Source organism: Pan paniscus, chromosome 12, assembly GCF_029289425.2.
Source record: "Pan paniscus chromosome 12, NHGRI_mPanPan1-v2.0_pri, whole genome shotgun sequence".
NCBI classification, from domain to species: Eukaryota; Metazoa; Chordata; class Mammalia; order Primates; family Hominidae; genus Pan; species Pan paniscus.
This window is the reverse complement of record NC_073261.2, coordinates 71,662,748-71,951,105: the sequence shown is the minus strand read 5'-3', so window position 1 is coordinate 71,951,105 and position 288,358 is coordinate 71,662,748. Positions and strand designations below refer to the sequence as shown.

The 288,358-nt window shown below is 42.2% G+C and overlaps 2 protein-coding genes, 1 long non-coding RNA gene and 1 pseudogene across 5 annotated transcripts; 2 read left to right on the top strand and 2 right to left on the bottom strand.

Annotated features, from left to right (window-relative positions):
• Window positions 1–77,035: 77,035 nt before the first annotated feature.
• LOC117979150 (proline-rich protein HaeIII subfamily 1-like) lies at window positions 77,036–78,933 on the bottom strand. The gene is made up of 2 exons (XM_034953148.3): window positions 78,686–78,933; window positions 77,036–77,661 (listed from the first exon to the last, which is right to left on the bottom strand). Exons 1-2 carry the CDS (start codon window positions 78,931–78,933, stop codon window positions 77,367–77,369), a joined length of 543 nt encoding a protein of 180 aa, XP_034809039.1. The 3' UTR covers window positions 77,036–77,366.
• A 60,617-nt stretch (window positions 78,934–139,550) lies between these two features.
• Window positions 139,551–178,834, bottom strand: LOC134728652 (uncharacterized). Its single transcript, XR_010109276.1, has 4 exons — window positions 177,784–178,834; window positions 164,058–164,124; window positions 155,190–155,288; window positions 139,551–140,704 (listed from the first exon to the last, which is right to left on the bottom strand). It is a non-coding gene; the product is annotated as an uncharacterized LOC134728652 (long non-coding RNA).
• Window positions 146,579–286,134, top strand: SPTBN1 (spectrin beta, non-erythrocytic 1). 3 transcript variants are annotated; one of them, XM_034953145.3, is made up of 35 exons: window positions 146,579–146,726; window positions 215,165–215,316; window positions 228,579–228,752; window positions 232,620–232,711; window positions 234,021–234,101; window positions 234,492–234,607; window positions 237,818–237,930; window positions 238,737–238,924; window positions 239,927–240,044; window positions 241,259–241,417; window positions 242,390–242,692; window positions 244,543–244,696; window positions 245,379–246,249; window positions 246,338–246,475; window positions 247,301–248,057; window positions 249,012–249,214; window positions 254,168–254,258; window positions 259,433–259,579; window positions 260,751–261,014; window positions 261,657–261,881; window positions 262,356–262,445; window positions 262,622–262,903; window positions 263,562–263,692; window positions 265,416–265,620; window positions 266,045–266,419; window positions 270,055–270,299; window positions 271,516–271,654; window positions 272,360–272,444; window positions 274,296–274,492; window positions 275,600–275,712; window positions 276,382–276,445; window positions 280,902–281,140; window positions 282,365–282,538; window positions 284,054–284,096; window positions 284,805–286,134. In XM_034953145.3, exons 1-35 carry the CDS (start codon window positions 146,579–146,581, stop codon window positions 285,021–285,023), a joined length of 7,095 nt encoding a protein of 2,364 aa, XP_034809036.1. In that variant the 3' UTR covers window positions 285,024–286,134. The 3 variants fall into 3 exon arrangements, with proteins under 3 accessions (XP_034809036.1, XP_008954501.1, XP_057157290.1); XM_008956253.5 differs by lacking the exon at window positions 146,579–146,726 and adding an exon at window positions 178,464–179,016; XM_057301307.1 differs by lacking the exons at window positions 146,579–146,726; window positions 280,902–281,140; window positions 282,365–282,538; window positions 284,054–284,096; window positions 284,805–286,134 and adding an exon at window positions 178,464–179,016 and having other exon boundaries at window positions 276,382–278,756.
• LOC117979151 (large ribosomal subunit protein uL23-like) lies at window positions 146,725–152,062 on the top strand (annotated as a pseudogene).
• Window positions 286,135–288,358: the final 2,224 nt, after the last annotated feature.

Sequence of the window (288,358 nt, the reverse complement as noted above, 5' to 3'; positions counted from 1 at the left end):
CCCAGAACAGGAGCTTAGTACATGTTAGTGCTTCTCTTTAACATGTGCCCATAGATTCCCCCGTTAATTGGTGGGAACTATTTAGAGAGCCCTGCAGAGCCGGGAGCATCAGGACACAGCAGGCTGAACCCAGTTCTCCTTTCCTTTTTACCAGATTTGGGAATCCAGCTGGGAAAAACATTGACTTTATCATCCTGTTACCTGGGAACAGTCAGTAGTTTAACCTTCTTAATTAGAGTTGCCATTGTGGGGCAGAAGGTGAACAAAACTGACCTGGGTTTGTGGTGATAATATTCCCCTGGGTTACCAAGGCAGGATAACCAGTGCTAGTCTTTCTTGCGAAAAATCCCAGCCTCACACGGCTTTGCAGCCTCCGGAACTTATCCAGGTGCAGGCCTGCACCTAAGCTCAACCAACAGGAGTTTAAAATAACATTTTTAAACAGGAAATCTATTGCAGCAACTTAAATTCTTCCCTAATTAATTGGCCAAATCATATGTTTTATATATGTTAATGCATTTTTTTTAGAACATCAAAGTTTTGTTTTGAAAGATATTTGGGAAAATATGCATGTGAAATTACCAAAATATTGTCTAGAAAGGAAGAAACAGAAATGCCCAGCTTTCTCAGGAAACAGCATATTATAATTAACAAAATGCAGAGGTACCGGTTCTAACAAAAATAACTAAAGCATATATAACAATTCACAAAACAATACAGAAAAAGAAGTATTCAACCAAAGGAGAAAATGGGAATGTTGTCCCCTCTACTCTGTTTAAATCAAACTCCCTTTTCAAGTCCCAGCTCGGTTCCCAAAAGCTCAAATAAGCCTCTTTGGACCCACATGTCCTGAATTCTTACAGCTGTAGACCTTGTTATCTCTACTTCTAAGTTTGTGCTTTCGTGATGAAAGTACTGTACTACTGTCCTTTGCAGAGATTTAAAATGTCTTATTTTCACATCTTTGGTTTTTGAGGGCCAAGAACATGTACTGTAAACCTCATGTGACAGGCACGCAAGCCTCTACTTAAGCTTCACACGCAGCAGGCACCCAAACCTGTGAATGAATAATAAACCAACGAAGAAACAAATGAACGAAGCAATAAATGAATGATATTAGATATCAGCAAAAAGTAGCTTCTAGGGCTCCCAGTTTCTTGGCCTGGCTTCATACAAGGAAATTACACTGATTCAACTTCAAAACAAGGCTTTTGCTATAAATGTGGTTTATTGGCCCGATCCGCTGTGACTGACATCTCTGGAAAGTGACCTGGCTGCCCCTAACAATGCCTCCTCATCCACGTGGATCATAAAACAGGCAAAAAAGGACATCTGGGAAGCATTTCACATTTTATCCTTTGGCTTCTATTTTTTCTCCAGTTCTCACTCTTCTAGTGTTTCATAATGTATGGTTATTAGATCACCTCATCAGATCACCTGTGGCCCTAGTTTATATGCAGATTCCTGGGCCATACTTGCAGGCTTTCGAATCAGATTCTTGGGGATGAGGTGAGATCTGCATCTCCTAGGTGATTCTTATATAGTCTAAGGTTCGAGAATCCCTTATTTAGGAGGGCAAAGAAAGTCCAGGCATGGTGGTTCATGCCTGTAATCCCAGCACTTTGGGAGGCCAAGGTGGGATTCCTTGAGCCCAGGAGTTTGAGACCAGCCTGGGCAACATAGGGAGACCCTGTCTCTACAAAAATTCAAAAAATTAAGTTGGCCAGGCATGGTGACTCATGCCTATAATCCCAGCACTTTGGAGGCCAAGGTGGGTGGGTCACCTGAGGTCAGGAGTTTGAGACCAGCCTGACCAACATGGTGAAACCCCATCTCTACTTAAAAAAAAAAAAAAAAATGGAAGCCGAGCATGGTGGCATGTGCCTGTAATCCCAGCTACTCAGGAGGCTGAGGCAAGAGACTCACTTGAACCCAGGAGGCAGAGGTTACAGTGAGCCGAGATAGCACCATTGCACCCCAGCCTGGGTGACAAGAGTGAAACTCCTTCTAAAAAAAAAAAAAAAATTAGCTTGTGGTATGCACCTCTAGTCCCAGCTACTCAGGAGGCTGAGGTGGGAGGATCGCTTGAGCCTGGAAGGTTGAGGCTGCAGTGGAGCCAAGATCACTCCACTGCCCTCCAGCTTAGGCAGTAGAGCAAGACCCCATCTCAAAAAAATAAAATAAAAAAGAAGGAAGGAAAATAAATGTGTTCTGTGCCTCCTATATGCTCAGTGCTTGTATTTATGATACCTCCTTTGACGTTTACAATACCACTAAATGTATACTTTATTATTCTCTTTCACTGATGACTCTTAGACACTAATGTATTGATGAGACAAATTGCCAAAGGCTCTTCAGTGAGTTAGTACAAGCCTGGATTCCAAAGCAAATACATCTGACCACCTCCCCATGCCGCATCCCCCAACCCCCCTGCACTGCCTCAGTTCTTCCCATGACATCTCACTGCCTTCTCCCACCTGGAATGTCTTCTCATTTGCATGTATTCAAGGTTCCAGGTTCCAGCTGATTGATAACTTTCTATATTGACCCAAAGTGACCTCTGAGATGCTACTCCACAGTTCATTTGGCACAAGAGTTAAAACACTCAAAAAGCTCCTGGGAATTCCTTATCTACCTGTGGACATTACAGGGAGACCTTGTGCTGATACGCTCTCCCCTAACTGCAGGGCCACATGAGCCAGGGCTATGTGTCCTCCACACCTAGTTCCCACACCTGCCTCTGACACACACAATGTTTGCACGCACACACATGCCCACACAGACATACACATACGCATGATGACACCCATGCCTTACCAAGCATTCTGTACAGACACGTGCTACCATGGGAACATGGGCACAAAAGACGTAGTTGGTTTTCCTCTTTCCTCTATAGATATTTTCAAAACAGTGTTTCTGTGGCGATATCTTTTTTAGTCTTCTTGTTTCCTTGACTACGGGTTAAGAATGCCGAAACGCCTCGGGTGCCTTTCAGGAGGTCTTTCTCCACTGGGTTTTGTGGCTGAATGACTGTATTCCTATTTCTGAGTCAAAGTCTATTGTATTAATTATATCATTCATCTCTTTGCAGTGAAGTCTCAGAATATGCTTGCAAAAAACATCTCTCTGCCCAGGAATTTGAGATCACATTTCCCTCTTTCCTGCATCAAGCTCAAGCTGCTCTCCTGCTTTCAAGGCCTGGTCCTGCCCCCCCGTTCTCTGCCCAAACCTTCCCTTGCCTTGTCTGTTCCAGACCAATGTGATACGATATTACCAACCTCTATGCCTTTGTTCATGCTGGTTCTAATCTGAGGTTCTACTCCAATTCCTAACTGACCCCCAAATGATGTTGAGCGAGTTGTTACAACTCTCTAGGCCTGTTTCTTTACTCACCATAAAAAGGCTCCACGAATCAAAGGCTACCATTTACTAAGGCTTAATTTGTACATTGCCCTAAGTAGTTTACCTATGTTTTCTCACGTTTTCTTAATACCCCTTACAGGGAACGTTCCTGTTCCCATTTTCCAGATAAGGAAACTGAGACTGAGAGATGAAATAAACTGTCCAAAGGTATACAGCTAGCGAGGAACAAAGAAACGATTAGAACCTGGCTTTGCCTAATTTCAAACCCCATCCTTTCAACTACTTGCTATGCTGTTCTTCAAAGACCTTTCCAATCCTGAAGTCTATGATTTTATGAGCCTATTCAGCCTTCCTCATCCTTTCACTCCTGTGCCATCTGCCCTTTCGAGGCTTGAATGACTTTTCCATAATGGGCGCATTTCAGAACGCCATCTGATTTAACACTTGATTGTAAACCATCAGACTTTTTCCCATAATTTTTCAGTGGGTGTTCTTGTCTTCCTTCCAGGTGAAACCTTGAGAAAAGGAGCCAAGACTGTAACAGTGGTCCTGTGCCACAGTGCAGGAAGAAAAGGAACAGAGAGATCACGGGCATTTTTTTTTTAGGTGGTTTCATGCCATCTTATTTTCTCCTTGAAATACGTTCACAGTAAGTATTAGCAGTTTCATTTTTATAATGAGGAAGCTAAGGCCCAGAGAAGTTAGGTAGCTTACTCCCTAAGTGGCTGAAGAGAACTTAATAAAGTCAGTCTGATTACAAAACACAAATTTCCTACTATAGAAATGTGAACAATGAAAGACAACAAACATTCTAATTTCCTTTCTCTTTTAGCCATTTCTCTAAATATCAGTACCATTTGGGTACTCAATACTACACAATATTCTAAATCACTATATCGTTATCAATGTCCAAAGAGCTCTAAGAGTAAATATTCAAGAGAAATTGAGAACAATAAAACTGAGCCAGTGCAGTAACATGTTTACTTATGAAAATCATTGATAATGTGGCCATTATAGATATGCCCTGAAAAGCAATATAAACAATGAAGAAGTAATTATAAAACATTGCAACTAATCAAAAGACTCCATTTTTACAGTTTCTGGTGGTCCCAGCATGCCTTTCCAACCTGATCTTTAGCTACTTCATTTCACCCATGCTACAGCCATCTCATTTCCTGCCTCCATGCCCTTTTATTTTTCCACTTGAAATATCCTCTCCAGTATCTCTACCTCTTCAAATCCTACCTATATTCAAATATCACTTCTTCCCTTCAGTCTTAACCTCCTCCTTTGCATCTACTAACTAGATCCTCCATCTATGTTAATAAACACAGATGTTTTCTACCCCATATTCCATTCTCCTCTCCTTCCTGTGCTCACAAATAAACCACATTTCACATTCACTTAATTGGACCATGTGGCGGATTTATGCCAACAGAATGCAGACAGAAGTGATATTCATCATTTCTAGACTGTAGTGGTTTGAAAATATGTTCACAAATTCTTTGATACTACTTCTTTCAAGAAGTGGAACTTGATTCCCCTTCTTCTGAGTGGGGGTTGGACATAGTGATTCTCTTCTAATGAACAAATACGGCGGAGGTGGCAGTATATGACTTCGGAGACTAGATCATAAAAGCCATTAAGCTTCAGCTTTATGTGTTCTCTCTCTCCCCTCCCTCTGCCCTCCCTCTCCTCTCCCTCCCTCTCAGATGAGGTGACTGGCTCTGTGGGAAGCCTATGGCCATGTTGTAACGACACTCAATCAGCCCAGTGGAGAGGGCCACATGGCAAGGAACTAAGGCCTCCCACCAACAACCAGCAAAGAACTGAGACCTTCTGCCTACAGTCATGAGTCCTCTTGGAAGAGAATCTTCCCATCTCATTCAAGCCTTCAGATGACCATGGCATGGGCAAACTTTGATTGCAGTCTCATGACAGAGCCAGAACCATCCAGTTAAGCTGCTGTTGAATTCCTGATCCCATCTAAATCATGTTAATACCTGTCATAAACAGATAACTAACAGATTAATAAGCAGCTTATATACAGGCTTAGCTACAAATCATTCCATATAATATTTTACACAAACTGTTTTTTCCTAGTTTTGTGTTGAAGTGAATGAAGCTCTAGGAAGCCAAAGGACAGAAGGAGCCAGGACCTCTGAGTCATTTGGAGGAGTGCTACCCTAGAAAGCCACCCCTATCATGTTAAACCACAAATTTGGGACTTGTTTGCTATAGTAGATAGTGCTGCGAATTCTATGTAATATACTCTCGTTTTTACTTCTCATAGCATTTATTGTTCTCTACCATACATAATTATTTGCGTAAATATATTTTTTCATTTTAGTCTATTAGTTGCTTTAAAAAAAAAAAACTACATTGCCATGGTTTGACTGTGTCCTCCAAAAGCATGTGTTGGAAACTTAATTGCCATTGTAACAGTATTAAGAGGTGGGACCTTTCAGAGGTGAGTAGGACATGAGGGCTCTGCCTGCATGAATGGATTAATGCTGTTATTTCAGGAGCGAGTTTCTTATAAAAGGACAAGGTAGGCACCCTTCACACTCTCTCTGTTGCACACTCTCTTGGCTGTCTGCCTTCTGACATGGGATGACACAGCAAGAAGGCCCTCCCCAGGTGCAACCCCTCCATCTTGGACTTCTCAGCTTCTAGAACTATGAGCCAAATACATTTCATTTCTTTATAAATTACCCAGTCTTTGGTATTCTGTTATAGCAGCACAAACCGGACTAAGACAAACATGAAATGAGAAATTACAAGACGCCTGGTGGTATGTGCTTTGCCAATGTATCTCAATTAATTCTCACAATAAACCTCTCAAGTAAATACTATTATTACTCTGATTTTTCAGATGTGAAATATGGGCCTGGGAGAGGTAAAGTGACTTGCTCATAGCCCAGAAGAGGCCAAGCTGACAAATCTGATGATTCCCAAAGTCACGTCCTTAGCCACTCTGACATGCTCCCTCCCAGTTAGCCTTGCATCTCACATGGTGCCTAACAAAGTGTCTTACATACAGTTGTTGGTTAATTTATGTCAGTGACTGCATGAATAAGTGAATGAAGAAACAGCAATATGTTAAAAGGGGAAATGTCATAAAAGGTCACAAAGAATCAAAAAATCCTGTTGCTCTCAAATATTTTTTCCCTCATACAAATGGCCCTTTTTACTTGTATGTCTCTGAACTTTAGGGTGCCAGTGGCTAGAACACATAAAGAGACTCATTCACTGGATGGAAAGCATGCTTAGAGAATACTAAGAAATTCTTCATAATGTCTACTTTTAGATCAAGAGCCTCAAGTGCTTCAGGACATCAAACAAATTTAGAACTTTTCTGAAAAGCCGATTCATTAAGGAAAGCTGCTGAAATCTACAGGCACCTTTTAAGGAGAGGACAGGGACATAGCGATGGGTGCCGTTTCACTAGAAACCTGTGCCCATTCACGGCCAGGCTGGGGAGACTCAGAGCATGACAAAGGCTTAATTGTTCTCACCAGAACAACATGGTAATGGAGTGAAAGAGTGGGTGCCCTGTGTACCGAGGAAAAAAGGCAGTAAATGAGTCCCTGGCAGCACCACAGCAGGTCAGCCTTAACAAAGATGGGGACGGCACTCTCTGCCAGAAAACCAGTCTCAGCAAACTTGCTGAGTTAAAACTATCAGATTTAAGCTAAAAACAACTATATTTCCAAAATATGCAGCCTGTGCACCATGGGAAAAGGAAGACTATCCGTACCTAGGGAGTAGATAAGTAATAAATAGTCTCATACTCTTTTAAGGAGAGCAATGCCCCAGGCTTCCTTTCTGATTTGCTCAGAATTGGCATTAGCCTTAAGTCATCACCCTGTCTCCACTTCAGGTTCACATTTATGTCTGTTCCAATTCTCCACAAAGAAAGCTTAAACTTTCCTTACTGCAAACTTTTTTTTTTTCCTGAAATGAAAAATATTGTACTTCAACATTTAACTTTGGGGACTGAAGCAGAAGGAAGGAGACATTTGTTTCCCATGCTCACTTTTGTTTGTTTGTTTGTTTTTGACAGGGTCTTGCTCTGTTGCCTAGGCTGGAATGCAGTGATGCAATCATAGCTCACTGCAGCCTTGACCTCCTGGGCTTAAGCAATCCTCCTGCCTCAGCCTCCTGTGTAGCTGGAACCACAGGCGTGGGCCACCATGACTGGCTAATATTTTGTTTTTTTTGGTAGACATAGGGTTTCACCATATTGCTCAGACTGGTCTTTAACTCCTGAGCTCAACTGCCTTGGCCTCCCTGAGTGCTGGGATTACAGGTGTTAGCCACCATGCCTGGCTAATTTTACTTTTTTAATGTTAGAGGAGTTCATCAAGGTGACGATTATGACCACTTGGATCTTTGGGGGTTTTTTTCTATTATTGTTTCAAATAAGTTAAATATTTTTAAAAACTTTCGTAACTATAAATCTCCACCCCCAAACAACAGTTATTTTTCCCATAAACAAAACCCTTACTTCTCAGGGGAAAGTCCATTCCGTATGTGTTCCTTGGAGTAGAATATTATAGAACACCTTCACAAAACAAGAAAAGACCCCAGATTATTAGAGTTTTTTAAATTTTAGTATTGCTTAAAGTGGCATAACCATGTAATATTATTTTAAATAGATCACTGATTTCCAACTGAGGGTGATTGCCCCCCAGAGGACATTTGGCAATGTCTAGAAACATTTTTGGTTCTCATCACTGGTCGGGGATGGGGGAGGGTTGTGCCTAGTGGATAGAGGCTGGGGAGCCTGCTGCTAAGTATCCTACAGTGCACAGGACAGTCCCCACAACAAAGAATTAACTGGCCCAAAATGTCAGTGGTGCCCAGTTTGAGAAACCCTGACATAGATATAATGACTCTGTTATAGAATATACAGAAGAAGTTCACATTGAAGTTATGCTCAATAAGATGTTGGCAGGGGAAATCATTTCTTCACTGGTTGGATGACATACCAAGTGTGAGGTTGAAAATGGCCAGATTTGGGGGCACAAGTTTGTGCCCTTTCTTCCTGGACGTGCAAGGTACTTGATAAACACTGAAACAGAACTGAATCGATCCTTGATCCTTTTTTCCTTTATCTAATATTTGTTGAATCTCTGCTATGCTATCAGATACATAAGGTTTTTGGGTTTTGTTGTTTTGTTTTCATAGCTCACTGCACCCTTGGACTCCTGGGCTCAAGCAATCCTCCCGCCTTTACCTCCTGAGTAAGTGGGACTACAGGCCCACTTTTAGAGACGGGGTCTTGCTATGTTACCCAGGCTGGTCTTGAACTCCTGAACCCAAGCAATCCTCCTGCCTCAGCCTCCCAAAGTGCTGGGATTACAAGTGTGAGCCATCACAATGACTAAACACAGCTTTTAAGACAGATGGTGCCTCAACCATAAGCACACCTGTTCTTTATCAGAAAGAAAAGGGCCCAGGCCATGTCTAAATACTGCAATCAGTATTTTGGTCAGGCTATGTCTCTGGAGAGCTAAAATGAAATGAGAACGAAACTGAAATGTTAAGGTACTTTTATACTAAATGTACATAAAATTAATTTCCAGTATGGCCGATTTTGTTGTGCTGTAATTATAAATAAATGTCTACCCCTTTAGGAAAGCCAAAGCCTAAAAGGGCACCAATTCAGGGGACTTACTGAAGCTAAACAAGCCAAGCAAGTTAGATTTTAGGCCTGGGACATGGGTGGGAGGGCTTCTGGTACTTTCACTTTATAATATAATGTCTAACTTGTCCCCACCCTAACCAGTTGTCTCAGGACAGGAGGTGCTCTGGGACTTCCCTTCACATCTAAAATAGCCGGAAGGATGTGAGTGTGTGGTCCCAGGGGCTGGACTTGGCTCATCGCTCGGAAAGGAGTCACTGGGAAAGTTCCCAAACTATCCCTCCCTGAGCAGTCATGAATCCACACTTAATTCGCCCCATTAAAGTAGGCCTCATGAAAATATTTTCCCTGAAACGTAAAAAACCTCAGCAGGATGAATTATCTCAGAAGTTATAATAGTTGTAGCATTATTGATCCATGAACAATTGAATTCTTTGAATTCGTGCCTAAGAATACAAAAGAAGCCCCTGCACTTTTTTCACAAGTCTCTGTGGAATTTCCCATTCCAACGAAATCAAGTTAGACTTTTTTATTTAGCAACAGTACTATTTCCAACCACCAATGCAACCACTTAATAGAGTTTTGTTTACGGTTAGCAAGATGTTTTTTTCTAATAACAAAAAAAAATGCAGCTACAAAGCACTAAGCTCAGAAAAATACATTTGCAAAAACATATTGCAAATTTAATTCTCTCCTATTTTTTAGCTGCCTTTAAGGAAAGTCTTAATTGGAAGAGCAGCATTGTCACCAACTACTGTGCCAAAACCAAAGCTGGTTCAGGGCTGGCTGAACTCACCGAGCTGAGGTCAGGGCAGATGCAGCCTGTCCTCCATGCTGGGCAGGAGTCTGTGTAGGATTCTGTGTCGGTCCATCCTGGTTTTGAGTGCTCCTAGTTCACCCTGCCACCCACTCCTAACAGTCTTAGCTTAGAGCCCACCTCCAGTCCTAGAGGTGCCCAAAGCCCTAGTCAGGGTCCAGACCCTACAGTCTTTCTCAAGGTTTGAGGTGCGCGGGTCTGACCCAGAAATACCCCAGACCCTTTGGAGCCGTGGGAGTAGTTGCAGGGTCCAGGACCCATCAAACAGTCCCCGATCGATCCACTAGCTACTCACATCCAAGGGCTTTGACTAGAACCAGAAAAATTACAGGAATGCAGCAAACCATCTGCCTGGATGCATTCAGCCCTGGGTCAGTCACAATAGGTGTTCAGAACCCCTGGTTCTATGTAATCAATCAAAGACAGACATCTTCCACTAAGAACTGAAATCTCGGCAGGCTCACTGGCTTTAAATCACGCCTGTGTCACTCTGGAGCTATGGAATGAGTTAAACCTCAGCATGCTCCTTGACTTTAACTCATTCCAGTTTCTCAAATGAGAACAAAGAAAACATCAGAAGGTATCCATCAACAGTGGAATACTCTCCACACTTGGCTAAGCATTGTATCTTCACACTTAACTCAGAATTTCCCTTCGCTTTCAGGTTTAATGCAAATCCTTTGTTTGGTTAAATGATGGCACACATATTTGGTTTTTTATTTATAATGTAATGGGTCTACTGTGGGGGAGGCAGTGTCTGAAGTTCTTTATAAATACTAATGTATTTATTTGTGTATTTATGTGTATATTTATAAAATATACATATAGTATGTACATTTATGACAAAATGTACACATCAAGGGGTTGCATACATTCAAACACTTTAGATTCTTTGTGACTGAATTTATTTTGTAATATTTTTCATTGCTGAATATGTGCCCATTTTAAGAAAGTAAAGAAAACAAAGTTTTATAAAGAAAAAGTGAATAATCTTGTTGTTCCCTTCCAACATCCTCCTGAGGTAACAGCAACGTTTTCTAGTGTTTACCAATGTGTGGGATAAGCCTTCTGAAAGGAGTTATTTTTTAAAAGTTTTAAAAAAGAGGCGGGGCACGGTGGCTCACGTCTGTAATCCTAGCACTTTGGGAGGCCAAGGCGGGCGGATCACAAGGTCAGGAGATCAAGATCATCCTGGCTAACAAGGTGAAACCCCCTCTGTACTAAAAATACAAAAAAATTAGCCAGGCATGGTGGCGGGTGCCTGTAGTCCCAGCTACTCGGGAGGCTGAGGCACGAGAATGGCGTGAACTTGGGAGGCAGAGCTTGCAGTGAGCAGAGATCGCGCCACTGCACTCCAGCCTGGGAGACAGATCGAGACTCTGTCTCAAAAAAAAAAAAAAAAAAAAAAAAAAAAAAAAAGTTTTAAAAAGAAAAGTGTCAAAGCAAACTGAATACAACACGATAAAAAAAAAACATTATTTCAAGCAAAAAGAGAAAGAAATAAAGTGGGAGACAAAAGATTCATTTCCTCAACATAGAAAAGGGGTAAATAGCATGGCTGCGGTTGAATTTTTACATTAATGCAGTTGAGGAAGGAATGAAGAACAAACTGCAAGTCAGTGTAGACCTGGGAGGATGGCAGAGAGAACGATTTGAAATTTTAGGACTTTCAGAATTGATTGGTGACTTTTCATTGTTATCTAGAGATAGCAAGCACCTAGGAGGTCCTTTCAACAGACATTTCCTCTCAAGAGTTTTTCGTCCATGCCCTTTTGAAATTAGATCAATGACCTTCTGTTCATATACCATAAGGACCCCCGAGATTGCATTTGAACATTCTGCCAAAGCGAAAAGGACATCTCGTCCCTCTTTCCTGGAGAAAGGAACTGAGTGTCCTAAAGGGAATTCTGGAAACTGTTTGTCCACTAAAACCCAGCATCTTCCGAGAGCCTATGTTCTCCCCTGTGATGCACGCAGGCAACATTTGGCTCAACTTTCAAGAAGGCTTCAAAGCTGAGGGAGGCTCACAGGTGCACTGGAGAATGGCTCTAGAGTGGCCAAAGAGTCCCTTGTGGGACTTAATGTAGCACAACATAGAGAAGATTCTGCATGGAGGGCTGCAACCCAAAATAAAGAAGGGAGCAATGAGGACTAAAAAATACTCTAAACCCTGTAGGGTCACACTGTAGCCCTCAGAATAAAGTGAAGGCTTCGGACTCCAGGGACTATCCTTCCAGCTGCAAAAATGTTGCAGACTGAGCATCTTTGTCTTCCACAGAGACCAAAACAAAGATCAAATAATCAAGAGGTGGAAAGGGGGAATAGTGAACTCCCTAGCTTGCTGACCTTAACTTAGCACGTGATTTTGAAGTTTTGTTGTATCACATGGTAATCAGTCTCTTGGCCTTTTAAAAATATATGTGTTAATAGTTATCTCATGTCTGCACAGAGCTCTCTTAACCTCTCCCCATAGCTAATTAATGATTCTTAAAAAGGGCAGATGCTTGACTTAAACTTGTGTCGGAAATAATATTGGGACGTTATTAAGATGGTGTTTGCCTAAGGCGGTGGTTTGACACTCTGGTTGCATATTCGAATCACTAGGAGAGTTTTAAAACACTGATACCTAGAATCCATCCTCAGACATTCTGATTTGATTGTTCTGAGTTAGGGGCAGGCTATCCATATTATTTTTAGAAGTCCCCCAGGTGATTTGAATACACAGGCACACGTGAGAAACACAGGTCTAAGTGATTCAGGCTCATTGGGATCCTAATCCCTTCCTAAATAACCACCCTTTCAACAACACAAGCAACGCTTTATTACAAGCCTGGGTTCCAAATCTCACTGCAGCACTGTGGTGAGTCAGCCTGGTCCTAACGAATGCCTTTGCATGCATCTAAAGAGCCAAAACCAACTGAAGGGCTACCTCTTCCTCTCCATCTCCACGTCCAAACCCAAGCCTCTGTTCTTCACCACCCCAACAAGATGAACAGCCACATCTGTCAGCAAGAAGCAGAACAAACACCAGAGAAACCAGAGAATCACTCTTGAGGCCTGGAGGAATGCTGGCCTGGGCCTCTGTCAGGTCGACAGAGAGAAGGATGTGGAAAGGGGAGAGGGATGCTGGTCCTCAAGGAGGCTCCATCTCGACCTGTTTTACTTTATCCTGGAAGAAGAAAAATGTGAAGACACAGCTGGGGCTTCCCTGAGGAACCTGAACTCTCTAGGTGCCTAAAGGAATAAAGAATGAGGTTGAGGGCAGTGGTAAATAAAGGGCGGCCTAAGCCTTCTCCAAAGAGGGCAATGCCTCCGACCTCTCAGTCCTCTGGCTGAATGAACAGTCAGCAGACGCCCCTGAGCAAGCAGGGTATGGAGACAGATGGAGATCTCCAGCTCTGCGGCACAATGAACTGAAGTCGACCTCAACATGGCTCCAGACACATAGGAACACTGGGCAGCATACAACCTGAAGGAGATTCTGATACACAGCCACACTCAAAAGAAAAAATATTGGAACTAGAAAACAAGAATGTCTGAAGCCAGAGGAGCAGGCCCATGAACTGGCACCAGGGTGACCCTGGGGAACGACTCTGGCAAACCAAGAGATGGCACTGGCAATACGTGATGAAGGGTCAGGAGATGTGGCCCCAGACCTCAGAGGGGTGGGGAGCTGTAATCAGAAACACACAAAACTAGAGCCCTCAAAGAGCTGCCCTTCCTTCTAAAAGGCTTAGGAAAACAGCCTTCTCTGTCAGGAAAGCAACAAGGAAGCGTACCATCTGCCTGGAACATTAATTGAAAAAAAAAAAATCAAGACTACAAACAAAAAGTCCCTACTAGGAAATCAAAACCACAAGTTTATGGGGGGGGTCTGAGGTCCAGATTATGTCATTTGTATAAGAATCCCAAGCCAAAGAATAAAGGTAGAAAACCAGATTTGGAGCACCTAGTCCACAGAAACAAATGCAAAACCGTCCCAAAGTGACATTTCCACAACTCAGGAGGCACAAACATTTCAAATATGATAATGAACACCTGCTAAAAATGGCTCACAGTAAAAATTTATAAACCACACAGGGTAATGAACTGTAACAAGGGAAAGTCAGGAGAGACAATAAATGGGAGAAATCATACTGTCAGAACAGTAGGTCATAAAATAACCTTAAAGAGATTACATGGCTGGGTGCAGTGGCTCACATTTGTAATCCCAGTACTTTGGGAGGCCAAGGCAGGAGGATCACTAGAGTCCAGCAGTTTGAGACCATCCTGGGCAACATATCAAGACCCTGTCTACAAAAATTTAAAAATTAGATGGGTATGGTGGTGCGTGCCTATAGTCCTAGCTACTTGGGAGGCTGAGGTGGTAGAATCACTTCAGCCTAGGAGTTTGGGATTACAGTGAGCTATGACTGCACCACTGAACTCCAGCCATGATGACAGAGGGACACCCTTCTCTAAAAGAGAAAGAAATATTATATATATTTTAAATGATTAAAAAGTTTATTTTAAACAAATAGATCCTAGGAGAGAGCAGGACAAAATGAGTAAAGAAAAAGGCATTTCTGAAAATGAACCAAAGAGAAATAAATATTGACAATGAAATGAAGAATTTAATGAACTGGTAACAGAAAATGCAACCTAACAGAAGAGACAAATTCTTGATTCAGAATATAGAGGCAAATAAATTTTCTAAAATGCAACCCAGGGAAGCTGGGAGATGTAAGAATAGAATGAAAAAGTGTGGCATACATAACGGCAATTCTAGGAAGAAAGAATGGAGAAAATGGAGAGCATCAGACAGAAGGGATGGTAACTGTGATTCTCACAGGATTACAGAAAGACATGAGTACTCAGATTCAAGAAGCATAATGAGCAGTATAAATAAAAATAAATCCACCCCTAGAAATATTGTAATGAAATAGCAAAGTGCCAAGGACAAAAAGAAAATCTTAAACCAGCCAGAAAGAAAATATGGATTACTCAAATTGAATTACATTTAGACTTGTAAGCAAATGTTCAAAGCAGCACTACTCATAATAGCCAAAAACCTGAGACAATACAAATGTCCATCAACTGCTGAATGGATAAATAAAATCTGGTATGTCCATAAATAGAATACCATTCAGCATAAAAAGGATTTAGTGATAACATGTTATAACATATGAACTTCAAAATTACTAAGTGAAAGAAGACTACATATTGTATGACTCTACTTATATGACATTTCTAGGAAAGACAAATTTATATCTGCAGATTGCCTGAGGCTAGGAGAGGAAGCTAAGATTGACAGCAAATGGTCATGAACTTTTTGGGATGATGAAAATGCTCTAAAACTACCCTGTGGTGATGGTTGCACCATGAATAGCTTTACCAAAAAAAAAAAAAAAAATACTGTACACTTTAATAGGTGAATTGTGTGGCATATTAATGATAGTTCAATAAACCTGTTGAACAAATCAACAATGACAACAACAAAATGTACAGGGCACAGATGACTGTATAAGTTGGATTTTGCCAAACCTTTAAGGTCAGATAACCCTGATCTGATACAAACTTTTCCAGGAATTAGAAAAGAGTAAGGGTTCCCATCATTTAAGAAGCTAATGTGAGATTCAAATCTAAGCATTCCAAGTGTAGACTCTCCACAATACAACTGCCTCCATCTCTGTGTCTGAAGGGTTTTTTTTTTTTTTTTTTTTTGAGACGAGTCTCACTCTGTCACCTAGGCCGGAGCGCAGTGGCGTGATCTCGACCAACCTCCGCCTCCCAGGTTCAAGCAATTCTCCTGCTTCAGCCTCTTGAGTAACTGGGACTACAGGCATGCACCACCAGGCCCGGCTAGCTTTTTGTGTTTTTAGTACAGACAAGGTTTCACCATGTTGGCCAGGTTGATCTTGAACTCCTGACCTCAGGTTATCTGCCCGACTCGGCCTCTCAAAGTGCTGGGATTACAAGCGTGAGCCACCACACCCAGCCTGAAGGGTTTTTTTGAGATGGAGTCTCACTCTGTCGCCCAGGATGGAGTGCAGTGGCGCCATCTCGGCTCACTGCAACCGCCACCCTCCTAGTTCAAGCGATTCTCCTGCCTCAGCCTCCTGAGTAACCGGGATTACAGGTGCCTGCCACCGCACCTGGCTAATTTTTTTTTTCTTTTTTTTTCTTTTTTTTGTACTTTTAGTAGAAACGGGGTTTCACCATCTTGGCCAGGCTGATCTTGAACTCCTGATCTCGTGATCCACCCGCCTTGGCCTCCCAAAGTGCTGGGATTACAAGCGTAAGCCACCACACCCAGCCCAAAGTGTTTCTTAACACAGAAAATGTACCAACCATAAAGGAAAAAATGGATTCTGACTACATTAGAATGTAAAATTATTGTATGACAAAAGACACCATACATAAAGTGAAAGGCCAAAGCATAAAATATTTGCAACTCAAATTTTCAACCAAGAAAAGATTAGTATCCTAAAATAGAAGAAAATACTACCAAAGAAAAAGGCCACAACCCAACGAAAAAAAATGAGCAGAAGGTATATACTGTCAGTTAATAGAAGAGCAGCCTCTAAAGACCAATAAACAGATGAAAAAATTCTCTAGTTGTTGTATTAATCCATTTTCACACTACTATAAACAAATACCCAAGACTGGGTAATTTATTACAAAAAAAAAAGAGGTCTAATTGACTCACAGTTCCACAAGGCTGGGGAGGCCTCAGGAGACTTACAATTATGACGGAAAGTGAAAGGGAAACAAACATCGTCTTCACAAGGCTGCAGGAAAAAAGAAAACGAAAAGGAAGAGGCCCCTTATAAAACCATCAAATCTCGTGAAAACTCACTCACTATCGTGAGAACAGCATGGGGGAAGCCTCCCCCACAATCCAATCACCTCCCTCCCTCCCTCCACACATGGGGATTACAATTTGAGATGAGATTCAGGTGGGGACACAGAGACAAACCATATCACTAGTAATCACGAAATGCCAGTTAAAATCACAAATGAGATACCATTTCACACTCACCTAAATAACTAAAATCTGAAAGTCTGGTAATACCACATTAGCGAGGATATTGAACAACAGGAATTCTGATACATGACAGGGTGTGTGCATTTGCACAACCACTTAGAGCAATTTTGCGGTATCTGTTCACATAGAAGATGCTCGTGGCCTTCAAGGAAACAACTTCACCTTCAGTTATATGCTGCTCAGACAGGTACAGAATGAGATACACATAATTCTTTGTAATGTGAATAGGTTAGAAGGTTGATGTTCATCACTAGTAGAACACATAATTGTGGTTTCATAATCACACAATGAAATATTATATCTCAGTTAAAATGAATAAATGCCTACATATTTCAACACAGATTAATCGAAAATGTAAAGTTGAATAGAAAAGAGCAAGTGACAAAAAGTCATTTCCGGTATATCTTTTATGTAAAAGAGAAAAACACAAACAATATCTTATTTATTCATGAATAAATATGTAGAAAAAGTATAAAAACATGGACAGGAAAAATGTATATCAACGATAAGAAGCTATTACCTCTGGAGAGAGGTAACATCTCAGTTGAGGCTAGGAAGGCATTTCAACTCCAACTAAAATTTTTTTATTCCTTTTTTTGTTTGTTTTTTAATCGAGGCTAATGTAGCCAAATGTTAACAGTTTCAAAAATTGTGTACAAATAAATATATGCTGTTATACTTTTATCTGTGCTTTACTGTATATTTGAAGTATTTAATAATTAACTTTCTGGGCCTGGTGGGGTGGCTCATGCCTGTAATCCCGGCACTTTGGGAAGCCGAGGTGGGTGGATCACTTGAGATCAGGAGTTTGAGACCAGCCTGACCAACATGGTGAAACCCTGTCTCTACTAAAAATACAAAAATTAGCTGGGTGTGGTGGCCTGCGCCTGTAGTCCCAGCTACTCAGGAGGCTGAGGCACGAGAATTGCTTGAACCAAGGAGTCAGAGGTTGCAGTGAGCCGAGATCTCGCCACTGCACTCCAGCATGGCAACAGAGCGAGACTCTGTCATAAATAAATAAATAAATAAAATAACTTTCTGGAAACTTTCTAAGGGGGGAAAAAAGCAGCCTTGAGCATCTCCTCTCTCTTCCTTTAATTCTGAGATGGCAAAGCAGCTGAGACGCTGGTGGCCAGGATCCACTTACTGATGGGAGCAGAGCCGTCAGGGCTCCCAGGTGCTCTGTCCCACAGCCACCACGTTAGGCTCTAATACACATCAACGTCCATTCAGTAACTTCCCTTTGGAACGTGGGCGAGATTAAGTCTAATTTCCACAGTTAACGCGCAAAAGCTGGAGTCAAGGAATCCTTTGCTTATATAATTGGTGTTTTACATGGGATAGCTGTTTGAGTTGTATCTAACCTACATTTGATGTATCGCAAATGCCCTGGCTCCTTTAAAAGGACAGGTTATGACTCATTCACGAGCAAGTTGAGAGGAAATTGGAAGCAGCTGGGGAAACTGTACTGCAGGGTCTTTTTGCTGGATGAGGAAACCGAGGTTAGAGAGAGTTGGGGCTTGTGCCAAATCTCCAGCTTTCCCATACTGGAGCCAGGGCCCTGGTTTCTTGACGCCCTGTGCAGGGTTGCCTATGTATTTCTTTTTACGGATAGATTGAAACATACTCAGGGAAGAGAACTAGAAAAAGGTTTTATCCAATTCTTTTTCTCTCTGTGCTGTTGTCGTATCTCTACATTAAAAGTTTGCAGAAACTGTGGCGAGGTGCGGTGGCTCAAGCCTGTAATCCCAGCGCTTTGGGAGGCCAAGGTGGATGGATCACCTGAGGTCAGGAGTTCAAGACCAGTCTGGCCATCATGGTGAAACTCTACCTCTAGTAAAAATACAAAAATTAGCCAGGCATAATGGCGCACGCCTGTGGTCCCAGCCTCCCAGGAGGCTGAGGCAGGAGAATCGGTTGAACCGGGGAAAGCGAAGGTTGCATTGAGCTGAGATCTCGCCACTGCACTCCAGCCTGGGTGACAGAACGAGACTCTGTCTCAAAACATAAAATAAAAAAATAAAATTTACAGAAACTATGTAATGATACATCTCTGGTAACCAGTTTATTTAAAGAAACTCAATTCGTAGAAGGAAATAACAGAAAAGGGCTCGATACATAGGTTTTTAATCACGACTTTCATCCGTGTTTTGTCAAATCATCATTTCCATCCCTTAGTGTCATTTTAGGCAGATTTGATAACTCCCAGGTCACTTTTAGTTATTAAAATTGATCTAAACTAATCTCGTAAGGTATTCAAAGCTCTTCTCTTCTTCCCCAGCATAAGTTTGGATTGTATATGAGCATGTATGTATGTGTGTACATACATGAGCTCTGAAATACCATCTCAGGGCCTAGATCTGTTTTGGGGGGCCGCAAAAGGGAGAGGAAGCTTAAGAGATCTGCTTCCATGGCTGGTGGTCTTCTGCTGGTGATGGGGGTCACCAGTATCACACTGGTGTCTTGTGATTCTCTCTGAAACTAGGGCCCTCTATTAGTTCTAGGCCACCAAGGGGCCATACAGTGTCTGGGCCTATTAAAAACCAGTACCCCCAAGGGCAACTTCTGGGTTGCCAGAAATGTTTTATACCTTGTCCTGCTCTCCCCAAGACATCCATAGTCAAGCTCCTCAAGGCCAGGGAACCACAGAGAGCAGACTGTTGGAGAACCTGTGCTAAACACATGTGGATTTACAGGGCTCAGTTGCTATCCAAGCATACACAGGCACCAGGATGCTTTCCCTGATTCAGTGTAGCCTCTGTTGAGGCCTTGCTTTTGCCCCGAGATGAATCTGTTCTGCTCTATTAAACTAAGGACTGGCCAATGAATCCCAATGAATAATTGATCAGTAACTACATCAATGCTGTTTCAGTGGTGAGCTAGGGAAAGAGGGAAAAGGAGAAATGAGCCTCTCCCATCTGGGTTGTAATATCTAATGGTGAAAGAAGCAGCATGCAAAGCCTTTATTCACATAGCTATTTTGTTCTGTTTGGTTGGTTGTACGGAGGAAGGAAGAGTGGAGGGAAAGGAAGACATGCCTGTTCTAATCAAAGACTTTTTTATTTTGTAAAAACAGAGGGTCACCCAGAAGCTACTTCTGGAGCTGGGGTAGTCTCCTCATCTGACCATGTCCACTCCTCGCAGCTTTACCTGTCCATCCGTACTCACTTTTATTAAGCCTTTGGGTAGTGGTTCTGTCTCACGCTGACCTGTATTGTAAAATGGTTCCTACTCACCAAGGTAGCTGTGAGCATTCTACCTCCAAGAGGAAGCTGTCCTTAAAGAGAGCATCATTCGTGCCAAATGGCAGGTTTGCTTGGCTCTTTGGACCTTGTCAGGGACCTTCCATTTCATAGGAAATTTGCCACATCCTAATTTCATTCAATTCAGAAACTCTAGGCAGTTAAGGCTCCATTCATTAGGGACTCTTATCTGAAATTCTGTTTTCAGAGTCAAATATCTGTGGGTGGTAATTGATTTAAATTGTATGTATTTTGGAATAATTCATGGAATACTTAGATTAAGCACTACAGCCCATACATTAATGCAATTTCAATATTTTTTATGTTGCTGAGATGTTCAGTAATTGATCTGTGTTCTGTGCTGCTAAGACATTTTCAATTTGTATCATACAGAAGTTACAGAACTGAAATATAATTCATATGAATCACACTTACACCTTGTAAATGTAGAGGCCCAGCTTCTGTCAAACGTTGAAAATGACATTTTGAGGGTCATGTAGGATATCCAGGGGGAGATTTTATTTATTTATAGGGTCAAAAAGATGCCCTTCTTTTTATCAATTGCAACATGTACTTATTTTATGTTTTTCCCTCTTAGTTTAAATTTTCATGACACTAATTTCCCTTTCAAATATGCAGTCATCATTTGCATCTTATGTCATTCACATTAGCTAAAATTCGTCTCCCTTTAAAATATTATCATACAAACCAGAATAAAATGATCCTTGGCTTTCTATTTGTTTAGATTGTAAGGATCAACCTGGTTTGCAATCCACAGAGGAAAGAACAAATCAGTCATCTTCTCAGACAAGAGGCACATGGATCTGAAATATTTATAACATGCAGGTCAAACATAAATGCACTTGAGGGTGATTGCAGACATGCAATTAGTACGACGCACAGCTTCATGGTATATAGTAAAAGCAGCAGCTTCAAATCACATAAAACTCTCTAACTAAATAGACACCTTCCAAAAGTTCCTGAAATGCTTCAGAATGTCTCTCACGAACAGTGATCACAGTGATGGCTTTAAAGAACTGCCATGTCCCTTCACAGAAGTGAGGGGCTGGCTCATTTTTCCCAACTGGTTGTAAGGCTCTAGTTTCCCTTTAGAAAAAATTATAGAAATCAAAAAATGTGAAAGAGAGATTACTAAGAATCCCAGGAACCTAACTGAGCACAGTGGCTCATGTCTGTAATCCCAACACTTTTGGAGGCTGAGGCGTGAGAAGAATTGCTTCAGCCCAGGAGTTTGAGACCAGCCTGGTCAACACAGTGAAACTACGTTGTCTCCAAAAAAAAAAAAAAAAGAAAGAAAAAAGGAAAAAGAAAAAGAATTCCAGAAATCCAATCAGAAATCTACCATTAGGATCCTTGAGCCACTAGTGATGCGAAGATATTGACAAATTGACAGATCATGTGCATTACCTCACCTTACCCCTTTGGATGACTTAACAGAGGCACTTTCTCTAGAGATACTGAGAACTGACCAGGATTGCTGAATCTCTTTCCTTCACAGGGAGTTTTAAAGAACAGAACCTTCCCAGTTTTCTAACCTTCACATCCCTGCTTCCTACTCAAACGGATGTTGATGAAGACCTAAATGTCTCTCAGCCAGAGCTATTACTACTGTTGCTACAGAGACCCCTCAAGAAACTTTCTGTGTGATGGGTCATATACCTTTAGCACTCTTATTCTGTTCAAGGTGTCTATTAATTTTCCTAGTATCTTTCTTATATATTGAATAGTTTATCCTGGGCTTTAGCTTTTATGTGCTCTATCTCAGATTCTTTTTGTCATGCAAAGATAAAATGCTTATATTTTCCTACCCTCAATTAATAGATCTGGCTACTTGGCTGTAAAGCACATTCAGTTTTCCGTCTGGAAACATCAAGAGGTAAGATATTAATATCTCTGCAGTCTACTCAACCACCTTCTTTTCTGTGGTGGATGCCTATTATGTCGATTTAGCTCAGCTGGGACTACAGTTCCGGAATTCTCTTCCTTGCACGGGACTACAGTTCCGGAATTCTCTTCCTTGCACGGGACTACAGTTCCAGAATTCTCTTCCTTGCACGGGACTACAGTTCCAGAATTCTCTTCCTTGCACAGCAGACTTGGATCAGAAGAGAAATGTGGTTTGAGATTTAAAAGGCAGGAATGAAACAATCGTATTTTTTTATGCTCAGAAGGTTGCTGCAGGCTGGGCATGGTGGCTCACACCTGTAATCCCAGCACTTTGGGAGGCCAAGGCAGGCAGATAACTTAAGGTTGGGAGTTTGAGACCAGCCTGGCCAAAATGGCAAAACTGCATCTCTACTAAAAATAGAAAAATTAGCCAGGTGTGGTGGCGTGCACCTGTAATCCCGGCTACTCAGAAGGCTTAGGCAGGAAAATCACTTGAACCTGGGAGGCAGAGGTTGCAGCGAGCCAAGATTGTGCCACTACACTCCAGCCTGGGTGACAGAGTGAGACTGTCTCAAAAAAAACAAAAAAAAACCAAAATGGCAACAACAAGATTGCTGCAGGCACAGTGTGCTCTTGCTGCTCACACATGTTATCACTGCTCTAGCTGCTCCACTGGCTGGCAAGCGGTAGTAGCTGGGCCCGCAGCTCCTCCAGCTCCCACCAGGTCTCCTCTGTCAGCTTCTATGATTCCAGGGTGAAGGGCATCACTCTCCAAAGGAGAGGCCGCCAGCTTCTCCTGCAAGTCACCTGCATCAGAGAAGTTGTAGGATTGCAGGGAGGTAAGAGTCCAATACGAGGCCAGCCCATCCTCATGGTTCCACCTCACCCTCACATGCTCCAGTTTGTCTGTGCTTCCCCTGCTTCATACCTATCTTTCCTTCCTGACGACCTGTCCTTCTGACTTCAAGCTCCAGTATCAGAGGAAGAAGTAATAGCTTCACAGAGATGGTTTAGCCAGCTCCTACGTATTGCATACGGTTAAATCCCTCATTACTGAACCATCCCTAGTGATTCTGCTTCTCTGATAAAACCATGAAGGATACACTAACTTTACTTGGTTGGGTACATTTTGGCAAATGAAGGAAAAATGTTTTAGGCTACCACTGTTAAGGTCAAGATTAATTGTTCCTTAGCCTCACCGAGATGGGAAATCTCCAATCACATTCAAACATTTCTGGTTGGGTCAAACACCTGGAATTTGAACCAATAGTGTCATCAGCTTCCATCCTGGTGCTCAGAGCAGTTTAAAGTTTTCTGAGCAACCTAGCTTTAGGTTCTCTGACATGAACAGCCCCAGGATGGGCTAATGGAGCACTGAGTGGCCAGGGTATAACCTTGATCTTTGGGAGTGCCCTGCTGCCAGTCTTCCACCAAAGTGGGGAAGCTCAGGACACAGAGTCACTCTGACCTGCCCAATCAGCCTCCCCACCACGTTATAAGACATGTGAAGAGGCCTCCTCAGGGAAATAGTAATGTCACTGGCGGACAAGCAGTGAGAATTTACTTGACTCTTCTACATGGGTGGGTCTGTTGATTTTAAAGGATATGTTTTAAATTATGAGAGTTGCCCAGAAGCCACAAAAAAAAGTTTTCCTTACATGCATGCATATGTAGGGAGCTGATGAGGTCTTGAAGACACTTCAGGAAGTTTTCAATATTGTTCTGATGGCTGAACTTTCCTAAAGATAATGGCTTAAAAAATTAGAGTTTCTTTTGGATTAAACTTAGATATACCAGTCATAACTTGTACAGGATCTTAAATAACCCCAAATCTAGACAAATAAGAGAAGTTTCCAAACACAGCTGCTTGACAATGAAGATTGCCAATGTTCTTGCTATGGGGAGAAGGAAATGATATTTTCAGAAATCTGTTTTCTTTCCTCCAGAGTTTGTTTTTCACTTAATCCAAGAATGAAGACTTAATGTTTTGTTAACTCTAAATATCCATCCCTGAAGTAATTTTGGGGCAATCTTATTGCCTTAATCATCCTTACGCCTTGGCTAAATTATGCTGGACTCTGCATAAGTTCAACCAAATAGAGTAATATGAATCTAGCTGGGCCTACAGGTGATCAATGACATGATCCTGCCAGGAAAATGTCATAGAAATGGAAACCAAAGGTAACCCAAATAAAGAAGATCACATATTTTGATATAATCTCCCACATTCAAGTTTGTCAGTATGGATCGTTAGAGCCTTGGGTTTCCCCAGGTCGTTCTAGCCTGAGGATACACATGGGCTCAGGCATGTGGGGCTGTTAGGGTGTTCACATATGTCACCTCTTCTTTATCCATCTGAGCTCAATAACAATTAAGAGCTAGACAGAGGTGTCAGATAAGTGAAAATCAAAATTATCATCTTTATTACTAAGAATGGCTTAGTAATAAAGACAGATTACTTGTACAACAACAGGAGACTTATCCGTATTATCCCGTCACAAGCACAGCTGGACAACCTCAGTTTTCACCCGTAAGGTCAAGGTCTGCCCCGCTGAGCTTCCTGTATGATCAGAAACAGATGAGTCAGAAGATCCCAAAGGAGAGGAGGAAGAAGGGGAACAAGGTTAGCATACCCAGCTCCTCCCTCCCAAATCCCCCATCAGAGAAATCACTCCTCCTCCCATGGAGAGAAGGGAGAAAGGGGTGGGGAGAGAGGCCACAGTGCTGCTCTAGGGCGGCTCCTCCATGTGACACTGCTCTCCTTCCTGGGCTCTGTGGCTGCCTCCTGCCAGACTCGAACACAGCTCTGGAGCTCTGAAGCCTTTAAGGAACTAAAAGTGGCTGAATGATCTTTAGCAAAGCAGGATAGAACGTTTCTACTCTTTGGATCCTATGTTTTCATGGCAGCATTTTGCTAACAGAACCCCAATTCTGCTCAGGCTAAATATTAAACATAAAATATTTAGCAAAGTACCAAGCCAAATATTTTCTTTCCCAGATTCTCTTGCACCAAGGGATGGCCATATGACACAATTTGAACAATGAGACATAAACAGAAGTCTCCTGAGTTTTCCTGTGAAATATTTTGATTTCTAGATTTTAAGAAAAAGACAGTAGTGTCCTCCCTTCAAACTCCCTTCTTCCTGCCTTGGATTGGAAATGATGCAGTTATGGCAATCTTACAATCAGGAGAAGTCAAAGATGAAGGCAAAAACTGGCTAATTAAGAATGGTGCAGCAGATATGTAGAAAGAGACTAGATGCCTGGTGACACTTCGCTCAGCTGAGGTGAATGAACATCAGCCTACTTTTGGGATTCCTTGTCATGTAGGACAACAGAAACAAAATAGAAAGATATTTGTATAAGACACTCTGAGATGGGTTTTCTGTTACTTACAGATACTCGCCACCTGAAATGCTAACAACCTTGTTTCCCCAAGCAGCTTCAGGGGAGCCCTTCCTAAAGCAGTAACGAATGAAGGAGGCTGCTTACCCTCTCTCTCCCCACAAACCCCAGCCAGCCAACTCTGGTAGTCACAGGAACGAAACGTGCTGCAGACATTTCACTCCATCTTGTCATCATCTATTCACAGTGTGGAGCAGAACCTCTTCCTTCACTCTTACCACTCACTTGCTATTTAAGTTCTACTCTCACTGTGTATATTAGACTCACCGTTTCATCAATAGTAACCACAGAGCCCATTCTCCTGGCTTTCTTTTTTAACCTAAGAGTCAGCTGATTTGCTACATCATCCACCATTTGGAAAAAACAGGATAAGTGAGAATTGTGTCTCTAATAAAGAGTCCATTTATAACAAGCTATTTTGTCACCAACTTCTCCAGCTTTTAGGCAATCAATTCCCCTCTCAGCAAATTCAATAACTCGTTATCATCCTCAAAACCAGATTTGTAGTGAGTAGAGACAGAGGCTGAATTGAAGAGACTCCCAATACTAAGTCGATAAAGAAATCACATTCTCACCACCAAGGTAGTGCATCCTCAAATCCCAGAGAGCTCTATCTTACATAATTTAGTAGTATTCTATGTTAATGAAAGAAAGTCAGAGGATGTGGGGAAAGAGAAAAACAACTACCATATCATACCCTAATTGGCTGCTTCCTGAGATACACAAACAAATGTTTATCAGCCAAAGAAGATTACGAGCCAAAGAAGGTGTCTGGATTTTTGCTTTATTTTAATGAGAAATATTAAATACTTTTTTTTTTTTTTACTAAGAAACATTAACAGATCTAGGGAACTTTGCAACAAGTAACCACTAACTGGGTTATCTGTTTTTCACTTCCTTCTATAAAAGTATAACATTCTTTTAAATTAATCTGTATATTTATTATGATGTTTCCCGTTGCTTTGTGGTTTCTGTACGCTTGCCTAACTCCGTGTGTCAATGATTCTTATTTTATCAATTAAAATGCATTAAGCTGCAAGTAACAGAAAAACCTATCAAAGGGTTCTAACCACAAGAGCTTTTTTTGTGTGTTTAGCTATCAAGAAGTCTTGTGGCAGTCTGTCCTTGAGGTTGTTTAATGACTCGGTGATGTCATAAAGTACTAGATTTCTTTCTATCATTCCACCCTGCCTTCCCCAAAGAGTTGGTGATGTTGCAAGATGATTGTTACAGCTCTCAGAAGCAATCCTCATAAGCAAAAAGGCAGAGCAAGGTTGGGCATGGTGGCTCAGGCCTGTAATCCCAGCACTTTGGGAGGCTGAGATGGGAGAATTGCTTGAGGCCAGGAGTTCAAGACCAGCCCGAGCAACATAGTGAGACCACCTTCTCTATCTATAGAAGAAAAAAAGGTAGAGCAAAAAGACAAAGACAACATGGATTCTCTTCATGGGTCTCACTTATTTAGTGAAGAAACATTTTTGCAGCAGCATTCCAACAGACTTCCCTTTGAATTTCACTGGCCAGGAAAATATCATATGGCAACCACTGGCTGCAAACAGGGCTGGGAAATTTACTATGGCATTTTCAACCTTTCTGTAGAAAAAGGAAGGGGGCTGGGAACACTTGCTAAGTAGGCCACAAACATTGTCTGCAAGACGATAAGCTTTCAGAGATCAGCAATTGCATATTTTTATTTGTTGTCTGTTTCCTTTTGTAATAAAACAATATATAAAAACAATAATAGCAGTAAATATACTCAAATAGTACTTTGAAACAAAATCACCCATAATTTCATCCCATTGCATTGATTTTTTGTGTTTGTATTATCTTCCATTCACTGTCCATAGTCCATATTCATAAATATTTTATCTATTAGTAATCTAATTTTGTATTCTTTTCCATTTAATACTACATCATAATCATTTTTTCTGTTGTCCATAATTATAATTTTAAAGAAAAATAATTTTTCATGGAGATTTTAATGTCACAGTTTACTTAGCCGTTTCACTGTTATTGAACCCATAGGCGATTCTCCATTTTTCGGCTAAAATAGATTATACTATAATATTACCTTTGTGTGTGCAAAGCTTTTCAGCTAGTAGATTATTTTAAGGGCAAAAAAGGTTATAAATATTTTTATAACATAAAATGTTATACTCTCATACAACCATAATGACTGTTGTAGTTTAAAATTTTACTAGCAACATATATATAATATATATTTTATACATATATAATAACTTACATATATTATATATATACACACTTTTGCAAATTTAATCAGAACCTCACCAACATAATGATATTTTAGATGCTTTTTTTTCTGATTCATCAACTATAAAATGTTACTTTATATTTTATTTCTGACCTTTTCCTTTTTCCTGGTGGGAAGACCAGGTAACTAGTCCAGCCAGGGTGAATCTTATAGGACCATAGCTGGGGCAAGATAGTTTCTTACCTAAAGCTAAGTTAAACCAAAATGCTATAGTTATTATCTTTGAAGGGTATATGTAAAAGAGATTTGGGCTGATTTTTATTTTCCTCCTTGTTTTTTTCTAATCGGAAAATGAATTGGATTACTTAAGTAATGAGTATAATGCAAATGCTGCTTAGGTAATGAGTATAATGCAAATGCTGCTTAGGTAATGAGTATAATGCAAATGCTGCATTATACTCATTACCTAATAGCATTTGCTATTTTTCTGTTAATGAGCTGAACTGTGGTATAGGTGTGTAAGCTGAAGAGGAGGGTCCAGGCAGGTCACCCAAACATGGAGAGCCAGGGAGCCGAGCAGGAATCCAGGGAGGTAAGGCCAAGGCTCAGGGTGTCCACGGAGACCAGAGCAAGGAACAGCACATCCGAGTGGGCGAGGGTTCCTGTGTGCTCCTGAAGCAAGGCAGGAGACAGACCAGATCATTAAAAGGCCCAGGGAAGAACAGATTGTTTCTTTGATTGCTGCAAAGGCATTTCCTTGCTGTTCTTATTAATCTGGAGTAAATTATCTACACACATTCTACAACATGGCTTTGTCATTATAATATTGATTGATTCATTCCTTTCACAAATATTTATCAAGCACATCTCATGTGCCAAGTACTGCTGTAAGCACTGGGAAGCAGCATTAAAGAAAAAAGACAAAAGTCCCTAACCAGAGAGGAAGGTTACTTGTTATAAAGAAATAAAAAGGGGCCGGGCACGGTGGCTCACGCCTGTAATCCCAGCACTTTGGGAGGTCGAGGTGGGTGGATCACTTGAGGTTAGGAGTTCGAGACCAGCCTGGCCAACATGGTAAAACCCTGTCTCTACTAAAAATACAAAAATTAGGGAAGGAAGGAAGGAAGGAAGGAAGGGAGCCAGTTCCCACAGGATCTCACAGGCCATGCTAAGAACTAGGGATTGTTACGTTCTCCGTATGAGCAAATGTAGTTGGGTTAGCAATGACTTACACTCTATTTATGTATTTATTTATTTATTTTTGAGACACGGTCTCGCTCTGTCAGTCTGTTGCCCAGGCTGTAGTGCAGTGGTGCGATCTCAGCTCACTGCAACCTCCATCTCCTGGGTTCAAGCGATTCTCCCGCCTCAGCGTCCTGAGTAGCTGGGATTACAGGCACCCACCACCATGCCCGGCTAATTTTTGTATTTTTAGTACAGACAGGATTTCACCATGTTGATCAGGCTGGTCTCAAACTCCTGATCTCAAGTGATCCTCTCACCTCAACCTCCCAAAGTGCTAGGATTGCAGGTATGAGCCATTGTGCCAGGTCAATTTACCCTTTAAAGGAATCACAAGTTGCTGTTTGGAGAATAGATTTGTTGGGAGGAGGGATGTTGTGTAGGAAGCAAGAGTGAAAGCTAAGAGACCAAGTGGAAGTTGCTGTAATAGCCTAAGTGAGGAATGCTAGAGGTTTGGACTAAGATGGAGGCAATGGAACTGGTGAACAATAGTCAGATTCTGAATCATTTTTAAACATAGAGATGACAGAATTTGCTGATAGATTAAGTGTGGCATGAAAGAGAACAGGAGGCAGCATGAAAGAGAACAGGAGGCAGCCACGATGAATCCTAGGTTTTTGGCCTGAACGGCTAGGTTGTGAATCAGTAATGCCTTTTACCACGTTTTAGAATGCTGGAGGAGGAGGAGGAGGAGGAGGAGGAGGTTTGGAGGAGAAAATCAAAAGTTCGCATATCTTAAGTTTGAGATTAGATACCCAAGTGAAGATGTTGAGTTGGCAGTTGAATATATTTGTTTGGAGTTGAAGAAAACCAAAACATTTCACCCCAAAATACATGGTCCAAGCCCCTATTCTTTCTGTAAACCTCAAGATGGTATATAAGCTTCTGAATCCCATAGGAGGTTCAGGACTAATTACTCTGTGGTTCTCTCCCATGCACATTAATAAATTTGTAGCCATTTATCCTATTAATCTGCCTTTTATCAGTTGATTTTTCAGCAAATCTTCAGGGAGTGAAGGGGAATTTTTTTTTTTTTTTTTTGGCCCCTACAGAGTTCAGAGCAGAGACCTGGAGGGGAGGTTTAATTTTAGAATCATCAACATATAAAGCCACAAACCTGGATGAGATCACCAAGGCAGTCAGTGTAGGTGGAGAAGAGAAAAGGCTCTTCAACAAGCAGAGGTTGGGGAGGTGAGGAGAGTTCAGCAAAGGTCACTAATAAGTAGCAGTGGCTGGAGAGATGGGAAGAGAATCAGACGAGTTTGGGGTCCCGGAAGCCCCGCAAGGAAATTGTTTCAAGAATTGCTTCAATTAACTATGTCAAATGCTGCTGAAAAGTCTAGTAAGATAAAGACTAAGAATTGATCTGCAATTATGCTCTGGAGCTTGCTAAACTCTCAAATGCCTCAAGTAGATAAAAAGCCATGAAAAAGCAAACCCAGCAATTGTCTCTCTCTGTACTATTCCAAAATGACATCAACAGGATAGATCTGTCTTTATGTAAATAAGGATCCGTTGGCTGGTACCTGGAAATCCCGAAATTTGTTGTCATTCCTTGTTTGAGATGTAGGTTATTGTACTTGGGCAAGCCTGAGGTTGCTTTTCAGATTAAATGGATAATAAATGCAAAGTGTAAGGAACAGGGTCCAGTGTAGTGTAGATGTTGGCGGCGTTAGCTATAATTGTAACTCGACAGTATTGAGTCTTGCTTCATTTTTAGCTCTCATTTCAGGCTGTTGCTTAGCAGTGTTCCAAAGATAAGCACTAAGTTTTCTGGAAATGATTGAAAGTAATCACAGCATCTTACAGCTGAAAGGACTGTAGAAGTTAATTACTCCATTCTCTTCAGTTGGCAGATAACAGAGATCCAGCAATATTAGATGACTTTCTGAAGGTTAGCTACCACATTAGTGGAGGGACTCAGACTACAGCATGGGTGTCCCAGTGCTGAGTCCTTTAAAATTAGTTATAGTAGAGCTCACAATTGGAGAATTGAGCATTCCATGACAAGGGACTTTTTTCAGATGACTGAAGCTTATTCCTTTTAACCACCAAAACTTAATAACAACCATTATCACTTTTTTTTTTTTTCCAGACAGGATCTCACTCTGTCTCCCAGGCTGGGATGCAGTGGCATGAACATCGCTCACTGCAGCCTTGACCTCCTGGGCTCAAGCAATCCTCCTGCATCAGCCTCCTGTGTAGTTGGGATCACAGGTGTGCACCAGCATGCCCAGCTAATTTTTTTATTTTTTGTTGAGACAGGGTCTCACTTTGTTGCCCAGGCTTGTCTTGAACTCCTGGGCTCAAGCAATCCTCCCACCTCTGCCTCACAAAGTGCTGGGATTACAGGCATGGCCCATTATCACTTTTGATTAAAATCCTCTACTGCTTTTGATTAAAACATGTCTATACAATGAAGTCATTCTAATCTAGAGGGTTTGAAGTCCTCAAAGTCAGTTTTTCTTGTTACTTTCTTTACCAGTTGCTTTAAGGTTTGAGCAATCCCTTTGACTTGTAAAGCAAATGACAACTTAATTCGATTGTGTTACAATATTATCAGATTGATCCTTTGATATTTTTTGAAAAGACAGAAATCCAAGAACAGCAACAAGCATGTGATTCTGCCTCTAAGAGCATCCACGATTTTAAGTATACATTTATTTATATTATACATGCATGTAGAACTATAAATGTATTATTATGGAGATCTCAGTGCACAACGCAGACCTGTAACTCATGAAGAAATTAATCTTAAATGAGTCAGTATTACCTTTCCTTCAGTGTGTCAGAGTGCATATGGAGCTTTATATATATATATATTTACTGAAATAATTTTTGTCTCTATAGCATTTTTTCATAGAGAAATTCTGAATCACTTCATTAATCTCCTAAATACTGCATGAGAAATGAGAGATCAGATATTATTATTCCTATTCTAGAAATACAAAACTAACGTCCCCAAATATTAGATATGCACAGGGGACCTATACAAACAGGAACAAAGCCCCTTTCTCTCTTCTGCTTCTCATCAGTCAATCTTTGAGTCTCATCCAAGAGTCTGAATTTAGCCTTCAGTATTTTCAGCTGTTCCAGGAATAGACCCTGCCAGAAAACAAAGCCCACTGATTCCTGGTGCTCACAAATCCACCCTCGACTCTTCCCATCACTAGTGACCACAGGCTCCGCCTCTGCCTTCTCTAAGGTCATGTGATCTCCGTTGCTACAACAACCGAGAATCCATCACATTTTGCTCTGGGGTAGCTCTTAAGTGTAAATTGCTAGTCACACTCTATCCAGTCTTACTAGATCAACTGAGCTGTGCACGTCCAGAGAATGGGGGAGCAAGAAACAGGCCAGAAAAAGTTTCCTTCCTTCCCTATCTCGATTTTGGTGCCTTTGATTAATGATAGATGTTGTTGGATGCTGGGTATGTGGTATGTCCTAAAGGAACAGCTGACATCTGGATAATTACAGGATGGTTGGGAGGATTAAAATTAAAGGAAGTAATTATTGTGATGTGCTTAGCAAAGGGCAAAGCATCTTGCTCAAAGGAAATGTTCATTAAATGTTCGTGGTGTGATTATTAGTATTTGTAGGTTCGTTGGTAAAATGTGGGAAGAGCTAATAATCATAGTTGTGGTTTATTTAATTTATAAATAAATTAAATTTATTTATTAAATTATACTTACATCTCACGATAAGCTTACAAGGTGATTATCATTTTCCTCATTCCACACATGAGAATGTAGCAGACTTGGGATGTGACAAAGGTTTCTCTGACTTTACCAAGCTTGTTCATTCATTTATTCATTCACTCGACAAATACGCACCAAGTTCCTGTGTACTAGGCACTGAGCTAGGCAAAGGTGAAAAAGACAGACCTGGTCCCTGCTTTCATGAGATTTAGAGTCTAAGGAGGGGTACAGGCAGGTGAAACCCAAATGTCATCACGTTCCAAGGTCAGCCCCCATTCTTTTTTTTTTTTTTTTTCTGAGACGGAATTTCTCTCTTGTTGCCCAGGCTAGAGTGCAATGGTGCGATCTCAGCTCACCGCAACCTCCGCCTCCCGGATTCAAGCTATTCTCCTGCCTCAGCCTCCCGAGTAGCTGGGATTACAGGCATGCGCCACCACACCCAGCTAATTTTTTTTCGTATTTTTAGTAGAGATGGGGTTTACCCATGTTAGTCAGGCTGGTCTCAAACTCCTGACCTCAGGTGATCCACCCGCCTTGGCCTCCCAAAGTGCTAGGATTACAGAAGTGAACTACTGTGCCCGGCCTGGCCCCCATTCTTGCCCTGACACTTTGAATGCAAACCTCTTAAAATAAATCCACTCATATTAGGCAAATAAGAAAAGCTATTTCACTGAAGAATGCATAGGGAAAACCTCAGGAGGTACAGAGTTTACACTCCACAACACATAGCTCTCCTCTCCCCGTAAGCATCTTTGTCCTCTGCATCACCTCAATCCTTAAACTCCTCACCCCACCCTACTCTACCCTCAGTCTATCAGCCCAGGTAGAGGCTGCTGGCCCAGGATCGTCCCTTTCACACTATGACTCTCCCCTCTGTATGCCAGACCACTTCAGCCTTACATCTGAACTCTTAAAAGGGTCCTCCCATTAGCCAGATACCCCCTCCTTAGAAGATGACCACCGAATTATAAAGAAACTATTTTTTCTTCTTGTTCCATAAGTAAACAGGCAGTCCTACTGTGCTGAAAAGACACAAGGAAATACTTCAAATCTGGACATAGGGCAGCAGGGCAGGTGTCCTGGAAAAAGTGATATCTAAACTATGCTAGGGAGTATAGTTGCCTCCTCAACATCCATTGTTCAACTCTTGGTAACTATTCCAATTTGGTGGTGGAGGCAGGAGTAGGGGATATGCATACCTTCTACATGACGCCTACCTGCTTTGGGGAGAGGCAATGCCGTGGCTCTTAGCACAAGCCTAAGCTAAATGGTATCATTTCATACCCCTAGCCATACTTATTGGGTCAGGGGTGAGTAAGGACCTAATTTGGGCAATGAGACTGAAAGAGACGTTTGTGGGAAAGGCGGAGGCAGCATGGGGGAAGGGGCAGTCTAGGAAAGAAACAATTTCTTTCAAAGAACACAAATAAACAAGAGTGCCGGCGTCACTACCGCTCACCATCTGATCACCACGTGGACCACCAGCCTCAGCAGGAAGGCTATGCTGCCCAGCAGAGTAAGAAGCTGAAGAGAAACTGAACTCTTCCTGACCTGGTAGAGCTGCTAAACCAACCCTGGTAATGTGAGCCTTTCTTATCTAAGGCAGTAGAGCTTCAGTTGATGTTACTTGCAATCAAATCCAACCTAACTGATACAGAAGGTGAGATCTGATCAACAAGTGGCCAATAACCTTGAGAAGGGCGTAGGCAAGTCTCAGATCTACAACTTAAAGAAGTTGTCCATTTAAATGAGGCAGTTTGATTTTCAAGAAAATCATAAAATACAGGACAAGTCCTACATACCCTTAATTACCAGCTAGATAATACAACAAGAAAAAATATCTAATTTATAGTCACACACACCATATCACAAATTTCCAAACTTAATTTTTAATTATTATTATTATTTGAGATGGAGTCTCACTCTGTCACTCCAGGCTGGAGTGCAGTTGTGTGATCTCGGCTCACTGCAACCTCTGCCTCCCAGGTTTGAGTGATTCTCCTGCCTCAGCCTCCCGAGTAGCTGGGATTACAGGCACATGCCACGTGCCCAGTTAATTTTTGTATTTTTAGTAGAAACAGGTTTCACCATGTTGGCCAGACTAGTCTCGAACTCCTCACCTCAGGCGATCCGCCCACCTCGACCTCTCAAAGTGCTGGGATTCCGGGTGTGAGCCACCATGCCTGGCCAGATTTCCAAACTTAAAATGGCTAGGAACTATGTGATGTGACTTTTAAAAAGAAAACCTTCAAAACTTTGTTAGAACATTTAAAAGATGATTCAAGTAAGTGGAGAAATAGAGCCAATTCCAAGATAAAAAGACTTAATAACACTTAAATGTCTATATGACCAATAGAATTAAATTTGAATTAAATTGAATTTATAGATTTAATACTATGCTGATCTAAAGCCTAGTAAGTATTTTTTTTAATGGAGTTTTGCTCTTATCTCCCAAGCTGGAGTGCAATGGCATGATCTAGGCTCACTGCAACCTCCACCTCCTGGGTTCAAGCAATTCTCCTGCCTCAGCCAGTAGCTGGGATTACAGGCATGTGCCACCAGGCCCAGCTAATTTTTGTATTTTTAGTAGAGATGGAGTTTCGCCATGTTGGCCAAGCTGGTCTTGAACTCCTGACCTCAAGTGATCTGCCAGCCTTGGCCTCCCAAAGTGCTGGGATTACAGGCGTGAGCCACTGTGCCCAGCCTAAAACCTAATAAGTATTTTTAATTTCACAAAATTATCCTAAAATGTATGTATGAAAATAATAAGAATACCATCAACAGGGAGTATAAAAAAGACACAGAAAAGTTTCTAGCAATATCAGCCATTAAAACTTGCTATATAATAAAATAAGAATTAAAATAATGCACTAACTAGATCATAGATTAATGGAACCAAATGAAGAGACTAAAAAGGCCTAATAATTTACAGTAGCATTTTTGTGAAATAAAGTTTAACTATAAATAATTAAATATATATATACACTTAAAATATATCTATCAAAAATAGCTTTTGAAAACAGCAGGAGGGAAGGAAAGTGTGTACAGACACGCCTAGTTGTCTGACTAAATGGCCTTTCCCAAACGCCTTCTCTCCTGCTGTTTTTGCTATAGAAAGAGAAATATGAAATACTTTCCCAGCCACCATTGCGCTAGGTGTGACCTTATGACACAGTTCTGACTAATAAGACATAAGAGGCCTGGGAACGGTGGCTCATGCCTGTAATCCCAGCACTTTGGGAGGCCAAGACAGGTGGATCACCTGAGGTCAGGAGTTCGAGACCAGCCTGGCCAACATGGTGAAACCCCGTCTCCACTAAAAATACAAAAAAAAAATTATCTGGGTGCGGTGGTACGTGCCTGTAATCCCAACTACTCGGGAGACTGAGGCAGGAGAATTAGTTCAACCTGGGAGTCGGAGGTTACGGTGAGCTGAGATCTCGCCACTGCACTCTAGCCTGGGCGACAGAGTAAGACTCTGTCTCAAAAAATAAATAAATAAATAAAAATAAAGACATAAGAGAAAGTCTGCTGGTAGGTTTGGAAGAAAATGTTTGTTTTCCTGATTAAAAGAACTGACGTGGCTCTTACTGCCCTTCCTTCCTGCTTTGAATATAGAGGCTCAGCAGCTATCTTGGAATCATGAGGAGGTAGCATGAGAGAAGGGCCCAGAGAATTCCAGTCTCCAGCACCCACATCACAGAGACACCAAAATGCTGCCAACCCTACCAACTGCGAATTCCTATAAAGTAAGAAGAAAAAGCCCCTTTTTGTTTACGCCACTGTTAGTTGGATTTTGTTACTTGCTATCAAATAATATAACTGATACAAGTTTTATTTGATAAGAGGTTTTGGAATTTGTGATAGCAATTTTAAAAGTAACTAAGTACTTAATATACTCTAGGTGGATTGAGTTAACTTTTTATGTTGAAAAAAAGAAGAGAACATTGAATAAAATATTTAGCACATCTGTGAGGAAGAACTTTTTCTTGAAATTTTATAAGGAATTGTAAAGAAAGAGATAGGTACACACATGTATACATTTTAAACTTCTGTACAATGTAAAAAAGCAAAAACAGAAGAAAACAAAATATAAAATATGAAAAATATATATCAAATACGATAGACTATAGGATCATAAATAAAATATACAAGGAGCTTATTCAAATGTATTAGCTGTATTTCATCATTCTGATAAATGGGCAAAGACTATGAACAAGCAATTCCCCCAAGGAGAAACAGAAACAGTAAATAAACACCTGAGAAAATGTTCAGCCCTAGTAGTAATCAAAGAAATGCAAATTAAAGCAACCTTGAAATATCATTTGACACCTACTAAATTAGCATTTTGAAAAATGATGGGTTGGCAAGGTGACAGCGCTATTGGCGCACTCATCCATTTCAGGTGGCACTACAAATTAGTACCACTTTTGAGAAAGCAATATGGCAAGCATGGAGAAACATCCATGCCCTTTGGCCCAGCAATTCCAGTTCTTGCAATTGGCACTAAGGATAATAATTCAACCGAAGCAAAGGGACAGACTCCACACTGTTCTTCAGAGCCTCAGCAATTCAATTAAATCCAATTAACACATATTTTACACCTTCCTTCTGCCAAGCAAAGGCAACAGGGAATCAGAAATTAATAAGACACTGTGTCTGACCTCAGGGGGCTCACAGTCTGGCAAAGGAGCCAGGTGGGTAAATACATTACAAAACAGTGCTGTAAGTCCAGCAGTGGAAACATAGATGAGGTCAGAAGAGCTTGATTTTCATGATGAGGTGGGTGAGGTAGGTAAGCAGAGAGCTGGCAGAGTTGAGAAAAGATTATGAAGGAGACCATGTAAAACTATGGGGAAAAAGGCACCAAGAATTAAAATAGCAAACAATTTAACTATATATTCACAGTAGTGTGGGAATATAAATTCCAGAGAAGGTTTGTGAAAAACCAAGATTTGCGGCAGAGTGAAAACAGAGCTCTATTGCCCTTGTTTGACACATATAACAGCAAAAAAAGAAACATTCCTAAATGACCAACTTGGAGATATCTCTTTGTGAATTGTGGTACACAGTGGACCATAATTCCACTACAAGAATGAAAATTATGAAAATACATGACACTTAAAAATGTTTATGAAATGCAGGCAGGATACCTGGGGGAGAGCAGCTGGTCCTGACAGCACTTAGCATTGCTCCAAAATTCACCATTCCTTCTTTGTTATCATCACATTTCTTTTATTTAAATGTAATTAACACACTATAAAATTCACACATTGAAAGCACACAAGTCAGTGGTTTTAATATATTCACGAAGTTGTGAAACTATCACTTCCATCTAATTCCAGAATATTTTCATCAACCCAAAAAGAAATCCATTACCAGTCATTCCCCATTCCTTCCAGCCTTTGACAACTACCAACCTACCTCTTGTCTCTAGAGAACTGCCTCTTCTTCCCCTTCTCTGCCCTAATCCCTGCTGTCCTCCTGAGCCTGAGTAAGCAGGGGCCATGCCCTCTCTAATGCCCTGGCCCCGCATAGGGACACTAGCCCTCCCCAGAGTGCAACAGACGGAAGGCCAGTAAACACCACTCTATTAAAAGTTCAGACATACAAATGGGAATTCAACACTGTCATGCAAAACTAAGGAATCTGCCTTACAGAACACGTAGCTCACTCTGTGAGACCCAACCCTTCTAATTTAGTCCCTCCCTTCCTGAGGTGAGTACCACCTTAGCACCCACTTCCAGCTTCCCTCCCTGACATTTAGAGCCAAGACCACAGGACCGGTGGAACCGGTGTGAGGAGAGAGTGGGGCAGGGCCAGGAAGCACCTCTTCCTCTGCTAATGCACGCAAAGGAAGTCTGGTGCTGCCTTTAATTTTTCCACTAAGGAACTTGGAGGAGGCATTGTGTGGTGGCTGGGTCTCTGGCTGCTTTCACCAAGCTTATTATCTGTTTTCCTCACCAGCCTTATCTCCTGCAGGACGCTGTTTTGTTCTTTTTCCAGGGACATTAAGCGTAAGTGTAAAAGCTGTGGTTCTCTGTGGAAATGACCACAGATTATTTTCCTTGCAATTTGTATAGGCCTCCTTTTCCTGACCAGCTAGGGAGGACACTGCACATTTGATGGTGACATTTGACCTTTTTGTTTTATGTGCCATGGTGCATTCTCTCTGGTAGCCTCAGAAGTTACAAGACCTTACCTCACTCTTCAGGAACAAACTACAGCAATGATTCATCTCTCTATATTTCCCAGCCTCCTGATAAACTGCTAAGTGAAGATGGGGAGGAGCCATCACGTCGCGTTGATAGAATAGACACAGAGGGGACTTGGTGATGTGTTAGGAGGAGCACTGACCAGAAGTCAGGGTATCTGGGTTTGAGTTTAACCTCCTTGGTTCTCAGTCCTCTCATGGATGAAGTGAGAGTTGGAATAGAAAGAGGTCACAGCAGGTCCTTCCAGATTTCATTCCATAGTTTCTCTACATTAGTAAGGTGAAAATAAGGTCTCACTATTTAGGAGATTCTGGTCTCAGGATCCTTGAGGGAAGAGAAAGAAAAGGGAGGGAAAGGGAAAGGGACAAGAGGAGATGAGAAAGCACAGAAGGGAAGGAAGGGGAGAAGAGTTGGGGGCACAGGAAGAGAAGTGGGGATCCAAGGAGGGAGGGGAGGGAAATGGAGGGGATAAGAGGAGAAAAAAAGATGGGAAGGAGATGGGAGAGGAGGGGAATAGAGGAAAGGAAACAGAAGTAGGAGGGGCCAGGAGGAGAGACGAATGGCAAATTAGTAAGACTTCTTTAGAAAGAAGATGGGAAGTTCACAGGTTCTACAGACTGGGGAAAAAATTATAAATAAATAAATAAATAACAAAGAAAGAAGATGGGAAGAACAGAACTAACATTTCTTTTTTTTTCTTCTTTTTTTTTCTTTTGAGACAGGGTCTTTCTCTGTCACCCAGGCTGAACTGCAGTGGCATGATCACAGCTCACAGCCTCCCAGGCCCGAGCAATCCTCCTGCCTCATCCTCCAGAGTAGCTGGGACAACAGGTATGTGCCACCATGCCTGGCTAATTTTTTATTTCTTTAAATTTTTGATAGAGATCTTGTTATGTTGCCCAGCCTAGAACTAACATTTCTGATGTCCTACTAGATGTCAATTCTCAAAATACTTTGAAGGTAGATAACAATATTTTTCTTTTACCAACAAGGAAATGATTCCCCTTCCCTGCTTCTGAATGAACATTATGTTCTCCCTCAAGTGATTTTGGTGCAGTTGGGCAGGTTTTAAGATAAGCTGGGCTAAGTGATTTGCTCCAAGTATTAACATTAGTTAATCATGATGCTGAAATTCAGCCTCAGGCCTGTCTAGCCCGGAGACCTGTGTTCTTTTCACTCTACTAAGCTGAGAAAAGAAAACACAAAGAAAAGCGAGGAAGGGTTTCATAGTGGATACCTCTCCATGCATTTAATCAAAAATAGGCCAAGAAACTCTCTTAATGAAATCCACCCTCCAAAAAAAAAAAGAGAGAAAAGTAGTCTGAGTTAAGTAAAACCAATTCAGCTCAAGGGAACAGAGTCGAGATAGTCTCATAGGCATTTCCAGGACAGCTGACCTTTTCCATAATGAACACTGCTCCCTCCACAATGATGCAGCAGTAACTCTCACTGCCTTACTCTTTAGTAGTGATCTAGATTTAACAAGAGCGCCTTGCAACTTATAGTATATTCGCAGTCTTTAAAGTACTTTCACATTCTTGATTCCTTTTCACCTCTAATAATAATAATAATAATAGTATTAATAATTTAGGAACTGAAACAAAGATTTTAGAGTCAGACCTCAGTTTAATCACCACTCTTGCCACTTAGCTCTGCGACCTTAGGCTGGTTAAGAAGAGCCTCAGTCTTCTCTCCTGTAAGATGGGGATAATAAAAATGCCTACCCCATAGGGTTGTAATGAGTATCCAAAGAGATAGAACATGTTAAGTGTTGCCCAGCACATAGTCGTGTTCAAGAAATGTTAACCACTATTATTTATATATATATAAAAAACACATATATGTCAGAAAAATTATCTGACATTTGAAAATAGGCAGAAAATATTACTGATTATTGGGTCTTCTTTCAGTGCAGTATTGAGCTTAATTTTCTACTGACTTTACACTCCATAGGTGCAGAGGTTAACTTAAAAATTTTTGTCTGGTAAAGATGCAAATAGTTTCTGTGCAATAGAGCCAATAAGCACAAAGATTAGTCTACTGTCCTGTTGGACACCAACCAGTTTTAACTCATCAATCTTATAATATTTTTAAATTAAATTTTACACACACATAATCTCAAATGCTTTTTGAATCAGTTTTAACATCTTAACGTTCACCTCAATAAATACAATCTTTGACAGGTATTCATATTCTATTTTCCTGAGAGATATGATTTTACCCTTTTGAAAATTACACTTAATAACATGGAACCAACCTAAATGCCCATCAGTGATAGACTGGATAAAGAAAATGTGGTACATATACACCATGGAATACTATGCAGGCATAAGAAGGAATGAGATCATGTCCTTTGCAGGGACATGGATGAAGCTGGAAGCCATCATCCTCAGCAAACTAACACAGGAACAGGAAACCAAACACTATATGTTCTCACTCATAAGTGGGAGTTGAACATTGAGAACATATGGACACAGGGAGGGGAATAACACACACCAGGGCCTGTTGGGTGGGGGGTGAGGGGAGGGAACTTAGAGGTCCATAGGTGCAGCAAACCACCATGGCACACGTATGCCTACGTAACAAACCTGCATGTTCTGCACGTGTATCCCTTTTTTTTTTTTAAAGAAATAAAGAAAAAAAATAAAGAAAAGAAAATTACACTTAACATTAGACAGCTAATATGGGTAGGCCTGCCCCATTTAGTAGAGGGACTGAAACACAAAGAGATTTTTGACTTGTCGACAGCTAGAAGCAGAATTCAGTAATTTCAAATTCTAGCCCGATATCTTTGTTCTATCTTATGCCTCTGACCAAACAATATCCAAAAATACAATAACAACAATAAAGAATATAATCCGGAAGGATATAAGGCAGTACTCTTCTGGCAGGCTTGAACAGTTTCCAGGCTGTCTTCACAGCCATCATTCAAAGAGGAATGTGAGAAACATCATTTGAAGCTGATTTCCAAATGTTCTGCTTCTCTAAATGCATTTTTCAAACCCTTAGAGGAAAAGGGGGCCCTCTTTAAAAACAGCAATGATCTAAAAAACGGGTGAGGTAGGGAATCTGGTAGTTCACTAACCTGGTTAATAGGAAATCAAAACTATTCTATGTAAAATCAATTAAATCCATTAATACATTGATTAGGTAGATGGAAACTGAGTTACATCTACCTTAGAATTTAAGCAGACCAGGGTCTCTAAAAACTTGATATTCTCTTTTCTTGGCATGAGAGGAAAGTAAGGTTTCAGAATTGAAAGAGTAATTAAGAGGGAGCCCTGTGTCCAGGGACTGAACTCACTGTTATGCTCTGGATGGGACATATGCTCAGAGCCCAGTGGCCCAAACTGTTGTAGAAGACGGCAGAAGCAGCCAGGAGAGCTCTGAGCCCACCACGCGCATGGAGGATGGAACCGGGGTTAGTTTAAAGTAAGCAGTGCCCGAATCATGTGACAGGAGCCACCTTTACACTTATAATCACTGCAGGCTTAGGAAAATCATAACATAAATGAAAGGTTTTTTGTATTGAAAAAGTTCCACCCACATTGTGCCTTGGCCCCTCATTTTAAAAATATTTTCATCTCTAAATTCCCCGGGTTTCCTCTGGCGTCTCCAGCTGCTCCTCTGCTGATTGCTCGTCCACGATTCCTCAATGTCTGAGTGTCTGATTCAGACATTTCTTGGCCCTGTCTTTTTCCCTACTATCTGGTTTAAATGTCATCCATATGCTGATGTTTCCTAAATTTTATCTGCAGCCTCAACCTCTTGCCTGAACTCAGAACTAATATATCCAGTTGCATATGTAAAATCTTCTCTTGAATGTCAAAGATCAACTTAAACTTAATATGTTCAAAACAGAATTTGTGATTTTGTTCCCTCCCTCCACACTCTTATCCCTGCAAAGGCCAAGTTCTACCTTAGGGCCTTTGCACAGTCTCTGGGCCTGGAACACTCTTCCACCAGTCATTTCATGGACAGCTCCCCTTGGTCATTCAGATCTCAGTTCAAACATCACTTCCTCCTTAGCTGTCCCTGGCCCCCATCGGAAGTGGCCCATTCCTTTCCCACGGCCACCACCAGTTATTCTGGTAATTATGCACATAAACTGGAAATTTCTCCATAACCTCATATTTATCACAATAAGGAATTCTGTGGATTAGGTGTTTACTTATTTATTGTTAATCTCCCTGCCCTTCCCCCACAGCTCTACCCCCCAATGCATAGAAAATGAGCCTCGAGGGAACTGGGACTCATCTGTCTTAGTCATTGCTGTTTCTCCAACACACAGGCACTCAGCAGATTTTTACTGAGTGCATATTTGCATATGTGAATGCATCTCTGGGGGTCTGTTTTCCTACAAAACCTGAGGGTAATTATCACAGAAAGCATGCATGGTAACTGGGAAGGATGAACATACTAATTCCAGCATGACCTTGAATTTTTAAATTGATTTGGAGAATAGTAAATGCCATTGGGATGCCAAAGAGAGCAAGCGATGTTGGTGCAGGGGAAGGGTGTTGTAAACAAAGAGAGGAATGCAAACAATAATCCCTAAATGTCCAGAAAAATTTTGGGAGACTGATGAGGAAGAATCATTTTATGTTTATTTTGCCAAGGAAGGATATTATGGAGAAATTTTATCATCTACTGTCACATCACCATCATGTCATAAAATAAAGGACATTTAACTTCCAAAAAGTAGAAAAGATATGAACTTCGTTTTTCAAAAAAATTGAATAAACTGTGCTTTAGGAAAACTCCCTATATTGACTTATTTCTCTCATTGCAGCACAGTCCTTTGGAAACATTGTCCTAACACTGTCAGGAACCACTGACTTAAGTGACTGACTCTAGTCGAGGAGCAATCACTGGCAACTTTCCTAAGTCTTTGCTTCTCAATATGTCTATGGACAATTAAAGCTCTCTGATAAATATTCACTACTAGGGTATTGTAACGTTTAGACGACCTCAGAAACCTGGCATTGAGATGTTACTTAGAATTTTCTCCCTATCTCAACCAAGTATAAGGCCAGGCCTACAAATAAAAAGGTGTTTTAAGTGAATAAATGTGTTTTTGTGTGTGTGTGTGTGTGTGTGTGTGTGAAGTGTATGTGTATGATGCCTTAAGGAAGAAACTGACACATCAACAGAGTTTTAAAATGTTTAAAAGACCAGTAGTACCAACTGAAACTAATGGCCAAGACATCTAGTATCACGGTTACGTTACATAGAACACAATGTAGAATTTCCTTTCATTTTACTGTAAATTGCTTTAAAAATACGTATTTTTTAAAGTGTAAGATAAAAATGTATCTGGAACTTATTCCTTCTGGTGGGTTCTTGGTCTCGCTGACTTCAAGAATGAAGCCGCAGAGTCTTGCGGTGAGTGTTACAGCTGTTAAAGATGGTGCGTCCGGAGTTTGTTGCTTCAGATCTGTCCAGAGATTCTTCCTTCCTGTGGGTTCGCTGTGTGGGTGACTTCAGGAGTGAAGCCTCAGACCTTACCAGTGAGTGTTACAGTTCTTAAAGGTGGCGAGTCTGGAGTTGCTTGTTCCTTCCAGTGGGTTCGTGGTCTCACTGACTTCAGTAAAGAAGCCACAGACCCTCGCGGTGAGTGTTACAGCTCATAAAAGTAGCGTAGACCCAAAGAGTGAGCAGCAGCAAGATTTACTGTGAAGAAGGAAAGAACAGGAGGTTGCTGCTGCTGGCTAGGGTGGCCAGCTTTTATTGCCTTATTTGGCCCCGCCCACATCCTGCTGATTGCTGCATTTTACAGAGGGCTGATTGGTCCATTTTACAGAGTGCTGATTGGTGCATTTTTACAGAGTGCTGATTGGTGCATTTACAATCCTTTAGCTAGACACAGAGCACTGATTGGTGCATTTTTACAGAGTGCTGATTAGTGCATTTACAATCCTCTAGCTAGACTCAGAGTGCTGATTGGTGCGATTTTATAGAGTGCTGATTGGTGCATTTACAATCCTTTAGCTCGACACAGAAGTTCTTCAAGTCCCCAACAGACCCAGAAGCCCAGCTGGCTTCACCTCTCAAAAAGATACAAATGACAGAGACAATTGAAAAAAAATGTTTAATCTACTGGGGAAACTAAGAAACAAAACCAAAGGAGGCAGATGATATCAAGCATTATTCAAATTTACTGCTGAACCAATGTATTCAGGAATAACACCCACATGAAAGGAGAATATATATTGAAAATGGAAATGTGAATAATTTCCTTAGATGACTGACTTCATTTGCAAAGAGGAAAATCTGCTCCCAGAGAATATGCAAAATGCAAGCAACAGTGATGGTAAACAAAGTTTTAAAGGGAGAAGTTGATGAAGATTCTGGGCCATAGGGGCATTCACCAGACAGCATCTAAAAGAAGTAGAGGTGGCTGGGACCTGTGTCACAGCCCATTAGATGCCATTTTAAGAGATTAATAATTCAGGGCCTGGGTAGCACGGGGTGACTGCAGTCATACATATAAGCAAATAACAATGAGGACTAAGTGTTTGGTCTTTCCATTGACTTATTGGTTCCTGGATGGCAGTAAACAGGGTCTTCAGTGTCTGGCTCACTAGATAAACAAGAGTAATAAGAGGAATCATACTGGTCCCAATTTGGAACTCCAGCTCTGCAGAGGGCATCCACACCCACCTCAAGTCAAAAAGTAAGAAAACTCAATTAGCAGCTGTTCTCCCTCCGCCCCCTTCTGAGGAGGGAAGGGAGTGGAGTTTTCTCCCACACACTTTCTAAGCCATGGGGGAGTCTCCCGAGCTTCTGAACAGCAGTCAGGAAACAAGGCTGTTCAGGAAGCTGGTACTGTGAACCACAAGTCCTCTGAAGAGCTTCAGTGGAAAATAATACTAGTGGATAGATTTAAGTTCCTCATACAACCAAAGTTGTTCTTTGTACTTCTAATAGATGTTATAATTTTCTACATAAATACTGTACAATGTCTGTGAGTTAAAATCAGATTCAAAACCTAATCTTCTGATGCAATAAGCAGTCAAATCTTTTCCTGGTTCTCAGGACAAGCGAAGGAAGTCAGTATGAAACTTCCCTTACCAGAGAATGTCTGCTCAACATGTTCTTCCTGGAAACACCTTGAAAATAAAATGGCTCCCAGACCCTCCAGTTTCCCTTGGTCGGGGAAGTCAGAGCCGATCATGGGCTTAAATCTTGTGTGTTATTGGGGATATATCACCTAGCTGAAGAAAATAGACCTAATGACCCTGATTTGTCTGAATTTTCATAAAGAGATTGCAAAGACTCCAGACATTTTTGCCTCAAGACTCAGCTGAACTCATATTAGTCTTGCATTTATAAGGAGAGCCTCTGCCAAGAGGTAAGGATAGCAGGAGAGAGGAGTTGGGAGACCTGGATTCAGTCATGCCTATACCAGGAGGCAGCCGCGTGTTGACTGTGATCATGCCATGTCACTTAACTTCTCTGAACTTTAATTTTCTTAGCTGGATAATTAGAATATATATGATCTTTATAGTCTTCTATAGATCCAAAAAAGTATGATTTGATGTGTATAACTAAGTCTGGGTGGCTGGACAGAAAGTTTGAATAGGTCAATTGCCCAACAATAGACTGGTTATATCATTCAGTTGTTGAAATGACCAATATAACCAGGTTTTTTTTTAAAAAAAAAAAAAACAAAAAACAAACCCTGGCTAGCTATTTTCAGCAACCTTAACTACTTACTGGCTTGACTATGAAGCAGTCCTTTTGATTGCTTAAAATTAAAAATAGTTAAAATAGCTTTTAAAAATAAGAATAACCACCCTTTGATCAATTGAACATTTCAACAACTGATCAATTGATCTCTGTCACCTAATCTGGTCTTATTTATGAGTGTCTTGAGACACGTATCCCACAGGGTTACTCTACAAACTCTCCTCCCTTAGTGTCTACAGCACAACTTTTTGCTGCCTCCTGGATAGTTTTTGTTGTTCTATTTACAACTCCTCTTTCTCTGTCCATTCCCTAAATATTTGTTCCTTGGCGTTCCCTCTAAGATGTTTTCCTCTCTTGCTGTATCTGCCCTCCTCGGATGATTTCACCCTCACCTACAATGGTGTGCTGGCAAATGTTTAACAAGCAGCGCTTCCAGGGTGAAGAAAAGCCCTGACTCGTAGTGTTTGCTGATTTCTGTGGTGTAAATACTCTCACTATGGCCAATATCAGGCTCCCAGACATTATGGATTTGGGAAGAGAGGCATATAACTGACGCTTAACAGCTGAATGAACTAGCTCTAGCACACCACTGCATCCCTGACTTCCAAGACCACCCACATGCTGATCCACCGACCTTTCTCTCTCTCTCTCCCTCACTGCAGACTCATATCCACTTGAATGTCACACTTCCACAACATCATCAAGGGTAAAATGGACACACGATCTTCCTGTAAACTTTTCCCTGCATTCCCTGTTTACCAAGGTAACTGTGGACAAGAGTGAGTGACCCAGCTTTTGGAAAATTTTGACTTCGTTTGAGCTATCTTAGACTATTTTGTGATTGCATCTTTTGAGCGATGGAACAAGACTACCTGCTGGTAAATAGGAATGGAGTTTTTTTCTGCAGAGAAATAGATGTTTCTGCTGTCAATCATCCTGTGAAGTGGTTTCTCTGGGACAAGGAATGGGAGGTGAGAAGCGATTTGAACTGGAGGAGAGAAAGATCTAGGGCCTAAGACCAGCTGAGTCTGAGTGACATGGAGAAGGCTAGAGTCATTCTACTGGCAGAGTAGCTACTGCTGTCCCATGAACGCAGTGAACAGTAATAGCAGGTATCTAATCGAGCAGCAACATGGAGGCTAAAAAGTCAAGGCAAAAAAAGGGGCCAATTTCTAGAGATGCCAAACTGAGACAGCACTTGTGGACCTGGTCAGTTTTTAGAGGGCACATCCTATTTCCAAGACTGGAGTGGTGATCCACAGGTGGTGGTTACCCTCAACCAGCTGATCCTGCAGGGTAAGAATCTCAGAAGTGTTTCAATATCAGCAGCAGCAACAGCAGCACCAGCAGCAGCAAGATGAGAAGGCTAGAGAAGAATAACCCAGTGGAACTTGTCTGCAGCTCAAATGAGAGGCATTCTAAGACACTCTCAGAAATAACTGATGGGACAGTGACAGTAGCTGATTTCTAGTAGTGCAGGCTCTATAGTATAATAATTTAGGTGTACCAAGGAAGAATATGTTATAGTCACAGGCTAGAGGGCCAGAGTATTCCCTTGCATTACATTTATTTCCATCTATATTAGGTCATCTACCCAGATGCCTAAACCCCAAAACTAAGAGTCATTTTGTCTTCTCTGATGTACCACATACAATCAGTCACAAAGGCCTGCCAGTTCTATCTCCTAACTTTTTCTTGAATCCATCAGAATGTAGGCATGAAGAGAAAAGATGCTCTCATACTTACAGTCATCCTCTCAGTTCAAGCCCTTGTCTTTTCTCACTTGGATTTCTCTGAGAGCTTCCCAACTAGTCTCCCTGACTTCCATCTTGCTCCCTCCAATCAGTCCATCAACTGCATTGCTGCAGAGGAATCTTCCAACAAAAACCTGTTCAAGTTACTCCTTTGTTAAAGTCCTTCAGGATAAAACCCAGACTCCTTGGGGTGGCCTATTAGGTCCTTCATGGTCTGCCTATCACCTTCCTTTCTAGGCTTATCCCACACTCCCCTCCTGTGTCCAGTGCATAGAGTCCTCTAGATAGGGGAGGATGCATTGGCCATTTTTCCTACCTTCTTTCCCATCCTCATGACGTGGTTTTAAATGCTCATGTCTTTCTCCCATTATACACTGTCTTCTGGTTTTCCTCTGACATCTCTGGTTGTTCCTTCTCATCATCTTCTTCCTCTGCTCATACTTTAAGTGTTGATTTTCCCCAGAGTTCTCTTCTCAGCCCTCTCTTCTGTCTTCCTGGAAAAGGTCAGTCGTTCCTGGGGCTTCTGTTTCTAACTCATGCTGAGTTTTCTTAAATCTTTGCCTCTAGATCAGACTGCTCTTCTCAACACCTCCACAGAATGCTCTTAGCTATCTTAAACTCCATATGTCTGAAGTTTATTAAACTCCTACCTCCAGATGCATTCTCCCTCCTATATCCTCTATCTCAGTTTATGTCTCTGTTTGAAAGTTGAAGCAAGTACCTATTGCTGCCTGACAAACCTCCCCTAATCAGTAGCTTAATACAACAGACATTTATTATTGCTCACAAGCCTATGGGTCAATGGGGCATTTCTGCTGACCGGAGCCAGATTCAGCTGATCTTGACTGGGCTTTCTCACATATCTGGAACCTCTGCTGGGACAACTGGGATGACTTGGTCCATATGGTCTCTTATCCTCCAACAGGCTAGCCTAGGTTTATTCACATGGCAGATGGACAGAGTTCCAAGAGAGAAAGTGGAACCCATTCAAGGCCTCTTGGGGCAGAGGATCCTAATTAAAATACCATATCATTTCCACTGCATCCTCTTGGCCAGAAGTCACAAAGCCAGCCCAGGTTCAAGGGATGGAGAAATATACACCACCTCTTAATGGAAGTAGATGCAAAGTCACATTTTAAGGAGTGTGGACAGAGAGAGGGGCGGAGAAATGTGATCCTTTTTGCAATCTGCCAGAGAAGTAATCCTAGATATCTCCACAATGATAATGTGGTGGTGATGGTGGTGATGGTGATGGTGGCAGCTAATGTTTACCAAGTACCTAGCACATATCCTGCACTGAATAATGTCAAGGGAAAGGTAGATTCTGCATTGTGTTTACAGTTATGTATGAAAATCACTTTTTATTTTCTTTATATTGGTTTCTGTTGAGGCCTCTCTTTTGGCTTACAGACAGCTATCTTATTACTCTGTCCTCATGTGGCCCTTCCTCTGTATGTGTGCAAAAAAAGAGTGATCTCTGGTGTCTCTTCCTCTTCTTACAAGAACACCAGTCCTAATGGATAAGAGCTCCACCCTTATGACCTCATTAACCTTAATTGCCTCTTTAAAGGCCCTCTCTCCAAATACAGTCACTTTTGGGATTAGGTCTTCATGACTGGGGCATGGGGTGGGGATACACACAATTCAGTCCGTAACAACTACACAAACACTAGAATGGCTAAAATGAATTTAAAAACAAACATCATATGTTGGAAACTGGAACAACTGGAATTCTCATACACTGATGTTGGGACTTTAGTCCAATCACTTTGTAAAAACTGTTGAGCTGAATCCAATAAGGCTGAATATATGCCTAGCCTTTGAGATTCTACTCGTAGATATTTTATCCAAAGGAAATGCAAACGTATACACACCAAAAGACATACACAAGAATATTCACCACAGCACGATTCATAATAGCCTTAAATAGGAGAGAATTCAAATGTTGATACATAATGGGAGGAATAAATAACTTACAGATATCCATACAACAGGATATCATACAACCATGAGACTGAACACACTATGGTTAAAGCTCACAAACATCATGCTGACTGACAGAAGCCAGACACAAAAGAGTACACACTTTAAACTTTCACTTAAATAATATTCAATAACAGGCAAAACAAATCCATGGTGTTAGAAATCAGGCCAGTGGTCAGCCTTGGAGAGGGAAGTGGTGGCTGGAAGGAAACAACAGGGGGCTTCCAGGATGCTGGGTGTGTTATGATCTGGCTTCTGGCTACACAGCTATGTTCAGCTCATGAAAATTTATCAAGCTGAATACTTATATGTGCATGTTTCTGCATATATTTTACACTTCAATAAAAAGTTTCCTTTAAAAATTTTTCTGAAAACTCCATATCATCCTAGAATAAAGTCCCAAAACTTCAGCAAGGCCTGAGGCTTTATGACCTGGCCCCAGGCCGACATTTCCAGTCCCATCCCTACTACTCCTGGCCTAACCTCCAGCCAAAACAAGTCATCACCCATATCCACAGTCCATCGTGCTCTTTCATGCTTTCCACTTCATTTGCTTGGTTAACTCTGTTTTCAGCTTTAAAAGTCAACTCAGGCTTTATTCTCCATCAGGAAGTTTTCCCTCACCCCACCCAACCCGGGCTGAGTTACAAGTCCCTCCTATGTCCTCCCTTAACATTTTATGTGTACTTAGTACCCTTAGTACATTGCACTATCATTTTGGGTTTATGAATCCATCTTTGCTGCTGGACTGTGAGTGTGATGAGGGCAAGAACTGTGTCCTTTGTCTCTGTATATGCAGCATCTAGTGCAGTGCCTAGGACACAGCAAATGCACAATGAACAACAGATGAATGAATAAACGGATTAATGGACTTTAGTTTACAGTCTTGATTTTGGTACACAAAATTCTTCTTTAGTCATTCTAGCAAGAAAAAGTGGTTTTTTTTACATTGAAACTTCATCTGGCAGCACAGACTACACCATGCCCAAAATTTAGTTTGCAATGAGTGCTTTGTTCTTCATGAACATTAATATCAGAGAAACCAAATGCACATTTCTTAAAATAAGTAATAGCAATATTGCCCATTCCCTAAAGACTGTCCGACTGTACAAAATAATTGCATTCCTCTGGAACACGGGTGAAGTGTTAATGTTCTTGGTTGGCTGGAGAATCAACAAATTCCTCTAACATCTAGATTGGCGATGTTTCTTGGTGTATCTGCCAGAAATTCCTCAGATATCCTCGTCTGAGATTTATGGACTGAGAGGTTTATGATATTTCAGAGGGTAGAATCGGCTATTGTTTTACATATTAGCCAAGTCAAGTAAATGCAGTGAAAGCTGTGATTGGTCTCTGGGCCTAAAAAGTGAAATAGGCTGACAACAGCCATATTCCATGCAAGATCCAAACAGGCTTCAGCCAGGCAAAATGCAAAGTGGTGATCACAACTACTTCTCAGCAATGTTTATTCTTACTTCTGATTTTGGGCTTTCAGTACGGCTCCATAACAGAAAGCCAAAAAGGTTTTAATGGTAGGAGGTAGGATGATAAAGCTATTGCCACGATGATGATTCTTGGTAAATAAGGGTGCACTATGTGCCACAGAACAAGCACAGATATGAAACTTGACCTCAGAGTGCTTATCAACCAAAAAGTTAGGGCAAAGGTAAAACAGTAGCGCTATAACTTTTAAACATATGTATAATCTGAGTATTGAACTGGGTATACTAGGCCCACCTTCAGAGCCTTTGCTCACTCCCACCTCGCTGAGGACACTTCTCACTCACTCTACCCCAAGAACAGGCCGTGCAGGCTTATTTGTAAGGGCCCTGACTCCACCCAGCCTCTTGATCCACAGCTGATTGGACCAGACAGGGCACATGACTCAAGCTAAGCCAATCAGATTCTCTCCGTTTGGAATTGAGCCGCACATGGTCCTAAGAAGAGAACCTGCGGGGCTATCTGGGCAGCCATTTGGGGTGAAAGAGTGAAGCAGAGTAAAGTGGTCAGCAGGGAGAAAGTAGAGGCACAGGAAACCACCGTGGTGTAATAGCAGGGTGGCAGGAAGAGAGATCAGTTCCTGACAGCTTTCCTGTTTCTGATTCCAGTCCCTTTGGGGACATCTGATACGTTCTCTGGCCAACTCTGGCCTCCTTTTTATGTTTATGCTGGTGTGGGTGGTTTTCCGAGGTCCCAGGCCTAAGACACACATGTTCTGGTGTTCAGGCAGGAGGACTGTCTTCAATTCTTGGTGTCATGTTGGCGGAGGGGAGGGCTAGACTACGGGAGGCCTTGCACTGCAGCAACTGGCATCCACGGCCAGGGGCTGGCTGGAGTTTTAGCTCTAACGCTGGGGGTTTGGGAGCTGTTGGTTAGTGGGGGTGTTAATTTGGTTCTTTAAAAAAGGAAGCATGACACTGTGAGTGATGACATTTGAACGTCAACAATACAACATTAAGCCTGTGGAAAGTTTTAATTATGATAGCTTACACAGGAAATTGCATTTATCTATGGAAACTAAATTTAGAAGCCTGGACAGATTGACAGGATCCCCCTTAAGTCCATGTAAATAGCCCTTGCCGGGTGCTAGGAAGTAACAGCAGTAGCAGGGGCTGGCTAGTCAGGGCGCTCTTCAAAAGTCCTATCTTCCAGGTTAGGGGAGAATGAACAATTTCTGAAAGAACCCCATTTTCAAGGCTGTTCCTATTCTCTCCCTGCTTTGTGTCCATAAACAAGGAAAGGGTGCGGTCATGACTTGGATTTGTTCTGAGCAGTGTTTGTGTATCCAAGGCCAGAGGCAGGACCCAGTGGGAAAGGGAAGTGTGGGAATGAGTGAGAGGAAATATCTTGGGCTCCTTCGCCTCCTCACCCTCCAATCATTCCCCCACAAGGGAACCCCCTTAGGGTTCCCTCCTTCCCACGGTGTTCCCTCTACCCACTTCAAATCTCAGTGACATGAAAACTGGGGGCATCAGAGGCAAGGGAGTGACAGGAACAGTGGTTTTGTATAGCAAGAACATTGGAGTTGGCCAGAGGTGGGTAAAGCCGTGGCACTATCACCAGCACCACTCTCTGACCCAGACAAGAGGGTCCTCTGCCCTGGGCTATGACCTCTAAAGGGCCCTTGCCCTCCTCAAGGCTCACTCCACCTCGTGAAGTGAAGAGTTCACCAGAGCCCATATATACCCCTCAAGACCGTGTTCCAGGTCCTGAGACTCCAGAATTCCCTGTACAAGCGGCCCTGCGCCTGTTTCCAGGGCCTGTAAGAGCCTCTTCCAGGGTCTGTCCTCTCAAGGATGTGTATGCCCTAGAGTTCAGGGTGCCCTAGGGATAACTGTTTGCAGACAGGATGAAGAATGGGTGGACGGCACACACTGGAGTATCTATATTTGAATTTCAAAGGTGGGAAGAGAAGGGCACCAGGCCAGGGGCTACGGTCTGATTCTCCATGGTATACTGCCTCTTTCTGGCTCAGACCAAGGAGTCTGAACATTCTAAATTTGAATCTGGGCTTCCTGGTTGTTATGAAGGTTTATTTGTCAAAGTAGGAGGAGAGAACATGTCTAACTGTTAGCCTGATATATTAGTTTTGCATATTTATTCAAATGGAATATGAACAAATATTCCATTTATTCATGGAATATTTGGGGAGCTTGGAGCAAGAGTACAAATAGGCTTTAACATTTGGGGAGCTTGGGGCAAGAGTACAAATAGAGGCTATTTGTAGCCCCAAGCTCCCCAAATGGTAGAGGCCGGCCATGCCATCACTTCAACAGTTTGACTTTAGTTAAGTACTTTAGGCCTCTGATACTCGGTTTCCTCATCTGCAAAATAAGGACACTAACAGTAATAGTTATTGTGAGAAATTAAAGTGTAATAAGTTGTAATTATTGTTGTGTGCCCTTGGGTAAGTTACTTAATCTCCCTAGTGCCTCAGTTTTCTCATCCGTCAAATGGAAGGGTAGTAGTATACCTGTCTCTAAGGATTGTTATCAATTAATGTATGTAAGAGCCTTTGAACAGTGTCTGGCACATAGTAAATGCTATGGAAATGTTCCTTGTTGTTGTTATTGTCCGATATCTATGGACGCTACTACCACCTGGCTGACTGGACTAAAGGAAACAGCATATGTAGCATGTAGGTCACAGCGAGGCACACCTCTGCCACATTTCTGAGCTTATTTGAGATTTGTCTCATACTCCAGACTCATCCTGTGATTACCAAACCCGTACCAGACTTCTTAGGAAGGATAGAGTCTGTTCCTGCTTCCAACTGTGACTGTGTCTTTAGCCAAGTGTAATCTGATGAATACAAACTAAGAGTTCTGTCCTGGGTTAACCCTCATTCTTTTCTGTAAAAGGCTTTCAGATCCACTCAGAAAGGTGCAAAACAAATCTTACATCTCTGGGCAGAGACATGGTGGTGGCAGAGAGCAAGGAATGGGGGAGGGATGTTGGCCCATCTCATGAGAGCCACTGATTGCCACTCCTCACTGTGGAAGAGCTTCTGCAGCCCTGCGCATTGGCAGGCTCTCAGGGCTGGGTTGGGTTTAGGAATTAACTTGAAGTGTTAATTTTGTAAATATCTAGACAGGGTTGATCCTCCACAAGAGGAGAGTTGATCACACAGAAAGACCTAAAAGCCTTAGAGAGCTACAAAAGTGTTTCCCAACTGCAAGCCCCATTTATTTCTACTACACGACACGACCTCTGTGGATCAGCAGCTGTTTCCTTTGCTCAGCAACTGAACAGCCCATTCCCTGTTTGTTTCAACTTTGCAGGGGATCACCAATGGGGAGCTGAGATACTAAAGCTCTCCATGGGAATGAAAGTTAAGAAGGGCACCAGGGAGGCCATTGGCACACAGGTGAGCATCAAGCCCCCTGACCCCCACCTTCCATAGCATCCTCTTCTCAAGGACCCATTGCAGGCAGGTTCTCCCTGTGTCCCCGTGCCCTATGGACACATTTTATTTTAGGAATATTCTCCTCCTTATTCACATTAGGGCACCAGTAAGAGGAGCATACAGTATTATATCTCTCTCAAATATTTTTATTTAAAAAATGCTGAAGAAAGCCCTAAGCCAAAGAAAATTAGAATCTACCTGTGCGATTTCAGACGACAGTCAGAAGTTGGAGAGGATTTTTGTCAGGGTGTGGTCCTAAGGAATGACAGGCCCTTTACAAAGTCCCTCTCATCTCAGAATCCATTTATTCAACCTAAATGTTTTCTTCCAATGCTTTCATGTATGATGTTAGGGATCTGCGTGTTCATAGGCTTCACTGCAGTTTGGGGCCGGCTACACAGTCATTCCCTGGGGCCCATGACCAGTGACTACTAAATCCCTGTGCCATGGTTTCCATCGAAGTTTTTGCTTCGGAGTTCTCTTTTCCTCGTGGCCAAAGCTTCAAGGCCTGTGCACAGTCATAAAATGGTGCCCTGACCACCTTTCACTTGCATTTTGTGGTTTTGACCACATATGTGCCTTTATATACCATAGGAATGGGATTATTTTTACATGTAGAAAAATGCTAGAGTGAGGAAAAGCAGCGCCACAGTGTTGCCAATGAGGGTACACCTGCTTTGACTGGCTTGAGCTGTGCCTTTGTTTTTAAGGTCATATTTGATGCAGGACATAAATACATAAGTTGGTTTGTATGCTTTACTGAACAAGCCCAGAAATAAGTTATCAACATCCTTGTGACATTTTTTTCTTTATTTCTTTTTTTTTTTTCTGAGACAAGGTCTCCGTCTGTAACCCGGGCTGGAGTGCAGTGGCGCGAACACGGCTCACTGCAGACTCGACCTCCTGGGATGGGATCTCATCATGTTGCCCAGCCTGGTCTCCAATTCCTGGACTCCTCCCACTTTGGCCTCCCAAATTGCTGGGATTATAGGTGTAAGCCACCTCACCCACCCATGACATTGCTTAAAGAAAGTAGTTGTTATGTGTGACTGGTAACCATTTTTTCAAGAGTTAAACATCTGAGCTATCTAAATTCCACTGCAAAGTATGAAAAGCAAATTAAGTAATCATGACACAATCACTCAAATCAGAAGAATGAGAGTGCAGTAGGTTTTTTTTTTTTTTAAACGGGTGTGGGTAGGGAAACATCAAACCTGATGGTCAAAATTCAGTCAAAATCTCCAGCCATTGAACGTTTTTAGGAGATCAGCGATACCGCATAGAGATGATTGGTTGGGATGATTATCCTTGTGGTACAATCGAATTAACATGTATTTGGTTGCCGACTGTTTGCTGGGTAGGACAGAGTGAGTATGGAAGTCTGGGGTGTGGGGAGGGCATTCTAAGTATGTGCTCTGGGTGTGTCCATGAAGCAGAACTGTTTTTCTCAACTTTCTGTTCATGAAGCCTGGTTAGTTGGACAGCTGCTGAGGGGTTGAACCAAAGGGTATGACAGTCAATATGTTTCATCTATGAGACCTAATTTCAATGAATGTTTCAGTGGTATAAGAAGCCATATTCTATGCCAGCTCTCCTCTGCTCAGAAGAAAACAGAGATATTGTTAGTTTATTTCCCATGAAGGAAAAGTTTTGATTCCACCTTGAATGTGCTTTTGTTTGTTTGTGGAGCCGTTTCCTGTTTTCTCTTATCAAAATATTTCAGCTGTAGCTTAACAAATTGAGAGGGTATAGGAGCTTCTGTCCCAACCAAGTCAGATGAGCATGCTTAATCACAGCTTTGAAGCAGATCCACTATTTTAGCGAATAGAACGCTTTTTTAAAAAAGGGAAAAATATTTTTATTCCATTGAGTATCTTTGATTGGAAAAAAATGCACATGGAATGAATAGCAAGGAAGAAGCAAAGTTAATATAGCTCTATTATGTAACAACCAAAACAGTTGCCATGTAACATTTCTATGTTTCCTTTTATAAATAACATACATGGTGTTTTTTCTTTGAATATGCATTTATACCTAAGTCCAGCAGCAGCCAAGCCTTAAAGCCCTAAGGCAGGTCATTGATTTTGGCCCTTTTAAAGAGATTTTACATATCTCTGCTCAGTGCCATTATGTGTTGATTTCATAGTTTAACGGTTACAGAGTGTGTCTATTTCTCTAATTCCCGTTTAGTGTCTGTGTGCATAAATTTCTCTATTTCCTATTTCTTCGCTATGTTGGGGGCTTAGGGTGGATAGTTTACTTTTACCCTCACGGACCACCTGTACATGTGAAATCAAATTCTGAGAAAATATATTCTAGCTCCTCCAAAGCTACATATGAAAATGTTTTATTATTGGAAACTGAATATATTCCAGTTTTCTAGCAAATATAGCTTTGGGGGCTTGAAAGTTGAGGTCTTTTTTCCTCCTGTTTCTTTCTACAGAGCAGTCAATAGTATTGAACAAGAAAAAGCTGCATGACTTTTAGACCAGAGGAGTGAGGACAGCACTTAGAGGAGGTAAGAGAGTTCATCACGTGTTCTACATTGAGCTGACAGCAATGTACCTAGTGCATCCAATTAACTAATCTTTAATTTTTGTACCAGGCACACAGCCAACACGTCCAGTTAACCAGGATAAATGATTTAAAAGAACTTTGTAAAAATGCTGAACATAATTTGCTATCACCAAATATAGGAATCTCTGAAGCCAGCTGTCTTGCTCATATGAAATGCAATGACAAGATCCAAATTGTGAGAAAAGGAATCCAACTTGGTTGGAACAGGAAAGAAACAAAAACAAAGAACCTCTGGCCCAGAGTCATTTCTGTTTGGAAAAATTTCTGAAGATTAAACTTAGGCCCTGAGTGCACCTAACAGTGCAATCTGCAGGCTGCCAACGCGTAGCCGTGGAACTAAATCCAGCAGCTCAAGGTGAGAGAAAATTAAGTGGATAGAGTCTACCTCCTTAAGATACTCTTCTTATCAGAGCTTCCTGAGACCTTCCAGAGTGATGAGTTCCAAATTACGTACAGCCATAGGAAAATAAATATTTGGCCAGCTGTAGACATTGGATTTACTTATCTGTAGCCTATTTCTAGCTTCAGAACAATTTCTACTTCTACCTTATAATCCACCACAGCCCGGGAGTTTAAGGATCTTTTATTAAAGTATCTTCACGTAGTTTATTTTTTGAAACAAAAATTACCACTAAGAAAATATTTTTTAAAAATACTCTCCAATTATACATAGTGTACATGTGTATGTGTATAAATACATAACATATATTTTACTTTCACACAGAGGTTAAAATCAAGTCAGTGCCCTGGTCTACTCCCTATGTGGAAAGTTCAGAGAGAAGGGTCTGAACATGGCTTTTTCCTAAGTTTGTTATATTCCTTGGAACATGTTTCACAGGATGTTACTTAGGGCTCCAATTTACTGGACAAAACAATCATTACACATACAGAAAAGAAATTACTAATTTCTTTAATATAAAAATGTATCTTACAAATCAATAAGAAAAGATAACTCTATAGGAAAATAAGCAAAGGAAATATCCAGGCAGTTCAGGAAGAGGAACAAAAAGCAGGAAATCAACAGGTGAAAACATACTCCACCTTGCTTGTAGTTAAAAAATTCAAATTCAAATGATGATGAGACAGAAATTTTCACTTCCAGTTGGTACAGATTTTTTCTTTTTTTTTTAAGACAGAGTCTCCCTCAGTCACCCAGGCTGGAGCGCAGCAGCCTAGGATCTTGGCTTACTGCAACCTCCATCTCCCAGGTTCAAGCAATTCTCCTGCCTCAGCCTCCTGAGTAGCTGCGACTATAGGCACCCCCCACCATGCCCAGCTAATTTTTGTATATTTTCAGTAGCGATGGGGTTTCACCATGTTGGCCAGGGTGGTCTCGAGCTCCTGACTTCAGGTGATCCATCCACCTGGGCGTCCCAAAGTGCTGGGATTACCAGTGTGAGCCACCGCACTCAGCCAGATTTTTAAAAGAGGTAAAACCAGGATAAGATATGAGAAAACAGTCGTTTCATACATTGTTCATAAGTGTATAAATTGATATAATGTTTTGTGTTGGCAATGTTGCAATACTTATTAAAATTGAACCCCACATTTTACTTCTACTATAGAAGTAATTATAGTAGTAACCTATAGAAAACATTCCCCTAAGTACACAGAGACAAATGTACATGAATGATGTACATAGTTCCTAACAGCTAAACACTGGAAATAAACCTATGAAAAGAATTTGGTAGATCTATATGTACTTACACAGAAAGGGTTCCAAGATACAGCAACATGTAAAAAGAGCAAGTTATAAAAATGATTTAGAAAATGATTCAATTTTTGTTATATGCAGAGGAAAAAAAATCTAGTGTCATATAGACTAAAATATAAATACTAGCTATTTCTGGGGGTTGGCATTTTGGAGTACCTTCCATTTCTATCTCATGTTATTTCTGTAATATTTGATCATATACTAAGGGTAAAATAAAAACAATTTAAAAAATAACAGTATGAACATCACTTACGTAGCTTTCTTGCCAACCCCCAGAAATAGCTAGATTAGATTCAGGATCATGTTAAATCTGAAGCTAAACATGAGGAAACAACAATCAGATAAATCCAGATTGTGTGAGATGCTGCAAGATAACTAACCTGGACTCCTAAAATGTGTCAATGTCATGAAAAATGAAAAGAGTCATGGAGACTGTTCTAGATTACAAACAACTAAAGAGACCTGACAATGAAACACAATATGTGATATCTGACTGGATTCTAAATTTAGACACACATGAAAAAACATTATAAAGGACCTTCATGGAACACAACTGCATGGGTGACTCTACATGACAGAATAGTATTTCTAGGATCATATTTTGGGAAATGCTGGGATAGAAAATGTCCCTTTAACTGAAGCTTATTGTGACCCTTCATGCTAGATGTTCCTATTTTTTTTTCTTATTTAATCCTGGTAATTTACAGAAGAAGATGATGATTTTCTATCAAACTTACACTCTAATTATTACTCTGATTGTTGAGAGATGCCAATATATTCATTTCTAGAATATCTTACCTGGTTTATAGATTTTTCAATTAGTGCTTAGATACCAACTGTAATTTATTATCAAGTTGGGGAATTTCTGAGCTGTAGGGGATCTTAGAGGAATTGTGGGATCAACCCTTATCATTTTACAGATGAGCAAAGGAACTCCGATGGGCTATGTGACTTACACATATTTAATTAGGAGAACCGGCTTTGGAAACCTAGCCTCCAAATTCAGTACTCTTACCATAAAACTATTATGATTTACTTACCCTTGCTGAATGCCAGCAGTGGACAAGGCATCATAACGGCCTGCCCTAAGACACCCTTCTGCCGGAAAGAGGCTCAACACTTAAGGAGGAATTGCATGACAATCTTCAGGGAGCAAGAGTATCCAACTCCCCGCACTTCTAATCATGCAGGCAGTCTGCCGAGTCCACGTTGCACCAAGGCATGCCCTTTGCCTGACTTGTTTGTTACATAAGAAAGCACTAGGAGTTCGAGCCAATACTCTTTTTTCTTTAAAAAAAAAAAAAAAAAATACAAAAGACAAAGCAAACTGACTGCTTATGGAAGATGGATCACAAAAGAGTCCTAAGTCCTTTCCTTATCCTCCTAATAAACGTTTCCCTGACAACATATTCCCAGTAGGCCTCAATCCATCTGGTAGAATGATGGGGGAGATTAAATCATTTGTTCTTTATAAAGTGTGTGTAACACTTTCTCAACTACACTAAGACTCCAGATTTATACAACCCTCATTTTATATCTACCTCTGAGAATAACCTCCTGATTTACAGGATTTAAAGAAGTCAAAAGCCCTTCTCCCTAAAACAATTTTCTTCACTGGCTTATACCCATTCTTTTTTTAGATGGAGTCTCTCTCTGTTGCCCAGGCTGGAGTGCAGTGGTGTGATCTCAGCTCACTGCAACTTCTGCCTCCCAGGCTCAAGCAATTCTCCCTAATTTTTGTATTTTTAGTAAAGACCGGATTTCACTATGTTGGTCAGGCTGGTCTTGAACTCCTGACCTCAGGTAATTGGTCTGCTTCGGCCTCCCAAAACGCTGTGATTACAGGCATAAGCCACCATGCCTGTCCTTATACCCACTCTTTAGGAGGCCAATGGAATCCCCCCCAATGATGATAGTAAAAGGGTGACTTCCCTTGTTGAGGGGGTAGGACAGGCACAGGGCTCTTGAGAGCACAGACAGCCACAAAGGTGACCAAGACCAAGGTTTGTAGAGGTAAGTCCAAGTCTAAATAGCTGGAAAAGCACATGCAACCTCAAATCTGGAGACTACCAAGATTGTGGTCGTGAATCGAGGGTTTGGAATTGAATGGAAATGGGTTGGTTGCACAGACAGGTCAGGGCCAGGCAAGACTGTCTTGGAAAATAGCCCCAGATTCTAGCTGGCATGTGTCGTTTGCCATGTGTGGCTGGCAGGGTCTTGTGTCTCGAATTGGCTGATGTGGCCAGGATCAGGTGGGACCAGAAGAGCCACTGCACGATCAGTGAACTACTGTTGAGATCTCCAGGGCCTGAGTTAGGGTCTGGAGTAAAAACTGGATCCCCACATTCAGGGGGTCAGCAGGGTGTGAGGTCAAAGGTAAACCCATTGTTAGTCTAATAATCAAATTTGACAAATCAAAAGAGGAGTAAGAATCCAAGCATGAAGCCACGGAGAGCAGGCAGCCCAGGCGGCCAACCTTAGAAGTGTGTAGTGCAGGGCTGGGGTGGAGAGGGGTTGGGAGGATGCCAGGCCCAAAGAGTAGATGGTACAGCCACTTTTCATCGTGTTCCTGCTGTTCCGAATGGGGACGTATCTGTGTCATTAAAATACCACTGGACATTTGTTTACTCTGTTTCTTTGCAATTAACTGAGAGTATGAAGTAGAAAGGAGAAGTTTGCTTATGGGGAGAGTATGTTTGTGTTGATAGGAAGTCCTATGGGAGCCCTTCAGAATTTCAAACATGCAGTCATTTTTCTGTGCCGGGGCAGGAAGAAGCAGGGGATATGGCCGAAAGGACTGCTCCTTGATTAGCCATACTGAGTTCTCCAACTGACTAGTTGGAGATCCATGGATCAGATCAGGGGCTTGCAATTTGGAGAGGGTATGTAAAGTTCCTACACTCAAGTTCTAACAGCTCAGTTCAGACACATTTATGCTTAAGCCCCAAGGAAGGGAACCAGGAAGCCCGAGTACTAGAGAAGGCTATGTTCCCAGCATGAAAGCCTGAGAAGACTGAGTGCCAACAGCACAGGGGAGAAAGGGAGAGTGAACCCCAAGGGTGCTCCCAGGCTTACTCAGAGAAGAGGGTAGATGGTGGGGTCCAGCTCACAGGATGCCAGTGTGCCCCTCTTTACCCCAGCCTCAACCACAATAGCTCAGCTTTTGTCTGTGTCACATAATGAGTTCTCTGTAACTTTCAATCGGCTTTAGATCATTTGAAAATGACCACCCTGTACCAGCAATGCCAAATGCCATCCCCATCTTAGCTCTGAGTTGGTTGCCATGTCAGACCCTCTCCTCAAGGGATTTACAATCTCTCTGGAAAGCCCAGTTTTATGCAATGGCAAAAAGGAGACAACAATATAGGATGGGTCTTAACTGAATGCTAAGTGATATGTTACAGGCTGCAAGTGACTCAGAGTTAACAGAAAAAAAGAGATCCATTGGTTGTGGGGTATGGCAGGATATGTCAAAAAGGAAAGAAATTTCTACAAAAAAAAGTGGAACTTGAGCTGAGCCTTAAAAGGAGGAGAAGATTTGAAGAAATGGGGAGGGCATCCCAAGCTTTGGAAAGAGCATGAACAAAGGTATACAGACAGGAATACTTAAGGCCAGTTTAGGAAACAGTAAATTTAAAAACATATGGATGATTGACAGCATATTCCATTTTTAAAATGACTTATTCAGACTCTATCCTGAGCAAGAACAATTTCCTGTGGTTTATAAATAGGCCCCAGTTATTTTAGTAGAACAGTAACACTGGTGATCATTCATGAAATGTTCCATGGAGACTTCAGTTTTCCAAGGGCCAGGAGAAAATGTATAAATGCATAAGAAATGGTCCAGAACATGAAACACCATCGGTAAAACCTAATACAAGGTTGCTGCAGAAACTTTCTTTTCCTAACACGGTACTTATCTCCTTCTCCCTTCTTCCCTCCTAGATTTGTTCCAGATTTACTATGCAAAATGCCTAAGGTTTTTGAAAGAACTAGAATAGAAATTGGGAGATAAAGAAATAGGCACAAGAGATGATGTCATTTGTTTAAGCTCACAGGGAAGGCAGTGCCAGGGTTACAATTCAGGATACCCATCTCAAGTTTCCTTTAACTGATGATCTTGAACACAGAATTCTACCCGCCTTCATAACCTAAGAAGCCATCAGCATTGTGCAGAATTCCAGTTCCCTCAGTTCCTATGATGAGAACCTTCTCACCAGTCTGGTATGTTTCATAGGTTGGGGACCCCAATTGCCTATACTTGAGAAACATTCCAATGTATTTGTACATGTTATATGGTGTGCAAAAGAAAGAAAATACTTACATTGGTAGTTGTGTAGTTAGAGTAACCTAATTAAGTTAACTTATATTTTGTTTGCAATCAACATCATTCTTAATTTTCCTGTAGAATACTGTTTCTGTGTGTGCTTTTTTTTTTTTTTTTTTTTTTGAGATAGAGTCTCGCTCTGTCACCCAGGCTGGAGTGCAGTGGTGCAATCTTGGCTTACTGCAAGCTCCGCCTCCCGGGTTCACACCATTCTCCTGCCTCAGCCTCCCGAGTAGCTGGGACTACAGATGCCCGCCACCACGCCTGGCTAATTTTATGTATTTTTAGTAGAGACAGGGTTTCACTGTGTTAGCCAGGATGGTCTCCATCTCCTGACCTCGTGATCTGCCCGCCTTGGCCTCCCAAAGTGCTGGGATTACAGGCATGAGCCACCGCACCCGGCCACAATACTGTTCTATTTTCCAATCTGTTCTGCTGGCATTTGCATCACAATATAGTGTTCATTTTGGCCTAAGAGAGGTTATGAATGAACAAATCTATGTTATTTGTATTTTTCATTTGGGTTCCACTAACTATAGACTTAGGGCAAAAATGAACCCATGATTATCGTAACTATTCTACCTCTCAGTCTTAATTCAGTTGGTAAAAGAGGGAGCCTGAACTTTGCTCACAGCTTTGAGTGATTAAAATTAAATTTCAGTAGCAGCAGAAGCAAACTACCTTATTACAAAAACTTTCCTAGGAAAAATACCTAACAGTCAATCCTATCTTATATCTGAAGAGATCACCATTCAGTATCTCCAAAACTATGAAATAACCCTACTAACTAGTGATTTTACATGTTTAGCAAGCATCTGGAGTTATATGTAAGCCTTTACCGAGATCCCAGCTATCTAAATAAAAATGGATGTTAAGCATCACTCTCATCCTTGCAACGAAGTCATTTTATGGTGTCATAAAACCACCAACAGCATTTCTGACTATTCCAATAATCCTCCCAAGCACCTCAAAATTCTTAAAATACTGAAATTGAAAAGGAAACTCTACCCAACTTATCAAATGCAATAACAAATGTGCACAAAAATGTCATTTAGTAGGCAGAATTTGCAGCGAAAGAATATTATTTTCATACGGTGTTTAAGATTTGCAGAGTTCCTTTTTAGTGACAAAGGTCCTATTTGGTTCAGCCATGCCACATGTGTAAGTTTAACATTTCATGAGGATTTTCAGAGAAAGAGTGTGAAGGTATTCTTTTTGGCCATACTGTCTTTTATAGTGATATGATAGCAACATTGGATTATATATTAAACCACCAGCTAATTAGAAATTAGGTACACAGCCTAAGAAACCTAAGAAAGCATGTCCTATATATATTTTTTGGTTCTTAACATCCCAACATCTTTATCTCAGGGTATAAAAGAACTAGAATAGAAATTGGGAGATTTTTACATTAGTCATAAAATTGGAGTTGAGTGCAATGTGTGCCCTATAGTTCCAGCTACTAGAAAGACTGAGGTGGGAGTTATCACTCAAGGCCAGGAGTTAGTTCAAGTCCAACCTGGACAATCTAGTGAGACCTCATCTCTGGAAAAAAAAAAAAAAAAAAAAAAAGGAAATCAAGTTTTTTTCATTTTGATACCAAAAAAAAAAAAAAAAAAAAAAAAACCGAAAAGAAAAAACCCAAATGAATACGAACACACAAAGACAAAACAAAAAATACCACTTTTCTGAGACGTGGAAGTTTAGATAGCTTCCGTGCAGCCCTCAGGAAGTAAGATTCAACAGCCTTTCTGAATTTTAGCATTATGTATCTGTGAAGAGTGGCAACAGACACAGGTGATCAGGAAATACACCTTTCGCTTCTCTAGTATGGCCTCTTTCGGCCTTCCCAAACAGATAGCCCCTCTCAGCATGATTTCCGCTCAATGTGACACGCAAAGGACTAAGGAGGAGTGGGAGAGGAAGTTTAGTTTTGGAAATGTGAGATGCTACATCTACCTCTCGGTTGATTTATGAAGCACAATAGCATATTAAAGTACCTGAAGGCCTAACTTGGTTATCTTAGCATTTCCCAAGCTGAGTTGACCACAAAACCCCATCCCCCGCTAGGCTGGGCACGAGTATTCCATGGGCTACTTTGGGAAAACACTGTCTGTGCAAGAGCACTGGCTTTTGATCAGACACAGGGTACTCAACGCTTTCTTCACCACTTAAGAGCTTTGAGGCTTTGGGCAAGTTACTTACCTCCTCTGAACCCTAATTCTCTCATCTGAATTCTGTGGGAAATAACATCTATCACACATGATCTTTTGAAAACATAGTATGTACTTAATAAATGTTTATCCCCTTCTTTGTTTTTACAACTCATGGTAGGAGAAACCTTTTTGTGTCTCCACATGAATTCCAAGATCCTCTCAGATATGATCATTTTCTTTCTCCAGTCTCATCTCCCGGTAACATGGAGAAGTGTTAATAGTATTTTAGATTCAGACTTCCTAAAATGTAACCTTACTAGCTGTGTGCCTTATGACCTAAGAAAATTCCTACCCTCTCTGTGCCTCAGAGTCCCCACCTGTAAAATGGAGGATAATAATGGTACCTACATCGTGGGGTTGTGAAGATTAAAGAGTAACATTGAAGAAGCACTCAGAGTAACACTTGGCATTAGGTAAGTGATCAATAATCTCAGTGAAGTTACTAGTATTCTTATCTTCCAATCACATATTATGTACCAATCATACTCGACTCCTTGCTTCCCAAAGATGCCTGATGTTTTCGCATGTCCACGTCTTTGCTCTTGCTGGTCTCTTCATTTGGAATAACCTTCTTCCACGTTTTCTACTTGGTGAAATCCTATCCACCCTCCAAGGCCCATCTTGAATGCTACCTTCTCTACGCAGCCTTTCCAGATTTCCTCTAACCAAGTGTCTTCCTCCTTAAAAGAATCCCCTCTAGGTCTTGTGGCTCTCTCTTGACTCTTACCATGTTCTACTTTGTATCTAATGAGTTCTATGCTCCTGGAGGAGCCAGTGGTATTTATATACCCTCCCCACACCCTAGCACCCAGCAGTGTGATCCAGCAGGAACAATGTCAGCCTGGGAATCAGGAAGCCTGGGCTCTGGACCCAGGCCAACCACTCTGCAACTTGGGGAAGTCACTTCACAGGAACTTTGGTTTCTTCTTATTTAAACCAGCGAGTTGGAATAGACCAGCTCTAAAGCCACTTCCATCTCTACCCTGTGAAAGTTTAATATATACTCCGTGGGCAGCCACATACATGCCTATGGAATTTTGAGTGACTAGAAGGAACAAAGTTTGAGCCCAGAAATAACTGTTCAGAAACCCTTGATTGCTCTGTTTGTGAAAGCAGAAAACTGAAACAACCCAAATAAAGTATGGCATATGATGGAATACTATGCAGCTGTAATTTTAAAAAGGAAGCATATCATGTGCTGATAAGGAAAGATCCCAAGGGTGATTAAGTAAAAAGAACAAGGAGCAGATTAATATTTGTAGTATGCTGTCTGTTGTGTTAAAAAAAAAAAAAAAAAGGAGAGAAATGGCCAGGTGCGGTGGCTCAACGCCTGTAATCCCAGCACTTTGGGAGGTGGAGGCAGGCAGTTCACTTGAGATCAGGAGTTTGAGACCAGCCTGGCCAACAAGGTGAAACCCCGTCTCTACTAAAAATACAAACATTAGGCTGGGCACGGTGGCTTACACCTGTAATGCCAGCACTTTGGGAGGCCCAGGAGGGCGGATCATGAGGTTAGGAGTTCAAGACCAGCCTGGCCAACACGGCGACACCCTGTCTCTACTAAAAATACAAAATTAGCCAGGCATGGTGGCACGTGCCTGTAGTCCCAGCTACTTGGGAGGCTGAGGCAGGAGAATCGCTTGAACCCAGGAGTCAGAGGTTGCAGTGAGCTGATATTGTGCCATTGCACTCCTGTCACTCTGGCGACAAGAGCAAGATTCCATCTCAAAAGAAAAAAAAACAAAAAAAAAAACATTAGCTGGGCATGGTGTCATGTGCCTGTAGTCCCAGCTACTCTGGGACCGAGTAGCTGGGGCTGAGGCAGGAGAATTGCTTGAGCCTGGGAGGCGGAGGTTGCAGTGAGCCGAGATTACTCCAGCTTGGGTGACAGAGTGAGACTCCGTCTCAAAAAAAAAAAAAAAAGAAAGAAATAACAGGAATTATATATATTTGATTTTCTTTATATATATACCTAAAGAAACACTGGGCAGGCACCCTGGAAGAGAAGTACACAAGAATATTTAAAACACACTTACTTATGGGGAATGGGGGTGGGTTGTGAGATGGATGGGGACAGGGCGAGAGTGAGACTTTCAATTCATTCCTTTTAATATCATTTACATTTTAAAATAATAAGTACTGCCTATTTAAAGAAAAAAAAAGCTAAAATCAAAAGAGAAACCTCTGACTGCAACAATGAGTATTTTTAACAAAACAGATGTTTATCTTACTTGTTCCTTTTCTCCTTCCAGTGGGGCTAGGGAAGAACTAAGGAATGATTTACTAATTTTTTGATGTAATTTTGTACTGGCTATGAATTCCTGTAACAAACTTGTCATTGGAAAAGTGAGACTTGGACACTTCAGGTATCTCTGGAGTTTTCATCTAAAGCCAGCTACATTGATCTCCAGTTCATGCTACTTGATTCAGATGGCTCAGAAACTGCAGGCTTCCATCTATGTGGGATGTAGCTGGTGATCATGTGAGAGGCCAGGGGTGGCAGTAGCAGCACCTCTATCCTCTCTGGAGGAGCTGGGAGAATTCAGTTGGCAAGGAGGCAAGTGGAACCCAGTAAATTCTCAAATTAACAGAGGAACAACTGGAGAAGGCTCTGATTCCTCTCTTAAGTATGGCTAAAGATACTAGGGCCTGCACTCCAATAGCTAAGAGATAATTCATAGAATGCTTCCAGATAACTTTCCTAGCCTTCCCATAGAATCTGCCACTCAGAAAACATACGTCTGCCCACCAAATTAGTAAAATTCCAAGTTCTTCTCAAATTCAGTTAACCTGCACCATAGGTAACTTAGGACCTATAAATATTTTTATTCCTTCTGTAGTGTCCCATCACAATTTGAAATCCAGTGTATGATTTGCTCAGCCTGCTTTGGTCCAAGGTCCTCTTTGGAGAGAATCCTGAAAGTGTAAATGACTTGCAGCTGAACCAGGCCCCTACTTCCCGGGTATGTACTGCATTAAACCCCACACCCCTGCTTGGCCTCGCCTGGGAAGGCTTCAGAAGAGCTCTTCAAAGCAGACCTCATCAAAACAAACACCCCTACCTCTACCCCCATCTCCTGTGCCCTTCAGAAAACAAACAACAATACTTCTCTGTTCACCAAAAACAAGGAGAATTTTCTGTTCAAAGTATTTTTTTCTTATTCCCTATTGGCAGCACTTATTAAGGAACGGATGACTTTCAAGTTGAGTGAACTCTGTTTGAAACATAAGCACATAAGAATCCAGGTGCTTAAAACTTTTTCAAACTTAGGTACACATCCTTACAGCCTTCATATAAAAAAACATCTTTTTAATGTTTTATTAAAACCTCTGTCAGTTTAAAAGAAAGGATATCTTTGACCACAGATTTTGAGTAATTACGTTTACATTGAAAGCTAGTAAGCAAAATGTCTAAGATGTTACTTCCCTTTCAAACTTTTGGAAACAGCTATGGTGTTAGACGGACCTGGGTTTGAATTCTGTTTTCCTTTCTTCCTAGCTGTAAGATCTCAAGCAGCTGACCCAACCTCTCTGCACCTCAACTTCTTCATTAGTAAAATGAGGATAAGAATAGTTCATAGTAGCCAGACATGGTGGTTCATGCCTGCAATCCCAGCATTTTGGGAGGCCGAGGTGGGTCAATCACTTGAGGTCAGGAGTTCAAGACCAGCCTGGCCAACATGGCAAAACCCCAACTCTACTAAAAATACAAAAAAAATTAGCTGGGTGTGGTGGCGCACACCTGTAGTCCCAGCTACTTGGGAGGCTGAGGAAGGAGAACTGTTTGAACCCGGGAGGCGGAGTAGCAGTGAGCCAAGATCACATCACTGCACTCCAGCCTTGGCAACAGAACAAAAATTAAAAACAAAAACAAAAAAACAGAATAGTACATAGCACATATACAGTTATGAGGATTAAATGAATACATGAAACTCCTTAGCAAAGTGCCTACGTAACATATATGTAGTAAAAATAATAATGTTCAAACAATAAAAAATTATTATATCTTATTAGCTAAAATTTAGCAAATGTTTCTTCATTTTTATGAAGGTCTCCAATTTCACAGTTAAATTAAAAGGCTTTTCATTAAAATCAAACTCTTGCTTACGCTAACTCGTGAGTAAAAGAAAGAACCCAAGAGAAGAAATCAGCCTGCAATCCATGAGGAATGAGTAAGGAAAGAATTCCATGCTTCCATGACAAATGTTCAGATAGTCCTAATGTTTTTTATTATCTCTAGTGATCCTCTGAGAGTGAGATGTCTCACTTATGCCACGTATCTATATCCACGCAGCATTTGAGGGTATAGGATGGGAAATGAGATTACCCCAATGTCAGAAGTATGGCTTAGGGGGCAAAGTGGCCAGAATCTAAGAACTCAATCCAGACAGAAGAGTTTCTCCTCAAAGAAACTACATGGTAAACCTGTCTGTCTGACTTCTGACTTCTGTAGGGAAGTGATTTTTCTCTCTGTTTCTTACCAATAAGCCTATTGATTTCTGCAGTTTCTTGAATGAATTCTAGGTATGAACCTAACCCACTTCTGGAATTTTTTTTTTTTTTTCCCAGACAGAGTTTTGCTGGAGTGCAGTGGCATGATCTCAGCTCACTGCAAGCTCCACCTCCCGGGCTCAAGCAATGCTCCTGCCTCAGCCTCCTGAGTAGCTGGGATTATAGGCATGTACCACCACACCCAGCTAATTTTGCATTTTTAGTAGAGATGGGGTTTCACCACATTGTTCAGGCTGGTCTCGAACTCCTGACCTCAGGTGATCCACCCGCTTCAGCCTCCCAAAGTGCTGGAATTATAGGGGTAAGCCATCATGCCCGGCCTGGAATTCTTTACATAGGCCAGCAAATGATGTCAAATGTGGGGTAGGGGAGAAGCTGGTGATTTATCTTGAGGCAATGGCACTCTGTCATTATCAAGGATCTATTTGGACTTCCAAAAGAATACCATGAGGCATGAAAATATTAGCCATGCCTATCTTCTGTTCATAAAAAAAGGCATCTTGACTTGCCATTCACAGATACCGAGGCCATTGTGATGGGGGCACTATGGGAAGCCTGGAGGTTGAAAACTTGACCTCGTTTTGGAGTGCTTACTTTGCGGCATTTTCCAAATTCTGGTTGCCTTTCTTCAGTTTTCTTGAGTCTAAAGCATTAAGGATGCCAATTACTAAAGACCTCATTGACAAAGTCTAGAACAACATTGTGCAACAGGAATACAATGTGAAGCACATATGTAATTTAAATTTCTTTAGAGACAGGTGCAATGGTGTGCACCTGTAGTCCCAGCTACTTGGGAGGCTGAGGTGGGAGGATCAATGCTTAAGCCCAGAAGTTCAAGTCTAGTCTTGACAACATAGTGAGACTAGTTTCAAAAAAATTGTTTTCCCCAATAGCTACATTAAAAAAAAAGGTAAAATAATTTTAAAAATAGATTTTATTTAACGTATTAAATAAAATACAAAAAGATTAATTGCAACATATCAATATTTTTTAAGTTGAGATATGTTGCATCTTTTTTTTTTTTTAACTAAGCTCCTGGAATCTGGATTGTTCGTAGATTTCATAAAAAGTACAGTTAAAACAAGCAGATTCAAATATCCAAATTGTTCCAAACATACTTAAAAGTTTTTCAGTAACCAAAGCAATAATAAAATTTTAAATCTTAATTTTAATTAAAGTCAAGTAAAATGAAAAATTCAGTTCCTCTGTCACTCTAGCCACATTTTAAGTGCCGAACAGCAACATGTGGCTATGAAAAATAACTGGTGGAGGCCGGGCATGGTGGCTCACGCCTGTAATCCCAGCACTTTGGGAGGCTGAGGTGGGTGGATCGACTAAGGTCAGGAGTTCGAGACCAGCCTGGCCAACATGGCAAAACTTTGTCTCTACTAAAAATACAAAAAATTAGCTGGGCATGGTGGCGGGCTCCTGTAATCTCAGCTACTCGGGAGGCTGAGGCAGGAGAATCGCTTGAACCTGGGAGGCAGAGGTTGCAGTGAGCCGAGACCGCACCATTGCACTCCAGCCTGAGCAACAAGAGCTAAACTTCGTCTCAAAAAAAAAGAGAAAATAGCTGGTGGCTACTGTATTGCACAAGGTAGTTTGAGGCGATGAAGAAAAACTGCACATTGTCACATGGAGTCATCACACTCTGAGATTTTTCCCTTCATTCTTAAATGCTGCTTGCCAAAGAGAGATTTCAAAAACTTTTTTTTTTCTTAATTTCTAGTTTGGCTCCAACAGTAAAGGCTCAGAATCCTTCTTATATTTCTGTGGTGGGATAATTAACATCAAGCTCCCTGAAAACATGCAGGTGGAATAGTTCATATCTGAGAGATGAATTGTAATAAATCCTTTCTCAAGAGGCACATATAGGAAAATCTTAAAGAACATGCAGGAGCCCATTTACCTGATATGACTAGTGCTTCATTGGTCATGGATAAATGATGTTAAATGAGAAACTAATAAAAAACAATTTTTACTTTTGAATTATATTTCTTAAAAGATTAAGGTGATAGGCATATAACATAAAATTAACCATTTTAAAGTGAACATTTCAGTGGCATTTCATGCGTACTATGTTGTGTAACCATCACCTGTAGTTCTAAAACATTTTCATTACCTCAAAAGAAAAGCTGTATTGGCCAGGCGCAGTGGCTCATGCCTGTAATCCCAGCACTTTGGGAGGCCGAGGCGGGCCAATCACTTGCAGTCGTGAGTTGGAGACCAGTCTGGCCAACCTGTGAAACCCTGTCTCTACTAAAGATACAAAAATTAGCTGGGCATGGTGGCGCATGCCTGTAATCCCAGCTGCTCGAATCAAGAGATTCGAGCAGCTGGGATTACACGAGGGGTAGCATGAGAATCTCTTGAATCTGGGAGGTGAAGGTTGCAGTGAGCCAAGATCGTGCTACTGCACTCCAGCCTGGGCGACAGTGCAAGACTCTGTCTCAAAAAAAAAAAAAAAAAAAAAAAAAAAGCCATATCCATCAAGCAGTAGACCCCATTCCCCCACTCCCCACCCACCCTAGCTCCTGGCAGCCACAATCTGCTTTCTATCTCTAAGGATTTACCTATTCTGGATAAATAAAATCATATGTGACCTTTTGTATCAGACTTCTTTCATTTATAATAATGTTTTCAAGAGGTTTACCCACACTGTAACATGTATCAGTACTTCATTCCCTTTTGTGACTGAATAATGTTCCATTGTGTAGCTGTACCACATTTTCATTATCTATTCATCAGGTGATGGACATTTGGGTTGTTTCCACCTTTTGGCTGCTGTGAATAGCGCTCCTATGAACATTAGTGTACAGGTATCTATTTGAGAACCTGTTTTCCATTCTTTTGGGCATATACCTAGAAACGGAATTGCTGGGTCACATGGTAATTCTATGTTCTTCTTTCTGACAGACTGCCAAACTTTTCTGCAGCAGCTGCACATTTTACATTCCCACCAACAATGTACAAGGCTCTCAATTTCTCCACATTCTCACCAACGCTTGCTATTTTCCATCTTTTAAAAAAAAATAAAAGCCATCCTAGTGAATGTGAAGTGGTATCTCAAAATGGCTTGGATTTGCATTTTTCTAATGACTAAAAATGTTGAGCATTTGCTGTGCAGAAGAGCTAAACAGACAACCTACAGAATGGAAGAAACTATTTCCAATCTGTGCATCTGACAAAGGTCTAAAATCTAGCGTCTATCAGGAACTTAAACAAATTTACAAGAAAATAAGATAATATTTGATAAAGCCCATTAAAAAGTGGGAAAAGGACATGAACAGACACTTTTCAAAAGAAGACATACATGTGGCCAACAAGCATATGAAAAAAGTTCAATATCACTGATCATTAGAGAAATGCAAATCAAAACCACAATGAGATAACATCTCATACCAGTCAGAATGGCTACTATTAAAAAGTCAAAAAATAACAGGTGCTGGAGATATTGCAGAGAAAGAAGAACACTTTTACACTGTTGGGAGTGTAAATTAGTTCAACCATTGTGGAAAGTAGTGTGGCGATTCCTCAAAGAGCTAAAAGCAGAATGACCATTCAACCCAGCAATCCCATCACTGGGTATATAACCAAAGGAATATAAATCATTCTATCATAAAGACACATGCACATGTGTGCTCACTGAAGCACTATTAATAATAGCCAAGACATGAAATCAACCTAAATGTCCATCAGTGGTAGACTGGATAAAGAAAATGTAATACATATACACCATGGAATACCATGCAGCCACATAAGAACAAGATTACGTCCTTTGCAGAAACATGGATGGAGCTGGAGGCTGTCATCCTTAGCAAACTAATACAGGAAGAGAAAACCAAATAGCGCATGTACTCACTTATAAGAAGGAGGTAAATGATGATAACACACAGACACAAACATGGGAACAATAGACACTGGGGCCTACTCTAGGGTGGAGGTTGGGAGGAGGGAAGAGAATCAGAAAAAATGACTATTGAGTACTAGGCTTAGTACCTGGGTGATGAATTAATAAGTATAACAAACCCCTGTGGCACAAGTTTACCTGTTTACAAACCTACATACATACTCCAAACCCAAAATAAAAGTTAAAAAAAAACCCAAAAGAATTTTCTGAATGGTCAAAAAAAGTAACATACACACAACATAAAACTTACCATTTTAACCATTTTCATACAGTTTAGTGGCATTATGTACATGTACATCGTTGTGCAACCATCACTACCATCCATCTCTAGAACTTTCTTCCATCTTGCAAAATAGAGTTATGTTGAGTAATTCATATGCAATGCCCAGGCATACAGCTCTGATATGCTAGCTCCTAAGATATCTCTGGCACTTAACTAGCTGTGAGAACTTGGGCAACTCATTTGACCATTTGGTCATCCACAGAATGGGGTTAATATTTACCCCACAGAACTGGCAAAAGGACAAAATAAGATAATATTTGATAAAGCATTTTAAAAACTGGAAAACATTTTATGGTTGCTACTTATAATCATTATTATTATTAACATAGAAAATGTGAAGATCTTTTATAGAAAGCTGAGACCATTTATTGTGATCATTTTATAAATATTGTTATACATTTAGGTTACCATCTATTCAGATTTATCATTACACATATCTTTTACTTTTTTATTGATTGATTATATCTAGAATGGAATACTAGATATAATCTACTAGAATGGAAGATCCATGAAAGCAATGATTTTTTAAAATTATTTTACCCATTGCTCTATTTCAGAGCCGAGAAGAATATAAGGCATATCTATCTCTTGAATAATGAAAGAATAAATTACTTTATACAAGAGTAAATATGTTATTAGTGCTTTAAAAAATTCATTCATAATGATAGTTTACATATAAGTCTTTAGGTTTTCCCAGTGCAAAATTAATACATGTGAATTCCCAAATGAAATATATTTTAAATATGAGGAAATTTCCCAGACTAGTTCAGGGTTAAAAGGAAGCAAGTTTAGGAGTAAATAGGAATTTTAAAAATATATGCAAGTTTTCAAAATATGTTCTGATTTTAAAGTTTTGGGCTATTATCAGTACAATAAAAGATGAGTTCAATTGGGTTAATATAATATAACCAAGGAAATACTTAGAGTATCATTCTCTTTTCTAAACAAAACAGGTTGTAGTAGACAATACTGTTTATCAATACCTTTTTATTTTATTTTATTTTATTTTATTTTATTTTTTGAGACAGAGTCTCGCTCTGTCACCCAGGCTGGAATGCAGTGGTGCGATCTCGGCTCACTGCAACCTCCGCCTTCCAGGTTCAAGTGATTCTCCTGCCCCAGCCTCCAGAGTACCTGGGACTATAGGCGCATCTCACCATGCCCGGCTAATTTTTGCATTTTTAGTAGAGACGGGGTTTCGCCATGTTGGCCAGGCTGGTCTTGAACTCCTGACCTCAGGTGATCCACCCACTTCAGCCTCTCAATGTGCTGGGATTACAGGCATGAGCCACTGTGCCCAGCCTTCCCCTACATTCTGAATGGAAAGTTAAAATGACAATTTATATCTGTAAAAATTTTGTAATAAAGTATTTTGATGGGAGATAAAGCCATATGCAATCACATGGTTTTAAAAATGGAGAGTAGTATGTTACAAACATGATATTGAAGACTTCTAGGTTCCTTTAAATCAACCCTGATTCTAATATGAGAAGAAACTAAGCCGCTTCTGAGATACATGGGAATAATCCTTCTGAGCTGTTATCACTGCCTAAGACTTTTTATCTTTTTTAGATTTTGCCTTCCATAAAAATGTCTTCTCCAATAATCTTTCCAGTTGTACTATCTTTTCTTTGAATTGTTACTTCTTTTTGGTCGTTGGTACACTGAGTTCTCTAGGGTGATTTTTTGCACCTAAGGGTAAGAATTCAAAATTGTGAGGCAGGTATTTACAGTAGAACTCTGAATCCTTATCTTTCACATTTTTGGAATAGTTACTGGGGCTTTACTAGAGTACCTTGCTAAGGTGTGTGTGGCCTTTTTTTTTTTTTAATTAAAAAACAACGTAAGTGGGAGTGGAATGGGGTAAGGGAGGTGAATCATTCATCAAATGAAAATGTATTTAAATACCGTTGTCTGTGATAAAGGAATTATTTAAGACTCACCATTTCAGAATAACACTGGAAGAATTAATTTAAATGGATGCACTTCCCAATATTGTTACTGTTTTCTTTGGTATTTCATTAACATTGTGGGTGGGGAGGTGCTGGGGTCCATGGTAAAAAAATAAGTAAGTGAAAGGCAAACAACTTTGCTTTCTAGTGGATTTCCCTTATTACCTAATGAGGGCAGCAGCTTACAAGTTGATTCTGTTCAATTCAACAAATTTGTTTTAGTACCTCCTAAGTGCCTGCTATATGTACAGAGTGAAGAAAGAAATAACGCTACCTTTAAGAGAGTTTACGGTCTGGTTGTGTTGATTCACCTTCTGAGAAAAAATGTTATTTGCTTTCCTCAGTTTTTTTCCTATCAAAAGTAAACATAGGTTCAAACATTCAAACCTATGAAGGCCTAAAAGGAAGAATCATCTTCAGTTTGCTGTGACGATTTCACTGAGTTTTATTTTAAAATATTCATTTAAAAATACATACAAACATATAAACCCATCAGGCCAGGTTCTAGTGATCTGAGATATAAGCATGATCCAAACTACTTGACCGCCTTGTAATTTTGTTTTATTTTAATCCAGGTGATCAGGTCTGTATGGGGAAAAAGCCCTGGGGCTTTTTCAAACAGGAAGGGCCCTCCTCCCTCTGAATGCCCGCAGTGCCGCCCTGTGCACTTTACAGAACAAGGAGAAAGTCAGTTTCTTCAAACTGTTTTTCTAAAGAGCGTTTCCATTCGTGGTCCTGGTGATTCCACCATCTTTTCTTCACAACAGTGACGGTTCTGGAATTTCTACACAGCCTGAGGGGCTGACGGGGTAGAACAGGTGACTGGGAAGGGGCAGTGGCACATGACAAAAATTTGAGGAAACGTCCAGTTTCCGTTTCAGGGAATGCGCATAGGGGAAAACGCAAGTCCCCACGCCATCACGGGGCCCTCCACCGCGGCCGGACGACCCCTCTCTCGGGAGTGACTGGGGCAGGGCACCTGGCCTCAGGTTCGAGCGGAGCCTGCGCTGAGAGGCAGGAGTTGGATGAACCACTTGTAGGGTCTGCTCCCAGCTACCCAAAGCGAAAGGGTGGGCGAAAAAGCATTTGCAAAAGAATACATTAACCTCACAAGGAACGACCCCCACCACCCATCCTCCAGCGCCCAAGGTTTCCCACGAAGAGGTCGCCGTCGCCCTTCTCCAAGTTGGGTAGAACCTATAAGGCATCACCAACTGCATCTCAAACCAACCAAGCAAGTGACGCTCCAAAACGTCCCTAAATACCCTCTCTCCCCAGCATTCCGAACGCAACATCAAGGGCGAAAAGAGGCTGCACAAATCACGTAGAAAATTAGGCCGCCTCTTTCCATGGCGATAATCGAATTAGCCTCAAATTAAACGTGAAATTGGCCCTCTCCGGCTGTGGAGACAAAGCCCCTATTGTCCTGCTCGGGTAGCGGCAGCAGCAGTGCCCACCCCGCCCCGGCCAGCCTGGTCGGTCCCCGCCGCTGGGAGGATGAGGTCCGGGCTGGGCCCGGGAAGAGCCTCAGCTGGAGAGGACGTGGACGCGCCCGAGGCTCGGCTCCCTGGGCGGCTGCGGGGCTCGGGGCAGGAGGAGAGGGCGGGCGAAGCAGAGGGAGCGGGCGGGAGTGGGGAGGGAGGAGTGCGGAGGGCGGAGGGCGTGCGGGAGGGAGCCCGGGAGTGCGCTTGTGTGTGTGTGCGCGCGCGCCCGCCCCGCGCGCTCCTCTCCCCGCCCCTCGCCCCCTCCCTGCGAGCGCCCTCCTCTCCTCCTCCCCCCGCCCCCCGCGCTCCCGCCCAGCCCCCGGAATCAGTGCAGCTGTTGCCGTGCAGGCTGCGGATTCCTCCAGTCCCTCCCTCGGCCGCCTCTCCTCCCGGAGCGAGCGCGCAGCCCTGCGCAGCAGCGCCCACTGGTCCCGTCCTGTGAGCCCCGGCCCCAGCCGCGGACAGACCCGCGGAGTCGCCTCCCGGCCCACCCGCCCGGCCGCCGAGGAGCGGGAGGAGGACGGGACCCCGGCGCCCCCACCCCATCCCCGGGAGGTAGGTAGGGGGCCCGAGGCAGGGAGATGCCAACTCACTGGGGCTGCCTCCCGGGCGGGCTCCGCGGCGGCGGACGGGCGGGAGGAGGGGCGCGGGCCCAGGGCCGGAGGACGCCGCTGCCCGCCTGCCCTGCGCCCGGGGAGCCGCGTGGGGGCAGGGAGGCTGCAAAGCCCGGGCGGGGGCGGCGCGGGGAGCCCGGGTCGCGGGTGCTCATTGGTACTCGGATGATGCGGGACGAGGGGCGGCAGGCTCTGCGGTGAGGCGGCAGCAGACCCGCCGTGCGCATCGCTGCCGTCCGGTCCCAGCCCCGGCGCGGCGCGGCGATTCCCCCTCCCTGCCTCCGCCAGCGCCTCCCTGCAGCCGGGCGCGGCGGCCCCTGACGCGGAGGCCCCTGGCGCGGAGGTGGGTGCGGAGCGGACAGCCGGAGGGTCTATTTTCAGGTGCCCTCTCTGTGGCCCCGCGGGTGGGGAGCGGGGGCGGCGGTGAAAGGGCCGGGCTCTGCGCGTAGCGGTGCAGGGGATGCGGCCAGGCGTGGTCCCGGCTGCGCCGCGCTGCAGCTGAGCCGGAGGCGGCGGCCCCGCGCCCCCACCTCCGCCCCATCCCCGCGCTCGCTACCCTCGTGCGCCCGCCCCCCCCCCGCCCTCCCCTTCTGCCGTCCCCACTCTCCCAGGGCTGGGCGTGAGCCGCCTCCGGGCGCCGAGCCGCCGCTGCGCCCGCCCTTCAGCTCCTGCCACCCTCTCTTCAACAGGTTTGTCTCAGCGCGAGGACCCTCCGGGCCTGCTTTGGGTAGGGGGGCTGGCTCGTCATCACCCCCCACACCACGCCCACGGCCCTCTTTTAGGGGGCGCCTTCTCTTTGTTTTTGTGATAGGAAAGGTGCCAACTGCTGCCATCAGTTGGGGAGGGGGTGGGGATCAGAACGCAAACCTCTGTCCATTATTTTTCCAATCGAAAGCCAGGCCAGATAGTAAGTGAGGACAGGGTGCGTGTGGGGGTGCTTCGGCGGAGGAGAAAATTGAATTCGGTGGGGTTTATTTGGGCGGGGATGTGCTTTTTTGGCAAGATGGATGGCTCACGGTGCCCTCGCCGTGATGCAGCACAATGCAGCAGTATCGCAGCTTCCTTGGTTCTCGCTGGCGGGGCTTGGCACGGCCGCTCGGCGCCTGCGGCCCCCGCCCGGCCCCACCCAGGCCCGGGGCTGCCCTTGGCCGAGGCCTGGAGCTGCTGCTACTTTGTCCTGCAGCTTCTGCTGGATGTGGCGTCAGGAGGACCAGGTCAGCTAGGTGTGAGCAGGGGAGAGTCTTTTCTTTTGGGATGATCCCTCCTGCACCTCTTCTTGGGCTGCGCTCTGCCGGAGGGGCGCCCTGCAGCACCAGTGCAGGCAGAGGGGAGCCGGCCTGCGGATGCGGATCGGAATCTGATCTGCGACCAGGGGACCTGAGCCATAGGGAGGGGCTACAGGAAGGACTGGGCCCAGTGGTGTGCGGAGGCAATGTTGCAGTGTGGGGAGTCGCAGCGTTTTTCTGTGGATCGTCCATAATCTGTAACCACAACCCAGCTATGCATTAATTTTTTCTACGTGAAAAGTTGGTGTTTATTAATTGGACCTTCACAACTGTGACATTACAGTACCTCGTCTGTCTTTGGTTAATACCGAGTGTGCATTTTTTCTGTAGGAAACCATTTTTAAATGAAATGATTCATGCATTTTGGGTTTTATGTCACTAAGACATTTATAAGTATATTAAAATTCAGTAGGTTGTTTTAAAAGGAATTTATATGTTTTTTAATGGATAGTAAATGATTCCTTTAGCCTGTATTTTGTTTTCATCGTTTGCTTTTTCTAAGTCAAGTACAGTTGCATTATTTGGATGCTTTATTAAGGATTATTAGGTGTATGAGTGTCATGATGGGGGGTAAATTGGTATTCAGATTTCTATTGATTGAGGTAGCCAAGTTAAGTGTCCAGGCGTAATTAATGGGATTATGACAGTAACACTGCATTTGTGTTTGTTTATATGTATTTTTTGTATACATATTTTTCACAGCTGTGACTGGGGAGAGGGTGGAGAAGGGCAGACCACCAAGGCCTCTTGACTGGCATCTAGTCAGAAGGAGATGGTTCCCAGTGTTCTCATGTTTAGTCTCGGCCAGGACACAGGGAATTTCCCTTCTAAATGCCATCTCTATAATTCATTTATTCAGTGTGGGATGGCAAATGGGATATATTTCAAATGTCAACCCAGGCTTTCCTAAAATGTGTAGGTGAAAAAGGAAATTTCAATATGCTAGTTGGAAGGGAAGGTCAGTGTTTACAAGCCAAGGGCGTGCCTGCTTGTATTTTTAAATATTTCTAATGAATCCAAGTTAGTGGCTTTTGATTTCATGTGGCTCTGCAGAATAGAACTGCATATACATTGTGTGGTGTATGTGCGTTATTTTGAGTTTCTCTAATAGAGAGCCATTAAAATATGAGACTTTTTGTGCTGGTTGTGTAAAATCGTGTTGCGTACAGATTTTTATGAATGTTGTTCCCATGGATCATCCAGACGTTTTGGATTTACTTTGTTGTAAGAAATATCCTGTGTTGATGTCACAGGAGGTTTAGCTGTTCTGACTTACACACCAGGTGCAGAATTCTGTTGGGTTAAGCTCTTTGTAACTCTGTCATTGCTGGAGTGACCAAAACCTTCATCTGAGAGGAGAAGTATTGGGCAGTGAAGGAACTGCTGTCACTAGGTCGTCTCCCACAGTTGAGGTTTTCTGTGAAGAACTTCTCTTGGGCAAGACTAGTAACAACTATCTGTGATGTTGTAGAGCAAATGAGAAGACCTCCCTCTACTTGTGACACATCCTGAGCAGAGGCTTGGCATTGGCAGAGTTTCCTGGAAGGGTTTGTAGAGTGGTTGCTTTGTCTTGATGTTTGAATGTATGACTTTACATGTGGAAGTACTATTTTGACGTGGAAGGATTTTACTACTGCTAAACATAGACATGATTAGTGGAAATCATTCAGTGTGGATTTTGTCGAAATAATTTTAAGCTTTTCTTTTTAATAGCATATTCTTATAGAACATTTTAAAGCCTATTTTTTTTTAAGTGCAATGACATGATGCTCCTTTAATTATGTTGCATCGTAACTAGTATCTTCCTTATAATTGGGCTTTATTTAATGGCAGCCATAGTTTCTTTCACTACATTATTGGAAATGCAAACCATTCTTCCAGAAGGAAGGGGCTAACTACCCCTGTTAGAAGAGTGAACTTTGTAGGTCTGTGGAAGTGAGTAAAGCATCTCATGGGTTTTTCTTGTAAATTTTCAGTCTTTGCTTTTTCTCAGGGCATCTTTTCTTTGCAAAAGACCTAGTTTAGTACTCTGATTTTTCTGGTAGCACTTGTAATTATATTTAAATTTTTATTGTGTGGGAATAACATCATCAATTTTTTTCTACTCAGTGGTTAAAGGAAATTACACCAATTAGATATACCTGTGTTTCTATTTTTAAACATCTCTGGAGAAGGCATTTTCATAATGTCCTTTGCTATCATAGTGAGGTTCACGGACCTTCAACATTAGAATCGCCTGGAAGCTTGTTGCAAATGCAGATTCTTAGGCCCCACTCTGAACTCAGCCAGTCGGAATCAACATTTTAACAAGACCTTTAAGTGAGTTGTATGCACATTAAATGAAGAAACTCTGTTCCTTCAGCAAAGGGACCTCAATATCAAAAGTTTCCTTCTTGAATTTTCCTTTCTTTTGCTGAAGTATCAGCACATTTTTTTCCTTGATGGTGGTGACAAATGTGAGGCTCTCACTGTAAATTATTTGTTTAATACAAAATTATTTTATAAAGCTGTTCTTTAATTCTTGGTGGAAGAGTCCTATATACCATGGTTTATTTAGATTAATCAGTGTTTTAGGTTGTTTTGTAAAACACCTCTAAAGTTGAAAAACAGTCTTTTTCCCCTCTGGAAGAAAAAGGCATTGGTTTTGAGACATCAGAGCTGGAGCCTCGGAAGCTAACCCCTGAGCAAAGGGTCCTCTCTGCTCCCTCTGCTCTGGCATCTTGATGTCTGTCATCTGATATAGTCAATGTCCTGCCCTCTCGTCCAGTCTTTTCTTAGAGTTCTTTTTTGAATCAACTAATTGGTAGGTACGAAATAATGTTCCTAAAATATATGTTAAAGAATCGTAAACCAGCTGGGTGCAGTGGCTCACGCCTGTAATCCCAGCACTTTGGGATGCCGAGTGGGGGCGGATCACTTGAGGTCAGGAGTTCAAGACCAGCCTGGCCAACATGGTGAAACCCCATCTCTACTAAAAATACAAAAATTATCTGGGCATGGTGGCAGGCATCTGTAATTCCCAGCTACTCGGGAGGCTGAGGCAACAGAATCAGTTGAACTGGGGAGGCAGAGGTTGCAGTGAGCCGAGATCGCGCCACTGCCTTCCAACCTGGGTGACAAGAGCGAGACTCTGTCTCAAAAAAATAAAAAGAATCGTAAACCAATGGACACTCAGGCAGCCACCGGCTAGTTCAGGAAGAGCCTTATACATTCAGAGCCCACCTCCATCATCCCATCTGAAACAACCCATATCCTTGATTTTGTGCATATCATTCCCTTCTCTATGGTTTATCCTTTTTAAAAAATCTTGTTTGTGTATGATTTTGAACTTGATATCAACAAAATTATACTTTATGTATTCTTCTGACTCACATATTTAGATTAAGATTCTATTCCCAAGGTTTATCCATTTCATGGCTGTATTTCATTCAGTTTCACCTGCTGTATAGTATTCTACCATGATTTATTTATTCATTGCACTCTAGATGGAGATTTGGATTGATTCCAGTTTTTTTTTTTTGCTATTGTGAAAGGGTTGCTGTGAGTGGTTTTTGTACACGGCTCTTGGTACATATGTGGAGGCACACACACCCATTTGCTGTCTCTAGGGAATGAAATTTTCTGGCTCACAGGGCATGTGCATCATCAGCCTTAGTAGAGAATGTAGAACTGTTTTTTACAAAGTGATTATGTTGATCGTGTTCCCACTAGCCATAAGTGTTACAGTTCCACAGCCTTGCCAGTGATTCACATACCAGGCTTGAAAATCTTGTCCAGTGAAACATTATCTCACTGTGATTTTTATTTACAATTTCTCTGATTATTGAGTTTGAATGTCTGTTTACATTATTAACCATTTGGGTTCTTCCTTTTGTGAAGTACCTGTTCAGTCTTTTACCCATTTATCTTATTAATTGGTAGTTCTATATGTAGATTACTACTAATCCTTTGTGGATTACATGTCTTGCGACAATTACTTCTCAGCTTGTGTTTTTTTTTCTTAACTCGAATTTGTGATTTCTTTTGATGATCAGTTATTTGTAATTTAGCAGAGTCATAATCAGTATTTTGTCCTTTAAAGTTTGTGAGGGTAATTTTCTTATTTCAGAAAAGTTTTTCTTTGTTTGGAAAGAGCATTCGTTTTGGAGTCAAACAGGTTGTGGGCCCAAATCCTAATGGTGTTGTATACAAGCCTTATGGCTACCACTAGGTACTGGCCTTGAGGTAGTTAGTTACTCAAGACCACAGTTTCCTCATTGGAAATATCAAAATAATATTAGTTTCTCTTAGTTATGATACAGCAGTGTACAGTTCCAGGCACATAGTACGTATTTAGTTGATAACAGTTGTTTCCTTTCTGTTGGGACTGCCTAAGCACTATGACCCACTGATCCCTTTTGGTATGCTTTGCAAAAACTACCTAAACCTTTTTATGTCAGGAGAGCTATTAAATGGCTTATTCTAACTTTTGTATTTTAAAAGGCTGCATTACCAATGGCATTTATATATTGATTAATACAGTCTGAAGAGACCACTTACTAGAAACCCTTATCAGTTTAGGTTCTGGTTCTTGAAAGTAATGTAATTACATTTATTTGTACACAGTTCTTTTGACCATTAAGCATTTATAGTATTAATGATCTTCCTTTACTGCTACTCTGAGATTACTTTGTAATATTGTTTTTTATTTAATGAATAATTATTGGATACATTATCTTGCCAGGACTTGAAGTTGTTATGGTTTTGTGGACTGGCTTAAAGTTGAATAAGAATTAGTTCCTGAATGAAAGGACTGTATACTCTAGTATATGGAATATATTTTATGTACTATACACAGAAGGTAAAATACTTTTTACAGGCTGGATGTGTGACTTTGGCAAACCTTTAACCCTCCGGTCTCAGATCTAATTTTATAAAATGGAAGACTTAGATGAAATCATAGTGGGGGTTAAAACATGGCACATGCCATCACTCGCTTCTGTTCCCGGCAGACATCGAAAATCAGTAATGGTACTCTTTTTGCACTGAGCTGAGATAGTCTCAGTCATATTCTCGACATGGTGTTCTAGGCAGTAACTACCACTCGATTAAATCTGGCATTCAGTTTTTAAGCTCCTGTACACTTCTAAATTCTGTGATTATAAGATACTTGAGAAACTCATCACCTTGGCAGTGTTCAGAATACAGTGAGACTGGAAGAAACTAGAAGCAAGGAGACAGGAGAGAGGTGACTGGGGGTCCGGAAGTAAAGGGAGCAAGTTACAGTGGTGGCCAAGGGAACAAGGAGAGGAGAGATGGGAAAATGGTTGTGAAGGCCCAATCCTATGCGAAGCTATTTGTAGGGTAAATGGATGGCAGGATGGATGGGAGGTGGACCTAGTGGGTGAGGAGCTAAGCTAAGGTGATAAAGATTTCAAATTTGAATAATGACAATGAGCATGTTTGGTGATGATGACAAATAGACAAGTCAAGTGCATGATTGGATATTTGATTGGGAAGAGTATCAGTTTTGCTTTAAACATGTTTGAGTTTGAGGTTCCAGCACAACCCTCAGTGGAGCTGGAGAGAGGTCATGGCTAGAGAGGCTGATGGGAGGCTTTGGATGGAGGGGCCCTGGGCCCCAGGCTTCAGGCTCTTTACACAACCCACCCACCTCGCTCACACGCCAAGTGACCTTGGGCAAACTGCCTAGACTTCTTTGTGTCCCTCAACATCTTCATCTGTAAAATAGTCGTAATGAGAGTACCTACCGCATAGGATTATTAAAGCCAAATGAGGTAATTCAGCGCTTATCACAATAAATTTTAATGATTATAAAATGTGGAATTTTTGCTTAGTTTGACTTAATATTATGCTTTCTTTCAAATAAACAGTTTGATTTGTTTAGAAAAGGTATATTCTAGCAAATAACAATCATTTAGATAAATAATGCTAAGTTCCATCTGTATTAAACATGTTCCTATACATCATGTCAAAATAATAGGAAAGGAAAATCTGATTTATATATATGTATTTTTTAAACAAACAATAAAATGCTAAAGCCTTAGTAGCTAAGGAAATGATATGAGCAGATAGTTTATAAAAGAAGAAATCAAGGAGGTCGATAACTGTAAGTTCAAACTCACCAGTGTATGAAATACAGACTAAAATAATTAATTTTTCCACTTAATGGATAGATATTATGCTCTGGGCTGCTGTGAGATGGGAGCTCTGCATCACCTGTTGAGAGCATATTTTGATTAATACAAACTTAGGGGAAAACAGTTGGGTTATATATATGTAACAGAAGCCTTAAATGCTTATACCTCTTGAACTGAAATCTCACATGTAGCTTGGTAACCTACAAAAACAATTAAAAATAAGGACAAGTTTTTAAACAAGGATTTTCTTGGCAACATTAATAGAGAAAAGGGGAAATGTTTTTTAATGGAACATAATCAAATAAATTATGGCGCAACTGTAGGGTGGAATTCAATGTAGTGCTTAAAATAATGGTTTGGAAGAATATTACTGAGGTGGGAAGATGCCGGTAATACAGGGGTTAGTGGAAATATCTGGATGCAAAATTGTATAGTGTACTATAATCCTGGTTTTACTGTATTAAGTAAAAGACTGGAAGGAAATACATTAAAATGTTAATGGTTTGCTTTGGATGGTAGGTTGATGGGTGATTTCCTCTCTTGTATGAAAGGAAATTCCCATGACTTAATGTTTCTCTTTTTGAGTTTTGAAATATTTCACGGTAGAGAAGAATACAGTAAATAATATAATAGATGACCATGAGGACCATTTGTTTTGGTTTGTTTGAGGAACTTTTTTTTTTTGTTTGTTTGTTTTCTTTTGTTTTGTTTGAGACAGAGTCTTATTCTGTTGCCCAGGCTGGAGTGCATTGGCACGAACATGGCTCACTGCAACCTTGACCTCCTGGGTTCAAGCAGTCCTCCTGCCTCAGCCTCCCAAGTAGTTGCAGGCGTGTACCACCACACAGGGCTAATTTTTAAACCTTAAATTTTTTTATAGAGACGAGGTTTCACCGTGTTGCCCAGGCTGGTCTTCAACTCCTGAACTCAAGTGATCTGCCTGCCTTGGCCTCCCAAAGTGTTGGGATTACAAATGTGAGCCACCGTGCCCAGCCTTGGGCACCATTTTTTAATATTCAAAAAAGCAATCAACACTTTAAAAATTCTAATTTTTAAAAAGGAAAGAAAAAAGTAAATCTGTCCAATTGTAGATCATTATTAAGAAATAGTTTTAAATTCAGCGATTGTTATATCTGTCCTTCTTTGCAGTTTTCTAAGAGCAATGATACAGTGTGTAAGTTAGCATCTTAAGGGTATAGGTGTGAGATAAATTAGTGTATTCAAATGTATTAATTCTCTACACTAACCTAGGCAGCTTGAAAAGAGCAGAGGACCAGGGTTCTTTGGTATTTCCAGTCTCCACACTTGAGTGCAGAGCAGTGGAATTCCATGACGTGCATGTTCTCACTCGTGGAAACCTAAACACTGCTACTGGAGCTAGTTTGTAACCATTAGACCATCACGTTTCGGTGGAATTGGTCAGAAATGAAGGTAAAATTCCAAGTGAACATTTTAAAATAAAAATCACTTCAGATTTAGATTTACTTTCAGTGAATGGTATCTCAGCATCTGGGAATATTGTAGGCTAAGATTGAGAGGAACTAATTTTAATATTCTTCGTTTTTTGTATGAAAAGAAATTCCTGTGCAATGTTATATTTTTGTATATATACATATATGATGCATACATGTCATGTTTATCTCATATATGTATATATATCTCACACACGGGAGAGAGAGGTGTGTGTTTGATTAATCTCTACCACGAAGGGAGGCACATATTTTAAAACATTTTAAATGGGGAATTTTATAGAGACAGTATTTTGAAAACGAGTCCCATGAATGAGTCAAGTTGTCCTTAGCCAGTGGAGGAAATGTTTGGGAGGGAATAGTACTTTCTATTTTATGGTCCAAGTCTCTAAGTGTGTTGGTACTTTGTGAAATGTAGCTTATAAAAATTAATGAATTTCCATTAATTTTGTATTTTTTCTGCCATCAGCTTTAACTGAGTGGTTGTTTGAAGAAGCTTTCAGAATTAATTGTGCTTTGACATATAAAAATAAGATGTTATCAAGATTGCTTTAAAACTGACCCTTGTTTATAGGAGTCATACTTCCGTTCTTAAACTCTCAACTGTGACAGTAAACATCTGAGTGATTTTTAGAACCATTTTAATATCTCTGCTCTAGAATCGAGAATGCCCTGTTAGTTCTGATCTTTAATATACAAATTTGAAGCCACTAGTTAGGCAGTAAAATATGTATTAGAACATAACTATAGATTTTTACCCAATAGATCAATTAGTATGAAATTTAGAATGATATATAAGTACAACAGAATTTATTCCTTTGAGGTATGTATGTTCAATGTGTAATTTGTGTAATTAAGTATGTTTATTCTTAGAAAGTTCATGAGCCTATTAACATTGGTTATCTTGGGTAATGGAATTGCAGAAGATTTCATCTCTGTATATTTTTTCTCCATATTTTGTAAGTTTTAGGAAATAATAAATTCTTGTTCTTTATCAAAAATATCCTAACACTTCTGACCAAACCTCATTTTAGCTGGATACAAACTAATCAAATAATTTATCAGCTAAATATACTTTCTGCTGTTCAATTTTTTTCTACCAAACTTACGGAAAAGCAGTATTAATAATGAAGATATAAGGAACACTGAAATTTTTAAAAGATCTTTTCATTCCTTGTTTAAATGTTCATTTTTGTTACAGCCTTGGCAGTTCATTACTTATGCAGAGTGTGGGAAAAGCTGTAGGAACTGGCCGAGAGAGCGCCTGACAGAAACATTGTCCAGGAGGAATCAGCCACTAATGGCCACTGCCTTTGGCTCTCGGTGAAGTTTCGTTTCCCTACAGTACTCTTGGGTGGCTGTTTCAGGGATACATTTTGTTCTAGTGTGTTTGCCTCAAGGCCAAATATAAATGTTGAAGGGCTGTACATTTTTCTGGAATGTTCTTCACCAGCTGTAAAGTCTTGGGCTGGGATAGGGATAGGGGATTTTTTTGGGGGTGGGGGGGCTTTTTTCTCTTTATCTTATTTACTTGAATGGGAAGGAAAACCTAGATTCTTCCTTAAAACAATGTTATTTATTTTGATCTGTGATGTTTAAACATTTTCCACGGCATTTTGAAACCTGTAAACATAGGAGTACTTTGTTGTTGTTGTTGTTGGAGACAAAGTCTTGCTCTTATCTCCCAGGCTGGAGTGCGATGGCGCGATCTCGGCTCACTGCAACCTCCGCCTCCCAGGTTCAAGCGATTCTCCTGCCTCAGCCTCCCGAGTAGCTGGCGCCTGCCACCATGCCCAGCTAATTTTTGTATTTTTAGTAGAGACGGGTTTCACCATGTTGGCCAGACTGGTCTTGAACTCCTGACCTCAAGTGATCCACCCTCCTTGGCCTCCCAAAATTCTGGGATTACAGGCGTGAGCCACCGCGCCTGGCCAGGAGTGTTTTTATAGTGATTACAATAGTTTTAAAAATTAAAATAGTCTTTGTATTTTTACCACCTTAGAATCCCTGATTTTTTTTTTAATTTCTGCTAATACACATAGTATATGTGGTTTTTTGAATGGCTTATGAAGAATATATACCATCATAAAGGCATAAGTTAGTGTAAAATCATCATAACAAAATACAAAAGTATTTTTAAGGTATCTTTTTATTACTGAAATAATGGATGTTTTAGATCATATGGAAACTAAAGATGAATACAAAGAAGAAAATTAAAATCACTAGATACTATGTGACCCCGGAAACATACAGTTAATATTTTAGTGTTTCTCGGGCAGGTGCGGTGGCTCACGCCTCTAATGCCAGCACTTTGGGAGGCCAAGGCGGGCAGATCATGAGGTCAGGAGTTTGAGACAAGCCTGGCCAACATAGTGAAACTTTGTGTCTACTAAAAATGCAAAAATTGGCTGGGTGTGGTGGTGGGCTTCTCTAGTCCCAGCTACTTGGGAGGCTGAGGCAGGAGAATCACTTGAACCCAGGAGGTGGAGGTTGCAGTTAGCTGAGACCGCACCATTGCGCTCCAGCCTGGGTGACAGAGTGAGACTCAGTCTCAAAAAAAATAAAATAAAAAAATAAAAAATAAAAAAATAAAAAAAATATGTGTGTATATGTATTTATTTATTTATTTTAGTGTTTCTCTTTTAAGCCTTTTTTTTCTGTGCATGTTTCTTTATCTCACACATACATATTAAGGGCCAATCCTCAAATCTTAAACTGAAGATGTAGAGTTTTGACAGTCTGTATAATGACATGATGATGTTCAGCAGTCTTGCAGCTTATGCATGTTGCATGGCAAAACATAAAATCTAATGACTGGTCTATAGTTAAAGCTGTAGCATGAACACTGTCTGTTGCCCTGAGCTGTTTTAGGGGTGGGATGTTAAAGAAAAATGGAAAGGAAGAAAGAATTCAAAAATTTGTTTATTATAGCTGTTTCTCTTCTATGAATAATGTCTTTTTACAATGGAAAAATACCAGAAATTAAATTCTCATTAGATAATGTGCTTTCTGTTTTGTTCTGAAGGGAATTCCCATCACAGTTGCATTAATTCCCCTGAGAGACATCTCCATATGCTTCGGACAACATCTGATTTTACTTTTGTGTTCTGATTTCAGAGTCTTTGAAATACCTATCCCATAATGTGTCGCAGTGGAATGGATGTGGTTATTATAATCTTGGTTTTAAGTGTAATAAATTTTACTGGGCTGGGTTTGGTTGTAACTGATGAAAGCATATACTAGAGCTCATCTTTCTTGGGGTCTTTGTATTAGCTGGATTCTTTACAATTCTATCTTGGGATTTAGGATCTGTTTCAAGAAGAAAAAGCGTTATTTGTATTTGATTATGCAAGCCAGTTCTTTAAGCCTTTAGGACATCAGATGGATGGAGGTGACTTGCTGGCCTTTGTTGCCTTTAACTCTAGTATTCGGCTTCTTTCTGAGGAAGGTGCCAAAACGGCTTCCGCATCTGCTGAAGGAAAAGAGGGAGTGGGAAGAGGGGAGAAATATTTCATTGGAAGATAAAAAAAGCTCTTTCCAGCAATTTCCTTTAGAAACTTGGGAGTTGCTGTTAGTCTCATTTGGGTAATGGGCCCCAAGGAAAAGTGACAAATGGCCTTCCAACACTAAAGGTCAGTGTTGGCCCTTTTCACAGTTAAGAGGGAAAAATCTGAGCTGGGCTGGGTGGACTTTCTCCAACTAAGGGATTCTTCTGAAACTCCTAACCTGATGGGAATCATTTTGTTTGCAGGTGGCCAAAGCCCATCAAGGGAAATGCTTGATGGTTACTGTGCCTGAGCTGCCTGAAGCCTGGTGTAGGAGTCTCAACTTGATCTTGAGGCAGCTGCAAATGTTAGGTCTTGACACTTGGGATGGCAACAAGACCAGGCAGTGCCCAGAGTGGTCCCAGCGGCCTAGGTTAGAGGAGGGTAGGGGGCTGGAATGTGGCCTTAGCCAGTCCTCTGAGCAGATGAGAATACCTGTCACTATTTCAGGAGATGAGTTGTGGTCAGAGATATCAGTCAGGTGACTTCTCTGAGAGGGGCCTGGTCCTTCTCACAGCAAGATTGACAAGTCTGTGCTGCCAGTTGTCCCTAAATACCCAATTTATCTCCTGGGGTGGAGTTGGGGAAGTGCCTCTAGCCTGGAGCAAAGAGATCTGCCTGCCATTTCGGAAGGAAAGAAACCAGCACACATCCTGTCTTTCATTCTCTGTTTTAAAGGTAGGTTTTTGTCTGTTTGCTTGTTTTTAAATCAACACCCAGGGCTAAAGGAAATCCCGAGTTTCCCTGATAATCAGGATGATTTCTTATTTTGAAAGGCCTATTTTGCCTTCGAAGTGTGTGTTTCTGACATAGGTTTCATCCTAGTTCTAGAAATCTTGCTTAATTAATAAAAGGTAAAAGTTTAATTAGAGAGAAGGCTGATGTATCGTCTTGTTTCAAAGGGAGACTATTCTTGTCTGTCATTTGAATTTTTTATATATATTTTTCTGGCTGTGAAGAAATATTTTATTGGTATATGTGTACATGCATTTTTTATTCTTAATTATAGTATGTATTTTCACTGGACTACACTCTTGTTAAAGGAAACTTTGTTCACGTGAAATAAACCTATCTTTAGTGAGTCATACTTGAGAACTGCTTCTCAGTCTCCTCAACTTTTAAAGTCAGTGGTATTTCATGTAAAGAGTGTATCGGTAGCTGGCCTATCTCTGGAATGTTGTGCAGCTGTGCAGAGCGTGAGTCTCAAATGTGCTAATTAAATATGTTTTTTAGCAAGAATGGAATGTAGCAGCATTTGAATGGCTTCAAAAAACATTCCATTTTGTTTCTGAAGAGGGCTTTTTTCGTTTTTGCCAAATATTAAAAATTAGAGAGTACACTGACTTTGAGAGGATGTATTGCTATGTTAAATTGTTCTGTTCACCAGAACAGGGTGGCATGTGCCTGTCGTCCTAGCTACTTGAGAGGCTGACGTGGGAGGATCTCTTGAGCCCAGGGCTTCAAGACTAGCCTGGGCAGAGTAGAAAGAACCTGTCTCAAACCCCACACTGTTCTTTTCGCAGAGTTAATGGGGCTCATTAAATACTGAGATTATCCTTTAGAACAATCTTGTCCAACCTACGGCCTTTGAATGTGGCCCAGCACAAATTTGTAAACTTTCTTAAAACATTATGAGATATTTTTTGTGATATTTATAGCTCATTAGCTATCATTAGTGTTTTACTTTATGTATAGCCCAAGACACTTCTTCTTCTTCCAGTGTGGCCCAGGGAAGCCGAAAGATTAGACACCCCTGCTTTAGAATGTACTCAATTAATAATCTTCAAAATGTAGGGATTAGATGGGGTGGCTCATGCCTGTAATCCCAGCACTTTTGGAGGCCAAGGTGGGAAAATTGCTTGCGCCCAGGAGTTTGAGACCAGCTTGGGCGACATGGTGAGACCTGGTCTCTACAAAAACAAACAAAAAGAACAGAATGTAGGCAGTGGTGGCATGAGTAAGGTTCTAAGGCTTACCATCTTTAGTTGATCTTGCTCATTTCCCTTGGTATCAGTTCTCCTTCCTTACTTGGTGAGTGCTTAACCTTTCTTTGGGCAGTAAGGCATGACATTTCTCCCCAGGTTGAGCAGTTTTCTGATACATATTTTTTGGCTGAGTGTGACTTGTATCTTTTTGGACTAAGCTCCATTCACTCAGATGGTGGTCTGATTTTTTTTTTTTTTCAGTCAGGCATTGTGCAAAGTGACCTGATGGGAATAAATGGCAGGTTGGTTGTGTAATGCAGCAACATCTTACTTGGTTGTCTTTAGAGATAAGTGGGACGTGATTCCAGCAAGGCTGTGCATCAAATGTTGGAATGTATTGGAGAACTGCCAAGAGGTTGGGAGCAAGCTGTGTGACAAGCACTAATGCAGCCTTGGCCTGCCTTAAAATAGCTGCAGGTTAACAAATATCTTGAAACTTGGCATTTCTTTTGAGCAAAATTGCTCCTCTGAATGTGTTACCAAGAGGTGCTTTCCTCTTTTTTATTGATTTTTTTTTTTTTTTTTTTTGCTGTTCCAACTGTCTTAAAACATCTTATGAGCATAAGAAGAAGATATAATTCTCTGTAACATCTTATCTTGAATGATTTTACTGGACTAATTATTAGCACATTATCTGAAACTTCACTTGTAGTTCTTCTGCTCTGCTCACCCAACTCACTGCAAAATATATAGTCTTTGTAGTTTGAATAAAACCTGGGGCCCTGGAGATTTTTTTTTTTTTTTTTTTTTTTTTTTGAGACTGAGTCTCGCTCTGTCGCCCAGGCCAGAGTGCAGTGGCGCAATCTTGGCTCACTGCAAGCTCCGCCTGCTGGGTTCACACCATTCTCCTGCCTCAGCCTCCTGAGTAGCTGGGACTACAGGCACCCACCACCACGCCCAGCTAATTTTTTGTATTTTTAGTAGAGACAGGGTTTCACCATGTTAGCCAGGATGGTCTTGATCTCTTGACCTCATAATCCGCCCGCCTGGACCTCCCAAAGTGCTGGGATTACAGGCATGAGCCACTGCGCCCAGCCTGAAGATTTTTTTTAAAAGTCCTATATTTTATATGTTTGATAGGCTTTTGGAAAGGAATTATTGATGTTTGAACACTAACACATTAGAGAGGCAGAGTCAGGCATTGGTTACTTTGCTGTGGAATCTTGTCTTAGCTGATTCACTTTTAGACTTCTTAGTAAGCTCATTGGTAGTTTGTCTGCAGTACTTAGTTCTTGTTTGTAATTAATTTACTGTCTAACTGTAGTCTCTGAATTTTTTTCAATAAAAAGGCTTGTTTTTTAAGTCAGAGTGGTAAAAACAGGGGGGGTTGGGAGTGGTCTTTGGAATGGGTCCTGTACAGACTTGAGCCTGATGGTGATGTGATCAAGGTTGCAGGGGGTGTGGGTACCTGGGTGGGGCTGGGGCTGCCTGTGGGACTAATCTAAACAGCCAGTTAGTTTGGGTGCTCTCAATATGACATTTTTAAAAATGCAGTATTTGGGTTAATGATTGGAAGTAAACTAAGAATTTCCAGGATTTATATGTTAAATAGCAGATGAAAACAGTGAGTTACATGTTAAATAGTAGATGGAAACAGTGAGTTAACTTTATTTTGAGAGGCTTAAATACAAACCAAGTTTCTATACTAAAGGATTTCCTAAAAGATGATATTAACAGATATGTTAATTATCCCATAACTTAAAGTCCTTTAGACGTTTAGATTGAGACTAATTGTGATAATTTCATAGCTCTGTAGCGTATCCTGAAAATGGCTTTGTTTCTTTTGTTTCACTGTCTTCATATGTATAAGTCTTGAATTTTGCTTTGTCACTTTCCGTATTTTACATGTATTTTAGAGGTCCTCTCCTTGTATAGAAACATTATTTCTGGTTCTATGTAAGTGCCTTATACAGAGATTTATAATTTGTAATTACTGTACTTTTTGGTCAATAGAATTGAGGTTATTTGGGGTATGTTTTTAGAATATGTTAAAAACCATATTTTGTGTTTTTATAACATAGAAAAATATTTCTTGGAAAATGCGTGTGTGGGTAGCTTCTTTTAGATGTATTGATCTTTTCACTTTCAGATGGCAAATGAATTCTATATGGCATTGTTGCCATGTTGGAAAATTTCTTTATTGAGCCTATGACTTCTAAAGTATCAAAATTCTGTTTTTGCTTTTCCCTTTTATTGGACATCTCCAGTTTTTATTTTTTTTTAAGCACACACGCACACACATACACACACATCCTTGGATAACTGAACTGGTAAATTGAATTGAGGAGAGGTGAACTACAGGCCACCATTTCCTTTTTACTTAGCATACCATTATCTGGTCCCCTCATGTGAAAATATATTTTGGATAGTTTTCACCTCCCACCATCTATTAATTTAGAGTGTGCATTCCTTTAACCTTGCAGGAGAATTCAGTCATTCATTATACGATAAGCAGGCAAAAAGTTAAATACTCAAATGTTCCTTTTCTGGATTATTGTCTGAATTAGAAAAACATTCATTTTAAATTTTACACATGTATATGGGATGTTATCTCTCCTCGTCTGTATGCCTTGTACTGGCACAAGCTTATAGGACTAGGAACAAATAAGCTTAGCATTTAAAATATTCCAGACATAAAAAATCTATGGAATTTGCTTATATCTACTGGGGGATGCAGTCACACAGACCCAGGGTTTTAATTGGCTCCTTCTGCAGTGTGAAGGCAGACGGAAACATTGGAGTCTGCTGCAGATGGCAGCAGGGTGGACAGGTGAGGCCCACATGGAAGTTCATACCACTGGTAGGTGGAGTAATGAGTTGGTGTATGAAATGCTAGCCATTTTAGATGTTTCTACAGCTGTTGTTGGCTAGCTGAAAATAAATTGAACTTGTTGAACTGGTAAAAGTTTTGCTGTCTGAATAGGCTTAGATAAAATAGTGCTTCAGATGCCTATAAAGATGTCTATTGTAACATTACTATGATTTTTTTAAGTGGTGATAACCTAAAAGTCCATCATTGGTAAGTTTCAGGGTGGACTATATATTCTGGAGGCAATACAGTGTGTAGTTAAAAGTGCTGACCGTGGAGCTGTGGTGCCTGGGTCTAAAACCTGATTTCACCATGGGCCCACTTTGTGACCCTGAGCAAGTCATTAACCCTTCTCGGTCTCAGTTTCCTCATCAGTAAGATCAGAATAATCATAGTACAGACCATATAGGGTTGGTTGGATTAAATAAGTTATAGGTAAAGCAGTTAGACTAGTGCCTGGAAATATGTAAGTATTATTTACTATATTAATAAAAACTTTAATATTATTATGGAAAACCTTCTAATAACATGGTAAGGTTTTTAACATAGGGAGAAAAAGCAGAACACAAGATTATATAAATGGAATTACCGTAACTATGTAGAAAAATACACAAAAGGGATAAGGAAATACTACAAATATTAAGGTTTTTGGGGGAGGGGAGAATGGATGAGATTCCTTGTGATTTTTGCTTTTGTCTCAGAGCTGTTTTGTATTGTCTGCTGTTCTACAGTAAGCATATGTTACTTCTATAATTTGAAAAAGTAAACTTTGTTTTGAAAAGTGGATGTAGGCTGGGTGCAGTGGCTCATGCCTGTAATCCCAGCACTTTGGGAGGCTGAGGCGGGTAGATTGCCTTCAGATCAGGAGTTCGAGACCAACCTGGCCACATGGTGAAAATACAAAAACACAAAAAATTATAAAAATACAAAATATAAAATTATAAAAATACAAAAAATTAGCTGGGCGTGGTGGCACGTGCCTATAATCCCAGCTACTCAGGAGGCCGAGTCAGGAGAATCACTTGAGCCCGGGAGGCAGAGGTTGCAGTGAGCTGAGATCGCGCCACTGCACTCCAGCCTGGGTGACAAGAGCGAAACTCCGTCTCAAAAAAGAAAAAGAAAAGTGGATGTATCCCTTGCAAACGGTTAGTTTGTCAATTATAAGAACAGCTTATTCTTTAAAAGCTTAGGGCCTTCTGTTTGGCAACAGTTTGTCTCCTTTTGATTCCATAATACTTTCACATTCTTACAGAAGCTAATGGGAAATGCTGGATTAAACCACATTATCTATGCTGTTATCTATGTTTAGAAACTTTTAATGATGACAGATATGCAGTCCCTTCTCTTTGTGATCACATGGGAGAATCACTCTTGCCTGCTCCCCTTGCATTTTGGTGGCATGTTGGACTAGTTCTGAGGAATGGCCTGTGTCCAGCCTGCAGCCAGAGTCCTTGAGTGAGAATGGCAGAGCCTCCTGCTACCATGTGACAGGCATGTAACATGAGTGGGAAACATGCTTCTGTGAGTTTGAGCCACAGAAAGGCATTCTTACAGAGTGCCTTGGAGTAGTGAAACTCAAAACTATTTTTTAAATTCATCATTTAGTATTTTCCACTAATTCAGACTCATTGTTTAGTGAAAAGAATACAGCCATCGGTAAGGCACATGACTGTTATTAACAGTATGAATTTAGACAAATTATGTAATAGAGTTTTAGTTTTCTTGTGTCAAAGGCCTCACCTCCACAAACTACAAACAAAACTTTTGATGCTTCAAATTAGTCCATACCAGAGTGTTTAGTTTTAACTCACTGCTCTTTAGTGCTTGAAATGAGATTCTTTAGACCAAAGTGGACTTAAAGGTTCATTCTTGTTATATGCTTATTCCACATTTCTCTATATATTTATTTTGTCACTTCTGGTCACTATATATAGGTTTATTTAAGAAAAATTCCCTTCCATAGTTTATCAGGCAGGTTAGGCTGGTGCTGCAGTAACAAAGATCTCCAGAATCTCGGTGGCTCAAACTCACAGATGCGTATTTTCCACTCATGTTACTTGTCCGTCACATGGTGGCAGGGTGCTCTGTGCCATCCTCACTCAAGGACTGTGGACTGATGGGCTAGATGCAGGCCGTTGATCGGAATAATCAAATGCCCCGCCCAAATGCTAGGGTAGCAGGTAAGAGTAATCCTCCCATGTAGCCACAAAGAGAAGAGACTGGGTATGTGTGATCATTAAAAGTTTCTAACTAAACATAGATAACAGAGTAGGTAATATGGTCGAATCCGGCATTTCCCATCAGCTTCTTTGAAGCACCAGTTTTGCAGTATGTTCACATGTACTGTTGATAAAGGGCATCTCCTGGTCAAGTAAATCTGGAGAATGCTGGGCTTAATAACATGTACTAGGCCTCTTTAGTGAAGGACGTCTCCGAGCTGTTGTATCCTAACAGGCATTCTGGAGGTGGAGAGTAACAAACGATGTTCCCCAAACTTACCTGACCTTTGAATTATTTTCTTACTTTTCATAGCCTCTCTCAGATGCAGGTTTTGTTGAACATGCTTTGGGATACCCTAATTTGTCTAACTTGTTCTCATACAAAGCAAGTATTTGGAATTGCATTTTAATTAATACTTGCATTGGGAAGAAGCTTTGTTTTTATTGTTTGTTAAAAGAGTTGACTATTTGAAGAGAGATTTTTTCTATTGCAAATCACATTGCAGGCAGTGTTTTTAAAAATTAGTTATTACTGGTTACATGCCTGTGTTGAATCCATAGGACTTTTTCTTCATTTAGTTGCCTTTGTGTTCTAAATTTACCATTGAAAAGAGAAAGGTAAATAAACTTTGACCACATATCTTAGTGGTTATAAAAAAATTAAATTGGTTTGGACAGATGGTCCAAACACACCGAGTTTTTTTTTTTATTGGCTTCAGTGTTTTTCTTGGTTCTCTTTGACTTTCTATAACAAGTTTTCTAGAAGTTTTGAAATAAGATACTACTGAAATGAGGGCTCTGATAAGAAACAGAGAGATAACTTTTGTCAAGAGGTATTAAATATTTCTCTACCAGAAGACTTTGGATTTAAATACAACATTTGTTGCCAGGGATTTTATGCCTGCGTATGTAACAAATCTTAGTATGGAAGTTTTCACTTAAAATGGCTGCAAACTTCATGTAATAAACTTTAGGTAAGAAGGAGCAGCCTCCCCAACCCCCGTTTTGTAACTGTACATGGGTAAAACTTGATAAAGACTAAACTCTAACTCCCCAGACTTTCGGATTTGTGGCATTACCTTTTTTTTTTTAATTAATGAATTCGCTTTCTATTAGAAATCATGTTAAATCCAGGCCAAGAATTCTTTTTTCATTTTCTGTTTTGTTTGCTTTTTTCCTTTGTGAGTAAACAGGTGTGAAGGACAATTGCTGTTTCATGACAGGAAACACACTTTTAAAGCTGTCAGTTACCTCACAGCCCCATCCTACCCTTTTCCTGCTGCCATTACGATTAAGACTGGTAGGCTGGGCGCGGTGGCTCATGCCTGTAATCCCAGCACTTTGGGAGGCTGAGGTGGGCGGAGCACGAGGTCAGGAGTTCGAGACCAGCCTGGCTAATATGGTGAAACCCCGTCTCTACTAAAAATACAAAAATTAGCTGGCATGGTGGCGGGTGCCTGTTATCCCAGCTACTCAGGAGGCTGAGGCAGGAGAATTGCTTGAACCTGGGAGGCGGAGGTTGCAGTGAGCCAAGATCATGCCACTGCATTCCAGCCTGGGTGACAGAGTAAGAGTCCATCTCAAAAAAAAAAAGACTGGTAGTAGACTTTGCTTTTTAAAGGTGACTTGGGAGGATTTGAGGCAGAGAAAACCTTCTTCAGAGCCACAGTTCCCAGTCTTATCCTTTTTGTTGATACCAGTATTGTGGAAAAAGCATTCATGACCCATCACAAAAACATACATTAAGAAAACATTTTTCACATGGTCTGAGGCTGACAGGAATCAGGCTTAATGTATCCAGGGATATGACAAACATGGGAACCTGCACCAGTCGCCACAGAGCTGTCCGATCCTGGTCCCAGGGCCCTTGTCTGTGGCAGGTCTTCCCCGGGGAAGAGATTTCACTCTCTTATGAGAACGCTCGTGTTTCATGCCCTCAGATGCTTGTGTCAGGTTCCAGTGATGGTAGCCTTGGAGTAAGTCTGCCTTTGAGAGAGGATTGTTTTTTTTCCTCACTCTTCAAGGACCTGTAGTGGGTCCCCTGATGGGCCCCCCTCTGGACCTGGTCAAATGTTGGGGAGTTTCGTGGAAGAGCAGTGTTTTCACATTACAGGGTGCAGCTCACAGTCAGAAAGATTGTAGAGGATCGTAGAATTGGAAGTTTTGGGTCTGGGCCGAACCCTGTAGATCTTAGTACATCCACATGATTGTATCAAAGAAGAGTCCAGAGCTCAGAGAGGCTAGGTGCAATCACACAGCTTCACACAAGAGTAAGGACTGAAACTATTGCTGTTAACAGATATGTGGAAGTACTTGGTGTCCTTTGCAACTATTTCCAGTGTGCTGAACCTTGAAAGGCATCTTACTTCTGCTAATTGGAACCACTTGGGATGCATTTTTAAATTATATAAATGAAGTAAGCCTACAAGTTTATGCTCATGTTTACTGTTTTCATGTTGTCAAACTGTTAATAGCATGAATGGTTAAACATTTGCTGGGAAAATAGAAAGTGTTCTGAAAATACACAATACCAGAGATAAAAAAAGATGTATGTACGTATATGTGAGTGTGTGTGTATATATATGTGTATATATATATATGTTTTATTACTAGGGAAAGGAGGAAAGCCCATTGTGTATGGAACTAAAAGCCAGAACCTACTGCATGTCCACCTTTGTTTTAATAAAAATAACAAACAACTGAGTGTCCTGGCTGCCTGGCCAGGCTGAAGGAAAGTAAAGGTTGTTTTAAAATAGAAAAAGATCTGGTTAAATATTTGACCAGATACTTTGATAAGTTGAAATGTTTAAACATTTTCAGGCCCAGGGATGTCAGTGAAGGCTGACTGCAGAGTCTTCTCTGCCTGCAGATGACTTGTGTTGTGTATAGCAATGATTTAAAGGCAAATAAAGTATAGTTATAGAAAACATGACCCTTACCAACCGCCTCCCCCCCAAGTTGGTTTGTAACCATGTAAGAAATCTAAGGTATGATTGGTAAAATTAAATAAATAAATCCCATTGTTCCAGTCCTCTTCTGTGGAAGGTAGGACTTGGGAAGGAGTATTTTACAGTGGTTAGGTTCTGTTTCTTGGAGCCACACTGCCTGGTTGGAACCCTGTCTCTGCTGGTTACTGACTGTGGTCTTTGGTAGGTGAACACATAATTTATTATCCAAACTAGGTAATTTATGAGAATGAAAGGAGACACTTTTAATAGTTGTACCAGTACAGCAGGCATAAACTAGGAAGGTCTGAGGCAAACCAGATAACATGGTCACTCTAGTCTTAACCAAGTTACCTAATCTTGGTGTCTTGGTTTCTTCACATTGTGGAAGGGACATGACTCACTTCCTAGGGTGTTAAGATTAAATGCAATAAAACATGTAAAGTTTTGCAATGTTGTTTGGCACATAGCTATTCAATAGTTGTAGCTATTTAAAAAATTATTTAGGGTACTTAATTCATGTAATAACCATTTAAGTATTCAGTTCGCTTTCTATTATCTTTATATTATTTCTCCCAAGCAAATTTTGCTTTTTTTTTTTTTTCCCAAGAGGCAAGGTCTCACTGTGTTGCCCAGGCTGGCCTCTAACTCCTGCGTTCAAGTGATCTTCCTGCTTCAGCCTTCCAAGCAAACTTTGCTTTTAATAACATTAATATTTACTAATGGCTTATTCCATTTATGGCACCTGCTCAAACTTAATTGCTTGCTTTATCTGAGCCCTTTCCTCAGATAAAGGCTCAGAAAGTAAAATTGACTTTTACTTTTTCAGCTACGTGTATATGTGGCACTTAATTATATAATTAGCACCTGTGGCCCAGAGATGGGTGCTGGGTATTGGGGCACTCATTTATCAGGTTGTGTGTAATTAGCATCTACACTGGAAAGCACCTTTTGAACAGCTGGTGCTGAGATATAGAATGGTTGGGAGGTTGAGTGGGTGGGGAGTGGCAAAGCCCAACCTCTTCTGCCTCTTTTAAAAGTTGGATTTTTCCCAAAGTAGTGATATGCAGGGTTGCCAGATTTAGGAAAAACAAAATCAAACAAAAAAGAAGCCAGAATGCCTGGTTAAATTTTAATTTCAGATGAACAACACATCGTTTGTTAGTGTAAGTTTGTCTTATGCAGTATTTGAGACATACTTATCCTAAAAATTCATTGTTTATCTGAAATTCAGCTTTAACTTGATGTCCAGTATTTATCTAGCAATCCTAGTTTTGTAATCCGAAAGAATTTTTGTTCTATTCAGTATAACCCACATTCAGATGTATATGAAACGTGTAGTCCAGATCCTTTTATAAGTATTGTGTTAATTTTTTAAAAAATCCATGTTGTCTACCCTCCACTGGAATGGATGGTTGAGAAGTCATCACTGAGTTGCTGCTGCTGGTTCCCACAAAGGCCAAGATGAAAAAGAATTCGGTCTGGTTTGCCACAGCAGCAGGGATTTACATTTGCTCTTTGAGAACTTATTGGCTGTGAATGTGGATGAACTTAAGCCAGCTCTTCCTCCTTGCAGGGGAGTCCATTAGTTAAGGTGACTTATTGAAGCCCTGGCCAGCTCTAGGAGTTCTCGGTTTTATAATTGAATTACTTTAGTAATATTAAATAATTTGGGGAGGGGGTTAATTTTGGGTCATTTATATTTCACTTGTCAATGTAGAGGGAGCTACTTTTATTGTCATTAAGTGTGACATTCATCCTGGTGCCATGGTGAGCACCTGTGGTCTTAGCTACTTGGGAAGCTGAGGTGGGAGGATCACTTGAGCCCAGGAGTTTGAGGCCAGCCTGGCAACAAACAAAATCCACATCTCTAAGTAATAATGATGGTGATGATAATAAAATCCTAGAAATGAAGAACAGGTTTGGAAAAAAAAAAGTAACCTTCAGATACTCTTCCCATTAGAATCTCTCTTGCTGTTTTTGATTTTCAGCAGTGCTGCCCAGAAAGTGCTGGTGAGCTTTTTGCCCCAGCTTTGGAACTCTATCAGCAGTCAACCCTGAAGGGCATGGCATGCCTTTGGGAAATGCTGATTGGAAGATTAGAGGCTGCAGAAACCTGAGTGTGTGTGTGTGTGTGTGTGTGTGTGTGTGTGTGTGTGTGTGTGTGTGTTTTATTTGTTTGTTTGTTTGTTTGTTTTCCAAACTCTGGATATGATGCCTCTGTTAAACCAAGTCCCTGAGGAAAAGCTTCACCAGATTAATGATACACTTGGGGAAATTAGTAATGGCAAGTAAAGGTTGAGATTTGTGCCTCCTGGACAAGAGTGAGCCAGAGCAAATGGATTTTGGACCAATACCGATTTTTTAATTGCTGCCATTTAAAGAGTTTAATGTCCCCAGTGAAAAAGCACAGGTTTCAGATAATCTTTTGAAGAAAAATGCATAGCGGTAAGAGCTTACTGTTAGGCGCAGAGTGTGTGTGGATGGGTTAGCCAAGGGAAGGAATCCAATTAAAGCTGTTTGTTCGGAGTACTAGATTTGGAGGTGTGTTTTATTGTTAACTGGTGACTTTCCAGAAAATGAATTATTTGTATATAAAGATTGATGCTAGCCAGGCTTTATATACTGACAGTTATTTGTAAAACCCCTTTCCTTCCTCCTTTTACCTTCTTTTCTGAGCTGTCTCTTTTCCTCCGCATGGCTTCCTTTATTAAAGCAGCCCATTTTTTGGACATGGTTTTGCTATTGATGAGCCTGAGGTTTGGCATAGTGCCACAAGATTGCATGATGAGTGGGATATTTGGCCTCATTATTTACATGGCTTAGTTTTTGGTGTTTGAAGTGTCTGGTCGGATAGGGATTGACTATTAATGGTAGACATTTTCACATTTTGGAGCACTGATCCTCAATCTTGGCAGCGCATTGGCATCCCCTGAGGAGACTTAAAAAAATGCAGGTGTAAGCCGGGCATGGTGGCTCATGCCTGAAATTCCATTGCTTTGGGAGGCTGAGGAGGGAGGATCACTTGAGTCCAGAAGTTCAAGACCAGCTTGGGCAACATAGCAAGACCTCATCTCTACAGCAGGAAAAAAAAAAAAGAAAAAATTAGAAGCAATTAGAAAAAAAATGCAGATGTCTGGGTCCCACTTCCAGAGAATCTGATTGAATTGTCTGGGATACAGAATGGGCACCAGGACTTGCAAGAGGTCCTCAGGTGATTGTAACATAAGCCAAGTATGCATGCTATCCTCTGGCCTCCCCTCAAAATTATGTCTCTGGCCTGTGCTGTCCAGTAGGGAGCCATGAGCACCAGGAAGTTACTTATGTTTATGTGAATTAAAATGAAGTAAACTGAAACTTCATTTCCTCAGTCACACTGGCCACATTTCGAATGCTCAGTAGCCACACATGGCTCATGGCTGCCCTGTTGGATAGTATAGATATAGAACATTTCCATCACAGCAGACAGTTTCATTGGGCAGCCTAGATCTAGGGTGTCAACAAAACATGGGAGGAGCATGAACATTTAAGAAGCCTGACACAGGAAGGGCAGGCTTGGAATAAGTAATCCCACAGGACTTGGCAGTACTGAGTTACTCCATACTTTTTTAAGCAGCCTTTTTCTCAATGGTCTTTTGGCACCAGAAGCCCCACAGCAGTTGGTGCAATGGATTATGTGTCACATCTTACAGAAAGGCCCCGTTTAAAGCAGGCTGGCCCGAAGGGGTGTGGTGAGGACTGGGGGCAAGCAAATGTGACCCTGAGGAGGCCGGGCCAGGGAAGAGAGAATGCAGCTTTATTCTTTCAGAGCCGAGGAATGCCCTGGAAGGGAACCGAAGCCTGAGTATTGGGGTTAAACTAGGTGAGAGGAGATTTTTATCTCTTCTGCTGGAGAAAGACCTGCCTCAATAGTTTGCCTCTGCTGGCTCATCTCTAGTGTGTGGGAAACAAGGACAGTGCTAGCACATATTTCCCGTGAAATAAACTCCCATTATGGGCCCCCATGTTCTTGGAGCACTGGGCACCACGGGGTTAAGAATGGAATCAATTATGTTCCATGTTTGTTCAGACATAGCACATAAGATCCAAGGAAGGTAGGGTCACGGAAAAGCGAGGGGTTAGAGGAAACATGAAGTATACCAAAGGATGCGGATTTTCTACCCGTTGCTTCCCTCAGCAGGACCTTTTTGGAGATTGTTCCTCCTGCAGGCGTGAGAAACCCTCACGTGGAGAGGCTGTCTGGAAGCCCGAAGTCTGGTCTGTACCATCCAGGCTCTTTGCTATGCCTTCCTGTCTCCTGCATTTCGCTGGACATTAGCACCTCCCCAGGAGCAGATTTCTGTTGCTTTCTGTGAGCCCACTATAAAGAAAATGCCAAGTGTTCCTGGGCACGGGAAGTGGGTAGGAAGAGCTCTGAGAATGCATGGATCAAAGGCACTTGGGTGATTTAGGGGTGTGACTCCCAGTGGCTTCACAGGGCCTGTGAGTCATTTCAAAGAGTTTCTCCTGTTTTGTCATTGTCTGCTGTTAAACCAGGGTGAAGTTTAAGTGCCTGTTGCAGACCTTATTGCCTTCTTGCTTTGTTCCGCTGGTCAGGTTAGTGTTCTTGACGGGGTTGTATCCAAATATCTGTATTGGGGCTGGGCATGGTAGCTCATGCCTGTAATTCTGGCACTTTGGGGGGCTGAGGCAGTCAGATCACCTGAGCCCAGGGGTTCGAGACCAGCCTGGGAAACATGTGAAACTCCGTCTCTGCAAAAAAATACAAAAATTGGCTGGGCATGGTGGTATGTGCCTGTGCCTTGGGAGGCTGAGGTCGGAGGATTACTTGAGCTCAGGAGGCAGAGGTTGCAGTGAGCTGTGATTGCACCACTGCACTCCATCCTGGGGGACAGAGTGAGACCCTGTCTCAACAACAAAACAAAACCAAATATGTGTGTTGGCAAGTGATAACTGCACGGTATTAACTGCCTTTCTCTGAGAAATAAATTATCGGGGCCCTCCTAGGACTTTTATATGCTTGGGAATTGTGTTTATTTTCCTCTCATTCACTTCAGTCCTGCTCTTGACTGCCAGAAGAGGCCTGCTCTCCTTCCTTTCCCATTGTCAGTAAATTTTAGACTTTTTGTTAATACTCATCCGCTATTTTTAATTACGTTTCACACTTTTATTTTGCCATTTTCTATATTCTCTTTCCTCAAGCTCAGAGAGCAAGGTAGGAAATGTTAACTTCTCCTAAGAACAGGAATATGGGAAGCTGGAAAGCCGAAAAAGATGCTAAGAGGAATAATAGGAAAGCCAGCGTTGATGACAAGTGTCTTCTGTAGTTGCCATCCTGGTAACTCTTCAGGGTGCCACTATTCCTCTATGCTTATGGATGTTTGAGGCCTTTTATAGGATAGAATTTCAAAGGACAAGTAGAGAAGTGTTAACTCTTGGGAGTAGTTCGTTGGTTTTCCCTTCATCCTTTTGCCTGTACCCGGCGTGGGGTGGTTGTGGTGTCGGAGACAAGCTCCCAGAAAGGCACAATGTGGCTCGTTCCAGGCCTCAAGCACCAGAATACGTTTAGCTTCAAAAATGACAAGTTTGATAAGAGTGTTCAGACCAAGAAAATTAATGCAAAACTTCCTGATATAGTATGTCAGCGCTATAAAGAAGTTCTTGAGTGTCATGTAAAATACAAAAAATACAAACCATTATCAAACCTAAAAAATGTGTTAAATGTTTATGAAAGACAGTGAAGGATTCTTATCACACAATGTGTAGACCATGCGCTTATGAACTTGAAGTTTGCACAAAATGTGGAAAGAAAGAAGACATTGTTATTCCGTTCAGTAAGGAACCAGAAAAAATAAAATATTGAAACAATCTAAGTTCTAACCATAGAAGAAGCTGCAGAAGAAATGAAGAAAGGGATGATAATTTAGATTTTGATGTTGATTTAGAAGACACAGGAGGAGGCCAGGTGTGGTGGCAAGAGCCTTGCCGGGGTCTTCTGATGCTTGTATTGAAAAAACTGCTTTTGCTTTGTAACAAGCAAACGTTAAGTGTCGGTACTTTTGCTCTGAGTCATTTACTTGAGATCATTTATCAAACGGCGCTGAGGACCAGTTTTTGAGGCTAGCAATATAATAATGTCATCTTATTTTTATATGAGCTAGTTCTTATACAACCATCAATTCTGAATCTGGTTTACTTTGGTATTAGGTAATATACACAATTTATATTGTTCATGTATAAAATTTATTTTTCTATAGCTTTTTCTGATTTCCTCATTAGGATTTTTTTTTTTTTTTGCTGCTTTTTAACTTTTTCAAAAATCACAATTTTTCCCTTTGAAATTAAATAGATTACTTGGTTTCCAACATTTAATTTTGTCTATTATCAGAAAAAGTTTTCACGTAATGAAATTAAGCAATATTATATTAATGGAAAACATTATTCTCAGGACTAATTACTGCGCACCTTTGATGTGTACTTGTTTGCATTTACTATATGCATGACATACTACTGTACAATGAATTGCAGTGCAGAGTAATGATGATTCAATAAATGTAGATCTATTTTGCATATTTGCACAACTTAAGAAATACCAACATCATTTTCTCTGAGAAGCCTTCCCTGATTTTCAGCCTAGGTACAATTCCTCAGACATGTGTTCACAAAGCTGCATACTTTTCCTTCACAATATTATCTAATGTCACATTTCTTCGTTAATAATTATTAATGTCAGTCTACCCACTAAACTAGAGTACCGTTGCTTTTCTAGTGTTACAATAAATGAGTAAACGAATCAGTGAAGTCATGTATCATTAGGATGTCGCAGTATCTTTTATGAAATACTCAGAGTCAAAAGTTGGTCAGAATTTCACATTCTTAAATTGGCTTTTAATATAGTGATATTAATTCACTTGATGGTCTCCTCCTGTGTCTTTTTTTTTTTTTTTTTTTTTTGAGACGGAGTCTTGCTCTGTCACCCAGGCTGGAGTGCAGTGGCACGATCTCAGCTCACTGCAAGCTCCGCCTCCCGGGTTCACGCCATTCTCCTGCCTCAGCCTCCCAAGTAGCTGGGACTATAGGTGCCTGCCACCACACCTGGCTAATTTTTTGTATTTTTGGTAGAGACGGGGTTTCACTGTGTTGGCCAGGATGGTCTTGATCTCCTGACCTCATGATCCGCCCACCTCAGCCTCCCAAAGTGCTGGGATTACAGGCGTGAGTCACTGCGCCCGGCCCATCATATCCTTTTTGAATAAGAATTTCTAGTCACTAGGTCCAGGAGTCTGTATTTTGAAATTCCTAGGTGATTTTGGTGACCATCCAAGTTTGAGACCCACTGGCCTTACCGTCATGCCTCAATTTTCAAATGAGGAAACTGAGGACTAGGGCGGGAAAGTGATTTCCTTGCAATTAAAGGCAGCCAGTGGTAAGACGAGACCAAGGACCTTTCAGAGGTCCCTTGCACCCCTGAGAGTCAGTGACTCTCTGTTTTCACCTTGGACTGCCGTGATGTCTGACTCATACTGTAGTCTTCTTCCTAAAATCCTCTTCTTTTTATTTTTTATTTTTGGCAGTGTGTTGAATTCTGCTCTAGTTTCATTCAGTGAGTGCTGTTTCTTGCTTCATTATAAAAGTTGGTGTGTCGCAGGTCCTGTGTGATCACACAGGCTAAGTGTAAGCTTTGAGAAAAATGATCTCTTGGACCCTTTTTCTCAGATTTCTGTGTTGTGCATTATTATCTCATCGTGGTGGCTTCTTTGTGATTTAGTTTCCCCTCCTCCCTTCACCATAAAAAAAGTCTTATCTCCTGATGTATTTTTGGCTGCAGAATAACTCCAGATGGTACATTTTGTGTAGGGAAAAAAAATAACAGAATTTTTCACACTCTTCTGTGAATTTTTTGACTTTCAGTTATAATGAAGTTATTAATCTTACAAAGGCTTGCTTTGTAAAGAGACTAATCTGAATAAACTTGCTTGTATACAATAAGTGCCATGGCAAAAATTAAGAGTACAGTTATTATCAGAGACTAAAATAACAATTTAATTTTCTAGAAATAGAAAATTAAGAAAAATAACTTTTAATGCTGGGATTTGACATTGAGAAATGAGTGACAAAAATGGGACCAAATAAAATGCTGTAATTGGCCAGACATGGTAGCTCATGCCTGTAATCCCAGCACTTGGGGAGGCTGAGGTGGAAGGATCACTTGAGCTCAGGAGCTCAAGACTAGCCTAGGCAAAACCTGGTCTGTATTAAAAAAAAAAAAAAAAAGCCAGGCATGGTGGCATGTGCCTACAGTCCCACCTACTCAGGAGGTAGAGGCAGGAGGATCACTTGAGCCCAGGAAGTTGAGGCTATAGTGAGCCATGATCATGCCACTGTGCTCCAACCTGGGCAACAGAGTGAGACCCTGTCTCAAAAAAAAAAAAAAAAAATAGTAAATGGTATAACTGAAAGTACCTTGAAAAAATATGGCAATATGCAGTTGCAAGTTGCTGATTTTTAGAATCATAATTCTAAGCCAGGTGTGGTGGCTCACACCTGTAATCTCAGCACTTTGGGAGGCTGAAGTGGTTGGATCACTTAAGGCCAGGAGTTTGAGACCAGCCTGGCCAACATGGTGAAACCCCGTCTCTACTAAAAATAGAAAAATTAGCCAGTCGTGGTGGTGTGCATCTGTAATCTCTGTTCTTGGAAGGCTGAGGCATGAGAATCACTTGAACCTGGGAGGTGGAGGTTGCAGTGAGCTGAGATCGTGCCACTGCACTCCAGCCAGGGTGACAGAGAGAGGGCACCCTGTCTCAAAAAAAACCCCAAAATCACAATTCTGATTTGAGAGCTGATGACAGTTGCAGATGATTAAGAGCTTTTACAAAGAGCGTGCATACATTTAGCCATCTCTAATTGGGAATGTTTTGGAAAACACTCCTGAGAATGTAGGTTATTTATAGAAGATGTCCTTTACTTTGATATAATCTTCCTACTGTGGTTTTTATCAGTTGGATTTTTCTGGATCAACGAGAAGACCTATGAGCCTAAAATATTTGTAATTCTAGCTGTGTTTCCATAAGAACATGAGAGAACCTCAGCATTAACCATTCTTGCTGGTCTCACAGAACACCCCAAAAATCTGTTCAGTTTTGCTGGAGTGATGACAGAGAATGGAAAACAAGTTTATGAATTTTTTTTTTTTTTTTTTGAGGCGAAGTTGCACTTGTCACCCAGGCTGGAGTGCAATCTCAGCTCACTGCAACCTCCGCCTCCCAGGTTCAAGCGATTCTCTTCTTTCAGCCTCCTGAGCAGCTGGGATTACAGCTGCGTGCCACCATGCCCTGCTAACTTTTGTATTTTTAGTAGAGACAGGGTTTCACCATGTTGGCCAGGCTGGTCTTGAACTCCTGACCTCAGGTGATCCGCTCGCTTCGACCTCCCAAAGTGCTGGGAGTACAGGCAGGAGCCACAGTGCCTGGCCTGTTTATGAAGATTTTATAAACAGATTTCTAAATTCAGAAAGTATTTAAGGGATCCCCTCTGGTGGCACTTTAATTCAGGTGGGGTCCACAAAATAGGAAAATATTTACTAGGAAATTTGAACAATCTTGAAATCACTGAAAATGGTGATGCGATTCTCCAGAAATTTCTGATTGGGAATAAGCACTTTGAAGTAATTGGCTATCTTATTAATCTGCTGTTCTTGAATTTCCCCTTAGTAGCGGACATGCTTTATTGCATTAAGTTGGATAACCACCTTAGTAGCAAAGATGGGCTTGGGCTTCAGTCTGGTCAATAGGCATCTTATTCAGGTAGATGCCAGATGGGAGGGATGGGGACAGCTTAGTGAAGAAGGATGAGGCTGGAGGTGACTCTTGAAAAATGATTAGTGTTAGCTGGAAAGATTAAGGTGTGGGAGAGTCCCACGCAGGGGAACAGCAGGCAGAAAGCCAGGGAGAGAGAAAACAGTGTGTTTTGAGGACCTCTTCTGCTGTGGCTGGAATAAAGAGGGCTGTGTTGAAGAGTGAAGGGAGCTGAGGCCAGGCAAAAACTCTTGCATGCCTTGAGAGGAGGTTTTACCCAAAAGACAAGTGAAGAGGGTGGGGAAACATTTTAGTCAAGCTTGTGTGTTCTTCAAAGCTCGTTTGAGCTCCGGCATGGAAGAGGATGGATTTCAGTTGGGCAAAATTCAGAGCAGGGAAACCAGTCAGGAAGTTGTGGCAATAATTTGGTCAAGAAACTCTAAGGGACCTTACTAAGGTCAAGGTTAGACTTTGTAAATTTTGGGGTCCAGAAAAACTGTTAATAAACTTAACCGACAGGAAGATTCCCCTGGCATCATAGCCTGTCACTGTGAGGATTTACCTTCTTTTTCACATAGTAATAGATTGTGAAAAGTCTCCAAAACCATACTCAAGGGTTGAAGGTCACATTTTCTCTTTCGACCATTCTACACTTAGGTAGAAAAAAATTTCATTACCAACTAGATAATAGGATTTGAGCTGTTGTGGTTGACATTCTTGATGAAGGACTGATCAGAAATTCTTGGTCATCTTATGTAAGAATAACTTCTTGGAGTAAATATGTTCCTGAAGAGCTGCCATTTAAAGTAAACTTTTGAATATCATATCTTAAATGCTTTGTAATCATAAACATTTAAATTCTGTGGTTCAAGTAATCATTTTTAAGTAATTTACTTCTAATTTCTCTCTCTTTTTTTTTTGGAGACAAGGCTGTCACCCAGGCTGGAGTGCAGTGGTGCAAACACAGTTCACTGCAGTCTCAACCTCCTTGGCTCAAGCAGTCCTTCTACCTCAGCCTCTTGGTGTGGCTGGGACCACAGATGCATGCTGCCACACCCAGCTAACTTTTCTTTTCTTTTTCTTTTTTATTTTTTGATAGAGACGAGGTCTCGCCGTGTTGCCCAGGCTGGTCTTGAACTTCTAGGCTCAGGCAGTCCTCCACCTCGCCTCCCAAAGTGCTGGGATTACAGTCATGAGCCACTGCACCCAGTTTGTTTCTCTCTTTTTTAAATCCAGATTTTTCTATTAGGCTTTGCAAATAGGCCCTTAAAGAAATAGGCAGCATGGCTGGTAAACAAATTTTGTTCTTTAGATGTTTCCAGAGAAATAATGTGGTATTTTAAGAGCTTTTAACAAGAGACCTCAAGATAATTATTTTTAGGATATACCATAATTTAAAAAATAACTTCTGAATATGAGAGTAATACATTAAAGAATATTCCTGTAATCCTAGAGCTAAGCCATGCTATAATTCTGGTCCAGTTTACGGTTTGCGCTCACATATACACTCACATTTTTATACCCTTTGTTTTTATGGGTTGTATTCATGCTAAAAAATTGTTTTGAAAACACTTTTTATGGCTGTATAAAGTAGGTGTACCCTATTTCTAAAGTAGGTGTGCCCTATTACCGGACATTTAGTTTGTCTGCAGTTGTTTTTTTTTTTTTGCTACTATAGAAAAGCACAGTGATGAGCATCACTGCATTCATATTTTTATCTGAAGTTACCTTTTCCCTTAGATCCCTGAAAGTGGATTTGCTGGGTCTGAGGAGTTTTTCTTAACACCTGTTTCAAAGGCTGTGTCATTCCTGTGACCTCACTGCAGGTGGTGGACCTACTGCCCTTTGCACCAACTGACTGACTGCTGTGGTAGATGCCTTCGAACTTAGGCAGGCTAGTAACATTTTATATGGGGTTTGGTTTTTACTGAAAAGGTTTGCTTCTGGAACATTTATGTAAGTTACAGCAGTCTTCATGCTGAGGACACATGGACACGTCTCTTATGTCTCAAGCAAAGATACCCCCAGCCTGATATAGAAATGTAATTGACTACTGAGTGCATTTCCTTTCATGTGGAATAGAATGAGATTTATTGGCTTGTATAAACTAGAGCAGGAAAGTTAATAGAAATAATAAAAGCTGTCAGACTCTGTTTAGCTCTGTTATGCTATTACACTCAGATCCTTTAAAAACTGTGTTTAGAAAATTGTTGTGCAGTTTAATATGTCTGCAGAATATTGAATACAGTGTCCATCAGAAAATCTAATCCTTTTTTAAAGTTTAGATAGGACTAAATAACATATCTTTTTTTTTTTTTTTTTTTTGAGACAGGGTCTCACTCTGTTGCCCAGACTGAAGTGCAGTGGCACAATCACAGCTCACTGCAACCTCCGCTTCCTGGGTTCAAGGGATTCTCCCACCTCAGCCTGCTGCGTATCTGGGACCACAGGCACACACCACCATGCCTGGCTGATTTTTGCATGTTTTGTAGAGATGGTGTTTCGCCATGTTGCCCAGGCTGGTCTCAAACTCCTGGGCTTCAGTAATCCTCCCACCTCAGCCTCCCAAAGTGTTGGAATTACAGGCATGAGCCACCGCGCCCGGCCTAAGGAGCATATCTTGATGTTTCTAGTTTTCTTATAATTTCCTTCTGTGTTCTGGGTTGCTCTTACATATATATTCTATAAATTGTGTGTTTTGTGTTTTCTTTTTTGGGGGATTGGGGGAGACAGAGTCTAACTCTGTCACGCAGACTGGAGTGCAGTGGCGTGATCTCAGCTCACTGCAACCTCCCCCTCCCAGATTCAAGTGATTCTTGTGCCTCAGCAGAGTAACTGGGACTACAGGTGTGTATCACCACGCCTGGCTAATTTTTGTATTTTTAGTAGAGACAAGGTTTTGACATGTTGGCCAGGCTAGTCTTGAACTCCTTGCCTCAAGTGATCCACCTGCCTTGGCCTCCCAAAGTGTTGGGATTACAGGCATGAGCCACCACACCTGGCCTTATTTTTATGTGTTCTGAATTTAGGTTAAAATTGAAGAAGAGGGTCCAAGACTAAGTGCCAACGTAGATATTTGCAGGTGAAATTGCTTTTCTTTGTGTAGCCCATGTTGTATTACTTAATAGCCTCTTAAACAGGAGACCCCGATACCTTACATTCAAATGTGAGTGATGATAGGTGTGTATCAAAGACAACAGAAGTTAATATAACTTCCCCAAAGTCACGTGAGTGGGTTACTCTCTTTACTTGGAACACATGCAAAGAAAGGGTCCTCCTTCAACACTTGAAGATAATCACAGTGTCATGCTCTTTCTCATAAATGCCACTGTAGAGAGTACAGAGAAAAATGCAATTAATGGTGCTACCCAAATCCTGAAAGGAATGAGGTACGGTGTAGGAATTGGACAGCAGACAGAGTGCAAGTTTTTACGTAACTGTAATTAATACAGACATGACTTACTTGAGAAATTTAAAATGTGAATATTGTATTTTAAAAATTACAGAGGATGATTATTCATATTATAAAGTGACTCATCATCCCTTTTAAAAAGGACTTATCTTCCTTTTAAGAGGATATTCCTCTGATGCATTTGAGTCCTTGTCTGCTCATTGTTTTAAACAACTTGCAGTTTTTTTAACAAATTACAGTATGACCTGTGATATTACCCAGACATTCAATTCCGAGGTATTTAACTAGAGATACCTAGGAATGAAATGAAAACACATATTCGTACAAAAAAAAATACACAAATGTTTATAGCAGCTTTATTTGTAGTAACCCCAAACTGGAAACAACCTACATGTCCATCATGGGTGAATGGATAAACAAACTGTTGTAGCCATTTAATGGTATACTATTCAGCAGTAAACACAAACTATTGGTATATGTAGCAACATTAGTGAATCTGAGAATAATTATACTGGGTAAGCAGCCAGACAAAAAAAAGAGTTCTAACTGTATGATTCCATTTATGTAGAAATTACAAACTAATCTCTAGCGACAGAAAGCAGATCCATGGTCGTCTGGGGGTGGAGAATAAGGGTAAGTGAGGATGGGCCAGGAGGCATGGACTCCAAAGAGGCATGGGAAACTTAAGAGTGATGGGTATGCTCATTTTGTTGATGGCAATGATGGTTTCACAGGTATATACATAGGTCAAAACTTGCTAAATTGTGTAATATGCACATTGTATGTCAGTTATACCTGAATAAAGCTGTTTTTAAAAAAAAAAAAAAAGAATGTCCTGAGAAAAGTTCTGTCTTCCCTTGTCTGCCAATTGCACCATTCTTTATATCTCATCCAGCCTGCTCACAGTCAAGAACAGGGGCAGAAGTGGGCTGACAGGTGTAGTGCAGTGTGTGGAATGCTGTGACAGATGTGGGCACAGAAGGTACAATGAAGACCCCCTGGAGGAGGTGAGCTTGAGGCGAGTGTAGAGAGGGCATCTTAGCGGCAAGTCTGAGAATCATAGGAGGTTGCAGGTGTGTGGCGGAGGTTGCAGGTGTGTGGCAGAGGTTGGTCTGGAGGACAGCAGGGACCATACATTTGGAGCATTGTTTTGAAAGCGTTGTACATCACTGACGGGTGGTAAGCAGGGGACAGACAAAATCAACTGGGCTTTGCCCACTCTGGGAAGGTGAGGAGGCAGGAATCCCAGGTTCAGAGCTCAAGGAACCCTTATGTGATGCCACCCCCTCAAATCTGTTTAAATCATATTAGGAGAACCTTGTTGTCCAAGAGGGCTCTGTCTTGCTAGACAGTTCTGCTTTGTCCAGGAAACTGCAAACTACATTGGAATCCTACCTGTACAAATACTTAAGATGTTTCATTTCAAAAATAAAGTGTTCTCTGTAGAAATTAAGGAAAATACACTTAAGAAAAATAAGAAAATTTAAATTGCCTTTAATCCCACCACCCAGTGCTAAATACTTTTAACATTTTGGTGTATATTGTTTCAGATATATGTATGTTTTAAAACAAAATTAGAATCATAATTTGCATGTGTTTTTACCTTTATTTCTTCTGAGCATTATTCCATGTTTTATGTAGACATAAAATATCATTGTTTTTGTTTGATGCATGAGAGTCTACATATTATATGTATGGTGATTTATTTAACCAATAACCTCTTTTGGGGATTTTTTTGGTTGTATAATTTTGTTTAAAAATTCTGGGAAAACCATAATTACTTTATTAAAAAGCAAGTAAATCAAAGAATACAGTTAATTTTTTTATTAACAGGTGCAGTTTCTTAATTCATATTAAAGAAAAATAGCCTTGGTCTAGTAGACATTTTAACTAAATGAAGGGAGGATGGTCCCCTTCTAGAAGTACGCATGGGCTTGTACAGTAGTTCTTTGTTACCCAGTGATAATTATTTCATCCGTGCTGTTCACAAAAAGTAACCATCTATGGGAACTCTGTTGTTCCCAAAGGAAGATTTACTCCCCATATCAGAAATATGTTTAAAAAAAGTATAAATAGGCCAGGCACGATGACTCACGCCTGTAATCCTAGCACTTTGGGGGGCCAAGGCAGGGTGGATTGCCTAAGCTCAGGAGTTCGAGACCAGCCTGGGCAACACAGTGAAACCCCGTCTCTACTAAAATACAAAAAATTAGCCAGGCATGTTGGCGGGTGCCTGTAATCCCAGCTACTTGGGAGGCTGAGGCTGGAGAATTGCTAGAACCCAGGAGGCGGAGGTTGCAGTGAGCCGAGATTGCGCCACTGCACTCCAGCCTGGGCGACAGAGTGAGACTCCGTGTCTTTAAAAAAAAAAAAAAAAAAGTATGAATAACAGTAACAGCTAACATTTTTTTGGAATATTTTTATCTTCTACATATTATTAGAAGCATTTCACATGTATTAACTTATTTAATCATCAAAACAGTTCTAGATGTAAGTTCAGTTATTTTTCTGTTTAACAGATACGTAGACAGAAGCGCAGAATGTTAGTAACTTACCCAAATAAATGATCAACTTATATGAAAACATATCCATCATCACTAGTAAACAGACTTGCAAATGATAATAACAAGCTATCACTTTGGAGACCTGCAGTGATCTTAGAAACTTAATACTTGACGCTGATTAAGGTAGAAGGAAACAGGCCCTCTGTACAAGGTTGATGGGAGGGTCCATTTCTGTAGAGCAGTTGGTTTCCTTCTAGAAAATTTATCCTGTGAAGATAATTGGACAAGGTTATAATGATATTACTGTGCTCGTGGAAGTATTGAGAATAGTGAACAACTATGTGTCCTGTAATAGGGACTTGGTTAAATAAATTTTGGTACATCCATATTGTAGAACACCATACAGCTATTACATATGATGATATGGGCATATGTTTATGGAAGTCGTTGCTCAGGAAATTGTAAATGGAGATAAACAGACAGCATGGAACATGAAGATACGAAATCTGCTTCTGGCTGTTGGTCTGGGGCCCCCACCAGGAAACCAGCACACCTGGCTTCCTTCTTTTTTACCGTAAGACCAGAGAAACCCTAGAGTTGCAGTGAGGAACTGTCTTGGGTTCTCTGAAAATGAGCATCATGAAAAATGCCTGGCTTAAAAGAAGAGAAGGAATTAATACATTTTGTTACAGGTATTATATTGGCTTCATTTAACAAATGCAGGAACAATTTTATAACTGGAACATTTAGCCACTGCAAAAACTATGAATTAGTTTTTTGGTTTTTTTCAAGTTTTCCACTAAGCTCACTTGAGTACTTTCTTCCTTCTTCCTTTGAGACTCACTCTAACCACTAGGGAGTCACCTCTTTATTGATCTGCCTCTTGATGCCAGGAATTTCCTTTCTTCTACCATACTTTACCTGTGTTTGGTGAAACATTTGAATTCACATGTTACTGAACAGTGACTTGGTGTGTTAACCTTCTTAGGTTTTTGAACTTTGAACAACTGCCTTTCCTCAAAGGCAAAACTAACTTTTTGGGAATTGCAGAAATCATAACTCCCCAGGGACAGCTCGCCCTCAGTCCTCCAAGCCATAGAATTTAAAGACTGCCTTGATGCCACCAAAACCTCTGTACCTTTTGTTACAGAAAGAACATTGTGTGGTATACTTCCTATGTTTTGAAAAATATCTGCAAATATTTTGGGAACTGAATTTTGGGAAGGGCTACCCTCTGGCTGAACTCTGCTTACAAAATCCATAAAAACAGGGTTCCAGCTCTGCACAGCAGGACGGGTGCAAGTGTGCGCCAGTAACCTCACAGCCGGAGACCATCTCTACAAACATCCTGCCAGGAGAAGAGTAGAGAATAACAAAGGAAAAAAACAAGCCCTCCAGTTGGCATTCTTGTTGAGGAAGTCCATCAAGAATCAAGTTCCTGTCAACTTGTTTCTGTATTCTTTTGCTTAAAGAATCACATTAGACAGTCCCAATCTGAAAAAAACTTTGTTATATTTCTTAGGTTGGGGATACATACAGCATGGAGTTGGAACTTCAGTCTGTGGAGCCAAACCCAGACTGAAAGGCAGCAAGAGAGTAGCAGCTAAGAGCATAGACTAAGTGCTTCCACTGGGTGGAGCATGACCAGTGCATTCACAAGACGGGAATGTTCGGTAGACTTGCCGGCCATGTGTGTGGCTTCTGAGCACATGTGGCTGGTGTGAATTTTAAATTTTATTTAATTTAAATTAAATTTAAATAGCTACACATGGCTTGTGATGACTGTGTTAGACAGCACAGGATAGACTTAGAAGCTAGACTACTTGGGTTCAAATTCCAGCTTCACTATCATTTACCTCTGTGACCTTGGACAACATTCCCTGAGCGCTTTATGCCACAGTTTTCTCATTTGTAAAGTGATAAAAAGATAATAGTGCCTGCCTCAAAAAAGGTTATTTTGAGGATTAAATGAGTTAATATTTGTAAAGGGCTTAGACCTGGGCACATAGTAAAAGCTATATCAGTGTTTCCTAAATAACGCAACTATATATACATCCCTAAAGTAAAAAATTGAAGCTAGATCCATACTATATTTTCTTTCAAGAAGCTCCCATGTATCCATTGTCAATGCATTTTTCTTAAACACCCCTTAAATATTGGGGAAAGCCGAAAAGTCATTTATTTGATAAATATGTCTGGAGCCCGTACTTTATGCCAAATGCTGTGTTGGGTGCTGGAGATACATGTGGTGGTGCATAGAGACTTGGTTCATCCTAATAAAAGGGTAACAGTCCCACAGTGTTTTCACCTAGTGGTTAAGGAACTTTAGAATACGAAGGGACTTTAAAAGTAGGGTAAAGGTGTAGATGTAGACGGAGAAACCCAGAGAGACTTTGCATTTGCTCCTAGTCAGCTGGCTGGGACTTCACCCTTCACCTCCTGTTGGCTCATGCTTTTCCCTTTGCACCTGTGGAGCACAGGTGTGTCCTGAGGCCCTCACCAGCCATGCAGAAGCCTTCAGGTAGGGTTAACATTTGCCCACTTCTGGAAGGGATCGATCTTTTAGTTCTCAAATGACAGTGATAATTCTTGGCCTATTTTGACTCAATAGTGGCAATATTAGTAGTTTTTTTGTATTTGTTTTAATTTTTTTCTCCTTATTTAAGGAAAAGTTGGAAACTAATGTTGGTTCCTCCATTTTTTTTTGTTTGTTTAAACTTTGCTGGTTCCTGAGATTGAAAAGTCTGTGCTTAGACCATACCACCCGATGCAGTTTGTGTAAGCCTTAAAAAATAAATATTTCAGCCCCAACATTCATGTAGTACTAAAAGTGAGAGGCTTTTGAACCATAACTGATTTGACAAGAAATGGACATAATGGAGGAAGGTAACTGGTTGTTTGCCTGTTGATTTGCTTTCAGCACTTGCTAAAACGTGGAGCCAAGGGGAGAGAATCCACCAGGTTGCTTTACATATGAAAAATATTAAAATGTCAGCACAGCCCAGCCACTGACATAAGAAAAACCGTTTCACAGTTAAGTCTCTAAATAATGTCCTAAAAACACAACATTTGTAATTATCTAAGTAATAAAGGATACAGGTAATAGAAGTAATATGGAAGGCATTTTCTGGTAGATAAAGCTTCAGAAACCTTCACATCTGCACATGATTATGAAGCCCCTGTTATTACTTTGCTTTCCCCCTTCCTTTAGCCCATGTTTCTCACTATGAACTAATAGTACATAATAATAAAACCCTGGATGTCAGCCAGCACAGAGTTTTGGCTAACTTTTCCAGTGTTTGTTAAAGTTGAAAAAGCATTGCAGCTGTTATGCTGGGTACTTTCCAATGGAGGATGTGTTTTCCAGATGAAGGCGCAAATGGTAATTGAAATGTAATCAGTATTTTTGGCATCTTGGAATTATAATTCTTTTTACTTTTGTAATGTTAATTGTTCATTTCTTAGGATTTGTTTTGTGTTTTTCTGTGATCTGTAATCTACTAAAAGTGAGAGAATGAACAAATGTTTTGGGCGGTTTTTCATTCTTTGAAAGAAAAATGGCAAGTAGTCACGTTTGTTAGGTGATGGCTTATTTTAAATAATCACAAAATTTATGTTTGAGACATTTTATTGTAAGACTCATGTTTCAGGCAACAGAAAACAGAAAATCTAAATCTCAAATACAACAAAATTTTAGAGATGAATGGAAACTTCTAGATCACTTGGATAGGCTGAAGACTCAGTGGGCCTCAGGTGTTCCCAGGACCAGGCTGCTGGAGATGTCCCTTTCTTTGAGAGATTTGTTCTGTTTTTTTTCATCTCGATCCACTGTGTTAAGGAGGGGTGGGGTGTGTCTGCTGATGGTTTTATTGGTATTTGAGGTTTCTAAAGTTTTTTGTTTAAGCTAGAAAGAGCTCTAGCTGATTAGTAGTTCTCAATCCTTGGCTGGATATTTTATTTTTTGTTTTGTTTTGTTTTGAGACAGGGTCTGGCTCTGTTGCCCAGGCTGGAGTGCAGTGGCGCAATCATGGCTCACTGTAACCTCTGCCTCCCAGGCTCAAGGGATCCACCCACCTCAGCCTCCTGTAGTAGCTGGGACTACAGATGCATGCCACCACGCCTAGCTAATTTTTGTATAGATGAGGTTTTGCCATGTTGCCCAAGGTGGTCTCAAGCTCCTAGCCTCAAGGGATCTGCCTGCCTTGGCTTCCCAAAGTGTTGGGATTATAGGTGTGAGTCACTGCACCTGGCCGGCTGCACATTTTAAAGATCTTGATGCTCACTCATACCTGAGCCAGCATAATTAAATCACAGTATCTCTACAGGTGACAGTGATGTGCAGCCAAGAACAGTGTTCCTGTCCAGTCCTCTCTTTATAGACGAGGAAATTGAGGCCCTGAGCAGCTAGATGACTTGTCCAAAGTCCTCTGCTGGGACTGACCCAAATAAGGAATGGCTGATTTCTGGAAGGGATGTCAGATTCTCTGATTACAGATCTCTCGTGATCTTCTCTCGGGGCTTGTGGACTGTCCTGTCAACAGTTAGGCTAGGCAGCTGCAGAGAGCAGGACTCTGGGGTCCCCAGTGAGGAGGAAGCAAAGAGTCCTCATCTTCCTGTCCCCTTTACCCAAGTAGAAATTGCCCTTCCTTATCCCACATGAGCTACCAGAGGCATGATAAACTGCCTCCGGGGCTTTTTGGCTCTTTGGCTCTTTTTTTTTCTTTTTTATTCCTTTAGAAAGAAATAGGTTTGTAATTAGCTAAATGAGACTGACAAATATCAGACCAGTTGCTATATATTACAAAGGAGCTTCTTGAATAGCTGGTCACCTCTGCATATTGTAGAAACCTTCCTTCTCCCTTTTAGGGAACACTACACATTATTTAGGTACAGTGTTAGGGATAACTGATTATTTCTAATGCTGTGTATATCCATTAAGGATAATTTAAACCAATTAAATGCTAACCTGGCTGGACAGCCAGGTGTAGGTTTGTGGCATCCAGAAAGAGGAGATGGACTTGGTGGATTCTGAATTGGTCAGTTCCACCTCTTCGTGTTTTGGAGGCTTTGTCTCGTTACTTGCTCACCTTTCTGCTCAGTGCTCCTTGACATGGCGGGTCAGGTTGATGGGAGGTGGTACCTGGATGCCCTTTGCTGGCACTGGGCACTGCACCAGAGAGTTACCACCCCTGCCTGGGGATGGAGCCTCTCTGGGGAGAAGACAGCACAAAGGTGGGGGACTGGGGAGTTGTGAGAAGTGGGAGCTAGAATATGGAGCAACTAGTGTGTATAGAGACTTCGTGAGAAAAGCTTGATCACGTTTTGGTAAGTATTTGCAGCTCCCTGAAAATTTGTGTTGGGAGGTGATCATTAGCATCTTCTGGAATATTTGGTAGGAAAACATTTGCACTAAAGCAAGACTAGATTAAGGAGCTTTGGTTCATTTCCAGACCTGTCCTGACAGCATCACTGTCCAAATGCTAAACTCTGAGAGAGAGAGTATGTGTATTTTTCCTTTCAGGATGTCAGTCAAATAATTCACTCATTCCTTCCCCAAACACACTGGCCTTTGAAATGACACCCTACCCCTGCCAATAGTGAGACTGTGGTTCTGATCGGGGAGCTGGTGAGTTTCTGCTTTCTAGCCCCAAAGGCCTCACCCTTGCTCTCATCTGGAAGCTGATGGGAAGGTTTGTTAGTCTTCTCAGGAGCCTGTCACAGGACCTCAGGAACGTAGCCTGTAGTGGGCAGCTGGCATCAATTTAGTGCTGTGGGGATGGCAGGCTGTCAGAGTGGTTGCACTTTACTTGCACCCCCCCCAACCCAGCCCTCTGTGAAGGGTTGGTTTACATCAGGGATGGCTGCTCCTGACATAATTATCTATTTCCGGCAACAGAGGAAGATACCTTCTGCCATTTAGAAGAAGAGAAATAAATATTCACTTCAGAGAATACACTTTGAAGTGGGGCTGTGTGTGCATGGGTGACAGCTCCCTGCCTACTTTTCCTGCAAGGTTCTTGTACATCAGGAAAGGTTAATGGACTTCCCTTGAAGTCAGACAGAGATGTGTTCATGGAAAATCCAAGTGCAAAACCAAGGGCAAACTCTGGCTTTCCTGGGGGTTTTTTTGTTGTTGTTTCTCCTTTTAGAATGGACAGTGAAAGCAAGGTGAAGGGCTTCGTCATTCCTCTTTTGTAAAGCCTGTTGAGCAGGAACCTTCTGGAGCTTCTAGATGGAGGTTCCTGGAGATTGTGTGAGTGGTGAGCAGTCTGGTTGAAGAGGGCCAGTGTTTGTTGGCTTTGCCCTCATTGTGTCAGGAATGAGCTCTGCATGGACTCAGAGAGCTAACAGATCAGCTAGGGTACCTCAGAGAAGAATGCACTCGAGGCTGCTGCCATGTTCCCTCTGTGGTCATGAGGAAAGGAGAACTACCTGTGTGGCTTGGGGGCTTCCCTGACATAGTAATCACATTGGATTTTACAACTGGGTACATTCTTAGCCTTCAGTTTGGTGATCCCTGTGTTTAAAAAGAAAATCCTTTTGTTGTGTGGAGCTTAATCTGCTGAGCTTATTTTTGGTCATCCATTCTCACCTGCCCCACGACACTGGTCACTGGTGTCTCCATGCTGATATATTATGCCCAGCTTTTTTGCATGCTCCGCATGGAGATACGAACACAATTCTCATGGGAACTTGGCCCATCTTTCAGCACACTATGTAAGCCAGTTGCTGCCTTCCTGTTCATGGAGGACTAGGCGTAGTGTGGGGGTCTCATTGCTCATCTGGTTAGTGGCTTTGCAGTCAGAGCAAGCTGGGGGAACAGTGCCCCCTACCTGTCTGTCCTCCTGCAGGCCCAGTGTGGGAACAAGATGCTCTTCAGAGAAATCTCTTTGACACTGGCTGTCTCACCCAGCACCTACACTCTTGAAAATCTGAGGGCCTTAGCAGAATTTGAAAGTGTCCAAGGATTAGAAATGAGAAGTCTCCATGAGCATGAAAGCGACCATCCTTGTAGGTCATTATTTTGATCCATGCTCTCATCACTGGTTTCACAAACAGGCCTTTCCTTTCTAGTCTTTGAACATATCAACTCTTTTCGAGTAACACAGCAATATTAAAAACATATACCCATTGCCAAAAAGCAAAACCAACCCACTTCTGGCTGAGAAACTGCTGAATACATAACTATTCATCCCTCAGTAGCTGAGTGTGGTTACAATGAATGGCTTTCCCATATTTTCTTGATGCTTCTAAATGTATGAGTTCACTTTTGGGGGGAATATTTTGGTGCTGTCATAATCTATATATGGAAGATGTTAAGGGCATTTCCAGGAACTGCATTAAAACGGCCATAACAAACCATATTCTGCAGCCTTCAGGTGTAGTATTTTGATTGCTTGGTTTGGTTTATCACCAACTACTCTTCTGAGTATCCCCCACACTGTATTAGGAATTTGTTACAGTATGACTAATGCTGAATATGTGTGCATTGATTTTTAAGTGCACTAGGTGGGACTGACTTGTTCAAATCTCCGTTAAAGCAAATGTCTGATTAGGAGAAAAGTAAGGGAGTAATTTGTTAGGAAAACTACTTTCTGAGGTGCCCCCACCTCCCCTCCTTCCAACTGAAGAGGCAGAGAGGTTTGTGTAAACAAAGGTCTTGCAAGGCACAGCTGTTTTACATTCTGATGTTCTATGACTTTCTTAAAACCTTTTGGATTTTCATATCTGTTTAGATAGTAGGAATATTTCCTCCTTTTTCGGAGAATAAAATCCTAGACTTAAGGATATTCCTTGGGTGACTGAGAAGTCATACCAGCCTAAGCAGTACAGCTGGCCCCCTGTATCCATGGCTTCTGCATCTGTGAATTCAGCCAACCATGGATAGAAAATATTTGGGGAAAAAAATCCACAAAGTTCGAAAAAGCAGAAGCACGATTTTGCTGCTTACTGAGAACTGCATTGAATCCATGTGAGTAAGGTGATGTGTAGGCATTGTATTGGGAATTATAAGTAATCTTTAGGTGATTTAAAGTATTTGAGAGAATGTGTGTCGGTTTTATACAAATACTACACCATTTTATATAAGGGACCTGAGCATCCATGGATTTTGGTATTCATAAGAGGTCCTGGAACCAATTGCCCATGGGTAGTGAGGGATGACTGTATTTTCTAATTAAAAGGTTTTTTTTTTTAATAAGCAAATGTTTTACTTAGTACCTTATAGTATTTTGAAAAGCGTAAAATTCCCAAATAAAATAATTGGTTTAGTGATAAATATTTCCAGTGGCGTACTTAAAATGAATGTTTTCATCAGAATGCAGAAGCTGTTTTGAGAACTTTTTGCTCATTATTTTCAGTGGGGTTGTGAAATCCAATGAAAACGTGTATAAATGTTTGTAGAAGAATACTTTGTTTATAGAGTGCAAATATTTTCTTGATATGACAACACCCCAAACAAAGAATGGTTACAATTAAAGTAATAGTGATTCAGTTAAACATAGAGCTGGAAAAACCATTATTTTGAAATATCTTCTGAGCCTCATTGAAGAGAGAGTGTCTTACACACCTTGGGAACCAAGTTTTGCATATTATAGTATTACCACATTGTATTCGATCACAAGAATGGTGTGAATACTTGGTGGTTAAACAAATTATTGATGCTTGTTAGTTGGATGAGATCTTGGAATGCATGCATCCCGGCTTCCCACACAGTACTCAGTTCTTTCTGTAGCTATCCTGTTGAATATATGGAGAGTACAGTATACTTTCAGGCAAGATAGTCATTTAACAGGTCATTATTTAAACATTGTTTCAGTGTGTGCTGTGAAAACAACAACAATAACAACAACAAATCGAATACCTCTCTGCTCTCTGCATTTTTGGAGCGCTCTAGCTGTTAGAAAGTACCTCCTAACCCCTAGCCACTGTGAAGTTGTTGCTCCCTGCCTGCTGGGAAATCTGTGCCAGCTCTCCCAGGAAGGCTCCTGAAGCTGCCTGCACATACCTGCCAGGTGTCTCTCCTGGACTTTTCCCCAGGGGTCCTAGCTCCTGGGCTGGGTCTCCTAGGTGTCTTACAGCCTGGCTGCCCCTTCTGGACACTCTTGGCTTGGTCAGTACCTGGGGTAATTTAACTTGGCGTCTAACAGTGAAGCTTCCTTTAGTTGTATCTTCTGCTGTTGCTTGCCACGTTTTCCTTGAATTGCTGTCAGTTTTTCTCTCTTCCAACCTTGGGAACTTTATTTTTAAAAATCTGGGCCAGGCGCGGTGGCTCACGCCTGTAATCCCAGCACTTTGGGAGGCTGAGGCGGGCGGATCTCGAGGTCAGGAGATCGAGACCATCCTGGCTAACACGGTGAAACCCCATCTCTACTAAAAAAACAAAAAATTAGCTGGGCGAGGTGACGGGTGCCTGTAGTCCCAGCTACTTGGGAGGTTGAGGCAGGAGAATGGCGTGAACCCGGGAGGCGGAGCTTGCAGTGAGCCAAGATTGCGCCACTGCACTCCAGCCTGGGCGACAGAGTGAGACTCCGTCTCTAAATAAATAAATAAATAAATAAAATCTGAATGCAAGACTGTATGTGTGCTTGAATAATTTGAATCCTCTCTTGGCCCTGGGACCTTCCCCGTGCTACATGTGCTTTCGGAGGTAGTGAGGAAAGGGCTGACCAGGCCATGGACCTGTCCCAGAGCTGGCACCCTTGAGCATGGCTGCTCAGACAGCAGTGAAAATTTGTCTTAGAAATTTGAAGTTGCTTTTGAAGCTTTTTGGTCAGTGAGAGAACTTAAAAATTCTCATGTAAATATAATTTTAAAAATATAGATGACTCAATCTACAAGAGCTTATCTGTTTGGTTTTTTTTTTCTACTTATAGTTTACATTTGAAAAAATTTACCACTTGATGAACTGAGTAATTTTTTCTTCTTGATAGTAGAGGAATTGGTAGGGAAAGTGCTTCTAATACTCTTCGAAGCTGAGAAAATTTTAAGTATAAAGTTTGTTCATTAAACATTTGTGTATTGTTGTCTATGAGCTAGACACTATATTTAGGGATACATTGATGAAAAAGAGAGAAATACCCAATAGTTCTTGGAGAGTACAGTATACTTTCAGGCAAGATAGTCATTTAATAAATACACAGGTAATTATTTAAACACCATCGTAGTGCGTGCTATGAAAAAACAACAAACCAGTAGGAACATAGAACAGGAGAGGCCCTGGGCTGGGACTAGGGGTTTCAGAAGAGTCTCTCCAGAGAAAGTAAAGTTTAGGTTGATCTGGTTCTCTCTCTCTTTTTTTTTTTTTTTTTTTTTTTTGAGCAACAAGGCTGTTTATTTCACCTGGGTGCAGGCAGGCTGAGTCCAAAAAAGGAGTCAGCAAAGGGTGGTGGGATTATCATTAGTTCTTATAGGTTTTGGGATAGGCGGTGGAGTTAAGAGCAATGTTTTGGGGGCAGGGGGTGGATCTCACAAAGTACATTCTCAAGGGTGGAGAGATTATATAGAACCTTCTTAAGGGTGGCGGAGATTACAAAGTACATTGATCAGTTAGGGTGGGGCAGAAACAAATCACAATGGTGGAATGTTATCAGTTAAGGCTATTTTCACTTCTTTTGTGTATCTTCAGTTGCTTCAGGTCATCTGGATGTATACGTGCAGGTCACTGGGGATATGATGGCTTAGCTTGGGCTCAGAGGCCTGACATTCCTGTCTTCTTATATTAATAAGAAAAATAAAATAGTGGTAAAGTGTTGGGGTGGGGAAAATTTTGGGGGGTGGTATGGAGAGATAATGGGCAATGTTTCTCAGGGCTGCTTTGAGCAGGATTGGGGCAACATGGAAACCTAGAGTGGGAGAGATGAAGCTGAAGGAAGATTTTGTGGTAAGGGGTGATAATTGTCGGGTTGTTAGAAGAAACATTTGTCGTATAGAATGATTGGTGATGGCCTGGATATGGTTTTGGATGAATTGAGAAACTAAATGGAAGACACAAAGTCTGAATAAGAGAAGGAGAAAAACAGGTATTAAAGGACTAAGAATTGGGAGGACCCAGGACATCTAATTAGAGTGTCCAAGGGGGGTTAGTGTAATTACTTGCTTGGTTGGCAAGCTTTTAGGCTCTATCTTTGAGTTTTTTTTAATGTTGTCATATACCAGGCCAGATTGATTTAGGTAAAAAAATAGCACTCTTCATTTAAAAATATAGAGTCCCCCCCCCTTTTTTTTTTTTTTTTAGCAGTAAGTCGAGACCTTTGTGATTTTGGAAGAAAGAGAAATGCAAAGCCAGCAATTGTTTGTTAAAGAAGGATTAGAAACGGCTAGGAGAGAGTAACTGAGATTGATAGTGTGGTAGAGATAGCTGGGGAGAGGTGGAGGGTGGCATAAGAACGGGAACGAGAATAAGAGTAAGTATAAAAGTAAAGAATAGGACTTCATCAGGGTGAAAGTATTGGAGGGTACCTTGCCACTGAAGATCTTCTATCCACTTAAAGAGAGACTTAAGGGTGGCAGTTTGAGGTAAAACCAGGTGCCACTGAATACCAACAGCCTGAGAAACTGCTTGGGTGATTTGACTAGTAAAGGCCGGTCCGTTATCGGACTGTATAGAGGTGGGAAGGCCAAACCGAGGAACTATGTCTGACAGAAGGGAATAAATGACCATGGTGGCCTTCTTAGACCCTGTAGGAAAGGCCTCTACCCATCCAGTGAAAGTGTCTACCCAGACCAAGAGGTATTTTAGTTTCCTGACTCGAGGCATGTGAGTAAAGTCAATTTGCCAGTCCTGGGCGGGGCAAATCCCCGAGCTTGATGTGTGGGGAAGGGAGGGTGCCTGAGAAATTCTTGAGGAGTAGTAGAATAGCAGATGGAACACTGAAAAGTGATTTCCTTGAGGATAGATTTTTGCGATGGAAAGGAAATGAGAGGTTCTAAGAGGCGGGCTAGCGGGTTCTAAGAGGCGGGCTAGCGGCTTGTAACCTACATGGAAGAGGTTATGAAATGACGAATAGAATGGGCCTGTGAGACTGGAAGGAGATTTTTCTTTGGTCCAAGAACCATTTGCTTTGTGTGGGAAGAGATGGGTGGAAGTTTCCGTGAGGGAGTAGGTGGGAGTGGCCAGATGAGAAGGAGGAAAACTGCCGTGAGGGATAGAAGTTGGAACGCTAGCTGCTTTTTTAGCTCTCTTATCAGCATAGGCGTTGTCCAGAGCAATGGGATCTGAAGCCTTTTGATGGCCTTTGCAGTGAATGACTCCGGCTTTCTTTGGAAGTAAAGCAGCCTTGGGAAGAGTTCTTATTAAAGAGGCATTATTGATGGAGGACTCTTGCATAGTGAGGAAACTTCTTTCTGCCTATATAACAGCATGGTGGTGCAGGATATGGAAGGCATATTTAGAGTCAGTGTAAATATTGATGGGTAGTCCCTTTGCAAGAGTGAGGGCTCAAGTTAAGGCAATGAGTTCAGCTTGCTGAGAGGTAATGGAGGGGGGCAGAGCGGTAGCCTCAGTGATAGATGTGGAAGATACTATAGCATAGCCTGCCTTTGCTGGTGAGTGACGATTAGGCCTGGTGGAACTGCCATCAATAAACCAAGTGTGATCAGGGTGAGGAACAGGAAAGAAGGAAACATGGAGAAAGGGAGTGAATGTCATGTGGATCAGAGAGATACAGTCATGGGAGTCAGATGTGGTATCCGGAATAATGTGGGAGGCTGGATTGAAGTCTGGGCCAGGAACAATGGTAACTGTGGGAGACTCAACGAAGAGTGAGTACAGCTGAAGGAGCCGGGGAGCAGAAAGTATATGCATCAGGTGTGAGGAAGAAAATAGATTTTGGAAGTTATGAGAACTGTAGAGAGTGAGTTGAGCATAGTTTGTGATTTTGAGGGCCTCTAAAAGTGTTAGGGCAGCGGCAGCTGCTGCACGGGGACATGATGGCCAGCCTAAAACAGTAAGGTCAAGTTGTTGATCTGGTTCTCATTTGTCCATTGTCCTTATCTTTAAAATCACAAGATATTGAGAGTTAGCAGTGCCATTGCTAATGAGATTAGAAAGCCTTCATTAATTACAGGATCCTTGGATTGAGATTGGAGTTTAATGGCACAGAAGGCAGCCTTAGGGTTCACTTGGTGAATTAATCTGCTCAGGCTGCCATAACAGAATGCCACAGACTGTATGGATTAAACAACAGAAATTTATTTTCTCACTGTTCTGTAGGGTAGAAGTCCAAGATCAAGGAGCTGTCAGTTGATTTCTGATGAGGCTTCTCTTCCTAGCTTGCAGATGGCTGCCGCCTCACTGTGTCCTCACCTGGCCTTTTCTTTGTGCAAATGGGTGGGTGCAGGGGAACCATAGTGTCTCTTTGTTCCTTGCTTTCTTTCTTTTTTTTTTTTTCATGATAAGGGATCTCACTCTGTCACCCAGGGTAGAGCGCAGTGGCATGGTTTCTGCTCACTGCAACCTCCGCCTCCCAGGCTCAAGTGATTCTCTCGCCTCAGCCTCCCAAGTAGCTGGGATTACAGGCACTCACCTCTGCGCCTGGCTAATTTTTGTATTTTTATTTGAGACAGGGTTTCACCATGTTGGCCAGGCTGGTCTCAACCTCCTGACCTCAGGTGATCTGCCCAAAGTGCTGGGATTATAGGCGTGAGCCACTGTGCCCGGCCATTCTTTGTTCCTTTTCTAATAACTACACCAGTCCTATTGGATTAGGGCCCTACCATTATGACCACACTTAACCTAGATTACCTCCCTACAGGCTCTGTCTCCGAATACAATCACATTAGGGGTTACTCCTACAATATGTGAATTTGGAAGGTGAGCACAATTTGGTCCATAACACTCAGGCACCACTAAAAATCCAGCTACTGCTGGTGCCCAGCCCCTGATACTTCTCTCTGTGCACAGTCATAGAATACTAACAGAATTTAGTTCCCTCTAAATGTTCCAAATTGCCCTGACATCCGGTTCATTCTTCTGTGCTGCTGATTTTGACAACAGAAGCAACTGCTTTGAAAGCATTTTGAGATAGGAAAAACAAAGTGCATATTATGTTGCAGATATTTTGGGAAATAGAAAACTTGTTTATTAGTAACATATTTCAAGGAGATGAAGTTATGGACTTGATTTTGGTCAAGTAAGTAGTTGAAAAATGCAGTTTCAAAAATCACATCACCAGGGAGATTTTAAAGAAATTCAGAGTGGTCTGGATGCCCTGATCTTTTCTTCTAAGTTTTTCCCCCTACTGGGAGAACGCAGAAACTTGCTGATTCCTTTTGCTCTTATACCTGATTGAAGACTTCACCAGCTAAGATCTTATTTTCATTTTGCAGTCATTTGAGCGATAGTAGGAGCCAGATAAGTTTGAATTACAAGCCCATGCAGCTTTGGACAGGCTGTGCATTATCCTGTGACTTTCTGGAAAGTGTGGTGAGGTATCCCCAGCCTGGGTGTTGGGCTGATTGGCTTGGTTGGATTAGGGTCTGGCCCCACAGTAGACATACTTAACATACTTAACTTATGGCTGTCACCTATGATAAATGCACTGTAAATCAGAGATCTCCTTTGTGGTTCTAAACTTATGGCAATATTTTAGGCACCATCGCTCATTTTTCTTGTATACTCATGTTTAGATATTCTGGAGAGCCAAAGTGAATCCACATTTACTTTAACTGACTTTTGTTACCAAGCTTGATATTGAGTTCCTTTGAAAATAAGCTTTTAAGCAGTCATGTGCAGGCCTCTAATGGATTCCAGACTGTGTAGACTGTATTGTTAAACAATATTTTGTTTTTAAAAATTTTTTTCTTTGGATTGATCAGGTTTAAACAAATTTTAGTAATAGAATAGTGGTCTCCAACCTTTTTGGCACCAGGGACTAGTTTCGTGGAAGACAGTAGACATACTGTCTACTGACGGGTTGTGGGGATGGTTTCGGGATGATTGAAGCACATTACTTTTATTGTGCACTTTATTATTATTACATTGTAATATATAATGAAATAATTCTGGCCGGACATGGTGGCTCACCCTTGTAATCCCAGCATTTAGGGAGGCCAAAGTGGGCAAATCACCTGAGGTCAGGAGTTCGAGACCAGCCTCACCAACATGGTGAAACCCAGTCTCTACTAAAAATACAAAAATTAGCCAGGTGTGGTGGTGGCGCATGTCTGCAATCCCAGCTAGGGATTGCAGAGGCTGAGGCAGGAGAACCTCTTGAACCCAAGAGGTGGAGGTTGCAGTGAGCCAAGATCATGCCATTGCACTCCAGCCTGGGCGACAGAGCTAGACTCCATCTCAAATAATAATAATAATAATTCTATAACTCACCATGATATAGAATCAGTGGGAGCCCTGATCTTGTTTTCCTCTAATTAGATGGTCCCATTGGCAGGGGTGATAGAAGACAGTGACAGATCGTCTGGCGTTAGATTCTCATAAGGAGCGCACAATCCTGATCCCTCTCATGTGCAGTTCACAGTAGGGTTTGCGCTCCTATGAGGCTGTAATGCCACCATGAATCTGACAGGAGGCAGAGCTCAGATGGTAGGTATATGCAAACTATGGGGAACAGCTGTACTTCGCTTGCTTGTCCGCTGCTCACCTTCTGCTGTGTGGCCTGGGGGTTGGGGACCCCTCTAATAGAGGTTTGATCATGTTAAAATGATAATTATTTGAATGTTTTTTCTAGGATTGATGTTCTCTTCCTTTCAAGTATCATAGGCCAATCTTTACTCATTTTGTTTATTTGAAAGGTTATTGATTTCTAAGTAAGTCTGGGAAACATTTACCAAGCATACAAAGGGGAAAGGCTTGTTGCTGCAGTGTTAATGCAAGCACTGGTAGTTATTTGAACAGCTCTTTGAGAAAATTTAATAAAGTGTAAATCTCTGGAAATCTGGGTTGCCATGACAGTGTAGGACCTATTTAGGATATTTTACAAAGAGAAATGATCTTAAAATCGTCTATATTTAAAATAAATATGTTAAAAGGCAAATACTGGTGAGATTGTGAAATTAGTGATTACTGCAATCCTATCCAAATATGACCCCTCATGTTTTGCGACAGTTGAAAATAAATTTATAATTTTATAACTTACAAATTTATAATCTTCTCTGAATAAATCTGAGTAAAGAGAAGGTTGTTCCTGTGTAACAATGAGAATTTTACTGGGATCCAAAGTACATACTATTTAGGTAGGAAGAAGCACTATGTTTTAGAGTTAGATTACTCTGCTGCAATACAGCTCCTACCATCTGTGTGGCATTTCACAATTGTTTTTGAGCACCTGCTATGGCTTAGGTGCCATGCTGGTTACTAATGGTTTAAAGATGAACAGAATAGGCTGGGCACGGTGGCTTAGGCATGTAATCCCAGACTTTGGGAGGCTGAGGCGGGCAGATCACTTGAGCCCAGGAGACCAGCCTAGGCAGCATGGCGAAACCCTGGCTCTACAGAAGATACAAAAATTAGCCAGGCATGGTGGTGTGTGCCAGTGGTTCCAGCTACCAGGGAGGCTGAGGCCCTGGAGGCAGAGGTTACAGTGAGCCAACACTGCACCACTGCACTCCAGCCTGGGCAACGGAGTGAATCCCTGTCTCAAAACAAGCAAGCAAACAAAAAAGAAACCACACTAGAACAGAACAAAGAGGATGCTGGCCCTTGCAGAGCTTGTGGTGGTGGGGGGAGGTATATGTGTCTCACATATCACTTAGTATAGTGTTGGTTTTCAGTGCAGTTTTACATATTTGTTTCATTTCATTCCCTTCCAGGTAATTGAGATATGCATTTCCACTTGATAGATTTGCAGAGGATTTTGGCATTGGGTTGCTCTAGGAGAAGTCAGATTACACATAAAAAGTGCTTTATTGCTCCTGTGTTGTTCAGGCACATATGATACTAACTTATGAAATTTCACAACGAATAGGGCAGTGAAATGCCAAACTCACTGAAATTCAGGACTGGTATTTTGGCAGCAGCACCATTAGAACTATACTCTAATGTAATTTAAAACTATTTGGAAGTAAATGTAAGACCAAATTGTTATTTGTGGTGGCTTAGAAACCCCACATTAGCCATAAGACCATGGTGCTAGGTCTGTATTGAGTTAATAGTTTCTATTTTTAAAAATAATTTAGTCAACCAGAAGACATCAGTTAATTTCAATTTTTTAATAGCTCTTCTCTGTATGTGGAACAGAAACAAGGATGGCCTTGAACTGCCATGTATATGAGAATAGCTGTGTATTTATTTGGTAGGACTTAAAAAATATTTTAGTTGGTTCAAGTTAGGTGATTTCGAGGTTTGTAAATGAACATTGGAAAAATTAACTTTTCTCTCTAGATCTGTCTACTTTCAACATTCAGCTGATTTTTCAAAATATTAGGACTTACAAAATTATATTTAGATTTTAGAGAGTATTATATGTAAGCGGAGAAGAAGTAAGTTACTTTAAAATTTTAATGTACGAGTAGTAAAGAAGGATAAATTTCTATGCAGCAGATAAAGAATTTTCTTCTCAGGGACTCAAATAATAAATCCATTTGTAATATCACTGTTCCTTGTGCAGTTTGCTCTGTAAAATGGAGGAAGGTGAGAGGGGTGCCATGTTTCTGTCTCATACTGTTTTTTGTTATAGAGTGTATTCATGGTTATACTGTATAATAATGATAATAAGTTCTTAAACCATGGTGATGAGATCTATTTGGCAGAATGTTTTAAAATAAACAGTGTATTTACCACGAGTGAAATCTTTAAAAACAATTAATTTCCATTATAGTAAGGGTGAATTTTGCTCCTTCAAAGAGTATAGAGCCTGGTTGAATTTGCCCATTAAGAAAAAAAAATGTGTCTATTGGACTGTGTTGTTTGTAAAGCTAGAATCACCTTCCAGTGGCGTTTTCCATCCTTACAGGAAAGAGGTTTCTCTCTGAATATTGAGAATGGAGGTTCATAATGGGCATTTTAGCGTTTGAATGTTGTAGGAAGAAGATGGCTAAATCTTCACTGCTCCCCTAAAGTACACACGTTAGTTCTGGTGGGGAGTAGCCACTCTGAGATTTTATATCAGAGACATAATGAATGGGACCCATGATATGTGAAATTCTGATTCTTTAGTACAGAGAAATGTGCTCTTCATCTTTCTGTCTTCTGAGGCTTTTTTCAAGTGTTCGAAACTGCCGTTGCAAAACTCTAACTGAGACAGTGGAAGAGATCTGTACTAACCAACTCCATCTTGCTTCTAACCTCCAGGCAGTCCTTGCTCTTTCCTGGGCTTAGGCCAAACTAACTTTGAGAGGGACTTAGTTTGTAGTTTAAAACAAAGATGATAACAAAACCCCCTTCTTGCCTGGGGACTAGATTGCTTTTGTAGGACTAGCAAATTAACCACAACATTAGAAAATATGGTTTAGGAGTCATGCTGCTGGAGGCTGCAAGATTCTAAACCTCCCCAAATGGTTCCTGGGAATAACATCACTATTGCAAAACCTAAGATGAGTGCTTGTGACATTTTGCAGACCCTGTCCTCGATGGATCATTTGGCACCACCCAGATGGATAAACTGGCTTATCTGGTCTTGTGGCCCCCACCCAGGACTGACTCAGTGCAAGAGGACAGCTTCAACTCTGTATTCATCTCCACCCCTACCAATCAGAACTGCCAACTCAGTGGACCCCTACCCAGCAAATTGTCCTTAAAAACTCCAGTCCCCAAATTCTTGGGGAGACTGTTTTAAGTAATAACAAAACTCTGGTCTGCTGCACAGCCAGCTCTGTGTGAATAACTTTATTGCAATTCCCCTGTCTTGATAAATAGGCTCTGTCTAGACAGTGGGTGAGGTGAAACTGTTGGGTGGTTACATCTTCATTAAAGGAGATGAGCATTTTTTTCTTTAGCTTGGATAGTGTTTTTCATCATTTTTTTCATTATTCCCATCCCTTATCAGGAATTTTTTAGATTATTTATTTATTTATTTATTTTTGTGACAGGGTCTTGCTCTGTTCCCCAGGCTGTAGTGCTTTGGCATGATCACAGCTTACTGCAGCCTTGGCCTCCCAGGCTCAAGTGATCCTCCCATTTGAAGATGAGTGGCTGGGACTACAGGCATGTGTCACCACACTTGACTAATTTTTAATTTTTTTGTAGAGATGGGCTCACTTTGTTGCCCAGGCTGGTCTCGAACTCATGGCCTCAAATGATCCTCCTGCCTGGGCTTCCCAAAGCACTGGGATTACAGATGTGAGCCCCCTCGCCCAGTGTGACCTTTTTTTTCCTCCTAATTGCCCACCCATGAAATTTTCATGCCATAGATACATTATATATCTATGCTCATATGAAAAAGAATACAATTTTTTGCCTCATCCCCAAAATGAATTTTCATTCCTTGTGGGGGCAATATCACCCCCATTGTGTATGTACAAGGAGACCTGGCTGGGTGGGTAACTGGCCTAGGCGTAATTAGACTTTGATGCAGGTCATTCATTTCCTTATTTATTTAAGAACCTTGAGTCTTTTTGATATTTTTCTGACATAGACCACTATTAAAGGGTTCTTGCCTTACAGGGTAGGCCAATTTGTTCATTTAAAGCATGGGCTTTGGAGTCATACCCACTTGGTTCAAGTCCTCTTGGTTTCTTCATTTTTTTCCTGTGCCACCACCAGCAAAACTTTAGTTTATTCACCTGTAAAATAGGGCTAATAATAGTATCTACTTCAAAAGGTTGCTGAGGAGGATGGAATGAGAAAGCAAATAAAGCACCACACCCCAGAAAGAGTAAGCCATCCTCCCAAAATGTAATTTTTAGCTGTGTTAGGGTTTAGAGTCATCACCTCTGCATTTTAAAGATTAGGTTGTGTTCTTATGGTACAAGATTCAATAGTGATGAAGATATTATGATAAAAGCATCATAGCTGTGTGACTTGATTGAGTTGTTTAACTCTTGGGGCCCCAGTTTCCATATTTTTGTTAATTATGATTGAAAATACAAAATAAATTGACTGAAACGTCAAATATGGTAGTAATCCTAATAAATGCAAATGGATTATGCTTGCCGACTAAATGACAGAGGCTTTTGGGTTAGATTGAAACAAAGAGAGGCATACCTAAGACAAAGTGACTCTAGAAGTGTGAACTCAAAATGTCTGAGACAGGTCTCAGTCAATTTAGAAAGTTTATTTTGTCAAGGTTAGGGACACACCAGTGACGTAGCCTCAGGAGGTCCTGATAACATGTGCCCAAGGTGGTCAGGGTACAGCTTGCTTTTATAGATTTTAGGGAGACACAATACATCCATCAGTACATGTAAGATTTACATTGGTTTGACCTGGAAGGGCAGGATAGGGGCAGCCTTCCAGGTCATAGGTAGATTTAAACTTTTTCTGACGGCAATTGGTCGAAAGAGTCATTATCAGTAGAAAGGAATGTCTGGCTTATGATAAGGGGTTGTGGAGACCTAGGTTTTATCATGTAGATGAGGCCTCCAAGTAGCAGGCTTCAGAGAGAATAGAGTTTGAGTATTTCTTATCCCACTTAAGGTCTGAGTTGATGTTAATGCTGGAGGGGGATAGTGAGGCATGTCCATCCTCCCCTTTTCCATCATGGCCTGAAAGAGATTTTCAGGCAACTCCGGGATGCCCTTGGCCAAGAGGGCCCATTCAGATGGTTGAGGGCCTTAGAATTTTATTTTTAGTTTACAGAAGGTTTGAAATAATGGGATAGAAAAATACATACCAGGCAAATATTACTGTCAATCAGAATAGAGTTCATATGTTAATAGAGATACAACAATATTTCATAATATTAACAGCTCATCTGGAAGATAAAATAATTAATGATCTTGTAACATACTCAGGGAATGAGAAAGAAAATCTGATAATCATAGTGGGAAATATTACTATACTCTGTCACTGATAAATAAAAGTTAGTACAGCTATAGATTATTTGAAGTCCAAAATACTTTATTAACAAGAGTTTAGTAATTTAATAATTATTAATAGGTCTCAGAGAACCTTTCCCTCTCAGGATGATCTGATTTTGTGAATTTTGGCTGAACTGTATACAGCTCTATCGTGCCTTTTTTTTTTTTTTCTTTTGAGACAGAGTCTCGCTCTGCCACCCAGGCTGGAGTGTAGTAGCGCTATCTCAGCTCACTGCAACCTCCATCACCCGGGTTCAAGCAATTCTCCTGTCTCAGCCTCCTGAGTAGCTGGGATTATAGGCGCCCGCCACCACGCCCAGCTAATTTTTGTATTTTTAGTAGAGACAGGGTTTCACCATGTTAGCCAGGCTGGTCTCGAACTCCTGAACTCATGATCCGCCCGCCTCAGCCTCCCAAAGTGCTGGGATTACAGGCATGAGCCACTGTGCCTGGTATTGTTTTTTTTTTTTTTAAACAGTGGATGTGTTTCTGTAAAGCTGCAGTACACTGGATTGTTTTAAAAGTGAAGGCTACTTTAATAACGGACATTATATGCTTGTGACTTTTCTTGTGTTGTTAATTATCATGCCGTGACTTTTCATGTGTGTCTTTATATTTATGAGCAGAGAACTCTGAATGTTTGGGATGCAATCTCGGTCCTTTTTTGGCACTAGCCCCATGTACCTGAGTAATAATAGGTCAGACAGGTTATTAAGAAACAGTGGTTTCTTGCATGTTCTCACTCATAGGTGGGAATTGAACAGTGAGAACACTTGGACACAGGGCGGGGAACATCACACACCGGGGCCTGTCATGGGGTGGGTAGATGGGGGAGGGATAGCATTAGGAGAAATGCCTAAAGTAAATGACGGGGTAATGGGTGCAGCAAACCAACACGGCACACGTATATATATGTAACAAACCTGCACATTGTGCACTTGTCCACTAGAACCTAAAGTATAATTTTAAAAAAAAAACAGTGGTTTCTTGTAGATACTCCTTTTTGGCAACTGAACAGTTGAGATAGTTGAAGCAAAATTCTCAGACACACAATTTGCAGTTTGGTGCCTTCAGAGTCCTTAGAAGGCCTTTTTAAAGATAGCATACCAGCATCCAGTGTACACTTTTTCAAGTCTTTTATGAATAAAGTGGGAGTGTTTTAAGTGTTTGCAGAACATTTGGGTCTCTGAATTCTGCCAAAGTAATTGTTACATAGTTTTCTTCCTTGAAAAGGACTGGCAAACATTGGTCACCTTCTTCATTTTATTTAATTTATTTGAGCCTTTTAAGATTGGGTATTAAGGAAGTGTGTGTATATGGGTGTGTGCATATGTGTAGTGCCAATGAAAATTCCATGTATTCTCTATTTGTTGCTTTACTCTCTGAAATCTGAGTAGTTCAGACAAAAAATAATTTTTTTACAAGGGTAAAAACTAAATTAAAAAGGGAAATCTAAATTTTATTATGTGTATGGAGAGGCACCTTATAAAATATTCACTCTTTCATTAGCAGCCTATTTTTAAAAATGTGACTTCCTTGAAAGCAGAGTGTCTACCACATCTATCTAAATCAGAGGAGTATATGTTTCAGGTGTTGTGACTGATGGAGATAGTACCAGAGTGGCAGCTCCAATTGACTTTGCCCCTGTGCTCTCACCTCCCAGTCCTCCCTCTGCCACCTGTCCAGGCAGCCCATTTAGAAACAAATAATTAGCAAGCACTTAATGTTACCAGGCACCCTGCTAGGAGTTATAAAGACAGAATGATGGGATCATGACCTCAAGAGGCCATGGCTTATTGATGGTAAGTAAATAGAAGGTTTGTAATTATGAAGCAGTCTTTTAATGATAGGTCAGCGGTGCATAAGGTGTCAGAGGGAGTGCATGTGGGCACTGTCTAAGGTTGTCTAATTCAGACCAGGTGGTGGTGGTGGTGAGTGATTTGAGGAGGTTCCTGGATGTAGTGATACCTGAGCTAGGATTTGCAGGAAGAGCAAAGAGCTGTTCCAGGTGATAGGTTTGGAACTGAGACAAGAACATGATTCTTCTCTCTCAGGAGTTGCAAGAGCTTAGGACACGGATAGTGGGACCAGGCTAGAGAGATGGGCAAGGTCCTCATGAAGAATCTCATTTTCTCTCCTAAGGCTTCTTGGCATTATTCTGATGGCATTGGGAGCCATTTGGTAGATTTTAGTTTTTAGGGGGATAAAATAACTGGAATTACATTTTAGCAAGGTCCCTCTGGTAGCACTGTAGGGGAATGGATTAGGGATTACAATGAGAGATGAGGAGCTGGAATGAGAAACTCCTGCTGGAACTAACTCATGAGATTTTCAGGAGGTACGAGTTACCTTAGGGCCACCCTGTGGAGCGAGAGGGAGAAGTGAAAGGTGACTGCGAAGGTTTGTGTCTGGGGCGGCTGGGAGAAGTGGGGATGCCATTCAGCGAGGGAGTGGTGGAGGAGATGCAGGACGTAGAGGTCGGGGCTGTGAGTTCGGTGTTCGACAGGCGGAGTTAGTGATTGTTAGGAGACACCTGCACCTTGCTGTCCAGGGAGCAGCTGTCAGCACCGGGTAACCAGCAAAGACAGAGACGTGGATGATGTCACCAAGGAAGATTTTGTAGAGTAACAGAAGAGGATGCTGGAAAGTAGCCTGGGGATTATTGTTTCTTCATAAAACAAAAACCTGCAAGTTTATCTGATAACCTGTGCGACTTAGATAATAAATGTGGTATCTTGAGAAGTAAGAGAACAGGTAAAGTATTTTCCCTCTGGGCTGTTCCAGGTATTGACTTTACGAACTTTAATCAATATAGAGGAGAACTAAGAGAATACTTAGAAAGCTTGGCATGGTAACATTCCAGTTTCTCTCCTAATGGTTATGACCTGTGGTAGCTCATGCCAGAGCTGTAGAAGCCTCTTTACCTCAAAGGTACAGGATGATAATTTCCACATCCATTTCTGCCTTGATCTACCTGTTAGAAGAAATGAATTTAGTGTCTGCTTATTGAAGCAGAAAATAATAAAGCATCTGGAATTTCTGTGCATCTTATGGAAAATTCCAGTTCATAGGATGTAGGATTAGAGAAGAGTAATTTGAGGGGGAGGATCTTCGCTTTTCTACATATTCCTTTTTATACATACACACACCCACACCCTACCCCATGCCACCCCACCCCCCACCCCACAATAGAGAAGAGCAGGGAAAGTAGATAGGCACTTTCGTATCTTTTTGAAACCTAGTCACAAAGAACATGGGCATTACCCTTGTCACACGCAGGGTATTACTGTTTTTATTCATTCAAAAGTTATTTAACGAGCTCCTACTGTGGTGAGCAAGTCCAGTGGAATCCAGGCCCTTGCTCTGCTATTAGAGGGATGAGGGCCTTTCTCTTCAAGGGGAGATTCCCTTTCCTTGTGTCAGCCTTACATAGTCCTTTCCGGGTTTCCTAATGGTGGAACCACCAGGCAGAGTTCCAAGATGGCCAAGCCTTCCTCCCTTCTCTTCCTAACCTTCCCACAGCCATTTAAGAAGTACAGATGACTTCACAGCCCACGGGAGGCATGGCCAATAGCACCTTGAGAAAACCCAGCCCTTTTTAGATAACTTCCTGGGACACCTGTATGTATGATATAAACTGTCCTCACAGCTGGCCTAGTCCATGTGGAAGTGGGTTAGAGGATGATGATGTTTGTAGCATGCTGGAGTTTGGAGTCTCCATGCCATGGGCACACTCTTCCATACTGTTGCCCTGACTCTGACTTCTTCACCCTCACGTCACTCCCTTGCTGCTGTTGAGTGCCTAGAAGGGACCTTTCCATGATGGCTATGGTGGGAGCGAGGGATGTTTTGCCTTGAAATTGCCTGAAAATAAAATAATGGGTTCTATCACTGTAAATACTCAGCTTTCTTTGGACAAAGGACATTGTCTTTGAACAGATGGAGAATATTGAAGAAAAGAGATGTCTCTACCATCAACTTCTGGACACTTGAGTGAAACAGTTGAATAAAAAGAACTCAGAGCATTGCTTTTTTTTTTTTTTTTTTTTTTGAGACGAGGCTCACTCTGTTGTTTGGGCTGGAGTGCAGTGACACGATCATGGCTCACTGCGGCCTTGACCTGTTGGGCTCAAGTGATCCTCCCACCTCAGCCTCCCAAGTAGCTGGGACTACAGGCACGTGCCACCATGCCCGGCTAATTTTTGTAGAGATAGTGAAGAAGGGTTGGGAGGGTGTCTCACCATCTTGCCCAGGTTGGTCTCAAACTCCTGGGCTCAAGTGATCTGGCCACCGTGGCCTCCCAAATTGTTGAGATTACAGGTGTGAGCCACTGTGCTTGGCATATATTTATTTATTTATTTTGTACACAGACTAGTGGATAATTTGGATACTTTGACTTCCTATTCACCTTTCTGTTTTTTGTTTTTTTCTTTTGAGACAGAGTCTGGCTGTGTCACCCAGGGTGGAGTGCAGTGGCACAATTATGGTTCACTGCAACCTCCACCTCCCTGGCTCGAGTGGTCCTCCTACCTCAGCCTCCCAAGTAGCTGGAACCACAGGCGCATGCCACCACAGCTGGCTATTTTTTTTTTTTATTTTTGTGGAGTTGGGGGTGTCACTGTGTTGTCCAGTCTGGTCTTTAACGCCTGGGCTCAAGTGATCTGCCTCCCTTGGCCTCCCAAAATGCTGGGATTACAGGCGTGAGCCACCACTCTTGGCCTAACCTTTCCGTTTTAAGGAACAATAGTAGTGTTTTTAAGGAACACCATTAAGAAAGAACATTAGGAAAAAAGGTGCTTTAGTTCTCTGAGTGACTTCTTTTAAGCTTAAGACAAGAATTATCACTTACTTATTAAGTAATCTGTGGGCTGGGCAAGGTAGGCTCGCACCTGTAATCTCAGGACTTTGTGAGGCCAGGGCAAGCAGATTACCCGAGTTCAGGAGTTTGAGACTAGCCTGGCCAACATGGTGAAACCCCATTTCTACTAAAAATACAAAAATTAGTCAGGCATGGTAGTGCACACCTGTAATTCCAGCTACTCAGGAGGGTGAGGCAGGAGAATTGCTTGAACCTGGGAGGTGGAGGTTGTAGTGAGCTGAGATCATGCCACTGCACTCCAGCCTGGGTGACAGAGCGAGACTCTGTCTCAAAAAAAAAGAAAGAAATCTGTGGAAAGCAGTTGTTGGTTCAGTGATAGAAAGAGAGAGTCGCAGGTGGGGGCAGGGCAGGGGCCAGGCTGGGCTTCTGCAGGAGTCGGGTGCGGTGGATGTTGCAGCGCAGGTATAGCAGCCCTGGGGGTTTCTTCTCATTGGTCAGCAGGTGGCACCAAATAGCTAAAACTTACCTGGGGAGAGGCATGCCTTGCTTGGGTTTTACCTTGGGTTGGGTTGGATTAAATTTTACTTTCTGTACTTTCAGAATTTGGGATTAATAGCACTTTCACATTTTCTCCCTAGAGATAGAATCTTCCAAGTTTGAATTTTATAAAAGTCTTTGATATTGATAATAGTCATGAAAGTTAACTATATTCAAGATCAGATGATTGCATGACAATATTAATTTTCATTTTTTGGAAGGGTTTATGACTTTGAATGTTAAATGCCACTGTAAGATCATTCAATGGAATATACTTACTGGATTAGATTTCTGAAGTTTTTGTGTTTTTATGAAATCCCATAAATAAATTGCTAACGTAGGTGTGAAAATTAATACACCCGTGAATGTACTTAATTGAGATTGAGTATGTCTCTCTGATGAGAATCCAGGATTTTACTTCCATTCAGGATTTTTCTATTAGAGCAGAGATGGGTGACAGTTTGAGTCACAGATGTTGTGGCTCAGTTGTAAAGTGGATTCAGTGCTTCTTCCTCAGGAACATGTGGGGTGTGTTGGCGGTGTTCTTGGATAGCATGTGAGAAAACAGCCATGACAAAAGAGCAGGCAGTTGTGTGCTGGTACCACCCAAGAGCCTACTGTTTATTTAAGGTGCAGTTAATTTGTTTCAGCTTATTTACTATGGAAACTTGGTTGCATGTGGCATGTGTGGTTATGTGCTGGAACTTTTAAAAAGCTGCATTTCAAGCACGATAAATGTTTCTTTTCTACATATATGGGTTTGTTTATTTTTTGTGTGGTGGCATATGTGAGGGGGAAGAATCATCTCTTGAATGATCCTTCTGTGTTGCTGAGTGGTGTCTGGTTTGGTTAGCACGCAGGCTGTGGTGAGGAGGCCTGCTGACTCTGGCCTAGGTGCACATCTTGGTGCACACTGAACAAGGCTTTCACTAAGTGAGCATCCAGCTACAAAAACCTGACAATAAATTTTTGAGTTTTAAGATGTTGATAACAGCCGGGCATGGTGGCTCACGCCTGTAATCCCAGCACTTTGGGAGGCCAAGGCGGGCGGATCACAAGGTCTAGGAGTTCGAGACCAGCCTGGCCAATATAGTGAAACCCCGTCTCTACCAAAAATACAAAAATTAGCTGGGCATGGTGGCTCGTGCCTGTAGTCCCAGCTACTCGGGAGGCTGAGGCAGAATTGCTTGAACCCAGGAGGCGGAGGTTGCAGTGAGCCGAGATGGTGCCACTGCACTCCAGCCTGGGTGATAGAGCAAAACTCCATCTCAAAAAAAAAAAAAATGTTGATAATTTATTTTTTTTCTTGGGATATCTTCATACCACTTTAAAAGGGGTGTTGTCTTTTCCCTCCTTTCTTCTTACATTTGCAGATTAACAACTTACTTAGATAGCTTCATATGCCTGACTGAGCCTGTTTCCCCCCAGTGAAATTTAAAATATGCAGGAATTTAACCACATTTAACCACACCCATAGGCATCAGGCATAGCACTAGCTCAGTTTCTCAATGTCTCGGGTCTAGTCAGTCCTTCACCAGGTCCTGTCAGTTCTCCCTCCAAAGCACATCCACCTCTAAGCACATCCACCTCTTAACCATCCCCGCTTCTCCACCCAGAGCTGCACGGCCATCATTTCTGGAGTAGCCTCCCAAGTGGCCCCTGCTTCCATTATTGCCGCCTAGAATCTGTTTTCCACACAGCCCTGGGAAGAATATTTTACAAATACACTCAAGGGTGGTGTCGGTTATTAGCTTAAAATCCTCCAGTTGCTTCCTGCCACACTTGGGCTCGCCCACCTCCCTCCCTAACCTTGTCTCCGAGTCTCTCCCGCTGCCCACTAGACTCAGCCACACTGAACTTGCCGTTCCTCCCGCATGCTATGCTGCTTCCTTTGCCTGAAACACTATTCTTCTTGATCTGTGCGTGACTCATTCCTCTTGACATTGAGTTCTCAGTTTCAGGACCCACTCGAGAGTCCTTCCCTGATCACCAGATCTAAAAATAGTCACATGACTCTGCTGTCATTTTTTTTCTTTAAACTATCTTGCCTTTTCTTGTGTGCTTTTTGTCCAGCTCCTACCACTAGGATATAAGCTTCCCTAGAGCCAGGTCCTTATTGCGTTCATTTTTATCCCTAGCATCTGGTCCAGCACAGAGTACGTAGTAAGTCTTAATTGTATTTTGGTTCAATGAGTGAATAATAGCTATATTGAAGGTAGAAGCTGTGTTTAAAGCTTATCAGTTCAGGATAAAGAATAGCAAGCGTGTATTGAGCATCTACCATGCACTGGTACTGTCCTTGGTTGCCATACACTTACATCTTAATTTTTTTTTTTTATTGGAGTTTTGCTCTTGTTGCCCAGGTTAGAGTGCAATGGTATGATGTCGGCTCAACCAAAACCTCCGGCTCCTCGGTTCAAGCAATTTTCCTGCCTTGGCCTCCCAAGTAGCTGGGATTATAGGCATGCGCCACCACGCCCAGCTAATTTTTTATTTTTAGTAGTGATGGGTTGGTCAGGCTGAACTGGAACTCCCGACCTCAGGTGATCCGCCCGCCTCAGCCTCCCAAAGTGCTGGGATTAGAGGCGTGAGTCACTGTGCCTGGCCTTACATCTTAATCTTAAGCATCAGTTTTCTAATATGTAAGTGAGATGTTTAGATAAAATGATCTGCTAGTTCTCTTATATAACATTTTATGAATTTCCAGGAGAAGCTTAAAGATTATAATTTATGGTGATACACAATGGGAATAAATGAGTTCATTCAGAAGCCCCACGTAGGTGTTGATCTACCTCCGATAACATTTCTTTTTTTTTCTTTTTGAGACGGAGTCTCGCTCTGTTGCCCAGGCAAGAGTGCAATGGCACGATATCGGCTCACTACAACCTCTGCCTCCCAGATTCGAGCAATTCTCCCTGCCTCAGCCACCCGAATAGCTGGGATTACAGGCATGTGCCGCCACGCCCAGCTAATTTTTGTATCTTTAGTAGAGACAGGTTTTCACCATGTTGGCCAGGCTGGTCTCGAACTCCTGACCTCAGGTGATCTGCCCACCTCGGCCTCCTAAAGTGCTGGAATTACAGGCGTGAGCCACTGCACCTGGCCCTCCGATAACATTTTTAAATTGCAGAGTTTAAACTTTAGAAAGAAGGAATAAACCCACCATTTTGGGGGTATCCATCATCTCATTCAGTCCTGTCAACAACCTCTGAAGTATCTTCCCTCTTTAATGGTTGGGGAAACTGAGGCTTAGAGATACTAAGTAACTTGGCTAAGGTCACACACCTATTATGAGACAGTGCTAAAACCTAAAACCAGCATTGCTCCAGAAGACCTATTCTTGGCAAGCACTGTTTTTATTTTCTGCTCACTCTTATCCCAGTTGGTTCCGTGGGGACTGTATACACTTCAGACGTCTAAATGTTTTTCCTTTTCTTTCTCATAGAACTCTAAGAAGGAGCTGATGTGGAGGAGCAGCTGAGACAGTTCAAGATGACGACCACAGTAGCCACAGACTATGACAACATTGAGATCCAGCAGCAGTACAGTGATGTCAACAACCGCTGGGATGTCGACGACTGGGACAATGAGAACAGCTCTGCGCGGCTTTTTGAGCGATCCCGCATCAAGGCTCTGGCAGGTGAGTCCTTCACGCCTGTCACAGAGGCCCAGGATGCCTAAAATCAGGATGCCCCTTAAAATCATCCACCCTGTTCCCATGACGCTGTCATGTTCGAAGGTTGTCTCACTTCTATTTAAATGTGTCCTTGAGAGCCAGCTGACCATTTTATAAGGTAGTCAGTTCCATATTTGGAGAGCTGTCAACTCTAATGGCCAAAATTATTCAGAGCACAGAGTGTTATTTATAGCAATTCAAGAACAGCTGCCCTAAGTTTGTAAGAATTCTTTTATTTTTGACAAATCTTACATTCCAAAATATCAAAGCATACTATTCCTTATACTCAAAAATATACAAATTAACCTGTGTACTTAGTGCCTGTGATACATTAACTGGCCTGACCTGTACCAAGATGGGTTAGTATCACACGCAAGGATTTTACATCTGAAAAGCAAAAGCTGAATCTGGTAAAGGCACATTTAATACAGTAACGAGTAAGTTTGCCATTGGTCCATTAGTTCGTGGAACATGTCCTTACTTTGTGATTTCTCATTCCCTTGTTGCTGGTGAACACCTAGAGCACACTTTCTCCATGGCCCCAGTGAGGGTGAGGAGTGTTTTACCCTAAAATTGCCCTGAAAATCAGGAAAGCGTTCTGTGGCTCTGAAAACTCAGCTGTACTGAATATATGTAAACCAAGTATCAAAACCGAGTTTATTCAAGGTCCTGCATCTGTACTTTGAGATTTCAAATGAAATTTCAGATGAAGTTTATTCCAAATGATTTTTTTCTAATGTCTTTAATTGTGATAAGTAAATCAAAGTCATGACTTGAGAAGTTAAGTTTACTGTTAATTCTAACTACATAACTCACATTTTTGTTGCCTTTATAGTGGAATCTGATTATGAAGCATGCATCATTTAGAGTCATCTTGATTGTGGACAAAGGAAACCTAACCCAGAGTGGTTTAAGTGACAAAGAGGATTTATTGGTCACACAGTAGGCAAATTCAGTCTTTAAGCAAGACTTACTCCTGGACTTAAATGGTGTGACCAGGATCTAGTTTCTTTCTCTCTACTCTGGCTTTATTTTCTAGTGCAGGCTCTGTTCACAAGCAGGCTCCATCCTGTAGTCCCAAGATGGCTGCCCCAGGTCCCAGGCCCCCTTGGACTATGGACATCCAGCAGAAAAGAGGATGCTTTTCTGCTTACCGTGGCCCGGATATATCAGTCTCACTGGCGTGATTGATCATGACTTGGATCATGTGCTTCTCCCGCTGGTGTTGGAGAATCTCATGTGCTGTTAACTTCTAAACAGGATGCACCCCTTAGAGTGAAAGTTTGGTCAGTCTCAACCAAACAAGTTGGCTAGAAAAATTGGAATATAACAGAAAAGAGGAAGAGGAGAATGGATGTTGGGGGTACAGCTAACAATGTACTACAGAAAAACTATTCAGCTGCTTTAGGATAATTTGTCTCTTGAGTGGTGTTGATTTAAAGATCTTTCTTGAGCTGGCCTGAATGAATGATTAATCAGTCACTCTAGAATTGGGGCTTCATTATCATTCATTAACATGGAACTCTATGGAAATCATGACCCTGGCTTGTGCTAGTAAAGTGATTTGTATTTTAATCTCTCACCTCTTTTTCTTGTATTTTCATTTGAGTCTTTAGGCCAGTATGCTAGTGATGGCCAGTTACCTTTGATCTTGAGTCTTACTTTCTGATTCCAGGCTATGTATTATCTCCTTTCTAAAGGACCATTTTGTTTGCAAACTACAGAACAGTTCCTTGTTCTTTGCATGTGGTCTTTCCTACAGTTTGAGAGGAGAGCCTCCAGCTGTCCTTAGTATCCATCATTTGTCTTAACCTTTCTAGGATGTTTACCTAGGTCCCTCAGTAACTGTAGTCATAATAATAGCAAGCACTCAATATAGTACTTATACTGTGTGCCAGGCACTGTGGGAAACGCCGGCATATATTAACAGTTAATCCCATAACAATCATATGAGAGAGATTATTACTGTCTACATTGTATAGATGACAAAACAGGTTCCAGAGAGATTAAGAAGCTTGCCCAAGGGCGTACTGCTGCTAAGTGGCTGAAGGCATACTAACTCTGCAGTGTATGCTCTTTTTCAATATTCAGTAAAGTAAAAAAAAAAAAAGATGTAAAGCTCATTGGCAGAGAGCATTGCTAGTGAGGTAATTCAAACATGTTAAAAAGATCTTTGGAATTCTCAGGAATGCATCCTGTGGTCTAGAAGAAACCATGAGGAACCATGGCAAATTATGGAAAAGGAAAGATGCTGCTTCCAGGTTAAATGATACTGGATGGGGGGGGCAGGAATTGCATTCAGTGAATTTACAAGATACCAGGAAACCCATCTGTTGGAGGAAGGTAATGAAGGAAATTATGTTATCCTACTTATTCTTTTACTTCCTTATTCTGTGGGACAGAAGAATCTCTTGAGTCCTCTAAAAAACTATATGCTGATAGCAGGAGTTACCGAACAATTCAGTAGTGTCTGGAATAGAACAGTGGTTTGAAAAGTAGAGGGCTTGTTAAAGCACGGGATGCTGGGCCCACCCCCAAAGTTTCTGATTCAGTAGGCCTTGAGTGGGGATAATTTACATATCCAACAGGCCAGGTGATGCCCTGGCTTGGGGATCACATTTTGTGACTGATGCAGAGTACTGATGGTCATCCGGTCCCCTTCCTTCGGTGTTTGAGACCACTTCATCTGGACCGAGCTAAAGTCTAGGAAGAAATAAAGTTTCAAACCCAGCAGAGTTACCTCAAAGATACACTTGAGACCCTTTTCAGAAGATGGCACCGAAAGTGAAGAAGGAAGCTCCTGGCCCGCCTAAAGCTGAAGCCAAAGCAAAGGCTTTAAAGGCCAAGAAGGCAGTGTTGAAAGGTGTCCACGGCCACAAAAAAAAGAAGATCGGCATGTCACCCACCTTCCAGCGGCCCAAGACACTGAGACTCTGGAGGCAGCCCAGATATCCTCGGAAGACCACCCCCAGGAGAAACAAGCTTGACCACTATGCTATCATCAAGTTTCCTCTGACCACTGAGTTTGCCATGAAGAAGATAAAAGACAACAACACCCTTGTGTTCATTGTGGATGTTAAAGCCAACAAGCACCAGATCAAACAGGCTGTGAAGAAGCTCTGTGACATTGATGGGGCCAAGGTCAACACCCTGATGGAGAGAAGAAGGCATATGTTCCACTGGCTCCTGATTATGATGCTTTGGATGTTGCCAACAAAATTGGGATCATCCAAACTGAGTCCATCTGGCTAATTCTAAATATACATATCTGTTTTCACCAAAAAAAAAAAAAAAAAAAAAAAAAAAGGTCCACTTGATGTGGGAGTGGTGTGGTAGGCTAACCACTTGACTTTGAGGAAAGGGAGATATCTTCCTGTCCCTTATAGGGGAGTGATAACAGTGATAGGCCCAACAGGAGGGAGTGCTATTGTGGGGTTTCTGCTGAACATGCATGTTCTAAAGCAAGACATTTTGCTTAGAGCCATAAAAATGTACGTATCACATTTCCTGTGTCCCTCTAGGGCTTTCAGTAGATACAATCTAATCTAGGTTTCAGTCTGAATTCTGAGGCAGATCTGCAAAACATGCAGGAATTCATCTTTTAATGGTGTAGTTCATCGTGTACTGATAGTGGAACTACCACCTGTGCCCTTTACTAAGCTGCTTTCAGGGTTTATGTATCTAAGGAAATAGGGTGAGGTAAACTACTTGTTACTAATTCTCACCCAGTTGACAGATACTTCCTATTATTAGGTTATCTGTGAATTGTAAAAAACTTTTTTTTTTTTTTTTTTGAGACGGAGTCTTGCTCTGTCGCCCAGGCTGGAGTGCAGTGGTGCAATCTCGGCTCACTGCAAGCTCCACCTCCTGGCTTCATGCCATTCTCCTGCCTCAGCCTCTCAAGTAGCTGGGACTACAGGCGCCCGCCACCACCCCAGCTAATTTTTTGTATTTTTCGTAGAGACGGGGTTTCGCCGTGTTATCCAGGATGGTCTCGATCTCCTGACCTCATGATCTGCCTGCCTCGGCCTCCCAAAGTGCTGAGATTACAGGCATGAGCCACCGCGCCTGGCCTAAAAAACATTTTTAAAATAACTTTTACTTTACGTGTCTTCATCTTATTCACCCTCAGGAATTGCTTTTAATTCAATGCAGTATAATAAGAAATATATTTGGTCTTTGTTCTGGGTTCCTGGCATAGGGCTCCTAAAACCAATGGAGTCTGCCGAGTGATGGGAGTGTCTTTTGTTACCCATAAGGTGTCCCTTTTCTGACACCTGAGTTTGTGCTAATTCCATGACTTTGGGTGGGGATAGTCTCCCATCCCTAGCTAGCCTCAGGATGATGCTGTGCACCCGAGACTGAGCAGTTAGAGAATTGGAACTTTCAGCATCATCCACTCATCTGTGGGGGTAGTTGGTTTGGGTAGGGTGGGGTGCCCTGAGAGGACATGGAAGCCCCACCTCACCCCAGTACCTTGCCCTGTGCACTTTTCCATTTGGCCGTTCCTGAGTTGTAACCTTTATAATAAATTGGTAAACATAAAGGGGAAATTGTTTTCCTGAGTTCTGTGAGTTGTTCTAGCATATTATTGAACCTGAGGGGGTTCTTGGGAACCCCTGAATTTATAGCCTGCGGCCTGGGACTTGGAACTGGCATCTGATATGGGGGCAGTCTTGTGGGACCAAGCCCTTTATCCTATGGGATTTAACAATAATGTCAGGTAGAGGTGTCAGAATTGAATTGAATTGTAGCATACCCAGTTGATACTGGGGAGTCAGACTACTAAGATATTTCACAGGGGAGATAGCATCTCTAGTATAGTATGCAGGATGTCAGCTGGTTTTCTTGTTTGTTTAGAAATGGGGTCTTTCTGTGTTGCTCAGGCTAGAGTACAGTGGTAGAATCATAGCTAACTACAGCCTTGAATTCCTGATCTCCAGTGATCCTCCTGCCTCAGCCTCTTGAGTAGCTGGGACTATAAGTGTGTGCCACAAAGCCTGGCTATATCGGTTTTTGTTTTTTGTTTTTTTTTTTTTAATGTAGCAATCAGGCCTGTGATCACTTGTCGAGTACCAGCTTATCATTACAACAATGAATCGGCCAGCAATCAGTCACTTCCAGTGCCTAGTTCTTTCATTTTCCTTAAACTCTGCTGCTTGAAAATCAGTCTGATTCATATCTGCGTCACTCATCGCCACCCCCAGCTCCTTAGTAGCCAGAAACATCAGCCTGATGATCAGGAGGAAATACGGAGAACTTGACCTGGAGCACCTGGCAGGATTGAAAGCAACAGCTTTTTCTCCAAGCAGAGAAAAGCTTCATCTGAAAGCTTCCCCCTCATGCAAGTTGAATGATAAGAAACCTCAAGTCTTCAGCTTGTAAAAATTTAAGACTTAGATGTGTTTTAAGAAAATAATTAGAATTGCCGGGCGCAGTGGCTCACGTTTGTAATCTCAACACTTTGGGAGGCCGAGGCTGGTGGATCATGAGGTCAGGCGTTCAAAACCAGCCTGGCCAATGTAGCGAAACCCCATCTCTGTTAAAAATACAAAAAATTAGCTGGGCGTGGTGGCGGGCGCCTATAATCCCAGCTAGTTGGGAGGCTGAGACAGGAGAATCGGTTGAACCTGGGAGGCGGAGGTTGCAGTGAGCCGAGATCACGCCACTGCACTCCAGCCCGGGCGACAGTATGAGACTCCGTCTTAAAAATAATAATAGTTAGAATTAACATTGATTATTGTCATATACTCCAAAATTTTATGTTTATATCCAAAAATATTTATAGATATCCAAAATATATTAACATGCAATCCTCATGAAAAGTTATTAATGAGACACTTTACATTTTTTATACTACGTCTTTGAAATATACATCTTTTGTATATGTAACAGACTGGCAAGATATATACTTATTCCTAAAGTGGAATGTGGAGTGAAAACATGGTAGATGGTACTTCCCCACTTCTGAGGTGTTACTGTTTACAGTTTGGAAGGAAGCTGAGGAGAGCGTTGGTCAATCCTGTTAACTAGCACAGTGAAGTAGTTTTTATGTTTTCTGTAAATGATTGCCTGCATCCCGTGATTGCAGGCCCACTTTCCTGACCTCTGACCAGTTGCCTTGGTATCATGGAACATGCAGTGATTCAAACTAAGCTGGACTTTTTGGAAACCAGCATTTTATTTGAAGTAAAAAGAAAACAGTTACACAATTTTTTAAAGACTGCGTCTTCCCCTAATTTGTGTTGATTCTACTGTGAGACAAGAAAAATGCATTTCTGCTTGAGGTGCAGTAACAAAACTAGCACAAATTTCTTTCCTTCTTAACTATTTCTCAGATAGAAGATTCATTCTTAACATAGACCTTATCATTATAGGATTTTTTTTTTCTTTTCTTGTTGAGAACTTTTACTTTTTCACTTAAAGGAAGCATTTGACAGTCGCTTCTTTTTAGCATATCTGAATTGCCAGCCCAGGGCCATTATTAAGTCAAATAAGGGTTACCTGACAGTTAATCTGATAATCAAGACGGCTGCTAAGTGACTAACAGGGAGCGTCTGCAGTGTGTGTCTGCTGGACAAAGGGATGATTCACATACCAGGCGGGATGGAGCGAGATGGCGCAAGATTTCATCACAGTGCTCAGGATGGCATGCAATTTAAAACGTATGAATTGCCTATTTCTTCAGTTTTTCATTTCATATTTCCAGACCATGGTTGACTGAAGGTAACTGAACCATGGAAAGTGAAACCCAGGCTAAAGGGGACTAGTGTGTGTGTGTGTGTGTGTGTGTGTGTGTAAACCATTTGACTTCTAGTGAACGAACAGAGCCAACCTCTTCCTGAATATGTAAAGAAATCTATAAAACATGGCCTAGAATGATCTAATTAGGAGGAGGAAACCTATTTACATGAGACTATATATGTATACAAGTGCCCGGAAGTTAGTATAGGCAATGATTGCTGTAGTAAGATGGAGTTTCGCTCTTGTCACCCAGGCTGTAGTACGATGGCGCGATCTTGGCTCACTGCAACCTCCGCCTCCTGGGTCCAAGTGATTCTCCTGCCTCAGCCTCCCGAGTAGCCGGGACTACAGGCACCTGCCACCACACCTGGCTAATTTTTGTATTTTTAGTAGACACGGGGTTTCACCATGTTGGCCAGGCTGGTCTCGAACTCCTGACCCCAGGTGATCCGCCCGCCTTGGCCTCCCAAAGTGCTGGGATTACAGGCGTGAGCCTCCACGCCCGGCCTGCTGTAGTAATTTAGAGGGAAAGATTGATCTCTCTCTCTGTCTCTCTCTCTCTCTCACACACACACACACGCACACAAACACACACACCCCAGTCATTTTAAGGGGTAGGGTCTAGTGACCTGAAGAGCACTGGAACTTGGAGAGAGGAATCTGGGACCTCAGTCTCGTCGTGGCTGCTTCATTTTCCACTGCAGCAGAATTGAAGAGGCTAGGCTGCAGGGCTCTGAGAACACCTCTCCTTAAAACAGAAAGTCTGCCTTGGGCTGCTTAAGATAGTATATGCCATCTCACACCTGGACTCATTGTCTAAATCATGTTAGGGCTCTTCTTGTTCGCACACCTAACATTCTGTTCAGAGGTGACACTTTCCTGCCCCAAGGGAAAGAGAACAGCTTCTTGCATGGTGGAATGGGTTTTTACAGAGAGGATTAACAGGGATTTAATAGCTACCCATTATTTTCCTCATCTACTCTTCAGGCTGTATCCCTAAATTATGCATTATTTGGGACTATTTGTGAAAGAGGTGTGGTCCCTAGCGCACAGTAACTATACTACCATTGTTTGTGAAATCTGAATCTGAAAGAGCATTTTATATCCAAGTTGTTCGTGAAAGCTATTGAGAGAAAGTCTGTTGAGGTCTTTGCACGTAGTCCTAGATTATACCCTCAATTTATTTTTCACATATAAATGGTTTCCATGGTTTTCTCACCATAGAGGTGGAAGAATCTTTGCTTTACTTTTTTAGGTGTAGTTTTCCTCTGGTTCCTTCTCCCTCCTCTGTCTGTTCACCACTATAGACCCAGTTTCTCCCCTGCTTCTGAAATCAGCTTGGATTCCTTCTCCTGTTCTACCTCAGACTCTCTTCTTACCTCAGCAATGGCTGAAATCTCACAGTCGCTGAGGTGAGTGATCCAGGCATGGAAGAACATGCAGATGGAAGCCTCGTGCTCCCAGAGTTTCTGACTATTCACCATGCACTCATCCCCCTTCCTGGCCCAGCCCCTATTCCTGCACCTCACTCTTTGAGAGCCCAGGTTCTCCTTCCTCAGTCACCTCAGAGAACCTCTCTTGATCCTCATTCCCCTTTTTGTCTCCTGTTCCACCCCTAGCCTTTGTCTGAACTCCTCATTCTCTCCACTCCACCAGAATTCTTTCCCTAAGTCACTCACTTACTTTTGAGGCGCTCCGTTCTTCTGTGAAAAATCTCATAGAATTGAGAGTTGATTTATGACTGAATTAAAGGAATACAATTGCTCTTCATTTGGGGACTGCCTGTGTAAGCAAAAGAGGAAAAATGTATGTGACCTTTCTGCCTTCTTATCCTTTTCCTGGCTCTGTCTGCATACATGTTCTCTCACACACACATATCAGCTTTATTGCAGTACAATTTACATACCATAAAATATACCCCCTTTGAAGTATACCATTCAGCAGTTTTTAAAATATACTCAGAGTTATGTGACAATTACCACTAATTCCAGAGCATTTTTATTACTTGCCAAAGAAATCCCATGTACGTTAGCGGTTACTTCCCATTTTCCTTTCCCCCAGCCCCAGGCAACTACTAGTCTACATTCAGACCCTACGGATTTGCCTATTCTGGACATTTCCTAAAAATTGAGTCATGTACTCTGTGGCCTTTTTGTGTCTAACTTCTTTCACTTAACAAAACTTTTTCAGGTTTCATCTGTGCTGTAGCATGTATCAGTACCTTATTTCTGTCTCTGCTCTCTTAGATAAGTAATAGTGGTAGATTAGAGAGAAAGAGCAGAAAATACTCTGTAAAAGCTACCAGTACCATAGTGCTGTGATTTTTATTTGGTGGTTGCCTGGAAACAGATGGCAGATCTGTTGTAGGCATCAGAAACTACTGTAGGCCAGATGCAGTGGCTCACACCTGTAATCCCAGCCAAGGCAAGTGGATCACCTGAGATCAGGAGTTCATGACCAGCCTGGCCAACATGGTAAAAACCCATCTCTACTAAAAATACAAAATTAGCCTGATGTGGTGGTGCACACCTGTTACATGTGAGTAACTACCTATTCAGGAGGCTGAGACAGGAGAATCACTTGAACCCGGGAGGCGGAAGTTGCAGTGAGCCGAGATTGCGCCATTGCACTCCAGCCTGGCTGGGTGACAAGAGCAAGACTCTGTCTCAAAAATAGAGTAAGTACTGTAGACTTAGGAAGTTTTTCATTTCCCCAAATGTGGTCATCATAAAGGCCTATTGGTGGGTGTTTGGTGTCTCAGATGGTTCTATTTGTTGTCGTTATTAAATTCACTTACACAGTTAACCCCTTTGCCAGTTTTCTACCAAAGTGGACCTGTGAGAAAGTACTATCATAGGATGATAAAAGGTATAAATTTAATTTATGTATAAGGCACTTGTAAAGTTCTGTGTATTTTAAAAATAAAACATGTCCCATGATAAAAGCAAACTCAGAATGACACAAAGTATATTTTTAAATTTAACAATGCAATGCAGCTCTCTAGAATTTTATTTAACCTCCATCTTCAGTGATACCATTCAATTTAATTTTCTAATTAGGAGAGAAAATTGATGCTAGGTAGATGTTAAATAGTTTCTTAAGTTGCATTTGATTTTTGATACCAAGTCAATTAAAGAAGATAGTTGTGATTATTAAGCTATAAATTCACCAGTAGTTTGACATGATCATATTCAATAGCAGTCCAGTGGAGAGGGGTCCAGGTGACAGCAGAGCTAAATATTTGGTCTATGTCTAATGATTGACTTCTGAAAAAAATCATGCTTAGAAAATTATTTTTGGTTAGGTCCTTCTGGTTGTAAGGAATACAGATTCACTTGAGTTCTCTGAACAACCAAGATATGTGTGTGGTGGATATGTGGTAAAAGAAGGAGAGGCCAGGAGCTGTGGTTCATGCCTGTTATCCCAGCACTTTGGGAGGCTGAGGTGGGAGGATTGTTTGAGTCCAGGAGTTCAAGACCAGCCTGGCCAACATAGTGAGACCTTGTGTCTCTGAAAAGTAAAAAAAATTAGCTGAACACAGTGGCACACACCTATAGTCCCAGCTACTTGTGAGGCTGAGGTGGGAGGATTGCTTCAGCCCAGGAGGCTGAGGCTACGGTGAGCCGTGTTTGTGCCACTGCACTTCAGACTGGGTGACAGAACAAGACCCTGTCTTTAAAAAATAAATACATACATACAAGAGAGTTATTACAAAGTTTCATGCAAATGAGCCCTGAAAAATCTATGTGACAGTGGCTGCTGTGGACCTGGAGGCATTACTTATATTTCCGATGGGCCATGTGCCTCATTCATTGGAACCCTCTACTTAGTATCTGCTCCTCCTTGACTCAGCTCACATGTGGCTTTGGTATACTGTCATTCCAACCCCAGCTCTTGCCTATCCTTTGTCTTTTGTCCTCATTGCTAAATGACTGAATATCCTTGTTTCCTGTAGTTCAAATGTCTGTAAGGTTGGGTACAGAGATGGGGTTTTGATTGACCCGGAAGATCATTTTATACCAGATCATGGCCAACCGGATACTTAGAGTGGATACCTTCAGAAGAGGTGTCCCCAAACATTGGTGAGGAGCTGGAAGCCATATGTATAGAACACATCAGCTCCATCCATCCATAGCTCAGAGGCATCTGACTGGCAGTTGGAGGATACTGTTGGCATGCCTAATGCAGAAGAATTGTGGTGGGGTGGAGGAAGGCATTTTATAGTAGGACTTTTGGGGAAAGAGACTGGAGGAGTATCTTGGATGATCAAGGGAAGGGCTAAATAGCCAATCTGAAGAAAGGGTGAAGGGCCCCTAGGACAACAGAAATTAAGGCTTTTCATCTCTCCATCTCTTGTTGTTAGTGACCTTGTGTAAGTGGGCTTCTGTCTCTGCCCCTTGTAGTAGTCTGCTAGATGACAGGAAACATGGCTGCCATCTGCTCCTGGGCTTCACTCTCTACCACCTTCCATTTTTTCTGGTTCCAGTTGGAAATATTAGGGGTGTTTGGGAGAAAGGCTGTAATTTACCAGGCTTTACTCAAATGTCTAGAGCAGTGAACTGGAGTATGGAGTGTGGAGGGACATAAGAGCATGGCAGCTCTCCCTGGAACCACATGGAGCTGTTTCCCCCAAAGGGGAAAGTTTGCTGGGAAGATGACAATAAGTAACAACGAATGTTTACAACACATTTTCAGATAGACTGATGTTCTTGATTCAGAGATAAAGACATTTTATAAAATGCAAGGTGATGTTTACCATTGGTTGGTTACTTAAAAAGGAGCCCAATAATGGACAGTTTCATTTAAGATTTTTGAATAAACAAAATTAACAAAGAGAAACAAACATTAGCGTTTCAGTCTTTAGAATATGCCTTTAACATGGTGTTTCATTTGCATTGAAGTTATTGTCTTGTGAATATGTGTGGTTGATAACTTGGAAACAGTCTATCCCAAGCTTGCATCTTTGGATTCTCAAGAACCAAGCATCACTCTTAGAGCATGACAGGTGCTTAGTACTAGAGTGCCATTCTAGATTCTTTAGCAGTACAGTGATATAAGTACTCTATTAACACTTTGTTCCTTACTCACATGTAACCTCTTTTGGGGAATAGACAATGTGTATAAAACAAGCAATGAATTAATATGAAAGTGCTGTGATACTTCCTGAAAACCTGAATCTTAGCCTTTTCATCCTCTGGTTGAGAAATACATCTGTTTTCTACAATTCTTATTTCTTCTGTATTTTTATTAGTTAATCTTGAAGGGAATTTGCAGAGCTCTGAATTTTGACCTCTTTGCTGCAAGCCTGTGAATTTTCAGAACTCTCAGATAATGACATCATTGACTGATGGGTACCTGTTATTGGGTGAGGCTGATAAGAATTTTGCCATTCAGGTTTAAATTTCTGCAGACGCCTTAGACTTTTTGAACATGTATGTGAAGTCGCCTTATTAGTCACAGGATTGTGTCTTTAGGCATCCTAAGAAACAGATGGACTGAAGTCGGAGATGCTGGGCCATTTGCGGGTTCTCAGCCCTTCCCTGTGTTACATGTTTACCTATTGGTTCACTCTAAGTTTGCAGGAAACCCAAGCTCTCCCCACTGCCTCCACTCTGAGCTCCAGCCCTGGCCAGGAGCCCTCTTGCCTGTATGGTTCACAGTAACCTTTCCTCTTCAAGAAACTTCCTTGGCCCTTGCTATTCTGTACCCCATGTTCTCTGTGTCTTATTAGTGTCATGTGTGTACTTAGGTGGGTGTATCCATAGTCTCCCTCCAGCTGATGACTAAATTCCTTGAAGACAGTGACAGTGGTAACATTTGTTTCCACATTCCCTACAAGCACCTCACCTAAGTCTGAATGCACCTCTGCTTTTTATTGAGTGCTTGTCAGACTGAAGAACTCATTCATGGTCAGAGATATTAATTATCACTTTCATCTGGGGAAAATTTCCTCCTAATTTTTGCGATACCTATTAAAGATTTCTTTGTGTTTAATAATTTTACATTAAAATGCATTATAAAATAATGTATTACATTGTACATTACAGTGCATGCATTGCAAAAAAAAGTTCAAACACTGCAGAAGTGGACAATAAATGTTTCTCTTTCCCCAAAGCCTTTCCCATCTTTCTCCCTAAAGATAATTCCTTTTAAAAGTTTGATGTGTATCTTTTGAGATATTTTCTGTGTACTTTTTTTTTGAGACAGGGTCTTGCTCTGTCATCCAGACTGGAGTGCAGTGGTGCGATTTTGGCTCATTGCGACCTCCACCTTCCGTACTCAAGTCATCCTCCCACCTCAGCCTCATAAGTAGCTGGGACTACAGGCACACACCACCATGCCCAGCTAATTTTTATATTTGTTTGGTGGAGACGAATTTTGGCCATGTTGTCCAGGCTGGTCTTGAACTCCTGGGCTCAAGAAATCAGCCCACGTTGGCTTCCCAGAGTGCTGAGATAATAGGTGTGAGCCAATGTGCGTGGACTCTGTGTACATTATTGAAAACATTATTATGAGCTGAATGTTTGTTCCTCCCACTCAAATTCATATGGTGAAATCTTAACCCACACCATGAGGGTGTTAGGAGGTGAGGTCTTTGGAGGGTAATTAGGTCATGAAAGTGGAGCCCTCGTGAATGGGATTCATGTCCATATAAAGTAGACATGGGAAATGATCTTTCTCTCTACCATGTGAGAATCTGAGAGGATGGCTGTCTGTAAACCAGGAAGAGGTCCTTCACCAAATACCCAACCATGCTGGCACCCTGACTTCCAGCCTCCAGAACTGTGAGGGAGAAATGGTTGTTGGTTAATCTCCCAGTCTGTGGTATTCTGTTTTAGCAGTCTGAACTAAGATGAATTTTTCTTTTCTAGTAATAAACAGAAGTAAGACCAGCTGATTGATAGAATCCTGGAGTTTAATCTTTCTCCTACCAGAATATTTGTCTTAGATTTTCATTCTGGCAGTGTCTGTATGATGTTAACATGCTGCAATGTTAACTTGGTAGAGATGGGTTTGGGAAATTTAAGGCATTGTTTGCTAGCTTAGTAGAAGCCATTACACAGTGACTCACACGTCCTTTACTGTGGATTTGGCCCCTGCCTCCTTTTGTGCTCCAGGTATCTCACCCTAAGGTTTTTACCCTTTTTGGTTAAAAGAACTAAAGCTAAAGATTTCTTTAGTTTTCTCTTCCTTCCTTAGGTCACTGGGATGTTTCTGGAGCTCTTCCCCCTTTGCCTCTTTACCTTCTATGTTCCTTGGATATCAGGGGCGCTCAGTAGAGGGCATCTCTAAAGAAACTATCTCCCCAAGGTTGGCCTGCAGTTTGCCTGTGTTTTTCTCTGTCATCATTAGCCTGGAGTACATGTTAGCAGTTGAAGTTTGAGAATTTCATGGTGAATTTTTCCAAATGTTGGCCACAGTTTTCCTGGAGAAGTGTATTGTGACAAGGACATACAGAGTATTAGGTGACTATAGTGACCAAGCAAGATAGGGAATGGAATGTTAAAATTGTAGTAGTTTATACGTAGATTACCTCTATTTTGCTGCAACAGCCAAAGGCCATTCATCTGCCCCTCACTGTAGAGCACAAGTGGAGGAGAATGTTATCGTCGTTTTAACTGATGTGTAATTTAAGCCTTTTTTCCTGTGGTTAATAACAACAAAAACAATCTAGTAACTTCCTAAATCCATGCCACTAGCAGCATGTTATTTAGCCAGTGTGGCTCTCCAGTTAGCTTTTACCTTTTTCTCTAGCCAGGGACATGTATTTGACAGTTCCATGGATTGCCAGTCCCAAAGCTGTTTTATATGCCGATTTTGGAGAAGTAAGCCTACAGACCAAATCTATTAGCCCCATTATATGTCTCTACTATGAACATACACACTTTTATACCTAGAACTGCAGAGGATTTGTGTGTGCTTCCAGCATTTGCCCTGGGCCCCTATACACACTGTCCATGGAATTATACTCATTGTCTCCAAGCATTTGAAGGAAGGCCAGTGTTAGTATGGATGATTGTAAATAATGTAGAGGCATTCAAGACTACCTTGAGAAATACAGGATGGAGAAGAGGCGAGGCTGGAGGATGCACTTGATACTAATGTGAAATCTAAAACCCCTCACACTGAATTAACAGTTGTTCCCGTGCAGCTTTGTTTGTGCATTCATTTAATCAGTCGTAATCTTCAGGCATGCCCACATGTGGATTTTCTTTTTAACTCCCTCACATTCAGGGAGCCATTTTAATTGACACACGCAACACAATTATTGTCCGAACTGAATTTTATGATGGGGGATGATGTTTCTATGTTTTAAAAAACTCAATGGATGACTTCAGAGTACTCATGGAGATGTAACCTATAACTGACTTGTGATTTTGAAAGAAATAATTTTCAACCATTTCAGTAAGGAATATATTTTATATGGCAATATAGTACACGTAAATGTATGTATATTTGAGAATATACATACACATAAATGTATGTTTATGGGTGTATTTGTGTGTATCCACACACATTTAAATTTCACAAAGTAGTGTTTACGTGTACCACATGAGATGCTCTGATACTTTCTATTCTATTCCATTTTTTAAAATGCTAGCATTGATCTATTAATTCAATTTTATTACATGGTGTTGGAATATCCTGTGGCAGTTAGGTACATTTCAAAGTACACCTAAGTGATCTATTTTTAAGCTTTATTAGAATGAGTGCTTATTGATTTTGTTTCATTCCTTTATTAGTGAATGAATGAGTAAAATATTTGAGTACTTAACTATGTGCCAGGCACTGTGATCAGTGGTAGAAATACAGTTAGGTGATTAAGTGAAAACAAGTCTGTGGTCAGCAGAAAAGATTTTCAGTTTTCACAGAGGAGAGTTGTTGTCAGTAGATGAAAGGGATTTCAGGCCAAGCAAGCAGTGCCATGAATGGCCTGAACATGCCTGGCTATGTCGAGATGCCACGAGAAGAGCTGCAGAAGGAGCTCAAGGCAGGACTATAGGAGTGAACAAGGAGTGCCGTGGTGCCAAAGAGTTTAGCCTTTATCCTGTAGGCCAGTGGTTTCCAGAATCTAGCTCAGGAGAATTTTTATTTTCAAATAGAAAACTGTTAATTAATCTCAATATGTAAAACTACCAACTTGGAGTTACGCTAGAAGCAGCAGAGGACCCTCCCCTAGATTTCCATCCCCAGGGAGCTGAAGGCCATTGTGACTGCCCCTGAGAACTACTGATGTGGAATTTGTCTCAGAAGGATCCCTCTGGGGACTCTGTGAAGGAAGGCACAGGGAGGAACGCCATTTTAGGGGACTGTTGTGTTCTTCCAGGGAAGAAACAAGGCCCTGAAGCTGAGATTGTGGCTGAGGGCTTGAGAAAGCAGGGCTTTTTCAACTGTTGAATTAGACTTCCTAGGACATGCTCTCCAAGGGGATGGGAAAGGGAAGAGGAAGGAAGAGGAATTTGGTTTGGGTTCTGTGAAGCCTCTGGATGTTGGATGCTTGGGATAGATGAGGGTCGTGAGGTATTTTGGTCACAAATCTGCAAGGTTTCCCCCTTCTATCGTGTGGCCTCTAGTTTTTAGGATTATGTTTTTCTTAGCTCATATTTGTCTGTATTCTGTCCAGCCTTTGGAAACTGTATGGGCCCTGAGGCTCTCTCAGTCTGCCTGTCTGAATACTCTTTGGAGGTCCTCCCACGGCTGGAGCACCTGAATGTTCCTGGGTTTGGATTCAGCTATCCAGGACTGTCCATCTCGGGGCTGATGCTGAGGAAGGAAGGATGGCTTCAGAGGCCTGGAGTCCCACATGAGGTCCCTGCTCTGTCGCCTACTAGCTATGCGATGGTGGGCAAGTGACTCCTTTAGGATGAGGATAATATCCACCTTATGGGAATGTTGCAGGAACTTAATAATGTGGAAGATTCCTAGCTCGGTGTCTGCACACAGTGGGCATGCATGTGAAGTGTTAATTATAACATTTCATTATGGAAATAAATCTTTTGAAGGGAGGGCTTCTATTTCCTCCCTGCAAAGGGGCCTTCCATATTGAGAAATATTGCATTCATGCAAGGGAAGATGAGGAGAAGCCAAGGAGGAGGCAGGAACATTCAAAAGGCACATGTTCTGATGGCCTGACGACACTGGGGACCTGTGGCTTTGTTTGCTGTGAAGTTTAGAGGGCATTTGTGACCCTCAGTCCTTCTCCTGGGAAGCAGGAAAAGCACCAAAAAATACTTGGTTTTTTTTAATTAAAAAAATTAATATGGTCTTTGCATTTGTATCTTCTCTCACTGTACTTTCCTGTTTCGGATTTGCACTCAATGCACATTAAAATGATCCTGCATAATCCTAAACATTTATTGAGAGAATGATTTAATGGAAAAATACAATAAAAATATTTTAAACTTTTGATAAATTAGTCCCCCCTCTCACCCCAAAAAAAATGACTGAGGTTGGAGGGAGAGACAGATGGGAGTGGGAGATGCATGTTCTTTGGAGGGAGAGAGACATGGTCAGTGTAGAACAATCCAAGTCAGACAGGCTGGCTCTTACTGGAAGAGGGTTGGTCCTTCATGGGGGTTATTTAGCTTTAGTGCTCTGTTCCTCTTTGTTGAGACAGCTGTAGTTTGGTACAAGGGGATAATAAAGAAGAAATATTACTAAATTTCCGGGAGGATTATTTATAATACTTAAAATGTGTGTATCACTTTCATCTTGGAGAACATTATAGAACATTACTATAATACTAATAGAAGTCTTTGGAAAGCATTATATCCCGTGTTACAGATTTCAGTCTGAGATTTTCTGAATCAGGTTGTTGTTTACCCCAGCTTGCTCTAGTGGTAATATAAATCAGAGGCTTCTGGGTTCCAGGCAGTAATTGAAAGCTTCTGATGCCTATCTTTGACCTGCCTTTTCCAACCTTCTTGGAAATTGCCTTCCTTCACATAAGTATTTGTAGGGCTCTGAATACTCTTTAATTAATGGGGGGAAAATCTTGTACCTCTCCCTACAATTACTCCATATTAGCAAATTATGAGTAAGACTTTGAGATACCTCAGGTATCTCATTTGTGATGTCAGAGTGGTTATTGAACTTATTAAACCTTTCCCAGAAGAGCCAGACCTTGCCTAAACTTAACGAAAAGGTTTAGAGTTGAGAATCAGATACTTTTACAGGGTCATTTTTGTCTGTTTGTTTCTGACTGTCAAGCACAAGAGATACACATGACCAATTTAAAACAGGAGGCCTAAGTGACCTATTAAAAAATGTCAAACATTTATTTGTACTAAATACTACATCAAAAAGATATGGCAATATGAATAAGATATAGAGATATAAAATATATCCTAGATAGGATTTTTGGTAGGCTATACAAACAAACTTGAACAAAGTTTTAAAAAGGAGTAAACTTTTTTTTTTTTTTTTATTATACTTTAAGTTCTAGGGTACATGTGTACAACATACAGGTTTGTTACATAGGTATACATGTGCCATGTTGGTTTGCTGCACCCATCAACTCATCATTTACATTAGATATTTCTCCTAATACTATCCCTCCACCAGCCCCCGACTCCCCAGTAGGCCCCAGGGTGTGATGTTCCCCACCCTGTGTCCATGTGTTCTCATTGTTCAACTCCCACCAATGAGTAAAAACAAGCGGTGTTTGGTTTTCTGTCCTTGTGATAGTTTGCTTAGAATGATGGTTTCCAGCTTCATCCATGTTCCTGCAAAGGACATGAACTCATCCTTTTTTATGGCTGCATAGTATTCCATGGTGTATATGTGCCACATTTTCTTTATCCAATGTATCATTAATGGGCATTTGGGTTGGTTCCAAGTCTTTGCTATTGTGAACAGTGACACAGTAAACATACGTGTGCATGTGTCTTTATAGTAGAATGATGTATAATCCTTTGAGTATATACCCAGTATACTGTTGGTGGGAGTGTAAATTAGTTCAACCATTGTGGAAGACAGTGTGGCAATTCCTTAAGGATCTAGAACTAGAAATACCATTTGACCCAGCAATCCCATTACTGGGTATATACAAAAAGGAGTAAACTTTGATTTAAGGAAGGATGAAGTTAAATAAGCAAAGGTACCCAGAGACCCCACTAAGTGATAGATACTAGCTGAATGTTTTATTTACCATGCCTACTATTCTATTGCTAACCTGCCATTAGAAAAAGCTGGCAGATGGACATTAAAATCCAGCAAAACTATTTTTAGGTAACAAAGCTTTTTGATGGCATATACAAAAATGGATTCAGATGGTGGTGGGTGGGGGGCATTGTCAGTACTGTTACTGCAATCAGGAGCTCTGGGAGTCCACTGGACTTCTCTAGCTCGACTTTAGAGAACTCCATCTAGCCTCTCTGTCTCAGTGTCCTTATCTGAAAAACAAGGGGGTGGGCTGGATGGATTCTGAGGGCCCTTAGACCTCTAAGATTGTGTATATGCTCTTAGGGAGTTAGCATGCTAACGGGCTGTTGCTACCAAGGTAAGTTTTGGCATTTTTTTCCTGGTGGTTTCTGTGTACACAGTGAGACACAGAGTGTGTATTAGTACAGGGATGATAGCAACCTTTGTCCTTCTCCAGGAAATAATGCCCTGTGACTCTGACTCAAGACCTAGTCTCTTGTTAATTTTTGTTAATGTTTTATGCTTGATGAGTCAGAAATGCAGGCTCTTGTAGAGTGTTATTAACAAGAACTAGTGTAACTTTGATTATAATCACTACAAATTACAGACCTCTTTCCTGTGTAATGATTTTTGCCATTTGCCCTTCCGTGATCTCTAATAGGCCAACTACAAGGACAATTTTTTGATCAGTAAGAACCTTGGTCTGTTGCTTCATAAGCCCTTATTATGGCAAAATTATTCATAACAGCAAACTATGTATGTACCCACATTGACAGAATATCAGTGTTCTTTAGCTGGCTGGGCAAGTCTAAGTGTTTCAGGATAGCTGATGATGGGGGTATCACAAAACCTTCAGAGTAAGAAAAACTTGTCTGATATCTGTTAAAGTGATCTGTATACATGTAGGCATTCTCCTGTATATGTGCATACACACACTCCTAAGTTGTGTAAATGTGTACCTGCCTGCTTGAGTATGATGCATTGCTACTATTTCTAAACTACCAATTTATTTCCCCTGTGTTTCGAGGACTCAATCTCAAAGATGCTGACTGAAAAATAAAGTTTTTGAACAATTTCATGAAGCTTGGGTTGTCGAGATCATGAGTTCTGACTCTAGTGACAACTCTGTGGGAAATGGATAAACTCATCGCACTGCACACAAATGTGAGGCTGGGAGGCAGTACGTAATTTATGAGGCCTTTTGTTGTAAAAATGAGAGTTGGCAGGATTCCGAGTAAATATCTTTCTTCCTAAGGGTGGAAGATAGGACTTGGAGAGATCAATGTGTTGGTTGACAGCATTTGAGAATGTTTGATTTGAGCTTCAGCGTCATAGGTGGGGAACATGTGGCTTTAGATCTGCTGTTTCTTCCCCTGCCCAGTGGTGCATTCCTTGTCTTTACTGAAGTATGTTTTTAAAATTCATTTTTAATTGTGGTTAAAAAAAAAAACCACATAACATAAGGTTTACCATGTTAACCATTTTTAAATGTAACTTCAGTAGAGTTAACTATGTTCATATTGTTGTGCAGTCAGATCTCTAGACCCTTTTCATTTTGAAAAACTGAAACTCTACACCCATTAAACAATAACTCACCACGTTCCCCTTCCCCCAGCTCCTGGCAACCACCATTCTACTTTCTCTTTCCATGAGTTTAACTACTCAACATACTGCATGTAAGTGGAATCATGTAATATTTGTTTTTTTCTAACTGGCTTATTTCATTTAACATGATGTCCTCAAGCTTCATCCATGTTATAGCATATGACAGAATTTTCTTCTTTTTAAGTAATATTCAATTATATGTATATGCCACATTTTGTTTATCCATTCATCCATTGATGGACATTAGAGTTTTCACCTCTTGCTATTGCGAATGATACTGCAATGAACATAGGAATGCAAGTGTCTCTTTGAGATCCTGCTTTCAGTTCTTTTGGATATATATCCAGAAGGGGAATGGCTGGACCATATGGTAGTTATATTTTTAATTTTTTGCAGAACCTCCATACTATTTCCCACAGCAGCTGCACCGTTTACATTCCTACCAACAGCGTACAGGGGTTCCAATTTCTCCATATCCTTTACTGAAGCTTTTAGAATGTTATTCAAAATACGATATAATGGAAAAAAGGCACCAACGTGGTCTCAAATTGTGTTTTTCTTGGTAGATGGTAATTAAAAGGGTAATGGTGATTAAGGTATCGGTGATAAAAATAGTAATGAAAAGAGGTGAGTGGAGAGGTAGTTATAGGTGAGCTTGGCAGGTATTAGAAAAGAGCTTAGTCTTTCTCTTCTTTCTCTTCATTCTTCACCTGTCATTAAAATTCTAGTTGTGGCCAGGCATGGTGGCTCACACCTGTAATCCCAGCACTTTGGGAGGCCAAGGCGGGCAGATCACGAGGTCAGGAGATCGAGACCATCCTGGCTAACACGGTGAAACCCCGTCTCTACTAAAAATACAAAAAATTAGCCAGGCATGGTGGCGGGCGCCTATAGTTCCAGCTACTTGGGAGGCTGAGGCAGGAGAATGGCGTGAACCCAGGGGGTGGAGCTTGCAGTGAGCCAAGATCATGCCACTGCACTCCAGCCAGGGCAACAGAGCGAGGCTCCATCTCAAAATAAATAAAATAAAATAATTCTGGTTGTGATGAATAAATCCATTTGTCAGGTATTTTTTTTAAGTGCCTCCTGAGTAGGCTATTCCTCAGGACACCATAAGAATAATAAAGGAAAGATCAAGGTATAAAACTGAGAAAAAGGATTTTTAAACAACAAAGTTTGCTGAGGCCAACTTTGTGTATGGTTCTACACTGGGCTGGAAAGATGACATGGAAGCTGTGCTTGTACCACATCCTGGGCTGTCATTCTCTCTGAGCTGGTGCAAGTTGGACATCAGAGAACATAAACAGATATCACTCATCTAGCACTCAGGACAGGCCTTTTGGCTCCACCTTTGTGTTGGATGCTGGAAGGCAGTGGGGAAAGGACATTAAGGTGAGTTTTCCCTGATTCCAAGCCCTGGGCCCACTTCATTGACTGGCATGAGAAATGCACGCTACTTCCTTCGTGCTTAGCTTCCTCTTCCTTCAGGTTTGCTCTAGAAATGGCAGCAGGAATTCAGAAGGCCTGCTTTCTAATCTCCAGCATGCTTTGTAACGCTGGGCACACGGCTCTGTGCCTCATTTCTCATTTTTCTTACTATAAATGAGATGGGTTGGCTTAGATAGAGGAATTTTTAAAAGGAACTTCTGACACCTGTTAGGACTTTCAGCTATCATCTTCTGACTGTGAAAGATTAAGGTATGGATGAGGGGGTGTTACCTAGGCTGGCATAGGCTCTGTAAGTCACCATATGGTGCTACCTCCCTCACAGAGTCCTTGTTTTCATCAGTGTTCAGCTTTCAAAAATGGCTAAATCATTTTTAACTGTTCCTTAAAGATACTGGGCTGGGGGTATGGGGTGACTTGCATTTGGCTGGGCACGGTGGCTCACGCCTGTAATCCCAGCACTTTGGGAGGCCAAGAAGGGTAGATCACTTGAGGTCAGAAGCCTGGCCAATGTGGTGAAACCCCATCTGCACTAAAAATACCAAAATTAGCTGGTGTAGTGGTGCGCGCCTGTAATCCCAGCTACTTGGAAAGCTGAGGCAAGAGGATCGCTTGAACCCTGGAAGCAGAGGTTGCAGTGAGCCGAGATTGTGCCATTGCACTCCAGCTTGGGCAATAAGAGTGAAACTCTGTCTCAAAAAAAAAAAAAAAAGACTTGTATCTGTCCTAAAACAGTTTATAATATTTTCCAAGAGCATTATATCCTCCATGCTGCAGCATATGACAGGATTTCCTTGCTTTTAAGTAAGATTCTGTTGTATGTATATACCAATTTTTAGAGATTTTCTATTTCGGATCCTTTGGTTTTAGGGAAAACATTGGAAAAGCCAAGCAAATGGCTCATGGTCACATAGCCAGTCAGTGTTAAAAGCTGAGAATGGAGTGTGCCCTTCACTTCTCTTGAGTCTGTGTCTGGTGCACTTTCCATTATTTTAATTAAGCAGATAAGACTGGTACACAAGAAGAGATAAGCAGTGCTCTCATAGAGTGTATGATATGTGCTGGACGACAAAGGCTGACAGTGCTGGTGTAGAGTTTCTAAGAAGGAGCCATCATCCCAGCTGGGTAATCTGGGAAGCCTTCCTAGAGAAGGGAAGGCTTTGAGCTGGGCTTGAAGGATGAATGGACTTGGGACTAAAAGGTGAGGGGAGGGCCAAGAGCAGAGGCATGGAAAGCCCAAGACAGGTGGGGCACTGATCAGTTTGGGTGTAGCAGAGGGGACAGTTAGGAGGAAGAGATGGGGACAGACATTTATTTAGGATCTGTCTTGTGTTGGGCACAGTATCTGGTCTTTGCCCATGCCATCTCAGTAGCCTAAGCATGGGAATGCCATCCTGGTCATGCACTTGTTTGAGGACATCACTTTCTCCCTACCCCTTGGGACTTATCTTCCTTACAGTAAAAGTCAGGTGTACTTTGATCCTGCCAGAAATTACCTGGTTTAAAATGGGGAGATAAAACAAAGAGGGAAGGATGTTTTATGGTGTCTGTAAAGAAGGTCTCAGAGGTAGCTATAGTATTGATTTTACAGTAAGTCTGGAGCCTGCCTCCTACTTACGAGGCAGCTGGCAGGCCTTGGCGCTCCTGAGTGACTGGGCTGTCCATGAATTATTCAGGGCCTGTGCCCAGGGAGTGGCTGCCTAGCAAAGTCCTATGGCAGGGAGGCTGTGCTAGCTCAGTGAGAGATCAGCAGAAGCTCAGGTGCTGAGGAGGAAGAAATGACTGCACCCTTAAAATATTTCACATTTTAACACACCAGGGCTGCACATGTTGTTCCATATCCCTGCAACTGGGTAATCGGTACCTGTTTTTCAAACAGCAAGAAACACACCCCACACCCCCAATTATACTACCTACACTCTCATGTTAGAATGGCACATGTCAGCAGGGATTTGGTTAGAAGCAACATTAAAATTGCACAGATAAGACCGAATAGGAACAGAGAGTGTTTGTGTGGAAGAAATCCTGCTCTGATATTTTCTCAGCCAAGTAGAGAAATGTAGTTGTTGCTTAATTTAGAATGGTACTTACTGTAACTATCAATAGCTGTTACTGTCACTAACCTGTCATTTGTTACATATTACACCCTTTTGTTTGTGTATGCATGTGTCCTAGTGTGTCTGATTTCCTCAGCTAGGTTGAAAGTCCCTGCAGAGAAGAAATCAGTTCTCACCATGTCATGGGTCCCTCCAATAGCCTATGCCCATGGATGGGGCTGAGAACGTGTCAGATGTGTTGACTTGGGCTCTCTGTAGGGGAGGAGTATGTCTTGATGAGATTTGCGTGCCCCCCACCTTTCTGTTTTCTCCTTCCCTCTCCAAGTGCCTGCCCTACCTGCCCTTTTCACATTTTCTTTTCACAGCTCCTGGAAAAGGTAATATGGGTGTGAATATACTTGAGGGCAGGACCCAGAGGCCTATTTTCACAAAGAATAGATTTGTATTTATTCCTTACCCATTTCTTTCTCATGAGCTCTGCTACCCAGGGAACAGTATCTTCTCACTGCCCCATATCACTCTTGTAAAACTCTGGCCTGGATGGCTCTGAACACCTGTGTGTGTCAGCTGTTCCCCTCCATGTTGGAGGTGAAAAGCAGAACCAAGAACTCTGGGCAAGAGCAGGCCTGGCCCCAACTGCATTCCTCAGATGTTCCTTTTCCTTTTAACCACTCTACCTGCAACAGAGGAGCCCAGCCCTGGCTCTGGCTGCTGTTACATTCACAGGCATAGCACCACCTGTTTGGCAAAGCCAGGGCCTCTGGACTGGGGCATTCTTTTGTCTGTGCAGGGAAGCTTTGCATGTGTAGATAACAGACACGGTAAGAATGCAGGGATAAGGTTTGGCTGGGGTAGAAGATTCAATAAACTACATTCCTTCCCCAGGACCTTGGGTGCTTGTTTCCAGTGTAACTTGCCGTTTTTCTCCTCAGCAGTGATCTCAGGTGTTTTGTATTGAGGTCTGATATGACCAGTTAGGCAAGAAACAGGAAAAGGATATAAATGGAAACCAGCTTTGCCCTGTTATTTCAGATTCGGCTGTATACTTAGATGGTTTTATGGGTGTGGGGGGGAATGGGGGGAAGGTGTAAAGAGAGGGAGAAAGAACCATCCATATCTTTCTTGGAACAGAGATGGTAATTCCTATGGATAGAAAAATATCTTTTGTCCTCTCTTTTTTTTCTAGTTATTTTGAGTCCTGAAGTATCAAATCTGACAGCCCCACCTCAAATAAACATTGGCTTTTCTAAAATATAGGACTTCTGTAACTTGTTTCATAGTAAGTATTGTGTTCTGGTTATCTCTGAGGTGTCACTGCTATAAAATGTGATTCTGAGTATGCCTTTCCCAGTGCATAATGGGCTGAGTTAAAGAGAAGGGAAGGGAGGGTATCAGTACATCCCAGAGGGAGGACTGGTCCTGCCACTGAGAAATGTGCTTCGCCAAAAATCCAGAGGAGTGGTCATCCTTGTTCCCAGCCTAAGGTATGTGATTCCACTTGAAACGCAACATCGTGCAGCTGATAGCTTCCTTGGTGAAGTAAGAGATGGCCAAAAGTGGGATAGAATTAATTTTTGAAATTTCTCCTATGAGGAGATAAAGCCTAGCAATTATAGCCACAAGGACTGTACTATAATAGTATCTTTGTAGACATGTATCTCACTTAATTTATAAATTAATTGAGATAATTTATAAATTATCTCAACCTCTGTGAGGTTGGTCCCATTATTATGCCAACTTTTTAGGCACAGAGAACCAAGGTTAAAAAGTGGCAGAGCCAGCTTCTTAGGTCCCAGGTCTGCTTTTTTCTTTTTTTTTTTTTTTTGAGATGGAGTCTCGCTGTCACCCAGGCTGGAGTGCAGTGGCGCGATCTCAGCTCACTGCAACCTCAACCTCCTAGATTCAAGCGATTCTCCTGCCTCAGCCTCCTGAGTAGCTGGGATTACAGGTGCCTGCCACCACACCTGGCTCATTTTTGTATTTTCAATAGAGACTGGGTTTCACCATGTTGGTCAGGCTGGTCTCCAGCTCCTGACCTCGTGATCCGCCTGCCTTGGCCTCCCAAAGTGCTGGGATTACAGGCGTGAGCCACCACACCTGGCCCCAGGTCTGCTTTTAACCACTTTTTCTCCTGTAGCTTCACATGTCCAGGCCCTGATTCAAATGCTTACATGGGTGGTACTCTGTAAGTTGAGAAGTGGTCTCACCCATGGTTTTCTAAGAGTAGTGTGAGTTGTGAGGGGAGGGGAAGTGCTCCTGACTGCTTCTAGCTGCCCAGGCCATGGGCCTTGAGTGGGAGGTGCCACTGGGGAGAAAGGAGATGTTCTAAAGAGGTGGCAGGCAGGTAGCAATGGCATAGAAATACCAGTGTCAAATGTGCTATGCCAGTAGGGCTTTTGAAAATTGTTCTTTTGGGGGGAAAAGGAGGCTTCATATAAATTCTTCTGTCTTGTCTTTTTTGCTGGATTTCATTGTGGTATGCTTGGTTAGTTGGTTGAGTTTTCTGGTAAGTGGGGAAATTTCCATTGAAAAAGGACTAGGTTTTTAACAGAGGCAGGTTTTAGGGAGAAAAGAAGGTGGCAACTAGTAGTTAGGGAGTGGGAGGCTCTTTGGGAGTTAGTGGAAAGAAAAGAATGATCTCAGTTAAGGATTCAAGAGTGGGAGAGGTGGGCAAGAGGTTCCTAGGAAGGGAGTGGGTGGGCCAGAGGGGTAAGACAGAAAGAGAACTAGAGAGATGAGACAGAAACATAATATAAACCAGTGCCTAGTGCAGCATAAATGCAGTGGCATGGTTTGGAGCCGCTTCTCTATCTGGCCACGCTAATGGAAGAGGATTATTTTAGCATTATTTTGGTTTCCTGTAAAGAAATTCTTAGGAGAAATTGGCTGTGGTCATCCAATGCCAAGGGACTTGACACCGATGAAGAATGAAAGACAGATGTGGAGATGGCAGTAGAAAGCAGCAGAGAATTTGACAAAACACAATCCTGTATGAAACTTTGTTGTTTTCTGTCCCTCCCTGTTCCCATCACTTCTTTCCCAGCTCTCGGATTGGTTTTTCAAATCCCAAGGTTGAATGTGTACAAATCCCATCACATTTTGTCATTTTGGACATCCTCTCCCAGACACACTGAGTTTTGATAGTGTCTGGATGTTCAGGAAATGAACATCTAAAGTTTACCCACTCAAGCTTGCTGTAATGCAGGAAAAGCATTCATCTTTCTTTCCCCTCAAGACTGTGTAAAGCCTCTTAGAACAAACAGAGGCTTAATCTTACCTTGCCACATGCTAAGTCATACAGAATCTTAGTGTACAGGTCCACCAAGTATGAGAAGAGGAACAAAACCAAACAAGACCTAATAAAACCCACTCAGAACCACAGAACCCTTCAAGCAGCAAGCTCTAGGTGAACTAGCAGAGCATGTGCCTAATCCTGACTCAAAACTAAATGTTGTAGAGGTTCGTGTAGAGGCCTGCTTGGGTTTTAGGTTAATCTTGATACCACTTATCGAGTTCTGTGATTTTTCAGAAAAGCTTAGAAACCCATAGTAAGCTGGATATACTCTGAGCATATGGGAGAAACAGCAGAGGTGGGGAGATGGGGAGCACGCTGACTTGGTGGATCTGGGGTCCATGTGTTGGTTGTGCCACTCACCAGCTGGGGCCCTGGGCAAGGCACTGTATTTCTGTGAACCTCAGCTACCTTGGTTGCAAAATGGTGACCACACCTGCCTCACAGGGTTAGTCACTTGAGAAAATATATGTGGAAGCATTCTGTAAGCTACCAAGTGTGATGGTTCTGGTTATTACGGCCATTCCGTTTATGTGGAGACTGATGATAACTGGGACTGCAGTTAGAAGTGGGACCTAAGCAGGGTGAACCCAAATCACTAATACATTTAATACTAAACATTCCAGAAGGAATTTTTTATCACCATAGATTCCAAACTGTTTGGTTTATAGACGAAGATTGAGAGGCCCAGAGAACATCAGAAACATGCTCAAGATTACATAGCTCCTTGGTACTCAGAAATTAGGGTAAGCCTGAGTCCCTGACTCTGGACTTGAGTCTTTCCACCAGACCACAGCACTTTTGATTTGTTCCATCCATATCTTTGAGCCATCTTCCCACTGGCCTTTTCCTACCTATGCCAACTTAGGGCTGAAACCTGTGCACAGAGGACATATTCAGTTGGGCCCTGCCTTGGAACATCTTCCCCTGAGTCTGATAACCCTCATTCACTAGTCTCATCTTCATAGCTTCTTCTTCGTCCTCCTCCTTCTCCTTTCTCATTATTTTCTAACTCCCTGTAACCCAGCTTTTGCTTTTATTAACCCAATTGACCTGCTAATTGGCACACCACATGCCTTTTCTCTAAGTTTTATTTTTTAGTTTGTTTGTTTTGCAACACTTAAGACCATCTACCCTCTTTCCTCTTTGAGTCTCTCTCCTTAGATTTTCATTCTGCAACTCCCTGGCATCTCCACTGGTTTTTCTTCTTTTTCCCAAACCCAGGCCTTCCCCAGGGCTCCATGCTTAGCCCCTTGCCTCTTACCTCCTTTCGTAGATTTAACCCCACAACTATCTCAACTCCCACCTCTGCACTCAGGACTGTGTCTTCAGTTTTGAGCTCTAGTTCCACATCCCTGACTGCTCCAGACATGCCACCCAGTGGTATTGCAGGTAACTCAGATTCCACCTGTCTAGAAGGAAATGTGCACTTGTCCCCTGCACCCCTCTAGCCAGATGTAAAACCCTGAGAGTCTTCTTTGTCCCTTTCCTTTGATCCTCCCACATACAGTTAGTTACCAAAGTCCTTTGGATTAATTTTTACGTCAGCCCATTCTTTTTCATTTGATTGCTCCTTTGACCTGGACTGTTGCACAAACCACCCAGTTGACCTTGCTGCCTTCATTTCCTCTCCTTTCTGCCCATTCTTACATACTGCTTCCAGATTAATCATCTCTAGAGTCCAGCCCACACCCTCTACTCCCCTGGCTCAAAAGTCTCCAGTGGCTCCAGACCAGGCTTAGTTCTAACTTGCTTTTCGGGGCTTTCCTCCCAGCCTGACGGTTCCTTATCCTCCAGCCAAACTGCAGCATTTGCTGGTGCTGTTTCCTGGGCATCCAAGCTTTTACTGTGCTGCTTGAGAGGAGGCTTCTCCCTTGTTCCAGCCTGTTGATGTCTACCTTTGTTTCAAGGTTTGATCAAAATGCCAGTCCCTCCTAGAGTTCTTCCCACCTACCTTTCTCCAAAAGGCAGATGTGTCCTCCTTGTCCTCTGAATTCTTAGAGCTGTCCTCCCCTGGCCCTTACTGTATTCTTTTGGTACTTTACTGTTTGCACATTTGTCCCATTTCCTTTGGCTAGCAACACTCCTGGTCACTTTTGAATCTTCTAAAACACCTGGCAGTGTGCCTTGCACACATTAAATACTGTAAATACAGACCAGTAAACACTGAAGAAATAAAGAATGAATACCTCTGGCCTTCCTTTACCTCCTCCCCACTTCTGAACTGGAGGTGGTCAGATGGGCCATCAGGGATCTGTCTTATTCTTCCCTGGTCCCATCACACCAAATGGATTCCCATTTCTTACTTCTTATCCCCGTGGGGTTATTAAACCCTTCCCCAGTGTCCAAACCTTTCTAATACTTGCATGTGTTCACTCTGCCTGGTTCATTCAGTGTTGGCTTCGCAGGATTGAGTGTGGCTACGTTTGTCCCAGCTCTACTGCCATCATATTATGTGCAACCTGGTTAATTAAAAATTATTTCATGTACTAACCCATACTAGAGGGAGCTGAAAGGGAGATACTGAGTGGTGACTCCCTTTCTTCATTAAGTGGCCCAATGATTAAAACGTTATAAGTTGGCAAAGCACTTTGTAATCTCATTTTCAGTGCCATAGCTGGACACTTAGAGACTTATCATTTCACCAGTATACTTAGTTGTGAAAAAGGGCTTGTTAAAAAGATCTTCATTGAGACGGTTCCCAATTCAACTTCTCTTTTGTAGTCTTGATGTGGTGTGTGTGTGTGTGTGTGTGTGGGCGGGGGGTGATGAAAGGAGGGGGGGTGCATTTTGAAGAATATACTCTTAATTTTGAAAGTATGATAATGTTTAGAACATTTCCACATCATCTCCTCAGTGACCCTGTGGAGGTGGGCATTAATTATTACTCAGTCTGACAGCTGAGGTTTAGAAAGAATCCAGGGTTTCTTCTAAGGTCATAGGGTAATTAAGAGGCTTGGCCAGAACTAGCAACTCAGGTCTTGGGAATCCTAGTCAAGTGCTTTTTCCAAGACCAAGTGTTTTGTAATGCCCTGCCTAGCCTCCCATCAGCATTGTGAATTGGCAGCACTTAGGGGCTTTAAAAAATGTTCTGCATCTTAGATGATAAGAAATGTTGTCTTCTCCTTCAGGTTGGGCCTGGCTTTCAAAAGCCAAAGGTTGACATGTGGAAGTATTAAAAACCTAGTTATGTGGCTGGAAGGTGTTGGGGGTTGTTCAGCGTTGAGCAGTTAGCTAGGCTCTGGGTTTAATTCTAAGCCTGGACAGGATGCAGTTACTTCAATTACAAGTGCCCTGGGGACTGAGGTGAACCTGGGGTGGGGGACCACGTCTTTACTACAGATTGGGATCCCTGAGGAATGAAATTACCTTCTTCAGTGAGTATTGCTGTAGGGCTCCAAACTGGAAATGCCAAAAGTGTAGTTTGTTGTCTGCCTGTTTAGGTAGTGAGGAAAAAGGGGGGACAGGAGGGTGGAGAGAGGGAGGGGGGAGATCTAGAGTCAATTTCCCAAGAATACATTTTGATCATTCTCTTTTCTATGTGGAAGATTTCATTTTTGGTTGAGATTGGTGGGAGAAGAAGCTGGGAAGGAGAGATTTAAAATTTTGGAGAACCACAAGTTTAGAGGCCTTGTTTTACAAATCAGAGTAGGAATTTGAGGGTAGTTTCGGTTCCCTCATCTCCCCACCGGATCATAAACAACTCCAGGTCAGGGATCTCGGCGGTGTTTACCTGTGTACCTTTTTCCCACAATGCCTTGCAAATCGGTGCTCCCATAAATCTTCCTTGCGTCGAATTCCTATCATAGGCCCGTGTTATTCCAGGAAACCACCGCCTTCATATCCCCTGATGGCAGCGTAAGTCAGCCGAGATTCTTCACTGAGCCCGAACTTACACCTCCCCTGGCTGTGGCGCCGCACAGCGCCCTGAGAGTGACTTTGTCTTACTTCTTCCCGGTGGCTCGCCGGGCCGCCGCCGCGTGGTTGGCGCCAGCGCACTGGGGCAGTCGCGCGCGCCCAGGTGCGGGCCGCGTTACCTCCGCAGACGCTGGAGAGTGAATGAGCCGCGCGGGCCCGGGACCCTTGGGGCTCTTCACTCTCCAGGCCGTCCCGTGGGCGCGCTAGCCTTTTCAAGTGATAGTAATCGGAGACTTTTCCGTTACATGAGGCTCAACAAAAGATTGTAATTCCAGCAGCTCTGTTTGGGAAGGCACCACCGCGGCTCGGGCCAGCGGCGAGTCCAGGGCCCGGCCCGGGGTCGGCGGCTGCTGGGCGGCTGGGACGACCGCGGACCGTGCGGGACCGGTAGGGGGCCGCGGGCCGGCCAGGCTCCCCCGCGCCCCTCCTCGTGGTATAGCCTGCGTTTCTTCTACAATGCTGTTATGCTAATCAGGTGACATCACCGCCCAGCACACGGCGAGTGGCTCCTGATAAAATTACAAACCGGCGGCCGCCGCGGGCAGCTGGGAGGAGGTGTGCGCGCTGCGCCCGCGAGCTCCCGGGCTCGGCAACCGTGGCATGCTTAGGATTGGCCATATTTAAAAGTTCTGAAGTAGGACCTGCGCCTCCTCTCTGCTTCTCCCTCCTTCTCAGTAATTTATTTCGAGCTTCCAGGCAACGGCCACGGAAGAAGGGAAAGCAAGAAATTAGATGCCTGTGTGGTAACTCCTCGCGGAGCTAAGGTGGACTCTCTTGCAGCCAACTTCCCATCAGATCACCCTGTTGGACTTGCAGACCGGAATGGGGCTCGCCTAAGGAGCCGAGCGCTGCGGAGGCTGCTGCGTGTTGGATGGGAGTGGGAGGGGGCTGGAGCGGGATTTCCAGGGCGCAGTCCTCCGGGGCGTTACGCCGGGCATAATGGAATTGCAGAGGACGTCTAGTATCTCCGGGCCGCTGTCGCCGGCGTACACCGGGCAGGTGCCTTACAACTACAACCAGCTGGAAGGCAGATTCAAGCAGCTGCAAGGTAAGCCCCCTCCCAAAGGCCGGGCCTGTCCTGGGGCCGTGCCAACGGGGGTTCTTGGAGGCTTTATTTGTGACCCTAATGAAGACGGGCGGCTTCACAGCTCGGCCCCAGACCCTGTGGTTGGCTGCGGGCACCCCATTCACGACTTAGGGAAGGCAGTTGCTCATACTCCACTCCAGAAGAGCTACCATTTGGAGTCCCTCTCTCTCCAGCACCCTTTTGGCTTTCTAGGTTGTCAGATAACTGCTGCTCACACATTTTCTTTACTTTTAGCTAACTTTACATCCTAGTAGATCAGTGCTCATAGACTTATTAGTATGCAGGTATTTGATTCCGGGTCGCCTCTGGCTCCCAGCCCCCAGCCTCTTACCTCTGGGAAGCTTTAAAGGTGTAAAGTGCCGTGCTCAGACCCAGTCCTGTAGAACAATAGCAAAGGGGAGGAGGGAGTGGTCTTTTTGTTCCTAAGCCTTCGGTAAATTACAGTTTTTTATTCAGAAGCTTAATTTTTATTTTTCTGATGTGTTGGGAAGAGCCTTCCCATCTATTTAGTGGGCTATATAATTTCTAATGAAAGCCAGTTATTGTCATTTCAACGCTATGGGTTGGATTAGTTGGATCAATTACAGGTTTCTTGGAGTCTTTTTAAGGCTCAGACAATTGAATGAGTCCAATATTTTACTGAACATATTTTTAGGGAGAGCAGAAGCCTGTGTGTGCACCAGTGTGCTGTTTTCCTTGCGGCCCCTGCACCCCTCAGCTGTCCCTGCCCAGCCAGCAGGCCCTGGCCAGCAGTGTCTCAGAGCTTATACGTGAAAAAAGGTTCCTAACTGAAAACAGAACTCCTTCCGTTTGGAAGCCTCTGGAGTCAGTAGTAGGCTGGGAATGGCTCTAGCACTGTAAAAAAGTAGTATTCGAGGACTGTGTGTTTCTTATTTTAACCTTCTCAGTGCTGCAAATGTGGTTCCTGTGAGGAGGAGGAAGGAAGGAAGCCGCTCAGCCCTAGAATGTTTTTCATTGGGAAGAGGGGGGAGGATGTCTTTCATTCATTGGTTTATTTGTCTTGTGAAATAGTTGACAGTAATGACACTTCTCTGGAAAACGAGGCAGAACAGGACGTGATTTTAAACATTTGCTGGGCTGTGCCGCATTCCTCTGGCAGTTAGCTCAGAGGAAGCTCCCTTCGCTCTGGGGAACGGCTCTGTGTCTCTTTGGTTCATTTCTCTTGAGCTCTTCGGCAGTCAAATTTGCTGTTTTGAAAACTTAAGCTGGGGGCGCTTGCAAGTAGTAAATAGAGGAGTTGGGGTGGGGGGGGGCGTTCATTATCTAGGTCTGTTAGGGGCCTCACGGTTTTCGGGTCGGAGAATCCACTGCGTGCTCCTCCTCTTCCCCTGGCCCGGACTCCCAGCTTCATTGTGTCATCCCGCCTAGGGGAAAGCACCCACCGGGATCGTCAGCCCACTCCACCGCCAGCCTAGCCTGGAAGTCTCAGAAAAAAAGCAAAACTGGGAGAAAATAGAAGGTGTGAGGGAGGAGTGCACCCCTAGGCCCACCCATAACAAAAGGCTGTTATTCCGAAAGGGCTGAGGAAGGTTGTAAAACTGCTCGCCGAGAAGGGTGGAGCCTACACACAGGAAATGTCTTAACTGTCCTCTCTGGACAGCGTAAAGTTTAAATTTAAAAAAAATCATGTGCCCCTGATATTTTACCACATACGCTGTTTCTCAAGGAAATCCCTTCGAAAGGGGTAAGCTTCGTGTTTTGTGTGGTAGCTTTAAAAATAATTTTTTTAATGTGACCCTTGTCTCCTAATTTAGCCCCAGTGACTTTCTTATTTTTAAATATTGTGGTTTAGGAGTTGCACAAGTTTAGTGTTGGTATTTCTGTAGCAGAAAACCACCCATGTTGAGGAATTGAGAAAGGGTGAATTAACTTTCAAGTATGGTGGACCTCAGGAGAATTACACACATTTGTCAGCATCCTTCAGAACAAATGAACCGATTGCATTTTAAACAATCCTAGGAGAATTTTGATTAAACACACACACACAAAACCTTTCTTTAATTCCCATCCCTGGTTTTGTGTTTTGTTTGGTATTTGTAGTTCTGATTTTCACATATTTTTGATAACATATAATTTCTATCTGCTGATTTAATTTTGTACATTCCTGCAAGGGTGCCTTTTTTTACTCTTCTGAGTATAATCTTTCCTAGCACATAATCTCTAAATATTGGCAAAATGCTCCTCTGAAACTGTATTGGGTTTTTTGTTTTCGTTTTAAGAGACAGGGTCTCACTCTGTTGCCCAGGCTCTAGTGCAGTGGCACAATCACGACTCAACAGCAGCCTTGAAGTCCTGGCTCAAGCCATCCTCCCACCTCAGCCTCCCAAGTAGCTGGGACTATACCATGTCTGGCTAATTTTTAAATTTTTTGTAGAGACAGAGTCTCACCATGTTGCTCAGGCTGGTGTTGAACTCCTGGCCTCAAATGATCCTCCTGCCTTCACTTCCCAAAGTGTTGGGATCACAGATGTGAGCTACCTTGCCAGTCCTGTATTGGGTTTTTAATGCCTCTGATATGAACTTATTTATGTATTGTCTGTGCCTGATAGTGCTATGATTTTTCTGGAGTTGTTTCTGCATTTTGGCTGGTTTCAATTTACTTTCCACACTGGGTCCTAAAAATTTCAGGAGGTGTGCCATAGAATGAGATTTGGAGTTCTGGCTAAGGAGAATATAATTTTAAAATGAGTCTGGTCTATTTAGATAAAATGGTTTATAGCGATTTATAGTTTATAAATTTATAGAGATATAAATTTATAGTTTAAATATAGTTATATAAATATAAATCGAGTTATATATTTATATATAAATATAGTTATATATAGTTTAAAATAAAAATAAGGATAGTCATAAATATATAGTTTATAGAGATTTATGGTTTGTAGAGATTTATAGTTTGTAGAGATCTGTGGGTCAGTAAATAAGTGTGATAAAAAAAAAAACCTCATTGAGATACAAGAGCGATGGCTTTATCACACGAAGCCTCCTGGCATAAGAAGACAAGCCCTTCAACCTCTGATGGCTTTAGCATTCACCACCAACACCCAACACCCAACACACACACACCCACCCCTTCCTCTTTTTCTTTTTCAGATTTTCACCTGCAAAATTAAGTTATCACTTTCCTCAGAATCAGTTCATGTATCGTATAAAGTTGTATTTGATGTTTTTTTCTCTATTAAATAAAAGAGGAATGTTGAAATACAGCAAAACCCAACCTCCCATATTTAGAGAACTGTGTAGTAACAGAGGTGCAGGTTCATGATAACCATCTCTCCACTTCACATCAGCCAGCTTAACTCCTCATGAGAGAACACTCATCATGCCACTTTCCCCCTCAGAAACAGTTGTTTGTGCCATTGTGTAAATGAAGTTCCAGAGTCTAGCTTGGCCTTCAAAGATTCTCCCTAAAATGGCCCCACTCCACTTACTTCTTATTCTAATATATTCCATTCAAACCTGGTAGGCAGGCCTACAGCTTTTTATAAAACCCATCCCTGGGTTTCACGCTTATCTTCTACGTTTTGCCTCAAATGCCTCCTCTTCCATTTCATCTATAGAAATGCTTACTTTTCTTTTCTTTTTTTCTTTTTTTTTTTTTTTTTTGAGGCAAGGTCTGCCTCTGTTGCTCAGGCTGGAGTGCAGTGGTGTGATGATCTTGGCTCACTGCAACCTCTGCCTCCCAGGCTCAAGTGATTCTCCCACCTCAGTCTCCCCAATAGCTGGGACTACAGGCACTTGCCACCAAACCCTGCTTTGTGTCTGTGTGTGTGTGTGTGTGTGTGTGTTTTGTAGAGACAGGGTTTCACCATGTTGCCCAAACTGGTCTTGAACTCATGAGCTCAAGTGATTGGTCTGCCTCGGCCTCCCAAAATGCTGGGATCACAGGTGTGAGCCACTGCACCTGGCCTAGAAATGCTTACCATTTTTAAAGACTATGCCTGCATTCCAATTATTCCATAAAGTTTCTTCTTTCTTGTCAGGGTTACTGGGAAAAACGATTTTGTTGAGTGCTTACCATGTACCAGTCAGAGCTTTCTATATGGAATTTTGTCTGGTCTTTATAACATACCTGTGAAGTTTTAGAGGTGATAAGATAGAGGCAAATAACTCGTCCAAGTTCACAGGCATTGTTGAGTTTAGGCTGCACGGTGTTCTGTAACTTTCTCCTTTCAGACTTCTAGATGTTCATATTTATATATATTTTTTCTTTTAAATGAAAGAATGACAATGTGAAATGCCCACCCTAACCTGGTTCCCTCTCCTGCCAACCTGCCCCTGGAGAACTGATTCTATTGGCTCTGGCTGTGAAGTTGTAATGTAGACAGGATCTAGTTAAAAAGCATCAAAATGAACTTTTTCTGTCTGCTTTGCAGCCAGATGCTGACACTCCGCATCTGATCTTTCTGGAGAAGGTGCATTCTCTAGCTATTCTGGCTCAGTGCGTTTGCACCAGGAGAGGTATGAAGTGCTCTGTCTTCCTTGGGACATAGAGATTAAAGAATTTCAGGTCATGAAATGCATTACTACCAAGTTTATTGCGTATTGAGAGTTGTCTTGTTGAATTTCTTAATTTTTTAAATTTCTTAACTCTTAGAAAGTGAAGTGCTGATTTTATACCATGAAGAAAATTTATTCTTTTTTTTTTTTTTTTTTTTTTTTTGAGACGGGGTCTCGCCCTGTCGCTCAGGCTGGAGTGCAGTGGCGCGATCTCGGCTCACTGCAACCTCTGCCTTCCGGGTTGAAGCGATTCTCCTGCCTCAGCCTCCTGAGTAGCTGGGATTACAGGCGTGCACCACCACACCCCGGCTAATTTTTTTGTATTTTTAGTAGAGGCGGGGTTTCAGCATGTTGGTCGGGCTGGTCTCGAACTCCTGATCACCTGATCTGCCCACCTCAGCCTCCCAAAGTGCTGGGATTACAGGCGTGAGCCACCGCGCCCAGCCATTTTATTCTAAAGTTTTTAGTAAATCTAGTTTGTTATGCTACCTAAATGTTTGTCTTACTTTCTTAAACCGAGAGAAAGAAGATTGCTGGGTTTACAACCATTTGTCATGAAGAAAATTTGCTCTTAAGTTCTTAAATTTAAAGTAGTATCTTTCGAGTATTTCCCATTGTGTCACTGAAAAGAATTAATGACATGGTTATTTGTGGGGAAGGGGAGTAAGAGGAGACAGGATTTATATAAGAACATTTTGGGGTCTCATGAAGCATAAAAGATTGGCTTTTTGGTCTGGATACCTGCCAATACTGTAGTTTTTATAAACCGAGACAACTTGGTTGAATGTCTTCCCTCAAAAGAAATAAAAATTCCTTTTACCAGTTTACCAGACTTTCAGCTCAAAATTTAAGTTTCCTACAGATTTGTGAATTAGAATCCCTTTTAGATGGTATAGTAATAATAATTGTTAATGACCATAGCACTTAACTTTGATATAGATCATCTTGTTTAATTAATTAAATGAGATTATTCACAGTACACAGTATGGGATCTAGTACTTAGTAAATTATAAATAAACGTGTTTCCTTAGTAATAATAATCCTGTGAGGGTAGATATCCTTTTTTTGTTTGTTTGTTTTTTGTTTTTTTGTTTTTTTTTAAGACGGAGTCTCACTCTGTTGCCCAGACTGGAGTGCAGCAGCGTGATCTCGACTTACTGCAACCTCCGCCTCCCGGGTTCAAGCGATTCTCCTGCCTCAGTCTCCTGAGTAGCTGGGATTACAGCCACCTGCCACCACGCCCGGCTAATTTTTGCATTTTTAGTAGAGATGGGGTTTTGCCATATTGGCCAGGCTGGTCTCGAACTCCTGACCTTGTGATCTGCCTGCCTTGGCCTCCCCAAGTGCTGACCACACCCGGCAAGGGTAGCTATTCTCGTACTTTTTGTAGATAAAGAAATAGATCATTGGATTATTATCCATCTGTATGAGGCTAGCTTCCCAGAATTCAGGTTTTCTGACTCCAAATTTGATGCTCTTCCCGTAGTACCACAAAGTGTGGGTTAGATGTGGATCATGGCGCCCAAATAACTTGAATACATACTGCTGGCATGGAAGATTAATGTGTTAAGGGAGCTGCCCAGATTTCTGGACATGGGCTGCTCTCGGTTTTTGTTGCATTAGGAATATTGACAGTCAAGGGAATACCAACTTTTTCTTAAATCTAATATTTTACTAGGAAGAACATTAAAAGGATTCTTGGAGGCTAGTTATATAGAAGAGGAAGGTGATAGATAACTCCTTTTGAGGAAAAGATAGCACTTTTCTTAGGAGAGTCAGCCTAAAATCTCCCTGGCTGCTGAGAAAGCTTTCTGGATGATGGTTCCATGTCATCACCTCTCCTCACTCCTCATTCTTGGAAAAAGGGGTCTGCACAGCCTCACTGCTGCTTCGTCTGCTTTAGTCTCTTGTCATGGCTTCCTAAAGTGTCCCCATGCAGTTATCCCAGTCTCCCCACAGCAGGGCCCTGAGAAGAGTGCTCCGTGCAAACATGTCTGGGATTCATCTTTGCTGGGATTTGACTCCAGTCCCAGCTGCAGCTCCTGCCACACCTCTACCCCACAGAAGTTGTGATTCCTTAAACCTGCCCTGCATTTTCGCACCCTTGACACCCTGCCCTCTTGGTTTCTTCTGCAGGGAATCATTTCATGTGTCAGGATCAGTCTTTTGAGGTTCAGTTCAGATGCCACTTATTCTAGGCATTCCAGGAGGTTGGGGAGGTCAACATCCCTGCTTGGACTCCCTTCCTTTTAAGATTTGAAGTTTCAGTGCTTGATCATTCACCTGTGATTTTTCATTACTGCCTTTTGTTACAGTTCCAGTCTTTGTCTTTTTGTTTTTCCTATATTTTGTGAAGTCTGGGAGCCTGAAGACCAAAGTCTGAATAGTCTGTCTTACACATACAAGCCGCTAAATATTTGCTAAAGAGCAAAATTAATGAAGTCAGTGTTACAGACTCCCTTATTGCTGTGGTTCCCAAATTGAGGTTCTCAAAATGAGGTCCCCAGGTCAGCATCAGCATCATCTGGGAATTGGCTAGAAATGTAAAATCTCAGATCTCCACTTCTCACCTACTGAATAAGAAATTCTAGGGTGGGTCCTACCAATAAGTGTTTCCAGCTACTCTGCCAGGTGGTTCTGGTGCACACTAAAATTTGAGAAATAGTCCCTTATTGGATCATTTGTACAATCTTTGCAAAATTTTGTGGTGGGGATGGAGGAGCAGACTCTTTAAGTTGCTCCCAAACAGGAGCAGGTATTATACCTGATTTCTTATAGAAGAATGAAGGGTTGGGGGAAAATATGTTTTTTAGAACAAAATTGTGAAACAGTGGGAAAAACATTAGCTAGTCAGGAATGGACTCTTTCCTGCTTAAATTAGAGAAGCTGTTGAACATCTGTCTCAGCCACCTCTTCTGCCTCAGATGACCCTCAGGTGGGGTCAGTTACCTGCCTCAGTTCTCCCACAGTTGGCTCAAGAGCCACTATAGAAAGAGATATAAGTTTAGAAAAAATAGAGATAAACCTAATAGTGTGTGTAGGCTCTAAGGATAGTTCAGTAAGGCATCAAGGTTAGTTTCACTTATATTCTTAATAAATAGTCTATTGAATTTAACCTTAAAAAACAAAAATCCCAGCAACTTGGCATCTGTAAGGGAGACAGATCAATATCTAGGCTGCTTTCCTTATTTGAATAACTGCCAGGTCTGCTTCACAAGATTGTGTTGACCAGCAAATGATATGATCTATATGAAGTTTCCCTGGAAACATCCATGTACTATTAAAATGTGAAGGATGGCTGTTGTTTCCGTGACTGTATTCCTTTTAAAGAAAACTTCTAAATATAAATGAACACTGACAATTTCAGTATTGTTGATTACTAGTAAATATAGTACAGCAATTCAAGTAAGGACTTCAGGGTTTGTTTTTTCTTTTAACCTTCTGGAAAATAATGTGGACAGTGACAGAGCATTAAGTTTTTAGTTAATGATAGCCCCACCTCTTGTGCACATAATCAAAACAGACCAGGTGGGGTTTAGCCACTTGTAGATCCTAGTGCCTTTTCTCTCTTGACAACTTTCTATCAACTCTGAAACCCAGCTATGAAAAACAAATGAAAGGGGGAAATAAAGGATAAGGGCATTGTAAGCATTTTTCTTTTTTCTTTTTTTTTTTTTTGTTGAGATGGAGTCTCACTGTGTCGCCCAGGCTGGAGTGCAGTGGCATGATCTCAGCTCACCGCAACGTCCGCCTCCGGGTTCAAGCAATTCTCTTGCCTCAGCCTCCCGAGTAGCTGGGATTATAGGCGCCCACCACCACGCCCAGCTAATTTGTGTATTTTTAGTAGAGATGGGGTTTCGCCATGTTGGCCAGGCTGATCTCCAACTCCTGACCTCAGGTGGTCCACCCCCCTTGGCCTCCCAAAGTCCTGGAATTATAAGCGTGAGCCACTGCGCCTGGCCCCTGTAAGCATGTTTTTCAAATGTTTAATATTCTCTGCTGCATTGACTTAAAAGTTTGACAGGCCAAGCTCAGTGTCTCATGTCTGTAATACCAGCTCTTTGGGAGGTCGAGGCAGGCAGATCACCTGAGGTCAGGAGTTCGAGACCAGTCTGGTCAACATGGTGAAACCCTGTCTCTAATAAAAATACAAAAATTAGCTGGGCATGGTGGTACACGCCTGTAGTCCCAGCTACTTGGGAGGCTGAGGCATGAGAATTGCTTGAACCTGGGAGGCAGAGGTTGCAGTGAGCCAAGATTGCGCCACTGCACTCCAGCCTGGGCGTCAGAGTGAGACTCCATCTCAAAAAAAAAAAGTTTGATGACTGTTAAATCATTTTGTTGGTGCAGAGAACCTGCCATTTAAAATGGCAGTTGTTGGCACTAACTTAGACTATTTTAAAAGCAGGAAGGATCCTAGGAAATAAAATACTAAAATAAAACTTTAAAAAATACAGGGCTTGCTCTTTTGGTATTCTACTTACTTATTAACAAATATTTATTGATTACCTGCTTTCCAGTGAGCAGCTGTCATCTGGTTAAAAAGTGCATGGGTGTGTTTCAGCTGTGCTGGGAATGCTGGCTAAGCCAACTGATTAATAGAAGCAAGTGGAGAAATAAACTTGATCTAGGTAAGAGGTGAGGAACTGAGGTAGGGGAATCTGTGCAGGTTCAGGGTTACTGGAGCTTAAAGTACAGAGTGAGGATGGGGTGGTAGGAAGGATTCTAGAAGGATAATAAAGGATGCAAGACCCTGTTAGGTTAAGGAGTTTGAACGTAAGGCAGTGGGAAGGTACTGGAGGATTTTTATTTTATTTATTTATTTATTTATTTTTGGAAACAGGGTCTCTGTCACACAGGCTGGAGTGCAGTGGCACAATCTTGGCTCACTGCAACCCTCTACCTCTTGGGCTCAAGCCATCCTTCCACCTCAGCCTCCCAAGTAGCTGGAACTACAGGCATGCACCACCATGCCCAGCAATACTGGAGGATTTTAAATAGGAGAGGATTTTAAATCTGGATTTTTAATTTAATTTTATTATTTTTATTTGTATATATTCACGGATTGCAAGTGCAATTTGCTACATTCATGTATTGCATTGTGGTGAAGTCAAGGCCTTGAGTGTATCTATTACTGGAGCAATGCACATGATACCCACCAGGCAGCCTCTCATCCACTTCTTAAATATAAATATACCTATTTACATTTATATATAAATTTCTTAACTCTGGTCACTGAGGCATGCTTTATTCTCTCTCTCTATGTATAGAAAGGCTAGTCTTACTGCTGGTATGATGATCGTTTTGGAGGGTGCTGGTCAAGGAAGGAGACAGAAGACCAGTGTTTTATTTGCTGGAGTGAGAAACTTAGAAACGACATAACCTCCTAGAATTTTGAAAGTGAAATAGGGGACTTAGAACCTTGTTATTCAGTATAGATAGATGACTTGGGGTTTGTTGGAAATACAGCATCTCAGGCCGACCTCCCCACAGACCTCTTAAGTCAGAATCTCGTCTTTTAAAAATCCCCAAGTGCTTTGTATGCCTGTTCAAGTTTAAGAAGCACTGCTGGCAGTGCGTGGTGGCTCACGCCTTAATCCCAGCACTTTGGGAGGGTGAGGCGGGCAGATCACCAGAGGTCGGGAGTTCGAGACCAGCCTGGCCAAGATGGTGAAACCCCGTCTCTACTAAAAATACAAAAATCAGCCGGTTGTGGTGGCGCACATGTGTAATCCCAGCTACTCTGGGAGGCAGAAGTTGCAGTGAGTCGAGATTGCACCACTGCATTCCAGCCTGGGCAACAGAGTAAGACTCTGTCTCAAAAAAAAAAAAAAAAAAAGAAGCACTGCCTTGGAAGTAATGGTGTCTGCCTTCTAACTCCTATGAACAGACAAGGAAATAGTTTCATTAAATGGAGGAGTTTTTGGTTTTTTTGAATAAACTGGATTATTTTAACTAAATATAAAAATAATCTTGAGTATAATAGTTAATTAAAGGAAGTTTAGTATTGCTCTAGGAGATTACAGGGCTTTAAAACATAGTTAACTAATTCTGAGCTTTAGAAGTCTTTTATAGAATTTGGCTGGGATTTTCCTATTTGCTAGTCCTGCAGTTCTAGAAATTCGTGAGGTAAAAAAACAGTTTCTTTTCATAGTTACCCATTGATATTAATGGAGAATCACAAAAATACCCTGGGTCAGTTTCTCTAAATTATTCCAGAATTTCAGCATGATGTCCTGGGAAGTAGAGATTTATGAGTCCATACCTGTTTTATGACTTAAACCTTTTAAATACTTTAAAACACAGAAACAAAGCACAAATACTCTTCTTCAGCCACACTTCATCTTAGTAGAATGATCCTATATTAAATGAATGTTCCTGTTCTTGCAGTTGGTTAGACTTCAGTCTAGTTTCACGCACATCAAACTTACCTAGTGGTGCCTTCAGGTTTTAGCGCTAATAGTGGATTTGAAGTATGTGAAATATCTGTTACATGGTAAGTGCTCATTTCCTCTGAGTTTGTAGGTGAAACTGTAAAATTACTGGTTATTGATTGGGTAGGGGAGAAAAAACACCTGCTGAAACTTGTTGGCCGGAAGTTTTTACCCCTGGGAAGAAGAAAGGAACGGGGTGGGGGAGATAAGGGAATTCAGTTCTTGGCTGGCAACACTCCAGAACCGTCCTGATGGAAGGGTTATGGCCAGTTGAAAGCAGCAGTACTGAAGAGGGGACTGGGGGTTGTTCTTTCAAAGACAGGGTTGAAGGTTATTAATGGACTAAGTTAAATTTCTAGCTGTTCCTTCCTGTTACTCTAGATACTTTTTATATATTTATTATGTCACAGCAGTATTGATGCCCTGAAAAGAAGGAAAAGTGAAAGAATAGTTCACGTAAGATCCCACAAGTCCTACAAATTTTAACTTTCCAATAGTTAATATATATAAGCACACACATATACACACACGTGCAGTTTAGAAGTGTTATATGGACGAGTTTTGTCTTGGCTTTTTATTTTTTACTTAACATCAGCTTAAGCTTTTCATATGTGGTTATTTCTGTGCCTCTTACCAAATATTGGCAATTCACTTTCCAAATCAGACAATTACTTACCAGTCTGAGAGCCTGCTTCTCATCTATGGGATGAAGGTCATACAAATTCTGTGTAATGAGATTGTTGTAAGAATTAGGTGAGATTCTCTGTGGAAACTGTGTTTGGCACAGTCCCTGGTACATAATAAGGGCTCATAGGATTATTACAGATCCTAGTTAAATGGCAAGGCAGGGCCCAGCAGGGTGAGCCTTGTAAACTTGAGTGCTTCAACTCCCACCCCCACCCCCAAACCTGTTCTGGGTGTGGTTTCCTTTAGCATGTTAGGAGAGTGTTTAGTTTGCCTGAAAATGCACCCAACTGAAACCATCCCCCCCCTTTAGAAAGATTAGAAGATTCAGTCACTTGGGCCTGGTGACTTTTGATGTAGTTTGAAGGTCACAATGCTGGTTCCTCTCTCAAGTTCATAAAAGCCTCTGGAGCAGCTATTGCTGCAGCCAGAGAGCATCCAGCACTTGGTCAGAGAGCCGCCTTTGTCAGAGAGCGCTCCTGTAGCCAGACTCATATTAACTGCCCCCCATGGGTGTGTTGAATGCCTCTACTGTGTTTGCCTTTGAAAGGCCCTTCTTAGCCTTTCTCTCTCCCCCAACCCCATTTTCAAGAGGCACAAGACCTTTAAGTAGCAAATACAGTAATCACAGTAGCATGGAGACACAGGCTGGCCTATATTTGGTTTCACAAAGGCCTTGTGAAAGATCTGGCCTTAAAGTCCCTTTTTAATGCTGAAATTATGCAAGTGGAAAGTTAATTTGAGGATCACTGAGGCACGCTTTATTCATGAAGAATGTGAGCAAAACATAAATACAAAGTCTGGAGGCTCTGTTCTACGCTGGTGGCAAGGAAATTACATAGGCGGTATCTTTATTTGGCTGAATCCCCCTCCCTCCACCAAGAGTGCAACTGTGATAGAATTTTGGAGTGAGAGCTATTGTTTTAAGCACTGACTGGTTGCAGGTGTGTGTGTGCATGTTGCCTGAAACTCTCTACAAACCATAGACATGATTTTGGTGGAATTGGCGTGCCAACAGTGGTTACAGCTAAGATTGTAGAAGACCAAACATTCTGTTGGAATGTGACCTTAACATTTTGAATTATGTTTCTTAAGTAAGATAAATTTCGAAGGTCTATTTTATTTTTATCTTTATTCTTTGAAGGTCTGCTTTAAAGTTTACCGTGTCTTTGAAAGTCTAGTCTGTTGAACTCTTAAATCCCAGTGAGTTCCTATAGATTGCTAGCTTGAGTGTATAGTATTTGAGATGTGAATAAAGTCTAGTGCAAAGTGTGTTTCTTGTGCTTGAAAATGGTGCCCTGATTTCTGTTGAGGGAGACATTTATTCCTATAAAGGTTTAAACGACTTGCTGTACAATTCAGTCTTGCAATGACAGAGAGATTACACGCTATCTGCAAACAACTGCCAAGCAGATGAAATCCTGGCTGTGCGAAGTCTGCGGTGAAGAGTGGTGGGGGTGGCCAGGAGAGCAGTGGAAGGGAAGTGGCTCAGAACATTGTAGTGGTGGTTTGGCGTGCCTGTCAAGGGCTGTCGGACGTTTTCTCTCTCATTTCAGAAACAAGGGTGGTGGGAAACACATGGGCCGTGGATTTGCATAAACCAACAGTCAAATCCTAGCTCTACCAGTGACTTCACTGAGCCTCATTTTCTTCAGGGGGAAAGAATAAATAGCCCTTGGGGTGATTGTAAAGCCTAATTAGGTATGTTATAATTGTATTAAGAGGATGACGAGTTCACCGTTTGCCAGGGAGTTTTCCGGTTTTAGTGCCAAACATTCCACATGCAGGGAATCTTCCTCAGTCCCAGGCACACTGGGTGGTGAGTCCCCCAGTTATATATGAAGATACCTATTACTGTTCCCTAATTGTATGTACACACACACACACACACACACACACACACACACACACATATGTATATAAAGGGCTTCTGGAAGCTGGCTGCGTATTACTGTGTACCTGATACTCAGTGGGTATTTGTGAACTCCCAGGAGGATAGTGTGTGTGTGTGTATCTCTGTATTCCTTCTTAGGGATGGCATACAAATAAATGTTTCATGAATAAAGGGATGAATGAGTAGGTAAAGTAATGTAAGCAGTAATGCATATGTTTTAAAGTGACTTAGCTGGTTTTCCTTCCAGGGGCCTCTTCCCTGAGAAAAGAGCCACTTAATAAATGATGTCTTGAATGAAAGAATACATCATGAAAATAATTTTGCCCATGATGTGGCTAAACTAAAACTCCAGGAAGGGCTTAGGCTGGGCCTATCTACTTTTTTTGATTAAAATGAAATTTAATATGACCCTAGTGACAACCTCCCCTCATCCCCTTAAAGCTCGAATTTAGGGAACTCTTGTGGTTGGACTCTCACATACTCCCTAGGACTCTGCTGGGTGCTGGGGAATTTACTAAACTTTGGTGAGGAGAAGAGGAGAGGAGAGGGAAGCCACGGTACTAAGGTACTTAGGGAGACAAACAGTTCCCCTAGAAATTAGACATCACATTGTCTTTTTCCCCCCTTTCTTTTGAATGAGATGGGGCAAGAATATTTGGACCAGGATAAAGTTTTAAGATGCATTTACAGTAATGTAATCAGGTTACATAGCAAAAAATGTTAAAAATGTACCCTGGGAAATTGAAATCTATCCATTCTTCTAGGTGTGGCACCTTATTCAGATTTTTATGTTGTGTGACCATAAAACGAACACAGCTTTTCTAACCGCGAGTGTCTTTGTTTACAGAGATAACAGTGTGAGTAATGCTTTGCTAGAAGCCAGGCAGTTAAATCACACTCTGAGCAAATAGAGGCTGGGCTTCAGAAACTTAGATAGCACATGAATGTGTAAACTTGGTCTTTTAAACTGAAGACATATCTGAAAGAAAACTGCTTTTGGCCCATGAACTACTTTCCCAGCCCTTTGTGCCTCCCAATCTCTGCCCCCCTTTACAAAAAATCTTTGTTTTTCCTCTACAAATATACGTACATGATTTCAATTTGGAGGTGGGATGTTATTTTTTTCACTTGAAACACAAGGAAGCAATTTTTAAAAGTCATACTCGTTCAGCAGTGGGCTTGACTGTAGCCAGTTTGACTAGGAGTTCTTGGCCACAGAACCATACACTTGCAGTCTTTATCAGGGTAGTAAATTCAGATGGGTTTTTGGAAAGGGAGAGGGCTGGAGTTGAGGGAAGGGCACTAGAGCAGTGTGACCCACGGCCCAGGAGCAGTGTGAGTGGGAAGGGGCTCTAGAAGCTGACTGCCTTTGTGTTTGCCACAGCGTGCTGGGAATCAGATGAGAAGGCGGGCCCAGACCCCACCAGATACTCATCTCAGCCGTTGTTGTCATTAAATGACTCTGAAATGACCTTTCTTACCTCAGTTTCCTGTGAGCTCATAGTTGTCTGCAGATGTGAATTATGTCATTGATCTTTGCTCCCTCTTTGCTTATAAGGAGTAGCTGTTCTGCTCCATGTTTCTGGAAGAGGAAAGTGATGCACAGGTCACTTGGTAAAGCGGTCCCCAGCCTTTTTGGCACCAGGGACTGGTTTTGTAGAAGACAATTTTTCCACAGATAGGGTGGAGGAAATGGGGAGTTGGTTTCGTGATGAAACTCTTCCACCTCAGATCATCAGGCATTAGATTCTTATTAAGGAGTGGTAACCTAGATCCTTTGCATGCACAGTTCATGATAGGGTTTGGCTCCTATGAGAATCCCGCTGCTGATCTGACAGGAGGCAGAGCTCAGGCAGTAATGCTTCCCATCCACCACTCACCTCCTGCTGTGTGGCCGGTTCCTAATAGGTCACGGGCCAGGACCAATACCGGTCTGTGACCTGGGGGTTGGGGACCCCTGACTCGGTGATTCAGCAGTTGATTTGGGATCCTCTGTCTTTGTTCCTCCTCCCTCAGTGGGAATTCACAGTGTAACTCATTTGCTAAGGTTTTCTGCGTTAGAAACAGAACTCCTTTTGGACTACTAGGAGACATGGTCATTAGAATAATTATGATTCTTAGTATGACTCAACCCCTTTTTAATATTCAGCCTTATGGAGGGCCTCTGCCTGCGGCTCTTTGCTCAGGCACTAGGGCCACAGGGGTGTAATTTCTATCTCTGCCCTCAGGAAGCTCACAAACAAGTCAAGAGACAGGAAAACGGATCCTATTTTTCTAATGGGATTTGAATGGATGTATTTATGGGAGGGGGGTGCTTTGTACGCCTGCAAAACGGAGAACACCTGCCCTCCCTTCTCCTCTGGGGTTGCTGTGAGAATCAGTTAGAATAATGTGCATGAACCCCGTATGGAAAATACAAACTCATAATTAAATCTAAGAAATTTTTGTGGGGGGACACAAATGTTGGGGTTGTCTTTGTTCTCAGGTCCCCTCAACTGGTCTAATGAAGGAAACAGACACCTTTCCAGTAACAATAGCCAACATTTATTGGACACTTATGTACCAGACTGTGCTATTTATGACATACATTATCTAATTTCGCAATCAGAAGAATGCTAGAGATAGGGTCAGGCGTTATCTCTGTTTACAGATGAGGAAAGCAAGGCTTGGAGAGAATGCCATACAGTTATTAGTGTGGCGGAGCCGGCCTTTGCACCTGGCTGTTGACCACGCCCTAGCATTAAACAATTACCTCACACTGCTTCTCCGAGATAGTTATCTTCTTGGGATCATTTAGGTGTGGCAGGATCTGGAGGGAGCAGTTGGACCCAAGTCTCCTAGCAGCAGCCTATACGTTTCTTGAGTCTGTTTTGAAAAACTTCCTTAGCCCTAGCTGCGCAGAAAGCATCCTCCCCTCAGAGTGATGATTTTTATCATGTGGTTTCCTTCCTCCTGCCTTTGGAGGTCAGGTCTTCTCACCCAGGGTCAGAAAGCCCATCAGTTGCTGATAAGCTGCAGCACTTGAGTCACAGGGTGCAGGCCTGTGTTTAGAATGGGTCATGCTCATGTCAGGCACGTGGGGAATCAGTGATCCCATGAGAGCTCGATCAGTGCAGTCTGGTTTGGAATTGCAGGTCACACCCTTCCACCACTTTGCTCGTGTGTCTACTGATGCCTGTGATGTAGTTAGTTAAACCACTGACTTCTTTCTCCTGCATCAAACATGTCTTTTTGAAAAAGTGTGTGGGGGCTTTCCAGCATGAACCAGGCATAAACCAGGTACCTTCATGAACATATTATTTATCCCTTCAGTCACCCTGTATGCTAGGTGGTATCATAACTGCTTTGTGGATTGAGGAACCTGAGGACCAGAAAGATGACTTGAGGTGGCAGCCTCATTTAGCCAGCAAGTAAGAAAATGGGTGATGGTGAACTTCTGCAGCAAGAGGGGGCCGTTTTCAACATTTCTGTGAACTCAAGGCATGTGCTTCGTCTAAATAGGTGGAGACACGTAGGAAGGCATAGTGTATACATCCATCAGCACATGGGTAGATTTTGAGGGTTTTTTTGTTTTGTTTTAAATCCAGAGCGTTGTGTATTTGATCATTCTTAGAGATTCAGCCACATTCACAGGTGTTAAGTGTCACACCTAATCTAGCAATACAATACACAGCTGAAAGAAACCAGTCAGGTTTTCCCAATATCAATTTCTTTTTATTTTCTTTTCTGCAACTCCAGAGGATTCAATAATGTCAATTTCTGATAAAGCTTTTGCTATTGATCAGTAAATTCTTCCATTAAAAAGATAACAGTATGCTAATTTGCTTGTCATTGATGTTGCAAGAGCGTAACATTGGAGGGATGAGTAATGCATCTGCATATCTCGAAGGACAAAACTGACGTCCACCCACTTGTGGATACGGTATTTGGTAAAAGTAACTAAGGTAAAATTGCCTAAGGGCATGTAACTTGAGCCATAGCTTAAATTCAGGTGATATTGAGCGTTGACATATCAGGATTCTTTTGTACACAGAGACGTGGATGTAGACCCACTGGTAGCAATTGCAAAGGCTCTGGATTTTTAGCTGCTGGATGAAATACCTGCAGCTGAACATCTGTTATGATGCAATTAAGCAGTGACTCAGTGGCGTGAAGGCTCAGTTTCGATGTATCGGGAACTCCTTTGAATCTGTCCACAAACTTCTCAACCAAAAGGAGAGGAGAAATGTGTACAGACATTTGAGAGGCTGGGTCTCAACATGCCTCTGCCTAGGCAGTCATGGGAACCTGGTCCTTTCTCCTGAGACAGGAATTAACCTGTAGTACGAGAAACATGGTTGGATGAGTGGTTAAAGCAGGGCCCAGACTTTGGTACAGTTTAGGTTATGGTAGCAGGGATAGGGAGAGAGGTGGATGATGGTAATGGTCTGTGTTTTTTTCCTTTCGTCACTCAGATCCAGCTTTTTTTTTTTTTTTTTTTTGAGACAGTCTGGCTGTGTCTCCCAGGCTGGAGTGCAGTGGTGCGATCTCGGCTCACTGCAACCTCTGCCTCCTGGGTTCAAGCGTTTCTCCTGCCTCAGCCTCCCCAGTAGCTGGGATTACGGGTGCCTGCCACCACTCCCGGCTAATGTTTGTATTTTAGTAGAGACAGGGTTTTACCATGTTGGCCAGGCTAGTCTTAAACTCCTAACCTCAGGTGATCCACCCACCTCGGCCTCCCAGTGTTGGGATTACAGGTGTGAGCCACCGTGCCCGGCCTTCAGCTCTTCTTTCTGCTATTGCTTCGGCCTAATTAATAACTTAAAGCTGGAACGTTGATGTCAGGTATGTGTAGGTCCAGGAAAACAGCTCTTGGCTCTGTTACTTCAATTTTTTTTTTACTCTATACTTTGAAGAAGTAGTACTTTCTAGAACTTGTACTCAAAACTCAACTGACAAATCCTGGAAGGCCGTTGCTTATACGCTCTAGTTGATGCACCACAGCTGCCTGGCTGTGAGAATGGAGTAGCGTGTACCTCTTAATTAGCCAAGAATAAGTGCTGTGGAAGAAGGCAGGATGACTTTTTAGAACCCATTTTTAGCTCGAAGATCACTGAGGGAGCCATCAAATCCATCCACCTGTTCAATCAATATTCAGCCAGCAAGTGGGTGTCAAGGTGAGCAGCTTACAGTGCTGAGCACACTGGAAACACAGGTGTGTAAGGGACAGCCACTGTCTCAAATTACATTCTGAAAGGGAATACTAGGTAAGTGATCCCAAACATGCAAATATCATTCCTTGGTCCTGGGATGTGGGGGAAGCATTTTGGAGGAATTGACATTGATTGCAAGTTTTTAAGTATGACCTGGATTAGATTATGAGATGATGGGTGCTTGGGGGTAGGGGTGTACAGAGGGAGTCATGAAACCATGGAGGATGTTGGGGAATGGCTAGAAGTCTACTTGGGACATCATGCAAGTTTTTTTTTTCCCTTCCATTTCATTTGTTAATGCTTATTATTAGTTGGGGGTTTTGCCTCCTTTTTGTTAGCCAACAGCCAGCTAATCTTGGCGCAGGTCCAGGGAATCAGGTGCTGCTTAGCAGCTGATGTTGGTTAAATGACCTTGGACAAGTGACTTGCATTTCAGTTCTCTAACCTGTTAGGGTTGTAGATTGTCTGATACAGATTTGAAGGCCCCTGCAAATAAATGCATGGCCGTTTACTCTGGTCACTTTCATTTTACCGAATGTGCTCCCCCAAGGCTCTTCTGGGTAGATGCCCACTGCCAAAACATTAAGCATTTTTGGCTTCTCATGCTTTGAGCTCACAAAATCAGTCCTGTGGGAAACCTAACAAGCTACCAAGGAGAGGGAAAGCAAAAGAAAAGGTATATGGATTCTCATGCAAAGAGAGAAGGAAAGTAGGTCCCTACCTAAAGTCTAGCCCTGTATTGGTGGTGGTAGTGATAATGGTAATAGCAGCCAAAACTTCTTGATACTCCCCTTGTGCAGGCGTTGTCCTAAGTACTTTGCAGTATTGATTCATATGCTCCTCATAGCGTCCTTGTGTGATGTGTTATTTCCATTTTGAAGATGAGGAAACTGAGGCACAAAGGAAGCTGTGCCCAAGGACACTTAACTAGTAAATGGAGCCAGGATTCCAACCCAGGCAATGCGCTTTGGGACTCAATTTTTAACCATCTTGCTGTGCTGCCTGTTGAGCATTTTTCACCTGGTGCTTTTGTAGATCCCACATTAGGATTTTGTTACGGCCCTGGGCAACCTTGATTTAGTGAAAGCAGTTGTTGAGAGGTAGAAATTCCTGATCCTTTTTTCAATCTTAAAGGATTTGCTGAGACTCTCACTCTTCATTGGTGATGGTAACAAGGAGCAGCATGGTGAATGCCATGTAAAATTCAAGGCTTGCCTTATCTTGGAGGACTTTATTCCCTTTTCTTTGATGGTACTTTGGAGATTCCAGACTATAAAGGACTCAGCTGACAGTACAGACTCTCTTGATCTGTATTTTCCCAGTACATGAAATTATTTGTAATGTACCCGTGAAAACCTGGAATAAACTGTACTGGCACTGAAGTAGAATCTTGGATTTAAAAGTACAGTGTTCACTGCTGCATCGTTGAGCATTTGCTACACAGAGAATAACCTTGGAGCAATGTTCAAAGGTGATGGCATTACCTAGAAACATGGAGTTAGGCCAGGAAACCACATCTTAAGTTCAGATTATTGGAGATTGCTGATTTTTCTTGACTTTAAATATTTTCGACTGGTTGAGTGTTTGTTGGTGTTTTTGGGCTAAGTGTTAGCCTTTTGTTCTGTGATGTCCCTGTGTGAATAAAATGGATAATCCCTGTTTCCAGTTAGCTGCTGCTGCTGCTGCTGCCAAGTATAAGTGAAGACTTCCAGCTGCGATTTGCATTGTGTTTTCAGGCCACCTTTTGAGTTTCCCCATAGCAGATATAAAAACTGTTTCTAAGAGTTCATCCTTACGTGTTCAGCCTTACTTGTATCCTAAAACCACAAACTTGATTTTGTTCTCATTCATTATGATCTATATTTGGCATCAGTGAGGCAAGTTATTTATATTTATTATTTATACCCTGCCTACTTCCAGAAATGATTTAATTTGGCCTAGGCAAGTGTCTTCTGATGGTGTGTGTGTGTGTGTGTGTGTGTGTGTGTGTGTGTGATGATAATTCTGATGTGTGTGTGTATGATGCTACTTCTGCCACTTCAAGAGTCCAGAATCATAAGATTCCTAATAGGATTGTTGGGTTGGTGAATGCTGGGTTTGTTCTCTTCTATGCCCTCTCTGTCCAGGAAAAATCTGAGTATCTTTCTTAGGAATGCCTAACACTGCTAGACTGAAAGGTGCCATGTCACCATTTTTCCCAAGAAATTTTCTTTTGAGGGTGCTATAGAGAAGCCTTCTGGTATGAATGTATTAGGCTGGTGCAAAAGTAATTGTGGCTTTTGCAATTAAAAGTAATGACAAAACTACAATTACTTCTGCACCAACCTAATATATATTATATATTCCCATTTTGTTCTTTTCAGAATAAAGCTTCCTAGGAGTTTCTCTAGCTCATGACCTCTTTTACCTTTACTTTCAGTTGCAGTGTTCTTAGCTCATAGAAAGAGCTTTGACGGCACATAGAATGAAGTATAACAGCTTCCGTTTGACCTGAGGCATCCCTCAGGTATGAGAATGTCACCCAGAGATCGAATACAGTGCCAGGTTATCAACCACCATTTTTTGGGACTGATTCTCTGCTCATGTGTGACCATTATTTGGGGAAATCATACAGTACCACAAACCAGAAGTTTCTGAAAACACCTAAACTCCCCATCTTTCACACTCACCCATAGGGACCGTGGCCCCCAGTGAGGGGCAGTTCGTCTCTGTATTGGTAGCATTAGCGCACGTACTATATAGCTCTCTTAATACCTGAACTGTGGACAGACCAGATCCTCATTGAGCTGAAGCACACTGGCATATTAAGGGAGCCCAGCATTGCTGTTTGGCCCTGCTTTTGAACTGGGAAGATATATTGCTGCATGGAGTTCTGAAAAGTACCTTTGTAAGTCCCGGGAACTCCTTTTGACCTTTGGATTTAGGTAAAATGTAAGTCTTAGGAGAATTGATGAGAATGTAGGAACCAGTTTTAGCCAATGCATTAAGACTAAAATGACTCTATTGTTTGTCAGGCTTTGCCAGAAAGTATAGTGAGAGAGAGAGATCCTAAAACTCTGAAAGCAAATAGCCCACAGCAGTTAACTGTATTGACTTTGGAAACAGGTTATAAACCCAAACCTCTGTGCTGAACTTGAATGGGTGTTTCTTTTCTCCTTTCTGAGGGTAAAAGCTGCTGGTGAGAACGGCTCTCTGGTGTTGCTAGGACAGACCTGTATGACCTTCTTTATGTAAATAATTAACAGGGGAATATTTTCATTTACGTTAAAGCCATATATGAGAGAGATTTCCAGGCTGGCTCTGACAGCCTCTGGCCCCACTGGAGAAGGAAGCCAGCACTGAAAAAATTCAAGCTTCCAGTCACACGGAACCTGAGAATATTCTCTATGACAGCAGTGGCTGTGAAGCTGTTTCTTTAAAGTAAAACCCCTTTTGAAGGTTAGCCTGGGGTGACTTTACTGTTACATAGGGAGTAGATTTTGTTTCTTGATGGTTCGTTGAGTGGTAGAGAGGTTAAAGGTAGAACTAACATATGTAGAACTAAAAAGCATCTGAAACTTTTAGCAAACCAGTAATATTTAGAGGCTTCTGCCCACTCTGGGTAGGCATTTTTATCTTGTATACCCATACCAGCTTTTCACATCCTGTTTCTTGAGAATACATAAAGAGCAGATTTCTCCACATTATCAGGAAAACAATTTGAAGCACAGGTCTTGTGAATTGGGAAGACCACTAGCATTGCCATTAGCTGCTTATTTGTGTGTGTGTTGGAGGATGGATTATAATCCAAGTGTATTCATATTCTCACACTTTAACCAAAAAAAAAAAAATCTCCAAAATCTTCTCTCTTGCATTGTTTATTGATAGAATGGGAAACTTACTGCTGGTAACTAGTTAATTCTGAAAGGGTTAGGGTTTCTACTGTATACTTCCAAAAGTACAGGCCTGGGGGAGCCAATATGAGAGACACACATAACCAAAAATTTGTAAAAACTTTATTTTTTAATAAAAATTATAAATAAAAATTATAGGCCGGGTGCACTAACTCATCCCTGTAATCCCAGCATTTTGGGAGGCTGAGGCGGACTGATCACTTGAGGTCAGGAGTTTGAAACCAGCCTGGGCAACATGTTGAAACCCTGTCTCTACTAAAAATACAAAAACTAGCCGTGCATGGTGGCACACACATGTAATCCCAGCTACTTGGGTGGCTGAGGCACGAGAGTCGCTTCAGTCCGGGTGGTGGAGGTTGCAGTGAGCCACGATCACGTCACTGCACTCCAGCCTGGGCAAAAGAGCAAGACTTAGTCTTAAAAAAAAAGAAAAAATATATAAATATATACACACACACTTTATATATTTTTATATATAATCTCATACAACATGTTTTGAAATACACATGCATTGTGGAATGGCTAAATTGAAAGCTAATACATAACAAATTTAATGATAATACAAGTGTAGAATGGACAACAAAGGGGTTGTGCATAATCATCAAGTACTTCTCATTAGTAAAAACCCTTTTCATTTGCTTAGAATTGAGGAGGAGGGGATGCTCTAAATTGAGGATTCTCCATAGGGGTGTCCGTCCGTGAGACACAAGATGTTGACTGTCCCACTTACCCAGGACATGGGTATCCTTTTGATGCTGACAGCATTTGCTGCTGCTTTCCAGGGAATCATGGCTGACGTTGAACTTCCACTGCCTCTGGGCTGCTTTGCTCACTCCTCCTAGGCAGGCAAGCCGACCCTTGGGAAGCTCAGCATTTAGCCTTCATGCTTTGGTTTCTTTGCCCTTTTTTTTTTTTTTTTTTTTTTTTGAAACTTTTATTTGCTCTGGGACCACTTTGAGGTTGAAGGTACAGCCCACAGTTTAAGAAAACTGTCCCAAACCTGAGCTAATAAACAAGAATAAAAGCCTTTTTCTCTTGTCATTACTGCTTCCTCCTCACTGACTAATTAGCCAGCTGCTGCAGGTCTCATTAAACTTCATTAATCCTAAGCATCTGTCTGTAGGAACTGCCTCAAGATAAAAAGAGGAAGCTCCGCTAAACATTTTTGTTGCTGCTGCTAATTACCACAAGCTATGCTTTTTATTAATTAATGGCTCTACTTGCCTCCAAATCCTACTGAAGAACTTTGCCAGACAACAGGCACTTCATTCTTCTGTAGCTGCAGACATGCTGCTCTGTGGTTTGGTGCATGGGGTACCTGTAAATTATCAGGGCCGAGAATAGGCTAGCTCTGGAAACCAAGGTAGAGAAAAAAATACATCTGGAAGTCTGGTTATGTGTAACTTGAACTTGCTCAAAGCCTTCAGCTGACACTGATGCTTTTTAAAAACATGCAGTGATAAATTATTTCATCACTTTGCTCAAATACATTAATGCAAAACATTACAAAACTAGTTTTCTTGACTCAGCTTCCAGGGTCTAAGAAAGCATTTTATTGGGGGGTTGTGATGCTAGAGCATAAGGGATGTTAAAGGTGACACTTAAAAAGGAAGGTGTTGATCTTGGTTCTGGTCTGGTGGTGCCTGAGAGGAGGGACTCCTTGAAGGTGCAAGATGAATTACACTCCTCCCAGGTGTCAGGCAGGGGAGAGAAGCACCCTCCATTTAGAAATATGGAGGATTAGCCAGGCATAGTGGCGGGCGCCTGTAGTCCCAGCTACTCTGGAGGTTGAGGCAGGAGAATGGCGTGAATCCAGGAGGCGGAGCTTGCAGTGAGCCGAGATCATGCCACTGCACTCCAGCCTGGGTGACAGAGCAAGACTCCGTCTCAAAAAAAAAAAAAGAAATATGGAGGATTCTTTCTGATGAGGGCTTCTGCACTGAATTACGTAAAACTCCCATTTCGGAATTGTCAGGAATTAAGGTGGCAGGATACCTTAAGAGATTTAATTCAGTGTGTTCCATTTAGGTTGGGGGGAATCTTACTGAGCATTAAGGCTTGAACCCCATTTCATATCAGTTGGAGCCAAAGGTCCTTGCTAATGTAGAACTCTCTGTAGAGTGGTGGGGGCTATCAAGTCAAACTGCTGGGACTGTGCTTGCTTCGTGACTGTGGGCAAATAACTGAATTTTTCTAGGCTTGAATTTGCTCTTATACAAAATATGTTTGGTGGTAAGAGTACGTACTTCACAGAGTAGTTGTGAGAATTGAGTTTTAATGAAGTGCTTAGAAGAGTACCTGGCCCTAGTAAACATTCAGTAAACCCTGACTATAGGGGTGGACATGGAAGAAGATAATTTAATTCCTCCGTCATCTAGGACCATGCTGGAGCCCTTCCCACTTGCGTAGCTGAGGCACTGGTGGATGAACCCCCATTTGCCTCTGATCTTATTCCTGCCGCTGCTTGGTGATGTCCCCTGGACTCAGTTGTCAGCTCTGAAGCTTTGACCCCTTGACTCACCTCTGGTCAGTTGGTCCCACAGTGCTTTGCTTGATCCTCTCTGTTGCCATCTGTTCCCATGCGGTATAATTACCTGTTAATGAGGCTGGTGTCAGTAAACTGTAAACTCTTTCTGCTTCTGCATCTATCCTTATTTCCTACTGCTTAGTAGAGCAATTTAAAACCTTTTTAAGAATGGATTTGCATTTCCTGTAGATGAAACCTGAGGTGGAACCCCAGTAAATCAAGGGTATGAAATGGGAGCTTTTCTGACCAAAGTGTAGGTGAGAAGATACCTGGAGGCTGACCCTGGGCTTTGCTCTTTCTGCATCCCTTGCTAGGAACATGGTTTGAAAACTACTCCCCTGGCATCCTGTAGACCCCAGTGTTTCTTCAGTGAATGTCACTTTTTAAAAATTGATATCCTTAGTGTCTCCATCTATTACGAGGAAGTATTAATGTTTGTTTGCCGTATTATGCTTACAAATGTTATATAAAGTTAACTACCAATTTAGTATGCCCCAGAAGAAAGACATGAAAATTCAGGGTGGCATTTTATTTTAGCATATTCATTGAAGGCAGCAGTACACATAGGACCTTTTGTGATGCCCCAGAAGAGTATGTTTTCCTCCAGTGAGTGCTCTTTTTATTCCTACTCATCAGTCCCAGACCCATCGGGTGAACCTCAATTCTCTTATCAAATAAAAAATCATTTCATATTTTCCCCTTAAATGGGAACGCTCTTTAAATTTTTCAAAATTAATATGTGCTCCTAAAAAAACAAAAACAGAAAACCAGCAGTGTATTCATAGAAATACAGAAGTGGAAATGCCTCCTGTCTGCTTCTACTCCCTTGAGAGAAGACGGTTAATAGTTTGGAAGATATCCTTTGATATCTTTTTATGCAGTTACTTACATTTAAACATATACATTCATAGGATCATACTGAATATTATACACTGTTCTATAAGGGACTCTTGCATTCAGTAATATTATATGGCCACTTTCCGAAGCCTGTATGCTGTAGGTTTTCCTTACTCTTTTTAATGCATACATATTATTCTTTTATAAGGATGTCCCGTATTTTAATTATTCAACCTATTAATGTATATTTAGTTTCTAGTCTTTTCTGTTTTGCTGTTGCTGTTCTTTTTGACAATTATTTTTTAAATCTGTAGTGCACATTCTGTACATCTTCGTTTTCTTGCACAAGTATTTCTAGAAAACAAATATCTACAGATGTGATTAGTAGATGGAGGAAATACATACTATAAATGTTGATATCACTACTTACCTTCTCACCAACCACATGTGAGTGTCCTAGTTTCTCCACACCTTCAGTAGGTGAAAGGATTTGTCTTTCAAATGTTGTATAGAATAGGGTTATAGTTTATTTTCCCCTACTTCCACCTAGTCCTGAAAGTGGATCCTCTGCTATCTGCCACCCCAGCAGAACATCTGTAAGTTTCCAGCCCTTCCCACCCAGATCCAAGATTATTATCTTTACGGAGGCTGTTGAGAAGCAGCCAAGGTCATTATTAAACAATAAAATGCCCCTGAAGAACAAATCAGCTAGAGCAAGAAGCTTCCTAGGCTATGTCAAGGTAGCTGAACAATAAGACTACTCCTAAGACAATATTGGCTTACTGTCTCCCTCCTTACACCCAAACTGACAAAACTACAAACAGCCAGGTCCCCACACCTGTTGGAAGCACCTGACTTTTTGGAGTGGGAGATAAAGCCTTGCGTGTAGGGACAAGGGAGAGGTGGGGTGGGAGGCTTGCAAGTGGATGCATTCATGGATGTTATAAAGATCTGTATTCTGTTTTATGGGAAGAGATTTGCATTTAAGTTTAGCAACACTGCAAGAGGTTTACATTTCCAAAATTAATAGAACAACAGAAAAACAGATCTCCCCATTTATGCCCTCTTGTTCAAAACTTTCCTTTTTCATTTGAAGAAAATTAAATTTAGACAGATGACCAGTTTTAAGCTTAGAAGATTCAATATGACCAAGACCATACATTGTCTTGTATAAAAGTGTGTTTAAAGCTTTGGTTAGTGTTCCTATAATGCAAAATAGGTTTTGATTTAAAGTAACAACACAGAATACTCTTGTGTTCTATGAACTGTCAACTGCCCTGCCCTCTTCTGATCAGTGTGAGGGATCTTATGGTGCTACCCTGCCTGTTGGCTAGTCATCTTGGGGTTGAATCTGAGGTCATTTTTTCCTCCAGTTTTTCTGTCCTCCTTTATTAAAACAAGGCAATGTACATTGGGTACTTACAGGATTTGTCCACCAAAACTCTGTAGTATTTGGCTTTGAAAGAAATCTTGTATAACCATTTTATGTGTGAGGTTGAGGAAAGCCACAAAGGAAATTAGCAGAAGTGTTTTTCAGTGTTTGACCCTATGTGTAATAACTTTCTCTTTTACATGTTAAGATATCTTTAAAATAATTGAATGGTAGCTGAGTATCAATTGTCTAATGCTGTGAACTCTCATGGAGTCAGAAATTACTCCTTACATTTTTAAAGAGAGAACTCTTAATGCTTTTAGATGTCCTTCCCGGTGTCCTTATATTAGTTACTCAATAAATGCTTGCTGTGGACTAATCCAAATGAAAAAATGACAGGCGACCTTTATGGCTGAATGTTGGGTACTAGTGTTCTGCCTGGAATAATTTTTCAGGCAGTGGAATAGTTGGCTGAGTTGAAAATATAACCGTGGATTGGGTCAGCCTATCATTCAATAAATTACTTCCTGAATGAACAATACTCTGTGAGAAGTGAAATTTTGAGTTACACATTGGGATATGATATCACTTAGAAAATAGTGCTAAACTTTAAAATTCTTTAGTTTCAGAATTTTCTAAATCAGGGAGGGGCTTGTCAGTATAAAATTATACATTTTGTTTTTTGATCTTGTCACAGTTGTTCGTTACTTCTGAAATCCAAGTGTGGTTTGGAGACGACTTTACCCCACTCCTCCCCAAACACACATTGGTAGTCCGTGGCTTACTTGCGTAGACAACTGTGATTGTGGAGTTTGGCACTGGAATTGAGACAGTCATATTTAATTTATCAATCTGTCGTTTCAACCCTGAACTTTTCTACAATGGGTTATGGTCACTGGCCAAAAAGGGTTTAGGTGACTCATGTGTAATGTTCTTCAGAACAGAAGCCAATTTTTAAATCCTTTTGTATTTATGTTCATTTATTTTTAAATATAATTCCTCTTCTCATTAAGTGGAATCTTGTCATAATTCTATAGTTTCAAGTGATAACTTGGCATTGCTGTGGGTTTCTTTATTCCAAAATGCTAATCCTTTGCAGATAAATTTATACATTCTGTATAGCCTGATTTGGAGGACATCTGTATCTTAGCTTATCTTAGATGGGAGCTTCCATAATTCATTCAGGGATTGATTATTTTAGTCAGTGCTATACTGTGCATGCACAGTAGACAGCTCTGTGTGGTGGCTTTAAGTCTTTGACTCCCCCTCTTTCTGGTCTTTGTGTCTTTCTGGTTTAAAAGAAAAAATATCCCTCAGACCTTAGCTTTTTGGATTCAATGAATTACTGTTAACTTTGACATCCTCATTAAATAGGAGAGCTGTTGGAAACTGTCACGAACGGCTGGAATTGGTACTGTTATCTTGTTGGCGACGTCAGCTTCTGTGGGCATCTGTGCAAAAACATTGAGGTAGAGCAGAATCCTCTTCTATCTTGAATGTCTGAAAATAATGTGACTGGTGTGTTTGAAAGAGTTCTATTTTTCCCTCTTTGCCCTTAATTATTTTGGCCTTAAGGATTCCGGAAACCTGGAGTAGATTGAAAACCATAATAAGCAAGGGCCGGGGAGCATGTTATTTGATTTTTTAATAAACTACCTCTGACTAGCTTACATGCCCCATAGAAGATTAAGGCTACTTTTTGTGTATAGTGCATGAAATAAGAAACATCACAAATTTGAATTCCCTCTCAATACCTCTGCTTTATCCAAGGCTCTTACAACAAAAGCCTACCTTTAGCCCTTGAAAATGAAGTAGAGGATTTTATCTTTACTGGTGAATTTGTGTGCCACATGGTAGACTAGTATAGAATGTAATATTTACTGCTTCTTTAATGTTCCTTAGGAAGAATATCACACAGACATCTCCCTCCTCCATATGTTGCAATTATACTACTTTCATGAAGTCTTGAGTGTGCCTGTTACGGTTGGTGCTCTTTAAAACATTCTTTTCTACTTAGTCTGTATTCGTGTTAACGTTCTGCCATTCTGTGTTAAGTTCTGCCGTTCTGTGTTAAGTTTAGTAATTAAGTGTATGGTATCTATTTAGTTCTAAGTTTTTCCTAACTTTTAAGGGCATTGCAAGTTACCCTCAGCCCACCTTGGATTGAAGTCCCCTTCCATGGAGGACTGGAGGAGAAGAGGTGATGGTGTATGAAGTGTCCATCAAAATAAGAGCTGAAGAGCCTTCAGCTTGTGGGGAGGGCTGGGAAGTTGGAAGATCAGGCCTCAAGCTGTTCCACCCTTCTCATCCTTTGAAGGTGTGGGTGCAGCCTTGAGGTCTAGCCTGTGGTGATTACCATAGTTTGTCCCTCCTGCCAAATGGGGTGGCATACTCCATCCCGTAAGTGAAGGTAACCAGATAAATACCCACTCCGCTGGGGAGTGGAAGGGGCCCCAAGTTCACCCTTTGACTGACCTGACATGTGGATATCACTTACCAGAAAATGCATGTGGCTACTGAGCATTAACCTGGCAACATATTCAATAGCAAAATTTAAAATAGTACCCAGTGTGGTGCCTTGTTCATAGCAAGCACTTAGTACCTATTTGCTAAGCTGATTTTAATTTGAAGTGGAGTCTAACAAATGGGATGTGGGATCAACAGTATTATTATATTGAAATGTTTTAAACCAGGACATGCCAAACTTTTTCTATAAAGGACCAGATAATAACTGTTAGGCTTTGTGGGCCACATGGAGTCTCTATGGGGTATCATCAGCATCCTCCCCTTCCTCTTCCTCCTCCTTTTAACCACTCTCTTAAAATGTAAAACCTGTGTATCTCCCAGGCTACATAAAAAGAGGCTACTGGCTGGAGTTTGCTGACTCCTATTTTATATTAATCTTTTAACTCAGTCTGAAGGAACTGACCAGACATGGATGGTTATGAGTTTTTTCTTCTTGTTTTGGGGAGGTGATGTCTTGTTTTCCTCAGGCAGTGTGGGATGGTGGTTGGAACTAAATAGATACCATCCCACACTCCCTGTGTGGGATGGAGTGCCTCAGGTGCTTTGGGATTCTGTAGGGTTCAGATAAATGTGGGCTCTAATTCTGGGTGTTTATTTGCTAGCAGCATGCCCTCGGGGGGATCCCAAAACCAGTCTGTGCCTCAGCCACCTCAGTTAGTTAGAAATCACAGGCTGTAATGAAGGAGGGAAAGTGAGTGAAGATCCTAATGCAGCATCACTAGTGCACACCTGGGCTTACTTCAGCCTTTGCCCTAACTGATCAGTCACCCTGACTGCAGTTCCCATCCTCTAGAGATGGAGAGTAGCAGGTTAATGGGCTCAGGATACAACTTCCTGTATGTGAAAGCAGTTTGGAAGCATGCTACCCATTTTTAGTCAAACACAGTGAACATTTACTGAGAATTTTATCACAAGGTCCTAATTCTGTTTTTTTACATTTGCTTTTTCCACCTGGTTTTGGCACCTTACACTATTGGGTTTTTTTGTTTTGTTTTTTAAAAAATATTTTTAACTTTTGTGGATACATAGTAGATGTATATATTTATGGGGTATGTGATGTTTTAATATAGGTATGCAATGCTTAATAATCACATCATGGAGAATGGGATATCCATCCCCTCAAGCATTTATCTTTTGTGTTACAAACAATCCAATTATACTCTTAGTTATCTTTAAATGTACAATTAACTTATTATTGATTAATTCACACTGGTTCCCACCTTAGCTCTCATCTTAGAAGAGGTAGTTGTGTTGCTTTGCCTCTTATTTTCAGAGAAAGCCCCCATCATAACCTCAGCTCCCTCCAGAGTCTTGGCTTCTTATGGATTGTGACTTTATGTGGCTCACCTTGACGTACGACTGTGACAGAGGCAGGACCCTGGTGACAGAGCCTCGTTTCTCAGTTATTGTGGGTCTCCTCTCAGAAGTTGTGCCTGCAGTGCCTTGGTCTCCACATTGGCAAACTGGGGTTGTGCCGCTCAGAAGAAAGGCCCTCTGGAAGCTGCAGGAGGAACTGCCCAGCAGATGCAACCTGTAGGTGCCAGGTCATAGAGAGCTCATGGTGGGTTTTGTAGTCGGCCCGTCAGACAGTTACTAGCAGACAATTGCGTATTTGCTTCACATGCATTTAGAGCAAATATTTACATGTGTTTTGTCCATGAAGCAAGTTAAACAGTTAAGGAAACTATTGTAACTCAAATTCTATTTTTATACAAATCAGCAAACATGAATGTAAGGCCTTCAGACTAGTCCGTCACAGGGAGGACTTCAGTCAAAAGATTAGTTTCCTTCCTCTTGCTGCCTCAAGATAACAATTGGATTCTCTGTTATCAACACAGCCAGCTGCCTGTTTCCGGCTTCCTGCTCTGTGTATTTTTCATGTTACTCATGGGAAATGATTTATTTATTTTTTCAAGCTAAGGCATATAGGGGGACTCCACCCTACCACTATTCTTTTGTTTTGAGTTAAGATCCTTTTTTATTCTTTATTTTAAAACAGTTCAAGAATTGAACTTTAATATATAAATTGTTAAAGTTGCAGTAAATTAAGTCTTGTGACAATTGACCTGATTGGGTCATGTTTAAATAATGTTGTAATATGTTACAATAATGTCCTAATCACACCGTTGTGTATTTTGCAACTTCACTTTACCGTACAGGTATGTGGTGGCAATTGCCCAAAGATGAAACAAGCAAACAAAAAACAGAATTTGTCAAACATTTTAGTTTGGCTCTGGACCCATTTTAGTCTGAATGACAGCACCACAAAATTGCATTTTTATCCGTATTTCAGACATTGAGGAAAAATTGCAAGAAGCAATTCACCTGTCATATATTTTTAGTGCTATACAATGACAACATTTAACTGCCTAGGGCCTGTCTTTGTGATTTGAAATTTCCCTCCTCAACAATTTCAGTGAGACCACCACCAACAATAAGATTTATCGAGAACCTAGTTGTTGGACACTGGAGGTTTGCTGACTCATTGAACAAATGTTTATTGTGCACCTCCTTTATGTCATGTATATGCTAAAGCTCTAAACATGAATAGGATTGAGCCTTTGCCTCTGAGCCAACTGCAAGTTAATTGAAGAGATAGGACACAAGATGTATAATAAAAGATGAGAGACCACATCCCATCAAATGATGATTGCTGACATCTGATAGGAGAGGGCCTCTTGGTAGAACTAATCTTGGCTGGATCTTAAAGGAAGGGTAAGAGAAAACTGCCTTCCAGGTTAGAAGAATGATAGAAGCAAAGATGGGAAAAAGCAGTGTGCAAGGTGAGAGTTCAGAGCATGAGAGTAAGACCTGTTAGGTTGGAACAAAAGACGGCATGTCAGGGAAGTTCCCAGATGAAGCTGATGCCTTAGGAGAGCCCGTTTGGGACCTTTAAATGCCAGGTTCAGAGATTTGGACTGTCTTCTGGATAGCTGGGGTCCGTTGAAGGTTTTGGTGCAGTGCTGCAACTGTGAAAAACCACTGTTTGAGGAACATGGCTATGGTAGTGATGTTTAAGGTGGATTAGAATGCGGAGAGAGGCCCAAGGCAGGGGAGTTCAGTTGGGGTCTGAAACCACCCAAATTGTGGTGAGCTTTGTTCAAAACATGCAAAAATAGATTGTCAAAATTATTCTCTTAGCAACTGATCTTGTACTTCTTTGTAATGTCATTTTGTTATTTTTTAACTTTTTATTTTGTATCCCCAGCTAGATTTCTAGTTCACTGAGGGTAAGAGACTTTATCTTAGACACAGAGTTCTAGGTAAGGTATGCACTTTGTAATATTGGAGCTCACTAATACTCTCAATTTCAGATTAGTCAGCTAACACAGTATTATTGATTTAAATAGTGGGGATATGTTCATGGGATGATTGCTTCCTCCCCTTTTGATTTCTTCTTAGCTTCCATCCCTGTAATTCCTTTCTTTCTTACTTTGAACCCAAGTCTACACCTAACTTAACTATATGTCTGTGCAAAGCAAAAACATCCAGCGATGTTCCATGCCTTCAGGCTTTCCTTCATAAGCATTTGCTGTTCCCCAAGTGCTCCATTGTAAGAGGACACGCTAGTTGACTGGGGCTTTGTGTGTCTCTGTTGAGTCCGTTTCCTGCCCCTCGTGTGTTATGAGGGTGTTGATTCTGGTCTGGTCCCTGGATGGAATCTTCTGTGTCTTTTCCAACGTGGGGGTGTGAACCTGAGGAACTTAGACCCTGCGTGATTTTTCCAGCACTCTTGCACTTCGTGGGGCCTGCTCCTGACTGTGAGGAGAGTTAGAAGGGAGGGGAACAGGAACAGAGGGCAGGAACACAAGAGCTTGTTTTTTTATTTTTGACATCTCTTCCTCCTCTTCTTTCCTCCCACCTACTTTGAGTTTCTAAGACCCATGATAGCCCTGGGGAGCCCTCCCGGCACAGATCTCAGTCTGTTTCAGCTCTGTTCTCTGCACCCACCCATGCCCTCTCCGTTTGCCTCTCTGTAGGGAGGAGGGTTGGGATTGGGCTGTAACTCTTTAGGACAGGGCACTAAGGAAGTATATTGACTGTTGTTTCTGGCAAATCCTCAGAGTTTCCTTGTAAAAGAACCTGTTAATTCAAAACCTGAAAGAAGTCTGGGTGCTCCTTTAGTGAGAGATTCACCCAAAAGAGTGACAATTGGCTGAGGAACACATTTTGTGCTTACTTATTTAGAAATATTTTAATCCAAGCAGGTGTGTAATTATTTTGATCTTGCTCCCTTGCTTCATTAAAGACATTTTCTGACTCCAGTATAACGCATAAAGGATTTTATAATTCACAAAAAAAATTGTTAACCCTAAATACATATAAACTATGAGTTACTTGCGTCCTTGATAAGAGGCCATCTGTGAAATGCACCTTACATATTCTGCTCTAGACCTGCTCTTTCAGAATGGCCAAGCTTAGCCCCAGAATTACAGCTCCTGAGTCACTGTAGTAAAGTTGCCATCCATCACAATGATTACGTGATCAATAATGCATGTGGTCTTTTCTGTGGGACCTGTCATGATGTTATTGGTGCAGCTCCTTCTCCACTGCAGCCTGCCCCTTACTGTCTTTTTCTGCTTCCTCTAATCCTGTCCTTTTTGATCCTGTGTTTCTGGTTGGCCTTTGTCCCTGGGGAAGGGCCCTCCTTCTGTCTGGATGGGTAGGTCCTTTTTGGGAAAGGCAGGACCTCAAGGAGCCGCTGACTGTAGCAGGTGGCCGGGGATCTTGGCAGGTGCCCCAGCTGATTCTCCTGCCAGGTCGGCAGCTGTAAAACCTCAACCAATGTCATCTCTGCCTCATTCCCTCCCTGTGGTGGGTGGTGGAGTGAATTTAGCAAAGCCTTCAGACAGACCTTCCCAGGGTGTTGGGCTGTTTGCTGTCCTTCTGGCCAACCTGAGAACCCAGTACTCTCAGGCGACTGGGCACATGCCTTATTAGCAAGGGTGGCTTTTTAGTTGTTACCCCCACCCAGTGGTTTTGAAATACATGCCAAATTGTTGAACTATCTGCTTTTTTTTTTTTTTTGTAGATTCGTGTGTAATTATTTTTGTCATTTGGGTTTGCACTAGGAGTAGGTCTTAGATTTTTGGCATAAATTCATGCTGGTGGAACTAGATATAGTGTATGTAACATAGAGAACAGAGTCAGGGAGTAAGAGTGGTTGGGTCCAGGGTACGTTCTGTGGATGTCTGTTGAAGGTCTTCAGCAACCTATGTTTAGAACATTCTGCAGAGGCAAGAAGTTTGAAAGCCTATTTGTATGGTATGTGAAGGCCAGTTCTGGGCAAATATGTCTAGAGTTTTATACCTTAAATTGGACAGAATTTGATTACTGAGCTTTGAAAAACCTTTAACACTGTTTCCTGGATGACTTGAATGTACAACAATCACGCTTTAGACCATAAATCAGCAGTTGCCTTTTCAGCGAAGGATCACAGTATGGAGATTATACTTTTCTTCTCCTTTTATAGAAGAGAACATTGAATCCTGTGTTGAATCACATTTTTGTTGAAACCTTGGGCCCAGACCCTGCTTTCCCGATGCCTGCAAAGACTTCCCGATGCCTGCGATGTCTTTGCACTCTACCATGTTGTTTGCCATTTTCTTTGTTGTTCATGGTGTGTGTGACTGAGCAGGTGAAGAGGGTCATTGCCAAGGTCATGAGTTAATTTATCTTGTCCAGTGTTGCCCGATCCTTTGTAGATGAGGGAAGCAGTTTTCTGCTGTCTCATGAGATTTCCTACCCTACACCCTTTAATATACTCACCTTTTGGAGGAATAATAGCTGTAACATGTACGTAGGAAGCTTTACCAGTCAAGTATTATGGTATAGGGCAGGACTGCAAAGGACCCTGTTGTCATCTGCATCCTGCTGCCTCTTCAGAAGGGATGGGAGAAAAGAAAGGGGAGCAAAGGATGTTCTGCTGGCAGTGTGCCTGGGCGCTCACATGTTTAAGGACTGGACAGTTCCTACACAGATGCTCCTTGACTTATGAGATCATATCCCAATAAACCCATCATAAAGTCAAAAAATTGTAAGTTGAACCATCAGTAATCAGTGTTCTTTCTCAAAGACATGACCGCAGTTAAGGGGCGCTAAGTAGAGGTGTCCTTGGAGGTCAGTTTTGCTTACCTTCCTCTGGCTGGGGTCTTGTGGCCCTGCTAGCATGTGCCTGCTCCTGCCAGTTCTGTGGTCAATGGTAAAACAAGTTCTTCTCTGCTTGCAGATGAGCGTGAAGCCGTGCAGAAGAAGACCTTCACCAAGTGGGTCAATTCCCACCTTGCCCGTGTGTCCTGCCGGATCACAGACCTGTACACTGACCTTCGAGATGGACGGATGCTCATCAAGCTGCTGGAGGTCCTCTCTGGAGAGAGGCTGGTGAGTGGAGACCTTAGGAAGTGCCGTGCGTTGTAGGTGGAAAATATTTTTGAAAAATCAAGTGTGACTTGTCTCCTGTTGAATTCTGCACTTAATGGTTGATAGTTTTGAGGAGAATCTTGAGAAGTGAGTTGAGCGCTTCAGGGAGAGCCTTAGTGTCACATTCTGAGCGTGGATGATGTTCTTGAGCTGTAATAAAGCCGCTTTGTTCTGGTAATTTGCAAGGTTGCCACCTTTGGTCAGAAAGAACTTGGCTGGGGTTCCTGCCAAGAACAGGGCATGGTGCTGGAATTTGAAGGGCCAGGCTTGGGCGCTGGCTTCTAGATGAACCTGTGTCCCACATGCGATGATGGAATGTTTTCTAAATTTGTGTCTTTCTGGTTGTCTAGAAAATCTGAGCTGCCATCTTAAGGTGGCAGGCATTGAATTCAGTGGCCACTGATGTTTTCTTCCCTGCACGCTTTTTATTTTGGGAGTGGAGGGAGAAGCTGGTGTTTTGTCATCTCCTTGGGAAAGGAGCTTCTGATGAATTCACCCTGCCTTTTCAGGCAGGAAAGTTGTCAGCCTGCAATGAAAATTGTTATCCCCAATCTGTTTCCCAGAGCTGCTGCGGCCCTCTCTGATGTGACTCTTGTTTATGCACCTTATACCAAAGAAGCTTAAAGCAGTCACTGTGACTGATCCAACAGGTTTTGTCTCGCCTTGGTTTGAAAATGGTTGCTGTATTCTCCCAGAGCACATGTAGTGCCATAGGTGGAGGTGGGGCCGAGCCAGAAGCCAACGCCCAGGATGGAGACCACATCTGTACTGACATCACCAGGAAAATATGATGCTGGCAGTTGGCAGGGCTGCCAGAAAGCCTTATTTTTAACTTGATCTCCACCCTGTAGCTTGCCAGCCGCAGTGGGCCTGTGTGCAGACCTGCCCCACACCTCTGACCGCAGGCAAGGGTCTAAGGTTGTCCCTTGTCCTATTTGTTATCAGCTCAGAGACAGACTGCCTCTTTGAGTCTGGGTTAAAATGGAGCCAGAAAAGTATTCTCTTCCCTGCCCTTCAGTTCAAGAACAGGGCTCTCCAGAAGATAGTGAAGCCCTGTCTTCTCTGTAGTGAGTTTCATCCATGCCCTTTGTTCCTGAGCATGTAGGTCTTGTGGCCTCATTTTCTGTGAGGGTTTGTCGGTCACACTAGACAAACTAGACAAATAAAGGAGACCCTTGCTCAAAACCATGATGGCTATAAGAAGGCAGTTGATTTGTGGTCGGGGGTGAGGGAGTGGACCCACATGGGGAGTTTGAACAGGCCATTTATTGCATTTTGATTTGATTTTCCAAAGTGAGTCTTGTTTGAGAGCCTAGACTAGAATTATTGTGATATGCAGCTTTAAGTATAATTTTTATAACCAGACTTCCTTTGTCTACCTCTCAACCTTTTTTGTTTCTTAGTGTTTAACCTAGTATGATTATTTATTGATTTTGTGTGTGTGTGTGTGGAGTGGGGGAATGGTGTTTTGAAAGTAGCTTAAAAAAATCATTAAAGGTCACATGGATAGGAATTAGTCTGAACATTTATTTTTGTGGTTTTTTTTTAAAATTTATTTTTGTTCCAATAGGGTCCAATCTTCTAGGCTGTAGGGAGTAAATTGTTCGCCTTTAAAGACCCATAATTATTTTATACCAAGAAGATTGTGTCCTTGATAATGTCCACATAATAAATGGGATCAGGCCCATTGCCGTTTATTCTGAACAGGGCAAGGAAAATATAAGTAGGGAGAAAAACCAGTAAAGCATAATTCTTAGATGTGTGTGAATATCTCCCACTCCTCTCCTTATTTGTTAGCAGTAAGTTTTTTTGTGGCAACCCAGAGACCTAGGAGAGTAAGGATGAAGAAGATGGTACAGTGGCTACCATCTCCAACCTCTTAGGCAGTCGATATCAGTAGTTTTACAGAACTTTGTAAAGCCCCTAGTGCCTTCATTTGTATTACCCATTCTTCACAGCCATCTTGGATTATATAGGTTGGCCAGTCTAATTTTATTATTCCAAAAATAAAGATACCATAGATAGAGTGCTCTTAAAGCTCTTGTTCATCTGGGCTGGAGATTTTAAGTCCCTTTGGCCTCGTAGTCTGTTTGGTTCATGGAACTTCCTGGAAAGGAAACACACCACACACTGCCTTTGGCCGTGGAGGTTGCCAGGGCCTCAAGTTAAAGATCCTCCCTGCAGAAGACCTCCATGAGAGCTTGCCCCAAAGGTTCCTTGCATATTCAGATTCCAGAACTAATGAGGTGGTTAGAGCTTCCAGGCCTGGGTAAATGAATGTCCCAGCTAAGTGTGTCATCAGATAACATTAGCTGGGCTTTCTGCACCAGTGGTCCAAAACCCTGGGTAACATAAATGTTTGCACTCTATCTGGAGCCCAGTCTTTGTCAGCCAGCATTTTAGCCCCAGCACTTAACCACCAGCTTGGCAATAGCTAGCAGATAAATGTTTGAGGGACTAGGTGATTCAATTTACTTAATTAATAGATTCTTAGAGCCACTTCCTTTACAGAGGAGGAAATTTGTGAATGTGTGCATGTGTGTTTTCTGAGTAAAGTTCAAAGAAACATTAATGACCCAGACAATTCCACCCTCACCCCACCCTGGATTTTGGCTCAATAATATTTGAGTTAAATATGAGCAAGTATCATGTAGGCATTTGGGAACTTGATTTTGAACTACTCAGCAACATCACAAGGCAGAGATCTCTGGTCCTGGCCTGGTTATGATCTGTGTCCAGAAGTGTCTGCTCCCTCTCGGTCTCAGGTGTATCAGCTCATAGAGCAGTGAGAAGGCTGAGGGCTGGGCCAGGAAGCTTCTGCTAGTCAGGATTAGATTGATTAGAAATAAAACTATTCTTTTCTCATTTCTTATTCTGAATTCACTATAGTCTATAACTCTCCATAAAGGTCTCACTTGAAAAATCCCTTAGAAATACAGACCCACCCTTTACTTTAACATTGGATTGGCAGATAAAAGTGTGAGCACAGAACCTGTGCTGGCCACTTAGTAATTAGACCTAGATCTCAGGACCAGACTAGAATGAGGCTTGAGGGGTGATGGTTTGCCCTGCAGCAGCGTTGACATGTGGAGAGAGAGGAGCCCCTGGCATACGATAGGCCTGCACTTCAGTGGTAATGTTCTGCCCACAGCTCATAATCCACTTTAGACGCTCGCCATTGCCTGCCATCTCCCTTCATGGGCGTCTGCAGTGAAGAATGGTTCTCACTATGGTGGCCAGTTTTTTGCCTTGCTCCTGGCCAGACTAAGCCCTCGCCTCTGACCGAGATAGAGTGAGGTTTTCCAAACACCTCTGCCCTCTCCCAAACCCCACCAAGTCAGTTATCACTGGTTTTTGCTTCCCTGTTGTTTCCTGATGTTCTGTATTCTGTCTTCTTACTCCGTCAGTCATTCTCTGAGAAAGCAACAGAAAAGAGTGTGTGTGTGCGTGCGTGTGTGTGTGTTTGTGTGTGTTGCCACCATTAATTTCAAAGCAGGCTGAGCTAGGTGGAGAAGATAGATTTAACATGAGATTTGTTAAGCCTTAAATCCCACGTTGAACTGCTCTGAGTTTTTTCGTAAAGCCTTTGTTTAAGAGAACCATACTGGTACATATTGTTTATTGAAATAGTGTTTGTGGACTGGCCATGGAACCTCGCTGGGGTTTTTTAAAAACGTCATTTGTATGGGAGAATTTACTTTTGTTTTAAACAACCAGCCACAGAACTCCTACATTAAATGTGGGTCTAATCACACAAACTTGAAAAGTGAACTAAGAGTCCTAAGTGCCACATGATAAAGTGCCAGATGAATGGCCCCAGAGCCCTAGAGTTCAGAAGGGGAGATGAGCCCTCTGGACAGGATGTCAAGAAACCTTAGTAGGGGGGTAGGGTGTGGGTAGGGTTCCAGCTGGGTCCAGGAGAAGAGCTTCACAGGCCGGGCAGCCAGAGTGTGAAAGCTCATAGTTTGGACTAAGTGAAGAGAGCATTTGGAGGTAGCAGGCATCAGGAACTGACGCAGGGCAAGTTTCCCAGCCAAACTGGAGGGGTTTTTTTGAAAGGAGTGGTGATGGTAACTTCCCTATCACTTGTGTTTACAGAGTACTCTCCTACTCTTTTCTCATTCAGTTCTTACAGTCTAATGAAGTGGGCAACGTCTGCTTTACAGAAAACAGTTACCAGTGACTTGCCAAGGCCAGTGCTGCTAGTAGGCGATATGGTGTGGACTGCAGCCCACCCTGCTGACTCTTCAGCGCCTCCTTTCCCACGGAGCCCTTAGGAGTGGGTCCCAGCTGGGAACAAGACAGGCAGGAAGTCATGGGACACAGTGTGGTGTTCCCCGATTAATTCTAATTGGGCCAAAATAACTAATACTCCTCTGAAAGCTCAAAGTTTCATGTGTTGGGAGGAGTTTGGGGACTAGTGTGAAGTGAGTTTGGCTTTGTAGCATATTAGAAGAAATTTTGGAATTAGTGCTTCCCATCCTACCCTATGTATTCCGTAGAGGCCTTTGTTTGTGAATGTGTATAGCAAAAATCTATGTTTAATTAAAAGAAAAAAACATAAGCAAGCGCCTGTCACACTGATTTGCTGAGATCAGTGTCTTCTGTATTTCCTCTTCACCTGAACAAGAGATTGACAGACACTGTAGACTTCAGCTTTGGTGCTAGTGAGTCCGCTGTCCTGCAACACCCTGTAGATTGTTATCATACAGCTGTAAGTGACTTCAGTGACCACCAAGTTAAATCCCCTCACTTGGTAGATATGGTAAGTCAGGGAAAATAAGTGACCAGCAAGGCCACCCAGCTGGGTTATGGCAGATCTAGGCCTCATTGGCCTCTCTCAATGCCCGGGGCTGTGCTCTGCCCAGCACCACAACCCTTGATAGTTGTCACTCCAGGTAGCTGCAGGGTTTCTTTGGACAGTTATAGAGAAAGAAGGGGCGGGGAGTACAGGGTGGAACAGGGCATCGCAGCACCCCAGAGACCTCCCAAAACACCCTGCCAGAAACCTTCCCTTATATCTTCCTCTCCTATTAAAAAAAGAGGCCAAATTAGCTCCCAGAAGCTTCTTTCTTTCTTTCTTTCTTTCTTTCTTTCTTTCTTTCTTTCTTTCTTTCTTTCTTTCTTTCTTTCTTTCTTTCTTTCTTTCTTTCTTTCTTTCTTTCTTTCTTTCTTTCTTTCTTTCTTTCTTTCTTTCTTTCTTTCTTTCTTTCTTTCTTTCTTTCTTTCTTTCTTTCTTTCTTTCTTTCTTTCTTTCTTTCTTTCTTTCTTTCTTTCTTTCTTTCTTTCTTTCTTTCTTTCTTTCTTTCTTTCTTTCTTTCTTTCTTTCTTTCTTTCTTTCTTTCTTTCTTTCTTTCTTTCTTTCTTTCTTTCTTTCTTTCTTTCTTTCTTTCTTTCTTTCTTTCTTTCTTTCTTTCTTTCCTTTCTTTCTTTCTTTTCCTCTCCATCTCTGGAGTGACAAAACCTTTGCGGTTGTAATTACTCCATAGTTCTGCAAATCCTGATGCCTTGCAGAGTGTAAATGACCCAAACTCAAGGCTGGGCAGGCAGGTGGGACAGAGCCAGTGCCCCAGGAGGGATCACCCAGCCCCCTCCTTCCTCTCTAAGGGTTTTTGGTCCATGCGAAGGAATTGCCCAAGGCCATACTGCTTCTTAGGCAGGGCCTGGACTGGACTCCAATAAGCAATTAGAATTATGTTTTCAGATCCTAGAGATGTTTATGTAGCCCCTTAAGTTTCCTCTCCTGTTTTAGAGCGAGAAAGAAGATGGGCCTGGGATGGAGATATGGCTGGTAAAGGTTTGGGACTAGACGGGACCTTGGGAGGGGGAAACAGAAAAAGTGCCTGTGAAAAAAACACAGGAATCCACGGACTGTAGTGTGAGGGGAAGGGAAGCTTCTTAAAATGATTTAAAGGAGGATCAGTAAAAATAGGCATTTCCTCAGAGGAACTGCTCTCTGCCTGCAGAGCCCCGATAGTCACAGGAGTCTGGTATCGACCCTTGGCCCCACGTTAAGGGCGTTTCAGACTTTCCTGTCAGAAGTGACACAGAAGTGCACATGTTGCTGTGGGGACGGAAGCATGCCACACTAGGGAATCCGATGGCCAATAATGGAGGCAAGACAGAGGACGCTTCTTTCCTTTGCAAAATTAGCCGCTCTTGGGGCAGGCTTCAGAAAGTGTTTACTGCTGAGAGGCGCCCCCTCCCTCTGCTCCATTGTGTTTAATTCTCTATTGTTACCTCTTCTTCCTTTTGAGAAGATGAAGTTTGGCAATATAAAAATAGCTCTTTAAAAAAATGAAAACCAGCCACCAGATGGGAACTGAGTCCCTCACTTCCTTTCACATGGAAGCATGTACCCCTCTTCCCTGTATTCTGGGTTTTTCCTGTACTGTAAAGAGGACGAGCTTTAAGTCCTGGTTCACCACATCCTAACTAGCTGGTAGATTGCTTCATCTCTCTGAGCCACTGTGTCTTCATGTATAAAATGACAGGAATAGTAATTATTATAATGCAGGGTTACTGTGAGGATTAGATGTGATCACAGTTGTCAACCACCTAGCAGGGAGAGGTGAACACACAGTAGTTGCTCAATAAATGGCAGCTAAGAATTTTTAGATCTTGGGAACTTTGAAGTTTGTATGACCAACATGTTTCTATGGATACCTCTGTGAGATCATGATCACCTCTTGAAATTAATTTCTTGTAATTACTGCTTCCTAAACTTGCCCAGGTATTGTGCCTTAAAACATGTGAGAAGCCTACTCTGAAGCAGATAGAACACACGTTGTGGGAGTGTGTGGTGTACTTGAGTTTTAGTCTCAATTCCCACTCCTCTCGTATCGTACCACCAGGAGGTCATCTCACCTTGCTGTATCTTGTTTATTCTTGTTATTCTATGGCTTGCTGGTTTTTGAGTTGCATCCAGGTCTGGAATGAACCATCCCTTAGTTCATCTGGCACAGCCAGTCGCCATCAGCATGGGGTCCCTGTGATATGGCATTGAACTTCTTCAAGCTGCGTGAATGTGTTTGGGCCCCATCACCACCCTCCCCCTCCCACACCCTGGACCCCATGTTCATGTGGAAGCACACACACATTCCATTGAGATTTATAGAGAGAGAATAGAGTTGTGGAATGTCTCATACATGTTTCCTGTTTGTGGGGAGGAGATTCTGAGAGGACCACTTTTTCTACTGCATTCATTTGAATGTAAGTCAGACAAGTGATTATTTGAGCTCAAGCTTTCAGGATAAAGTCTGAAAGAACATTGGTTATGTCCTGCTGGTTGGAGCCTGGGAAGGTACCGACAGTCCCCATCTATTCATTATTCTCTTCCTTAACTTCTCATAATTCCATCCACACTGTCGCCTCCGCCCTCTTGGAGGGAGACTTATGAGAATGGCTGCTGCAGTTAGAAGTTTCTGTCCCCCTTGATCTGCAGTTCCCATCATGAAGACACTTTGTTTGTGATGGAAACAGCACATGTAGGTGGACCACTCACTATCTGACTGCTCAGGTGCACGAACTGACAAGAAATGAGAAGAAAAGGCCCCTGAACAGCAAAAATGTCAGAAGCCCCTGCACCTTTCTTAAAGGCAGTTAATCCCCATCCCTCAAATTTGAACAGTTTTGAACCAGGAGCTTCGTTCAATCCAGAAACCACCTGGATGTGAGAAGAAAAGGGGCTGCTGTGAATAGTCATGTTTCAGCGTGAGAAATGATAGCTGATCCAGGAGACAAAAGGAAAAACTTAAAGAGCACACGTGAGAGCCATATGCAGTTCTGTGACTGCTGGCGGGGAGAGCTGCTCCACCCACCTCTTCTAGGGCGGCACCGATTACACAGGCATCCCTTTCTCGGATAGGAGCGTAATGGTGTCTGGGCCAGCTTTAGGAGGCTGACGGGTGTACCGTGGAAAGAGAGAGCACCAGTGTTACCTCAAACAGCACTTGCGGAATCAGAGTTACAGAATTTTAGATTAAGCCCACCCGTATTTTATATCTATTTTTTCCTACCTCATTAGATTGCTTGATTTTGATGCAACCTGGCATTGCACAAATAGCAAATTCTAGCATTTCCCACATAACCGAATTAAAATCATTTTTAAGTTTCTGAAGGCAAAATCCACCTCTTTGTTTTTTTGGGGTAAGGAGGATATCACATTAAAGTGAAAAGCTTAATGTTTAAAGACATTTCTTTTTCCATTGCTATTATGGTCGGGTTGTGCATCTGCAGATTTAACTGACTGCAGGTAGAAAATATTCAAGGGGAAGAACAATGAAAAACAACAATACAGAAATAAACAATGATACAATTTTTTAAAAATACAGTATAACAACTATTTACATACCATTTACATTGTATTAGTTACAAATAATATAGCCATGATTTAAAATATATGGGAGGCCGGGGGGCTGGCTCACGCCTGTAATCCCAGCACTTTGGGAGGCCAAGGTGGATGGATCATTTGAGATCAGGAGTTCAAGACCAGCTTGGCCAACATGGTGAAACGCCATCTCTACTAAAAATACAAAAATTAGCCAGGCGTGGTGACTGGTGCCTATAACCCCGCTACTTGGGAGGCTGAGGCCGGAGAATCTCTTGGACCCAGGAGGCAGAGATTGCGGTGAGCCGAGATCGTGCCATTGCACTCCAGCCTGGGCGACAGAGCGAGACTCTGTCTCAAAAAAAAAAAAATTAATTAATTTTTAAAGTATATGGGAGGATGTGCATAGGTTATATCAAATACTGTGCCGTTTTATATAAGCGACTTGAGCATTTATGGATTTTGGTATCCTTGGGGGTCCTGGAATCAATCCCCTGTGGATACCAAGGGACAAATATATTTGAAAATAAAATTTTTCTGCTTGTGGTAGGCCTCTGCACATAATCTTATTTCCTCAAGGTCAACCACATTCTTCTGTTTTTACTTGTCCTTTTTTATAGGAGAAAAGAAAGTAAGAAATAATAATCTGAGACTGGACAGACTTAAAATGGCCGCTTGTTACCCAAGTAACCTTCCTTTCAGACGTTTTCCGTACAGCACATAGCTGAGGATCTTAACTACCCAGGGGAAGAGCAGGGAATGGACAAGATACTAAGGTAGGGCTGGCTGCTGCCCTTAATTGCGTGTACCTGGGTTGCTGCAGCCTGGCCCCCTTTCCCCTGTGAGGTCCGCTCAGCACACACCAAGCCCAGTCTGTCTGCTGGCATTCAGTTCACTCTGCACATAACTCTGTGCTCAGAACTGGACCAAAAACCCCTGAGAATATAGAAGTATGAAGCCTCATCCTTGCTCTTAGGAAGCGAACAGTCTAGTTGGAAGTAATAAGAGCAATAAATGAAACAACAGCAAAATTATAATGATGAGTTCCTGGGCTCTGTGGTCCAGCCTGTTAGTTGTAGAGTTGTGAGGAAAAGAAGAGCTGTGAGAACCAGAATGATTGGAAATGGGAATGTCTCCGGGAAGGAAAGATGGGCCTTGGCCTGAGCCTTGGAAGGTAGGTAGGTGTGATGAGGTGAAGAGATTGGGAAGTCAAGATGATGGGTCACAGGCTGAGTGCGTTCTTCTACATGTGGATTTGTGCATCCTCCTGGCATCTTTATGAGATGGTGACATCAGCTCCAGGTGCAGCCTCTACTAGAGGGGGAGTGATGGGAAATAGGAAGGAGAGAAGGATGGAGCCAGATGGGCGAGGGCATGAGCTTGGTGTTGGTACAACAGATAATAGAAACCCATTTTGTGTGCGTGTGTGTGCGTGCGCGCACTCGTGCGCGCACACACACACAGTGGATCCTTGAACAAAGCAGGGGGTTTAGGGGCACCAACCCCATGCCACTGAAAATCTTCCTATGCATTTGATTCCCCCAAAACTTTTAAGAGCCTACTGTTGTCTTATCAATAATATAAACAGTCAATTAACATATTTTGCATGTTATGTGTATTACATTACTGTAGTCTTAAAGTAAGCTAGGGAAAAGAAAATGTTAGAAAAGGAAGAGAAAATATATTTGCAGATTCATTAAGTGGAAGTGGATCATCATAAATGTCTTCATCCTTGTCTTCACGTTGAGTAGGCTGAGGAGGAAGGTGGGGGGATTGGTCTTGCCATCTTGGTGTAGTAGAAGTGGAGGAGGTAGAAGGGGAGGCAGAAGAGGCAGGGACACTTGGTGTAACTTTATGGAAATAACACAAGCAGTCTTGAATAATTGGAACCCTTGGAACAAATTCAGTTTGTTTTCTGGTACTGCTTTTACATCCTCTTCCTCATCATTTGTCATCTTTTTGGAGACACTCATTTTCATCAAGTCGTCTTCCGTTAATTCTTCTGATGTGGTGTCTGATAGCTCTTGAATTTCTCCAAGATCCGTATCATGAAAACCTTCACCCCTCTACCTTTTTGCCATATCCACAACCTCTTTCGTAATTTCCTTCATTGGCTCTGTCATAAATTCTGTGAAGTCCTGTGTAACATCTGGACATCATTTTCTTCAGCAGGAATGTATTGTTTTAGGCTCGATGGCTTTCACAGCTTTTTCTGTAACAATGATGGCATCTTCAGTGGTGTAGTCCTCCCAGATTTTCATGATGTTCTCTCTTTTGGGGATTCTATTCCATAGCATCAACAAATCTTTCCATAGAGTTTTGTGTAGTAATGAGCCTTACAAGTCCTTATGACCCCTTGATCTAGAAGCTGAATTAGGGATGTTGTGTTTAGGGGCCAGTAGACCATGTCAGTACCTTCAGTGTTGAACTCATGGGGTTCTGGGTGGGGGCATTGTCCAATACCAAAAGAACTTTAAAAGGCAGCCTCTTACTGGCAAGGTACTTTGAGACTTCAGGAACCAAAACATCAGTAGAACCAATTCAGAAAACCGGTTGTCATTGTCCAGGCCTTCTTTTTGTACAACCAGAAGACTGGCAGCTGGTATTTATTTTTTCCCTTCAAGGCTCAAAGGTTAGCAGCTTTATGAATAAGGGCAGTCCTGATTATAAACCCAGCTGCATTTGCACAGAACAGTAGAGTTAGCCTATCCCTTTATGCCTTAAGTCCTGGTGCTCACCTCTCTTTCTCTTACTGGGCTTTTGTGAACAGGGCACTTTCATCTGCATTAAAAACTTGTTGAGGCAAGATACACTTTTCCTTCATTGATTTTCTTAATGGTGCATGGGAACTCATCTGCTGCCTCTTGGTCAGCAAAAGCTGCTTCTCCCAATTCCTTGACATTTTTTAAGCCAAACCTCTTTCCGAAATTATCAGACTGGGAGCTCTGTGAACCTTTCCTGGTTCTGAGGGCTACCCAATTAAAAATTAATAGTCATGCCATCCTTTGCTGGTGTTACATACTCCAGCCTTAGATCCTTCACCTTCCTATGCCTTTAAATTGTCATATGATGACTTCACTTTTTCTCAAATCATATTAGTCCTTAGGTATGCCTCTTTTATGGCAATCCTGCACTCACATAAAAGATGCATTTTTAATTAATTCATTATTTATTTATTTATTTTGTAGAGATGGGTTTTTGCCATGTTGTCCAGGCTGGTCTCAAACTCCTGGGCAGAAGCAGTCTGCCCGCCTCAGCCTCCCAAAGTGCTGGGATTACGGGCATGAGCTGCTGCACCCAGCCAAACGCTGCATTTTCAATATGAGATAAAAAGATATTTCACAAAAAAGTGCAAGGTCTTTGCATCTGCTGGTGTAGCTTCAGGGATGGCTTCACAAATTTCCTTTTCTTTTTTTAGTCTTCAAATGGTGGGCCACCACAACTGTAGACCTCAATCTACAATACATGGCAAGCAGTTCATCCTTTTCTTGTAATGTCATGACTTCTCTCTGCTTCTTGGGAGTACTTCCAGCATCACTAGTGGCACTTTGGGTCTCATGATATTAGTCAAGGTTTACAGTATTGCACTAGACACTGTGAAAAATACACAAGAACTGTGAGAGATGGCTTTTTACTGTGATACCCAATTTACTAGAGAGACCACGTGGAGATGATTAGCATCATAGGCATTTTAAGTAGGCACTCAACAATACTTGAGCTCATCACAGTAGGAGTTAGAGATGGCTCTGAAATTACTATAGTAGTACAGTACATACCAAGATTTAATACTGCTCAAATGGTGCCGTTACAATCTGTGTTTGTGTGTATGAGTTTTGATAATTTTTAATTTTATGACAGATTTGTATATATTTTGCGGTAGTAAATTATAAAATAGACTAACATCTATATATATTTTATGCATTCATGACATACCTTTTTCTTAATTTTTCTGGTATTTCTAGGCTAGGCCATTCATCTGAATCTTTTCAAATTGTCACCAATCTCTCAAAAGTTTTCCAGTTTATTTATTGAAAAATATCCATGCATAAGTGCATTTGAATAGTTCAGGCCCAACTAAAGGTCAACTGTGTATATTTACTATATTTTTATAGTAGATGTGTGTGTGCTTTTACAGGAGATGTATATATACTTTTGTAATAGTATATTTTATAGTAGATGTATATATACACATATGCATTATCTACTCTCTCTATATGTATTTTTTGTTTGTTTGTTTTATTTAAAATGTTCACCTTCCAAGGGCCTCTTTTACGTTTTGATAAAACTGGGTAGAGGGAAGAAACATTTGGGGTATTTAAATTGCACTACACTCATTTTTTTCCCTTTTCCCCTTCTTTTCAGTAAGTTATACTTCTTTACTTAACCTTCACCCCATCCCTCCACACACAACTACCACTTGGAAATTCTTCTGATTTGATGGTTGTGTTCCCTGTTTTCATTTTGAGCCAACCTTAAGGGTTGCCAGCAGGTGGCAAACCTAATTTTACTTTCCAAGTAATCAGAAAATCCTCACAGGTGTTTTGTCATGCACCTGCAAAAAAAAAAATTGTATGGATGGCAGCAGTAGCGCTGAAATTCTCCATGAAAATTGGATTCTCTCTTCCCTGAACTTAAACAAATGCTCATTTGTAAACTATATAGCTCCACAATTATTCTCTAAAGAGGAATCAGTTATCATCCCCTTAAGTAAACTTTTTTCCTGTGGCCGTTAGGTAAATACCGTCCTTGGACTTAATGAGTACATGTGTTTGTTAATGTTCTGCTCTGAGCGGGAGAGCATTGCATGAATGGGCACATGTGACTAGGCAGTAACTCGGGGTTCATCTCTACTCTGTTGGGTGATGTGTCTCCGCCTCTGCTCTCCTGTTTCTAGCCTAAACCCACCAAGGGACGAATGCGCATCCACTGCTTAGAGAATGTGGACAAGGCCCTTCAGTTCCTGAAGGAGCAGAGAGTCCATCTTGAGAACATGGGGTCCCATGACATTGTGGATGGAAACCACCGGCTGACCCTTGGCCTCATCTGGACCATCATCCTGCGCTTCCAGGTAAGGGTCTCTGCCCAGGGTTGCTCAGAACTTAGGCCGACCTCTCAGGTATGAGCATTGTTACAGAGCTGGCCTCCCTGTATCAGAGGGATCGGGAAGACCAGGTTGAAAGCATGTCTCAGAGTCATGTGTGTCATATCCAGCCCTCAGAATTGAATGCTGCCTCGTAGGCACGTGGAAGCTACTACATCCTCCTGCAATTGTACTAGCCCTGGTAATCTTAGCTTTCCTGTCAGACACATCTCAGCGGCCCAGGGGCTTCTAGGCTGCATCCCAGCCCACCACTTTGCTGGCACCTGCTCTAAACATCTGGTCTCTGCTGCTTGGCTCTCAGGAGCAAAGGTATAAGGACGTGGCCAATGCTAGGTTATTAGCTTAGACTGCCTCAACTTCACTCAACTATGACATGTGTTACAGAACATTTTTTGGCAAAGCTGTTGAGGGTTATGGCATGTGTGTGGGCTCCATTTTCACCTTCTCATTCTCTTTGGATGTGAGGAAGCAGTTTGCAGGAGGAAAGTACAAAACTCTTGTGTTTCTTTGAATTGATGATGCTTTATGGGTTTTGTTATACTTGAGGAGGAAGGCTCTGAGTATAGAAGTATTTTAAGCTGGAAGGTACTCTCAAGGTCATTTTGTCCACTTCTTTCACTGTATGAAGAAATCGGGGACCCACAGAAATTTGAAACCTTGCCTCTGATGACACAGCCAGCCAGGGCTATAGTGGGTGCCTCTGACCCCTTAAGAGAGAGCACTCAGCCTTTTGGGACTGTGCACCACCACGAGCCTGATTATTGGTTCTTTCTCCAGGCGCATGCTTCGTACTCATGCGTTCCAATTAAAATTGGAAAGGCAGGAACAACTTTGTACCATAGTGTCAGGTTTCTCTGCGAACAAATATTCTAACAGTCCTGTCTCCTCAGTGACTGTGTTCTCTTGCCATTCATTCCTGTTCTGCCCCTTTAATAAAGATCTGTTTGATTTTTCTGGGTAAACAAAAACCTCACACAAAAAGGAAAAACGAAAAATCAAATTATAACTTGCTTTGTTTTCTTATTGAAACTCTGAAATCAGCCTGTGAACAATCCCTTTTCCTTCTCACTTGCCCTACGACTGGGCTTCAGGTAGTGTCGTGATTATATATGTGGGAAGAAGGGGTAGGGGACTAGAATGAGTTACAGGAAGAAATAGCTTCCTGCCTGGCTGGTTCCCAAGCTGGCTGATCATCTGATGCCTTTGGGAAACCCTTTTAATAATTCAGGTTCCCAGGGCCCAGCCCTAGTAATTCTGATTAAGTAGGTCTGAAGAGAGAACCACTGTTGAAGATGGTACAACATCATTAAAGGAGTTAATTACAGCAATCAAGGACATTTTTCCCCAGATAGAACTCTTACATTTCTGTTATTTAGTTCCTGAATGATTTGAAAATGGAGTAGCCATTGAATCCACTAATTACTGCTCTTGTGTCTTATGGCAACAGAGGTGAAATTATTAGCAGTACACTCCTCTAGCTTCACCCCAGTTTTATGGAGTAAAATGTTGTATTTCTGTTACCTTTGGCCTGCAGTAATCAGAGCGTGGAAGGCCATCCTGACTGTGGGCTATCTTGACAGCGGGTCAGCACCCAGGTCAGGGAGCTGGCACACACAGCCCTTTTCAGGATTCTCAGCGTGAATTGCTTTGAGTCATTGACTAATTCGCTTCCTGCCAGTTTGCATATTCCTATAATTCAACTTATAAATGCTAATGTGTATTTTCTCCCTTTCTGTTGAGGTGAGAGGCATAGGCTGCTGATGTTACCGCGTGGCCTGCAGTGTTGTTGTCTGACATGACTCAGCCTTCTCCAGCAGCTTTATTAAAACATTACCTATTCTACAAAAGTAATATGATTATGAATCAGCCAAGGCCCAGCTGTAGATATCCAGCATATCTATAAGGATACTCCACATATCCTTGTAGATACATAGGGTCAAGCTTCCCTGTGTATCTACAACGGTCTCTCCTTCCCCCAGCTCCTGAATATACGGTTTTACAAGTTCCCAGTGTGTGTGTATGTGTGTGTGTGCGTGCGTGTGCTCTCATTGCTACCAGGATATGGCCTACCCTATATGTGCATAGAGGTGTCCATTAAATACTGATGATGACACAGATTTTATGATGCTGCCCCTTTAAAAGAGAGTGTAAGGGCCAGGTGCGGTGGCTCGTGCCTGTAATCCCAGCACTTTGGGAGGCCAAGGTGGGTGGATCACTTCAGATCAGGAGTTCGGGACCAACCTGGCCAACATGACGATACCCTGCCTCTACTAAAAATACAAAAATTAGCCAGGTGTGGTGGCAGGCACCTATGATCCCAGTTACTTGAGAAGCTGAGGCAGGAGAATCGCTTGAATATGGGAGGCGGAGATTGCAGTGAGCCGAGATCACACCACCGCACTCCAGCCTGGGTGACAGAGACTGTCTCAAAAAAAAAAAGTAAAAGATGATGAGAAACTGGAGTGGAAGTCTCTAAGTTTGCCTAGTTTAAATAGGGAGCTGTCTTCATTTCAGAAGGGTAGGCTTTGTTTCCATATGGGCAAATCTGGAAACAGATACCCTTCACACAGAAGTATAAGAAAGCCAATGGGTTAATGTGTGTAAAGTTGCAGCCTGACTTTCCTGGTGAGCCTGTCTCTCACTCCTTGAGTGAGGGTTGTTCTTCCACATTCTCTTTCTGCACTTGAGCTAATGATCCTAATATTAGAGACTGGGGTTTATACAGACTCAGGCTTCACCTTCTTAACACAATTAAAAATAGAGAATTTTTTTTAATGTAGTTGTTTCAATTCCCAGGTGTTTTTCCTAGTTGAAAGTTTCTAACTTTTTAATCCTGTATTTATATATTTTGTCTTCATTTTCTCTCTTTTTCAAAAAGAATTCTGGGAAGTGTTTGTAGATTGAATGGAGTGAAGGTAGTGGGGAGCATGACAGAGCGGCGAAGCTTAAAATGGCTACAGCTGGAGGCAATGGATGGACTCCTGGCCAGCACCATCCACTCCTGACTCCATTCCACATTTTACTCTACAAGAGGAAACTTTCATATAATAGACAAAAGTGTATTTGGAGCATTTGTCTAAAATTACGTAGCTGGCAGTTGGCGCCTAATCTAAAAACTAACATTCACGGACCCTTATTACAAGCTCTGCACTTTATTATATCATTTAAGTGCATAACAGTGCTGTGAGATTAGCCACTGTCATTATTTCCATTCCTCAGATGGGGAAGCTGGGGAACCTGCCCAAGGGTACATGGTAGGTGATGGAGCCTGGATTCACATCCAGGCAGTCTGACTTTGGTGCCAGCCGACCAGGCTTTGTGTATAATGTTGCAGATATGCTGCCTCTGAGCGGCTTATGAAGGCACACCATGGAAGCACAGCGTTTAAGCCCACACTTGCTCTAATAGTTTGGAAATGGTGCACACAGTGCCCTCATCAATGAAGGTTGCACCTGGTGTGAAAAATGTTTACTTACAAAAAAACCGAACTCAGTATTTTTCTGGGGGTCTGGTGAGATTCCAGATGCACTGTATGAACCCCTGTGCTAGATTCTCACTGGAAAGATGGGTTGTCTCAGGGGTAAAAATGACCTCTGATAGGTGCTGGGAAGTCCCGTCAGCCTTCTGTCTGTGTGACATAGAAAATGTAGTTTTCGTTGTGTTTCTGAAGTGAGCCCAGACTTCAGGAAGCAGTTTTCATTGACAGGGTAGATCGTCTGCAGGGCAAGGCTTTGATCTACAGTTTATTCTTTATGTATATGCAGACCTGTTCTTCAGTGGTTCTTTTAGGCAGCTGACCCATCTATTTGTCTAATATTTCTTTGTAAATCTTAGATCCAGGATATCAGTGTGGAAACTGAAGACAACAAAGAGAAGAAATCTGCCAAGGATGCATTGCTGTTGTGGTGCCAGATGAAGACAGCTGGGTGAGTGTGAATGAAGAGGGTATTGGGGCTGCTTCTTCCAGGACTGAATTCCACTGCAGTCATCACTTAGAAGGTGTTGACAGGTATCTTTTCCACTGCTTCCATTGGGAAGTCTTGTTAACTCGCAAGCAGTTGATATGACTTTTCAATTAGCTCTCAGAATGAAAGGAGCTCTAATTTATATTTTAGACCTGTCATGTCTTCATAATCAGTTTCCTTCTCTTTATTAAGGAAGCTCCAGAGAGCATTATATTTTGAATTTGAAAACCCTGGAAGCATGCTTAGGAATCATATCCATGATATTTTAAGAATACAGTTGTAGGTTTTCTTCACCCTTTAATTTCTGTTTTGGGGAGCTTTCTTTGCACAGTAAACAATAGCATAACCTTTTAATATTATCTGTGTCAGTTTCCCTTTTATTTTTTCATTGAAATTTCAGTGAAGTTGTTTTTAGAGAACCACATCTTTTTTGTTGCTTACTGTTGTTAGGACTCAACTGATGCTAAGCCTTCGAGTTCTTAGCAAATTGGTTTAAGGTCATAGGTACTTACTGAGACCCAATTTTAGGTTAATTAGATTTACTGTCAGAACTACTTTAGGTGTAGATGTAACTCTAATGAACATTAATTCAGAATATGAAAATCAGAACTCCATCCATTCTGAGAGCTAGCTGAAAAGTCATCATGTCTATAAAGAGCTTATGGCCTAATAAAAGGGTCAAGTCAGGTATGAACCTTTAATCAGCTACTGATATAAAGTTATTAATAGTCAATATGGTATAGAATAGCTGATTCATTATGGGTAAGTTTCACACATAAATTTTTCAGGGAGGTAGTACTTTTACAAACTTCATCCAATTAAGTGGCGTATGGAAGAAAGAAAGCTGAGTGTCACATGAACAGATAGTCCCACCACTTCTTGTCCCAAAGTAACGTGTGACAAGGGACTGCAGGTCCTGGTGTCTTTGTAGGTAGAGTAGAAAGCCAGTGGAAGCAGAGGCCTCAGAGGTGTCTAGGTTGTCGTCACTTTTTCCTAAGTAAGAGTAGTGTTTTAAATCTACGACACAGTTCACATCTTTTGTGAGACTGAATTACCAAGCAAGAAAAGCCACATGGATGCATGTTTTATTTTTATTTTATGGCAGGCTCGAGTTGACGGGTTATTTGTTCTGACTTGATTGTCCTTAGTGATATTCACTGCTTTAGGTTTTACAATGCTTACAGACTTTTTATTAACAAAGCACTTGGCAAAAGTATAAACCTCCATGTGGTAATTGTGTTGCTTTTCCCTTCTGCTTTGTCCTTGGCAGGTACCCCAATGTCAACATTCACAATTTCACCACTAGCTGGAGGGACGGCATGGCCTTCAATGCACTGATACACAAACACCGGTAAGTCCATACAAATCATCCTAGCAATCGTGGGGTAAAAGGTTGCTGTCCTTCCATAGCAGGTTTGGGTGACTTTTCCATATCCGTTGGCTTAACTGTTGCACCATGGTGGAAATTTCTGCATTCCATGTGAGGAAAATATGGGAGAATATATAAATTCTTCCAAACAAAATAAACAGGTTCACCCTTAATCTTTTTTTTTCTTAATTAACTTTGAAGTGTTTATTCAAAAATCAAGTTTCATTGTTTGATGATTCCATAATAGTATATTTTAGAGTTTTACTCCACTAATTGGTGATTTTAACCTTTTTGGAGTAACAGTCATGTTTCATTGGTCATATTTCTTTTCAAGCCATGATTTTTGTTGTGTCCCACTGTTGTTCTGCACAGGCCTGACCTGATAGATTTTGACAAACTAAAGAAATCTAACGCACACTACAACCTGCAGAATGCATTTAATCTGGCAGAACAGCACCTCGGCCTCACTAAACTGTTGGACCCCGAAGGTAGGGACTCAAGGGATTACAGGTGGGATTTTTAGCATCTGTACCATCCAGGTGTTAATGTAAAATCTGTTTTGTGTCAGTCTGTTTCATTTGGGAATTATCAAAGGAAGAGCTTAATTTTGGTTATGGGAATTTTTTGAGGATTTGTGGAAAGGATGACACTCAAAAAGGCCTTGAAAGATGAATACGATTTAAACAGAGTCTGAAGGAGAGCGTGTGCGGGCAGAGCTACTAGCATGAGCAAAGGTGCAGAACCAGGAAAGAAGAAGGTATGCTTGAGGGCTAACAATTCAATGGGAATGGTGCTTAGGGTAATAGTAGGGAATACCACTATTCCCTGCTGTTAGTGGATGGGATCCCCATAGGGGCAACAGGCAACAGGGAGTCATTGAAGGTTCTTAGCAGCTGTGCTCGAAGTAGAAAAGTACAAAACCTGTCATAGGCTCTTAATGAATACTTGTTGGCTGACATTTATCTGAAGGTGGCAAGCAGGTTGGATGGGGATGGGTGGAGATTGCAGGCAGGGGCCTTGTTAGGAGGCTGTGCTTCGCTTATGAGCAAGTAAGAGTTTAAATGAGGAAGGCACCTTTGGGAAAGGGGAGTGTAGGGGTGGAAGGAGCAGCAGTCATAGTCCTTTCTCACAGCTGCATCCCATTCTCTGCACGGAACTAATACCTCTTTGTGAGTCCCTGTGTAACTTGGAGCTGACCTGTTTGGAGCAGTTCCCCAGGTTGTAGTTCCCTTGCTTAACAAAATCCTAATTCTGGGTTTCATTTCAACATGAGCTCTCATAGGAACTTTTTCTAATTTTGAGAAGCATTTAAAATATCTGGATTTGTTTGAAGTGCTGGAGATATATAGATCCTGTCAGCTGTGAACAAATATTAGAGAGGAAAAAAACTGTGTGTATGTGAGTGAAAGTTTAAAGTTCTTTTAAATATAGAACAGGAAGTTTAACTCCCCAAAGGCAGATCAAGGTCATGAGGCTGCCAGGCAGGCTTCTTGCTATTTTCCAATGCATCAGATTCACTGATATGTTGGCTACAGGAAGCTGAGATAAAATTATCTTTGTACTAACCCATTAAATGGTTTCTCAATATAAACAGAAAACTAAAATTCCTTGGGCTTCGATAAATCTTCATGCTTAACCCCTATCTTACTATGGGAAGGAATTTTTCCTTAGCCCTAGTTCTTTGTGCTTTGATAAGAACCTTTTTTTCCCTATCGCAGTGACAACATTTTTTAATAACTTGCTCATTAGTTAATCTTTCAATCACCGCCCAGTATGAAAAGGGGGATTGATGTTCCCCAGATCACAAGACAAGGAGCTAAAAATGGCAGCTGATTTCACTTTTATCCTGTGGGTTTGATCTTGATTATTAGTTGTCCAGGGCTCCAAAGAACATCAGTTAAAATCTACTTGTAGACAAGTTAAATAAAAAGTTTTACCTTCTCACTTCTTTGAGTTTTGTTGACATTTTGTGTTGATTAAATTGGATACCTACACTGGCATTTTTTTCTGGCTGTCCTCCAGTTCACTCTCCTTTGTGCACACTTTGACGGGCTGAGCAGACACAGGAGCCCTGGGGTAAGGAACAGTAGCTGTGATTCTGGCCCTCACCACCACTGGCTGCCTTAGTGACCCTGGGCAGGGAGCATGCCAGCAGTGTGTCCTGATGTTATCTTGTTTAAATTAAGAGAAACAATTTTGCTCCATACAAGGCTGTCAGGGGCGGCGATAGGAATGGGGGGGTGTATGTATGAATGTATATTGAAAAAGAGCCTGATAATATCTGTTAAGAGCTGTCCTTTGTGTTCTCTTCACAACCTATCCCAAGTTGAGTGCTTACTCAATATTGCCGAACTTCAAAGACTTGCCATTTTAAGTTGTTTGTTCCTTCTCTCAGTACCTATTTATTGACCACCTGCTTTGCACAGGACAGCACAGCGGGAATGTGGTAGGTGGAGTGGCATAGGGGCTTGCCCGGACAGGCTTCTGCCCTTGGGGACTGAATTTTGTAAGGCAAACAAAACATGCATAAAAAATCATAACCTGGCAAAAAGTGGACTCTGTGTCCATACAAAGCCCCAAGGGAATAGAGGAGGGAGACAATAATGTCAGCTGTGGGGATCATAAATGGTTGTATTGGGTGGTAACTTTTGAAATGGACCTTGATGGATAGTAAGAAAGTTATGGGGTCATGAAGGCCATTTCAGACAAAGGGAAGTCATAAGTTAAGGAAGGCGTATTGGAAATTATGTGTGTATAGGGAATGGTGAATGGTCAAGTTTGATTCAGAGATACAGTGCTAGGTACAGTGGCTCTCATCTGCAATTTCACCTACTTAGGAGGCTGAGGTGAGAGGATTGCTTGAGCCCAGGAGTTTGAGGCTGCAGTGAGCTATAATCATGTCACGGCGTTCTAGCCTGGGTGACAGAGTGAGACCCTGTCTCAAAAAATTGAATAAGGAATACAGTGTCTGAGAGGTAGTAGGCTATAGAATTTAGAAATGTCTAGAACAATGCTTGACACTTAAAAGAAGCCTGGTGAATATTTGACAAATTGATGGAAAAAAGGGAAGGAAAGTTACAGCCAGATTCTAGAGGACTGAAGCGCTTATAGTTTATTCTTCAGACTGAGTAATTTTGAGCTAGGAGAAACTGTGTTCACAGCTGTGCTTCTGAAAGATCAGTCTGGGTGCACTATGTGAAGGAAATCGAGTAGTAGGGAAAGCTGGTGGAGGGAGCCATTGTTTCAGGGCTGGTTATGTGACAGGATGGGTCTGAAACATGAGTGACAATAAGGATTCCATAAATAAGGGTCATCCCAACTTAGACTCAGTGACTAGCTGCTGGATACTGGTAACAAGGAGATAAAGATATCCAAAGACTGATTGACAGGGGGCAGTGCTGGTCCTGTAGGCAGCAATGAGGACTCAAGCAGAGCTAACCCAGTATGGTAGTAGGGCAAGGAGAGGAACTATGTGTCTGTGGAAGGCGTTTCATGAATATTCACATAATGGGGAATTAGTGAGATGGTTTCACCCTCATTATCCTTGTAATTAATGCACGGATGGCAGAACGCTCAAGTACAAACATGAAGACGCTGAACTGTTCCATGTTGACCAGCAGTCGTTGCATTTGTTCCTGCTACCTGGGTGGGGCACAGTAGCACGCAACACACTGAACAGAGTCTTCTCTGGGTTACAGACATCAGCGTGGACCATCCTGATGAGAAGTCCATAATCACTTATGTGGTGACTTATTACCACTACTTCTCTAAGATGAAGGCCTTAGCTGTTGAAGGAAAACGAATTGGAAAGGTGAGCTGGTGCCAATTTTGTGAGTTGTGAGACATAATTAAGGTTAATTGAGCCCTCATTCTCCCATGCACTCATAAAGTTTGCCAATAGCAATTTGTAGTGGACTCTCCGGATGGTAGGGAAATCGGCGGAAGCCTCTTCATCCTGAAGGGTAATAAGAGGTGGGAGAGATGGCCACCATATTTAGGAAAGGATCTGGGGGCTATCTCAAACCCAGCAACATCTTTCTCCTCAACTGCTCCAGGAAATTGGGTATTGGAAATCTGATCGAGTTGCCTAATGTCATGGGTGTGACATCCTACTTACCACAGTTGAAAAGGCCCCAGCATCGTGCTTTTTACTTCTCATTTGGCTGATGTTCACCTGCCATGTTTTCAAAACACCTCAGACCAGATGACATTGTCCTCTCAATGCAGTGAAGTCAAAAATTAATGGGCATTTATGGGACAGGATCAAGCTAAATTGAGCCCTTTTTGTTTCTCTAGGGATTTCAGATGTTAGGCTACAGAAATCATTCAGAATCTCTTTGCTTGGGGGTTGGAAAGTTACAGAACCAATTACAGTTAAGCTGTCATTGCTCACAAATAATAATCACAGTCTGGGCCCCTCTTAGCAGATGGTTCCTTGAGTTAAAATGCTTGTGCCCAGGTACAGCTGAACTGTTTCAAAGCTGGTCAACTGTTTCAGAGCTGGCCAAACTGTTTCAAAGCCGGTCGTTTTGTGTGCGTGCACTTGTATAGGGTTACAATCGTATTTAACTTATGGAGTGACATGATCTTTTCAATTTTTCTATCCCTTGTTTACAGGTGCTTGACAATGCTATTGAAACAGAAAAAATGATTGAAAAGTATGAATCACTTGCCTCTGACCTTCTGGAATGGATTGAACAAACCATCATCATTCTGAACAATCGCAAATTTGCCAATTCGCTGGTCGGGGTTCAACAGCAGCTTCAGGCATTCAACACTTACCGCACTGTGGAGAAACCACCCAAGTAAGATGCATATTGTAGTGTGATCATTAATATGGAAAGACACATCACTGTAGCCAACAGACCCCTATGTTCTGATTTCTGTAATCTCATCTCTTAACTGAATGCCACTCAGTAGTGTGTCCTACTCCTTTTCATCTGATTCTGTTTTGCTGAGATTTATGATAGATCATGCTCTCTCTGAGCCCTTCCCAATATAAATGTGCCACTGACATACAGGATATATGAGAATTCCAAGAAATGGTACAAGTCCCCAACCCCTTATCCAAAACCATTGTACCTAGTGTGTTTCAGGATTCCATAATTTTTGGATTTTAAAAAAACAGCACAGCTCATATGTTGTATATTTTAAGACCCCAGATGGGACTAAGGCAATAGCCCATAAGCCCAGTAAGTATCTGTAGCAAAATGTGTAAATATTCACATTGCATTAGATAAAGAAAGATAATAGATAATTTCATAACAGTTCAGAACAGGTTTTGCAACCCAAAAAAAGTTTGATTTTTTTTCATATCTTTTTTAAGTTCATAATTGTTGAATAAGGATTGTAGACCTTATCTATTGCTTACCATAGTTCCAAAGTCATTTTTTCTTTTCTGAAAACTCAGTTGCATATATCGTGGTAAGGTCTCTAAAACCCATTGAAAATTATATTAGGTAGACATTTGAAATAATCCGTGTTGAATGCATTCAGCTACACTGAATGAATGAAGTAAGTCCATTGTCCAGGATTTGGGGTTTAAACCTTGATTTAAGTGAATACAAAAGAGTATTGCATGCCTTTGACACCCTCAAATATAAATGTCAGCAACAACAAACAACCACAAAGAAATTCCACGGTTTGGTATGTTTCAAGGTTTGTAATAGCCAATAAGCAACCTACTAATGTCTCTTTGACATGCATTTCATGTAAGTCAGACCAGAGTTAAATGGTTTTTAAAATGCATGACAGTGTGAAATTTTTTTTTTCTCCAGTACCAAATGAATGTTTTCCCCTGTGTTTAGATTTACTGAGAAGGGGAACTTGGAAGTGCTGCTCTTCACCATTCAGAGCAAGATGAGGGCCAACAACCAGAAGGTCTACATGCCCCGGGAGGGGAAGCTCATCTCTGACATCAACAAGGTAAAGTGGATCTGGACTCTGCATGGGCCCTGACCTCCTGGAGGCTTCAGGTTCTATCACTAGGTCTCGACTGCTAAGAGGACAAGAGACTGGAAGGGGCTGTCCCCACCTGCCGAATTGACAATTGGCAGCTGGTGCTCAGGTGTGGCAAAGGACCAAGCAAACAATGGTACCGGGTTAGGCTGCTGGAGGCTTCAGGGGGCAATGTTAGATTTTATCAAACCAGCTTTGGCGTAGGCTATACACCTTGCTACTCAGATACATATCACTTTACTTCTCATCTGAGGCAATTGTTTCAAACATCTTTAAATTACAGAAAGGAGAAATTGAAACCTTATTTCATGTGTTTGGAATCATAGTAGTTGTGGGGCTTAGGATGTTGGCTTCTTGCATTAGAGATGCTGTCAAATAAGCAATTTTAATCATCATGCCTATTATGCCTGCAGTTATAGAAATTCACAGCAGGCATTATTTCCAACTAGAAAGAAATTTGAAAAATTCTAGAACTTTGGTCACTTGTACAGAACTACATTCCTTTATGCTGCTCATTAAAATTTTTTTTTTTTAATGGAGACAGGGTCTCACTATATAGCCCAGGCTAGTCTTGAACTCCTGGCCTCAAACAATCCTCCCACCTCGGCTTTCAAAGTGCTGGAATTATAGGCGTGAGCCACTGCATCTGGCCCCACTTAGATTCCTTCGAGTGGAATGTTTGATTTTTTTTTTTAGGTGAAGAAATACATTTCATAGGAATGAATTTAATATGGACAGTAGGTCAGGATTTTGAAAGAAATTTCAGATGTGTAAATTTTTTAAAAGTGGCCCAGGGTGGAATGAATGAGAAATTCATATGAATTCTTAGAAAAATCATTTATCTTTTTTATATGATCAAAGCTATTTAAGATAATTTATTTCCTCTTAAAGTAAGAGATTTATAATTTACTTATATTACTTCATAGCTACAGTTTTGTTTTCCGAGTACAACACAGAATCTTTAGATTTAGATGACGGAAGAGCATTCCCATGAGGATACACTGAGAGAAAAACCCGTTTTTTTCCTCAAGGCTTGAGAGTCAGTGAGAGTGGGAATGGGATTTCCCATTCAAGCTGTCAGGTCCTTTTGAGAAATATTAGCTGTTGACTGTAACCACGGAAGTTTCCTTGAACACTGCAGGAAACTGTGTTTGTGTGTGTGTGTGTTTTCATTTTTGTAGGCCTGGGAAAGACTGGAAAAAGCGGAACACGAAAGAGAACTGGCTTTGCGGAATGAGCTCATAAGACAGGAGAAACTGGAACAGCTCGCCCGCAGATTTGATCGCAAGGCAGCTATGAGGGAGACTTGGCTGAGCGAAAACCAGCGTCTGGTGTCTCAGGTTCTGCTCTTGACATTATTAAAAAGACTGTTGCTAGGGTAATCTAGAAACACAGACCATCCCCAGGGGCATAGGGCCAGAGGACAGCTGCTTATTGACATTCTTTATTCTGGAGGAACGTCAGGTCACCTTGGCCCCTTCCCATTAAGAGGATGTTTATAATTTCTAATATACAGTTCTATTTATCTGACTTTTCATAGATTTGGAAGCAGCTCAAGCAGAGTTTGTTTTAGAGCCATTGAGTGTGTGTGAACTGTTCACATTTATAAGTTTTAACAGTTTCTCTCTTTTCTTTAATCTTTGACCAACTAATCCTACGAGGCAGTTAGACTGGTTGTGAAATAAACAAAAATGGCTTGCTTTTCCACCTGGCTTGACATAAGCTATCACCTGCTCTAGCTTTTCAGTAAGGTACTAGATATGAACTGGGCCCTTCTGCAAAATGAGCAGTTACTAGTTTGCTTTGAGGAGGGCATCTAAGCTCAAGGCAGAGACCAGTGGGGTGGGGGACTCAGGAGTCACATTTGGCTTTAAGACCACCAGGGATTAATGTGTGCTCAAGATTTCATGTCTGCTCTTTTTCCTTTTTTGGGGGGGGTGGCGCGGGAAATAGGTTTTTTGGTTTTGTTTTTGTTTTGTTTTGTTTTTGAGGCAGAGTTTCACTCTTGTCATTCAGGCTGGAGTGCAGTGGCACAATCTCGGCTCACTGCAACCTCTGCTTCCCAGGTTCAAGCGATTTTCCTGCCTTAGCCTACCAAGTAGCTGGCATTACAGGCACGTGCCACCACGCCCGGCTAATTTTTGTATTTTTAGTAGAGACAGGGTTTCACAATGTTGGCCAGGCTAGTCTCGAACTCCTGACCTCAAGTGATCTGCCCGCCTCGGCCTCCCAAAGTGCTGGGATTATAAGCATGAGCTACTGTGCCCGGGTGGATTTTTTATTTTCCTTCTTTTCATTCCGTTTCTCTGTAGGACAACTTTGGGTTTGACCTTCCTGCAGTTGAGGCCGCCACAAAAAAGCACGAGGCCATTGAGACAGACATTGCCGCATACGAGGAGCGTGTGCAGGCCGTGGTAGCCGTGGCCAGGGAGCTCGAGGCCGAGAATTACCACGACATCAAGCGCATCACAGCGAGGAAGGACAATGTCATCCGGCTCTGGGAATACCTACTGGAACTGCTCAGGGCCCGGAGACAGCGGCTCGAGATGAACCTGGGGCTGCAGAAGATATTCCAGGAAATGCTCTACATTATGGACTGGATGGATGAAATGAAGGTAAAACCTGACCGAAAGGAAGGAGGACAGAGCTGATCCAACCAGGGCTCTCTTTTCTGTGACTCATTCACTAAACCCCTACGTACAGCTGTGTGCCTTGTCTAACTGCCCACCTGTACAGCTAGAGGAGCCACATCACCCATGGGAAGATTGCTAGCTCAGGAATTAAATGAGACGTGAAGTGTGAAAAAGTTGTAGAGACCAGTTCAGTAGCCAGAGCTCTGTTTCTGTGACTTAGATATATTCCAGTGTAGGGAATCAATCACATTGTGGTTTTCTTTATTTTTAAGTTTTCAGGGTTAAACTAACTTACCGTTTCATTGATCTGTGAGTGAGTGGTACTACTTTGGGCAGGGGTCCCGGAGAGGTGGTATGGGGAGAAGGGAGGAGTGGTAGGTGCCATGGACAGAGGAGAGGTCAGGAACCAGGCAGCCAGAGTTCTGATTGTGAGTGCCTGAGTTGCCTAATCCTCTTTGAGCCCTCTTTCTTGGTCTTTAAATGGAGATTGTACTTACTATCTACCTCATCCAATTATTGCAAGGATGGAATGCGGTAGTATGTGCACAGATCATGGGATGGGCTGGATGGCAGTGGCTGGTCATGCCATTTATTGACTGCTCTTAGCATAGAGTTCCAACCTTTCCCCCTTCCCAGGAAGAGACCTGCTATCATGCCATGGCCCTGTACCTGTTCATGTCCTCCAATGCAGGCCATGGAATGCTCAGCCATGCCAAGCAGTTCTCCAGCTGGGAGGCCTTTAGCCTTGTAGACAGAAGAAAATAGGACAGTTTTCAGACAGTCCCATGAAGCTTCCTTTGTCTCAGCACACTGTGTTCCCAAGCTTGACCTTATGCAAGAGATTCCCTTCCCAGGATATAAGCTGTCATCTGTTGCCTACCTCTTGGACTGTTCCTGGCAGAGGGGCAAAGTCATCTGATACCATCAGTTTTCCCTCCTATTGTTCCAGATTTACAGTGTTCTTAGGTCTGGTCTCTCTTGACCTCTCAAAATAGAAATGTTCGTAAAATGTAGCAGAGAGGGACTTTTCATTTTATAAATCATGATGCACATTGTAACTCAGTTGGTCCAGAGACTTCCTCAGAAGTAAGAGTGAAGTAGAAATCTCATCTGGCGAGGATGTAGAATGAGGCCCCCAAATTTCGCTGGTTGATGGAAGAAACAAGAAAATATCAGTGGGTTCAAACTTAAACTCTAGAAGTTGCTTGGGGTCTACTAAGCAAGACAGCCACCTGACCCTGCTCTCCTTATTGGTTTAAAGATGTGGCTTGTAAGCTTTTCAAGTAGATTGTTTTCCCATTGATTGTGTAAGTACAGTAGAGGCATACCAATAAGCTCTTAACAGAGGAAAAACATTCACTTACAGGCTCAGCAACTTCTAAAAGATTTCTTTCAACTTTGAAGTGACCAAGTCTATCACCTTTACTTATTTATTTTTGAGTAGTTGTTGCAGCGGTTTCTTCTTGAAGCTCCAGTTTATATTTTGGAATCTTTCATACAGCACCCCCGCCCATGCTCCCCCCCCCCACCCCCACCCCTGCTGGCCCTCACCATCTTTTTCTTCTATTCTGCACTTTTTAGTGTAGATTTGACTTACTTATTCCAAGTTTGGTGATCCTTAGTTTGTGATAGCTCTCCTGACTCAGGCCTTCAGGTTTGATTTGTTTTGTTCTGGTTTGTTGGCCATCATCTTCCCCTGAAGGTGTGGGGTCCATGGCAGACTAGAGGGAAGGCACAGCTTCATTGCTGGCTCTCTGCTTGTCCAAAGATGATGTGATGCTGAAGTCAAGGCTATAGTCACAGATGTCCTTTTGGTTGCTTCTTGTGCACAGGTGCTAGTATTGTCTCAAGACTATGGCAAACACTTACTTGGTGTGGAAGACCTGTTACAGAAGCACACCCTGGTTGAAGCAGACATTGGCATCCAGGCAGAGCGGGTGAGAGGTGTCAATGCCTCCGCCCAGAAGTTCGCAACAGACGGGGAAGGTAAGGATGGCCCATTCCAAGCATTACCTCCGGGTCACCAGAGATTCATATTTATAGAAACACAGTGGGGCTTTTGAAGTTACTGTGCCACTATACATTCCTGGTGGGTTTGTCATGGGAACATGAAATACGGTGGAGTGGCCTTCTGAACACTAACTCCATCTTGTTTTTCTGGAATTGATACATCCTTTCCTTAAATACGCAAATGCTGCCTTTGCTTTGAGTGGCTTGGTGTTTGGCAGTGAGACTTTGTCATACCTCAGTCTCTCTGGCCATGCACCGACACCCTGGTGTGGCTGTTCCAGCAGCTCCTGGCTTTCACAGCTGGTTGCATATACCTCTCTTTGGAGGATGTTTAGAATGATTTGGTTATGCTTCGTGTATTTCTAGAAACAATTATATGCAGCTGCCTTTTTCATATGATTCAAGTGCTTTCTTGCAGGAGGATGATCACTTTGTCTGCGGTTTGGCCAAAAAAAAATAATGTTTATCATTGCCCTCACTCCTGTTCTAGTCAAGTTATTAGAAGGTGCTCCATTGCCTTATCGCATGGCCCTGCATTTACATTTAGCAGTGAGCTGGTAATCATAAGAATAGGGGGTGTAGCTTACTGCCTGCCAGTGAGCCTGCACCCATGCTGAGCTCCCTCACACAGCTACATTCCTTCCTTGATGTTAAACAGGTTACAAGCCCTGTGACCCCCAGGTGATCCGAGACCGCGTGGCCCACATGGAGTTCTGTTATCAAGAGCTTTGCCAGCTGGCGGCTGAGCGCAGGGCCCGTCTGGAAGAGTCCCGCCGCCTCTGGAAGTTCTTCTGGGAGATGGCAGAAGAGGAAGGCTGGATACGGGAGAAGGAGAAGATCCTGTCCTCGGACGATTACGGGAAAGACCTGACCAGCGTCATGCGCCTGCTCAGCAAGCACCGGGCGTTCGAGGACGAGATGAGCGGCCGCAGTGGCCACTTTGAGCAGGCCATCAAGGAAGGCGAAGACATGATCGCGGAGGAGCACTTCGGGTCGGAGAAGATCCGTGAGAGGATCATTTACATCCGGGAGCAGTGGGCCAACCTAGAGCAGCTCTCGGCCATTCGGAAGAAGCGCCTGGAGGAGGCCTCCCTGCTGCACCAGTTCCAGGCAGATGCTGATGACATTGATGCCTGGATGCTGGACATCCTCAAGATTGTCTCCAGCAGCGACGTGGGCCACGATGAGTATTCCACACAGTCTCTGGTCAAGAAACACAAGGACGTGGCGGAAGAGATCGCCAATTACAGGCCCACCCTTGACACGCTGCACGAACAAGCCAGCGCCCTCCCCCAGGAGCATGCCGAGTCTCCAGACGTGAGGGGCAGGCTGTCGGGCATCGAGGAGCGGTATAAGGAGGTGGCAGAGCTGACGCGGCTGCGGAAGCAGGCACTCCAGGACACTCTGGCCCTGTACAAGATGTTCAGCGAGGCTGATGCCTGTGAGCTCTGGATCGACGAGAAGGAGCAGTGGCTCAACAACATGCAGATCCCTGAGAAGCTGGAGGATCTGGAGGTCATCCAGCACAGGTGAGCGGGGCGCTGGTCAGCCACTGGCCTGTTCCTTGTGACCACCAGTGGCCCAGGAGGTGACCACCCTGTCAAATTGCCATTTCAGATTTGAGAGCCTAGAACCAGAAATGAACAACCAGGCTTCCCGGGTTGCAGTGGTGAACCAGATTGCACGCCAGCTGATGCACAGCGGCCACCCAAGTGAGAAGGAAATCAAAGCCCAGCAGGACAAACTCAACACAAGGTGAGCACGTGGCCAGCAATGTGCCAGCCTCCCGCGCGTGGGGCTAGGGAGGGTGAGGTCACTCATCGAGCTTTGCTGTTGGGAATTTCCCACATGGGGTCATCGACATTGCAACACTGATGTCATGGCATTGGCACCTGCCTTTTGACATGTCCTTGTTTTGTAAGAAGTGTCTCTCAGGGCAACATCATTGGTTGCAGGAGGATTATCTGAGTCAGCCCAGCATCTGCCCCTCGCCACACCAAAGTTAGGGCCTTGGTGTGACCTGTGTCCAGTGTAGAAGGTATTAAGATGACACCTGTGCTGTCCATTTTATAGTAACTTCAGGAACAGGACTCTAGCATGTTTAACACTTAATTTGCCAATGAAAGTCCTGATTGTCAGGGCAGACCTTTGTTCCAGTCTTATCTTTCTGTTGAGTAAACATGTTTGAGTAGGTTATGGCAACTGGCCCCAGTTTTGAAGGTTACCATCAGTCTTAGATTTGGAAAACGTTCATTAGGTAGAGTTCAGAGATGTGTAAAATGTGTCACAGACATGAATTAATTGACTCTGGGAATGGATATGTTGTAATTGCTCACATTGGAGCTCTGTAACACATTCCTCTTCGTGACAGGCTTTTTCCAGATTACATTGCATCCCTGAGCTATTTCCATTATATTTGGTGTTCACAGTTTGAGTGAGATGATTTTCCAAAAAAGCATGTAGTCAAAGCACAGATGGAGAAAACAGATAAGCAGCATTAACCCATCACTGTTCCTTTTGCAATCCAGCCACGGTCAGTCTTCCCTTTTTCACACTCGCTGTCTGCCCCTGCACTCACAGGTGGAGCCAGTTCAGAGAACTGGTTGACAGGAAGAAGGATGCCCTCCTGTCTGCCCTGAGCATCCAGAACTACCACCTCGAGTGCAACGAAACCAAATCCTGGATTCGGGAAAAGACCAAGGTCATCGAGTCCACCCAGGACCTGGGCAATGACCTGGCTGGCGTCATGGCCCTGCAGCGCAAGCTGACCGGCATGGAGCGGGACTTGGTGGCCATTGAGGCAAAGCTGAGTGACCTGCAGAAGGAGGCGGAGAAGCTGGAGTCCGAGCACCCCGACCAGGCCCAGGCCATCCTGTCTCGGCTGGCCGAGATCAGCGACGTGTGGGAGGAGATGAAGACCACCCTGAAAAACCGAGAGGCCTCCCTGGGAGAGGCCAGCAAGCTGCAGCAGTTCCTACGGGACTTGGACGACTTCCAGTCCTGGCTCTCTAGGACCCAGACAGCGATCGCCTCGGAGGACATGCCAAACACCCTGACCGAGGCTGAGAAGCTGCTGACGCAGCACGAGAACATCAAGAACGAGATCGACAACTACGAGGAGGACTACCAGAAGATGAGGGACATGGGCGAGATGGTCACCCAGGGGCAGACCGATGCCCAGTACATGTTTCTGCGGCAGCGGCTGCAGGCCCTGGACACTGGATGGAACGAGCTCCACAAGATGTGGGAGAACAGACAAAATCTCCTATCCCAGTCACATGCCTACCAGCAGTTCCTCAGAGACACGAAGCAAGCCGAAGCCTTTCTTAACAACCAGGTAAGGTTTGTTCCTGCCTTTGCTTCCTTTCCGTGAAAGCAGCCCTGGCTGCCTTTTGAAATGTTTTGGCTGGGGCAGCTGGTTTAAACCACACCTGTATGGAATTATATGGATAATTTAGAGACTGATTTTTTTTCCCCCTTACTCTTAAGGCATTGAAATCCATCACATTGTAGGGGACAGGAATTGAAAGTTGCCATAAGAGCTGCTTTGCCTTACAAAGTACTGTTTGATTTCAGCTGCCATTGAGGATCTCTTATGTGTTCATAGTATGTCTTCATAATTGAGGTATTGATCCAATTTAAAAGATACAGTGAGGGCCAGGCATGATGACTCACTCCTGTAATCCCAGCTCTTGGGGAGGCTGGGACAGGAGAATCACTTGAGCCCAGCAGGTCAAGGGTGAAGTTAGCCGTGATCGTGCCACTGCACTCCAGCCTGGGTGGCAGGGTGAGACCCTGTCTCTTAAAAAAAAAAAAAAAAAAAGTACGGTGAGGATTTTTTTTTTTCTTGAGACCAGTCTGTCTTCTTGCTCTAGAAGGGTCAGGGACTTCACCTGAGGACACAAAGTAGAGATTAGAGAAATAAAAACAGCTGAGGATAGTCACCAACTTCAGGGCTGTTACTGTCTCAAAGAGAGAGTATGAAGGGTACATTGCTGTTGCCTTGATAGGCACGTGAGAGGACCCTTGAGGCTGATACACAAAGCTTTGGTTCCTTTCCTCACTCTATTTGGAAAAAAAAATTTAGAGCATTTAACCCCTGAGGGAAATTCAGTCAGTTACAGTGTCCCACTGGGTTTTTTTCCTCCTAACTTTTAATTTGATGTGATTTAATTATTTCATGTAAGTGTAATGAAGAAAGTGTTGTGAACTATGTTGCACGGAAATGTAGAACACAGGAAAATGAGATCCTTCATTGATCTGCTATGATTTGTTCCTCTTTTTAAATAAGGAGTATGTTCTGGCTCACACTGAAATGCCTACCACCTTGGAAGGAGCTGAAGCAGCAATTAAAAAGCAAGAGGACTTCATGACCACCATGGACGCCAATGAGGAGAAGATCAATGCTGTGGTGGAGACTGGCCGGAGGCTGGTGAGCGATGGGAACATCAACTCAGATCGCATCCAGGAGAAGGTGGACTCTATTGATGACAGGTACAGTTTTCTGAGGTTCTTAAGGGAGCCTTGCACCTTGGGGCTCTCAAACTTCTGAATCATTGGCCAGAAGCCCTTGGGAGTTTAGGTATAAATTTCCCAGTGGGCAGAATATGGGTGCCCAGCAGAAGTTCATCTACCCATACAGAAAATTAGTGAGCTGTGCATGACTGCCTGAGAATGTGGGTCTGGTGAGACATGTACAAGTGTCCACAAAAGGAAAGAAAGCCTGAGAAGCCAAGCTAATTCTTAACCAAGGACCTGTAAGAGCCGTAGTGCTGCATCGCGATCAGGTGTAAGCCATGCCCTTTGAGGATTAACACACGCTTGTGTCACCTGATAGGACCCCTGGCGCCAGGTATTCCCAGCCAAGCCCATGTTCCCCTTCATCCATGAGAAAGAAGCCTGTCAGGAGAGTGGGAAGGGAGGGTGAAGCTTGCTTGTTCTGAGTACCTGGCAAAGCTACAAAGGAACATTACCTGGACTTTTTTAGAAAATTGGCTTGGATAGTGCTGTAATAGGATCTTTTTCATGATGGAGAGGTAAATAAGAGCAAAGGTTATTTTCCTCTTCTGCCAGGGCATCTCCAGGATTGGATACACTTTCTTCATTTTTTGTTTAAAATTATTTTTTTATTTACGTGTGTGTGTGTGTGTGTGTGCGTGTGTGTGTGTGTGTGTGTCTGTCTGTCTGAAAGATTTCCTCCCCGGCTGGAGGCCAGTGGACTCTGTTTGACCCTAACTCTTTGACTCACTCCTTACTCTTGCCTTGCCCCGGTTACTTAAGTTGGAGGTTGGGGCAGATCAGGGGTTGGATGCACTAGCACGGGCCAGTCTGGGCCAGCCACTGGATCAATCACTAGCCCCTGTTCCAGTTTGGGTTGAATTTAAGGGCTTGCTGTGAGACTGATGTAATCAAAAAACAAGCCCTTCCTTTCTGCCACTCTTCTGGCCTTCACGTGTGTTGGAAAGGAAAAATATTCCTTTGCTTACCACATCTGAGAGGGTTTCCTGGGACCCCTGGTCAGGTTGACTTAAAATAAGACGGGTGGAGAGGGGATTACTCTGTTTCCAATAAAGATTGAGCTCCTGTCTTTACCACTTCCAATCTTTTTTTCTGAGCTGATTCCCAGGCTGAACTATATGTTCTAGGGTGGTATTGTGGAATAGAGAATAACTTATATTAATTATAATTTTGTATCTGTTGCTTTTAAAACAGCTGCAAAAAAGAAACATAAATCCACCAAACCCTCCTTAAATGAGCATGAGAAACAGCAATTGGGCAAAGCATTCTTAACCTAGGGAAAAAGAATTTCCTTTTTTTGTAATATTAACTCTGAGTATTTTGTAAATAAGATATCCTGTGTACTTCCATGTTAGATGCACACAGCTGATTTCCTGCAGGCGGGCTTGGCTGTTAGGGATGTGTGCATTCAGGCAGGCATGCAGCTGCCTTGCTGCTTCCTCGGTTTCTTTTTATGTCCCCAGTGCTGCAACTGCACAAAGCTGTTGGAAGCAGATGATGCTGTCTAGACTCCTGGATATGATAAAACGTTTCAGCAGCAGCAGCCCTCAGTTGTGGCTTAACCTTCATTTTGCCCTTGACCAAGAGCCTGGGCTACTGGTGTTCCAGAGCTTCCTTAGGATTCCTCAGTTTTAAAAATGAAACGTAAAGATAACCCTGTACTATCAATAAGCATAATAAAGATGGAAGGAGGGAGCTTTCCGATGACCTGCCATCAGGAGAACTACATTTTCTTATTTTTCTCCATTGATGTTAACTGAATTCTGATTTCACTTTAATATCCCCAGAGGCCCACAGAATTGAAACTGACCCTAGAGGGTACTTGTCTGTTATGAAAACACACACATCTGTGAGTTCCAGGTGTTGTAGGAGCACAAACTGAGTAAACATCTAAACCTTAAGATATAATCCCCGCTCCTCGAAACATCCTGACACTGTGGTGAAGCGATTCTCCTAGAATGTAAAGTCATTATAATGTGCTTACGTTCAGGAAGTTTCCTGAGTTGTTGAAAGAGTACCAGAACAAAGACACTGACTCTAACAGATGTGGGTGGGGCATGAGTGGCCTTCAAAGTGCCTGTGAGTGGGAAGAGACTGTCCTCAGCCTGCCCCAGGGGATGTGAACAGGGAGGGAGGGAGCTCCTGACCAAGAGGGAAATTCCAGCCACAGCACAGTTCATGGGGAGCAAGGAACAGTATCCAGCTTCATAAAGCAAGACCCTGTCTCACACCGGAAAACAGGCTCAGAAGTTACCCAGCTGTTTCACTCAGGCACCTGGGGTTCCTGACTATTCACAGAAACCAGAACACCCGCATCTGCTTCATGTGATGAGGGAGCTTTTTTGAGTCTTATTACAGGGAGAGAAAGTGAGAGATGGAAAAGCACTCTTAAGACTGTGGAAACTACTGCCTAGTTTTAAAAGGTCCTTCTCAGGCCCTTCCCTGTAATTGAATCCGTGATCCAACATGGAGAGAATTTCCTGAGTTTCACTTCCCACGAATGATGTCCATTGCACTAGTAAACCATTAAGCCACACTCACTTCTTTTAAGTGTCTTCTGAGTCAGCGGCAGTCCCAGATGCCTGTGTGGCTGTGTTTCACACCACACAAAGGCCGTTGTCACACCTGTGCATAGATCGGTGTCATTTGGACATGTGACTCTAAATCCTTGCCTCCTTCTTCCCATCTTGATGGTCCCACTATAGGAGAAAGGCTGCCTGGGCCGGTAACTGCCGGGCATGCATGAGAGTTGATTATATAAGAAATACATTCAGGATTCTGTATGGTCATATTTCTCCCTTAATGAATCTTTCCAGTGTTTGAAGTTGCTTTCATTTCTGTTATTTCCGTGAGAGGCGAGGATGTGTGTCCTGTTGTTAATTTCCAGTATCTGGGATGCTTCCCTGCCACTGTAGGACTTCAATGAGATGCCATGCCAAAGGGAATGGAATCCTTTATCCCTTTGACTACTGGCAGGACTCCTGCATTTGTCACTAACTCCAACTCATATTATCTCCTTTCTAAAGATTTGCATTCTTGAACTCCCCTAGAAATAGAACTGGAATTTGAGGGAAGGGAATTTCCTTTTGACATTCCTAACCCATCCACATTCTTAGATGACTAATTCTTTTTAGCCCAAATTCACTAACAATCTTTTATTTTTTTAAATTTAATTTTGGTTTCTGATGATAGATAGCAATGACATAAAATGTCTCTGGCCTTTATTATTTTTTGTTGTTATAAAAGCAGTAAATGTCTGACATTTTCAAGGGGAAAACTACTGCCCTTAATCCCATCTGTAGCATATGCCATTTAAGTGTTTGCTTTCTAACCCATGCCTTGGAGTTTTATATCATTTAATATGTATAAACTATTTTCATTTAGCATTATAGTATAATTATTTTTCTACGTTTGCATTTTGCCTATGTGGGATAAGCATATTAAGATCCCTTTTCCTGATGCTATGGAACTCCTTTCAACTTAAAAAAATTAAAAAGGCATTATTTGTCTCTAACATATGCCTAATGATATTTTTATTTACAATAATTGTATGTAATACTGTAATTTACTTAATATAAATTATATATGATGTTATAACATGTAAATATGTATAATTTCTACTGTTCTGTAGCCACTGGTACCTGCAGGAGCTATAGGGGCAGAGGGCTTTTCCCTTTGATTCTCCAGGCAGACAATGGCTATGACACTGCATTGTCAGCAGCCACTGAGGGCCCGTGTGGTGCATGCATCTCTACTCTAAGATCTTTCTTTCTCCTGGGGAAGTTTCTTCAGACACCAGTCAGCAGCACGTGTTCACCAAGCTGCTCTTACTCAGCGTGGTGGAGAATCCAAGGCTGTGTGTTCTTCCTCATCCCTGCCTCAGGGTTTGGTGGATAGAGGAGAGACCTTGTGCAGGCACAGGCAGTGAGAAATTGCTCTAAGAATCAGAATGAAAACCCAGCTCTCCTCAGTTGCACTCTGCCTTTATCCATCTTAATACCCTGAATATAGACTGGCTTTCTTGTTTAGGCAACTCAGGAGTATCAAGGAAGTGTATGTGTGGCAGTGCTTTTGAATCCTCAATGGGTCCTCCCCTATTGGAAATGAAGCTCTCCGCTATTGTAGTGGAGCCACTGGAAGGCAATCCTTTGCTAGGCATTCACGCTGCTATTTCTCAGTTTCCAGTCTCTAAGCCACTGGGTGCATGAAGGAAGTTTGCCAAAGAGTGCTGGCACCTTCACAGCAGATGGGGAAGGAGCCAAGTAGGGAGCGAGCACCCCCTTTACCTTAGCGTTTACCAAATTCAGCAGCTCTTTCCAGTTCTTACAAGTTATTTATTTAAGGTTTTGTGTTTTAACTTCTTTGAGCTTTAGTTACCCTTATCAATTGATTAAAAGTGGGATTGAGTTAGTATATAGTCTTACAGGTCTAAAAATTTTCATTCCTTTTTGTTGTATTTTTGGTGAGTTTTTTTCAAGATGAGAAACTGTTTATCAGGAAACATTTGTTTAAAGCCAGTTACATGATTATATATATTTTCTTAGCCTTGTATGTGTCACCCAGTTATGAGCTTCTTGAAAATAAGTTTCCACTTCTCCCCCGGTGCCTAAAATAAGTACTTGTACAAAGCGTGTGCTCATATTTTTTTCTTAACACCAGATTAGGAAGCAACAAATTTGTATAGATCATTTGACAGTATGTTCGGCCTGTTGTGTGGTTTGGGCAGATTTTTGGGTCTCTCTGGGACCATGGCTTACTCCTTTGGAGGATGCTAAAATCTGTTTATCTTGTCTCCTTCACATTATTGAGAACTGCAAGCAAACTCTTTTTAGCATAGTTAGGAATTCAGGAAATAAATTGATTTGTATTCTGTATTTCAAGATTCTCTACTTCCTTTTTTAAAAATTATTTTTGTTACCATTCTAATAGACATAGGAAGAATCGTGAGACAGCCAGTGAACTTTTGATGAGGTTGAAGGACAACAGGGATCTACAGAAATTCCTGCAAGATTGTCAAGAGGTATGTTACTCTTTAATCCCTCTATTCCTGTGTTCCAGTAATAGCAATTTCCAACCAGCATTTAGCACAAGAGCCTTTTGAATTATAAAATTAATGAAACCAGAAATCCATAGCACCCATTTGACTCGCAGGCAGGGATACGTGGCACTTCATCAGTTCTCCAGCCTACACAGTACAGCTTAATTAGATCATTATAATCTAGACTATTATATTAATAGTATAGTACTGCACTGTTCATTACAGTAGACACCAGCCACAATGTCTTTATGGTTGGTTGGCTATTTCATTTTAAATTAACTATAATTACATAAAACTAAGAGCGTAGTTCTTCCATCACTAGCTGTATTTTAAGTGCTCAGTAGCCAACTTTGACTAGTGGCTACCATGTTGGACAACACAGATATAGAACATTTCTGTCGTCAAAGGAAGTTGATTGGATATTGATGTCCTAGAATATTGTGCAACCTAGAAGTATTTAGTGTCATGCTTTCACTCTTTAAAGCAATGTACATTTCAATGATATGGAAGGAAAGAGCTAAAGGGAACTGAAACTGGCTACCAAGTAAGAAGCAGAGATTTTCAAAATACAAATTAGTTTCTTATTCGCTTAAGACCTTCATCTATCCATCTTTCAGGCTGTTCCCATGTGTATCTAACATGCAAAGAGCAGTAATGCTGATTCCAAGCACCAAGTTTTAATGTGGCATTAATCTGATGATCATTGTACTATTTCATGCTCTTCTGATACATGCACAAACTTTGAAAACTAAAGTTGGCCAGAAAAAAGTAGTTTCTCTGCACGCTAGTTGGAGAATAGCATCTAGCTGATTTCACGTGTGAGTTCGTGAGCACACCATATTTCTCTGTCTGCCGGAGAACAACAGACTCAGCCCTCTCTGGTTTATTAAAATAAAAATCCTCAGGCAAAAATGGGGTGAGGAATATCCACAAAAAGCTGCAGGAACCTTGATGGGGCTAAGAGTATGGGGGTAGAATCAGGTCATACGCTGAGAATACAACTTCAATCATCACAGACACCCTGCATGCAAATGTGTGACTGTGCATTAAAAGAAATACGGCTCCAGTGACAGCTGCGTTAGATCACGTATGACAGAAGCAATCCTTTGCATCCGTTAAACTGCTGTCTTACTGCGAATCTTGTAATATGCTCTTGCAGCAAAACCTTAAGAAGGAAAGCCCCTAAACTATGAAGCTTAGGGTCTGTCAGCTTTGAGCACCACATTGATGAATCTAGGTCTCTGGGGGATTTGCCCGGAGCCAGACAGGCTGAAGACAGGAGTGCCTCTTCTAAGTGACACGCAAGCATTAGTAACCCATTTGAATAGGATACTCACTTACAGAGGCATTCATGTCCCAAGACAGGGCATAGAAGAGAGTAATGGGATCTAAAGTTAGCTATGTGGAGTTGCCTAGTGTGCTGCGGTAATACCAGTTGCCATTTTTCATTGGAGGGAGTAAAAGGGATGAAGAGGTGTTTGTAGCTTGGGCTGTGCCTTCCACAGATTGGTAGTCCCTGTTTCACCTTGAGAAACCATCTGTGACTCCCTGTAACCTCAGCCCATATTCCTGGGGGTAGGGGGTTCAATGGGATCCCACACTCCTGCTTCTAAAGGGCAAGTTAGTAAGATGAAATTCATTTACCTAACCATGGTAAAGCTCAGTTTAAATCTAAGAAAAAGAAGACCAGGGAGTGAGCAATGAGTGGCCAGGGGAACCCTTGAGAGAAACCTATTTGTATTTGAAATTTCCAGTCTCTTATTTTCCACTGACATATGTAGATTTCGTAAGTAGACATGTATGGGAAAAGTAAGTAGATAAAGTTACAGTTCTTCCCGATAGAATCACAGGAAATGGTCAGTCTTAATAGGTCTTTAGATCTTTGTTTCCACTTGCTCTAAATGAGCATCCCTGGTTATGAGGAGTTCTCTCCTCCACACACACCTTGGCTGAGTTCCAGTGATTATGAGGCATGCCCAGGGGCTCTGTCTTCTGTGACTTCTCCTCAAAGGACACAGGAAAGTTTGGGTGGGGCTTTTTATGTCCAGGAGATGATTTGCAGATCTCTGTGTGACTGCTCTGCGAACTCATCCTGGTTTATCCTGTCTTCCCTTGTCCTGCCTGTCTCTCCTTGAGCCACATTAGAAGTTAGTACAGCCATAGTGTCTGTGGGAGGTGTCGGGTGTCCCACACCAGCATGTATAGTCTCTGCATGGTTGGTGGAATTTAGGTCAAGCTTGGGGGCTCTAAAACACTTGGTATAGTACTATAATCAAAAGGGTGATACAGTCATTGGCTATAAACTTTTCCATCATTCAGCCTTATTAAAATACACCCCTTTTAAGCCAGAATCTTTTGAGAATGGCGTTTCTGTGTGGACCAGCCCTACATTTGATAATCTACCTGTCATTCTGGTAGATATTTACAGAGCACTCAGAGGTCAAATTTAATACTATTACAGGATGTTGGTATTGTTCAAGGTATGGGGAATCCAGGGGTTTGTCTCTTTGTTCAGCTTCCTTCCTTGTTGGGTGCCTTGGTTAGAGAAGGTGTGGATTGTAAGATCCGCCCCTGTTACCACCCCCGTAAACACCACCTAGATGAGGACAGCTATTGTACCAGCAATACAGTATGCTGGCATATACAGTATGCTGGAATGAGCAGGGACCCTCCTATTCCCAGTTACAGTGGAAAGATAGAGACCATCATCATCTTTGTAGTGGTTTTGTTTTGTTTTGTTTGAGACAGAGTCTCACTCTGTTGCCCAGGCTGGAATACAGTGGTGGGATCTCGGCTCACTACAGCCCCCACCTCCCGGGTTCAAGCAAGTCTCCTACCTCAGCCTTCCAAGTAGCTGGGATTCCAGGCATGCACCACCATACCCAGCTAGTTTTTGTATTTTTAGTAGAGACGAGTTTTCACCCTGTTGGACAGGCTGGTCTTGAACTCCTGGCCTCAAGTGACCCACCCGCCTTGGCCTCCCAAAGTGCTGGGATTACAGGTGTGGGCCACCACGCCTGGCCCGTAGTGTTATTTTAATGTGATATCCTGAAAAACGAATGAATGATTTTAAAGGTATTCCTTTTGTGTTGTATGTCCTCACATTACACCACCTATTCTCTGGAACTGATTTTTATTTTTCCAGGAAGGCAGTATATCTACATGTGTCTGGTACAGGGATGTGAGTTAGTCCTTTACTGTTAGCTTAATTCAACGATCAAAGCATTTTTTCCTTATCTTTTTCCAGTCTGCACAGTGTTCTTTTCTGCAGAGAATGAGTAAATTCTTAAATGACCTTTGTAAATGCCCACAAATAATAACTGTAGCTTTGGTTGCAGAGTGCTGATGAACTAGCAAGTTCCATAGATCCATTTCATTGTGCTGTATCGCATGATGCTTTATCTGTAGGATGATGTGTTCAGCAAAGAGCAGATTTGTTTATAAGCCTCTGATTTTTATGTAGCGCTCTCTCTCTCTCTCTCTCTTTTTAATCCCTCTTGGGTAAGTGGTTATGAATAGTGAAAATATGTGAATGTCCTTGGCACTTTGAATCAGTAAATGCCTTCTGTTTTGTGTGTATGTACAGAATACTGGGAAAAATTTTGTCATTAAGTTTTACTTTAACTTCTTTTCCCCTAAGATTGAATAGCCATAGTCTTTCAGATTTTAGCTGCCCAGATAACTGGAACATAGATAATTATTTCCAAGTAGGAAGTGCGTGCCTTTATTGTCTAATAGATCCATGGTCTTTGATGACAAAGGGCTTTATGAGATTTGCTAGTTTTTCCCTCAACAAAGAGTGACATCAAAAATCTCACTACCTTTTGCTTTTAACCCCCTCCCACCCCCGCCCCCTGCCCCATTCCCTGTGTGGTGAATAGCCTGAGAATAGGGACAGTGCCCAAGAGTTCACCCACTTTCAGAGCCAGGGGGCTCCTGTGACCCACGTCGCTCTCCTTGACATCATTTCCAAAAAACAAATCTCGGGGAGCCTTTCCTGGCAGCAGCCCACAGCGGGAGTGGAAGGGCCTTGGAAATGTTAATTCTGTAAGTACTTCTACTGGTTTTATGTGTCACTTCTAGATCTTTGTTGGTAGAACCATGAAGGATTTAAGGTGCCAATTTGTTGTGACAATAACTGGTGTAAAAGTGGGCTTCTCACGGTCACTCAGGAGAAGGGACATGGTCCCTTCAGTTGGTTACTTCTGATTCCAGGCTGGCTCTGCATTCTTTTGTGTATCTTCAGCCTGAGCAAACAAAAAGCTCTTCCTAGGTTAGCAAAGCAAATGGGGTGGGAATCAGACTCTGGCATGGCCCTTACAGGCAGGCAGTAATGAGCCAGGGCCGATTCGGGATGGAAGCCAGCAAAAGTGGGTCTGGCCCTGGCGTTTGGCTGACCCCAGTAAGAGAGCTCCTTTATCAGGTCTGTCAGTGGCCGGCAGCCTTTGTGCGGCTCTCCAGAGTTCAGATCCAAGCAGACGTGTTGGGTCTCAGAATCAAGTCCTGTGAAGTGTTCTTGGTGTGAATGAAAGGTTCTTTAGAGAACTAGAGGCTATAGAAAAAGAGGTGAAGGTGACTCAAACTTGAAGGAAACATTGAAAGGGCATGATTGTTGCCTTAGCCCCACAGTGAGCAAGTTATTTATGCCTTTTTGCATTCCCTTCGATGCACCCACAAAAAGGGGGAGGTAATAAATAAGTAGTTTTTTTTTTTTTTTTTTTAATAAAAAGAACTAAGAGAGTAAGAAGGATTGCCAAATGGAGTAAAAGTCAATCATGATTAACATGGTATAGCTGACACAGGTATTTGGAAGAGAAAAAGAGTCATGTCTTGGAGTGGTTAGGGTAGAATTTTAAACACGGGCCTTTTTTGGGGAAAGCCAGTTATGAGTGCCAAACAGTTTGAAAACTGGCTTATAGAGCTTTTGTACTTCTGGAATGAATGTTAGATATAGTTTGGAGCAGAGCTCAGGTACAAGCTCCATCTAATGGACACCTGTCATGACGGGTCAGAGTTGTGAAGTTAAATATTTGGTTGTCTGTCACCATGGAAACGTGTGTAGTATGCATAATATGACATAAACACACCCCTTTCCAGGCGGAAAAAAGGCTGATGTCTAGGATCACAATCTCTGAATCCTTCTGATCTTTCTGTAGCTGTCTCTCTGGATCAATGAGAAGATGCTCACAGCCCAGGACATGTCTTACGATGAAGCCAGAAATCTGCACAGTAAATGGTTGAAGCATCAAGCATTTATGGCAGAACTTGCATCCAACAAAGAATGGCTTGACAAAATCGAGAAGGTGAGTTAAAACATTTGATGTGGCCATGGTGAGAAAACAAACAGGGTAGTAATAAACTCCTTTATTTAGCACATTTTCCAGCATATCTGATCTTATCTGTACATTTACGTAAGTTACACAGCCAGTAATAGCTCCCTTTGCATGTACGGGTTCCTGACTTCAACCCATCAAAAGGGAAAAAAGCAGAAACCCAACCAGTTAGTAGAAAATGCTTGATTTATCTTAGAACGAATACTAGGCATTTAGTTTCTGTTGTGCCTCTCATCTGCTGTTGCTGATGGACTGTGAGCTCTCATGCAGGGATTCCACTGTCTTGATCATATTATTTGTGTTGTACTGTGACAGATTGCACATAATTTTAAATATATACATATTTTTTAAAATTGCTTTTTCCTATGAGACTACTGTATACCAGGCGCTATAATAATTACTGTGATGTGTTATTCTTGCACAGAGAGATTCTGGGCAGCATAACTGAAGATGAATATGGAGTTCCCCCCACTTCTCTCCTTTTAGACTTTTTATAGTGTTTCAGATTCTTCACGGTTAAAATAATGTGTTGGCAGGGCACGGTGGCTCATGCCTGTAATCCCAGCACTTTGGGAGGCCAAGGCAGATGGATCACTGGAGGCCAGGAGTTTCAGACCAGCTTGGCCAACATGGTGAAACCCCATCTCTATGAAGCATACAAAAATAGCCAGGCCTGGTGGTATGTGCCTGTAATCGCAGCTATTGGGGAGGCTGAGGCACGAGCCCAGGAGGCAGAGGTTGCAGTGAGCTGAGATCGCGCCACTGTACTTCAGCCTGGGTGATAGAACGAGACCCTGTCTCAATATAATAACAATAATAATAATAATAATTATGTGTTGTATATCATCTTTGGTCATGGAATGGAGGAGATGAAGTCACGTTATTAGCATTCAGTATTCCGTTGCCCCAGTTGAAACTATTTCAGCATGTAACATTTATTGCTTAATTCCCATGAAACCCATGTAATGTACACAACCTAGGTCGTTGTTGATTTTATTGAGCAGTAACTTCATGTGGAAAGACTGTGTGTATTGAGTGAATGGTTAAATCACAGATCAAATGTCCTAGGTTTGTTTTTCACAGTGACATTTTTTCTGTAGCAAACTTGTTTATTTACAACCATGTTGGTTTTGTTTTCCAGGAAGGAATGCAGCTCATTTCAGAAAAGCCTGAGACGGAAGCTGTGGTGAAGGAGAAACTCACTGGTTTACATAAAATGTGGGAAGTCCTTGAATCCACTACCCAGACAAAGGCCCAGCGGCTCTTTGATGCAAACAAGGCCGAACTTTTCACCCAGAGCTGTGCAGATCTAGACAAATGGCTGCACGGCCTAGAGAGTCAGATTCAGTCTGATGACTATGGCAAAGACCTGACCAGTGTCAATATCCTGCTGAAAAAGCAACAGGCAAGTGGACAAGCCATCATGGACTTGGGTGTATTTCTGTTTTACAGCCGTAGTCCTTAGAGTCTTTTCTCACCCACTGCATTATCAGGAGTCCACCTTCCATGGGAAGGCATTTTTAACCCAGAAAAGTACTTGCTCTAACAGCATCGTAGAACATTTCCAGAATAGAAAGACACTTGTCCAGACTAGAAAGACACAGTATTAGGAGTATTGGGTGTTGGCTGTCTGTGTATGGGATTGATAATTTTCTTAGTTAATGGGTATTATCACTGTTTAACAGTTAAATAAATGTTCATTTCATTCAATTCTGCATTTTACACGAAAGAAATATTCTCATACTTTGTTGTTTAACATCTTGATTTGTGACAGTTACCTGAGTTGTTCAAGGCACTTTATAGATAATAAAAATAACTGTTTATATTATATCACCATAGAGGGCTTTAAGGGCAAATGAATTTACCTCAGATTTACTTGAAAACAGTTCCATTGATGTTGAAAAGCAAGTCAGTGGCAAAATGTTCGAGTGGCTCCCATGGCTGGCTTTGCGGTGTGGCCAAGTCCCAGGCCCAGCAGTTCTGCTTAGAGCCAGTCACTGCAAAAGATAGTCTGTGCTGAGCGCTGAGGCTGCTTCTCTGCCCTCAGATGCTGGAGAATCAGATGGAAGTGCGGAAGAAGGAGATCGAAGAGCTCCAAAGCCAAGCCCAGGCCCTGAGTCAGGAAGGGAAGAGCACCGACGAGGTGGACAGCAAGCGCCTCACCGTGCAGACCAAGTTCATGGAGTTGCTGGAGCCCTTGAACGAGAGGAAGCATAACCTGCTGGCCTCCAAAGAGATCCATCAGTTCAACAGGGATGTGGAGGACGAGATCGTGAGTCGACCCCTGCTGCACACATGGCTTTTCCACGAGCCCCCTTGCCTGTGCTAAAGCCCACATTCTCACTTCTCAGTCAACCTCACCTTGGGCCACGTTGGCAAGCTGAGCTGCCAATGTCCACGCTCTGGATGGTCTAAAGTTTCTTTCCCTTTTCACCCTAAATGTAACTCCATTGGTCCTCTCACGTTGTCTAGGGATACTGTAGGATTTTAATGGCCCTAAAACAGACTTTTTAAAAGTAATGAGGACTCACAGTGAGTTTGACCTTGAGGATGAGGTAAAGTTGGAAAGACTCTCCCTAGCCCTGTCTCGGAGAACAAGGGCGTGCTTCCCCAGACAGCCCTCCCAAGGGGGCTGAGCACTCTCTGAAGCTTACCCTTGCTGTCCCTCACTGCCCCTCACTGCTCGTTTGTGTCGTATATTTGTTCCTCTGAGTGGATCTGACCACTTATTTAAAATTCTTCCCAGTTGTGGGTTGGAGAGAGGATGCCTTTGGCAACTTCCACAGATCATGGCCACAACCTCCAGACTGTGCAGCTGTTAATAAAGAAAAATCAGGTAAGCCTTTCTGCTCAAGCTAGTTCTGTCTGATAAATAATTGCTCTAAATTATGAGACTGAGAATGGCAGAGAGCTTTGAAGCCTTGCTATTTCTTTCTGGCCCTAACAGCTTGACATAAGCAGCAGACGGCTGCCATTTAGCAAGCCTTTGTGTGTATTTTCCGCTCCCTCCAGACCCTCCAGAAAGAAATCCAGGGGCACCAGCCTCGCATTGACGACATCTTTGAGAGGAGCCAAAACATCGTCACTGACAGCAGCAGCCTCAGCGCTGAGGCCATCAGACAGAGGCTTGCCGACCTGAAGCAGCTGTGGGGTCTCCTCATTGAGGAGACAGAGAAACGCCACAGGCGGCTGGAGGAGGCGCACAGGGCCCAGCAGTACTACTTTGACGCTGCTGAGGCCGAAGCCTGGATGAGCGAGCAGGAGCTGTACATGATGTCAGAGGAGAAGGCCAAGGTGAGAGGAGGCAGGAAGCATCCCTGTCCCAGGAGAGCCTCAGATTCAAACCCTGGGCTTACTTTCTGCTGGCGGCTCTGTCTTTATAAAAACTTCCCTTATAGCCTTTGAGTGTTAAGGGGACACCATGTGCATGAAGGTGTCTGAAATCCAGCTGCTGATTTCCCTTTGGTGCAGCATTTTCTTATCTGAATCCTAGTGTGCCATTAAGAACAGGTTCATCCTTTCATCTTTGAAATATGCCAGAGTCCTTCCTGCTGTCTATTTATAGGTTCCCTAAACTTTACAAAATACAGGATGGCTTGGAGACAATTTGAAAGTATTGCAAGGTTCCAGGAATGCTGCCATTTACATACTTGATGGACCTTGAGGAATTCCAGCGAACCAGGCACACTTGGTCTGCCCAAGCTTTTCTCTGAGAGGGGCTCTGCTCATTCTGCGTTCTCCTTGTGTTTATCTTCTGCACAGGCTTCTGTGGTCCAGTCCCTATGGAAGCTCTTGGAACACTTCTGTGTTCCACTGTCCGTACTGCACCTCTGGAGTTTTTCTTTCTACTGATCCTTCCTCCTACCCTGCTGAGCAGCTGGTCTGTCACTTCTTAAGGTGGTGTAGGGCCAGAGGGGACCGCTATGGTTGTGATGTTCTCCTGTCTTTGCAGGATGAGCAGAGTGCTGTCTCCATGTTGAAGAAGCACCAGATCTTAGAACAAGCTGTGGAGGACTATGCAGAGACCGTGCATCAGCTCTCCAAGACCAGCCGGGCCCTGGTGGCCGACAGCCATCCTGAAAGGTGAGCGCTGCTTCATGAGCGTGAGACCCGGCTCTCGATTCCTCTCAGTTAGGGTCTCTTGCTAACCCCCACCAAAAGAAAATGTCAGCATTCATCATGACTTGCTGGTAAGGCAAATCTTTGAGAAGCATTTTTAAAACAGACCCATCATTTAAAACATCCTATCATGATTAGGATGGGTGAACTGTTATATTAGGAAATTGCTCTTGTGGGTTAAATATCTCCTGTTGGCCAAGGCTCTCCTGAAAGAATATTGGTGTCGTGAGTCAAAAGTACAGGTTGACTAGGCTGGGCAGTCAACGTAAAGTGGCTTACACTTGTAATCCCAGCACTTTACCAAGGCAAGGTGGGAGGATTGCTTGAGCCCAGGGGGCCAAAGACCAATCTCGGCAATGTGGCGAAACCTCATCTCTACAAAAAATACAAAAAATCAGTTGGGTGTGGTGGCACACGTCTGTACTACTCAGCTATTCAAGAGGCTGAGGTTGGGAGGATGGTTTGAGTCCAGGAGTTTGAGGCTACAGTGAACGATGTTCACACTGCTGCACTCCAGCCTGGGTGACAGAGTGAGACCTTGTCTCAAAAAAATAAAAATGATCAGAAGTACAGGTTGACTTGCATGGTGGATACAGATAGTCATAGCACTTACACTTGGGTTGAAAAAGTCATCCAGTTTAGTAAAGTAATTACTAGTTTTAAGAGGAGCATTAGACAAGAATGCATAGACCTGTAAAATGAAGGGGCTCCCAGGAAGAACAAAGTGATAACACCTCCTAACTCTTCGATATCAAGTGATTAGAACACCTTCGAGGAAAAAGAAGAGGTGAGTGTGTGGTACTCATCAGGCCCCTGTATTAACTTCCAAAGCAGTCATTTTAGGATTTTTGTGTAAATGCCTTTTATGACTTGGAAAGGAATTGGCCTTGTGCATTTAACCAGGGCAGGTTAGGGGAGATGAGGTCAGTGGCTCTGTTGGTGTAGGAGGTTCTTAAGATGTTCATGATCAGGATTCCCAGGAAAGTGGCCTTCCTAGTCTCCAGGGATAGGCACCAACATGTCCTTGTCTCTGATATTCTGGTTTGTAGACCATCACTCTGGGGAGAAGTTGGAGGGAGGGGGATTCAGTCTCCTGACTGCGCACCTGGGAATCATGAGGTGGAGCAGCCGGTCCAGCCCTCCTAACAAGGATGGGCCCTCTGCCCAGAGAAGGTAGAGGGCCTTGCGTGCCACACTGGCTGTGTCATTTGTCCCTCTGGCAGCATGGTACCAGAGAATGCAAGACCACTCTGGATTTTGCATTAACTTATTTTCTCTTATGTCACCTTCCTGACTGGGAAGATTTTGCATTAACTTGTAACATCAAAGGAAATCCTGATTTGCAGAGCCAGAGGTGCAGAGAGAATTTTCCCCTTTCCCCGCTAAATTCGCCTACCCCCACTATTCACTGCAGCAGAGTGAGGCACTACCCATCCCTAGTGTAATAGTAGGGATAGGTGAATTTAGTTTACATATTGGCTCTTTTGTTTACATATTGGCTCTTCACGACTTCAAATTGTGGCCAATTTCAGAATTTTATTTTTCATGCTAAGTGGGTTAACCAGAGTTTCCTTTGAGAAATATGATGTAATATGCTCTCCCATTATCTCCGCCTCATTTGTTTTTCCCCTGCAGAAACTTGACATTTAAGATCCTTTTTCTCCCCATTGCTCCTTTTCTTTTTCAGTGAGCGCATTAGCATGCGGCAGTCCAAAGTGGATAAACTGTACGCTGGTCTGAAAGACCTTGCTGAAGAGAGAAGAGGCAAGCTGGATGAGAGACACAGGTTATTCCAGCTCAACCGTGAGGTGGACGACCTGGAGCAGTGGATCGCTGAGAGGGAGGTGGTCGCAGGGTCCCATGAACTGGGACAGGACTATGAGCATGTCACGGCAAGTACTTGAGGCAGTGCATGAGTTGGTTGTGCAGTAAGTGATGGTGTGGAAGGCCATCTGCATTCCTTGTCTGTGAGCAGATAAAATGCCCTGGACTCCAATCAGAGGTCTTGGGGTTTAGTTTTAAGGTGGTGTTTCTTTTATAAGCAGGTGACTCGCATTTAGGTTGGCTAACCTCTCTGTGCACCCCTTCCTCCGGTAGTAAAAAGAGGTGGAGGTAGTGTCTCAGTCTGCTGCAGTGAGCAAGAAAGGAAACCCAGTTGCTAAGAGGTTCTCGAGCTAAGATCTATTGTTCTGAAGTCATGAGTATTATTGGCTACATCTTGCTTAGAGGCAGTTTCTTTCCAAAGGGTATTCATGTGATCAAGAAATACAGAGTTCACAGTGGGCTCACTGATTTCCTTACCCATCCCCGTTTCAGATGTTACAAGAACGATTCCGGGAGTTTGCCCGAGACACCGGGAACATTGGGCAGGAGCGCGTGGACACGGTCAATCACCTGGCAGATGAGCTTATCAACTCTGGACATTCAGATGCCGCCACCATCGCTGAATGGAAGGATGGCCTCAATGAAGCCTGGGCCGACCTCCTGGAGCTCATTGACACAAGAACACAGATTCTTGCCGCTTCCTATGAACTGCACAAGTTTTACCACGATGCCAAGGAGATCTTTGGGCGTATACAGGACAAACACAAGAAACTCCCTGAGGAGCTTGGGAGAGATCAGAACACAGTGGAGACCTTACAGAGAATGCACACTACATTTGAGCATGACATCCAGGCTCTGGGCACACAGGTGGGTATGGCAGCCACCCAGGGGTGCTGGGGAGGCTTTTTCTCCATAGAACATCTTTGGGCATCTGTAAGTATCTCCCTGTTCCTTGGCTCTTCAAAAGAATTGCCCCAATTAAGCACATACATGTACCCACTTTGTAATAGTGCTCCATTTGGGAGAACTTATCAGTCCATAAAGGTCTACGTTTGCCACATTTGTGAACATTAGATGAGTGCCCCCATGATTAAAATAAATAAACCAGACGCATACACAGATGTTTGCAAGTTATAGGCCTCAGCAAGTGTTTTTATTATGTTAGCATATCCGTCCAGAACAATTTCCAAAATAATATTTTACTATTTTTCATCAACCAGGTTCTAAGTTATATGTCTGGAAAAAGAAAAAAACAGGATTCTGACATTTTATCATGCCTCGTCCCCAGTATGAAATGACTGGCACTAAGACTTTGTTTAAAAGATGTTTGACAAAGTAGTAACAATATAACAGAATCTAGTGTAATCACTCTCTAGTTTCCTTTCTGATCTCTGCACAGTTTCTTGTTTAGTCTTATGCCTTTTAGTTGAAAAACAAATTGTATTTTTTTTTCTTCTAAGTTTCATGGCCCTAGAGAAGAAGCCAGTTTTATTAAAGATGTTATCCCTGATTATGTCAAGGGTTCTTGTTGTTAAGAGTATATTGAGTATCTAAGTTATCTCAGCTTTTTCTGTTAAAAGCCAAATAGTGTTTTTCGCTTTATGAGATACATACTCTCTGTTGCAGCTCTGCCCTCTGTCATTGTAGAATAAAGCAGCCATAGACAGTGAGAAGATGAATGAGCGTAGCTGTGTTCCAGTAAATCTTTATTTACAGAAACAGGCCACCCAGATATGGCCTTGGGCTGACCCAGTCTAGTGCCTCAGCCTCTAAATAGCTTTGGTATACTTTGGGATTTGTTCTATGAAGGGACCACCTTGATAGTTGTTCTCTCTCACTTCCCCTTAATTCCTAATTCCTGTCACTATGACGGCAAGTTTAATTTACCTCTCTAAGCTTTGGTTCCCTAATAGTTTAAGGATTGAGGTGCAAAACATATGACATAGTGAGATCTCTAGAAATGTTTTCTAATTATTATTATATAACAAAAGTTTAGGGAAACATGGGATACCTAGAGATAGAATTAGAAAACACCTTGACAACGTAGGTCTTTCCTCTGCACCTCTAAAATCATTTACTTTTAGAACTGCAAGACACTTGAGAGACAGTGGAGTTGCTCTCTCATTTTTTCATTAAATCCCTTCGCCTCATTAGACTTAGAGATGAGGAAGCCAAAGAAGGGTCTCGGAACATCCAGGGTGGGAATCTCGTCCCTCGAGTCTGATAGTCTGCACCTCACCATACCCACTGGGCTATGATGTTTATAGCAGTGAAAAGGATGTGTGTCCTACTGCAGGTATTGACCTGATCTGGGTTTCTTTTCACAGAATAACAGAGCAGAAGGGAAGGCTCATGGTGTAGGCTCCCAGGAGTACATGGTGCTGCTTCTTTGGTTGTTTCCTTTTGTGCCAACTTGAAGTGCCACTGTCTCCATTCTGCACGGGAGCTGTGGGAATGACACATAGCACTGATGGAGGTCTTGAGTGGTTATGCAAAGCAATAGTTCATATTTGTGGAAATTTTCACTTTTGCTGTCCTCTTGTACCTTACATTTTATTGCGAGCAAATTGAAAACAGCCAGAGACACAGAAACAGGTGTTTTGAAAAATATGGTTCATTGTGTAGGAAAATTAGCTTTTCAGATAATTTCCTAGGAATTTGCTCATTGTAATTTGAGTTAAACCTGAGCCATAATCAAAGAATATTTCCAAAAATCCTTTAGGATATGGAAATCAAATCACACTGGAAACCAAAGCCTGTTGGTTCTTCTTTGCATCTCTTGCAGAAACTGCTTTTTTTCTTTTTTTAACCTGTTATCACCTAAAGTGCTTCTGTGCAATCAGGGGTCAGTAATCCACCTCCCCACAAGCCCTACTACTGTCCGTCCCCCCCGCCCCCGCTTTTACCCCACTTAGCATTTCTCCATATTCTACTCTCATAGACATCTAAAAGCTCTCATAATCCAGGACAGTTGTCTGCGGACTTCTTTGATCACGCAGCTTTATCAGTACGTGATGATTGTGTGTCCATTCCCCTATATGTGTATGCCTTTAATTAGACATTGTACACAAGTATGGCACTACTGATGTTACATACTTTATATAAGACATGTAAGAGGAGAAAATTTAACTATAAAATTAGCTGCAATTATTAGCTTCAGTTTTAAAGACATATACCGTTCCCCAAAAAAAAGGTAAGAGTGTAATCTTATTTTTGTTTTTACAGAAGAAAAATATTATGCCCATTGTCTGCACTGTTTATTCCACTTCGTTGTCATCTTGGTGTGCTTTTCGTGTGACTACACAGAAGCGCTTCCTCGTTCTTTTTCATGGCTGCACAGGAGTCTCCTGCTGGATGCACCATCATTAATTTAACCAGTCCTTCACTGATAGTCACTTTATTTTCAGTCTTTTGCTTTTACAGACACTGCTGCAGTAAATAATCTATGCATATTTCGTATCCTAAATATGCAAGAATGTATATGTAGGATCAATTCCCCAAAGTAGGATCATAAAATCAGAAGGTACCACATTTATAATTTTCATGGGTACTGCCCATTTACCTTCTGTAGGAGCTGTAGTCTGTTACACTCCTGTCTACAGAGAATGAGCTCACTGACAAATATATCATCACACTTGGATTTTTGCCAACTAATAGATGACACATTACAGTATCTCTATGAAGCATCTTTTCATGTTTAAGACCCATTTGCATTTCCTGCTTTCTGAATGTTTTCTTCATGCCAGTTTCTGTGTTGGTTTGTTGGTTTTTTTCTTTTCTTTCTTTCTTTCTTTCTTTTTTTTATGACTGTCATAGCTGAAAAAGATAACTCAACCAAAATATGTAGATGTAAGTAGAAGTGTACCATTGGCTCCATTTACCAAATCACAATTCTCAATGTATATTTTTAGTTTTGCAAGGTTTTTGTTGAAATTTGGCTATTTCAAGTTTCACCTTCTTTAACGTTAATTAGTTATTTTAACCACATAGGGTACCACGTTTTTATACTTTTTGAGTGTAAATGTCCCACGGTGAGAACTCTTACAGGCGATACATACATTGTATTCACATAGCAATGAGAAGTCATTTTCAAAATGTGCTCTTCATGGCAGTTTCCCATTCATCATAAAAACATTTATCTTTACCCTGAGATAGCAGATTAGGTATTTATTTTTTGGACTGTGTCTGAATATGTCCCACTCAGATATCCCAGGCTGCCTCCAGGGGACTTTCCCTGACTAAACTCTCCTGCCTATCTTCCTGTAGCATTTCATTTGTTTTATCATTCATAAAGAACTTAATAATGTAGTTGAACAGATTTATAGAAAACGGGTTTTTGTGACTTGGATCTCCCCAGTGAAATTGAGGGCTCCTTAAGGGGCATGGGCCATATTTTGATTCTTTGCTCCCTTTAGTGTATGAGCAGAACAGAATAGGGCTTGGGGTGATGGTGGGAAGGCCGCCATGGGCTGACCTGGCTCATCCCCCACATGGCTTCACAGGTGAGGCAGCTGCAGGAGGATGCAGCCCGCCTCCAGGCGGCCTATGCGGGTGACAAGGCCGACGACATCCAGAAGCGCGAGAACGAGGTCCTGGAAGCCTGGAAGTCCCTCCTGGACGCCTGTGAGAGCCGCAGGGTGCGGCTGGTGGACACAGGGGACAAGTTCCGCTTCTTCAGCATGGTGCGCGACCTCATGCTCTGGATGGAGGATGTCATCCGGCAGATCGAGGCCCAGGAGAAGCCAAGGTAACACTTTCAGCCCAAAGGAAATTGGACTTATTGGCCCTTGGTTAAAACACAGGAGTCTTCCAGAGAGAAGCAGGAGCCTTGAAAGCGTTCCTGCCTGAGCGCTTCAAGGCCAGAGCGGGGGTGGGGCGGTGCTTGGAGTGCGGCACCACTGCTTGCCTCGTGCACTTGGCTCATGCACACCATCACCAGGGAATGTGGGAGCCTGAGGTTATCAAAGCCTGTCCCATTCTCCCTACTCCTGGCTCCCTTGACCCACAGTCACTCAGGCCCTCTTGCCCACATATGTGCTTGAAGTAGGACCTTGGGCTTCAAGTAGCCACGTACCTTGGACATGACTAACTGCCCCGTCTTTGCAATGAGATGACTTTTCTGAGTTATTTTTCTGTGCCTGCTTTTTGGATTAAAGACCACTCTATCCCTTTCCATGCACATTACTAAAGGTGTCACCCTCAACATCTGCTTTAATATGGTGTCCTTGGGTTATTATTTAATATTTGTCCTGTATCTTTGGCTTTGTTTCATGCAAATTAGTGAAGAGAAGTTAATAGAGGAACACACAGGTACATATTTAACCTCCAGTTCACCCCTCTGCCAGCTCCAGCCCCCACTGTAATTGAGAAACTATGCCGCAATAAAAGGGATTTTTTATGATATATATATTTTTGAAGCAGTTGTATTTCCTGGATCAGGATCAGTAGGTTTTGATCCATGCTGGTCACTGCTGTCTAGGCTAGTTCCCATCCTGTGTATCTTTTTGTGTCTGAATAAGGAGACCGTGTTAGCTGCTCTTTGATATGCACATCCTGAATCTTTGACAGCTAACTCATCAAGGTGCGATTGCGGCACCTCTTGCTGCTTCTCTACTTTCTAGAAGAGAGTCTTTCTGACTTGCATTTCAAAGTAAAAGTTTGAACAGAAAACCATTGCTTTTTCTGGCACCCACCTAGCAACCATTTTGAATTATTCAGGCACACACACAAAAACAAAAGCAGCCATGTTCTACAGTTGGGTTACCTGGCTGGTACTGAACTGTGCTGTCACTGTGCTTTGGCTCCAGTGGCCCAGCCTAAGCTCAGGGAGTGATTCAGACCTGTAAGACCATCAGTTTCTTTCAAGGCCATCAGTTTCTTTCAAATTAATTGTGTGTTTTAAAACCTACACATTTTTTGAAAAGCTTGATCTCCTAACGGAGGCATCGTTTGTCTAATTTTAGGGATGTATCATCTGTTGAACTCTTAATGAATAATCATCAAGGCATCAAAGCTGAAATTGATGCACGTAATGACAGTTTCACAACCTGCATTGAACTTGGGAAATCCCTGTTGGCGAGAAAACACTATGCATCTGAGGAGGTAGGTTGCTACTTTGCTTTGGAGCTGCAGCTGGTGTCAAGATGTAAAATGACTTTGTTTTATATGTATGTGTGTGTCAGAGATACTGTGTTTACATTCTTATACACACAAACATATGTTTTAAAACTCCTTTCCTGTGCGTCTAGAATAATGCAATTATGCAAGACTCTAGGCCCAGGCTGGTAAATCTCTGGCACAGAAGACAATTTTTGAGGGCTACAAAATGGACTCCGCATCCTCCCCAGTCAGTACTCTTTCTAGGTGACGCCAATGTCCATTGACTGTGCCCTAGATCAGTTTGCTGTTGAGTGCATGGTTGGTGATTCTGGTTAGGATGGTGGTAATAAAGAGGTAAATTATTAGTTGCGTGTGTGGCCCCCTGCATGGGAATGGGCATCCTCTCCAAGAGGTCAGGGCTTTGTCCGTCTTGCTGTCCCTCTCCTGAACGTGTTTGCCGCAGGGAGCCACCTCACGACAAAACAGCTTTGGCAGGGCTTCCGCGCCTTCCTCCAGCCCCTTCTGGAAGGAGCAGTGCTATGCTTTTCTTTCCTCTCCCAGTCCTCAGACAGACTGAGCAGTCCTTAGATATCTCCCAGCTTAATGGTGGTCTTTGCAGAAAATGTATTTTTCTAGTATAAAATGACCCCATCAAGAGGATGTGGTGCATTCCATTAAGATGTCCCGGGGATCCTCTTTTTCATACAGATCAAGGAAAAATTACTGCAGTTGACTGAAAAGAGGAAAGAAATGATCGACAAGTGGGAAGACCGATGGGAATGGTTAAGACTGAGTAAGGATGTAGTTTATCTTTTTGCTCTTTTGGGTATCAATGGAAAACATGCACGTTTATTTTCTTGCTTTAATTCATTAATGTTATCATTTAAAGATTGTTTGAGTTGTAGATGCCTTTTTAGTGCCCCGTTTCACCATTTCATGGTAAATACTACTTTTAAGAAGCTTCCTATGGCATAGTCATTTTTCACCTCTTGATTGATCTCAGTGTCATAGGTGGGATTTGGATGTTCTTTAGGGATGACAGAGGGCACCTCCCTGGGAGAATACAGATAGAAGCCCTCTCCCCCATTTGTCTTCAAGAATTCTTACTACAGAATCAAGTTGGAAAGTTGATCTCATTAAGTCATATTTGGTGCTCTTAGTGGAATGTCGATAACATAATAAAAACTAACATCTATTAAAATTTTGCTGTGAATGAGGCATTGTTCTAAGTGGTTTTTTAATGTATTTCTGTGTTTATTCCCCAAAGTGACCCTGTGAATTAGATTCTATTTTTAATTCTCATTTTATAAGGGAATATGTGAGCTAATACAGGGTTTATAATGTACAGTATTAGGAATAGCATTTCATAATTGGTATGAGCACTAACAGCGCAATTCTAGCATTGCTTACCATGCTTTGCCATTCTGTGTTGGAGTTCTGGGCTCTGTCCTAATGTTCTAACTCCATCTATGCAAGTTATGGGGGTTTACTAGAAACCAAATGCAAGGGCCTTTTCTGAGAGGTTTGACGGCACACTCTTTTGGGCCCAGAGCCCTCATAAATCCCACTTTTTGACCATTCTTTGCAGGAGGATTTGGTCTGTATGTTTTGAGAATTGTGGGGCAGTTTCATTCAGCTTAGCAAAACCCACATTACACACTGAACCGGGCACCAGCTTGTACACCAGGGACACAGTGATGACATGCACAGTCCCTGCCTTGAAAAGCCAGTAAGTCCCTAGTGCAGAGGTGGCATCTTCTTCATGTAGTCGTGTTGGGGGCTACTGAGGTGCGGAAAGCAGATAGCTAGCCAGCTCCTTGGGACACCAACGCTGCTCACAGTCCATTTTTTACCTCAGTGATCCCAGGCTTTGCTGCGTGAAATGAAGTGAAAATCAATGTTAACTATAGCAGAAAGCCTGGTTCTAACCTACCTTCTCATAACTATGGTGGAACTAGTGTTCCATTTCCTCACAGGTGGAAGAACAGAATGAAACAGAGCGAAAGCCTTGGTCCCCACCATCTTAGTGTTCCCATATCCTTCCCTCCCTCTAAACCCCCCAAAATAAAACACAACTACTGCCCAAAAGAGGGCGAGTTAAGAATGCCTGCCCATCTGGCTACGTGTAGATTGTGAATTCCTGCAGGTGTCTGAAGGCTTAGCTCATGAAGTGGGGCCGAGTGAACAGAGCGTTCACTGTAGACCTGCTCTGGGCAGTATGATAGCTGCTTTCCCACGTGTGGCTCTTGAGAACTTGAAATGTCTCAAATTGAGATGTGCAGTGAATGTGTGCCGTAAAATGCACATCAGATTTAGATTTAGAAGAAAAAAGATTATAACAGATCTCAATAGTTTTTTTCATATTGATTACATGTTGTAATAATTTTATACATATTATGTGAAATACACTATTAAAGTTAATTTCACCTATTTATTTTTACTCTTTTTAATGTGGCTACTGGAAAAGTCAAAGTTGCATGTGTGGCTCACATTACATTTACATTGGACAGGGCTAATTTAGAGTAGACGATAGACTGGTTATGCAGGTAGCCATCACCAGAGGGCAGCAGTGCCAAGAGGTGAGGCCATATGACTGCCCGGCACCTCCTGGTCAACGTGTACTAACTCATGGTACCCTGTGCAGTTCTGGAGGTCCATCAGTTCTCAAGAGACGCCAGTGTGGCCGAGGCCTGGCTGCTTGGACAGGAGCCATACCTATCCAGCCGAGAGATAGGCCAGAGCGTGGACGAGGTGGAGAAGCTCATCAAGCGCCACGAGGCATTTGAAAAGTCTGCAGCAACCTGGGATGAGAGGTTCTCTGCCCTGGAAAGGCTGACTACAGTAAGTGGCCGCTGGGCCCTTTGCCTGTTGGTGCCTTGGGCAGCCTTTTCTTCCTGCTTGCCTCTTAGACCAGGGAATTCACACGATTGCTTGTTTTTGTTTTTTGGGTTTTTTTCAAGTAGTGAAGATCTTCTTAAAATGGGTGGCTCCTGTGGAGCAGGACCTAGGGAGAGGGTCAGGACTGTTACCTCCTCAGTCACATCCTGGGCACCTGGATTTATGATCCCTTATAGTAGCTTCCTGCCTGGGGGTTGATTGGTGGTGTTTGCTTTTTTCTTCGAATCTTTCATTCTCCCCTATCTCATAAAAGCTTTGTTTTCAAGGGGGCATGGCCTCAAAATTTTCTTCAGAATTTCAGAATTAGAATTCCCATCAAATGGAAGCTTAATCCTAGCCTGTTGTTAAGTCCCCATTCCTGATCCCCTCTTCTGTCAACATAAAGGCCTTAGAATAGGATTTGTGCACTGGTGTTTCCTCTCCCAAGACTTTTGCATTCCTGGTAGAAAGCTGATCCTTTGCAGTGTACAAAAATGGTGTTTCTGATTTCCAGTTCTGGGCGTTTAAAATGTACCTGCATACATTTGTGTTAAAACAGAGTACTTCTGGTACATCCATATGACTCATGAAATGGCTTTGTTTCAGTTAGACTATTCTGTGGCTTTTTAATGTGTTGTTTGGGTTTTGGCTGAACACAGATCCCCACCACAGCACACGCGGCTTCCTTGAGAATTATTGCAGCTCTGTCCCTGGTGTTTGTCTGAGCTCTCCTGGGGAGTCCAGCATGAACCCTCAGGCTCAGGTACTTTTCTCCTCAGCAGAGTTGAGAGTTGCATAGTTACTTTAGAAATTAAACCCAAGCTCCCAGGGGTCCTACAAACAACTCACAGGAATTTTGCCAGCCCATGGAATAGACTATTTCCTGTAGTTTTAGGTTGTAGCTGCAGTTCCTGTGAACCTAATTCCATTTGGCTCAGGATGTTAGAGCTTCTTGTCCAGTGTGGTCCAGTTTAGCAAACTAGACAGGAGGACTTCCTGGGTTCCTAGAACCTTTTTCTGAAAAGAGGCAGAGTTTGGGACTCTACCAAACATCACTCTATTTTCTCTTAGTTGGAGTTACTGGAAGTGCGCAGACAGCAAGAGGAAGAGGAGAGGAAGAGGCGGCCGCCTTCTCCCGAGCCGAGCACGAAGGTTTCAGAGGAAGCCGAGTCCCAGCAGCAGTGGTGAGTCCCAGCAGCTCCAGAGGCTGGGCCCTTAGCCTCGGTGGCCAATGAGGTTTATGGGGCATCTTTCTGAAGCCTTGCATTGCTAGGCCTAACCACATGCCCTGCCTACTGATTGCTTCCGTAGACTGTTTAAAGGCTGTACAGTTATCCCTAAATAACCTTGGAGGGCACTGATTTGTCCACAGTCACATAGGTATGTAGGTGGCAGAAGTAGAATGTAGACAGTGCCCTTTCTCATCCTGTGTGCGCACACACAGGATGCTCAGAACTTCCATATGATTAAATGCGTGGAGTGAACTGCCCAGATTTTAGGCCAGTGATTTTGTGGTGATGCGTTTTTTGAGAGTTCTAAGTAACTTCACACAGAGGGCAGCAATTATTCTCTACTTCCAAAGGGCTAATTATTTTGCTATGGTAAGAGTTCCATGGCAACCTCTAATGCTGCCTTTATTTGGTGGGGCGGGGCATAGGGCATTGCTGTAGTCGTATTTTTCTGTCTAGAGTCTATTTAAAACACTTGGAAGTTTCAGATTTAAAAAGAATTAAATTATGTGAAAGGGTTGCACGTAATAAAATTGAGTGATGATGTTCTCCCACCCTTTCTTACTGTTTCCTCTTTCTCCTCTTCTTCCTTTCCCTTCCTCCTTTTCCCCTCTTCCCTAACAGGGATACTTCAAAAGGAGAACAAGTTTCCCAAAACGGTTTGCCAGCTGAACAGGGATCTCCACGGGTTAGTTACCGCTCTCAAACCTACCAAAACTACAAAAACTTTAATAGCAGACGGACAGCCAGTGACCAGCCATGGTCTGGACTGTGAAGTTCACTACCATTTGTCAAGAATCACCCTTTCCAAATCCTCTGGGTTTTGACTTTTTGGCTTCCACTTCACCCAAAATGTTAAAATTTTTACTTAATTCATAGCCTTCCTTGGTTTCATATTTGTTTGCATTTAATTCATGTTTGAGTCTCTTAACTGATGGATGCCCACTTGCCTTAAAGCAGCATACTTATTTTTTGTTTATTTATTGTGAGCTTTTTACTTTATTAAGATTTTACAGCGAAACCCTTACATGAGTAATTGAAATGAAATTAAATGAGATTACAGCATAATGAAGAAGAAAACTAGAATCTAACAGGTATGACACATTCAGTTATTCTAACAGGGCACAGTACTGTGCTATATGTAGCCCCCTTTACAGATGTTATTAACCTATAGTAGTTTACTATTAACTAGGAAGACTGGTGTATGAGGAGGGAGACATTCTGTAATAAGATTAAAACCTAAGGTCAGCTGTGTAACATTCCATGAAAGATGCATTCATTTATTGAAGATGACAAAAAAGGGAGTCAGATATATTCTGGAAGCTATTTTAATTTTAGGCACACAATCTCATACATTTTGAGACCCTTGGGTCATTTATTACTTTTTACAAACTAGTTCCTCTCTTTTTTTCTGCCAAGTCCTGAATTGAAAACTGTAGGCTTCCTTGCACAGATGTTGCAGCCAGCCTCAGGAGTAAAGTGCCCGCTGACTGCTGCCGCCACCTCTGTCTCGCTCCCTGTCAGTGCTGCTGGCACGTGGGACGCGGCAGGTGACAGCCGTTCTCAGCATGTTTTAGAAGCTTGCCTCACAGACTTCCATGCCTCTCCATTCAGCCGATGACTTCAGGGTGTCAAACTGTTTTAATTTTTCAAACAAATGGAACAGAAGCCATTGTGGTTCATCCTGATTACTTGAACGTTGCACTTGGTGGACCGTGCCTGGGAGCGCTCGTATGCCCCCTGGCTTCAGAAGTCATGTCAGTGTCTCTGTAGACAGACTCCACTGTACATCTTGGATTAATCTTCTGATTCATTGTTCATTTTCTCAAGACTTTTTGTGGAATTCTCTGATAAAGGAAGCTTTTAGGATGGTATCTATCAGGCCACCAGCAGGAATTGAAAATGTTTTCACAAAAATCCTTTTCCTTAGAAATAAAAGCTGGTGACAGAGATGGTTTCCTTGTACCGATAAAAACAAAATCAAATCCATATTATACATCAAAACCTTGTGAGACATTCACTTGCTCTTTTGCCATATTTAGATGTGTTAGTGGAATCAGAAACCTGTTTTGATATGTGTTCTCCATGAGTTAAGTCTGATTTGTCTTTTTATTTCATGATGCATGTCTTTTTTTTCTTTTGTCAGGATAACGTCATATAGCATCTTATTTGTTTTTCCTTATCTCTATGTACATATCTATCTACTTCTGACTGTAGATGGGTATATAGATAGATGCCAAGCTTCTTATGTTCTGGGGGTAGTATGCATCATTATTGGGTCTCTGCCTTAAAACACATCAAAATTCATTTTAGAAAAAAAAACTTCTGCTTTGTCTTTGGTCATTAGGGAGCTCTAATGTGTGTTTCTGGCTCCAAGTTACATTTTGTGTTTCATTGATCTATATGTATATATGTGATGTTTTCATATATATATATATGTGTGTGTTTAAATTTTGTATCATCAGGACTGACACCCAATTTGACACTTTTTGTATCTAGAAGACCCTCCAAAAAAGGAACCACATAAGCACACAAGAAAGGAGTGCTATGATGTTTTTAGCATTTGCTATCATGCCTATTTTTATCTAGCTTTTTAAATGTAGCTTGTCATAACAAAATTTTAATTACAATTGGCTTGTATTAGAAGAAAAAGTATTTTTATTGTTTTGAGTGATGACGCAGAGACTCAATGAACTTGAAAATAGCATTGCTTCGTGCACTTTGAAAACCAATCAGGTGTTTTCTGTGCTACTAGTTGTCACGTTGCATTTATGTTCACCTCCTGATTTAAGTATCTCGGGTGTGCCCAGCCACTAAAGCACTCTGGACTAATCGCTAAAGAGAAGCAACGTGGGGGGTGGGGTTGCGAGGGATGTGTTCACATGTACCCATCATTTGATCATAGCACTGTGATTGCTTTTGATGTGTGTCTCTAGTGGTGTGTTGTCTGTTGGCATGCTTAAAGCACATGTCCATTAAAATTCATTTTGTTCCTTTTATTTTCCTTGTTTTCTTGGTTAGTGATTCATTTGCATAAACATTAATGATCTCTGCATACTGGTTTGGGGTTTTCTCTTTCCTTCTAACTCTAAAGAAAAAATTTTTGCTGCAGAATTATCCTCAGAAGAGGCTTCCCTGGCCTTCATCTACCTTGCAGTCTGACCAAGTATGATAAATTTTAGCCGTTTTCAAGGAAACATCTCTCTACCCAGGTCATTGCTGTCACTAGCAGCTTTCAAGTCAAACCTGCAGCACTAAATTTTTTTTTATCCTGGTTTCTCTACATACTAACCCCATGTCTCTCTGGACTCACACCTGGCTCAGGCCTTCCAGACCAAACTCATACTTCCTCCTCACCAGAAGTCTCCGAAATCTCACACTAGAGAAGATTTGTCACCTTTAAAGTCCACTCACATTATTTTGACTCAGGGTTTTGTTTTTTGGCCATTTCCCCTCCTGCAACTCTCCTTTAAAAGTGAAAAGAGAGAGAATGGTTTAAGTAGTCTGTTGCTCATAAGCACGTGTCTGCAGTCTGTCACTTGCAAGGCCTTGGTGATCACCATGCAGCACTTGTGCGCACACACACCCCCACAAGTCTTTTTTCCTAATAATCCATTTTCCACATTGCCATGAGGGTAAAGGGTTCCAATCAAAACCACCATTAAACTGCATAGTTTCTAGTCTTCCCTCAGCCCTGATGCTAATTATGATAGTTTGCATAGACATAACTTAAACTTGTGATTCTCCCTCCTTCCAGAGCTTTTTTTAGCCCTTTTTCCCCCCAAAATTAGTTTTGTTCAAAATCAAGCATTGGGCCCAGCCATTAAGATAAGACCTAATAAGTGAGAGATACAGTTCCCAAGAGTTTACAGATCCAGGTGTTCACATGGTGGTGGCCAGTCTACCGTTTATCTTGTCAAGGTTGTTACTGCTAATTTGGTGTCACTTTGGTCTTGGGCAGCAGTGGTGGGCGACGTATCTAATGAGCGTGCCATTGACTTCTCCATGTTTGTCTGTGTACGAGGGGTGCAGGTTGTCTGTAATCCACTAAAGTGTCAGCCACACCCAGCTTTAGTAACTCGCTAATCGCACACCCTGGGTGTATCAGCCAGGGGCTGCTACAGTTAATGGTACACAGTTGATGGTACACAGGCTGAAAATGATAATGAATCAAGACCCTACTACATTTCCAAAGCCGAAAAGCCATGAGGGTTACAATTTAAATGAGCTTGGGAAGGAACGCTCCCGAAGACGTCTCCAGCCTGAAGGGTCAGAGCCGCTGGAAGCCTGGCTGTCTCTGGGCTTTCTCGTCTCAGTGCAGCAAGGCACCGTGATCAACCAACCCGTGATGGGGAAGGCCCTGGTTCTGTCTTTGTTTGGGGGTAAATAGCTGTGTGGTGTTGAGTGACTGTGATTGGCTTTTCCAGCTCCTTTAACACAAACTACAACCCACTCACGATACAACTTCGGCAGATGTGGTCAAATTGATGTTTGTTGACTTGCCTCATTTCCTTCCAGCTCTTAAGTTCCAAAGTCTAACTGGGATGGTAGACGTGAAATGCATGATTGTCGTCCTAATTTCTGCATGTGTTTATGACAATGTGTTGAGGGGAGGGGGAGGAGAGCCAGAGAGCATTTTCAGGAACCAAGGTCTTTCCTTGTCTTACTCTGGGGGAATGCCATGTAGCTCTGATAGAGTTGTCTATCGGTCTGTTTGTGAATGCCCTTTCGCTTAAACTTCCAGCCCTTCTGGTGGCATCCTTGGTTGTAAGGTGGCTGCTGTATAACGTCCACTCTCTTTCATATTTAATATGTGTGATTGTTACTGTTGTCTTTTTGTTTTAAAGTAACCATAAGAGGAGATGATCTGAGTTATATTTATTGATCAGAGGAATAGAGTGCAGTAAAACTCATACTGGCATTTCGCTTTTCTCATTTCCCTGTAAATGGGCGGGTATTAATCCATTCCCACCTTCTAATGTCCTTGATGTCCAGCTGGCTTTGTGGGTGTGCAATGGTTTTACTGTACTGCCTCGATCTGTGCCAGGCATTTATACACAGCCACATGTGCGAGTCAGGTAGAGCGTATGTGGTCACCCCCATGGCTCACGGAGTTAGCTGAATGGCCTCTCCGCTGTCCCTAGATGGCAGAAACGGTGGACACAAGCGAAATGGTCAACGGCGCTACAGAACAAAGGACGAGCTCTAAAGAGTCCAGCCCCATCCCCTCCCCGACCTCTGATCGTAAAGCCAAGACTGCCCTCCCAGCCCAGAGTGCCGCCACCTTACCAGCCAGAACCCAGGAGACACCTTCGGCCCAGATGGAAGGCTTCCTCAATCGGAAACACGAGTGGGAGGCCCACAATAAGAAAGCCTCAAGCAGGTAACAGCAGCAGAGGCTGCCACAGTAAGATGGGAAGTCAGCCTGTGAAGGGATAAGGCGGGCCACTCTTGAATTGGAAGAGAAGTATGTGCTCATGTAGTTTTATTCCTTTGGTAGCTTCCTGGACATTGCATTCTTCTTGGGCTGACGCTGGAAAGCAGGAGTAGAATGCTGGTTATTCACTGAGAGAAGAAGAGTTGAGTTTGGATGGGAGTAGCTAGAAGGGGCTTTAGTAGTTCATCTAGAGAAGGAATTTGCTAGATTGAGACTGAAGAGTCTTCTTTACTTTAAGTGATTGATTTCATTTAGGACTCCTTGTGGGCTTTTTGTAAAAAGCCATTAACCATTTCCCCTGCCCTGATCTCCATATCAGCCTTTATATATATTCATTGTCTCTCAACAGCCCCAATTTTTTTATTTAACAGATGGGGAACAGAGGCTCTGAGCGGTTAACAAAGCTTTCTTTCTGTGGAAACCTAGTAAAATGGCCAAGCTGGAATATGAAACTGCAAAGCCTATGTGCTTAACTAGTAAACCCAACCACGTGGGACCACCATATCTTACTGTGCAGTTTGTTGCTGTGTGAGGGGATCAGAACATCTAAGAACTGCCATTCACGTTGAGGACAACATAGGGATTTATATATTAATACATGCTGGTGTAATACAGGCCGGTGTTCTGTTAAAATTAGTATATTAGGACAGTTTGCCATACCATAGGGGAAAAGCCACTTTATTCTAATTCACCCAAAGGTACTGTAAGTGCTGATGGCTCTGGGTCTGTCTTTCTGTCAAGTTGCCAAGTCACATAAGTAATGAATCCGCAGCTGGAGGAGCTGCTGCTGCAGGACAGGCATGTTTTCAGGCAGGAGCATGGCCTTTAGCCCATGACCATAAGAGGGCGCTACAGCAAAGAGTACTAAACACCAATCAAAGTGAGCTCAGAGTACAAGAGGGTAACTTGCTTTTCTCCAAAGTAAAAGAGAAGACATAGTCCTCAAACACTTGCCCTGTGCCCTGTCCCTGAACTCTCCATGGAGGAATTTTTTCTGTTGTTTAGTGTTAGCAGAATTTAGGAAGGGCTTGTAATAAGGAAGGTTGAGGGTTGGGTGGGGTCACACTGTGTTGTGTGAGGATCATTTTCATGTTAATGAAATGTTTAGTTCTTTAAGGGGAATGTGGTAGAGCCTTTATCTCCCCCTGCCCTTTTTTTTAAACTGCACAGGTCCTGGCACAATGTTTATTGTGTCATAAATAACCAAGAAATGGGTTTCTACAAAGATGCAAAGACTGCTGCTTCTGGAATTCCCTACCACAGCGAGGTCCCTGTGAGTTTGAAAGAAGCTGTCTGCGAAGTGGCCCTTGATTACAAAAAGAAGAAACACGTATTCAAGCTAAGGTGAGAGTCGCCGTGCTTCATGGCTGCCAGAGTTGGTTTGCATTTACTTCCACTCTGGGGGTTGGTTTTCTTATACAGCTGCTGTGATGAGTTGGTTCTCTCTTCTGCCATTTTAAATCCCCAATAAAGTGAAAAACCAGTTTGGCACGTGTCTCGGTTAGGCTGAATTCTTTGGCAACTGTGGCCAGCCACCAGCTTCCCTGTGGTTAACAGTACATCTGAGCATTGAAGGATAAGGAGCTTTTGCTTTTATAACCAGGCACTTACTGTTCCCTAAGACTTAAAGAGAGCTAGTCACATTTCACAGTTTAAGGGAGGCTTTGAAAAATAGTTTCCCCATCTTTTCAGCTTATCCCGACCCAGGAGATGCTATTCTTTGCTCATGAGTTATCTGGAGATGGGTCAAGTGAGTCATCCTGGAGCTGGATGGAGACAAACAGGAAATGTTTGGGTGGGGCCTGGGACCCTGTCCTCCCCTGACTCTCCCAGCAGATGCTCCAGCTGTCTCAGAACCACCTAGTTCCAAATGTCTCTACCCTGTAGGATACATGTATCTCCCTACAGAGTGGAGCTAAGCTCAGAATTTCTCCTCACACTTGGAAGTAGGCAGAAAAATTATTTTATCTTTTAAAAAGTGGTTAGAATGCTTGTTTACTGATTTGTGCTGTTGCTTTGGGATCTGAAAAGCTTTGGTCTTCCATTTATTTGTATGTTTCATGCCAGTTGGACTAGGCCAAGGGCTCCAGAGGAGAGAGTGTCAGATGGTTTGATTTATTAAGCTCTGCTGCTGCGCAGTGCAGGCAGGCTCTTTGGGTCCTGGAACACTTTACATTTTGTAGGACAATGCACCGGCAGCCTGGCTCCTTGGCTGCTTTCCCCTTTGTACTCCCTTCATGCAGCTTCAGAGAGCTGGGATATTAGCGAACGGCCCCTACCCTGTGTTACACAACAGTACCCTCGTCCTCTCCGCAGCCACAGAGTGAACCTGTGACCCCTCCAAGCCTGGGGACCTCCCAGTGTCACACTAATAGGGCTTCTTAATTCTGAGACAGACAGTAGAAGAAAAGTTGAAGGACATTTTCTGTTTGCCTATTCTGAAACTCTGGAACATGTGAATGTAGGGGATACAAGCTCAGTAGCAGAATTTCAAAAGGGCTCATTGTGTTCAAAAGCTTTCTCCTGAACTCAGTTTAGACCAGTAAGTGATCAGGCATCCACAAGTGATTTTTGCCACAATAAACCCAAATGTTATGTTTGGGGCTTTTTAAAATCCTTCCATTGGATTGAAGCACAGGCTCCCTGTGTGTATCATTGGCGCGATTATATGGCTTCTTGATCTCCAGGGGTCTGTTGCTGGGCCTGGGCGGGTCCCCAGGCTTGGTGGTGACATATGTAGGTTGACGCTTCTGTTGTGACTCCTGTGGTTTGCTTCTGTCCTGCGTGGAATATGGGAGTTGGGGGATTTTTATTTCTCTGTAATTAAGTGGTGACTAACTTTCTTCCTTGAAATTACAGACTAAATGATGGCAATGAGTACCTCTTCCAAGCCAAAGACGATGTAAGTTTCTAAATGTTATTTCTCTCCAGTACTTAGGAGTTTGCAAGTGTTTGTGTGATGATGGGCTTTATTCAGAAAGTTCTTCATGTAAATGATGATCAGTGATGGTTTCTATCACTGGGCTCCAGTCACCAGCACTAGAAGGTGTTTGGTTCTGTCTCTAGAAGGCAGTGAATACGATCTCACTGTCCCTTTGCCGAGGCAGGATCCATTAAAGTCGATGGAGGGAATCTTTGCCCGTCCCCTCCCAGGGATGAGGCATAGTGAGGTGGTCCCAGGACTGGTTGTGGATCATGATGGGACCACCGCTGCACCCTTCGCCAGCAGCCAGCTGTTTAATGGGTGTGTACCTCACCTCAAGGAAAGAGACAGTCCATTGATGGAAAAACAACACCTGTAATGCTTTAAATGTGAAAAAGCACCTTCTAGGGTGGGATCTGACCACCTCACAGATTGAGACTGGTCTTCCAGCTCTTACAAGTTTGTAGGGCCACATACTAGGGTGATGAGTAGAACTGAATTCTCATGAGAAGCTGAACCAGGTTCCCTCTCCTGTACTGATAAGGCAGAGGTGCATTTGGGGACAGTGCCCAGAAGTGACTCTGCTTACCCCTCAGTTGGCCAGATGCGCCATTCCCAAGCCTTGGAGCCAGAACCCCTCATGCCTACTCTTAGTTGAGTCTCACCTGTGTCCCTTCCTCTGTCCAGGAGGAAATGAACACATGGATCCAGGCTATCTCTTCCGCCATCTCCTCTGATAAACACGAGGTGTCTGCCAGCACCCAGAGCACGCCAGCATCCAGCCGAGCACAGACCCTCCCCACCAGCGTCGTCACCATCACCAGCGAGTCCAGTCCCGGCAAGCGGGAAAAGGACAAAGAGAAAGACAAAGAGAAGCGGTTCAGCCTTTTTGGCAAAAAGAAATGAACTCCTTTCCTTCACCTCCTGCCCTTCTCTTACCTTTTCAGTGAAATTCCAGCATGCAAGCTCAGAACCAACACATTACTCTCTGTGCCTAATGTTCCTCAATGTGGTTGATTTTTTTTTTTTTAATTTATAGAGCATTTCGGGGGGGGTGGGGGAAACACACCTAAACACTTTATCTCCAAGTTACAAAAGTTTGAGGTGCAGAGGGAAGGCCAGATTTTTTTTTTAAATGAAATTATATAGATTAGATCTCAGTATTTAAACTGTTCCTCAATTTTGTGAGGCTGTGTTGGAAATAACCCGCCTCTAGTGCTGTTGGTATGCAAGGCAGCGGTGCTTAATCAATATTTCCTGTGCTCACCAGAGACAAAATGTACCAATATCCTGACACCATTCTCTCTCCATTTACTTCTGGTGGTTACCCTGACTCTTGACTCTTAGAAGTGCCCGAGATGGGGCTAACCTTTATTAAACAGATCGCATATTATGATCTTGCTGCAGCCACAGTGCAGCTCCACATTAACTCTACAGACCAAACCATTTGTATCTGGCATCACTTACTAACACACGACATGCGGCTTTTCTGCATCAACTGCTATGACGGTTAAGAATGTCAGTATACAAGAAGGAATAGAAAACTGATGCTGTTTTAAATAATCTGTAATTTCAATTTTTTTTTTTTTTTTTTGCTGAAATACATTATATTGTATGTTTGAGATAATTCTAGTACAAAGTATAATAAAACTAGATGTATAATAAACCCTTTAAATCATTGGTAAGTGTACAAGTGGTGGAACTGAAGCATTTACTGGACAAAGTAATGTTACTCTAATGGTTACTTGCTCGTGCGTTGCCACACTGTGTTATAATTTGCTTCATTTCCTTGCTATTTGATACATAGTGTGCATTTCTCTGTCACTGTAACTATTGTAATGACAAATTTTCATCTTACTGCACAATCAAAATGACATTGATAGGAATGAACTCCAGAGGCTGGGCCTGAACAGGGAGGTGGTCGCTCAGGCCTGGTGCTCAGTCGTACGACCTGTACCTCTCAACTTTTGCCCTATCTGTTAAATATATGCTATGTCATTAAATGCTTTTAAATCTAGCACGGTGACTAGTTGTTGTTCTTCCTCTGCTGCGTGTGCATGCCCAGCAGGGAAACTGCAAAGGGAGAAATGACAAACAAGAAACATTTTACAACCAGTCTGGGCTCACTTTTGCATTTTTTATGCATGTCTGGTGCACAAGCTTTGAAAACTACAGCAAACAGTAATAAATGTGACTGTTTTGTAGTTATACATTCAGGCTTTATCTTTTATTTATGAAAAAGTTACCAGAGCACTTGTGAAACCTGAACTCTGAGATAGGGGTTGGCAAATTTGTTCTGTAAAGGGACAGAGATAGTAAATATTTTAGGCTTTGTAGGCCGTAACTGTCTCTGTTGCTCAACTCTGCTGTTGCGTAATACAAAGGCAGCATTGACGGTATGTGAATGCCTGGGCATGGCTGTGTTCCAGTAAAACTATTTAAGGACATAAATTTGAATTTCATATAACTTTGACATGCCATACAATATTTTGATTTTCTTAATGATTTCAAAATGTAAAGTCTATTTTATACAGATCAGACCAAAAAGAAAAAAAAAAAAAACAGGTAAGAGGTTAGGTTTGGCCCATGGGCCATAGTTTGCTGACTTCAGCATAGAGTCGTGGGTTATTTACAAGTGACATACTTTTCCTGGGTTATCTGGGTATGTTGACTCCATGCCACTTGCATAAAGCAGCAATGGATATTAGTATTATGGATGTCCAGTAAGTTATTCCACAAAGACCATTCCTAAGGTGGCATCAGCCCTGGGCTCCACAGCTGCGTGGCATCAAAGCTTTCTCTTAACTCTTACCTCTAGGCAAACTGAGACCTCACCATCCTCTCCCCTGCTTCCCACGACAGTCCTTTGCCCTTGCCATGCTCAGGGTTGGAATCAAGTTGTTCTATTCTCAACAGACCAAAATGTTTAGTTAAGGCAAAGTATCTTGGAAACAATTGTGATTAATTACAGTCTTGTACTCTTGACAAAGCTGTGTAGATGGCAATAAGTTCATACCAGCAATCCTGGAGTCCCATAATAAATACGTACATGTGGAACATCGTGCAAACAATTTCAACAGTTCGCAGATCTCTAGTTACGAAGCCAGGGTTTGGTGGTATTTGCTCTCTCTTGGTGCATTTGATAAGGATCCACTGAGGCCTGAATGTGGAAGATGATGGGCAGCGAGAGGAGCGTCAGAAGGCCCCAGTCAAGACGTGTTCGCCATCAGAGGTTACAGGCCGCACAGCCTGATGAGCTTCAAGCCTGGCAGGGTAAATAGTTTTTGGGTTTTTTGTTTTTTTTTTTTAATTCTTCCACTATCATGTTTTTTGAGGATTTTGCATATTTCTTGTTGCCATAATGCGGTGCTATTTTACCCTGATTTTCAGTGATGCAGTATGGGTGACAATACTGGCCCCTCCATAAATCTGAAGAGTAAGAAGTAGTGAAAATAAGGCTTAGGATATGAAATGGCGTTGTCACTTGAATCAAGGCCACTTTTTGTCCTACTTGAGCATCTCAAGTTGGGATGCATCTTCTGATGGCACTTCCGGAACTGGCAGTGGTTTTTTTGGGTGTACCGAGAGTGCCAGTTACTGTGCTTCTTACAATTCCTGGCATCTTGAGTAGGTGAAACACTGTATCAGACTGGGTGATGGGCACATTGTCATTTCACCAAGTTCCTGGAACTGTTAGAATTGCTTGTGTATGGGGATCCTAGGTTAGTTCCCCTGGATACATTGTTTTATCAGTCGGAATTCTTAAATAAAGACATACTTCCCTTCATGTAGTGGTGCAGTCCATGTAGAAAAGGCAGGATCAATGCTGGAGTCTTTCCCATTATTTGCATTACTTTCCTATAATCAGTGTTATTTATGAGTTGGTTCCTATCCTCTAAAGATGAACAATTTTTTAAATATTATGAATTTATGGGCTTAAATGTATTTCAGTTTTGTTCTGGTGAAATCCTCGTTTTTTGGTGAATATATTTTATAATTTTGAATTGACCTTTCTAAACATGGTCCATAACACAAAAACATATCTTAACAAAGAAGAAAAAAGACTTCTTTCCATCAAAGCTCAATAGAGATTTCTGTCTATTGAAGATCATGGTGAAATATTTCATTTTCCACTAGAATAGTTTAAAATTATTCATTTGCTTTATTCCATGTTATAAAAACTCAGAATAGCAATACTAATACCACCACCAATAACTGAGAACAGTTTTTTTTTTTTAACT

Coding starts and splice junctions, on each gene's coding strand:
- SPTBN1 (XM_034953145.3), top strand. CDS start 146,579: ATGACGACCACAGTAGCCACAGACTATGACAACATTGAGATCCAGCAG. Junction 254,259..259,432: donor TCCTGCAAGATTGTCAAGAG/GTATGTTACTCT, acceptor ATCTTTCTGTAG/CTGTCTCTCTGGATCAATGA. Junction 266,420..270,054: donor TCCAGGCTCTGGGCACACAG/GTGGGTATGGCA, acceptor ATGGCTTCACAG/GTGAGGCAGCTGCAGGAGGA.
- LOC117979150 (XM_034953148.3), bottom strand. CDS start 78,933: ATGCGCACGGCGGGTCTGCTGCCGCCTCACCGCAGAGCCTGCCGCCCC. Junction 77,662..78,685: donor CCGCCCGGGAGGCAGCCCCA/GTGAGTTGGCAT, acceptor CGCTTTGGGTAG/CTGGGAGCAGACCCTACAAG.